We start from the raw sequence: 288,358 nt of genomic DNA, 5'->3' as shown, positions 1-288,358 counted from the left end.
TCGTTAATGAGTCAATTTTTCAAATTTTATCAAGTGATTGTTCAATATTTGAGTAATTTCAGATCGATCAGCGATAACAATACTGTAAATAAATTGATTTATGGACTTTGTATACAATCAATGATTGCCCGGTAAAATCAAAGTCCCGGATTGTAAAATACCCCTATGTCCCCTGGTCTTAATAAACTGGTTAACAACTTGTTTTACAATTTAATTGACTTTTCGTAGATATTCACTTCTGAACCCGTGGGTTTAAACAGCGAGAAGAACTTGATTTCCTCTGTAAAACACGAACGATAAACTGTGTTTTGGTCGTAAACTTGATACACCCTATTGTTACACTGTCATTTACATATATTAAGTTGGAATAAAATTTTAATTTTATGGTTTGTTTAATCTACATCAGGGTAAATTACCGTGAAATGATTAAAATTGTATCTCATAATTACAGAAATTTGACGATAATTTTGGCAGCCATATATTAATTCGATTTTCCTATCTTGAATATAAAATCTGTACTTTCTGGGGCCACTTGTCTCCTATTTATTTCTTCGATGTTTTATAACTTAAATGAATTGTAAAATTCAATTTGAACGTTTATTGAATTTACTAAATGGGGTTATTCTGTTATTAGAAGTAATGTATTTGAATATGGGAAAAAAATGAAATACAGTTCCTATAGTTATCAACGCCTATAACATTTGATCCCTTGTGGAGGCATTAGCAATCATACCACATCTCTTATTTTTATATATCATTTCTTGTTTTGGTCAACGATTCCTGCATTGACTTTTGTTTGATCTAAAAGCTATATATTTATTTTAGCGCTAATATGAACAATTCTGACAATTTTTAAAAACTGTATACATGTAATATGTACTGTCAACCTATTTTTTCCACACATATATGATATATAAGTCCACCAATGTTCCACGAAAGATTTAATGTTATTTGATTCACGTCCAATGGCAAATATCTCATACTTATCCAAATTAACAACAAATACAATATATGTATGTCCTGCAATAGGGGGTCGACCGGGTGGAAGGATCGATCTCAAATAGTTTTTGCGATGCTTCTATAAAGAGCCCGGTAGTCTCTCTTACTTGGGCATCAAATTTATCGTTTAAATTCCGACCCTCTTAATTTAGTTTTGTAACTTACTTATATATAGTCTAGCTAAACGTTGTTAATATCTATTTTAAAAAAAAGTCAAAGGTTTTGTTATTAGAGATTATTTGTTTAGGCACCAGAGAGAACAAGAATGCAAAGTGCAAAATGTCAAATGAGAAAAAGTTCACAATTCATCTAAAAATCATGAAAGGTGGTTTTTTATTAACAAATATTAAAATCTCTATATGTTATATATACACAGGTTGGAACACAATTATTGTAAAATATTGTGATGAACAAATAGTTAGTGAGAAAACCTGTCAAAGAGAGGCGAAAAATGTCACAGGGACATTCAAACTCGCAAGTCGAAAATAAGCTGTCAACACCATGGATCAAAAAAGGCAAACAGACAAACAATAGTTCACAAAACACAACATACAAAACAAAAGACTGAGCAACATAAACCTCATCAAAAACTGGGGATGATCAAAGTGGTTATTTAAAAGAAATGCCCGTTTTAATGTTACCATAAATTTATCCTTTACATTACTATAAAACTTGACGAAGTTCTTTGAATCAAAAAGTTTTCTCACTATAAGTATTTCAAATTTTTAGTCTGAACCCAAAGGAATGACTGTAGCTTAGACATATGGTAATCCCTGGGAGTATCCCGACTAGCAGTGAAACCTGCTAAAGTGGCGCGGCCGTTTTGGATAAATACGCAGCCATGTATGATGGAATCAGGACGTTAATTCCAATGCCTCTTTTAGGGAAACTTTATGATTGTCGTTTGCTTTACTTACAGCGGTAAGTAAAACACTGCGAATTTTCGATGACATACATTCTACGTTCATAAAAAAATGTAAACTTTTGATATGTCTTTTGATTGAGTTAAGCCATTTCAATTGCTATTTTATAGTGTGTTTTTCTATGTTGTGATGTTACACTATTGTGTCAGATAAGGGTCAAGGTTTGATACCATTAAAACGTGTAAACCTGCTGCAATTGTTTGCTCCTGTCCTAAGTTAGGAATCTGATGTTCAGTAGTTGTCGTTTGTTGGTGTGGTTCATAAGTATTTCTCGTTTCTTGTTTTATATATATATATATGTATAGATTATACTGTTGGTTTTCCCGTTTGAATGGTTTTACACAGTATTTTTTTTGGGCCCTTTATAGCCCGCTGTTCGGTGTGAGCCAAGGCTTCATGTTGAAGAACGTACTTTGACCAATAATGGTTTACTTTTATAAATTGTGACTGGGATGGAGAGTTGTCTCATTGGCACTCATACCGCATCTTCTAAATATATCTATGAAATGCGTTTCAGTTAAAAACTTAATATATTGAAATAGGAACATATAGTTGATTTGGTAAATTTGAATAATATGACTTATTTATTAGATGATTTTGGTCTTACACAGACGTTAAGCACGATATTGCGTCTCAAATGGTAACGTCAATTTCTTACGTTTTACGGCGATTAATGATTATTTGGGATAAGTTTTTTTATTTTGCTTGTAATTTTTGTTTTGCATATCAATAGGGATACTTCTTAATGATCAGTTGTACTGAATATGCATGAAATATTTCCCACTGAAAGTAACGTAAGCAACAAACAACAAAATATATCGTATTTGGGTAATGCATAAATCTATATGAAATGAGAAGATATATACGGTATGATGGGTGCCAATGAGACAACTCTCTACCAGAGACCAATTGACATAAAACTTAATAAAATGCTTCCCCATTTAGATCCGAAAAGGAGGAAGATATATATTTTGCTTTACTATAAAAAGTTTGTCGGGAATTACAAGTTAAACGGGTCTTTCTTATAAAATTCAATTTACTAATAGCGGTACAATTAGATTAAAAAAATGAAACGATTGTCAGAAATAAAAGGTTATTTATAATTCATCTCATATACATTATTTACCAGCTTTGTATGATGTGGAGAGGTGTATATAGCCAATGGCACGCTTTAGGCCCAATTTCATTTTTACTTTCAAGTTCTATACATATAAATCTTATTGCAGAGAAATAAAAAAAATCGAAGTTTTACGCTTCCCAAATTTGAAAATTTGAAAAAGAGGATTTTTTTATCCTCGTGATACTAACTTTTTCACAACTTAAGAACCTCATCTAAACGAACAACCCCAGTCATCGGATTTTTTTTAATACTTTGTGGTCCTATTGATAGTATCTGACTATCAAGAAAATTCTGTCTGAGGAAATTTACAGACGGCGATCCACCATAAATAGCGTACCCCGAATAGACAATTAACGTTGAAAACGTATGAAAATCGTCCAGTGGACAAACTTGCAAGACATTTCATTTCTTTGAAAACGAAGTCGTTTTGACTACGCAAATTATTAAAAACTATGTAGCTGTTTTGCAAAGTTAAAGCACAATTACGGAAAAGCACTATGTAGCATGCAACTAATCTAATTTTTCAATGAATAGCGTCGCAAATGTCAATTTATTTGTAAAAAGCGGCAAAATCCGACATTGGACATCTTGCAAGACATTTGCCAGAAGCCGTTGCATTTTTATATGAAGTGTGAGTGCTGCAAAAATTCGATTCTGATATGGTCTGTGTATGTACATTTGTTAGCATAATTTACACAAACGAAATATCATATAATCTTATATTTTAAAACCTATAAATTTTGATAGCTTAACATTTTCCAAAATCTGACCATAATGACCACTATTTGTTATAAGGCAGCAACCATTTGATTTTCTGTTGGGGGGGGGGGGGGGGCTATGGGTTTTTTTGGGAAAAAAAGTTTGTTTCCAGTTTTTGGAGAAAAAAATAATTTGTTTTTGATTCTGAGAAAAAAAATATGTTTGTTTCACCCTCAGCTGCCACTATATGTAATGCTAAAATTGAAAGAAAAAAATTGTTTTCGACTTGTCACGAAAAAAAAAATTTGTCCAGAAAAAAAAACCATATACATGAGTATAGTCTGTTACGTTTGACACGCATATTTTTGACGTTTTGTCAATATGTTGTCCTTATTTTAGACTATAGTAAAGTATGATAAAACAATTTGCACTTTTTTTTCGAAATAGTATTTACCTGTCTAGTCTATGGATATAAGTTTTATATATCTTAACTGTTATTATTTTATAGAAAAGCTGGTTTTTAGTGTGGACTTGTTGAATACACAGTATTGACGCAATAACGTGCGTAACGTCTCATATGGTTGGATTTGATCTTTTTTGATGACGACAATTCAAGAAATGCTTTTAAGTGCAGTATTGCGGAGCATGTATGGAACGGATATGAATTCTGCGCCGGAGATTGGGATGAATTATCAATATCAACATCATGTTTCACTGCTAATAAGAAGTGCAAACGTATTAATAACTGTTATGCCTCGAAGTTAAGAACTGGGGATCTTATTCTATAAGGTCTAAACTGAGAAAGATTTGATTTTTTTTTTAAATAATCAAAACATAGGTGGTTTTTTTCTGGGTAATACATGTAAATGGGACATTAATTTGTAAAATATACGTATATTGTTAAGGATTTTATATTCCATAAAAAATCTCATCAAAGACGAAAGCTTATAATTTTGTAGAAGGCTCATCATCGACTCTTGAGTTAAGAAAAAGTTATAACCCAAAATAAGGAACAACACCAAAGAGCATTGAGCCAATTTGAGGATAAAACAAATCAGATTACAATATTTTTTTATCCAGGAGGGTGACCACAAACACAGATACTATGACTTGCTTTTTGTAATATAATAAGTGACTTAGAAGTGCATAGAAAAGGAATATTTGGTATGAGTACCAATGAGACAACTCTCCATCCAAGTCACAACTTGTAAATTAAAGTAAACCGTATTAAGTCAAAGCACGGTCTTCAATGTTCAACATTTTCTCCACATTGCGATTTATAAGGAGAAACATTTGGAGCTAATCATTTATGAGTCTAAGTCAAAGAGAGTAATTAGTCTTCTGAAGAACTAGAAAGCATTTAGGAATTGATAATCATCATTCAAACAAATGGAAGATAACTGATAGGCGTAATATCGATTTTGACGCATATATTTTCAATATGTATGCAGATGATTTGGTCCCACATCTTTTGTGATGCGTGAAATTAGGAATCTCTTCCAAGATGCCAGTTTAAGTGACCTTTGTTTTAAGATTCATGATTAAATTTTGATAACAAATTTTGAAACAACTCGTCGCCATTACTATAAGTAGTTGTCGTATATTTGACTAAATAATACATCACAAAAAGGATCAAAAATATATTTCTTTTAATTATGTTGTATATATATTAAAATACGCATGTTTATTTTTCCATATTAAAAAATTAAAAATAAACATATCTTATTTGTAAACATTGATAAAATCATTTCCGGGAAGGAGACAAACTGTACATTGACACGATAATTAAGTCAAAATTTACTTATTAAAGATCCTAACACGATAAGTATTGGCAACTGAAAGATTATTAAAAATTCTGTGTTTTTGGACCAATTAACCGTTATGTTATTGACTAATCGCATCTGCCTAAATGAGTGTCAAACTTCAACAAATATTGGTTTAACGTAATCAATTGTTGTTTCTAATAACCTTGTTAACGCCATACCCTCCGAGGTTTTACGGTACGAAATCTGGTACATGTACAACATGCAATAGATATACAACCTAAATGCTCTCCCCGTTGCGTTAATAATGCTTGGATAATCTTTCCGTTTTATTTTTACTGTAAATGAAATGTAATCATGTGTGTATGATTTTTATGGAAAAATGTATAGTCAGGCCAAAGTTGTGTTAAAAATAGTTCTAAAAATTCTTTTCAGTAGATTTTGATCGTTTGAAGTTAGAAATAAACTAACAAACTTTTTCTGTAAATCAATGGAATTAAAAGACAGTCACACATTTGAACATAAGTCATATTATATTTTATGTACAGTATATATGCCATATAGACCCATTTCCATTCTCAATTTTATTGGTTAAAAAAATGATATAAGCCCAGTTTACTATATGTAGTTTGCTAAATATATTTTTTAACACAAGTTATCCTATTGCAAGAACATTTGTTTAAGGTTGTTTGTTATGCTTTTTAAAACCTATTATGGATGTGCATGATTCCAGTTTCATTAAGAGTTTTCCTTTCCTTGCTAGTTTTGAAAACTTGAGGCTGGACGCAAAACAAATCAAAAGCTCTTCATCTTATAGAATATTCTAAAAATTTGGGTATGAATAAAAACTTCATCCTTGGTTAAAACAAATTTTTAGTTTAAAAGAGGTATTGGGTGACATGAGACATGACTATCTCATTCATATATTCACTTAATATATCATACGCGGTACTAGTAAGACAAATGAAATTGAGAATGAAAATAGGGAATATGTCAAAAAGACCATGAATATTCTATTTTAGGAGGTACGAGATGGTCTCTTTACGCGTTAAAATTGTATATTTTTTAAGATATAAACAATTATAAGAAATAGTAATTAGAATAACGAATTCCAGCAATGTTTGCCATCCGATCGGTGGTAACGTTGTTTGTAAAAATTTCGAAAAACTGAAAAGTCTGATTCTAGAACTGCCTAAGGTGGCAATACATTTTTCCAGACGAAATTTTCGATGTTTTTTTTTTATTTAGGATTCCGTAAAGTGCTCTTCATCAGTTCTTTTTGCAAGGTTCGCCGCAATTCTCATATTTAAGGTGTGACGACCATGTAAAGTAAGCCGACGAACCGACGGACACCAAAAATCAACAATAGCTTACACTAACTGTTTGAGCCAGATGAGCTAAGGACAGTTTGCTGAATCATTAACATTCTATCTTTCAGTGGATGTTACTTGTTTAAATTATTAACCGTTATTTCATATCAGTTTGATTGGCCCTTAATTCTTTCTACGTTTTCATTGTATTCGTTATAATATTTAGAAATTGAATGATCACTTATTTAAAATTATGATTATAATATAAAATTTACGACACATCTGAAGGATTTGTACTGTTATGTAGAGTGTCAGAGGTTACATATTTCCGGAGGATATTTAGCATAGTTTTGTAGGAAAAGATATGACGTGAATGCAAAGTTAGACGACGGATTGACAGACACCAATTGTTAACAACCAGGCGCGGATCCAGAGGGGGGGGGGGGTTCCGGGGGTTGGAACCCCCCTTTTTTTGGACGATCAATGCATTTGAATGGGGACATGTAATTGGACCCCCCCCCCTCCTTTGTCCTGGGTTAGGAACCCCCCCTTTTAAAATGTCTGGATCCGCCCCTGACAACAGCCGTCACTAACTATTCGAGCCATGCATACAGATGAGCAAATGACAGTCTGCTGAATCATTTACATTCTATCTTGCAGTTGATGTTTCTTGTTTAAATTATAAACCGTTATTTTATATGATCTTCATCGACCCTTCTTCCTATACTTTAACTTTGTATACGTTATGATATTTAGAAATTGAATGATCACTTGTTTAAATTATGATTATAAAATAAAATTTACGACACCATTGAAGGATTTGTACTGTTATGTATAGTGTCAGAGGTTACATATATCCGGAGGATGTTTAGCAACTTATGAATGTTAAATACTCCAATAAAATAATAAACTGAAATCTTTATTGTTCATCAGTATGTCAAAATTTGTAAAAGTTATGATATTGAACAAAAATAAAGATTTCAAAAAATGATATTAAAATGTCAGTTATGCCGAAACGCAGAAGATTTAAATCGTGACAAAATTTCAATGTTAAAAATATTTCTTAATATATCAAAAAAAAAAATAAAATGTTGTATGTTTGTCGTTGAGACAGCTAACCACTATACTCTATATATATTTTAGCTACCGTTATTCCGATCGTATATAAAGTGCGAATGGGTTTGTTTCTATCAAAACTTGCACTAGAAACGTACTATTATTTATACAACGGTAGCGTATAGTGGTTAACTGTCACTAGAAACGTACTATTATTTATACAACGGTAGCGTATAGTTGTCAGCTGTCTCATTTACAAACAAAACACACGTTTGCCTATTTTTATATCAAGAAATGTCTAACAAATCTTTCCCTAGAAAGTAACATGCATACAAAGATTGGCATCAACAAATCCAAAGATAACTAGAAAGAAAAACGAGACCAATTTTGTATTGGAGAGTCTTCACCTTATATATATACTTAATTCAAAATTAAAAAAATCACTTAAAAATTCACAATCCAGATTTATCATTTAAAACATGTCAGTATCGAAACGCAAGACTTCCGGCAACTTTCAGTTTTTATCAGTAGCTAATAGATATAGGTAGATGTGGTGTGAGTTCCAACGAGACAACTCTCCATCAAAATACAAAAGTAAACCATTATAGGTCATTGAACGGCCTTCAACATGGAGCCTTGGCTCACACCGAACAACAAGCTATAAAGGGCACCAAAATTACTATAGTGTAAAACCATTCAAACGGGAAAACCAACGGTCTAATGTCTGTATTGTTATAGACCGTGCAATTTTCTGTATTTGTTTTCATGTCACATTTTGGTCTGAATATTTGTCACGATTAGAGTTTTGTCGTTTAAACTGTAAAATTAATTATTTTCAAATGAAAAAAAAAAATTTAAAAATGATTACTGAACATTTGTACATCAAATATATTTCATTTCCATTAAAAAAGATATAAAAACACTATGTTTATAATGTTAATAGAAATACTTTGTAATTCATTTACAAAATTTTAATATGAGAGACATTAATCGTCCTTTCTTTAATAAATCCAACCCATTCAGTTTCCATTATGCTTTCTGCTAAAAAGCAACCGAATCTTCACACAAAACCAGCTCTAATAACAATCGTACAAATATGTTTCAGATGTGTAAAAGATTTCATTTAATTCTTTAATTTACTCTTTTAACACGAAAATGACCCTGTTAGTCCACTTAATAAGGAAAATGCAGCTAATTTAAGGTGTAAATTAAAACTTAATTTTAACAAGTTTTGATGGCCCTTAGGAATTCTTAACAATATTTAAGACTAATAAGACCAGGTTTTACCAGTTTAATAGATGAACACCTTTTTTAAATGGCTACTTCAAAGGGGTTCCTGATAATCCTACCTGACAAAAGAAACATTTGTCGACAGGTTTTGAATATTTATATAACTTTTTTTATGGATTTATATTTAATAATTTTATTCTTTAACATATGGACTTTCTGACTTTATTAATTTAAATATGAAAAAAAAAGAAATCGAGCAGTAATCTTTGCCAGTGGATTAAATCGTATATTATCTGAGGCGATTTAATCCTATAATTATATATGCACAAGTTAAACTTAGCTCGGCTCCTGTAAATGCACCAACATTTAAAATAAGGATCATATATGTAAGATATTAATTTTCTTGGAGTCCAGTCGCAGATATTTCAAGCACATTCAGTATAAGAAAAATTATATAGAAAATATAAAATGTACGTTCATCAAGGGTTTTGTGAACCATGCAAATGAAAGGGCACTTATTAGTTTAAACATATTTTATTGTTCAAAAATTACAAATGGCTTTTCAACTTAGTAACGTCTTCTGGCGCTTATTTCGACTGCCACAAAAAAAGGTATGTTTGTTGTAGGGGGAGGGGAGGACTTTGCCTAATGAAATACTATGTATGGAAATCTCAATAAGTTGTTGCATTTTATCTCTACCGTTAGATATCACATTACACTTTTCCATTTCGTCCGGACGTTGCTGCGTATTTTTACATCCCGTACATTCAAACACTATATATCAAGGTTTTTACTGGTAGATTAGCAAAATTCAACTGCAAGGATGAACATATTTCTATACAACCGATCGATTCTTGAGCATATTTCTTGCAATATTTATCTACTTATTTAGGGAGAAATAAACCTATCCCCAAAAATATGATGTTGACTCTAGTATTTTTTTTTAAAATACATATGTACCAAATCAGCCTAACAATACATAGTGATGTTTTGGATCTATATAAGAACAGTTTTCCAGTTTTAAATGGTTTGATAAGAAAATGAAAAGAAAAAAAATCGTTCACGCTCACAATGGCCGATATAAAATACGACCTGGGTAGTTAGGTTAGGGTGACCTCATCTGAAGACATTGATTCAAAAGTTATTACCTTAAAGAAAATTTGTAAAATAATAATGTCATTTTTTTAACCATTTGTCAAGAAGGTTTCTAAATTGATTATTGGTTTTTAACAGCCAAGTTAATCGCTTAATCCTAGGTTTTATGTAACCCCTCTGCCCCGCACCTGGTTTCAACAAACACATTAACGAACTCTGATTCCTACAAATGAGCTGTTATGTACTAAGTACTGCAATGTCACAGGTGACCACGTCTTAATCATTGAACCCCAAATACAATTTTGTCACGTTTTTTAAATTGACAAGGTCACCGTTTATCGAGGGGATTTGGGTGCTACCACACCCAATTATCAAGGAAAATATATTCACCATGAAAAAAGTCAATTTTGAACCCCCTCCGATTGCTTATCTAACACCCCCTACCAAAAGTCTAATGGCAGCATGAACAGGAGGAAACTACTTGTATAACGCTATACTCTGACAAAAGTGTAGTAGTCAGCCGAGAACCAGCTTAATGACAGCTCTGTTTCATATTTGTTAAATTTATTGCGTGTCTTCTATTTATATCCGCACTGGTAACATGATAGCTGATGTATTTCTCTTCTATCCTGGAAGGGCATGGTTATTACAACAACTTATAAAGTATAACACCTGATTCTGTTGAAGATTTATGTATCTTTATAATATGACATTTTTATGAAATTTATTTATGGTAATTTTTTTGGTGCTATGCATTATAATTATTCGGCTTTAAGTATTTATTAATCGAAATGCAACATGTACAATAGAAATACACTTGACTAAGGTCTGTTTACCAAAAAGTTTCTCCTGTGTATTTAGTTTGTATCGTATACATATATCAAAATCTTTGTATTACTTCCAATGCCATTGTTTCTTTTCAGCTTTATTCCATATGGTAATAGTATTCTTTATTATGTTGATTTCAGCTCCGTTTATATCTATGAAAAGTAAAATAACAAAAATACCCAAACTTCCTTGTATTTATGTAAACTTCTATAGAAAAAATGCTTTGTAGTATTTCGTGCATATTAAACTGTAGATCTCAAGAGTTTTCGTTTCCTTCTTGGTAATGTTTCAAGATTCCTCGTATCTTAAAGAGTTTTATGCATGTGTTTCAATCATCTTAATATTGCTTTACCATTGCATAGAATGATATAATTATGCTGCCATAAATATTTTTGTGTTTGCATGTGTCTGTGTTTGTGCACTTTCTTTAATGTTTCCATTTTGCATTGGAACCTTATAGTTTATAGATATACATCATACAACTAGACAAGGATTCAATTTTAACAATTTTCTATTTAGGATGCCCAACAGAACTCACTATTATACATTCATTCCACTCTCAAGTATAGGGAAGATCGATTACGGTGATGGCCTGAATAAGTAAAGGCAAATGCTAATTTAAGCTACAGCATTTTAAACAAATGAAATCAGTAACTACTATAGTAGTCATAGTAGTACCTCAGCAGATTATGAATATCTTGGTCGTAAATTGAGGACTCATCTTGTGATCGTCATAATACTCAGTTGTTAAAAAGAAGGCACCACATAAGGGAAACAATCCCATGCAAACATTTATATAGTTTTTAATAGACGCTTCATACTGCATGATAATGGACTATTTAGCATTTGTCATTTCTGGACCTTTTATAGCTGACTGTAAATATATAGATGGGGTATGGGCTCATTTTTGAAGGCCGTACGGTATCCTATAGTTTTTAATTTTTGTGTCGTTTATGGTCTTGTGAAGGGTTGTCTCATTTGTAATAATATACCACATCTTCTTTTTTTATATATACACGTTTAGAACTTATATGGCATGGGCATAGTTTCTCACAAATTTGTACTCATGATCAGTCTAAATGAACACGTTTATTTTGGTCTATATATACAAATTGCAATAATACAAAAGTAAAAACAAGTACTGAAGGCCAATACCTTCACAACAACAATATACATAAATCGAATCATAGAGGATAATTTAAAGCGATATTTTTTGTGCGAAAACATAGATTCAGTTTTTTTGACACTTAAAAATCATTAACCAATATGATTTTATTATTTACATAGGATATTAAATTTTACTGCTAGTAAATATGTGTTTTTTGGGGGGAAATATTGCTGCATTATATATTCAACTCGAGTATGACTTTATTCAAGCAGTGGTACAAGAGACAATACAATAGCTTATAGTTATCATACTATTTGATCGTCTTATAAATGTGTAGTTTTGTAATATGTGCATCATTTCTTTTTGTTGAAAGCAGTACATTTACATTAAGTGGAGGAAGGAACCCGCGCATGTAGTTCATGTCGTCCCAATAGCATAATACGCTTGCGGCGACGTCAAATAATGTAAACGGACAACCTTGTAAGACATTTTTATTAATCCGTATTTTTTTTTTATAGATAACCCTGTAATCTTAATACAATTTGGTGTACCAATTTCAACTTTTAAAGTACTTTTAATTAGTATAGTAATCAAAGCCGAAAAATAATGTTCGCGAAATCAAATCTTTGTTTTTTGGCCGTAAAAGTTTAGTGAAGCATGAAAGTTTAACTCGGACATTCCCGCAAGACATTGCAAACCCATTCTTTTGAATTGAATATGTAGCTCAATTTATTTACGAATTTGATTTTTTGGAGCTTACACTTAGTAAAAAACGATCGTGCTTACAATTTAATAAATTATCTGTCAAATTTTGATTTTTTAACTGAAATGTTTCAAGTTACCAAACTAAATTTCCCCTGGGACATTTCCGTACATCCTATTCTTTTCAAAATATCTATGCAAATTTAAAATGGACAGTTGGAAAGCAAGTCCTTGGAAACGTCCGTTGTCGTCAAGCTTTATCAGCAACAATAGCAGGGGGAATTAATTAGGTGGCGCTACAGTCGTCCGTAACGTCAAAAAGTCCGCCAAATCAATCAGCTAAAAGATTGACGTTTAAAGTATTTTTTGCAACTTGTCATGCTTTTATTACAATTAAATTATAAAATTTGTAGGTTTTGTGACCAATATAATTTCTCCAAGACATACAAACATTACAAAAAATAGCTTGTTATTGCTATTCCTTTATCCTGTCCGTTCTAAAAAAAAAATAGCCATTTTTTTTGTTCGCCAAAAAAATCGATTTTTCCTAATTTGACGTTTGCGTATCCAAATACAGAAAAGAACGGTTATAATCTTAAATGAAACCGGGAAACTCATTTCAAATTTATACACAGTTGGAAAGCAGGTCACGGTTTGACCCCAAGTTTATCAGCAACAATAGAGTCACGTGACCGTGAAAATTCAGTAAAAAAACGGATGAGATTTAAATGAAAAGTAGTGCAATATATCGACAGCAATATCATATCATATTAAAACACAACACTGTGGATCGTTCATTTCTTGCATTTTAAGATTTTTTCTGTTAAATGAATAAAGCACACTTCGCTTTTAGAAGTAACTACATGCTGTCTATAATATACGTATGCAGCAACACCAATAACAACTAGAATTGCCATTGCAAGCAATAGCGGATGTCACCCTGGTCCGCCAATTGCCACTAAGTGGCAGCCATTTCGAAACTTTTAACATTGAATTAACTTAATTCACTTTACAATACATCATTTTGCGAATTTTCCGAAAATTTAAAAGCATTTTGAAAATTTGGATGTTTGTACTGTTTCTATGGCAACGGCCGCCATTTTGGAAATTCCAAAGATGGATTTCAAGTCTTCGCATGCCAAGTAACATTTCCACAAAGTTTTATTCATTTTGGAACACTTTCCGATTTTTCACATTATTTCTGTTTCCATGACAACGACAGCCATCTTGGAAATGCCAACCCCCGATTGCACATCTGCACATGGGGGTTAACATTATGGTACACTTCCATCATCATTGGTCCATGCAATTCCGAGAAATAGTCTGGACAAAAAAGTGTGGAACAATAAAGAAAAAAAAAAGAATCGTACAATAACAATATGTCACCCGACCTCCGTCAGGGTGACATAATAAACATGTACGCGACAGTTATACTCTTGCAACTACCCGAAGCTGTGAACATCCTGATCAGCACTAAGCACTAAGTGATTAAAGCATTATTTTCGCTGTTTCTAGCATGCAGTGTTAGTCTTTCTTAGAAATGCGTAAATACATTTCTGAGTTTCAGTGAAAGCTCTATAGTGTAACTATATAGTTCGAATATCACGATAGATTATATTTACCAAATCGTGTTTTGATTGCTTTGATAAGGTTTATACTATCCAACATTATAATGAACAAGAAAACTGTAATTAAAATTATCACACCACTGATACCCAAATAACGGACTGACGTTCGGTCATCAGTGGCTGAATTCAGCTTTCTAACGGAGGACGACAACTTCCGCTTTTCAACTCGTAATGATGTTTGAAGGTCAACTAATCTTTGTTGTATTTTCTCTTCTGTATTTAGAGCGTCAACAGAACATGGGCAGTAACATGTATTACCAACTGTAGTGTCTGTCCCTTGACTAGTATTATCTACGTCATCAGTTTCTGTTGTGACGCTATTTCCAGTGGTTTCCTGATTAGAGTTTGATTTTGTTGATCCGATTGTTGTATCAGGCAAAGGTTCGTCTGTTGTCACTGTTGATCCTTCCGATATCAAACTTTGACTTGATTCTGCAGTATCAGTGGTGATATTGTTGTCTAAGTCATCAATTTCTGTTGTGACGGTATTTCCAGTTATTTCCTGATTAGTGTTTGATTGTGTTGATTTGATTGTTGTATCAGGCAAAGCTTCGTCTGTTGTCACTGTTGATCCTTCTGGTATCAAACTTTGAGTTGATTCTGCAATATCAGTAGTGATCGTGTTTTCCATGTTACCAGTTTCTGTTGTGACGCTATTTCCTGTTGTTTTTGTAGAGTCTTTTCCATTAGTATTTGTAACGGTAAAATCTATTTTTTCTGTTGTCTCTGTAGTTGAAGTTTCCGGTATCTGAACCATGGTTGTCGTGGTTTCTCTGGCTGATGTGAAGGTCATTGCCTCAGCTGTTGGGGTTCCTGGTTCAGCTGTTGAGGTCATAGGCTCAGCTGTTGAGGTCATAGGCTCAGCTGTTGAGGTTCCTGGTTCAGCTGTTGAGGTTCTTGGTTCAGCTGTTGAGGTTCCTGGTTCAGCTGTTGAGGCCATAGGCTCAGCTGTTGAGGTTCTTGGTTCAGCTGTTGAGGTCATAGGCTCAGCTGTTGAGGTTCCTGGTTCAGCTGTTGAGGTCATAGGCTCAGCTGTTGATGTTCCTGGTTCAGCTGTTGAGGTCATAGGCTCAGCTGTTGAGGTTCCTGGTTCAGCGGTTGAGGTCATAGGCTCAGCTGTTGAAGTTCCTGGTTCAGCTGTTGAGGTCATAGGCTCAGCTGTTGAGGTCATGGGCTCAGCTGTTGACGTATCAGTAATTGTTGTAGTATATGCTACAATATAAAGGTTAAGCAAAACATTTTTTATGGTATATTATATAAACGTATAAAATGACAGTCTTCAGTAATGACAACTTTACACTGTTGGACTTATGATCGGTTCTGTTCATTGGCCACGGAAAGGATAAGTCACGGTTTTTAAATATCAGAGAGATCAAAGACGTTGCGATTAACCTGTTTAACTTTTTGAATGTTTCCTTGTTGTTTTCGAGCATATATAGTGGCAAATATAGTTTCATTCATGTATGGCAGAGGGAAAACCAACTGTACACAATGGATTAATATTTAATTTTATAATTGTATATGTTCTGAAATTGGTTTTGGCGACGGTAGCTGGTAATTATTGTATGTCACTTGAAAAGAGGACAAGATGTATATAAATATATACAGATTTCAAATTTAGCCTGTCTGCGTACATTTGTTCTACACAGAACCTTGTCTAAAATAAATTTACGTACATTCCATTCATTGGATATTGCCCAAATCTGCAAATTTGTAGACAGATGTGCAATTTTATTGATAAGACTGTTAATTTATATGAAGAAAACTTGCTGATATATTGCATAATAAAAATATTTAAACAAATATCAAACATTTATGTTTTAGAATTACTTTTTTCACCTAAGCCATTTAAGAGAAGATAACTCTTTCAGTAACAAATTTATACTGGACTGAGGGATTTTTAAAATTTTTACTTATAGCAAGAAAACGAGTTCGGGGACACCATTTTTTCCTTTTTATTTTCTTAAAACATACAAGTGAAACTGCGAGCTACTGCTCACTGATGATACCCCCGCCGCAAGTGGATAATATTAATAGTGTAAAAATATGCAAGTGTTCGGTAAACAGGAAGTTATCGAGTGATGAATCTGAAAACGCATCACACGGTATAGCTGACTTATAAAAATCCTGAAACCAAATTTCAGAAATCCTTGTATTGTAGTTCCTGAGAAAAATGTGACGAAAATTTTTAACTTGGTTATCATGTGTAAAATCATACAAGTGTTCGGTAAACAGGAAGTTGTCGAGTGATGAATCTGAAAACGCATCACACGGTATAGCTGACTTATATAAATCCTGAAACCAAATTTCAGAAATCCTTGTATTGTAGTTCCTGAGAAAAATGTGACGAAAATTTTCAACTTGGTTATCATGTGTAAAATCATACAAGTGTTCGGTAAACAGGAAGTTGTCGAGTGATGAATCTGAAAACGCATCACACGGTATAGCTGACTTATATAAATCCTGAAACCAAATTTCAGAAATCCTTGTATTGTAGTTCCTGAGAAAAATGTGACGAAAATTTTCAACTTGGCTATCATGTGTAAAATCAGACAAGTGTTCGGTAAACAGGAAGTTGTCAAGTGATGAATCTGAAAACGCATCACACGGTATGGCTGACATATATAAATGTTGACACCAAATTACAGAAAGGGTGGATGTGTAGTTCCTGAGAAAAATGTGACGAAAGTTTCATGGGACGGACTGACTGACGGACGGACTGATGGACGGACTGATGGACGGACAGACAGAGGTAAAACAGTATACCCCCCCGTTTTTAAAGCGGGGGTATAAATATATAAATGTTGATACCAAATTACAGAAAGGGTGGATGTGTAGTTCCTGAGAAAAATGTGACGAAAGCTTCATGGGACGGACTGACTGACGGACGGACGGACGGACGGACTGATGGACGGACTGATGGACGAACAGACAGAGGTAAAACAGTATACCCCCCTTTTTTAAAGCGGGGGTATAATAATAAAACCTATCTTCTCACAATTTATTTCCAATTTCTATCTCATAGATTTTTTTTATGAACAAAAATGTGTTTTTTCATGATCATTCTAAGCAAATTTAGATAATGTTAGATAACGATTCATAGCTTCAAAACTAGCACGGTGACCCATCCTTTTTTTATATTTTTGAAAAGAGCATAGTTAAACCTTCATTTTGGCAAAGTATAAGAAAATTCTATCACAAGAACATATACCTATGATCTACCTTAAACAATTTTGTGACGCAAGATTCGTCCGGCAGACGATAGTTCGAATGGCAGAGTTTATTTTTTTAGTGGAAGCTGGAGGATTTAATTCTACACATGAACATTTATTTTCAATCATTGCGAGAACCGATCTATTATTATTAATACTGCAATTCTGTCCATATATTATTTCTTCTTGTACAAGTTTTGTTCAAGACCGTACGGTTTACTATAGTTAACAACTTCTATGTCATTTGGTCTCTAAGGGAAAATTGTCTCAATGGCAATCACAACACAAGTTCTTATCTTTATATTTACTGCCATTTCCAGCATTTTGTGGATGAGATGTATTTTTAAAGATTATCGTTTTTGCTCGTTACAATATCCGGAGGTTTTTTTCATATCTCCAGCGCATTTCCGAAATACTAATTCCCAAATGTAAATTTGGTCGTCCCCTCATTCTTTTAACACCATGAGCACACATGTTTGTCTTGAAAATGCATACATTTATCTTCATTGAATTAGACTTGACATCTATTTCAATCTATAGTTATATAGTTTTTGACAATTGATTTTAAATAATTGATTTTAGCTCTTTTTAAATCATCATCAATGAGATATACGATCATATACCTATAGAAAAGCGATGTAATTATGCAAAATTTCTATCCAGACATCTTATCACTAATCAAACGATTCATGCTTTCTTCCTTTTTATCTTTCCTTTTCCACATGACCAATTTTTCTTTCAACAAAATCGAATACTCAAGTACCATATCTATAATACTAAAATTACGAGGTCCAATTTGTCAGCCGTCACTCATCACGTAAAAACGACGAACCAAAGAATTCAACTTTATATACAACTAATATAGTACAAAGGTGTAGATTAAAAATTACACCACTCAAGGCCCTTTTGTTTTCCACGTAATTAATATTGCCAATAATTAGTAAGTTCCGGGTCGAGTCCGATACCGATACCAATAGTATAATCACCTGTTACCTATTACCTTATCTGTACGTTCCGCATCTGACAGGCGCACCACCAAACGGTGTATTCAGGATTAATATGCTATATACACGGGTCATAATCACAGGGTTGACATTACTAAATTGTCAAATTGTTACCTATTGTAGTATTTTAATTCGTAAGACTTTCTAAGATAACAATACGAATACTAAAAATCTGGACTAAAAATAAGTTTCAATTTGTTAGCGGGCATGACGTAAAACAGCGAATCAAAGAATTCAACTTTATTTATAACTAATATAGGACAATGCTGTTGATTAAAAAATACTCCATTCCAGGACCTTTTGTTTTCCAAATAATTAATATTACCAATAATTGATAAGTTCCAGTTCGACGGGTTCAAACAGAAAGATTTGAAAGCAGAGAAAATTGTGTATCTTATAATCGGCATGACTTTATCAGATGACAGCACTAATACTAAAATAAGGCTTGCGCATAGTTATATACTTTAATTCAGTCACGGACCCGCGATATCACGGGTGTGTTCTAGTTCAATAAATAAAGATAAATCTGAAGTAACCCACATTTTTATTGTTATTTCCGGTAATTCGTTAGCATTAATTAACATACACTATAACAATATATCATTTTACCAGACCACGGTTTGCGGAAGTAGTCAAGAAGACAATATTATGTTTTTCAGGGGTTGACAGGATACACGTGATCGTTGTTAGTTTCAACTTCAATATTATTATGCAAGCAGATGTAATAAACAATGATTTCATACATTATTTATTTTTGTTTACACTCTATATAGGGCTTTATTTATGATCTTATTCCAGAGTGCACAATTCTTATTCTACATATTTCACCTTTATCAAAATTAGGAAATCTGTTTGGTCGTCCCATTTTGTTGTAGGGATGTTTAGATTAAGTGTCGAGTTAATATGTATATTATTTTGTGTTGTCTGCGAGAAACAAATCATTTTTCTGATCTAGTAACTAAATTCAAAACCAATATAGATAATGTTAACATATATATTTTATTGAACTGTGTAAATTAATCGGAATGCGAATGACAACATGCACCTACAATTCTTTTGTGTGTTTCCCGTTTCGGTAACACATGACATTTGCGCGGGAACTTCTTACATAAACATCGTTTTTGGATTATTGAAACATGTGATTTTTGGAGGTAATGTGATATTATTTATTATTCAATAGTACATAATTTTACGTCAGGTTTGTACACATTAAGTCTCTGGTCAGTGGCGGATCTAGGGGAGGAGGGATTCCGGAGGTTGAACCTCCCTTTTTTGTTGACGATCAATTCATTTGGATAGGGATATCAGTTGGAACTGACCCTCTGACCCTTTATCCTGGGTTAGGATCCCCTTTTAAAAATGGCTGGATCTGTCTCAGCTAGTCAAGTCAGAACCGAAACACATTAATGGCAGATCTAGCCATTTTGAAAGGGGGGTCCAACCATGTCCCCTTTCAAATGCATTTAATTAAACCCACCAAAAGGGGCGATTCCAACCGGGAACCCTCCTGCTGGATCCGCCACTGCACACTACTCGGACCTATGTTATTTAGTTAGTGATGCGAAAAAACTCAATTTACATTAGGTCCCCCTTTTTGAAAAATTACTATATCCGCCTCTGCTTATCCTGGGTGAGGCCCCCCTTTTAAAAAATGGTTGGATCTGTCTCAGTTACTCTAATCTAAACTGAAACACATCAGTGGCGGATCCAGCCATTTTGCGAAAAGGGGGGGTCCAACCATGTGCCCATTCAAATGCATTGATCACCCCAAAAAAGGGGCGGTTCCAACTGAAAACCCTCCCCTGGATCAGCCACTGCACATTACTTGGACCTATGTTAGTTCGTTACATGTAATTACTTAAGTGATGCGAAAACAACTCAATTTACCAATAAACTTCCTTATTAAAGAAACTTATATAAAAGTAAACATGTTCATTATATTTTGCTGTGTGAAATTGCTTATGCGGGAAAGAACCATTACAACCCGACCATAGAGGAGACAACAGCGGAAGGCCACCAATGGGTCTTCAATGCAGCGAGAAGCTCCCACACCTGGAGGCGTCACAACAAACCCGTTCTAGAAATAATTTGTGAATGAAATTGGTAAATACAGTTATTCTTGACCTTCATACAATTTAAGGGCATTTCCAAAAAGTCTAAATATAATGCTTTATGCATCTGAAAAGGGTTGAAAATAACACTGGAAAATCATCGTTTTTCCTCTAGCATAGTTTGTACGTGCAGTATAGGTGTATTTTAAAGACACAACAGTGAAGCCGCCGTATAATACTTCAATCGAACCGATTTACTTTTTGAAGTTTAATTACTATACTATATAAAAATATTAATTTTCGCAAACCATTTACATGTAGGTCACGGAAATTCCAAAATATGGCATCAGTAAGGAGAGTTGTACAAATAATGTAAATACACAGAACCCCCATCCAATTCATCTTTAACTAAAAGTATTCATCATTTTCTATTTTATATGTACTAACAATATTCCATTTTTCTATAATTTGGATTAAAATGTGCAAAAATCTGAGTTAGAATAGGTCGAATGCCCCAAATAAACATTCCCTGATTGGTTGAAGCACTGTGGTGCCGATGTAAAGCATAGCAAGCCTCGATATAAAGCACACGCTTTACAGGAATAATTAAGGAGAGTTTTACAAATAATGTGAATACACAGACCCTCAATCCAATTTATGTATTGCTAAAAATAATCAAGTGTTCATCATTTTCTGTTTTAATTCTGCTAACAACATTCTATTTTTTCTATAATTCCATTTGAAATATGTGAAACCCCGCAATGAAAATAGGTGGCCTCAATGATGTAAAAGCAAACCAAAAATTTTTCGTTAATATGTTAACATCTTCAACTTCGACCCTGGGTTCAAAGGGTTAATAAACCGATTCACAAATAGAGATATCCTTTCGCTCAAGTGAAGTATACAGGCAACTTCGTTAACAAAAATATATACACACTTTATCAGTAATATATTGTCATGCTTCTGCATATCCAGGTTTTTTTGTATGCCGAACTTCAGTAAAATTCAATTCTATACAAACTTTATTACACAAAGCAATAGGAGTAAGAATATTTTTTGCGCCAATTTAACCGTGACCAGCATCATCGTCAGTATCAAAATCGTTTATCGTAATCATTGTGAAATTTCACTGACATAGGGTTTATTAATATAGAGTAATTTTGGTAAGTATGGCTTATTTATGTTAAAGTTCTCCAGATGTGCTTCTCTAGACATCTTTGACGGTCAGTTTAATCCCATTTATCTCAATATTATCCCCGATGACAGAAATGTCAACCCGACCTATTCGTGTCAAAAGTGAAAATCTAATCTTTTTGATGAACTAATTTCTTCTAAAAATAAACATGCATTATTTCTGTATTATTTGCATTTTTGATAACCAATCACATTTGCGTTGCATGATAATGGGTACTGTTTGAGCGAACTGTCTAGTGTACTGCAAGATCGATGCAAATTGTGACGTCAGTGAGTGATCACGTGACATTATTATTTGTAAACAAACCAGCTCCTCATGTAACACGTGTCTCAGTCTGAACTATACATTCAAAGTGCAATCAATCTTTCAATCGCTATTTTATGATATTTTTGTGTCTGTTTTTTGGTTTGCATATCAGTAGTCGAAGTAAACTCAAGGTTATATATAAAATTATTTGTCTCTTTTCATCTGTAGTACATGCGTTTGAGGTCCGGTTTAATTTGTACGCATGAAATCTCTAGTCTAAAATAGCTAGTGATAGAACCTTGACCAGATAAGCAATTGTCTAGGGCCAAGTAAGGAAGGTGAAAAAAAAACAGTGTTGGTACTATTACGCAGAACCATAAACAGATGCATAGACAGACCCAGGGGGTGGCAGTGGCTGATCCAGAACTTTTCATAAGGTGGGGCCCACTCCAGTCATGCTTCAGTGATTCCCTATATAATCAACAAAATTTTTCCAACGAAAAGGGGGGGGGGAGGGGTCTGCCCCCTAGATCCTCCTATTGGTGGGAAAAATTAAGGTGATTATATAGGAAATCATCAAAGCTTGACAGGCGTGGGCAGCCCTTTGGAAAGTCAGAGGCCACCCCTTTATGAAAAGTGCTGAATTGCCACTGAGATTTGCCGGTTTTCTTTGTAAAGATACCTTAAAATATCAACAACTCTGACTGAGTACACAATTTGATTCATTTTAGCTCATTAGCTAGGCTCACTCGCTAAAAATATTCATTGCGGCTCACTGGCAAATATCTTACGATACTCATGTGTACAAAAACTGATAATCTATACATGTGTGTGAGGAGTAGTTAGCTTAAATATAGCTAAATTTGGAAAATTTGAAAATGACTTGGGGAATGAAGATGTAGTAAAGACCGAATATCAGTTTTGGTCTTATATATGTAGTACTTTAAAATTTTAGTCTTACATGTATATATGTACTGTTTCAGTGGCATTGGTAAATAGACACTGAAAAGTCTTGGATAACATTTAATAGTTTTGAATGTTTCTTCATCAGTTGACTTAAATTAGGTGGAGCCAGGAGGTGTGTTCTTATTTCCAACAGAAGAGCGCTCAACCTATATCAATTTGTGCATGAAGCAAATTGATAGTTGATAGATACTGAATGATTATACCCCAAAAAAGTTTAACCTGTGCATACTTAAAATACGATTAAAAAAAACATGTCTTTTACAGGACTTCTGATCCAACCATGTAGTATGGCATTTTATTGAGATATGGTTTTGGTCAATGGATGTTCATGAAGAACCTGCAGCCAGTACAAAGTATATCACTGGATTTAGCTCTTTGTCTAAGTGTATTATTTAAGTACTTTGCTTTGAGCTCAGTTCATTGTTATGCAATTCATTCTTTGTGAAATAAAGATTTGACAGACAACTCTCATGTACAAGGATTTGTCAAAGTAGTATCACCTCTTTCTTCAATGTAAGTAATAGGGAGATAAAAAGCATATATCGATTTGAACCAAACCATTATATGTCCTTTGACCAAATTTTATAAAAAGAACAAATTAACCCGACAATGCTACTCCCGCTACTAGCAATATGATGCTAGGTTGTTTTAATACATCTGTACTGCCTACTGATGACTTGGTCCTGAGTGTAAATGGTCATTCGATAATGTTTAAAAAAAATTATAAGGCCTATCTGGCCTAATTGATTTCTAAAACTATGTTTCATTGTACATGTTCAACATTTTTCATTCAATTGTTTATTTCTAATAAATTTGTGTGAATTTACATTGTAACAGTAAATGTTAAATACTACACTTTCATACCACAACAAATACTGTATTTGTGGTACATGTATCACTTATATTTGTATCTATATAACAAACAAAAATGAAAAGAGAATAATTTTGCAATACCTTTTGAATACTATAACTTTTTAGATATTTAGACATATTAAGACTTATTAAGTAGATGTTGATAATATCCACTTGACATGCTTGAAATTCTATTAGATTACTTTTGGAGCAGTTTTAAGTCTTTAAAGCATGCTCAAAAATGTTCTTTTGGTGAAATCATTTTCATATTTGTCAATTTTTTTTTTGCTTCGACCAGCTTTGGAGGAAATATTATCAAAGAATTGATAAAAATCAGCGCAGAAGTTTACTTCCTATCTCATCTAGCCCCATGCATATTGTCAGGCATTGTCATTACTAAAAACCAATAAATGTATTCTAATCTGAGGAACAATTCGACCTTTTAACAATTTAATTTACTAGTGATACTGACGATCTTCCACAAAGTAATATAAATAGAACCATACAAATAGTAAGCAAATACATATAAAAAAAAGATGTGGTATGATTGCCAATGAGATAATTCTCCACAAGAGACCAAAACGACAACCACTGAATTACAGGCTCCTTATATCATGTTCTCAAATCTAGATATCATCTCCCATTTACAAAAAAAACACATGAAAATATGAACCTAGAAAAATGTATTATGTGTTGCTCTCCTAGCTACAAAATGTATCCAAAATCAAAGATGTGGAACATATTCTATCATAATCATTTGGTAACTAATGCAATTAATGTCTCTTCCATGCCCGTCTTGAACATAAAAACTAAATAATAAATAAACAACACTCCTAATGCTCAGATTGTTTGTCATCGTGCAACACAACTAATAACACCATATAGGAAAAACATAGAACTTCTTTTGTCATAAGACACTGTCAAACATCCAACCATACTATCCACACTCATATGTGTCCACACTTGTTTAGAATGCAATAAAATTATTTATCTATTGCGCAAAGAAGAAAATTAAATTATTGATTAATTTATTACAAAGGTTTACGGTAACGGTTAAGTAGAAAATGATTTTCAATGTATTTATTTCATTCTGGATTGACTGAAAAATCCAATCGAGTAAGAGTTAATTCCCCTTCACTAGGTTTGCTTCCACGACAAGCAGTTATATGTAGCTTCCAAGTATTAGAGATGGATAGCATGCATTTTTTGAGAGGGCTTTATTAGTTCTCTTCTTGTTCAGTAAACAAGAAATAAAATTCAAATGATAGAAATCAAATAGTCGAAATAATTTAGTAAATGGATGTATTACTAGTACCAAGTTGACCAGCAATTGGGAGTTATACATGTATGTACACAAAAGTTACACCACAGCAAATAATAAAACAAAGAAATAATATCAATAATTAACTGTTTCACACAAGAAAAACGCTTAAATTTGGTTAAAATCCTGTTAGAGTTATACCGGTATAAGATCCCTGTCAGATCCTGTCAATGAAAACTTTCTTCAAAAAGTGTTTAAGTTCGAGAAAAAATCGAAAAGGCAACTGAATGAAAGTAAGATCTGCAGATCTACATCAATTTAAAAGACTCGTTATTCTTCAACTTTCATCCTAGAATATTTTTTATGTTCATTGAGCGATGCTCCGTTTTGAAACTGGTTACATGTAAGCGTCAATACATTAGTACAAATACAATAAATTAAGTGATTAAAAACCGAAGGATTATTGGTATTGTATTGTAAAATACTTACACAATAAATTTTCATTGCAGTCCTCTTCAAACATCCAGCTATTATCACTACCTTAAATACATAAAATACGTAGATTACCATAATAAGTTATTATAAGGGTGAACGTAGTAAAACATCAAGTAACCAAAAAAAAAAAAACGAACTCTGAGAAAAATTGAAAACGGTCAAATGTAGAATTGCAAAAATTGAAAACGGTCAAATGTAGAATTGCACAGCAAGATCAGCAAGACACATCAGATGAGTTACGCCAATTCATTGTTATAAATATCAAAAGCAGATAAAACTGCTTTTTTTTTTTTTTTTTTTTTTTTTTTATTTTTACTCTGGGTATTGCATGATAATTATGCATAGATATTGTAGATATAGAATGTTGCAAAGAATTGGTAAAGAATTCCGCTTAAACAGGTGCTATAGATAGCTTTTCACAGAAATATAAACTTTTTCTAAGTGTTGACGGACCGCACTAACATTTTCTGAAGAAAAACAGCAATAAAAACAGTATTAGCTTAAAATGTGTCAAGTGCGTGTACGGATTTGGTGCCAAAAATTAAATCACCGTATCCCTTCTTTGCCATATACAATAAGAAATGTATACTTTTTCTTTTCACATGGTCATCATTTAGCCCTTTATAAAGACAAGTACAAGCATCTATATTTGATTAGCATTATCGCCTTCTTTGGTAAAGTCATTCGTTTGTTTCAATGTGAAGCAAGATGATACAAATGTATCTTTATTTAATAAATTGCGTTATAATTTTCAAACGAAAAATTTCCTATTTTCCTAACTGTTTTTGTCAAGAACGATTATAACTAGCCTACCCTTTAAAAACAAGGAATTCATAAATTAAATAATAAAGTAATTGTCTACACGCCAAAACCTTACGAGACAAAGGGCGATAAATCTAAATGTAAATGACATTTTCATTTCTAACTATAAACATTTAAATGGGTTTATTTTATAATGTTCTCTATACAGCTGTAATAATATTCAATGAAGATAACACTTCTTATTTTCAATAATTAAGCTAATAAACACTAAAAGATTTATGATATTTGTTTTGTGGTTATCAGTCTTTGTTGTGGAATCGTTTACTAGTACATTAGAATGATAGAGAAGATTAAAACTGGGTGATTTTTTTCTCATAATTTGAGTTGCTTTCTCGTTGTCTCACTCCTCTTTTTAAATTACTAAGATTTTCTACCCTAAGAATGGATTACCCAAACTGTATTTAACAAATCTTTCAGAATAAAGGGGAAAAAATGCGCGTCAACTACGACTTGTTTAGCCTTTTTTTTTTTTAATAAAGCTTCACTGATGAGACTTTTGCTGACAAAACGCGCACCTGTCGTGAAAAGTTTAAATCCTTGTATCTGTGTTGAGTTTATTTTCCTTCATATCTGAATAACGACGAACAGTTCTGACCTCAACACTGAAAACGTGTCTTTCAGATATACCATCCTTGAATTATGCTCGATACTAAAGTCAAAATGCAACTTATATTCTAAAAGTGAGCATCAAATCCGACAAGGATCAAGATAGGTGAATGAATGGATCTGAATTTAACGACTATAGTGGCAATTACAAAATGCGTATCATTACGATAACTTGTGATATGAATACGAATCCTACTTTGTCACAAAACCAGATTTTTAACATGCTACATAGTTCTCAAATATAACAATTCACTCTTCGCGGTCAAATTATTTCTCACTCCGAGCTTATTATTCTTTCTCTGACTCTTAAATATCGGGTGCTTAGTGCCGAACCGGGTATATCAACTTTCAAGACTTTGGTTAAACTCGACCGGGGGTAGAACCTGGTATCCCTACCTCAAAATCACTAAAACAACACGTTAATTACTGATTAAAAAAACCATTAGTAGACAATACCGTTATACTATAGTATCATTTACAGCGCATCCCATTGAGTGTATAGCCAAATGTAATATCTTTGGTTAGCTTGCTTGTTAGCTGAACCGTGAAGTCATTGTTAGGTTAGGTAAACTACCCTACTTTGATAGACTAGTCCGACAGAAAACCAATCGATCTGTCTGTTGGACTATGCTACTTCAAAAGGAGGGTAGTATACCTGACCTAACAATGACTTCACGGTTCATCTAACAGGCAAGCTAACCAAAGATGTAACTTTTCGCTACTCACTCAATGGAATGCGCTGTAAAAAAACAACAAAGATAGCATTACCCATTGTTGCATTCAATGTAGTATAACATGGATCTTCGTCGATAACACCATCACAATCATTGTCAACGCCATCAACTATCTCTAAGCTCGGTATACAGTCCTGAAATCATAACTCAAGTATATAGCACTCAAAGCCTACACCGTGTTACTCGAACTCTTGTCAATACAAATTCATATGTATATACATTATCATAATAACGTTTTCGAATTTTTAGTCTTTAACGCTCTTTCCTTAAATTTTGGTTTTCCAACTGGTTTGATACGAGTGCACTATTAGGTATCGTGTAGACAAAACGCTCGTGGGGTTCTATTATTACACTAAAACATACATTCATACAAAAAAATATATAAAACAAAACAAGAAGCTGTCACAACGACAGCAAACCGGATTTATTAACATTTATTTGTGTCCTGGCAATATCACAAGAACCATTACTGATGAATGGTGCAAGTGAAAATCGTCAATATCAAATTTGACCTCAAATTTCAAAAGCTTTGGTTGAATGGTTCATGAGAAAATGCACGGACACGACCGGAAACTTCATTTTTCAAATTTTCAAGAACCATAACTCCTGAACGGTAAAAGTCAAAATCGTCATTATTGAACTTGACCGCCATTTCGTCATCAGTAACAACATATTAAAATTTGGAAAGCTTTGGTAGAACAGTTCATGCGTAAATGCATGGACACGACTGGAAACTCAATTTTTCAATCTTTCAAGAACCATAACTCCTGAACGGAAAAATTCAAAATCGCCATTATTGAACTTGACCTTCATTTAGTCGTCAGTAACAACATATTACCGTACATCCCCAAATCAATAACCGACATTTTTGTCACAAAAATCCTGTTAAAAAGTCTGAAAAAAATATTACTGATTGAAATTCCTGTGAAATAAAAAAAAATATACTCATATAAAATTAATACAATAGAATTTTAGATACCTGTACAATTTGCTGTATTAACATACCAGCAGCGTATGCGTAACTGTATCCAGGTAAATTTGAACCATCAGTTTTCTTTTCACTAAAGGCAAAAATATAGACAAACATATCTCTATTTGTAGTTAGGTTATGGACACCAATGCCAATTTCGTGGTACATAGCGTTTGGTAAAAGTGTCCCATCTAATGTAACTGCTTCAAAACTCTCGATACCAATACGTGAAACAAAACCAACAAAGAAAGTGGTACTTGCTTCAAATGGAGTTTCTGGAACTATAAACACACTATTTGATGTATACTGGTCCGTACTAGATATGACTAGATTGGAAGGATTTACATCCATATTTAAAGGCATATACACAGTCACTGATATTTCTTTTTCTGCAGAAATGTTTATTACACATGTCTGTAATGATATATCCTGAAAAAATTCATTAACATAAGAACCCGAATAGTTCAGTGTTAGGGAAATATTTATCCCACAGTTGAGTGAATTAATAGTAACGTGGTTTTTATTTCCTCTTGACATAATTGTAAGTTTAATACCAGGAAAAGGGGGGATGAGGTAGTGTTTCCCCCATGTTTGTGTATGTAACAATTGTTCTGCAACAAACCCTTTGTCTTCTGTATTACCACCACAGAAAACTGCTATAGGTTTATTAGCACTAATTCTACTTCCGGTAATGTCTTCCGTAAATGTAATTTGGTACGTTTGACGTTCCCACATTTGAAAAGACATCACTTCACCGTATCGATATATTCGAAAATCGCTTGAACTGAGAGTATGGTTGGCTGCAAGAGACAACTGGATTCTTACCCTGGTGTTGTTCATTGTACAAACAATCACACATTTACCATCTTTGCCTTTTAAATCCGTAACTGCGAAATAGTCAAAACCTATGGACTCTGCCGGGTATACAATAAAAGAACTTACTGCAATTTCAGTAGAAATATATTGGGCCACTACCACTATATCACTTGTTGACGTAATAATAATACCATGCGTTGCATGATAAGTCAAATCAGCCAACCCTATGACTTCATATTTTCTAGCTGAAAGTTGTTTGACATCTCCAGGGTTCAAGGTAAAGTCCGTTTTCCAACTTGAAAAACTACTTTCCACGTGAATGGTCGCCGGAAGTGCCGTTGCTGGTGTCAAAGTTATAGACACGTTACCCTCTATGTACAAGTCTTTGTCATTCATAAAAGCAAGGAAAAAATGTTTTCCAGCTGTACCCGCAGGGCCTAAAATTTTAACGTACGTGATAAAGAATAAAAAAAACATCATTTAGCAAATAGCATTTATAAAAAGACCAATTTAGCAAAAAATTGCTGTAGGTACTGCGAACATTATATATACTTCTTTTCAATTTGAAACAAGTAAGCAATACAATTATTCATGTCATTAACATTATTTAACTAGAGGCTCTAAAGAGCCTGTGTCGCTCACCTTGGTCTATGTGAATATTAAACAAAGGACGCAGATGGATTCATGACAAAATTGTGTTTTGGTGATGGTGATGTGTTTGTACATCTTACTATCTTACTTTACTGAACATTTTTGCTGCTTACAATTATCTCTATCTATAATGAACTTGGCCCAGTAGTTTAAGAGGAGAAGATTTTTGTAAAAGATAACAAAGATTTACGAAAAAAGGTTAAAAATTGACTATAAAGGGCAATAACTCCTAAAGGGGTCAACTGACCATTTCGGTCATGTTGACTTATTTGTAGATCTTACTTTGCCGACATTTATTGCCTTTTCAGGGCAGATAGATCTTGACCTGATAAACAATTTTACTTCATGTCAGACTTACTTTAAATGCTTTGGTTTTTGAGTTATAAGCCAAAAACTGAATTTTACCCCTATGTTCTATTTTTAGATGTGGCGGCCATCTTGGTTGGTTAACCGAGTCACGCCACACATTTTTTGAACTATATACCCAAATGATGATTGTGGCCAAGTTTGGTTTACTTTGGCCCAGTAGTTTCAGAGGAGAAGATTTTTTAAAAGAATACGAAAATTTTAGAAAAATGGTTAAAAATTTACTATAAAGGGCAATAACTCCTTAATGGGTCATCTGACAATTTTGGTCATGTTGACTTATTTGTAGATCTTACTTTGCTGAACATTATTGCTGTTTACAGTTTATCTCTATCTATAATAATATTCAAGATAATAAACAAAAACTTCAAAATTTCCTTAAAATTACTAATTCAGGGGCAGCAACCCAACAACCGGTTGTCCGATTTGTCGGAAAATTTCAGGGCAGATAGATCTTGACCTAATAGATTATTAAACCCCATGTCAGATTTGCTCTAAATGCTTTGGTTTTAGAGTTATAAGCCAAAATCTACATTTTACCCCTATGTTCTATTTTTAGCCATGGCGGCCATCGAGGTTGGTTGGCCGGGTCACCGGACACATATTTTGAACTAGATACCCCAATGATGATTGTGGCCAAGTTTGGATTAATTTGGCCCAGTAGTTTCAGAGGAGAAGATTTTTGTAAAAGATTACTAAGATTTACGAAAAATGGTTAAAAATTGACTACAAAGGGCAATAACTCCTAAAGTGGTCAATTGACCATTTCGGTCATGTTGACTTATTTGTAAATCTTACTTTGTTGAACATTATTGCTGTTTACAGTTTATCTCTATCTATAATAATATTCAAGATAATAAGCAAAAACTGCAAAATTTCCATAAAATAACTAATTCAGGGGCAGCAACCCAACAACGGGTTGTCCGATTTGTCTGAAAATTTTAGGGCAGATAGATATTGACCTGATCAACAATTTTACCCTGTCAGATTTGCTCTAAATGCTTTGGTTTTTGAGTTATAAGCCAAAAACTGCAGTTTACCCCTATGTTCTATTTTTAGCCATGTCGGCCATCTTGGTTGGTTGGCCGGGTCACCGCACACATTTTTTAAACTAGATACCCCAATAACAATTGTAGCCAAGTTTGGTTTAATTTGGCCCAGTAGTTTCAGAGGAGAAGATTTTTGTAAAAGTTTACGACGACGGACGACGACGACGGACGACGACGGACGACGGACGCAAAGTGATGGGAAAAGCTCACTTGGCCCTTCGGGCCAGGTGAGCTAAAAAGGGATTTACTTTACAGGGTACTTGAGAACAACACAAATTGTATTGAAACATGAACATATAAGTGAACAATTGAGTGAAAATAGTTTTAGATCACAAACAGGTTTTTATAGTTGCAATACTTAGATATAGGAAGATGTGGTGTGAGTGCCAATGAGACAACTCTCCATCCAAATAACAATTTATAAAAATAAACCGTTATAGGTCAATGTACGGCCTTCAACACGGAGCCTTGGCTCACACCGAACAACAAGCTATAAAGGGCCCCAAAATTACCAGTGTAAAACCATTCAAACGGAAAAACCAACGGTCTAATCTATATAAAAAACGAGAAACACGTATAAATTACATAAACAAACGACAACTGCTGTACATCAGATTCCTGACTTAGGACAGGTGCAAACCTTTGAAGCGGGATTAAACGTTTTAATGGTACCAAACCTTCTCCCTTTTTCTTAAACAATAGTATAACATCACAACATAGAAAAACACACGATAAAATATTAATAGGAAGGCTTAACTCAATCAAAAAAGGAAAATTAACACACTATGAACGAATAAATTTGATCTGCAATATTGTTTGTCCCCTTTAACTTAAATATACAACAGAGCTTCTATTTTTATCAAGCATAAAATTGAGAATGGAAATTCGGAAATTATCAAAGAGACAACAACCCGACCAAAGAGCAGAAAACAGCTGAAGATCACCAATGGGTCTAACTCTTAACATTTAAATGAACTGAAAATTAAAAAAAAAAAAAACATATAAGACATGAACATTGTGGGGAATAATTGTTTTTAATGTGCATTATCTCTATTCGTTTGAATTGTTTTACGTTTGTCACTTCGAGGCCCTGTATAGATTACAATGCGGCATGGGATTTGCTTATTAATGAAGATCGCAGGGTGACATATTGTTGTTAGCTTCTATGTAATTTGTTCTCGAGATGACTGTTGTCTCATATGCTTTGATAACACGTCCTATAATTTTGATATCACTGTGCCACTTTTTGTATGTTCCAGTCCTGGTATTTATTGCATTTAGTTCATAAATCAGGCCGTTGGTTTACTATTTACATTTTGACAAGTGGAGTTCCTTTATCGATTACTATTCGCGGGGGATTTTTCTCATTGTTGAAGGTCGTATAGCATATGGTATATCTGGTGGATAGTCGACTCGTTGTCAATAATACCATACGTATATTTTCTTATATTTCTATAAAAAAAAAGTATGTTTATCATTTCCACTGCGCTACCACATAACATGGATCTGCCAATGAAATGATTGTATTACACATTGACTTACCTGTTTTTGAAGTATATGGAGCAGCACAATCCAAGCTAGGATCTGAAGTTTAAAAAATATCAATAAGACACCGTATTATCACCTGAAGAAGAAAATGTATTATCATTTGAATTTGGGGACGACCATTTGATATTCTGGGAGGGGGAGGGGGAGGAGGATTTTGAAAATAGATAACTCAGCCATGATAATTACAAAAATAAATGGTTTGTTCTGTGGTAGTTTGAAAATAAATTACCTGACTGGCAATGTATTGAAAATAAATAACTCAGCAGGTCTAATCGAAAGTATGAGATGGCACCAGATTCTTCGTAAATTCATCTTTTCCCCCAAAAAAATCGCGAAACACTTCCCAAATGTTTTTAATAATAAAAGTATAAATATTATTTAAATTCACTTGATATGTCTGAAGTAGAATTCATATTATGACTTGACGTAGACATCGTATTATAACTTGAGATATAATATATCGTAATATTATTAATTCGTATATTTTAACAAATTTGATTCGTTTAGGGATAGTCACATGTTAAACTATATTTTCGAAGGTAGAGAGAAAACGGCGGATAGCAAAACGCATATTGACCTGCAAAAAGCATATTGCACGGTTATTTATAGAATATCTAAAAACCAATATACTTTGTGACGTCATGTAATGAATTTCAAGATATTGTTTAACGTTTTGAAACACATGATATCTGTGATCGACTATTTGACGAAAAAAAAATCTTCAAATACATTAGATGTCCAAAAAAAAAGTAAATGAAATAACAACTAATATGTTGTTATTGTCAAGGAGACAATGTTATATCTATAAAATTCCAACAAACCTAAATGACGATTTTGATACAAATATGGTCAGAAATTAATAATATAACAAATATAGCCTTTGTATGAGGTCAATACAGGATATATCGACCCAAAGACGTATATCGACCTCGGACTTCGTCCTCAGTCAATATACTTCTTTCAGGTCAATATATCCTTGTATCGACCTCATACAAAGGCTATATTTGTATATTATGATCTGAGGTAGACATCGTATTATGACTTGAGGTAGATATCGTATCATCACTTGAGGCACATATCGTTTTATCAATTCAGGTAGATATCTTATTATCAATTGAGGTATAGATCGTATTATGACTTCAGGTTGATATCGTATTATTGCTTAAAGTATATACTGTTTTATCACCTGAAGTAGAAATCGTATTATGGTTTGAGGTAGACATCGTATTATGACTTGAGGTAGATATCGCATAATATTATTAATTCGTATGTTTTAACAAATTTGATTCGTTTAGGGATAGTCACATGTTAAACTATATGTTTGAAGGTACAGAGAAAACGGCGGATAGCAAAAAGCATATTGCACGGTTATTTTAAGAATTTCAGGATATCATAAAAACGTTTTGAAACAAATGATATCTGTCATCGATTATTTGACGAAAAAAAATCTTCAAATACATAAGATGTCAAAACAAACAAAAAAAAAGCAAATGAAACAACAACTAATATTTTGTTATTGTCAAGGAGACAATATGATATCTATAAAATTCGAACAAAATCAAATGACGATTTTGATACAAATTTGGTCGGAAATTAATAATATAACAAATATAGCCTTTGTATGAGGTCAATACAGGCTATATCGACCCAAAGAAGTATATCGACCTCGGACTTCGTCCTCAGTCAACATACTTCTTTCAGGTCAATATATCCTTGTATCGACCTCATTCAAAGGCTATATTTGTATAATATCTCGAGATTCATATCGTATTATCAACTGAGATAGATATCGTATTATAATTTGAGGTAGATATCGTATTATCATTTGAGGTATATATCGTATTATGACTTGAGGTAGATATTGTATTATCTCTTAAGGTAGATATCGTATTATTATTTGAGGTAGACATCCTATTAGAGGTAACCGGTGAGATCACGAACCGACGAATAACGACGAACGAACGTATTGGGAGCAGTGATTTTCATATTGGGTAAAGCTGATTAAAATCGAATGATCGACTAAAATATTCCTTGAATCCTCACAAAGTTTCCTTTATTAGAAACCAATGATAAAATACGAGCTTTCAAGTATAAGAATGGATATATAAGACTATGTATTTTCAACTTATATACCGGAAATGCCTATGTACGGACTAAAACGAAACAGTATGTATAAATGTATACCTGAGGTGATCACCTTCTTCACTTTTGCAATTCAATTCAATTCAATATTTTATTTAAGTCTCATCTCTCAATAATATATAATACAACATTACATTAAATGTAAAAATATATAAATATAAAAAGAGAGCCATTCTGTACAGAATTACAAGAGACTATAACATTAAAAATTATATAAAGAATGCATCTGTTATAAAACATATTGACATTAACATTATTTACAGTATAAAACATTTCTACGTCTATCTAAAATAAGATTACAGGCTTTGGCACAGCTACGAATCATATTATTATCTGTAAATAAAAACACTAATTTCTGTTTATCATCATAAGACATAAAATCACTATTAAAATGTGTTGCTTCATCAAATAATTTTTTTTCTAAAATCATCATACAAAGGACACGATAAAATAACATGGGCTTCATCTTCTAAAATATTCATACAATTATCACAGACTCGATCTTTTAAAATTAATTTTTCAAATCTACCCGTTTCTATTCTTAGTGGTGCTACACCAAAGATTGCATGATAGCATGATTTAATCATGAGGACAATCTTTTAAATACCACGGTGCATTCGATAGAAAAACATATAGAAGATATTGAATATATATTTGTTCAAAAATAAACATTTAAACTGGTAGGGACCGACAATTTAACTTGAAAGTTTATTTTATGCGGCGCGACAAATTTTTTTTTCTTCAAATTTACATTATTTTTTGTGGTAATTATTCAAGATTTCTTTCTTCCTTACCTTGCCAGATTTATTGTTTTCTCAATATTCAGAATCAAATATATTATTTCCGAAAGAAACATGCCCCCACCCCCTCTTCATGTTAAATGGTCGGTCCGGGACAAATGATTTTTTTTTTATTTATTGCAAATTTCTTGCAAGGGACTGTAAGGGACTGTTCCTTACAAAAATTTTGCAACAAATAATAAAATAATCATTTGACTCCAACTCCACCCCCATTTTTTCCCGTCTTTTTCTTATATATTATTTTATATCACAGTTATAGCGAATATCGATCATCTGTCTTTAAGTAGAGTATAAGAGCAACCATTTGATTCTGAGGGGACCGCCCTGGTAGATTTGGTCAATCGGATTATTTATTTTAGAAAAAAAATTCAACTGCTACACGCAAGATTATGTATTACACATGTATCATTTTACTGTATAATAGAATTTGGAGGCCAGTTTTTTTTAGGTGAAAGTAAGCATAGTTATTTTTTTCCCTCGCCAATCAAATTTTCAAAATCTGACAGCTCCGAACCTAGAATCAAAGGGTCGTCCCCTAACCCCCATTTAGTATGCGGTATTGCTAGTATTATTTCAGATATTTGATCCGGTGAAATAGAATAGTACGCCGAAAAAAAAATTGGAACTTAATACGCTGGAATTATACAGTTATATCATTATATCTTATTTGGTTATTCATCGTTCATTCTGCGAAAGAACACATAGTATATATGAAGTTTTCTGTTAAGTATTCGGTATTCGTTTTTTTCTTTCCCCCCTAAGTACAAAGAGTATAATAATCCCCCTTTTTTGTTATTTATTCTAAACAATAATCCGGATTTATACAAATTTTCAGTTAATTTTTTCTTAAGCTTTGCATTTATGCACCCAAGGAGGGGTCACTTCCTATATAAAAGTATATACAGATGTTCCGTTAGAATTGGTAATTTTTCAACTTGTCTTGACTACATGACTGGGTATGAAATTTAAACCTTATTATATGACTATGCCAGTAATTTCAGGCTAATATATGACTAGGCAAAAACTATCAGGCAAATCTATGATTGGGGCAGAAATTTTGAACTAAGGGACCAGCTATTTAAATTGAAAATGGGGCTGGGGGAAGGGCATGTTCAAGGAAGAGCATGTTCAATTTTTCCGTCCGAAATTATTTTTGTCTCTTCCATTTCTAGCCATTTTTTTTTCATTCAGTCTCTTAAAATTTGGAATCAAATAAATTTCCATCCCCCCCCCCCCAAAAAAAAAACCAACCTTGTCCATGCAAGTAAAATGACCGGTCCCTAAACTAGTGTTTTGGTCACCATTTCAACGCGAAATGTGTGTACCATTTGGGAGAGTTTGGTACTGCATCCAATTAAAGTTGTTACTTGTTTTTAAAAGCTTAAAGTTTGCAGGTAGTTGTAAATTGTCAGATATCACTTTTCTATCAAAGGAGTCGTTATTTGCATACATGAACTGTTGTTCTTTTTCCTCTTCCAGCATGCTCATGCATTATTTAAACCAACAAGTAAATATAGTAATACAGATGACATCTCCATGGTGACAAATAAATAAAATTTACTAATTTAAAAGCAAATGTGATCTTCATTTTAAATTTACCTAAAACACAGACTGAATAAATATTCAATCTTGATTTGACGGTCAAAATTTACAACAAAATGTATTATAAATACATGTATTAGCATTGTTAACACAATGCTGTAAGTGATATGCTATATCTTCAGACAATCAGTCCTTTTAAAAAGAGCTGCACCCATATCTACATTTGATGCCATTTCCCATCTTGGATGACCTGTCCTGCCTTTTTATTTCAGCTTTTCTACAAATCAAACGGTCATTCCCTATTCTAGGTGCTGGCCAGAATCAGAATCAAAATATTTTTTTCTAAAAAAATATAAGCCCCCCTGATATCGTATTATCAATTGAGGTAGATATCGTATTACCATTTGAGGTAGGCATCGTATTACTCCTTCAGGTAGATATCGTATTATCAATTGAGGTAAATATCGTTTATTTCTTAATGTACATATCGTATTATCACATGAGGCAGACATCGTTTTATTACTTAATGTACATATCGTTTTATCACTTGAAATAGATATCGTGATTTCACCCGAAGAAGCCATCGTATTCTCACCTGAAGTAGGATACGTATTATGACCTGAGGTAGATTTCGTATTATCATTTGAAGTAGATATCGTATTATCACCTTTTAAAATTATTATTCGAGGTAGATATCGTATTATCAATTGAGCTAGACATATTAAACCAGGGATATCGTTACCATAAATTTCTTAAAACCTTTACTTAATTTTTCTATAGATATAAAGATTTGGTTTTGAAGTTTGGTTGTACCTGTAGAAAACTTATTTCAACGGGATAGCACATCCTCATTTTTACAGAAATGTTGTTAACCGTGCCCGGAAATTTAGAAATGATCCTTGTAAACGTATCGCTCCTTTAAATAAATTTATCATTAAAGGTTACCGATTCAACACTGTAATAAGATCATTGAATATTGTTTTTATTGGTATAAAAATTGATTTTATTATCAGTAAATTAAAAGCAAACTAAATATTACTAGTATGTTATATACATATACACATTCATGGATCTACAATCTGTCGATACTTGTTACTTGGCCTTACACAAGGTCATGTTTTTCTCTGACTGTTTATGACGTCTTTACACTAAATCCATTGGATGTTGGATGTGTACGGATTGATAATTTAGTCTTAGATGCATGATTTTTTTTATTAGTTGTTAGTGGCTTTGAACTAGCTGTCAGATAACTGTGAGTACTCTCAGATCTGTTCCTAGTGTCCTCTTGTTGTCGGGATGTACAAGTACCCGGCCACGTCCACTTGTATTTTTGTCCATCTGATGAGTTAAGCCTTTTTCAACTGATTTTTATAGCTCGTTCTTATGTTGTACTGTTATACCACTGTCCCAGGTTAGGGGGCGGGTTGGGATCCCGCTAACATGTTTAACCCCGACGCATTATTTATGTATGTGCCTGTCCCAAGTCAGGAGCCTGTAATTCAGTGTTTGTCGTTTGTTTATGTGTTACATATTTGTTTTTCGTTCATTTTTTTTTATATAAATGAGGCCGTTAGTTTTCTCGTTTGAATTGTTTTACATTGTCATATCGGGGTCTGTAGCTGACTATGCGATATGGGCTTTGCTCATTGTTGAAAGCCGTACGGTGACCTATAGTTGTTAATGTCTGTGTCATTTTGGTCTCTTGTGGACAGTTGTCTCATTGGCAATCATACCACATCTTCTTTTTTATATCGTATTATCATCTGAGGTAGAAATCTTATTATCACTTGAGGTAGATATCGTATTATCATTTGAGGTAGATATCGTATTATCATTTGAAGTAGGTACTAAACAGAAAACCAACACTAAATAGTATTTTATTTTCTGGAAAGGTGCAAAATTCACTATAGGTAATTTAAAATCTACTAATAAACAACAAAATGATACAGGACAATGCATTTTCCATTTAAGAAAAGGAAATTTGAAACTCCAAAGCACCGATGTCAAGTTTAAATGATAAATCAATCTAATGTAACAGGGTGCTGTTTGTTTTCTTCAAAATCATTGATTTTGTTTTGTTTCACCAAACATTTTCTAAACCGATTACTTACAACTTTAAAACATAATCAGTATCTTATAATAAAATTCTTATTCTTTTTAAGCAATAAGAATAGTGAATTCTTATCAATGAAATTTGGGGCAGTTTTTGACATGTTCTCACTTTCCGACTTGGTGAGATTATGATATAGCATTTCAAATGAAGGTTTCGTTTTGAAAAATCGGTAATTTTCCCCCTATTTATTACGTATGAGGCCGTTGGTCTCAGTGAATATTAGTTTTTCAAGAGTCGATACAACCACATATTTATCCTACAAAAAATAAAGTAATTGTATATGATAAAAAGTCTCAAGTGAGATATTCTATAAGTTACCTAAGGTGATGCAAACATCTTCATCGATGTATCCGTCACAGTCATTATCCTCGTAGTCACCTGGTACCATCGGCGTTTGAGTGCATGCCTACAAATGTGTAAATTTGTTCACAGCAAGCCTTATTATAGATATAAACATATGCATGCATTAATATGTTACAAATCAAAGTTGCAAAGATTTGTTCATAGGTAAAATTTTGGTACTACATTTTTCCGGTTGTGGGTTGGTCTTCTGACGACGCAATTTACGGTATTTAAAAATGAAAAAAAACCGTTTATACAGATTTGATTGTTGTTTGACTCCACTTTACATCCTTATGTAAGCCAAGAAAACATTAAACATATATAATAGTATGGGTTATGGGTACTGCAGCTGGATACCAGCATTATTGTCTAATTTTGTAATTTTACCTATTGAGCCGTATTGCCTTTGTGTCAATTTGAGTCAGTGTGGATTGATAGGCCGGTGATGCAAGAATAGTAGGAGACGCTTATTGCTAACCTGTCAATGGACACGTTCTCACTTTTCATTATTATTTTTTTTAATTTTTGTTTTCATTTATTTTGTTGCCTTGATATGTCTTCTCTGTCGATTTTTGAGATTTTATCATCGGTATTTCCTATTTTTATAAACAAACCTAAAAATCCATTGTTTGTACTGCTGTTTAACATTCAGAATAATTTAGGTACAAGATTTTTGAAAAATAAAAGACACTATAATGAATTCTTAACATGCAAACAAACTAGAATTTTACTTACATCATATAGTATATTTATCTCATGATTTAAAGGCAAACGAAAGATATTTCCGAAATATGCAAAAAATCTAAAGGACGAATTTGGATTCTGTATGTAAAAACTATCATCCTCGTATTCGTCTATTAAAAGGCCAGGTATTAATGATAATGGCGAATAATATTTTCTTTTTCCTCTTATGATGATCTCAGTTTCGACGTGTGCTGTTCCCGGGATACTAGTCGCAGTTCCAGTAGAATTATGATCATCAATAGTAGTTGAATATTTGTCCTCTTCGTGCGAAATAATATAAATAGGCACATTTCCAAAGGACAGTGAGGGAATCACAATATGCGAAGACCCTAACCATTGCTCGAAAGGAGACACTGTAAGTATCGAATTGAATCTAGGACAAACTATATCTTCTGTCATTTCTAGGTCAACTGTTGCAACTGCTATTGGTTTGTTACTATCGATGACAATTCTATCTAAATTTGTTATAGTTTTCGTAACCCAATCTCCCGGCTTATGTAGAATGATTGGATCCATTGTAGATAACTCCACTCGTGTATCACCTTTGGTAGCTACTATTTTTAGAATTCCACCATGTTGGCTTAAAGTTGAAGGCATGAAATGTCTAGCTCCAAGACTTTCTGTAGGCAACAAAGGACGCGTTACACCTTTTTTAATATGATGTATATTCGTCACTATTGTAGAATGAAAAACAGCGAATTTTTTGTTTCCTTTGAGGAATGTACCTGACAGATCGCCTTCACTTTCAAACGTCACAATATCACCACTGTCCACTATAATTACAAATGTTGGGTCAACTACCTCTGAGCCGTTCATTCCATATACTGGTGAAATCGGGACAACCTTTATCGCAAACTGTATGCTTGTCGAATTATGACAACCTATAATTGTAATACGACATGTACTACCGTAACGGCAGAAACCTATGACGTGGTACTCAGTACCCAAATTTTGCGTTGGTATGAAGTAACTGACGTCAACCAACTGGTACCAGTATAATGTTTCCGTCAGAAAAAACACATTATTATAAGAAGAAATGCTACGAATTTCTCTATAGTTCTCTATAGTTAAGCTATGCCCTGGGAAAAGAATTTTGTCGTAGGTATATCCGGCGGTAGTTTCTATAAAGACTTGGTTATATTGAGTCGTCGTCGGGTTTATTATTCTATAAGCTTGGGTTGTGCGAGAAGAACCAGTTATGTTGACAAAAACAGGAAAGAAATGTCTGCCGGAAAAATTTATGCATTCTGCAAACAAGGAAAATAATCATAGATATTCGTCCTTAATAAATGTATGCAATCTGTGAACAATGAAATAATCATAGATAGCCGTCCTTAATGTATGCATACATTGTTTAATTTCATTGTGGACAAATCATATTTAATAAGTTTGATACATTCGTATACGCGATTTCGAATTGGGTTGAGGACCCAAAATTCCAAAAAAATGTGCCAAATACGGCTAAGGTAATCTACTTCTGGGGGTAAGAAAATCCTTAGTTTTTCGAAAAATTCAAAGTTTTGTAAACAGGAAATTTATAAAAATTACCATATCATTGATATTCATGTCAACACCGAAGTGCTGACTACTGGGCTGGTGATACCCTCGGGGACGAAACGTCCACCAGCAGTGGCATCGACCAAGTGGTGTAAATAGTTATCAAAGGTACCAGGATTATAATTTAATACGCCAGATGCGCGTTTCGTCTACATAAGACTCATCAGTGACGCTCAGATCAAAACAGTTGAAAAGCCAAACCAATACAAAGTTGAAGAGCATTGAGAACCCAAAATTCCAAAAAGTTGTGCCAAATACGGCATAATAGACAAATGCATGAAGTATGTCATTATTTCAATCATTCTTAGCCTAGAAATTATATGTTTTAAACTGGCCGTAACCTAAAGCAAGGGTTAATTACCAAAACATTAACATATAGCGTTCAAATGTGCTTTCCGATATGAATTTTTTGTCACCAATCTACCTAATCTTCTTACATACATATTGCTGCGAAATATATAAGTCTAGAGTTGACCTAATGTTTGAAATAAATTATAGTCTTTGCCGAAGCACCGAATGTTTAGCGAATGTTGTGTTCGGAATCAGGGCAGATACAGATTTTTCCAGGAACAAAAAATAATTTCTAGGGATTTTTGTGAATTGTTCTATTATATTCACAAATTATCAATACAGATCTTTCAATGGAAGCTAAAAGTCTATCAATACCACCACGTGGCTGATTAGGAGTCTTATGGTAAACAGTATGAAGATAAAAGGCGGTAATTGAATATCACAAGTCGGAGAAAACTAAAAGTAAAAGTAACACCGTCACCCCTAAAAGTGAAAAAAGAAAGTCACACACCATTTCGTAAATCCCTAAAAATAATTGTTCCCATTGGGGTGAGCACTGGTTTGATCGAATGTTTACTTGCATATGCTCGACTAATTACCGTTAAATATCAGAAAGCCAGTGATATCTTTGAAGGGAAAGTATCCCAGAAGTCAATTTGAACAAAGAAAGAAAGAAAGATAACATCTTTCCCAATAACTGAAAAGAATGCAAATAGTTATTTGTTCAAGTGATTAGCATAATTTATAAAACTTACCAACTAGTCCAAAAAGAAAAATGCAAATCACTGTGACCTGCAAAACAAACAAAATAGAAAGAGATAAATTACACAATTGATTTGCCTTTAATATTGTATTCATTTATGTTGTATTATCTTGAGAGATAATTTAGCTTTCGTAATTTCAATGCCAGTCATGCACTGTAAATGTATTTTAGGTATCATGAATATCTCATAAGAATATAGAAGTTTTATATAGCGAATTCATTTTTTGTTCGAAGAAGGAAAATATATTGTATGAACAATAAAAAAAACATTAAAGGAACACAAATATAGAGATTAATACATGGCCTTTTCCATATCAGAAAATTGAAATTGAAAAAGAGTTTTATGATCATTATTACTCCATGTTTGTTGTACTATAAAATGATTCTTAATTGTCAAGGACATTTGTTAGCAAGTACTAAACTGGGGACAAAAGTTCCCGTAAGTTTTGACGTCGTCATAAAAAATATCTGACGTCACAATGGAAAAGTAAACAATCGATACCAGAAACACCGGAAGTAACTTGCACGAAAAGCACTGTTATGGGTGTTTGCACGAGAAGCCCCTGATATGGGTTATCAGCCCGGGCTGATATGGGTTATCAGACCGGGTGGGAAATTATGGCTTGTGTACTTCCGCTCATTACACATATGCAAAAGCTATCATATCAATGCTAAGTATATGATAAAATAAATTAACTTATAATTAAAGGAATAATTCATATATATATATATATATATATATATATGCTAAATCAAATTCATCCGCAAGGAGAAATAGACTCCTGAATAGTGAAAGCCAACATTATCCGTTCCTTATCACAAAACCAGGGTATCACACAAGGCTTAAGTTAAAATTCCATCATTAAATAGTTTATGTGCACTCGTGTGCTGAAGGCCGTAGTTGGTTATATTATTGTCATTTATTCTCATTTTAACATGTATTAACTTGTATCGAAGATTTGGGAAAAAGTTAAGTCTTGATTAAATGGTTAGAAAATTCATACATATAGTTCGCTACTAATAATGCTGGATGTCGTGATATGACTTATTAATGCATTATGACAGGAGAAGCACCGTAGTTAAGATTGAACTGCTAGTCCGATCTGAAGGCTGACCCTCCAGAACTACCTTGTTTAATCCTTGAAAAAGTTCAGTTAGATTTTTGCAAACATATTTTAGGTGTCAAACAATGTACAACGAATGTAATGGTGTATTATGAGATTGGTAGATATCCATTGATATATCTTAGATTGTATAATATTATGATACTGGTTTAAACTTTTATCAACGAATAATTGTATTTTTAAAAAATGTTACAAAGAACAGGTACTGAATCAATGTAATAACAGAAATAGTTGGATTTATCAACTGAAGTATTTATTGTTTAATTTAAGTCTGAATGACTTCTGGTATAACCAAGATAATCTAGTTGTAAATGACACTCTTAAGTATTTTATCAAAACTAAAATATTTGATCAAGCTAATCAATACTTGAATCAATTATTGGATGGTTCGCCAAAGTCTTTTTTGTATAAATACTGTGTGAATAATGTTTGTTTACAATTTTAACTTACTAAACATGTGAATTTTAGAGTGTATCTAACGAGAATAAGATTGTCTTCACACAACTTATTTGTTGAAACAGGACGATATCATGGTGGTAATAGATCAGAAAGAAAATGCACTCTCTGTAATTTAAATACAATAGAAAAAGAGTTTCATTTAATTTTACAGTGTGATTGTTATAATACAATACGGAGACAGTATATTAAGCCATATTATTATAATATAAGTGTCCATCGCCATTTAAGCTTATACAGTTGTTGACCACAGAAAATGTAAAAGACATATGTAACCTTTGCAAATTTCTTTTCCATGCATTTAAACGTAGAACAGACATGTTATAAGTTACCAATACTTAATATAGATTATTATTCTTCTCGGATGTATTCATTTATCAGTTATGTATGTTTTATGTATTTATTTATGATATATTGTATCTGCATATATATTATATTATATTTGTACTGATGAGTTTCATTTGCTCAAAGTAATAAAAGAATTGAATCCGATTATTGATCAATTCTTACAACTCGTAGTTATCATTGTTATGTGTTGTGAATAATTATCTTTCCATATCTTATCTGTTTGGCGAGTGTGACGGTGTTTGTCTTTTTAAAGTATTTAAGGGGGTAGACCTTGGTTCAGGGAGATAACACTTTAAATCAATTATGCGTTTGTAAAAGTCAAATTTCGTCAATGAATTTTAAGCATTTACCTGAAACAGATTGGAAATAATCTATGTATCCGAGAAGCTTAGAACATATTTATGAAAATGGCTGACACAAGCGTACTGATGATTTTATGAGTTATTTCCCTTAACCTAGGTCTACCTCCTTAATGATCCCAAAGTAACCCATACATTTGTCATCATACAAGTTTGTATAAAAACTAACGGTTTCATAAAAACACACAAAGTTGATAAGTAATTAAATTATTTTCATGTGCATGATTGATTTGGACATTATTGCATATCTATTTGTTTTCTTATAAATGCTACGAATTGTCAATTTGAAAGTATCACCTCACTCATAACATTTTACTCTTTACATTTTTTTCTTATTCCACATCAATTTAAATGATGAATGTAAGTTTTCAATTAAGTGCATATAAATCATTTGCATATTTGATTGCAAATAAGATAAATCATCTCGAAACTCATTTATAACAGATTGACTTTAATATGTTATCATACCTAATTATTGAATGATAAAAGAGACAAATGCGTATCAGGAATAAGCATCTCTGCTCCATCATTTAAATCAAATATAATTTAACACGTTAAAATGTCATTAAACAATCAATACTGCTTTCATTGTTGTTATCCAAATATATCAATACGTTAGGGGATATATAGTTTGTAATTGAGGAAAAGAGCATAAATTATCAAAAAAATTGAAAAAAATTGAATGAAATGCTTTACACTTTAAGGCATAATTATAGTTATCAAAGGTACCAGGATTATAATTTAGTACGCCAGACGCGCGTTTCGTCTACATAAGACTCATCAGTGACGCTCATATCAAAATATTTATAAAGCCAAACAATTACAAAGTTGAAGAGCATTGAGGATCCAAAATTCCAAAACGTTGTGCCAAATACGGCTAAGGAAATCTATGCCTGGAATAAGAAAATCCTTAGTTTTTCGAAAAATTAAAACTTTTGTTAACAGGAAATTTATAAAAAAAAAAAATGACCACATTATTGATATTCATGTCAACACCGAAGTGTTGACTACTGGGCTGGTGATACCCTCGGGGACGAAACGTCCACCAGCAGTGGCATCGACCCAGTGGTGTTAATAGTTATCAAAGGTACCAGGATTATAATTTAGTACGCCAGACGCGCGTTTCGTCTACATAAGACTCATCAGTGACGCTCATATCAAAATATTTATAAAGCCAAACAATAACAAAGTTGAAGAGCATTGAGGATCCAAAATTCCAAAACGTTGTGCCAAATACGGCTAAGGAAATCTATGCCTGGAATAAGAAAATCCTTAGTTTTTCGAAAAATTAAAACTTTTGTTAAAATATTTACAGTTAAATATTAGCAATTATAAGGCCATTTTGTACCATTGTTTTAGGTAAAATGTACTTTACCGAGTCCGTCATTTTCTGATAACATTAGCAAATAATTATATATGAAATTGAAAATGGAAATGGGGAATGTGTCAAAGAGACAACAACCAGACCAGAGAGCAGACAACAGCCGAAGGCCACCAATTGGTCTTCAGTTAAGCGAGAAACTCCCACACCCGAAGGCGTGCTTCAACTGGCCCCTAAACAAAAAATGTATATTATATATGACAATCTAAAACAAAAATATAACTGATATCTCTATAAAAAACATTACAATTATGCTTTTATTAGTTCTTTATATGAGAGGATCTCACCATCTGAAATTTCTAGTACTATATATTCAGAAATTTTTGCGAGGTTTTTATTATTGAGAAAAATGCGAGAGTTGTAGACGCAATAATTAAAACTCGCATTTTAAAATATTTTATATGAATTAAACAGGATTTTTCTCAAAATCGTAAAAATTAAAATCGCGTTTAAGTCTAAAATGACAAAACCGCAATGATAGATGCACGCAATAATTTCTGAATTCACAGTATTGAAAATCTTAAAGATTTCGCATCCACTCTATGATGTGGTGGGTGTACCAATTCTATCTCTCAATTTATCTGTAATAAAATGTTGTTAAAAGATATACATTAAAACATTGACAATTTTTTTTTTCACAAGAATTTGTTACTTCTCTTATTTCAGATATTTTTAAAATATGTTTCGAACATTTTTAAAGGCGATATAATATAGCACAGTTAGGTTAATTTTTACTTTACTTTGTTTTCATATTTTTATTCCCTATTGTTTATAATAATTCATTATTGTCACAATTTTGCAATCTTGAATAAAAAATAAACATTTCATAGTTTAATAGCTAATTAAAAAGGCGGACGAAAGATACCAGAGGAACAGTCAAACCCATAGATCGATACAACGCCATGGCTTAATAAGAAAAAGACAAAAAGACAAATAAAAGCACACAAGACACCACATAGACACTAAAGACTAAGCAACTCCAAAAACTGGGGTTGATCTCAGGTGCTCCGAAAGAGTGATCAGAACTTGCTATACAAGTGGCACCCGTCGAATTTATAATTGCTTCAGTCATTAAGCTTATATAAAAGTAACTAACGCTATTATCAAAGACGTAGTTTATTTACATTTTTCAGTCAACTTGCACTAATTGTCCAAAGCTTCATGATATTTGAAATAAAAATTCAATTGAAAAAATTTCATTTGGAGATTATTTCTTGAGCATGTTAATAAACGTTCATGAAATTTTCAGTTTAATTTGGATTTTCCTTGTTTTTTTTAATAACTTAATTTTGAAATTCAATTGTTGTGGTTTAGTAACTTTTTTAATATATATCTTTAAAAATATCCCTTTTTACAATATTTTAGTTAAAGAACTGATATAGATGAATTATAGGTAATTATCAATTTGCAAGTCCTTACGAGGACCTCCTATAACCCTAAATGTTGTTTTTGTGTAACTTTCACTCCCGGTTTTTAGTGGAGTCCGTGTTGTTTCTTAATTATCATTTATTGTTGATATAAATGTCCTTTGGTTTTGTGAGTCTTTGTTTACTCCTTGATTTAGATTGTTATTGTCTTTCAAATGTTGGAGAAACAGGACTAGTATGCTTGGTTGAATTATGTTGGTAACTCACTTACATATGACTGACTTCTATGTTAGTGATATACTCTTTAGATGCTGTTTGATGATTATAAAAAAAATTGGACTAAATCCTTTGTTGAGTCAACCAAATATCAAATCTCTAAGTTAAGATAAAAAAGGAAATAACAAAAAGGAAACAACTAGTATACCTTACTTCGAAGGATTAAATAAGCATAAGTACTAATATGTTCGACAGCAACTTTTATAAAAAAGGAAAGATTACTATGATGCTTATTGTTTATGGCTCTATTGAAATAACATTCTGATAACCCGATTTGCAATACAAGACTTCCGTTATATATTATATAAAAGTAGGTATTTAAAATATCTATTATTCTTAATAATATTTTTTCGATAATTCTACCAAATCCTATCTAATTTGAGGAATTCGGATGTAAGATTAAAAAAAATGAAACTTAAAAGGTTCATAAAGTACAGATAAATAATACAAGCAATAGGTTAAAACTTTATATTCACATCAGGTATTTATCTGTGGTTATCATCTCGTATCGTTTGTATTGTTTTGCAAAGCATACGTTTTGTATCTGAACTTTTAAACTGTTATCGCATAGTCTATTTTGTACTTATGTTCGTAGTAAAAGGCTGTTTCGTATTAATTGAATATAATACAAATTTGTCATTGACAAAGCAAAGAAACACTATTCAACCGACAAAGTGATAACGTTATTTCCATTAACTCATCACACAGAATAATTTATCAACATTATAGAAATAGGGAGAAATTAAGATCCATGTAGTCAGCACTTATGTTTTGTCATGAACTATTATTGAAACATCACTATTATATATAAAATTGATAATTTGTTTTGAAAATAGTAAGGATGTTATACCCGAGGAAAAAACTACCACGATAGCTGTATTTGGAAAAACCTTTTGAAATATTTGGTCTTTAATGCTCTTCAAACTTCAGTTTACTTGGCCTTTTGAACTTTTTGATTCGAGCTTCACTGATTATTTTTTTTATAGAAAAACGTACGCGTTTAATGCACACATAAGCCTGGTATCTAAACTTAATTTATGTACCGCTTTAAAAAAAATCTGTTTATTTTTATTTCATGTAATCTACTGTACTGTTTTCGATTTCATGATATAACTCCTATCGAAAAGTTATTTGAAAGATAGATGAAAGTAGTCAGTTTGCATTGATAAATTATAAACGAAAAATCAGCGGAAACATTAAGTGTGCGCATTAATAGAGTTTGAGCAAGATGATTACTACGGTAGTCGATTGATTTACTGGATTTGCATTCCTTTACTGGCTAAAACTTTGCCACTTTTACAAGTTTAACAAGTTTCTTAAAAAAATCGTATCCTGGAATGGAAAGTTCAAATGCTCTACTATTTTATACAAAGGTTCATGTATAGGGTTGTGTGGGTTATTTTGCACATGTATATGCCATACACCTTTTAAAGTTTAAACTTGTTCTAAAATGCAGTACTCCCCGTCCTTTACTTTGAGGCTTCCTTAGAATTCAATTACAAAGTTTCAAAGTTGTGTTTCTATGAAATGTAAAAAAGAAATAGTGCACCTCAAGGCATATTCAAACCGAAAGTTCTTTATAAATTGACAAAATCAAAAACACAAACGCATCAAACAAATGGCAAACTATTGCCATATTCCTGATTTGTATAGAAAATGGTGGATAACAGCTCGTTTTAAGCAAGCTAAACCCCTCACTTATAGTATGGTCGCACATAATTCTATTATATTGACAACGACGTGTCAGTAAAACGAACACACATAACAGGTAAAAATATCATAATTAAGGGTATCGCAGTCAAGATTGTGTTATTATCTTTATCACTATAAAACTATAAAACAAAGAAATATGTTACAAAGAAAAACAAGATGACATAAAGACAATCTTTATACAAAGCACATAAGCAAAAAAGGAAGACAAAAATACAAAAAATTACCAAAGCACAATATGACAATGCCGGGATGTATAACGACCGTTCTAAGCCAAAAGGATATTGCCAGAAAGAGACTTAACAGCAAGGTTAACATGTACAATATAAAATAATATAACACATAATTAAGATGATAAAGAGCACCTATAATTGATCATATCTTGGAACCATTTTGAGACAAATAAAATACCTACGAATGTTGAATATTTGTCATAACAGAGTGGTTTAATTTGTGAATCATCTGTATTAACAAAGTGCACCTTTAGTGAAGGAGTTGAGCGCTCAAAACATTTCTGACCCGTCCACATTTTGTATATACTTGTCCTTAGTCAGTACCATATAAGCCAATGGTTGTTGTTTAATGTTTTTACTGATATATATTTGATTTTTTTTTTCAAATCTAAGTATAAACAAATGCGTTGATTTTCTCTTTCGAATTGTTTCACTTACATCTATGCCAGGGCTTTCAACGATAATTACAAAGTATGGGGGTTTATCATTGTTCAAGGCTGTATTATGTTAAAATTAAAAATGGAAATGGGGTAAATAACAACCCGATCAAAGAGCAGACAACAGCCGAAGACTTTTATTAGTTGACGTACTGGCTTTATTGGCATTCATACCGCATCTCCTCATATTTATATTAAGTTCGGCGAGAAAGATGATGGAAGTTTTTAACGACCTTGACGGTAAGAAAAGAGATTATCAGTATTTTTATAAACGGATATTGACCTGAGATCAAGCGTGTGTGTGTTTTTTTTTTTAATTTATTTTACTTATTTATTTGCTGGGTTGCTATAATAATCAAAACAAATATAAATCAAATAAAAAATGACCTGATAACGACGAGGACAATTTGTATACCTTTGGTTTGATACTTAATTGCATGTACTTTACTATAATTATCTTTCATCAAAGATAAATTCACAGACAGTCATGAACGGGAGCGATTGCTTTCATATAATGATAATACTTTATTTGCGAATCGGAAAACAATAATTTATCAAATCAATCTATGAAATCGTCTCAATTAAAAACTTTATTAATTCTTTGATTGAGATAATCCAATCTGTCTGAAATTCCCTTGAACATCGTAAAGATTTTTCATTACGAAGGTTACTTATTATAGCTCAAAACCCCAGAAAAAGATATCAGACTATGTTTATTTAATCAGGATAGACAGTATAGCTTGATGAGGGAAAGCAAAAAATGTAGGCAAGAGAGTTTTCACGAGTATATTTCTATGACAAAACAATAACCACTGATCAAAAATGATTGTTGATATATGTTATATCTTTTTTTCTTTTATAGTCAGCAATGATCAAAGAAATATCCAAAACATGATTTTTAGAGATCTAAATACAAACGTTTGGGAAAAAATTAAAACGCACAATCCATATATGTACCTAAAAAAGCAAATGATTTGTACAACATCACAACATGTGAATAATTGACTAAGAACGATTCAATTATTGAACTTCTACTTAAGAACCACTCTAAGTGATCAATATATTACACTATTATTTTCATCCATGGTTGAAGTATATGAAAAAAGGATCATAACATGTTTTTTTATATTTCAGATTTATTGTCAGTCCATATACAGATGATGGAGTTTAAAAACAAAAGCGACCAATCCGTATATGAACACAAACAGCAAATGATTTGTACATTATCTAAACATATGAGTTAAATATAACGAGACGAACAAATATATGAAAAAGCATAATAAAAAATAAGAGAACAAAACATTTCGCGGGATTGATGATTTGTTTGTCACATAAACCAGCAACAGCTGATTGAGTTTCCCTAGATTTATGTGAAACGCGCATTTTATTCTTCTTTCTTATCAGAAAACAGTAAAAAGACCACAAATTAATACTAAAATTTGTACTAGATGCAAAATGTTTACAGAAAAGGACTATATGATTGGCAGCTACAATTCACATTTAAAAATTGCTTAATAATTTACCAGAATAACAAAGAACAAACAGTTATTGATACACTTACGTATCAATAATGCATCGTAAAAAATGCCTGACAATATAATACACGCCAAATATTAACTTTCTATTTTTACCGAATCCCTTTAAAAATTATATTACTGACCTATTATGACGTTGCTGCTATTATAGAGACGTTACATATAGGACAATTTTGTGTTTATGGACGTATTTTTAAATTTAATGAATTTCGTTCTTTGCTGAAATTATCAATTTTATTCCATCAGGTTAACACCTTCTACTTCGTATTTTTGTAAGTATACCTTTTAACATGCAAACCATTTAATTAACTACTTTTCCGAAACCCTCATCAGACATTTGTATTATAGACGCAAAATAAGTTGATTCACATTAGTTTTTTATAAGTTAACCCGTCAAATGAAAGAATACGCTTATTTGTTGGGTTTTTTTTTTTTCTTGTTCTTGACGTCGTCGTCGGTCTTCTTTTATTGTCATGTTCTTTTTAACCTTTTGAAATAGACTTAGTCTACCTATAATTAGTTTGAGTGTACATTCCCTTGACGGAATATATGATATGAGGAATAGCTTGATCTTTCCCATTTCACATTAGAATTGTTTCACAGTTTTAAATTCCAAGGTCGTTTAAAGCTTACTATAAGTGTGAATTTTGTCCATGTTGGACACTGCATCTGTAAACATTCTCGTCAGTTTGTCTTTGATTGATAGATGCATAATTGGCATTTATTCATCAGCTGTTTATTTCAATACGAACATCGTCGAGAAAGAGGGTTCATAGAAAATCTCACCAAAAGACTTTACCATGAGTTCTGTGTGGCTATTAAGTTTTAAAAATTTGACTTAACTCAAAAACAATTAAATTAAAGCACGATCTGATAATAATGTAGAAACTATTGATACCATTAATTGTGTACTTAAGTACACGTACTTATCTATAAAGGTCACTCATTGATCATAGATTTAATTCAATCACAGACAAGAATGAATATCGGCAATTGTTTTCCTTAAATAGTAATTCTCTTTCGAGAATCGAAAATCAATAAATTAACCATCCAATCTATAAAAAAAATCTCAATTAAAATTTTATTAGACTTCTGTATAAGATAAATTCATCTACCTGACATGCTTATAGAACATCTTAAAGATTTTTTTTATGTTACAAAGGTAACCAATTATAGCTCAAAAGGACAGACCCATAAGACTGACAATATGATCATGAATCGACAGTGGAAGCTAAGTAACGGAATGTGGATATTTTGTTGTATGATGTCATAACACTAAATCCGTTACATGTGTACTAATTGATAAACTGAAACAACTATCCATCAAAGTTAAAATAAGTTGAATGCAAACAATTATATTTTAATCATACGGGTCAGGGTGAATACTATTTATTCATTCGTTAGAGTTGGACTTTGAACAAACTTTAAGTTCGAGCAAATATCTACTTTGCGCCGTTTGTCTTTCCGATAGCTGTTTTGTGCTTAGTATCGACCTGGTAAGTCAGATACGTTTTAAATTAATTGTTAATGTACGTTTTTTTATTGAGTTAATATATCATAACCACTGGGTAGTGGTGGGTTTGATCTAAAACACGTAATATGTGATGAGGGTTTGTGTTTGGAAAACATCTTAACGGTTTAAAGAATTAATTTTAAACTATTATGTTTTATTGAGAAACAGATTAAATATTGTTTGGTCTTTAATGTCAAAATTAGGACATAGACAGTCAAAATACATCAGCGTCTATAATTTTAGGGTATTTTCAAAAGTGTGAACAGGATCTGATTCCTGAAACCTTGATATTACTATAGCTTGTTGTTAGATTTTGTAAACGAAAGTTCATATATGTTTGCTGCTATTAGAATCATATTCAAAACAGTGTAGCTGTGGCCATTGATTGACGACCTCAAATTATCCCATTGACTGGGGCAGATTATGTGAACGTTTGTCAGTAACAACCGCTGCTCACTATGTACTTGTTAAAGGCACTTAAACTGTGGGGTCACAAAAGGTTCTCAACACCTAAATAAAGACATTAGAAAAACTAATCAGGAATAACACGATGTTTTGATTTATATCAATAATATAAATCAAAACATAAAGTTATTCCTGATTAATTTTCCGAATTGTTTTAATATTAAAGGCGTTAAGAACCTGTGGTGACCCCACAGTTTAAATTCTATAATAAGTAGGTAGTGAGCAGTTGTCGCTACAGACACACTTTCACCTAATCTGCCCCAATCAGTGGGATAATTTAAGGTTGTCAATCAATGGCCACAGCTACACTGTTTTGAATATGATTCTATCTAAAAGTGTTTAATGAAGCGATGTCATAGAACATATTAAGGCAGATACCCAGCCAGTTCTCTTAGTTATCATTAAAGTAAAAAAAAAAATTATTTCATTTCTCTTATACTTTTTGTGATTTTTTACAGAAAAATTGTTCATCTATTGCATATAAATATTAATGAGGTATAATTTTCCACTGGAGAAATGATTGATCAAAGTCTGTACCAAGAAGAAAACCAAGCATATACACGAATTTCTACTTTCAATAGACACGATGTACATGATTGTTTTCTTATTACGGAATCTTATATTCAATTTTCATAGCTAGCATGCGTAAGTTTATTTGGTTGTTTGTCTTTCTTATAACCATTGGTTTTGGTTATTTTTATATGTTTTTTTATCGTTTTTGTTTGGAATTGCCAACATAGAAATGATTTATCCGGTTTTCTATAATCGGATTATAAGATGGTTTCCTTTCACTTCTGTTGTAATATCATATATCAATTTCTTGACGCCTTTCTTTGTCTGTCATACATCTCTTTGTTCATGTAATATCAATCCATTGGTTTTCTTCAAATAATTAAAACAAAAAGACAATCTGAGTAAATAATTTCATTCTTCAATTTTCTATATCTCTTTTCACCTGATAATATGATAATCTAGGAAAATATAAGCATATTATTTATTTATTTCCTTGTTGTATTGATAGGTACATGATCTTTACATGTTCAAAGAATTGTCTTCCTTTACTGTCGATCACTCTTCTTCGTAAAGTACGGAAATGTAATAGGCAAATGCTATCCGATTAGACAACTGAGCAAATACTCTCTTGAGAAAACAAATAGAGGTGCATTACCTTTGGACAAAGGTATAATTCCATTTGATGAGCAGTGCAATGCTATGGAAAAAAAAAGTTTTACAATATACGTTTTCGGAATAACGTGATAATTTCAAATCATTCCAAAAGTACGATTTACTTTCGTCACAGTGACTTGGAAAAAATCAACCTCAAACTTCTGTTTTAGGCAAATTATAGGCTTTCTAATGAGTTGTTTTCGATTACCTTATATACAATTATGATATATCAATCTCCTTTATCACTAAACTGTTTCAGAATACAACCTTTGCATGGTTTTGATATTTGATACAAGTAAACTGTACTACCTTACACACGGTTTTGATATTGAACATAATTGACATTTAATACTATCTAACAGCGGTTACCATATTAAACATGATTGACATCGGAACGCTGCCACGAATATATTCTACCATACAAAAGATTATAATATTTTACATGATTGACATTATAATAAAAGCCTCCGAATACTAACTCACAAACCGTTGTGATAAATATCTAGGTATACTACCTTACCTGAGTTTGTTATATTTGTATTTTCTGAGTTCAGTGAACTGTCTAGAATCAGTGAACTGTCTAACATCAGTGAACTATCTTGGAATATAACCTTACAAAATGTTGTGATATTTGAACTCTCTGATATCGTTTAACTGCGTCACATAGGCGAACTATCTACTAATACTACCGGACACGGTAATGTGATATGTAAACTGTCTGACATCGGTGAACTATCTCGGAATATTACCTCACAAGAGATTAAGATATTTAAACTGTCATAACAAATACTGTAAATAATCGGGTAGTATGTTTGAACTCATTTACACCGAAATGAAGCCTTGTTTCTACAAAACGCTAAAAAAAAAATTATTAGTTGAAACATAAGCACACTACTTTATAAGTGACCTTCAGCTATGCATAAAAGTATGAAGATTTTATTCAGACAATATATGTAACCATGAATATAAATAGTGTATTTTTAAATTGAAAATAAATGTAAAAAGGTTAAAAGTATATTTCAGGTCATTATATATTTGTTCAGAATCATACGAGCATAGCTATTCATGCCGGAAAAAATCCCAAAGCACACAAATAAAAGAAAAACAAGAAAATGCAATTTATGTACAGACTGACATAATTCGATCTTAATTCACAGATGTGATATGCTCTGTTTGGTAAACTGGACCAGCCGGATATGGAGAACATAAGAAATCCATAAATGCCAGGTCACGAAAATACAAGATGGTAATACTACAATTTAGATACAACTTAGTACTTGTTTGGCTTTATAATTATTTTGATGTCAGCATCACTGATGAGTCTTGTGTAGACGAAACGCGCGTCTTTCGTATTAAAATATAATCCTGGTACCTTTGATAACTAATTAGACCAGTGGCAACTTATTGCACTGAAAATTAATCAAAGTCAGTGTAATCTAAAAGAAAACAAAACAAAGATGCTTCCGTTTGATTTGAAGGGGATCTTTGTGTCTATATCTGTTTAAGCTTTTTTTCAATATAACAAGCTGTTTAAATATTCATAATTGAATTAATTACACACATTGTTAACATTGCTGTAGTAAATATGCTATGTATAAGACGATTTGTGAGATAAGAAGTCAAAGTAAAAAAAAAAATTCAATATAACAAGCTGTTTAAATATTCATAATTGAATTAACTACACACATTGTTAACATTGCTGTAGTAAATATGCTATGTATAAGACGATTTGTGAGATAAGAAGTCAAAGTAAAAAAAATTTTTCAATATAACAAGCTGTTTAAATATTCATAATTGAATAAATTACACACATTGTTAACATTGCTGTAGTAAATATGCTATGTATAAGACGATTTGTGAGATAAGAAGTCAAAGTAAATTTACAATAAAACACTGCTTATCATGTTTGGTTTATCTTAAGAAAACGGCAAGTATTTAACAATTAGGCAAATTCATTTGCTTACAAGTATTAATTGTTACACATTATGTTGCATAGTAAAATAAGTTAACAATATAATATACATTATCAGTCTATGGAAGAAGCGTATCGATAAAAACTTTTCTTATATCACATAGCGATATTGTCTAATATCAATTGTAAATATGCAGACATTCGATGCGGAAAATGTTGTTTTCGGCAACTAAAAATAAAAAAAATACGAACTTTAAAACTTATTGTTCAAATATAAACAACAATTGAGTCTAAATATACATTCAGAAGTTATTTAGAAGCTAAGGTTTATGTCCGTGTAAAATTTGACTTGCTGTGTTTTTCTTATATACATACATAAACAAATGCTATTAGTTCTTATATCAATGCGATTTTTGTTATATCAATATTAGTACTTATCAGTATTAATATTAGACTGCTGTACCCATATTTTGACAATTTTACCTATTATGTCTGTTTTGTTCACGCATCATTATAAATATGACAGAATTTGATGAGACTGTCATACACGTGAGAGTTTAAGCGCTATAAAACCAGGTTCAATCCACCATTTTCAAAATTTGAAAATGCCAGTACCGATTCAGAAATATGACAGTTTGTATCCATTCGTTTGGTGTGTTTTATCATTTGATTTTACCATTTGATAAGGGACTTTCTGTTTTGAATTTTCCTCGGAGTTCAGTATTTTTGTGATTTTACTTCTTAGTAGTATTGTATGTAAATAAGCAGTTTTAAGACCATTGCTTAAATTCAAATTGTTTTTTGTAACATCTTACAAATTTCTCAATTGGTTTTGGAAGCAAAACAAATCGAATAAGGGTTTAATAAACAATGTCGTAATCAAATAGCTAAGTATCAAAATGATTGTTCACATATATAACATTTAGCAAATTTTATAATGAACGCACCGAAATAATATAAATCCGATATGCTCGCAACGCACGCATGGAAGACTTTCTTTATTGATAACAATGAATCTAACTTGTGACAGAGATGAATCATACTGTCCCCGTTCAGATTGATTCGACAAAATCTGACCTGTACTTTTGAATATCCTTTTTTATACAAAGTAGACCGTTGGTTTTCCTGTTTGAATGGTTTAACACTAGTAATGTTTCTGTTCCTATATAGCGTGGTGCTCGCTGTGAGCCAAGGCTCCGTGTTACAGGCCCTACTTTGATCTATAATGGTTTACTTTAAACAAATTATTACTTTGATGGAAAGTTGTCTCATTCGAACACATGCACCATCTTCTTATATCTATAAATCTTTAAAAATTTCACCTTATAAATTACTACTTTCCAGTCCTCCAACTGGACGATCTAAAATAATAAATATAGAAAAGATATATACACATGTCTAACGTCAAAAGACATTTACATCTTATTTATTTGTGTTCTGAACATTTTTTTTAGTACTCATTGAAGATATGAATTTATAACAAGCGATACGGATTGTTATTTTGCACGAAGAAATGTTCGCGTATTTATACGATCGGTTACTAGTCAAAAACGAAAGTCAAATCTGTGTGGCAACAATACATCGGAATGCCTTCATCGCGATGTAAAAGAGCGTCCACGCGGCGAGCTGATTATGTTCGTAGAGATATCGATTTACCAACGGGAAAATCCTTTGATATAAAAAAAAAAAAAAACTGTTTTCCTTCTCAATATTTTTTTTCTATGTTATTAATAAATAAATTTTCTGTTTGACAAGATTTTTGATTTTCCTTGTATCTGAAGTTGTCCAATTTATAGTCTGAGGCTACTCAGTTAGTATCTTCAAAGTTCGGGACGTCAGCATTTGTACATTTTAATTTTTTTGGATTATTTATTTTACCATTTGAATAATTTGAAGCTGTATTGGATTGGATTGTTTGAATGAATGTTTCTTTTAAGTAATGGTATTTTTTGTCTATTTCGATATTACCAAAGTGGATAGGCTATAGCAATGTGACCAGTATACATATTAGAATCTAATAGGTCGGTAGACTATTTGCAATCGCATTTTAATTCCGCTATTGCATCATCACTTCAAATAGAATTAGTCGGTTAAAACATGTGATTGAAAACAATAGACTGAACAGGTTGTTAACACTTTCAACTATCAATAGGGTCAAGCAACATTTTCGAAATGATAAGTTCATGTAAGCGTTAATTTTGTTACAGTTACGAAAATTTAGTGATATTGATCCTCAAACATTAAACCGGTCATGATCTAAGTCTGTGAATTATGTTTGCAGTTTTTTTGACATGCATTGTGACGTGTCATCGTATTCATTTTATATTAGAAAACTATAGCAGTTATATTAGAAAAGTATCGCATTCATAAATTTTTGATATTAAAAAATCATCGCTATGATATAAGACAAATATCGCATTTATAATAAAATATAGCAGTATCTTCATATATAATAAAATATAGCAGTATCTTTGACTTATAGGTGATTTTGGCTTAGCAAACAATTGAATTCATCGCAATTGCATTCCACTGAAATTGCTACATGATATTTATAGAATGTTTACATCTACAAATGATAAAACGTGCATTTATGTTTCATTTAATCAATTCAATTCTCTCGTTTAAGGTAGCACAATACAAAGATTTTGTCACTCCCAATCAGACAACTTTAAACTGATGTAATTCATTTCATCCTTCTTTATATTTTATAAATGAGGTACCAAAAGAAAGAAGAAAGATTAATCTTTCAAATTGTGATAATTTCATTATGACATAATTATTACATAATTAATTATTATGTAATTAGTCGCTATATTGTGATGTCCACACTTGAATGAATTTAGCGTCTTTGTTTTTCATAGCATCCCAAAATATTTTATAGATTCTTGTACAACACAGCTTGACCCCCAAAACTATGTCTCAGATTTCCAAAAAAATCAATAGAACACATTTTATACCCAATTAAACTTAGTGGTCTCTAATGAATTGATGTTGCAAACTTCATTGAAGATTTATGAGAGAATGAAATACAATAGGAAAAATCTGAGACACAGTTTTGGAGGTCAAACTGTATTGTGCAAGAATCTATAAAAAAATTTAGGATGCTATGAAGAACAAAGAAGCTAAATTCATTCAAGTATTGACATCACAGAATGGCAACTAATTACATAACAATTAATTATGAAATAATTAGGTCATAATTAAATTATCACAATTTAAAAGATTAATCCTTCTTCTTTCTTTTGGTACCTCATTTATAAAATTTAAAGAAAGATGAGTGGAATTACAGCAGTTTAAAGATGTCTGATTGGGGATGAAAAATCTTTGTATTGTGCTACCTTAAATACACCATACTTGTTATTACATAAAATAATTCATGCAAATTATACACCAGACGTATGTCGTGTTAAATGTCACCCTGTTTTAAGAAAAGAGTCATTACTTTATGCCGAGAAATCTGCCTTTCTTCGTACAAATGCTAACATTCGTCTGAAATTTCCCACAAAACAACTCGTTGATAAAAGACAATATCGCTCGTTGATAAAAGAAAAGTTTTTATCGAATCGCTTCTTCCATAGACTGATTATTTAATCAATTATTTATGTTTGCTTACAGTTAAACGTGATTACAGATAATAAGAATTAAGCAATTTCTTTCAACACATTAAAACATCTAATAATATCTGGTACATTTCTGTTTTTTATATTTCATAATATTGTTACTTTAATGTAACTGAATGAATCTCTGAAATGCCATGTCATTCGCATGAGCTTGGGAATAATATATATTAGTATTCATTGAACAGTTTCATACAAGAATCTGGTGAAATCAAATGTACTCAGAGAAGCTTAATTTGTTGACTATTAATTCAGCGAAATATATGATACACGTATGCAGAATATATACAACATACAAAAGGTCTACGTGTTATTGGAAGCAATAGTTATCAAAGGTACCAGGATTATAATTTAGTACGCCAGACGCGCGTTTCGTCTACATAAGACTCATCAGTGACGCTCATATCAAAATATTTATAAAGCCAAACAAGTACATTGAGGATCCAAAATTCCAAAAAGTTGTGCCAAATACGGCTAAGGTAATCTATGCCTGGGATAAGAAAATCCTTAGTTTTTCGAAAAATTCAAAGTTTTGTAAACAAGAAATTTATAAAAATGACCACATTATTGATATTCATATCAACACCGAAGTGTTTATTACTGGGCTGTTGATACCCTCGGGGACGAAACGTCCACCAGCAGTGGCATCGACCCAGTGGTGAAAATAGTTATCAAAGGTACCAGGATTATAATTTAGTACGCCAGACGCGCGTTTCGTCTACATAAGACTCATCAGTGACGCTCATATCAAAATATTTATAAAGCCAAACAAGTACATTGAGGATCCCAAATTCCAAAAAGTTGTGCCAAATACGGCTAAGGTAATCTATGCCTGGGATAAGAAAATCCTTAGTTTTTCGAAAAATTCAAACTTTTGTAAACAGGAAATTTATAAAAATGACCACATTATTGATATTCATGTCTGGGCTGGTGATACCCTCGGGGACGAAACGTCCACCAGCAGTGGCATCGACCCAGTGGTGAAAATAGTTATCAAAGGTACCAGGATTATAATTTAGTACGCCAGACGCGCGTTTCGTCTACATAAGACTCATCAGTGACGCTCATATCAAAATATTTATAAAGCCAAACAAGTACATTGAGGATCCAACATTCCAAAAAGTTGTGCCAAATACGGCTAAGGTAATCTATGCCTGGGATAAGAAAATCCTTAGTTTTTCGAAAAATTCAAACTTTTGTAAACAGGAAATTTATAAAAATGACCACATTATTGATATTCATGTCAACACCGAAGTGTTGACTACTGGGCTGGTGATACCCTCGGGGACGAAACGTCCACCAGCAGTGGCATCGACCCAGTGGTGAAAATAGTTATCAAAGGTACCAGGATTATAATTTAGTACGCAAGACGCGCGTTTCGTCTACATAAGACTCATCAGTGACGCTCATATCAAACAAGATTCATAAACGAATATAAAAATCTTTATTTGTATGAATTTTAACGATACAATGATCAAATATAGACCGCGAGAGCAATACGTGTAGAATATATCTCGATAATACCAGATCCGACGAAAATTAGGAAATACACATATTGGATGGATACCAGTTAGGTGTACTGACCGGATGAAAATCATCCTATGGGATGAAAAGTCATCATGAATACCTAGATATACCGACTTGATAATTAACGTCACGTCATCGACGTCATCTTGATCAGTATTTTGTGTCGATATGATAAACATCGTCATTTGTCATGCGATCGATCGATAACTACAGCAGTCAGTTGCGTCCACGTGATATACTAGTATATCATCACTCATTTAAGCGACACAGAACATTATCAGTCAAGTATAACAACGACGTGTATATCATAATGTAAAAGAATGGCAGCTGTGCACGGGTCACAATTAACAATTTATCGCCTTGATATGACTTGTAGGAGGAGATTTATTTCCGAAACATCCATTTCTTTCACCACTTGTAATCTAGACCAACATTGAGAGCGAAATATTTCAAAACGCTTCAAAGCATGAAACAAATGGACATAAGCAAAACAGCAAAAGTCCGTCCAAAATGAACTTTGCAGAGGGAGTTGCAAATGAAGGCAACAGTAGTATACCGCCGTTCGAAAGTCAAAAATCGATTGAAGGAAAACAAATCCGGGTTATAAACTATAACCGAGGGAAACACATCAACTATGAGAGGAAAACAATGAAACAACAGAAACACTTAAGTGCAACAACAACAACAAAAAAACGACAATGTAACACACACAAAAACGAACTATAGTTAACAACAGCCATTTTCCTGATTTGGTACAGGACGTTTTAATAACATTTTTTTTCTATTTGACAACCAAAAGTTGGCTTTTATTATGCATATATAAATTTGTTAGCGGTTCAGTGCTTAAAGTTGTTTTCACAAAATATTAATTGAAATTATAATTATTGCTGATATTTTTTCACTTTATAAATATTTCATGGAACCCATATATTTGTTGGAAATTTACACATTGTCTGGGCCTTGATATTTCAATTTTATTCGGAGCGTTAGCGACATCACATCACACGCTATTGACTAGTGGCAAACATATACAGAGTGTGGCGGGGTTATACATATGTGGAGAAAAATCTGATTACCCTTCCGGAGCACTTCAGATCACCTCTAGTATATGGTGGGGTTCGTGTTGCTTAGTGTTTAGTTTCCTGTTGTTGTGTACTATCATATGTCTGTTTTCATTTTTTCTTTTTAAGTCATGGCGTTGTCAGGTTATTTTTCTATCTTTGAGTTTGAACTTTTTTCTGGTATCTTTCGTCACTCTTTTGAAAACCTTTTATCCGAATAAATTACATTGTGACTCGATTGCAGACAAGTGAAATTTGTTGAGTCTGACTGTCACTAAAAGTATGCTCGAGATTTGTTAATGGAATCTCGATTATATGCTTAAACGCGATGTGAACAACGCTATATTCTTGCATTGCATATTAGCAATTCATTCCCACAAATGGTATATACTTGTATTTTTGAAACGCATATACAATTTGTAGACGAGGCTAAAATGCTAATAGTGTTTTGAAAAAAAGTAAATATAACAATCAGGGGGCACAACCGTTCAGTATCATTAGTAATTAGAACCAAAACACACTTTCATCTTAAAACCAAATATCAAATTCATTAATTTCCTTAATTTGGATCAGTTATGCATCGCAAAAGACAAACAGTTCGAGCAAAGCAGATTGCATTGTCAGTTTGTTTTTCATTTAGCAACTTTGAAATGCTTTGAATTAAGTTAAAAAGGAACAATTAACAATTCACAAATTGATTTATGTTGATATCTTCTCTGATGATGGATGATCCTCTGTTAATACACTGAATAAATTCAGATTATATCGAGAAGGTTGTTTATGCTGCAGTAATGGTTTAGATCAAACACATAAAACTTAATGATTTGTTTGCACTAATTTGTCAATCAATGATTGGTTTTTCGTTAAATTGAAGCTATACTCAATTTTTAAATTCTGTTCATGTTTTATAATCCACTAATGGTACCTTTTTTTATAAAAGATCTCTTCGAATGTATAATTTGTTATAATTTGGATACAATAAAAGTTTACTATGTTTCGATCTTATAGATTATTTAAAAAGTACACATGATGGTAACAGTAAACCCGGATGGAGTCGCCTGAGATTATCATCAAACTTTCGAGTACGCTTGTCGTTCTCAGACTCAGAAATCAACCAACCAAAATACTTGTTTCAACTTTGATACTCTGAGTACTGATCAAGGGTCCTGTAAATATGTCATGAACTAAACATTTAAATAGAAGATTAGAGAATTGTACAAATCTTGTAAATTACTAGTATACCTTGTTTAGCTAATGTGCTTATGGTTACATAAGAAATCTGATAATTTTCTTAGAAGAATGACATGCAATATTTTCAGGATGCAATCTATTCATCGCTAAATTTTAATGACAATTCAACTATATTTCATGTGAGAAATCAATCCAACAAGAAGATGTCCATTTGTCATTTGATATTTGATACTAGTATCCTTTTAGTCTACATGTTGTCATCGGCTTTATTGTTATTGGATAAGGCATGTATATGAGTAAACTTCCATATATGATAAGTCCACAATATTTGAATTTGGGAAATGTTGCCCAATGCAAACATCTGTCTTTACATATTCATATAACTCTTACCTAGATTTTAAGTTCCAGCTTTTTGTTTGTTTTGACTGTTTAACGACAGATCAACAATGTTTAATATTTTCAAGCATTGTCAAGAGAGAAAATCCGTCTAGCATGAATAATAACAGTACTTATATATGACATAGTAACAATGTGTAATTGTTTCAAGAATTGGAAAAAAATATGAATCCGCCCAACATTACATTACAACAGTAACTATTTAAGACATGTCAATTATATATTATGTTTAAATCACTCTAATATAAACAATATGGCATTGATCTTAATTTTCCGCCTCAGCAGTCTCTTTAAATTTTCAGGATTCGCTCCACAAATAAACAAATATTTAGATTATTTAAAAGAAATTATTCATATTTTCAGAGATTTTAATCTCATACAAATAATTTATAACGTTTAAACGACTTCCAAATTTTTATTTCCGATGGCGAATTATTCCATTATGCCTTAACTTCAATTTCACGTTTAGGTGAGCAGGGTAGGTTTTAGACAATTTACTATACTTTTCATGTGTTAAATTATGTTTTATTAATATACAATTATAAACTGCAAAGCTGGTGCAAATGTTTCACATTTTCACACATTGTTGTCAATATAATGGAATTTGATGCGACTGTCATACAAGTGAGAGGTTTTGCTAGCTTTAAAACCAGGTTCATTCCACCATTGTACCAGGTCAGTAATTTGAAAGTTGTTATCCATTCATTTTATGTGTTTGAGCTTTTGATATTACCATTTGATTAGAGAATTTCCTTTTTTAATTTCCTCGGAGCTCAGTATTTTTGTGTAAATACTTTTTTCTTACCTTTCTGAACTCGACCGATTTAGAGCTTGAAAAACGATATTAATACACGTTTATTGTTAAAGACCATTTAATAATTGTTTTGGAGAGGGGAACTTGTTTTCATACTGTTTCATCAACGGTTATCCAACATCACCTTTATATTATTTTTTTGTCAAACAAGATAATATATATCATATTGATATTATTAATCGTTCATGTTCAATCATTGAAAAAATAATTGTTTTCAATATTTGTTTGTATTTTATATGTGTTTATTCGTTTTATTTTTGCTAATTTTAACATTCAATTTTATTCATTTGTATTGTTTGTTTGCTATCTGTATTGCACATTTGCTATTTGTATTTCATTATCATTCTTTTGTAGTGTATAATTATATATTTTTCGTGCTATTCGTTGTGACAAAATGAGGTTAAGCAAACTCAACTGTATACATATTGGACAAATATACTGCACATTGAATATTCCAGAATACAAACAGAAATATTCAATTTAGGAGTTAAATCTATATTACAGAGAATGATTTCCTAGGAAATAGGAATATGTCGACCATTGCAAAGTTTGATTATCCAAAGTGCACAAATCTTGGATTGATGATAAAACAAAGTCGTTTCATCGGATAAGATTTACATGACAAGAAAAGAGCAGTTTGAATACTACTTATTATAGAATGATATATGCAATCAAAATTGCACAAGCGTCTTTGAGACATGTTGCTGCGATAGAAAATTTATTGTTTGCTCATGCGACAACTAAACACGATTATAGTTGATAATTCCGTAAAAGTATCAATTGAAAGCGTTTCCGGTCTGCCTTCAAATGCAACAATGATTGGACATCATAATTCTTACATTGTTCTTTAGAAATAAACCGGAATTCCTCTTCTTATTTTGTAGATATAAACAAAGTGTCTTGCGTCGATTTCGGATAGTTCTTTATATTGAAAACATTAATATTCATCTGCTCAAATGTGAAATTTCAAAAACAGGAAACAAAAATTAATAAATAGTTTGCGTCCGGCAGATAGCAAATCATTGATACTATAAAAATCTTTTTTTTTTTTAATTTTTTGGTAGAGATGAGTGGCTGCTACCATGTGACCCCGGAAACAAAACGTCTAATAAACGTATTGACACTTTTGATATGTTGCCTCCGAATGACCTCAGATCTATTCCGAATCACCTTTTGACGTCAAGCGACAATCATTTTTAATAGTGAGGTCAAACGTTTTGAATTATAATGTCAATGTTTACGGAAACCTGTGTGATTTTACGTAATAGCGGACAAATTTGCATATAGGTGTAAATAAGTCTATTGACAGCACTACTCGAATATTTTTGTTTTCATAATTAGGCAATGTCTTTTTTTTTTAATTGTCTTTACTGGAAATCTATATCTATGTTTTAACAATACACCTTATCGCTATTTGTCCGCCATTGCTGGAAATCACACAGGTTCCCGTAAAATTTTGACGTCATAAAACAAAATGTCTGACGCCACAATGGAAAAGTGATTGTCGTTGACGTCAAAAGTTCAAGCGGACGGGTCAGCCGGGAATAGCGATAAGGTGTATAGTGACAAACAACGATATAAAGTTTTCATCTAAATTCTTAAAAATTCAGTGCTAGTAACCTATCCAACTGATTTGAGAAAAAAATAGTCAAAGTTCAATACAGCTGAGAATGATTCGAATATTCATTTATACAATAGAATTTCTATATTCTTTGGTAGACGGTCTGAAATTAGTTCACATTAAAGTTTGGGATCTGTTATATACATTTTTATATTGACAAGTCATGAATATGTATATTTACGGTACAGTGTAATACTCTTTTATCCTTTTTTTTCTTTTTTTCTACCAAATATAAATCCTTTTTGCACTTGCTTAGACTGGAATATAGCATACGCAGGATTTTAATTCTTGCTCTTAACTAGTGTTTGAAATTCGGTCATTCGTTCATTTTATTTCTTTTAACTTTTATCTACTAGTTTATTACAAACCATAATTTTTATTTCTATAGATGTTTGTTTATTGTTCCCGGATATTTATCCCAACAAGGTTTTCACAGTGAACAATAATGTCAAATATCAATACTACTTTATTTTCGTTTTTGACATTTTCTGGAACGTAACATTACGTTTGATGTGTTTGAGCTTTTGATTGTGCTATTTGATTAGGACTTATATTTTGAAATTGACTATGCAGGTCGTTTGAAAACAACACTTTACGACTAAAGAGATGATTTCGGCTTCCCAATTGTGACCTTTTCATTTTTAAACCAAGAGTTTCGTAAATTTTACGGACGCCATCACGAGTTGGTTGACCGTTATGGAATATCCGTTATACATATGGTATCGGATATGTTCTCTTTGTCGAAACTACACTCCCGTTCCCTTTTCACGAATGTGACCTACCGAATTAGACTATTTACTGGCTTTATACTAACATGAGCAACACGACAGGTGCTACATGTGAAGCAGGATCTTCTTACCCTTCCGGAGCACATAAAATCATCTCAAGTTTTTGATGGGGTTCGTGTTGTTTTTATTCCCCTATTTGTGACATTTTGTTCACGCATCATTGTCAATATGATGAAATTTGATGCGACTGTTTTACAAGTGAGAGTTTAAGCGCTATAAAACCAGGTTCAATCCACCATTTTCTACATTAGGAAATGCCTGTACCAAGTCAGGAATATGACAGTTGTTGTCCATTCGTTTGATGTGCTTTATCATTTGATTTTGGCACTTGTTTAGGGACTTTCTGTTTAGAATTTCCTCAGAGTTCAGTATTTTTGTTATCTTACTTTTTTTTTTAAACAGGTTCTATTAAGGCAAATTAAGGTCACTGAATGTTTTTATCGGTAATTCTAAGTATAACACGATAAAGCAAGATGAACTAACATAAATACACTCGTTGTCCAGTTACACTGCAAAGTTAGTCCCAAGAAATAGAGTCATAGCCAAAATAGCTTTTTGAACGATATTGATATTTGACACGATTGGCATTGGTGAAAACGTCAAAGATATCTACCTATGGTTTTGATATTTGACACGATAGACATCGGTGAACTGTCTCAGAATACTTGAACTAATAGGAAACAGTTATGATGTCTGACATGATTGATATCTAAATACCACATTACAAACCACACGATTATATCAGAATACTCCTTCATCTTAAGAAAGGTCGTATTATCAAGGAGTTTAGTTTAAACATATTTTATTGTTCAAAATGACAAATGGATTAAAACTTGTGTCTTATTCATTTGTCATTTTGAACAATAAAAATATGTTTAAACTAAACTCCTTTATAATACGACCTTTCTTAAGATGATGATGTTTTACATGACTGTGCATAAAAAAAACTGCCTCAGAATATTTACTTATTTTTAGAAGAAGAAAAAAACGCTATGAAAAGCCCTCACATTAACAGAAGCATACTTCTTTAGATGCGACCTTAAGCTATGTTTATGAACGTCATCTGCTTTGGTAAGACAAACTATAATACCATGAATATTTTAGAACAATCTAGTTTTACATATCGTTAATCTGGTCATTGCATTCTTGTTCATGAAAAAAAGAAGCATACTTATTAATAATTGATAATAAAACTGAAAAATAATCCTCAAAGCATACAAATAGAAAAGAAAAACAAGAAAACGCCATTTATGTAAAAAAAAAAGTTAAATCTGGCCTTGAATGCATAAAACTTTGCTCAGTGCTTAGAGCACAAAAATCATGCTCGAAACATGAAATCCAGCAATTTTTATTGGTTGATTTTCAAGGCTGAGTACAAAAATCATGCTCGAAAGTTTTATGACCATGAGGCCAGGTATGAAATAGCATCTATGATGGACTTATTTATGCAAATATTGGCACAGTTTATTCTTAATTCACGGTTGATATGTGGTCTTGTTGCTAAATTGAATTAGAATTAAAATCTCCATACGAAACTGGACCAATAGGTTATAGAAAACATAAGAAATCAATGTATGTCTTGAAATGTTGGATTGCAGAATTTGAAGTAGACAATACAACAATCATAAAAGTAAAAAGTGAAATAACAAAAATACCGAACTCAGCAAATGACCAAATCAAAAGCTCAAACACATCAAACGAATGGATAACAACTGATTGCGTTAATTATTAATTTAGGTCAGTTTAAACACTGAAAGAAAATTCACATGATGTTCATAAAATAATAAAAGCAACTTCGCATCGATCTCATTTGAAAAAAAAATTATGTAACAAGCTGGTAAACATTGATTAAGGAATGACTTCCACACATTGTTAATTTAACTATCAAAGATAATTGATCAATATGATGAGCTTTGTGATATGGTATCAATAGTAATCTTACCTTTATTACTTATTGACCAAACATATTTTACAATTAAACTTAGTGACTGCTTATCATGTTTAGTTTATCTCAAGGAAACCGCAAGTTATTGCCAATTATATGAGTTAATTTGCCTACAAGTATTATCTGCAAATTGTATGGTAATTAAACAATATAACGTACATTATTTTATGGGGGAAAGGTTAATGTTATGGTACGCTCAACAGTGATAATATATGATGAGATTAAATATAAAAAAGAAGATAAGTTATGATTGCCAATGAGACAACTCTTCACACAAATCTAAATGACACAGTAATTATACAGCTTTACGTCATCTTTACGTCACATTTTTACCTTCAACAACGAGCAAAGCCCATACCGCAAACTCAGCTATTAAAGGCCCCGAAATGAAAAAAGTAACGCAATTAGAACAAGAAACTAACAGCTTAATTGATGTACAAAATAATGAACGAGAATCCAATATGTAGCACAGCAACAAATGACCACAAATGTTTGCACCTGTCCTAAGTCAGGAATTTGATGCACAGTAGTTGTAGTTTCTTTATGTAATTTATACGTGTTTCTCGTTTCTCGTTTTTTTATATAGATTAGACCGTTGGTTTTTCCGTTGTTTGAATGGTTTTACACTAGTAATTTTGGGGTCCTTTATAGCTTGTTGTTCGGTGTGAGCCAAGGCTCCGTGTTGAAGGCCGTACATTGACCTATAATGGTTTACTTTTATAAACTGTTATTTGTTTCATTGGCACTCACACCACATATTCCTATATCTACTTAATTACAGGCCAAACACGTTACTTGACGCCCAAACCTACACCTAATCCTGGGAAAAAGATGCAGCAGAACAAAACAAGAACTGTACAAAACAATAAACAATAAACAATGATTAACAGAAACAAACAACAATCACTCGAATACAAGCTCCTGACTTGGGACAGACACATAAAGAATGTGGCGGGTTTAAACATGAATGCGGCGCCCAACTTAATAACAAACTATTAAAATCAGTAGGAACTAGAAACTAGAAAAGAAACTTTATAATAATCATACCGTCATCATGTTACCTTTTAAAACTCTCCCTATATATTATCTAAAAGTGTTGGTAAAATGCTGTTGATTTTCTTAAAATACGGAACATCGGAAATGGATATGTTTCTAAAAATTTCCTATAGGAACTGTGATTGAGTACAAATTTTCAGGAATGCTCTGACAGAATGTCTAACTAGCTACATTAATTAGATTGATATAAATGCTATAGAGATTTACCTGTACACCAAATTGCGATAATATAGACAAAAAAAAGTCATTGCATGGCCTCCATGACAAAAAAAAAACGAACGGCTTGATCTAGCTAAAAAACAAAATAACGGCAAGCAACAAGCGACAATCCTTTGCATATAGGTTCCCGACATGGTAAACTTAAAGGTTGTCGATGTCAAACACTGTTGATGTTAGTATGGCATCTTTGAGGAGTTTATCAATGGAAGCTTAAAAAGCAGTTTTATCGGCTGAATATCGTGTGTCTCGATAAAACAACTTTCAATCAAGTACAGACAACTGACATTTGTCGGAAATTTGTTGAATCTGATCGTAAGCAAGAATAGAATCAAATATGCTTGTGGTGATTTGAAAAAAAAGAAATATTAACATATGGGCCGGTTCAGTATCTTAATTAATCAGAACTTCAACCTAAATACAAAAATATCCTATATATAAATTTTCCTAATTTAACTATGTTATGCAACACAAGCGAGTAGTGGTGGACCATCAAAGATTATATATGTTTGTTTTTCATTAACTGGTTAGGAATGCTTTGAATTAAGTTGAAAAATAGCGATTAACAATTCAAAAATTGATTTATGTTGGTATCTTTCATGGATGACAATTCTTCTGGTAATACATAGAGAATAATACATGGCAAAATCCGTATCATATGTCGTATCATCCCGAGACATCAATATCAGCCCAAGGGCCTTTAGGCCCGAGGGATGATATTGGTCGAGGGTGATACGGCATGTGATACGGATTTTGCCATGTATTATACGCTTTATCATATATTTCAACAGAAGACTATTATATTATATGAACTGTTTTCTGATCCATAGCACTGGGTTACCTTCAGTTCTACTTTTGTCTTGTTTCAAAGGCCTAAAAAGAACTGCTCAATTACTTATGCAAAGCACCTGGGTTACCTTACAATTTGCGTGCTGTTGTTTTAAAAATATTTTGTTTATTATTGTATTTATTTGTGTGTTTTGTATTTTGTATAGTTGCATTTAGTGTGTCAAAAAATATGAAAACTTGACGTTCGTGAAGTCACATACAATACGAAAACTTGACGTTTGTGACGTCACATATAAGAAAATGACCTATTTTGAGGAAAAATTTTCTTAAGCAAAAAAACCAAAAAAAAACTGACTATGTAAAAAAAAAAAAAAAAAAAAAAAAAAAAAAGTAGGGGTGTGATAAAGGGTAGAGGTGTGATAAAGGGTATGCGATAAAGGGTAGGGGTGTGATAAAGGGTATGCGATAAAGGGTGCGCATCACAGTTGCGCGATATGGATTAAACAGCAGGCTATTTATCAAATATGCAAAACTACTGTATTTACTACTAAACATATGATAAACTGAATTAATTCAGATTATATCAAGAAGATTGTTTATGCTGCAGTAATGACTTAGATCAAACAAATATTGTTGTTTATAACAGGTATTTTATTTGCCTTAATTTGTCTATAAGTGAGTGTTTCATAAAACTATGGTTGATTTTCTTACTTTGTACCTGTTTTAAAATTCTCTATCGGAACATGTTTTATTTGAAACTTTCTTAGTCATTAATCATGTGTTTCTTTGTCTAATACGTTCTCCTATTTATTTGTATTGTAGTCCTGTAATATTATGTTGTCATTTTAATGTTATAATTAACATAGCCATTAAAGTGCGAGGTTTGGCATGCCACAAAACCAAGTTCAACCCACCATTTTTTCCTTTAAAAATGTCCTGTACCAAGTCAGGAATATGGCCATTGTTATATTATTGTTCGTTTCTTTGTGTGTTACATTTTAACGTTGCGTCATTTGTTTTCTCTTATTTTTTAGTGTAATTTGACATTGCGATAAGACATGTTACGGTACTTGTCTATCCCAAATTCATGTATTTGGTTTTGATGTTATATTTGTTATTCTCGTGGGAGTTTGTCTGATGCTTGGTCCGTTTCTGTGTGTGTTACATTTTAATGTTGTGTCGTTGTTCTCCTCTTATATTTAATGCGTTTCCCTCGGTTTTAGTTTGTTACCCCGATTTTGTTTTTTGTCCATGGATTTATGAGTTTTGAACAGCGGTATACTACTGTTGCCTTTATTTATATTGCTTTATTTCTTATAGATTTGAAGAAACGGTAGTTTACTGATGTTCATTCTTATAAATGATTAAGAAGATATATAAAATGGTACAATCCGCCTATTAAAATACTGCATTCGATGAATAAAGCACACATTATGGATTCCAAATATCGAGTACTAGTAAATGTTTTTTAAATAAGTCATGAAAAAATGGTTCAAAATGAAAATCAAAGAATTGATGTTTTCTAAAAGAATCATGTATGCTATATCGTGTTTATCTAATGTGACAAATTTGTTATATGGTCAAATATGACATGCAACAATTTTTCAGGATGTGGTGTGTTCCACCGTAACCTTGCATGACAAATCAATAATACTTTACATGTGACATTTAAGCAACGAGAATATGTCCGCTTATCATATTTCATATTTCATTAAACTTTTTATGCTCCATGATGCCACGATATTTTAACAACATATTATATGTATATCCCAAACCTTTATATCAGCACATTGGCCCTTACTTCGGTATTGACATGATGAATAAACAAGAATGTGTTCATAGGATTATCTTTAAGTAGGGTTTACTATTATTGTAACGCTATATATTCCAAGGCTTTATTTTTAACATTTGATACCAAATTTAGCAGGTGAATTCATCTGTACGATAAATCCGTGATACGATTGGATAGTGACCCCGTAAATATACATAGAGTTTTAGTGAACTCTATGTGGTTAGAAGCAGACCATATTACTTATAATACTGTTTTCCAAACGTTGTTATATATGTCATTTTTCTATTGATACGCAATAAATTATCATTGATATTCTATAATTGCTTTTAAGTAATTTTCTCTTTGTTTCTTAAATACCTTCATTTGTATAGTTTTTTATGCAAATTTGTATTTAAAAATAAATTTGTCCATTTGTGTTGCTTTTTTTAATATTTTCATGGGTATTGCTCAATTTGTATTTTATAATCATTTATATATAATGTATACTCATTTATTGATCATACGTTAATGCCTTTCTTTATGGAAATGCAACTTTCAACTGCATTAGTTTTCAACATTTATACTACAAGTTTACTATGATAGAATAAAAACAAAAATTACAATGTACGGAGACATTATTTTTAATTTTAGTTTCCGGCAAATAAATGAGAAATTGACGAATCTTATTAAGTGTTATCTGCCAAAGTGCACATTTTTTTAGGTCGATCAAAACTTCCGATAAAATTAAGATAATGAGAAAAAGTGCAGTCTGATTATACTATTTATTACAAAATACAACGATGTATGAATTCAAAATTGTAAAAATGCCTTTAAGACATGATTGCAACGGTAAAAGATAAGTGATTTCTTACTGTGACATCACAGCAAAATCACGATTGATATTTCCTCTGACATATTTGTCTCCCCTGCTCGTCGAAAGACCCACGGCCGCCCGTTAAAACATATTCCACGGATGACAAAATCTCCATCGTAAAAAAAAATTCCTGATGACATATTGTTTCTCCCACTGCTCGTCATATTAATTTAAAGAGTTAATTTCGATATTGTTCTATATTGTTATCAAATTTCATACTGCTTCTAAATATATGTTTTTTTTTAATACAAACAGGAATGAATAATTTTTGTGTATATAAGCATTTGTATCAAGTAGCTTAAAAACAGTATTATAAGTTGAAAAGATTTTTCTTTACCGTTTAACTGTGTCGTTAGTAGTGTTGTCAAATCGTACACTTTTGCCTAACCGGTTACTCGGATAATCGAACGACGGATTAACCGGTTAACCGGTAGTTTAAGTTGATGTTTGAAGGCCTTTAAGGCTCATCTTTATTACCCTACACATAGATATAAGAAGAGTATGAGTGTCAATGTGAAAACCTTCCATCAAAGTCATAAATTTACGTTTTTATAACACGATAAATTAAAGTTTGTCCTTTGCTATTATAAGACTTGTCTGTGAAGATTCCTGGCGACGTTAGACTTTTAATAATCAAATACACCGTATGAACTTTAGCGTTTGTACTAAGTTCAGATTGAAAAATTTTGAAAAAAACCTTCTTGATCTCGTAGAATTTGATATGTCTGAAACCGATGATTCTTTCATTTTCTCTTGTTGTCTCCGAAAATAATGTGGAGTGTTTCAATTTGAAATGATTAAGCAAAAGCTTGTTACTCGTACTATCAAGTATACATTGATTACATTCACATTGGTTTGCATTGCAAATTTTTTTAGTTACCATTTCGTTTACAGTATGACAAAGCCTTGCACGACGGAGATTGCACATTCAGATGTACGTCTACACAATATAAGAACATGACATAATGAAATAAATAGTTAAATTAAATCGTAGTACTGATTTAAAGACAATTGTTAAAAAACATGTATACCTATTATGTTTCTTTAAGATCTTGCCCAGAGCTGAGAGACAAGTTCTAACTAATTTTAAAATTTGGATTAACAATAGTAATCAAAAAACTTGACAACTGATCTGTCAAATTAATTAACACGACGACAATGTTTAAAGAAAACATATATAACTATTTAATGATTTCAATACAAATTTTTATCGAATCTATAAAAATTGAAAAAAGTCCGGTTAACCGTTTAGCGGTTTTGTATTCGGTATTCGGTCGTTTAAACGGTTAACCGGTTAACCGTTGACAACACTAGTTGTTAGTAATAATTTTGGAGACAAATTAATGAATATTTGAGGTTCAGCCGAGAGATTTCTGTGATATTAAAATGATCATTTCAACGTAGTTTTCCTCATGTGACTTATATTTTGTGTGTCAGCGGAAAGGTAAACATGCATGGAATAGCAGAAGAAATAAATGCCAATTCTGAAAACGTCTTCAGTTAAACCTTTCTATCGATAGTTATGTAGAGTGAATAGGCTATCAAGTAACTACTGAATCAAACAAAACATTATATTATTTGTATATATTTGTTTAGGGGCCAGCTGAAGGACGCCTCCGGATGCGGGAATTTCTCGCTACATTGAAGACATGTTGGTGACCCTCTGCTGTTGTTTTTTATTTGGTCGGGTTGTTTTCTCTTTGACACATTCCCCATTTCCATTCTCAATTTTATTCTAATTGTTTGTTATACTCGGTGGATTTTTTTATATAAAATTTTAGGTTGGTTGATTATAGTTGTTTAACTCTCTTTCCTGGGAATCAATATTTCATGTCTTAAAAATAGTATAAAACAACGGTATTTTAAACGTTTCATCCGAATTCATTAAAAGGGTTTACTGCTCCTAACAATTATTATATCCACTTGATTCAGAAAAAATAAGTCAAGTTCGTATTGTCTTAGAATTGTTCGAATTCTCATAAATACAAAACATTTCTATGTTCTTTAGTAGACACTGTGAAATGAATTTCAAGTAAAGTTCCGGAACTATTGTTTACATTGTTATCGTGCATTGTCACTGTCACCATAAACAAGACATGAATATTTATATTTACGGCACACTGTGTTATAAAAAACTTTTTGCACTTGATTTGACTGAAATTAATCAGAATTAGGTTTTTAATTTTGTTTTGTTTTTATTTGATATTTGTTCATTCGTTCATTACATTTCTTAACACTTTGTTTACTCTTTACCATTATTGTATCTTAAGGCAATTCAACGAATCTTTTTTTCTGGATGTACAAGGTCACAGGGTATACCAGAATTTCATAAATCAATGCCAATGAATTCTTGGTTTTGAAAAGAAAATTGTTATCTTAAATTGAAACGATTAAATTGAACGCTGTTTTTCTAATCATTTAAACTGAAAACAAGTTACGATTTAAATGTTTGTACGACGCACGGAACCACTCATAGTTAATAATAAAAACAAATAATACCAGAATTACAAAAATATCTGATTTATGTAGATATTCATAAAAACAAAAACAAAACTCATTTTCCAGATGCGATGATATTTATTATTAGATATTGTTCTTACAAAATATGCCTGCCATTTTATACCTCATAAATATATATATATATATATATATATCTTTAAATGACAACTGACTGAATTTATTATCTACTGTTTTCAGATGGAATTGGATCTAATGTTTTACGTAACCATAACATAAATAATGATTATTTTATAAACACAACACTGCTTTTTTTATATAAAAATGATTTAATAAGTAATTAAGTGTATCGTTAAAGCTTCATAGGAATATTCCACAAGATTCAAGATGCTTATGCTCTTCCGTTTACGGCGTGTGCTTCCAAAGGAACAAATTACATCTCTCGATTATAATTGTGATTGTCAAACTAACAAAATACAAATTGAAGCATAATATCAAGAATGATTATATTTGACACTAGAACAGTTATTTCGATGTGCATTTCTTTCGGACAATAAATCTATATTTAAAAGTCGCACTTTTCTTCCTCAATAATATTTTTTACAGTGTGGTGTACTTCTTTTGGGACGAATTATATCAAAATTTAAGTAAAGCTCATCTTTTATAATTCAAAATATGGAAAAGTTGAGGAGATCAAGAATTCAGTATGACAGCTTAAAACATGCATGCACTAATTTAACATTTTTTAACTGGACCAAATCACAACTTAATCATGAACCAAATTTGTTTAAAGTAAAATTTACCCCTACCCCTACTTGCCTCTTGAGACACATACATCATAAAGAAATTAAAAAAAGGTGTATGGATAAGAGAATCAGATTTGCAAGTCATGTACACTGGGAACTTTAATTGAACACAACAAAATTGAAGGGCGATAACTGTGTTCCCGGAAAAATTGGTCCTAACAATTCATGTACATATATACAATTATCCTTTCGTTTTGATTTCATTTGAATTTTAATCTAATAGTATTAGAATGAGAAAATAAGTATATAAAAAAAGTAAAATCACAAAAATACTAAACTTAGAGGAAAATCAATTCGGAAAGTCCATAATCGCATGGCAAAATCAAATAACAAAACGCATCAAAAACGAATGGACTAGAACTGTCATATTCCTGACTTGGCACAGGCATTTTCAAATGCAGAAAATGGTGGATTAAACCTGGGTTTAAAGTGCTAACCCTCTCACTCATATGTGTCTAGTATTACGATCTGATCATGAACTGTTTGGTTTTAGCTTGAGAATGCAATTTAATTCAATTCAACTTTAAAAAATGTTTATAAAATCAGGCGATTTAGCAAATGGTACATCCCAGTATAGTATGTTACTTTCGAATTATTTTTTTTAGCAAATCAAATATTTCATTTAAGTGTAGCTGTTTGATTTTTTTCGAAAAGGATTAGAACATCTTTGTTTAAACCAAACTATGTCAGGTAGCATTTCCCCTCACGCTATATTGAATCTTGTTACGTAAAGGAATTCAAAAAACACATCAATAATATTTTGGTTCCCGTTAAAGGACAATTTCTAAACCAAAGAACCTAAACTCGAAAAATTCATAAAATTAAACATGAAATGCCATTGAAAACATCTGAATAAAATGACTCATCTGTCTTGAATGAAATGACTCTCGATTCAAAATATATGATACTTGAATGTTAATTTTATTTAATAGACTTTTCGTTTAAAAGCATAAAATGAAAACCAAATATAGCTGTTATTATATCTTTATTGCATACTTTTAACGAAATAAATGATAACACTGAGAAAATCATTATAACAAAGAACTAGTATCGTTTACATTTATAAAAGCAACAAATATAGCATAATTAAGTATATTGAAAAGTTGCTAAGTTTTTTTCTGCGTTTTTCTTTTGATACTCTTTTATTAATTCATTTCAGATAAACCGATGTAAAGTTCAATTGCAAAGGTAAAGAGCATCGAAAAAAATTAAGCTAGACTATTGTTATACTTTTCAATTTCAACACTTTTATTGTAATAAACTCTAAATGAAATGCAGGACAACAACAAAAATTATTTGGTATCTTTGATTATTAAAGAATTAGTAAAAAACGAAGCAATTGTCTTACCTGCATAACTGTTTCCATGCTTTACAGTCTGCTTTGGATGTGTCTGACACTAATCGATGTATGAGACAAACCCCATCCAATATTGTCCTTAAAATTTAAGTCATTATGTTATTGAACTTAAAGATAATTGGCAAATAACGTACTGCACGTTAACGAGACTTATTGGTTTAATCAAAGGAATGTTGCAGAAAATTTATTTCAACTTCTCTTTTATATATTATATGTTATTCTTTTTTATTTTATTTTATCTAAATTGTTGCTTGCACTATAAGAAAAAAGGTTTTGAAATTGATAAGGCCGTTAGTTTTCTCGTTTGAGTTGTTTTGCATTGTATTGTCATATCGGGTCCTTTTAAAGCTGACTATGCGGTATTGGCTTTGCTCACTGTTGAAGGCCGTAGAGTGACCTATAGTTGTTTATGTCTGTGTCATTTTGGTCTCTTGTGGACAGTTGTCTCATTGGCAATCATACCACATATTCTTTTTCTATATAACAGTACATGCTTGTATGAATACATTTGTATGCTCGTTAAAGCTATTTAACTCTTGCTGTTGAACACAATAAACTGGTGGAGTCAAACCAAACCAAACTTTATGTTGTCGTTAGTTGTGTATTACAAATTTGTTTTTCGTTCATTTTTACACAAGGTAAGCCGTTATATTTATCGTTTGATTTCTTTTACATTTGTCATTTCGGGTCCTTTTAAAGCTGACTATAAGGGTGGGCTTTGCTCATTGTTGAAAGCCATACGATGACTTATCGTAAATTTCTGTGGCATTTGGTCTATTGTGAAGAGTTGTCACATTGCCAATCATACTATCTTCTTTTTATATTTAGGCTAAAACTGGTGATTTAATTTTCCCAGTGTGAACTTTTCATTTCCGTATAGTTACTTTCAAGCAGTACCTGTCAAAATTGGTGAGATATACCTGTGCTTGGGTTTCCTATCGTTTTCTCATGGTTGCAGCTGCTGAAATAAATAAGCTCTTTAGTCAATGTTTTTTTTATTCTACGGACGCCATTATAATTTGGTCAACCGTTATAGAACGTCGATGTCGGATATTTCCTAATTCGTCTTTGAAAAGAGACTTATAACCGAATTATTACTGCTGTGAGCAATATTTATTATGTACCTTTGTGTTTCAATCTACTTGCAAACCTCTTGTCTTTCTTTTGTTTAAACATTTGCTTTTTTATTTCATTTTTAACTTTATTTTTTAAAATCACCGCATTTTTATAAGTTTGATGATGAACTAGAGTGGGGCGTGAGAGAGAAAGCAATCTGACTTATGTGACGACTTTTCATAAGACATGTATCACCGACGAATTTTGATAGGAATAACATATATACGAAGAAGAGATTGCTCATCAGAGGCACATTGGCTTTACTCACGGAATTAAACGAATTAGGTAGGTTCTTCAAGCTTTAGCTTTCTGTGCCGTGTTTAGTTTTCTATTTGTTTTTGTTTTTCTCAATGATGTTGTCGTTTTTCTACTCATGGTTTATAATGCCCTTTGGTGTTTTCTTTTCTGTATGAATGTGTGCAATATAATTCGGATAAATAATTATATCATTATATTTTTACAGCTTACCACAATCTCCTTTGCACTACTCAACCATAAAGGGTTCGACGTCAAACTAGATTGTGTATTAGAAAGACTGTTGCATTCAATTTTAATTTTATGCAATTTTTGGTTTTCAAATATATGAACTAGATAATAAAAGTCACGATACGCAAGTTTAAATTCAAATCTATCATAATATAAAATTATCATGAAAAACTGTTAAACTGTCTAAAGAAAAAAAATCATTTCTTAAGCAAATGCATATGACTAAAAGTATCTGAACAAATTGGAAAGAGAAAAATGCCGTGTTTTTGTTTAGATTTCAAATTTATTTTTGCGGAAAATAATGACAAAAGACTACACTTAATTCAGAAGATGAAAATTTAGTTTTCAAACATCTTCAAAGACATTCAAAATTTAAAGCTTACTTTGTTTAAGTTTTTAATTTTTTAAGTTCTAATAGATAACAAAAACTGCAACAACAAAAATATCGTTTTTGCGTTTTATCATTGGTTTTGATAAGAAAATAACACTATATAATTATTAGACCAGTTAGGAAATTATTTCACTCAGTACAGTTTTTCGAGTTTCATTCTATATTGAAAATAAATTTCCTTGTATCGTTTCTTTTGTTGACTAGTATACAAAAACTGGCCTCATCAAACAAATAATGATGGCACTATAGAACTTTTGAAAAAAAAAAGTTTGAATTTTTGGTTATTTCGTACCTTGTAAGTAACAGTCAAAGTACCTTGTAAATACCAGTCAATATTACTGAAATCTAAAAGGTCAAATAATTATACTCTCGAATCTTGAATCAACTGGAACATACCATCCCCGCATTAATTAAAATATTATGTAATATTATGGCTGGTATTGTTTGTGACGTGCCTTTTTTCTACGCCATTATTCTTATTCGCACATTACGACTTTTCTTTGTTAACATATATTTGTTTGATCTTTAGTCACATATGGATACTGATTTTATTAATCATTTTATTCAGGGATTCTTAAAATGATCAAAGAAGTTCAAAATACCTCGGTTTTTACTACTTACTTTGTAAAAACAGAAACAAAACGTAAAAAAAACCTTGAAATTCTAGTTTATGATTAGTTTTTGACACTCATAATGATATTTGTTTTAATTGTAAATAAGAATTAAGTAACTCAAAAGATGTACTATTCGATATTGGCTCTCTTTCACTGACTTATATTCGAACGCAAATATATGCACGTTCGTACACAGACACATTACATCCTGTATTAATATCTACCCACTTCCAAAATGCAAATAAATGTTTTCTTCCTTCTTTGGAACATGGGAACAGTATATCTTATACAATATATTGTTCCTGTTGAAACAGAGACTGCACAGTCCCTTTGTAATAAATGCAATAAGGAAATGCTATTGCTCGCATAGGTATATTTTTAATTATCTTCTTCTTTTCCGGATTTCGTCAACAAGCAAATGTAACAGGATTTCCGAGTTGTAAACTGTCAGTCTGGTAGACTATTAAATTGTCAAGTTATTAACAGCGATTACGGAAGGACAAAAATAAGTCGTATCAATGCATATTATTTCAGATCTCTCAAACAATAAACATGTATGTCGTATTGAGAAAGATATTTGAATCAGATGTATGATCGATTTGTGAATTGTAGAAATGACCCCTCTCCGATAGGATCTTTACAATTGATGATTTATGCTAATTCTAAGTGCTTTTCGGTTGTTTAGGCTATTGGTTATCTTTGTTTAATCTTTAACGATACATGTGTAATTTCAAGATGGTTGATATAATATGGCACTAGCCTCGTGAGAGCTGAATATTTCCACGAAAAAACACTAACAATTGGCCATAAATGGGAAATATATGGAGTATACGAAATGTTTTTTTTTTTATTTCTTCCAAAACGTATATGTTTGGCTTCCCAATTTTTTTGTGTTTGATAGTATCTAATGCTGTTTTTCACAAATGCCGTGTGAGCAAAAATCTGTATCAGACGTTATCATAGAACGAAAACTAAAAAGCTCTTACTTTCTTTATGATAGGGACAATATTCATGGATATTTAAAATATTACGTAGCTATAGATAAGAATATATCATTCGTTTCCCTTTTAAAATCTGATAATAAGTTGATTGTGTGTATTGTAAATGTCACTGACTTTTTAACATAGTTTTTTTCTTGATTTCTTGACTATTTGATTACATTCGTTCTCAAAAATGTAAGCGATCACATACATGCATGCCTCTTTGTGATAAATTATTAGGTAAGATATATTTTGTCAATTTCAAACACATTTTAAACGTATATATTTGGCGTCCTTAAAAGCTCAAAAACATAAATAAATCCGACTTCTTTTAACAGTAAATCACTTTTTATAAATAGATGTTACCTACGTTTTTTCTCTTCTTAATATATTTTTCAAACGTGTTTTTTTTTGTGTGTCTTTTTTTTGGGGTATATATTTGATAATATGCATATAAAAAACCCAGCATGGTCTCCTTCAACTTCGTACTTTATTTGGCCTTTTTAACTTTTTGGGATTCGAGCGTGACTGATGAGTCTTTTGTAGACGAAACGCGCGTCTGTACAAAATTAAGTCCTGGTATCTATGATGAGTTTAATCATTACATGCAACTAGTTATCTAAAATAGTTAAAATCATTTGAAATATAAACTTTCCGAAATAAAAAGTAAAGTCACAATAATACTGAACTCCGAGGAAAATTCAAAAAGGGAAATCTTTAATCAAATGGCAAAATCAAAGCTCAAACACATCAAACACATCAAACATTTCGTTGTTTATTAAATAAAGAAAAATTCTACACTTTGATCAATAAAATAATTACCAAATATACTGACAAGAAACAAATAAAAACGGGTTTAAGATTAAATCATGTCAGTCCGATCAAAAAACAGGCTGGTAGTGTCTTCTATAAAACACGAAGTTTGTCTATCCGAGACATTCTCGGTATGGCATGTTCTTTTATTACCTTTAGCTGTGAGTTAAAAGTATATCAATTTTCACATCATACAACATTATTCTGTTCAGATTGAAAACTCTTTTTTAGTGTCCAAACTACTAAATCGGAAAGGTCCTGTACCAAGTAAATATGATAAAAACTTTTCATCAATATGCATCTAATACAATGCTGAGTTTCTTCTATGTTTTTCTAAAAACTGTATATATAAACATATAAATAATATATATATAAACGAGGACATAATGTATAACTTTCTAAACGATGATTTACACTTAAACATTATTAGTTTAAACTTATGTTCCAGTAAGTACCTTGTAAGAAACAGTCAAAGCACATGTAAGTAACAGTCACTTTAACTGAAACATTGAAAGGGCAAACAAGCTTTCGAATATTGAATCAACTAAAAGTCATACCATATATAATTTCAAAAGACTGATAAAAAAATAATATCACAAAAAGACTGAACTTCGGGGAAAATGGAAAGTCCCTAATCAAATGGCAAAATCAAAAGCTCAAAAACATCAAACGAATGGAAATTGTCGATTGAACCTGGTTTTACACTAGCTAACCCATTTGTATGACAGTCGCATCAAATTCCAAAAATATAAAGCTTTATCTGGCATTGTACCTTGAGGCATTGTGAGTTATCTGTGTTTACATCCGCGAGTTAATCATAATAAAAAGTAAATGTTTTTGGTAACATCGTTGTTAGTGACGTCCCTTATTATCTCCACCCTCTTTTTATTAACAAATCACGATGTTTCTTTGTTTGTAAAATTATATATATGTTTGTTCTATAGTAACAAATGAATTCTGATTTTATATTCATTGTATACAGGGATTCTTAAATGGTCAAAGAAGTTCAAGATAGCGATGTTTTCAATGCTTACCTATTGGTAGAAAAAATGAAAAACATGAAATTCTAGTAGGTGATATATTTTTTTTAATTAACATAAAAATAAACATGAAATTCTAATTAATGATTAGTTTTTGACCATTTCTAGGCTTGTGTTTTGTAAATAAGAGTAAAGTAGCCCAAACGATGTCAAATTCGATACTCGCTCTCTTTCTCAATTTTATAATTAAGCGCAAATATATGCAGACACATACGAACACAATGCATCATGTGTTAATATCTACCCATTTCCAAAATGCAAATATATGTTATTTCCTTCTTCGAAACAGAGTCTGCACAGTCATATATATACAATTTTATCAAGAAACTCGGTCATTTGCAAAGACATATATGGAATTACTTCCTGCTAATCAACATGTCGGAAACATGCCAATGTAATAGAATTGTGTTATTCTGGTGGAATATTATACTGTAAGGTATGCTCAGTGATTAAGTAGGGATAAAAGAAAGTCGTTGCACTGCATACTATTTTTATTATCTTAACAATAAGTATACATTCCAAACTGTTAGAGTAAATTAGACAAAGAAAGAGCTTTCTATTACTTTATACATATTTAATTGAAAAACAATCAGGTTTTCTATGCGCTACACTGTGCGGAACAGCACTTATTTCAAATAAACAGCAGTACCTCTAAGGTATAAGTATCAAATAATTACGATTATATGAGCAGGTATTAATTCTCACGAACCGATTAAGAATAATAATGCTGAACCGCATTTCTTACTTGTCATTTCATTTTTTAATTGCGATAAAAAAAAAAAAGAGATCTTCCCATGATTGATTTTAGAATTGTAGGAATGACACGTCTATTATTTGAAATTATGATTTATACTGAAATTTAAATTATAATGTATACATTAAGGTTGATTAGATTAATTGGTAAATCTTGTTAAATGTGTGATTAGTTTTAGAAACATGTGTAATTTTCAAGTTATCTCAATTCGAGGTTTTACATAGTTTGGCACTACATACTCTGGTGAGAACTGGATATTCCTTCAAAAACATCTAAGAATAGGCCATACATGGAAAGAATATAATTATTTTATGTAACCGTTTTAAAAGCAGTAAAAATAGTTTCAGAAATGCTTTACATTAAAACGTTGCATTTTGATTCAAACATATCAATTGTTATACTACGTACTACAACTGAGCCACGGACTACTGTAAAGTAAAACTTTGTGATAAGCCATAAGGTCATGTTTTACAATGTTGCTACCATTCATTTTTTTTTTTTTACATTTAGCTTCCCACATCTTTCGTTTCGTGACTATCAAATGCCGAAACAGGACAAGTGTCGTGTACACAGAAATCTGCATCCTACATTAGTAAGACAATATTTATGGATCTCTACCAAATTACATAACTAATGCTTGCTTGTAGATTAAGAATACATCATTCATATCTTTTTGAAAATCTCATTAGAACTTGATGTTATGCATTGTTGATGTCATTGACTTATTAACAACATTTTTCTTGACATGATGACTATTTGATTACATTCGTGCTTAATATGTAAGCGATCACATGCATGCATGCTCTTGATGGTAATGTCTTGGGCTTTAAAAAAACAGCAATTCTGTATCGAGTAAATGAATGGTATAACACTGACTTCTCACGGTTTTCTGATTATAGAGACGAAGGGCTATCTCATACTTGAACTCTTATGTCAATTTAAAACACATTTGTAACGTATTTATCTGTCGTCGTTAACAGCTCAGACTCACAAACTAATTCGACTTTTTTTAATGTTTTCTGTTTATAGTAACTCTCTTTATTATATGTAACGGTAGTTACCGAATTAGTTCCTTCAATTGTAGTTTTTATAAACTAAAAAATGGAAATAAAAAATAAATAGTATTTAGGAGTAAAGACAAAATTAAAATTAATTGGTTTAATCGATTACCTGGAGTGATTTTTACGTTTCCGTAGAAAGACTTATTGGTTTTGTTTTGATTTTCTGTTTTATTTGATGTCCTTAGTAAAAGAAAATAAGTCAAGGCCAAATGTCAATGTCATGTTCTGATTTTTTACATTAAGGTTTTGTCGTTCTTCCTAAAAAAACTAATTTTATCAAAATGTGTGTTGCGGCATCTTGCTACTGAAATTGTTTTGTCAAAATGGTATGCGTCACTTTATTGCCGGAAAAATGTGTCAATGGGTCACTTGTGGAGAGTTGTTTCATTGGAAATCATACCACATCTTCTTTTTTATGATTATCGTTATGGGGGTCTTGAATTCAATTTAATAGCTTCAGACATACCTATGTTTAACCTTTTTTAAATGTACTACTTTACTCTAAACAATCATGACCAAAATTTTAGACATTATAATTCAACCCACTACTTTTCTGACATAATAGGCAAAAAAGATGAAGACGTAAATTGAACAGTGATATGAAAAACAATTTGCATGTACCAATCTAATATTTGGATTTTACACCAATAAAATGATTTGATTTGATTTGAGTACCAAGTTATTCCCTGTCCACAATAATAACTATATTTATATTTGACAACGAATATCAAAGGCTGATCAAATAAGTAATAATAATTATACTGCACTCGTTCTATTTGAGCAGTCAAAATGTGTTGGCCGTATATTTCTATGTCATATACAGTCACTGACATGATATCACTTTTCCTCATGAATATTTTAATAGAAATTGCCGAAATTATAATTAATTAGTCATACGAATGTGCATTTCATCATGTTATAAATTTCTCCGCCTGCATGATATGACGCCTTTTTATAAAAGGGGGAAGTTCCCAATATTTAAATCAAATAATAATATTAACACGTTAAACAACAATTGAATTGCAGTATAAAGACAATAATAGTGCATTGACTTGACATATCAACGATATAAGGAATTGGCCCGAAACATCGTTGGTATTGTCTATGCAATCTTTAACATTTTTTATTTAAAGTTGAATGGTATTGTCGTTTCTCGTAACGTTTGTGTATGTCAATTCAAATGTATGTTTCTACGATATATATCTGTGTTAAAATGGGAAAAAAACAGATATCAGGAGGCCCCCGCTGGCGGCCATCTTGGATGATGGATCGGCTACAAAGTAACAATACTTGGTCAGCATCTCATTAGGAACATTCATGCTATGCTTGGTTTCATTCCATTCAGTGGTTCTCTAAAAGAGGACATTTGTATGTATTTCCCATAGGGTCCTATGTTAAACCAATTCCGCCGCTGGTGACCATCTTGGATGTTGGATCGGCGACAAAGTAACAACACTTGGTCAGCATCTCACAAGGAACATTCATGCTATGTTTGACTTCATTCCATTCATTGGTTCTCTAAGAGAAGACATTTGTATGTATTTCCCTTTGGGTCCTATGTTAAACTAAGTCCCCAGCTGGCGGCCATCTTGGATGATGGATCGGCTACAAAGTAACACCACTTGTTCAGCGCTTTAATAAGAAACATTCATACTATGTTTAGTTTCATTCCATTCAGTGGTTCTCTAAAAGAAGTCATTTGTATGCATTTCCCGTAGGGTCCTTTGTTAAACTAAGTCCCCCCTGGCGGTCATCTTGGATGATTGATCGGGTACAAAATAACAACACTTCTTCAACACTTCATAAGGGACATTCCTGCTATGTATAGTTTCATTCCATTCAGTGGTTCTCTAAAAGAAGTCGTTTGTTCGCATTTCCCATGGGGTCCTATGTTAAACTAAGTCCCCCCGCTGGATGCCATCTTGGATGATAAAATAACAACACATGGTCAGCACCTCATAAGGAACATTCATGTCATGTTAGGTTTCATTCCATTAGGTGGTTCTCTAGAAGAAGTTCAAAATGTAAACAGTTAACGCCGACGACGGACGACGACGGACGACGGACGTCATGTGATGAGAAAAGCTCACTTGGCCCTTCTGGCCAGGTGAGCTAAAAATGACATTTTTGTGAAACTTATTCCATGTACACGATATGAACAGGATGATGTATATGCAGTCACATTTTAGACGGGCACTTCCGATTAGGGGACGACCATTTGATATTCGGGCCAGGAGGGGGGAGGGGGGCAGGAGGATTTGTTTTGGATCGGTTATTTATTTGTGAAAATTAAGAGGAAAGATTAGTTATTTTGTGCACTGTTGAAGCAAGATTTTCCATTTTCTTTAAAACAAGGGACTGATTATTTATTTTTACAACTATATTTAAGATATTTCAAAACATACAATTTTCAAATTCAATAAAATAATACATGTATAGGCGAGTCATTATGTACCATTTAATCAGAATTCATCATCATCCTCTGCAGAAATGAATCTTCTGAATTGCCAACTGCATTTGCCCTGTATACATGACCATACATACATGGTATTAAATTTAACATTAACTAGACTCTTTTAAAAGTATTGCCAAACATTTTTATGCCAAGCGGAGCGAGGCTAAAGCAATTTACGAAGGCATTGGGACCTGCCGAAGGCCCCAAGAAGCTATAGAACAAATGATGCAAAAGCATGCTTTCTGTGCGTTTCCCACACACTTTCTAAATGTGAAAACGATAGTTTCTTTTTAATAGTTTTTGACAATAATATGGTCTCAAAGAAAAATGTATAGATACAGTGTAAGACTTTAGTTTTTAGGGACAACATCAAAAGACAAATATGTAGGATGTTATGGCTTGCAGAATTTTAATCTTTTATACCTGATTATTATTATGGTTTTTTTTTCAAATTAAGTCCAGAGGGGGCTGGATATCATTGATATAACTATGTCAAGTAAGTTTTTATAACAAATTTCAATTACAACTTGAGTTTAGCTTCTAACTGGGATACAATTTAAAGTATTAGCTAAGTTGTAAAAATTAGCTAAAAATAAAATAAAACTCATGATTAAGTTTTAAACAAAAGTACTAAATTACAAAAGGAATGCAACACTAAGAGAATACAGAAGGACAATCAATGAACAAAAGACAAACCCGGGAACAGATAAAACAAGAAATGACAAACAATAAGTCAAATAACACAGAAAATTAAAAATTAAAAAGAAACATGGACCACCAATAAACGGAGCTTTCTTCTTGCATGACACTCGCTGTGAAAACAATTTGATATGGAGACAACCTATTGGTCGCATATGAATACTGATTTTGATACTCATGTTATGCAGGGAGTCTAAAAACGGTTTTTAGAGATCTAAAATGTAGAGGTTTTTCACTGCGTACTTGAAAAACAAAATAAACAAAAAAGATAAAAACAAAAAACAAAAAAGCATGAAATTCTGATGAATGATTAGTTTCTGGTAATGTTTGGGGTTTTTGATTTGTTAACAAGAGTAAAGCAACCCAAACCATGTAAAGTTCGATACTCGCTCTCTTTCTCCATTGTAAAATCAAACGCAAACATATGCACACACATACAAACACAATGCATCACATATTGATGACTTCCCACTTCAACAATGCAAATATGTGGTATTTCCCTGATCGCAACAGAATCTACACAGTCTAAACATATACATTGTCTTCAAGAATTGTTTTTGTCTGCAAAGAAATTTTTTGAATTACCTCCTGCTATTCCGCATGCCGGAAACATGCCAATTTAATAGGATTATTATATTGTAAGGTATGAACACTGATTAAGTAAGGACAAAAGTATGTCTTAACAATAAGCACACATTTCCAACTATTACAGTAAATAAGACAAAGAGTGAGGTATGATTTGCATTGCACATATCAAATTAAAATGTTCAGGTTTTCTATGCTCTGCACAGTGCGGAACAGTACTTATTTCATATAAAAAGCAGTACCATTGAGGTATTAGTATCAAATAGTTACGATTATTTGTGCAGGTATTAACTCTGACGAACCGAATAAGAACAATAATGTTTAACCGCATTTTTTTAACTTGTAAGTTAATTTTTTAATTGAGATAAAAACAATTTATACGTATGATGGATTTTAAAATTGTAGAAATGACATGTATCCGATAGTGTCTTTGAAATTGATATATTAAACTAAAACTTTGATTAATTGATAAACTTAGTTAAATCTTAAAATTAATGAGTTTTAGAAACCTGTGTATTTTTATGGCCCATTTATGGGCATTCTGTTTTCTGGTCTGTGCGTCCGTCCGTCTGTTCGTTCGTTCGTCCGTCCGTTCGTCCGTTCGTCCCGATTCAGGTTAAAATTTTGGTTAAAGTTTTTGGTCGAGGTAGTGTTTGATGAAGTTGAAGTCCAATCAACTTGAAACTTAGTAAACATGTTTCCTATGATATGATCTTTCTAATTTTAATGCCAAAGTAGAGATTTTCCCCTATTTTTACGGTCCACTGAACATAGAAAATGATAGTGCGGATGGGGCATCCGTGTACTGGCGACTCATTCTTGTTTTGTGATATCTCAATTTGAGGTTTTACATAGTTTAGCACTAGTCTGGTGAGACCTGGTCATGCCTTCGTTAAATTTTGCGTTAGAAGTTGCTTGGATTAAAACGTTACATTTTTATTCTAAAATTTCGATTGGTATACTACATGTACTAAAACTGTGCCACAGACTCCTGCAACGTTAATCCTTGTGCTAAGGTCGTGTTTTGCTTTATTGCTTTCAAAATGTTTATACATTTAGCTTCCAAAACCCTTTGGTTTCGCTTGTATCCAATATCCAAACAGGACACGTGCCGTGTGCAACGAAATCTGTATCAGCCGTTAACAAGCCCAGTTGAACATGTATGGATATCTACCCAATTACGTAACTAATGATTGTTTGTAGATTAAGAATGTATCATTCATATCTTTTTGAAAATCTCATTTGAACGTGATTATGTGTATTGTAAATGTCACTGACTTATTAACATAATTTTTTTTCTTGACTTGATGACTATTTGATTACATTCGTCCTTAATATGTAAGCGATCACATGCATGCATGCTCTTGATGGTAATGTCTTGGGCTTTAAAAAAAAACAAAAAACGAATGCTATAACACTGACTTCTCACGGTTTAATGATTATAGGGACGAAGGGCTATCTCATGCAATCACTTGAAATCTTATGTCAATTTAAAACACATTTGTAACGTATTTATATGTCGTCGTTAACACACGGCCGACACTCGGCTAACCGAGAGATTGGTCGGTTAATCTATATTGAGTATGTGGCTATATCGGCAGTGGGTCTGTTAATCGGGTTGGCTATACGTCTGTTAAGAGTTAAACGCACAATTTAATGTTAAACTCGATCAAATATACAGATTTTTGGCATATTATAAGAATTAAATCAAAAAAAGAAAAGTGTCTGACAAAATGATATCTATTAAAGAACATTTTCCACCTTTAAAAACATTTCATAGTCTGCGCAGTTTTCAGTAAAAGTAAAAGGCGTCGCGCAAGTATGTAGTATTTATGATTACACGCATAGCAATTTTTTAATAAAAGGCGAAACAAACAATTTTAGATATCATTTAAAAGACACAAAATACTACTTTGGTTCTTAAATATAAATTGACATTAGTAAATATTTCATAATTGTAATATAACGTGAGTAATACCACGTTTTAGTGAAAAATATGTGAATAAAGTCTGTTAATGGGTTGGACAATTGAAATTGTGTCAGTTAAGAGTTATTTAGCCACGAAAATAGTTGTGCTACCTTTATATTTTCCCATTGAAAATGCTAAAAATGAAATGTTCTTGAGTAAAAAAAAATATTGTAAGGGTTCCGCGGAACCCAGTGTCTCGCCTACTTTTGCTGTAAATCGCAGACTCAACAAAAATGAGGAAAAAAATCAATAAAAATATTCCTCTTGATACTATCTTATGATTGTAAGAAGCTTCTGTCCAAGTTTAGTAAAGATTTAGGATAGTGAATGAATCTAATAAATGTTTTGAAAACTTTAACTGCAGACTGTATGTAATGTTTACTGGAAGAAAATCTAAGTCCATTTAAAAGTAAAATACAGAATAAATGGAGTTATCTTTTTACAATATTTACTTCTGGATACTATCTTATGATCATAAATAAGCTTCTGTCCAAGTTTGGTACAAACCCAGGATAGTTTAAGAAAGTTATTAAATTTTTAAAAACTTTAACCACAGAGTGAATGTAATGTTTCCCCGCAGAAAAACTAAGTCCATTCAAAAGTAAAATACGGAAAAAAATGGATTTACTTAATTACAAATTTTACTTCTCGATACTATCTTATGATCATAAACAAACTTCTGTCCATGTTTGGTACAAACTAAGGATAGTTTAAGAAAGTTATTAAAACTTTAAAATTTTTAACCACAGAGTGAATGTAATGTTTCCCCGCAGAACAAACTAAGTCCATGATTTATAAGTAAAATACGGAAAAAATGGAATTTTATTTTTACAAAATTTACTTCTGGATACTATCTTAATATGATCATAAACAAGCTTCTGTCCAAGGTTGTTAGAAATCCAGTATAGTTCAAGAAAGTTATTAAAATTTCATAAACTTTAACCACAGAGTGAATATTTGTGGACGCCGCCGACGACGACGACACCGACGACGACGGAATGTAGGATCGCTTAGTCTCGCTTTTTCGACTAAAGTCGAAGGCTCGACAAAAAATAATAATACGATGCAACACTATCCTTCCAGTAAAAGCATTTTTATTTTGACTTTCTTTGCATTTTACTCAAGAGTGTGTCACTTCAATATAGCGTGATCTGGATTGGTCGCGGGAATATGCATGCATTTATTATTAACGATTTCAATCAGCCTTAATTTTTGTGTCTGCTCAAAGTAGCATGTTCTCAAATCCGATTGAACGTGTCTTTCTAATACAACACAGGGTACATATATAACGTGTTGTCGTTTTCATATGCACATGACATTTGTCACTGGACGTTTAGGTGGTACCCAACACTACAGGGAGATAACTCTGTAAAGTCAGTGATACGTTTTAATTACGTTGTGATGTAAAGGGAATAATAAGCTTCTCGAAGATCAAAATTGGTGTTTGTCAAACTGCTATATAACCAGTTAATTTTTCTGACAAAACGGTTGGTTCAAATTTTTTGAAATTTTTATATTTCTGTTAAATACTTTGTCAAAATTTTATCCAAATTAAACGAACCACATTGATTTAAGTGAAAGTGTTCGGTGCCACCTTAATCCTAATTCCTCAGCATCATCCAATTGTTTTTTTTCTTGTATTACTTAATCATCTGTTGTTTACAAATCATTCTAAAGAAGTAAATGGACAGGAGCGAATGCAGCTACATTTGGTTGTATTAAAATTTAATTCATTTTATTCCGTTTAGTTCCCTTTCTACATATGTGCAGAGGAGAACTGCAGGTGTCCACATGTAAACGTCAAGCATTTGTCACCAATATGAGTACATCGCAATCCGTTACTGTTTCAACACCCAGGGGGATTCATGTCTTTATTCTTAAACAATTTGTTTTCTTCTCTTTTTTAGCAATGCATCACTCTCTACTGTCCTTATCTTTTATTTTGTATTCTGTATCTCCATCCAGATTCTCGTGTATACCATGAGGGTACGGATTGGGGGGTGTTGTTTATTTCTGTATTCTTTAAATGGTTATGTTACTTTTCTCTACATTTTATTTATCTTACCCATTATTCTTTCTCTATTCTTTATATTTAGGCATCCCAATATACTGATGTTTAGTTACATTACGACGTTAATCTCTGATTTATATACTGGTTACCAATGTAGATGACAAATTGGTGTCATTCATGACAATTAAACAGAATCCACATGATATATGCGACCATTCTCGGATAAAATCAATTTTACTTTAATTTAACACTTTTTGAAACCATTCTTATCAATTTTCAATATCCATTGCCTATATTGTTATTGTTCATGTGTTTTGTTCCGTATATTTTATATTCCATTGCTCATGGTTTGTTTCCGAATATATTTTAGGTTCCATTGCTCAAGTGTTGTTTCCGTATATTTTAGCCGCTCGTCTTGAGCCTACCAAATGAACACACCATAAAGTAATAAAATTATACTTTTATTGTCATTCATAACTCTTAACAGACTAATTAACAGACCGGGTTTTATACATCCGACCCATTAACAGACCAGGTTTTTAATAAAGATTGATTTATGTCACCAAAATACAGATTTTCGTGTAGATTTTTCACAAAATGATATCAATTTGGTTAACACTCATAATGCCTGTCTTTTTTCGATGTTCAAAATAGTGCATGCAAGTAAATTCAACCTAAGTGTCATTTTGTGTACATTTTGTGTGTGTAAAATGTGTATAAATTTACTGATGAGTAATTTGCCTTTTCATTTTATAGATCGTACATAGAAGCTAGAAAAATAATAATTACACCACTGGATTCAGTACATTGAATAGTTTTGTCAGACATAAATATCTTTTATGATAAACATATATTTAAAAGGTTATACAATGAAACATTCTGAGTTTTCAATGATTTTCTCGATAACACCTGATTAACAGACTTTAGCCAACCCGATTAACAGACCCACTGCCGATATAGCCGCATACTCAATATAGATTAACCGACCAATCTCTCGGTTAGCCGAGTGTCGGCCGTGTAACAGCTCAGACTCATAAATTAATTCGAATTCTTTTAATGCTTGTCTGTATTACAGTAGCTCTCTTTATATAACGGATGTTACCGAATTAGTTGAATTCCTTCAATTATATATTTCATAAACTAAAAAATGGAAGTAAAAAATAAATAGTATTTAGGAGTAAAGACAAAATTATAGTAAATTGATTCGATCGATTACCAAGTGATTATAAGTTTTTCAAGTTTTTCGTCTTAAGACCTAATGTTTTTGTTCTGATTATTATTTTTGTTTCTTCCGACAATTTTTTTTCCTTTGCTATTTGATTGTTTCGCATGATGTTGCTTCGATATTTGGTATATGATATTGAACAGTTTATACGCTTTTGAAACAGACACCGATCAACCAAATAATTTTCCATTGAAGAGTAAGCTTCCGAACACTCTTTTTTCTACTTCGCAACCGTGGAAGAAATTTCCGAATTTATTTTTCCAATGTTTTAACCTCGGGATGTTTTGTTTAATTTTGACCAAAGCACAGTGATCCCATATGAGAGTTATTTCCCCTACTGTATTTGATATAAGTGAAATGTATTTATAACTTGTAAACCATTACTGATAGAAAATGAGGTGAAGGTCATAAGTCAAGGTCATTTTCATATCTTTTATTTTGGCTTGTTATCATTTATTTACAGAATTGTATAAGATGTCGATAATGTCTTTTGAAAGAATAGTTAGTCGCAACATAAATTTTGGTTGAAAAGTTATGTAGACATCTAGGTTGCACTTTGGCATTTGAAAATTTTAACTGGGGATGTTTTGATTTTTTCTATAAAATTTTAACTCGGGATGTTTTACTGTTTTCGTTAAATTTTAGTATGGAGTTTTTTACTGTTTTTAATCATATTTGTACTGGAGATGTTTTATTGTTTTTATCAAATTTGTACTGGGGTTGTTTTCATGTTTTTATCAAATTTGTACTAGGGATGTTTTACTAATTTTAAATTTTACGTTTCTTACAGACTTATAATTTGAGATTTTATTGATTATTTTTTACATTTTAGCTTTATTTTAAGATTTTAATCACCACCATTTTAATATTTTAAAACTTGGCTGTTTAACCCATGCAAAAGTCTAATCAGAGACTTTCAAACTGGTACTCCGAAAAAAAGACAGGTGTCTTACTGCGGGCATTTGACTTGGTGAACTAGCACCTTAAAATCCACTGATAAAAACCCACAGGCCACTTAGTTGACTAGTACAAGCAGACCGGTACTTAATTGTTTGCAGGGTTGCAGCTCCTCGTCAATTTTAACAGCACCCTCCAACAGGTCTATAATGAATTTCAGTGTTATTCTAGATAACATTTTATGAATATTTCTTTCATTCTGAGAAATTGAGCTTTCTAGTCTTTTCAATAGTTATCAAAGGTACCAGGATTATAATTGTGTACGCCAGACGCGCGTTTCGTCTACATAAGACTCATCAGTGACGCTCATATCAAAATATTTATAAAGCCAAATAAGTAAAAAGTTGAAGAGCATTGAGGATCCAAAATTCCAAAAAGTTGTGCCAAATACGGCTAAGGTTTGATGATGGAAGTGTTTAACGACCTTGACTGGGTATATATCCATCGCACGGTCGGCTAGTTTCCCGAGGGCGTTTGGTGAGCGTTTAAATAAGTTTGTGCCAACGGTCAGGAACAGGTGGAGGACGCCATTTTGGGAGGTCGCCATCTTGGTTTTTGGAGATGTTTTGGTTTTTCTTTTGTTGACTATTTAGATTTTATGTCTTCACAACGGCTGCTTTCAGGGCCAGATTGGTCATCTTAGCATCCCGCTAACCACGATGATGGAGTACTGGTCGAGGAGTCTCGGATGCAGTATTAACGATGACAGAAAGCATTATCAGGACCATTGTCGTGGGACAGTAAAACGGAGATCCATTCTTCAACACCTCGGATACAGCCCTTGGACGTCAGTCGGCATAACACTCCCCATCCATAATAGGTTTTGGAGTGTATGCTGACGTGGGTTACGCGGATAATGCCTGACGTATTCTGACTCTGTACAACGTTGGATTGGTTTCTGTCATCGAAAGCAGTTAGTCGTTGATCCATCTATTAGTTAACCCTCATCGAAGAAGTGAAGGAGAGCTGATCTAGCATGTCCGTTCAGCTGTAATGACAGAGACGTGACTGATTGTAATGTTTTTTTCAAATGCACGCTAATCATCTTTTTATATGAAAAAAATACTTGGTCTTCATTCTTCACTGTGCACGTTTGCTGTCAAGTTTATCATTCATTCTCATCATATGGGTACAAATCAGTCTTAATTTTTCTGCAGATATTTAATGTTTCATGGTAAACTTCTAATAGTTAAATAAAGTCTATAAATAGGTACCAGCTTATAATTTGATATGCCAGACGCGCGTTTCTTCTTCATAACACTGACCAGTGACGCTCAGATCAAAATATTTAGACTTCCAAACAAGTATAAATTGAAGAGCATTTAGGACCCCAAAATTCTTAAAAGTTGTGCCAAATATGGCTAAGGTAATCCATGCCTGTGATAAGAAAATCCTAAGTATTTCGAATAATTCATACTTTTGCAAACAGTTGATTTATAAATAAATGACCATATAATTTATATTCATGTAAGTCACTAAGACATTATCATGATTATATTGACACATTAATGTGTCCGGGTTACACAATACAGCATGTAAGTCTAAAACAAACAAGGTTTTAAGAGAAACTTTTCATAGATAAAAAAGAGAATCAGAGGTACAAAATGATCAGCAAAACAATTTCTACAAACATTTCAACAACGGTATCCTTCGAAACTAATACTCCAACTCCGTCAGATAAAATTGCTAGTATTCCTAGATTAGTCAAATGGTTAATTTTGGGCGTTCCTGGTGCTGACAAATTAAAGAGTTTGTGAACTATATCCATTTTGATTTCAAACTTTCAGAAATTTTTTCATCTATTTAATTTTATCCATATGCATTTCAGCGTCCTCAAAGGTATTTGTGTTTGTATCATAGATTTACATACAATATCATTCTTCAAAAGTCGCCTTATATACTTCATTACTTTGAGCAGACTTCAAACATCATATATATAGACTTCTATATATATATTGGTTAAAATATTAACTTCACCATGAAAAATCTAAATTCTTACCTTCATTTTTGACGTATAAGAGGGCTAGATGTCAAGTTATCCTATTTTTTTGTATCAACCATCTATCGATTTATACAGACAAACATAATTTGATGAGGATGTTTAGAAATAATTTGAATTTAATAGGTATAAATTTCATCTTATTCAAGTGAAAGTAAATCTTTTTGTATGCACTATTTACACGAATTATGCCATTAAAAAATGGAAACAACATTTTATAATTTTTACACTCCGTGTCGTTTTTTCTTAAATGAATTCTGATATCCTGTATTTACCTTGCTTCAACATGAAATATGGGGTTCAATGCTGAAAACCCTTTTGGTAGCTGCACTTAGTACGGTTTTTATAGTATGTTTTACTTTGACAACATTTCAAAGGAAATATTCTGTGTGCATGTAAAACTGGTTAAACATCCACCTTACACTCACACGGTTTGCCTGTCTGTTGTTTGTTTGTTATAAAAAAAAAACTGGTTCAAACAAAATCAAAATGATGAACATTGTACATATGAACAAATATAAAAGCAAGCTGTGAATTCCAATACTATTAAACTATACAACAATTTCGAATAGAAACAATTTGTTCTTATGTATAAACCCAATAACAAAAACAACCTTGTTAGTTTTCACATGACTAACATATACCATATACATGATTTTAGATTTTAAATTTTTTTGTAAAACAAACTTTGACTCTCTAATTCGCAAGAATAACATTATATCGATCCAGTATAGGCTGCCTTTTTCAGAGAACGCTCAGATTTATTTCAAAGACATATACTTCTTCTGTAATATTTTCCCAAACTTCTATGCCCGGTCGATTTTGGAAAAAGGACTAGAATTCTATCAAGACGTTGAGCTGATTTTTAGTATAAGCATACCAATAGTACTTGAGAATTCTGATTCCTGTCCGGCTTTGGCTTTACCTATTGTCTGTTTTGGTGTATACGCTCTACATAAGTAGATCTATTGGATTTTTAAATAGTTTTTCCTTCAACGCGGCATCATCGAAGAGAAATTTATTGCCGAAATGCGCATCTGGTTCAGAGAAATCTCCGCCCCCCCCCCCCCCCCCCCTTTCTGCTATAACACAATGTTCTAATACAAAATCTTATGCACAACCTGTAGTGTGAAAAAAACGGTGACCTACACTTTTAAATTTTATTTCAATTATAATGATATAAATTACAGTATAGATAAAAAAAGAAACTTTTTTAAAATCTTCATTTCTTAACTATTTTTTGTTTTGTTCGGCCTATCACAAACATTACTTAGTTATTCCCCTTGCACAACGTTCTTCTGCCAAACAAATGAGATTTGTGAAAAAAGCATGTACCGGCGAAATTTATTATTTTCTAAGTTATTTAAAACGAATCTGAACGGTAAACTTACCTCAAAATTATCAAAAGGAAGCGATACAGGTAGCTCATTACGATGTAAGTGCTGATTACATAAATGACAACACTGGAGAAGGAGGAAAACGCTTCTTTAAAAAAGGGGGGTTTCTATTTTGCTTTCCATACATATTGGATTGAGAGTTAAATGAATCTTTTAAAGTTCAGTATTTATCACAAAATATTAAAATTCATTGATTTAGTTTCAGTTGAGGTATTAATGATCACTTTTTCAATAACAAAATTGTGATGCAAGTGTTTTGAATGTCCCAGAAAATGACCTTGTCTTTACCCTGTTTTTTACAAATACTATATTTAACCTTGGTTAAAACTCAAATTTGATAAGTTCAGTTGGAAAGCATTAGTGTAGCCTGTTTAAGGTTTAGAGTTTTGACTTTTAAGTATAAACCCATATGGACTGGCTGCATCTTCTCATGATTATGTGCTTCCTAATACACCTTATCGCTATTTAGTCCATCCCGCGAAAAACAGTCATTTATACAACTTCCTGTTTTGGGTCACCGGCCGTAAAATGGAGGTCATCAGAAGTGAGCTGAGGGAGAAAAAACTTTAGAAAGTGATCATCAAGAAACTTTGATATACATGTAGTATGATCCACTTTTTTCGAAATTAAAATTAAAGTAAAAAAATATTTTGTTTGAAGTATTTACAGTAGTTTAAACAGGTCTCATTAAAAAGTATCATGCATGCATACATGTGATTCTTCCGACGGGAGTTAAAATCTCCCGCTTTTCAGACCCTCTTCCGTCCCTCCCGTTAAAAATTGAAATCTTCCGCTTTTTGAAAATTATGTCAATCTCAAAAAATTTCAGAAGACATTTCTGTTTACAAAATAGACACGGACAGGGAAAAAGTACGAGAAACTCAAAATTCATATGGGAAAAGTCCGAGAAAAACGGAAGTTTCCTTTAATGAAAATTGTGTCAAAAAAGGTAAATAGAAAAATAGCCTCGAGTAATCAATGAAGGTGTGAAGGATTAGACTGTATATATACAACAATAAAAGATGATTGGCATTTACCTAGTAATCAACTAGCTAGTTAAATATACACTCTGAATGATTAAAAGTGAAATACTGACAATGGAACAGTTGTATAAACATCGATTTTGATGCTGTTGAAAACATGGAACAGACTTACAGTTTATACTGAACCTTAAAGACAATACAATCAACTCAAATATGATATGTATGGCTTGTTTTCTACCAAAGCCAATGAAACACCTTTACATATAAAAGTGTGTTTGTCTTATAATTTGACAAAATGCAAACTGTATGTTATCACCAAATACCCCAGCATCAAATTAAAGAAGACAAAGTATCTTAGCCAAATTTAAAAATGGTGCAAGTCAAGTGCCAAGGGTCAAGATCATGCTTACTACACTTCATGCAAAGCTGACTATGGTGGACCTAATTACTTGACTAAAATAGGAGACAGCTACCCACCAGAAGACCCACAACTCAATCAATTCAACACCTTCTGTTACAAACATGTTCAGTAGTGGTACTAAAGTTGACAATGTAGCTAAAGAAGAGGTACTTTTTGCCATGTATGATGGCTGATCACTTTATCTTGGAACTATATATGATGAATAAATTTTTGAGCCCCCTTATCTTCTATTTTACTGAGTAAAAAATGGCTATGCAGGTGTTCTAAGGTATGGAATCGTTGTTTGTTTAACAAAAAAGGAAGATATATATATGCAGTTTAAACACACACACAAAATCTTCCGTATGTCAATAAAAAGGTCGATAAAAAATCTCCAGTTATGAGGCCCAAACTCCAGCTGAAAATTTCCATATCTCCAGTTGTGGCTTGACAACTCTGTCACATGTCTGTGCATGGTGCATTGTTTAAACATGGTCCCAGATAACTTCAACTGGATGAAAAAGTTGTGTAATTTTAGAACTTATCCGGAATGGAATAAATACCAATTAGGTGTATCTTTGTGTATGTAAATTTTATGTACAAATGTATCTATGTTTTTTATAAATCAATGTTCTTTTTCCTTATACTTGTATTCACTTCATGCCCTCTGTGGGCCCTTAGTTGGTAATAAATATCTTATCGCTATTTTACGAAATTTTCCTTTGATCTTGCTGACTGATAATTTCCTTTCTCCATTTTTCTCAGCAGAGTGAGTGATATGAAAATTAATACTAGAAACTAAGGGGGCGCATGGCACTGCTAATAAAATTGACATGAAATTAATAATGTTGTCATATATGTAAAATAGTGATAAACAGATTATCATTGGTCATCTCAACTCGATTGCTTTTCTCACTTTCGCCGTACCGACTCAAGCAAAAAAAAAACAATCTTGTTGAAATGATCAATGATAATCTATAATTATCTATCTATCTTATCTATCTTATCTCTATCATTAAATTGTCTTGAAGACGCCACCATAAATGGCAAAACATCAAGACTAGAATAAAGCATTTCCTTGCAGTAATCCAGAATGTTGTTGTCATTTTATAATTACTAGAACACACCCGCGAAATCGCGGGCATATACAGCTTGTAGACTGTTGTAGGATGATTTTTTGTAAAAGATATTATGTATGGAGATTTTCATAAAAGGTATCAAAAGCCCTCTCCCTTTTTCCAAAGTCCGATATTTGTTTTCTTTCTGTTAAATTCAATTATTTTCGTGTGTCTGACTCTGGCCTCAGACCACAATTATTCTTCTCCTTTGCTACAATGCTTCTTTTGGTAAAAGTCAAATCAAATTAACAATTTGCACCGTTTCAAACATGAAATAAATGTAACTGCTTCTATATAGACCATTATTAGTCTAATAAAATATGCTTCTAGGACAATCCATCAGTGTTTTCTTTTTCTTTTGAGAGCCTTAAGTAATTATTAACATGCCAATGGTAGGATATGAATCATGTATAAATGACTAAGGCGAATTTTACGGGTGGTCGGACGGGTCCTGATCCCGAAATCCCGGGCTTAAAACCATGAAATCCCGAGATGCAGAATTTAAAGAAATGCATCGAAATCGAAAAATATATTCCCGGATCCAGTAAGGATCAATCCCCAAATCCCGAGCTTAAAAACACCCGATCCCGAAGCCCCGAAAAAGGTCCTGCCTACTTCTTATCTCTACCTTACTTTCATTTTTGCCAAATCACTATTTTCCCTGTCAACAATAAATTGTTATGCCCCATTTATGGGCATTATGTTTTCTAGTCTGTACATCCGTTCGTTCGTCCGTCCGTGTCTGTCCCGCTTCAGGTTAAAGTTTTTGGTTGAGGTAGTTTTAGATGAAGTTGAGGATGTTTTACTTATTTTAATATATATGCAAGTGGTATGACCCCTTAAATAGTAAACATTTCAAAGAAAACAGTAGACAGAATCAGGGCCGACTTTCTATACTAACATACTAACATAGAAAGTCCCTGATAGAATACAGACAGTCTCTATATAGTTAAGTAGTATAATTGTAGATAAACGCGAAAAATAATTGTCTTCTCTAAGGAGGTATAATAGTTGTGGTTCTTGCGATCTAAACACCATGATATGAAACGCGAAAAATAATTGTCCTCTCTAAGGAGATATAATAGTTGTGATTCTTGCGCTCTAAACACCATGATATTGAGAACGCTCTGAATGGCTTACTTTTTTCCCATTTTTGTTATCCATCATACGATTGGTTGTACTTATGTCAAATGTTTTACTTATTTTAATATATATACAACTGGCATGACCCCTTAAATGGTAAACATTTCAAAGAAAACAGTAGACAGAATCAGGGCCGACTTTCTATACTAACATACTAACATAGAAAGTCCCTGATAGAATACAGACAGTCTCTATATAGTTAAGTAGTATAATTGTAGATAAACGCGAAAAATAATTGTCTTCTCTAAGGAGGTATAATAGTTGTGGTTCTTGCGATCTAAACACCATGATATGAAACGCGAAAAATAATTGTCCTCTCTAAGGAGATATAATAGTTGTGATTCTTGCGCTCTAAACACCATGATATTGAGAACGCTCTGAATGGCTTACTTTTTTCCCATTTTTGTTATCCATCATACGATTGGTTGTACTTATGTCAAATGTTTTACTTATTTTAATATATATACAACTGGCATGACCCCTTAAATGGTAAACATTTCAAAGAAAACAGTAGACAGAATACAGAGAGTCTCTATATATTAAAGTAGTATAATCGTAGTTTACATGTAGATAAACGCGAAAAATAATTGTCCTCTATAAGGAGGTATAATAGTTGTGGTTCTTGCGATCTAAACACCATGATATGGAGAACGCTCTGATTGGCTTATTTATTTTTCATTTTTGTTATCTATCATACGATTGGTTGTATTTGTGCATCTTTAAAACCGGAAGTCTTATCTATGACTAAAAGTCAGTCCGATGACGGAATCATATCCGGACTCCTTTTTTATTGTTTTTTTCCCAAAATAACTCAATCTGAATAATCATAAGAATGGATGACAAATGCGACTATGTATGTTACCTATAGGTCACAGAGGCATGATGATTGATTTATTGTGGAAGGAAGAGAAGCGACACCCAAAATGAGGTCTTCTCATTTAATAGTATAGATGTATTCCGAAGGTTTCAACATGTTCAACACAACCGCAGCATACTTCAGTAAAAATGGAAAAGGGGATTCTGAACAGGAAAACGTGTAATAAATTTGCAAAAACATTGCATGGAAAACAAAAATGGAAAAAAAACAAAGCACAAAAAATAAAATCTGAATATCAATGAAAAAAGTACTAAAAGTTATCATGGTTATTACTCAGCAGTTCTAGGAGATCATACAGTCATTATTAATTGAAATGAAGACCCTGTGGTCATCTTTAAGCATCTGTAAGTTGCATCTGATTTCAAAAATAAACTATTCATAGTAATTTTAGGAACTTTGATGCATACCATTCTTTGACCTATAATCATGATAATGGTTTACTTTTATAAATTTAGACTTGGATGGAGAGTAATATCTCATTGGCACTCATACCTCATCTTCTTATATCTATATACAATATGCAGCCTGACTTTGAATTATTCTGGTTTACATGTACCAATGAATCAAATGAGGTACACCCATGAGAAAAAAAAGAGTACTGACACGAAACACTGAAAATTAAAAAGGGGAACAGAGAGCACTCACATCAAACCATACACGAGAAATAAAATGTCAAAACACAAAAACATGTAAAATAAAAAGGCTGAAAATGTTGCAAGAAAGTAACCCTTTACCACCCTCTTTGGTATCCATCTAGATTACTCTACCAGCCTGTACCATTAGAAGGTGTTGGTTCACTCGTCTAGATGTCGTGTGTGGATAAATTAGTATTTTAACTTTAGACAGTGGGAAAGTGTATGAATTTATGTCTTAAAAATGGGAAAATGTTTTTTTATTCAATGCTTATCTTATTCTATTAGTATTACTAAGATAAAAAAAAAAATTTAATGAAACAAATATTTGCCTAATATAGGTTTGAACTTGAAACTGGTATCCCAACAGCAACATATTCGATGTTTATGCAATACAGAATTACACAGAAATACACATCACAGTGGCCATGACAGACAGCAACAGGACAGCAGAGGAGTTAGTAAAAGTTCATGGATGATGGTGGCTGGAGCAGGATTATTCTCTTACTCCGTAAATAATATAATACATTTAAAAAGGGGGAGGTAAATTCCAAGGGGAAATCAAAAGTTGTTATATGTCATTTATCAGTTTTATCATACCACTAAAACAACCTTTTTTTTAAATGAAACAAATTTATTACTTTTCAACATTAACTTAAAAATTAATTTTTCATGAAGTCGATCAGATTACTTCTTAAATCATTATCAATTTGTTCATTAGCATGATTTTTTGTTTACATTGTAAGTCATCAAGGTCATAGGTACATATTGTAATACAATGTACTATCAGCTTCAGCTTATTAAAACCTTAAAAGTTTGATCTCACTCTCTCTTGGGAAATATATCATGATTGAAAACCAATTCAACATTTTTTTCAACATGTTCAAAAATGTTAATATCCTCCTTAGGCTTTTTGCTGTTGAATTATAAATGTTTGAAATAAAAATAACAACCTATACATACTGAAATAACTCCAATCATTAATGAGACAGTTACAATTTTAGTTGCTTGGTCTCTATAAATTTTGTAAACAAACAATGCTAATTGACAAAATATTTTAAATCCTAATGTGCCAACTTCTAATCTAATAATGGTGCTTCAGCTAAAAAAAAAATGGAAATTTATTTAGAGCTTCCCATCCATAATTCATGTAACTGGAGACTTGACAACAATTGGTTGATTTATACTTGTGATACAATTTATATTATAACCTTTATTATATTTTTTCCAAATTAAACAAAGAACAAATGTTTAATTGTGACCATAGTATTAATTGATCCTCCTTCTGCCAAGTCAAAGTTTGCTTTCTTTCATACACAAGTGAAATCATGCAAATATTTGTGTATATACTAAATTAAATGTCATCCAAAATTAAGCTACTGTGGATTTAGTTATTTTCATGGGTACCAAATTTCATGAATTTAGGAGAAATTGTATTTTCATGGACACAGATTTTTGGTCTTAATGCAATAGCTTGCTTCCAAGCTTAAGTCTATACTATAGAAAATGTGTACTTCGTTGAAGATTTAGATTTGCACAATTCCCCCAAAAATGGTATCCAACAAATGATAATGAATTCTCATTGTGTGAAAATAATGTTTACATTTGTTGATGATCAAGTGAGTTTTGCAAGCATATAATCATGATAAAAGAAAACCTTCCGCATTTTCCCTAAAAACTGATTTACTTTTTGTTCAGTTTTAAATTGCTACACTTTTCTGTTTTGTCAGCAGACAACTCTTGAATCTGTTTTTTTGTGTTTATTTAAGGTATGGAAAGCTAGACATCAGTTACAAGATCTGAAGAACCAATTAATTGTTTTTGCACTTGATGATGAGAAGGATAATAAAGATAGTGGTACTGACAAAACAAAACAAAAAGTACAAGGTATGGACATTTGTAATCTTTGTAAAAAAGAAGTGGAAGATGAACTCTATTTTTTACTTAAATGTTCATCTTTGGAAAGAGAGAGAGTTTCCATTATTTCCAACATTGTTAAAAGTTACAAAAACTTTCACAATTTAGATTATCAATCACAATTTATTTGGCTGATGTCCAATGAAGATAGTCACATTTTTAATCAAGTGAGCAATTTAATTAATAATTTAAATGTTGCTCGAAAACAACTATTAGAAACTAAGTAAATTTATATATTTTACTGTCAAAAAGACAGTGGCATAATTAAGATATTTGTAATTTTAGCTTCTTATTGTATGATCATAAAAGCACCAGGGGAAAAACCAGAATATTTAAATTCAGTTTCCTATATTTTTTAGGATCCCTGTATTTGTCAAAGCTGAAACATGATACATTGTTTTATAAATATACATTAGTGTGTCTTTCTTTTCTCTTGATTGTAATCATTGATTTAATTGTATTCAAATAATTGTAATCATTTTGTTATCATTTGTACCAAATTTAACTTGTGATTATTCTGCCTGTAATGGGCATCTTTAATTGACAATAAAATATATTTGATTTGAGGTGTAACATAGTCTCTGCCTTGGCAAATAGAAGACCTCAAAAGGATATATTTTTTAAAGTTTATAGGACAATTTACAATGACAAATAAAAAGTAGTAAAAGTAAACATATTAAAGATGCGGTATGACTGCAAATGAAACAACTTTCCACCAGAGACTAAATTACATAGCAACTATAATTAATCATATGACATTCAACAATGAGAAAATCCCATGCCACAACCCAAGTTATAAAAGCTCTGACTAACAACAACAACAACAAAAGGAATACATAAAAACAAGGAGGAAAAAATTGAACGAATATCTCTTCGAACTTGTGATTAGGCAACTATATATTTCACTACCAAACAGTAATGTCAGCAATGTATACATCAATTTCAAGTTCAAGAACTTTTACTACAACTTCTCTTTTGCAAGTCACTTGTTTAACACCTATGTTTTCAAAAGTGTCCTGAATTCATTAAAGTGGCATTCAGCTTTTAAAAGCTTGTTTTTTTTTAATATATATCCTATTATTTATAGAATATCTTAAATGCATTATCTATATTACAGAACCTACCCCACCGAATGATCAAGTTATACCTTCCTATGTACCTTACCTGTTGATTGGAGCTGGAACTGCATCACACAGTGCAATGAGAGCAATCAGACTCAGAGACCATAAAGCTCAGGTACCAGATACTGTTGATTCTATTTTTTTTCGTTGAATTTAACGAATACAAGTGAACCACAAAATTAAATGTGCAATGAGTGATGTATTTTCAACAGGATTGAAGGCATACAAAACCACTAAATTAAATATCTACAGAGATGCAGGTTATCTTTGAAAATTGGTTCCCCATGAAAATAAATGATTCTATGTAGTGGTTATATTAACCTCTAATCAATTAAATTGTACTAAAAAAGACACCCATTTGTTTTCAAAAACCAAAGATAATCAATGAGTTAAAGAGTGATCATCTATTTATTTACAGGTGTTGATTGTAGGAGATGAAGATAATAACCCGTACAGCAGACCTCCATTGTCCAAAGAATTATGGTATGGGGAACAAACAGGGTCAGTACCTAACAAATTTGGCTGTTTAAATTTTCTGCTCAACCCAGGAGCATTATGTTTTTTTGAGCCTTCAACTTTAGTCAGAAAAGCGAGACATAGCGATCCTACATTCTGTCGGTGTCGTCGTCGGCATACATTCCGTCGGTGTCGTTAAAGTGGTTAAAGTTTTTGAAATTTTAATAACTTTCTTAAACTATACTGGATTTCTACCAGACTTGGACAGAGGCTTGTTTATGATCATAAGATAATATTCAGAAGTAAATTTTGTAAAATAAAATTCCATTTTTTCTGTATTTTACTTATAAATGAACTTAGTTTTTCTGCCAGAAAACACAACATTCACTCTGTGGTTAAAGTTTTTAAGATTTTTAAAATAACTTTCTTAACCTATCCTAGGCTTGTACCGGACTTGGACAGAAGCTTGTTTTATGATCATAAGATAGAATCCAGAAGTACATTTTGTAAAATAATTAATTCATTTTTTCCATATTTTACTTTTAAATGGACTTAGATTTTCCCAGAAAACAACACTTTCACTATGTGGTTAAAGTTTATAAAATTTTAATAACTTTCTAATACTATTTTGGATTCTTACCAAACATGGACAGAAGCTTGTTTTATGATCATAAGATAGAATCCAGAAGTAAATTTTGTAAATAATTCATTTTTTACGTATTTTACTTTTAAATGGACTTATATTTTCTACCAAAAAACAACACTCTATGGTTAAAGTTTATAAAATTTATATTTTAATAACTTTCTTATATATATATATATATACTATTTGTACCAAACACAGAAGCTTGTTTATGATCATAAGCTTGTATCTAGAAGGAAATTTTGTTAAAATTTTGTTCCTGTGTATCTGTATTTTACTTTTAAATATAAATGGACTTTGTTGACATTACATACAGTCTGCAGATAAGTTTTAAAACATTTATTAGATTCATGAACTATCCTGGAATTTTATCAACATGATCAAACTTGGACAGAAGCTTCCTACAATCAAAAGATAGTATCAAGAGGAATATTTTATTGATTTTTTTCCCCTTTTTTTTTTTATAGCCTGCGATTAACAGCAAGAGTAGGCGAGACACTGGGTTCCGCAGAACCCTTTCAAATTTTTTTGGTTTGTTTGTCCATCTGTCCAGTTCCAGGTTAAAATTTTTGGTCAAGGGTGTTTTTGATGAAGTTGAAAACCAATCAACTAGAAACTTAGTACCGGTACATATGTACCATATAATATGAGCTTTTTTGTATGAATGCTAAATTAGAGTTTTGTCCTCAATTTCACTGTCCACTGAACATAAAAAATGATGGTGTGAGTGGGCCATCCATGTACTATGGTCACATTTTTGTTGACATTACATACAGTCTGCAGTTAAAGTTTTAAAACATTTATTAGATTCATAAACTATCCTGGATTTTTATCAACATGATCAAACTTGGACAGAAGCTTCCTACACAAATTGCTTATGAGAAATTTCTATTATAAAAGATAGAGCTGTGGTATGATTGCCAATGAGACAACTATTCATGAAATCTAAACAACAAAGATGTTAACCACAAGAGGACACCAGATACCTTCAATAATAAACAAAACCCAAACCAAATACATGTATAAAGCTATAAAAGGTCCCACTATTGACAGTAGGATAAATTTCATATATAATACATCTTTCCACTCAATTTTCCCAGTTTAATTAAATTTTCTTATATCAATAAAGATTTAATTTGTTACATGTCATTCAATTAAAATGTGTTGATGGTTTACCGCTCAACCTGCTTTTTTACCCCTGAATCATTTTGAATTGCCATGTTAGTTATTTAAAAAGTTGTGAATCATTGTAGGTTCATTATGAATAACATATTTTTTTATTGTAGAATATTTTATGATCCAAACGATTTTTATGGTATACCAGAAGATCTTCCATCAACAAAATATGGTGGAGTAGCTGTTCTGCAAAATAGAAAGGTGATATTTTATTTTATTGTCCTTCCCTATGCTTATGTCACCCTCTCTAGTCCCTTTATAATTTGTATCATGGCTTTGAGACAAGCAAAGGACATCACTTGACACGATGTGAAGCTACGCTGGCTCGCCAAAAAGGTTCACATAGTGGCTCGCTGCTGATATTACATGATATCAATGTGTAAAAAACCTGATAATCTATACTTTTCATTTTTAAATTTTAGTTTTAGAGATTATTCTTATTTTCTGAATTATTTTTTTCATTTTATGGTTGTTTATTTGAGTTTATAAAAAATGATTTAAATATTGTATTTAACTAAAATTTATTTCTATTTTTAGGTCATCAAATTGAATACAGAAGACAGAATAGCATTCTTAGACAATGGCAGTGAAATAAAGTATGATAAATGTCTCATAGCTACAGGTAAGTGTTGGTAGAATCGCACAATAAGATTTTTCACTTTGTGTAGTTTTGCGTAGATTTGTTTGTAGCATGTGCAAGATCTGAAGACATCCCATACAGGGGATAAGTTCAGTGACCTTTTAGCATCCAATTAAATCTATCCCTGGAAAAGCTTTGGTATTTTTAACTATGGTTTATCAAAGAAACTGTCATGTCAACTACTTTTTTACGATAGTAGAGGGGCATTATGTTTTCTGGTCTGTTCGTTCGTCCTTCGGTCCGTTCGTCCCGCTTTAAGTTTTTGGTCAAGGTAGTTTTTGATGAAGTTGAAGTCCAATCAACTTGAAACTTAGTATACATGTTCCCTGTGATATGATCTTTCTAATTTAAATGCCAAACTAGAGTTTTTACCCCAATTTCACGGTCCACTAAACACAGAAAATGATAGTGTGAGTGGGGCATCCCTGTACTATGGACACATTCTTGTTTTTAGTAATATGTAGTACACCTTTGCATACTGGTTCTAAAACAGGTTCTCATTTAAAAACAAAATCATTTTAATGTGCAAACAAAATAAAAAAGGTTTCAAGTAGTTAAACCACAGAGTCAACTTGCGATTTCATTATCTAAAAGACTGTAAGTAATTTCATTGTTTGTACCCGAAAGAAAATAAGAAGGTTTCATTGGATTTACCAACCATACAATTTTTGTGTACACTTTTGAAAATATTACCCAAAATGCATATGTGATTCTGAAACATCATATTCTTCCTGTAAAAGCATTCTGCATATATTTTTAAAAATGGGGGTATACTGTTTTACCTCTGTCTGTCCAGCCATCTGTCAGTCCGTCCATCAGTCTGTCAGTCGGTCCGTCACATGAATATTTTCTTGGCATTTTTCTCAGGAACTACAATACAAGGATTTCTGAAATTTGGTTTCAAGGTTTATATATGTCAGCTATACTGTGTATTGAGTTTTCAGAGTCTTCGCTCAACAGTTTCGTATTTACCGATCACTTGTATAATTTTACACATGATAGCCAAGTTGAAAATTTTTGTCACACTTTTCTCAGGAACTACAATACAAGGATTTCTGAAACTTGTTTTCCGGGATTATACAAGTCAGCTTTACCATGTGATGTGTTTTCAGATTCATCCCTCAACAACTTCCTGTTTACCAAACACTTGCATATTATTACACTTTAAATTTATCCACTTGCGGCAGGGGTATCATCAGTGAGCAGTAGATCACAGTTTTACTTTTTTTGTATTTTAGGTGGTAGACCAAAAAATCTTCCTGTGTTTGAAAATGCCAGTAAAGCAGTGCAATCAAGAGTTCATTTGTTCAGAAATGTATGTATTTTAAAACATCAAGGAATTTGTTTTGTTTACGATTATAAATTTGGTCCTCAATTGTCAGAAAGAAACCTGTATTTATTCTATGCCAATGAAAAATAGAAAAATCTGCAACTGAAACAAAGGAGTAGGTTCAGTAAGACCCCTTTTTAGCCCCAAAATATAGCAGTTTCACAAAATTGTGAAAATGTATTCTTTCAGCTATGTACTGGAAAGTAGAATGCTTCTGCTACATAAATATGGGCTGTTTTTGACAATAATATGCACATATATCTGGTACTAGCATCATTAAGTCATGCTAAATTACTGAAATCTTCACAATTTTAGCATTTTAATTAAATTTTAGACGGTTTCGGTCTTGAATGAAAGTGGCTGCATTCGTGTTCATTCATAATATTGAAATGTAAGTTGTATTTGATGATAATACATAACATATGTAAAGGTTGAGGATGAACACTGATGCGGCCACTTTAATTTTTGACAAAAACCATCTGAAAAGTGACGTTTTTTGGCATATTTGATAGATTTTTCATATTTAAGCTTCAATCGGAGCATTTTTAATGACTAAATCAGTTAAAATCTTTCACATAAACTTATCGAATCAATTGAAATAGACACTCAAGTGTTTAAAAAGTGTCCAAAATCTTTCGTTAGATGAACCTGAAATTTGAGGCCAAAATCAGCCCTTACCGGACCTACTCCTTTATGTGTTCCAAATGGTCACTATATGCACTTGATCAAAGTAAGTTGAATTAGTGGCACATACACATAGAACATTAATAGTGGTACCAAACACCTTGACTAAAATTAATTTGGCTCGTTTTATTCTCATAAACATAATATAAAAGTTTCAAAAAACTAGAACCACACTCTTATCAAGAATTCCATTGGATATATATTGAAGATCCTGTGAACTAGATGAAAAAGAAACAGAAAAACATTTTCTAATGACATATCCATTATATTCAGATTTGAGATATGACTTTTTACTTGAATGCGTTAAATATATTGAAAATTTTAACAGTATGAGTTTAAATGATCAATTTGTTAATATCATGAACTGCGAAGAAATACAGCAATATTTTTGTAAGAATCTGCATAAATTCTTTTTACGTCTTAAACTTTTCACTTTCGACTAGTGATAAAACATGATTAAGGTTAACTTGATTTTTGTTTTAATTTTAAGTTAAAACTTTATACTGAAGTTTTTTTATTTAATGGATTGAAATATTATTAACTGTGATAGATATAGTAACATTATTTTATTTTATCTTAATTTTTATTCAGTATTTTTAATCGTCTAGATTTTTATCTATTTTTTACTTAACAGATAACTAGTTTGTAACTTAGTGTAAATACAGATTTTTTTAAGAATTTTGTGTAAATATAGAGTTTTAAAAGTGTCTCATAAGTCAATTTTATGGCTGGGTATTGATTGAATGTTTTATGTGATGATATGTATATTGTGTACTTTATTATGTCAATCAATATGTGACACTATAATAAAATAAGTTTATTTTATCTTATCTATAGCAGTTTGACAAAGACAAATTATAATCATTGAGAACTTAATATTTCCTTATCAATAGAATGTGATTAAAAAACATTCAGCTAATTTTTACAGAGTTATCTCCCTGTAGGACTATGTACCCCCTTTTAAAATTTGTAACTTGCATTTTTAAAATCAGATTAGCTGAAAGATTGTTTGAATTGCTTCATTCATTTAGAATTAAAATTTCCAATTCTATGGATACTTGATGAACACTTGCAGACCTGACAACGGGCGTATGACGTTTGCTCCGATTTTGAAAATTTTCATTCTTTCATTTGCGCCGATTTAATTTTTTCATTTGCGCCGATTTTATATTTGCTTCTTATTAGATTTACAGGTACATGTACTGTACTATACCATTGATAAAATCTGGTTATAATTGTTGTTCATTTATGTTTAAAGGGATAATTCGCGATTTTTCACTTTTCATCTTATTATGTTCATAATACCTTAAAAAACATATTCACCAAGTTTTATTTTGATATGAAATCTAATAAAGAAGAAAATTGGGAATTATTAATTTTATTTTTTGAAACTTCCTGACTTATGTGACGTAGTTTAAGTCTTTGATGCATGCCGGGAGTGAAAATATCTCATTTAAGTCTTGTTTGTTAACCATCTAATAACGCGATTTAAAGCGCATCGACGACTTTTGGTGTAGCTATTAACCAACGAAAAATAAGTGATAGCCATGCAACTTTTAAAATAAGATCGTGTGGATTTTTTAAAACGAATTTTAATAATAAAAGTAAATCATACAAAAGAACATTTTTATGATTTTTTTTCTAACAATACTTTAAACAAACATACGAAACTGACATGATCGATAGTGTATTAAAAATACATGTTTGTATTCTGACCTTTTTGCTTCATTCCAGCAATCATTTTCACTTGCTTGTACGGTGGAAACAATAAAATGTGTATTGTTTTGTGACACCTAAAGAATGTGGAATGCGTAGTTTAACTCAAGGTAATTAAAAGATTAGCATTATGTAATTCTAATCTTTTGATCCTCATTCAGTGAAATCTAGGCGTCACGGTTCACTGGCATTTCAGGTGTGAACAACATTTCGTATCAATTGTAAACGGGAGTCAGACAAAGTTTCAGACACATGAATGTAAAAAAAAATAATTAAAATTAATTAACGGGAATAATAAGATCGCACAATAACTGGATAGCTGTTGTATATTTTTATATTTTGCATAAGATCACTTTTAATGAATTATGACTTTTGATTACTTTAGTAATGATAAAATACTGAATTATTTTAATTGAAGAATTTATAAATAAAAATAGCCTTCTAAACACGAGTTTATGAACTAAAAATTGTACTATTTCAAATTAGGAACGGCAGCCTTAAATATTTCAAACAGATCATTAACAATTGCAATTATATAATTTAGTCCATCCAAAGTGATCTTTAATTACCTATTTAGGAATTAAACTGCTCATCAAAATATTTTAAATCTCACAACACATGAATACTTCAGATATTTGAAAAAAGGAGTTTTAAAAAATTGACAGGAAATTAAAGGATCTAATTGGAATGGAATCAACAAATTACGAACAGATATGCTTTTCAAGTGTGAAAAACATCAACAAAATTTATACATAATCGGGAATGTCCTTCTTAAAATACTCTTTGTCTCACACCGTAACTATATATAATACTTTAGCTATTTGACCAACGATGTATTAAAAAAAAATGAACGAATTAAATGTCATCTTTCCCTATTTTTTAATGTAATTATAGGTCTGTTTCAACTGGCAAGTATACCACTAAAACGGACAAGCAGTTTATTCTTTAAATTGCTGTCATTGAATATCAAGAGAGAAAATAAATCCCGAAATTGATTTGAAACTTTGATACTCTATAGTTTTCCTGGAAAATATTCACATCCCTCGGTATACGTGTACTTCCAGTTGCATATATATTACATCTTTTGGTATACTATAGTCTATCGTCATTTGATTATAACATACTGTTGGCATACGTGGACTTGTCATTTTACAAAACTTTAACCCAATTTACGCAAAATGTATGTTTCTTTCTTATGTTCTATGTATACGTCTATATGTTTTAATTTGCGCTATAGGTCCGTAACTTATAACCCAGGCGTATATACGAATGGTCGACAAGTGCGTACATTTTTTCAAATCAATATGTCTGGCCTTCACCATTGACAACGAGTATATATTACATTTTACCAAATTTACCCTTGGAAAAAATACGTATATTTATAGATTATCGTTGATCATCTCAACGAGAAAGGCAATCGAGTTGAGATGACCAATGATAATCTGTTTATCGCTATTTTACCTATGACGATGTTGTCAATTTCATGTCAATTTCGTTAGCAACGCCACGTGCCTGCTTAGTTTCTAGCAATAATTTTCCATCTCAAGCGAGTAGCATGATATGAAAAATTATCACAAAAAAAGATCAAAGGAAATATGCACAAATTAGCGATAAAGATTTTTATTTCATCAAATCTGTTTTTTTTTTTTTTGGTATTATTTATATTTTTATAAATAATTTTCTTTTCACCAGAAATGTTATTCATAAACAAGCGTATGAGTTTAGTAATATCACTTTCGGACACGCAAGATAGAGATGTATATTATACACCTAATAGTTCAAAATGGAAAGTTATAAGTTATCGGCCGTGTACACTTATCAATACACTAAGAAGTGAAACGATGCATGAATTTGCAAACTCGACAGGAAATCGCTTGAATACCCGGACGTGTCACCTCACACCCCCTACAATATCTTTGGGAGTAATACCTTTAGCCATGCGGGTGATCAGTGGAGCGAAGATCTAATTTATTTGAATAAAGTTTATTACATAAAAGAATTATGAACTAATTAGATTTCCGAAAACAATTCAAGTTTCACGGAAGACTTATTTATGATTTGAAATTTTGACTTTTTCACTATTAAATTCCTATATTATAAGTCTAAAATAACAGATCATGGTTATTTAAAAAAAAAAATAAAAAAATTCCGTATCAAGTTAGTTAACTAGTTAACTAGTCGGATAAAACAACCGTACGATTGACGAGATATCGACACGCAATTACGACTACATCGGGTTACTGTAGTTTTGGTCCTTAGACATATCGCGACTACAAATCGGAGAAGGTGACAAAATGGCTGATCGCAGAGAATTGATACTCTAAATTTAAAATCGATGGTGATCTCTTATCTAGCAGAATAAAACTTTAATATCTATGAATTTAAGCATTTTTATACAGAATAAACATAATATCAATTTTTGATTTTTTTGCGAAGTTTCCCTTTAAGTTAATTTTCATTCATATTGTTCTGAAACTTCGTTATAACATGATGGACATATTACACACTGAAACGAGCCGAGGAGTCAATTCTTTAATCATCGAGGGCCATACATATCGGAAGGTTAGTGTCCTGAAACAAAACAACTGTACACATCTTATAAATGTACCATCAATTGTGTAAAGCCAGGGTCAACAAGGATTCTATTGTCAAAACACTGATCGAGCATAAACATGTGGCAGATGTCAGAAAGACAGAGGTTAAAGAACTACGGGTACTGTCAAGGAAAAAGTCTGGAGGTGTATCATGTAGGCCTTCTTCCATCTCCCCGTAGTGAGCAGGGGACAACAGTTATATGTTATGATTGACAATTCATAACATTTGTACAAATGGCTAATGGACGAGGTCTAAAATGATAAATGAAAAATAACATGACTCTGATGTTCTCTCATTTGCACTCATACCACATCTTCTTATATCTATTCACCTGTAATTTACCTGTAAAAAATCGGCGCAAATGAAATGCAGATCGGCGCAAATGCAAAACGCCGCTGACAACTATCACAATATATGGGGGATATTCCCTATGATAGGAGTTGATCTGATTTTTAAAATTCTTTATCATGTAAAGTGAACACCTAAGCACAGGCATTCAAATGAGTTAAAATGGGATTTAAGCACATACATACTCAATTCAAACAATACAGAAGTAGATTAAAAACTCTGACAACAATATAAGAGAAGCTGTAGGTCTTCTTGCACTTAAAATCCCCCACAGAGATTTTAAAAAGTTGGCAGGTACGCACTTGCTGTAATATTCTTTTGAAATACAAGAGTATGATCATGTTCCCTCAGCACTGGACTTACTGTTTATTCCCTGCTTGGCATTAAAGTTAATATGTATCAACAGAATATCCTGACCCCTTACACAATTCTTTTTATAAATATTGTAATTGAATTTATGATGTCATGTTCGTCTAACTCTTCTCTTATTTTTAGATTAATGATTTTGTCAGATTACACACCATTGCTCATACAAGAAAGTCAATAGCTATCATTGGTGGAGGTTTCCTAGGAAGTGAATTAGCCTGTGGTTTAGCACATAGAGGTAAATTTTAATCAGATTGTATGTTCATGAATTTGATTTTTTGTTTGACATTCTTTCATATGAAATATATGTATCTTTATTTCTCAAAAAAAAAACAAGTTACATTGGTACAAGCATGCCTGTTTGACTATATTATCATGATTTGGAAGAAATGTAAATTCTTATTCTATTATGAAGTTCTGCATAGGCTTTCAAAACTCCTGAAATAAAATATTGATATATTGTAAGTCAGCAGATCAGCAATGTCAAGATTTTTATGAGCTGTTCCCATCTTATACCCATGTAGGGGGCTTTTTATGAATGTATTACCTGAGGTCGATCTGTGTAATTTACATCATTGAACAATGACTTAATAATATACACATTATACTGAATATTCTAATGAAACAACGTTTGTAACGTTCATTTTGATTGGATAACGTCACTTTCTTACATGGCATCAATTGACAATTGATGCTATGGGACGTACGCGCAAGCGCAGACGGCATACTTTTAACATTGTTTTCTGTCAGTTTCATTAGAATGGAGATAACAATATTGTATTTTAAGCTCCGACGGCATCAATTTGGGATTTGATGGTCGCAAATACCTGTTTACTGTCTCCGCTAACGGGTCGCCAGTAAACTTAATTTGCGACCATCAAATCCCCAATTGATGCCGTCAGAGCTTAAAATACAATACAGTTATCTCCTAAATGTATGAATATGAACAGAAAGTCACAAACAAGTGATAATAAAAATTTGTTAAAAGCCATCTTTCTTAAATAAGAAAAAGATAATTCTCCATCTTTAAAAAATATGTGATCGCCAATGAGACAGCTCTTCACAAGAGACCTCATGCCTGCATTTAAAGAAGTGATTATTCTGATTTACAAGTTCCATGGACTTTGATCTATTATATGTTTAATGAAGTGATATAGAATTTTTCCTCTCTTGGTGAGAGTTATGGTATGATATGTCTCTTGTAGCCCTTGTAATATTGTTACAAGTATGTTCTGTATCCCTTCAACTCCTTTTAGTTTTGCCATCAAAGAAATTAAGAGTGAAACAGGCTTTATAGATGAAGGATTGGTCACGTGCAATTATGTAACTCCCTCCACTTACTGTGATTATCATTTGTTGCTCTATGTCATTTTTTGGAGTTTGTTGTTTTATACTTAATACAAGCCTTTGTTTTTCTCATTTTGATTTGTTACATATTTTCATGTCAAGGTCCTTTATAGCTTTTAATGTCATAAAAGTTTTGATTCATTGTTGAAGGTCGTATGGTGACATATAGTTACTAACATCTACTTCATTTGGTCTTTAGTGGAGAGTTGTCTCATTGGCAATCATACTTTATATCCTTGTTTTATATTATTCTGTCAATGGTGGTCTTATTGTTAATTTTGTTAAATATCTCTGTGTTAAATAAGATAATCCACACTATCATATACATGGTATAGGTGTGATAATACTAGTAGCATACACACATTTTATTGCAAAGGAGACTGAACAGTCAAATAAGAGATAAGAAGTTAACAATATATAGTGAAATGTCACCATGAACCATTGTGAAACACTTCAAAAAAGACAAGATAAATGCTGATTTTGTTGCAAACACATGATATTCCAAATAAGTTCAAAATCTTACATTCATGATCCAAATTGGGCTCTTTACAAGGGAGATAATCATGGTTCCTGTTTTTTTTTTGTAATGAGTGAATAAAGTTTTTTTTGTTTAAGTTGTGTTTCCTTATTTTTTGTTCTGCTTAATTCAATTCTAAGTCATTCTTATGCTCTGTTATTCTTTAAAGCAATTTTGATATTTAATTTCTTAAATATTTTCAAATTGATTTTAAGAATTACAAGCTTTCATTTCTGTTCAGATTATCACATAAGAATAAAAGAGACAATTTAAGGTTATTTATATTTTATTTCTTACAAGTCAACATATTTGGCACTATAACAAGCATAACAAAATCATTAACAATAATAATCATTCATAATAGTACAGTTCATATCATAATCATTCAGTGTCGTTTAAATATAGCACAATATTTGTTTAAAATGTCAGTAATGTACACTCACACTCGATGCTGCTGCACTATCTTTGGTGAAAGTCCATTATAAATGTTTTGTGAATATCCTGAAAACATCACTGATGACATGGGTGTATATCCATACATATATGACGGCACAAATCGTGGATCAAACACTTGTTGTGAAGCAGGGGATGCTGGGTACTGTTGATGACTGAAATATCCTGGCATCTGTGTGGATTGTGTTCCACTAACGTTGTGTGGAGGCGGACAAGGTATTCCCATGGCTGCAAGTTGTGACGCTTCCACACCACCACTTGGAAAGTAGCTTGTCTTGCCATCTTTTTGTTGACGTTTTTCTTTCATCCTACGATTTTGGAACCAAGTCTTGATCTGTTGTTCGCTGAGGTTTAATCTTTGAGCTATACCTGCACGTTCTTCAATAGGTAGATACTTGCTGCTTTTGTAACGTTTCTCCAACTCATTGACTTGGTTATTAGTAAAGGCAACTCTGGCCCTCTTTCTGGATTCTGATGTGTTGCTGTCTGAATCATCAGTTGTGGAATTCGGTGAGATGCAGTCTCTTGATTTAGAATCTGTTGAGTTAAGGCTGCTGTTCTCTGAGTCGAATGAGTGATTTCGCTTTCGCTTCAACTTCAAGTCACTGTTTTGTAAAGCAAGTGGTAGTGACAATGGTGTGCTGGTCATTGGTGATACCTCTGACTGAAGCTTGACCGGCGTAAACATGCTGTCATTGAAGTTTATGACAGCTGGTTGAGTATGCTCTGACTTCTCACTTCGGCTGCTCTTTGCCAGATTCTCAATAGAAAATGACATTTTTGCTGGTTTCTGATATGTGCTGCTAAGATCCATGATAAATTCTCAATGTGTGAAATGATAGAACTTTTCTCTAAGATAGACAATTTGAGTATGAGTTGACAGTGACACAGACAGTTTATATACCAGATCTCCCAATAACACTAATCAGTTTTCACAGCTTTTCTTATCACAACAACCCCATATTGTGCCTATTCTTTGATGCTAATTAATTCATTAATGAACAACATAAAATAAGTAATTGTTTACATCACTAATCAGCATTGAGCAACTTTCATTCAACCAAGCCATATTTATTAAACAAACACCTTTACAAAATAAACTAATTAACTAGGTAGATCATAGAACACCTGTACAAAACATTAATTACTCAGGTAGATTAGTAACCTGATAATTACCTGTGTTTTATGAAGAGTTAATCAAACTGTCAGGTAATGAGACAAGGAACTGTTTTAAAACATTAGTTATTATCAACACAAGCTATCACCTTCTGTGATTATTCTGACACCCAAGCTTGAACAGCAATCTGTCTAAATTTATCGGTTTTTCATAAGTTTTTTTTATTAGTGTTCAATTTTTTGAAAGAACACTTTTCTGCAGAAATGACACCTTTAAAATGTTATTAATTGGAAGTTGTTTAATAAAAATATTTGAAATGATTAAATTTGTATTTATTATTTTAAAATACAGTTTTATAGAATATTTTTTTTAAACAGTATTTTTTTTATTCTCAAGTGTAGTCAGAAGTTTGTTAAAGAAATAGGTTGTCCCTGATGAACAAGTTTCTTTAAATTTATTGATAATATATTTTGGCGGTCAATTTATTTGAAAGAAGTAAATGATTGGGTTATACTTCAATTAGACAGCAACCTCGTAGGCAAAAATTATAAAAGTCATTCTCGGGTAGATTTCATTGTTTGAAAAGACTTTGCAAGGAATGTAATTGGTGAAGCTTTCTATCTTTTCCTGATGTTTTTTTTATTTTTTTTTATTTTCTAACAATTTTTATCTATGTTTGATATTTAAATAAATCATTGTTGAATGTGGGACAAAAATTGTTATACATTAATTGTGAATACTTTCATCTTTTTGATTTATGTGTAAGCTTAATTAGTTTATGCTTATATTCAAGTAATTGCAATTAAATTTTATGATACTTGATACATGTGCGAATTTCACAAGTTTTTGAAGAGTATTATAAATTGTAATAGATAAATTATGTTTATCTTTTAATGACATCAACACTTGGTCAAGTACAACCCAAGGCTAAAATTTTAAACAGGTTTAATTTTTGAAGTATTTTGTTTTATTTTGCAAGATTTTATTTTGACAAATTAATTTTGTAAACAACATTTTTGTACTCATTGGAGAATATAGATTGAACTTTAAATGAAAAAAAAAATGAAAAGTGGGGTATATGATTTTAAGACAACAACCCAACGACACTCATATGATTATTTCATGTTTTTGTGATCTTTAGATTTAATTTTGTCTAACAAAAAAACAAGCAATAGGTGGATGTGTTCTTCCTATCCTGGTTTTAATGTATAAACAATAATGAACAATCAATATTAAATGTCATAATAACATGAATAACAATGTACAAGAAATAAGCTGTAACAAGAATATTTGTAAAGAGAAGTTATAGGGTAAGTACAGCCTGCTTCATATTTGTCTACTCTATAATTGAACACATGTCAAACACATAAAACCTTTTCGACTATCAGGCCAAAAAAAATCAAGAAGAATATTATCTTAATTCATGTATTTATCTTGAGAAAAATCTGATTGTCTTTTTAGATATAATTTACCTAAAAAAAAAAATCCCCACTGTATTGTATTAAAAACTAAAGCATATAAATTATAAGATATCTAAAATGAGTATCATTATAAATCATTGTGGAATATGTAATAAAATTGTTATAATTTAATTATGAATATTTGTGTGTTAATTTAATTACAATTAGCTAATATATAATTGCAATCAAAATTTCTGATACTCAATTCATGTGTGAAGTTTACAAGTTTTTGAAGAGTAATATGAAATATAATAAATATGCTGTGTTTTCTTTTGATGACATTAACACTTAATCAAGTACCACCTAAGGCTGAAATCGTAAACAGCAGCAGTTTCATTTTTGGCAGAGTTTTTTTTTCCTGCAAGATATAGTTTATTTTGATAAATTAATTTTGGAAATTTACAGTTTTTTTGTGTATTTTTTTTTACATGTATTCACATTTCCAATTAAACTGCATCTTTTTATTTTCATATTCCAACTCCCTATTAGATTACCAAAAACTAAGGTATCATAAGTGAGAAATAGCTGTGACACATTTAACTCTTTGGTCGTCACATTATTATTATGTCCCTTTAATTGGCTTTATGTTTTTCAGAACATAGAAAATGATAGTGTGAATGGAGCATTTGTTTTTTCTTTATCTATATTTACTATAGATCCAGACAATCTGTGTTTCATTTTATGGATTTAACTGTAATTATTTCATTGTGTGCAATCAAGGTTTTTTCTATGAAGCCATATTTTTTGGCACGGGACGTTTGCGCTTTTTCATAGGACATTTGCGCCTTTTTTTGTGGACACTTCCGCTTCAAAACATAGGACATTTGCGCTTTTTAAAAATGGACATTTGCGCTTTTTACATAGGACATTTGCGCTTTTTTTTAATATATATCTATAACTTCCCTCCTCTTTTATCCGGGCTTGGGACCGGCAGGTTTGACCTGGCAGAGTTAAAGTCATTCTTTATGGTTAAAAGTTTAAAAATCATAGCACCTTCATGTCATAGCACATTGTTGATATATATGTTTAAAAGTTTATGTACAGCTAAAAGTAAACATTCTTAAGAAATAAAATCAAGTACTGTCATCACAATTACAGGTCAGTTTTAGCTTGATATTTGAAGCCCAACGAGTGAACAAATTTTGCTCTTGTTATCTGTCCTGATTGGTACTTAGCCCACATCTCAAATAAATGATCGAGTTTCTCCTTTTCAACGGTACATCTCCATGAAAGGTCTCCAATTTTTAGGGTTTGGTCGAAACGATATAAAAATCCAGGCGCGGATCCAGAGGGGGGGTTCCGAGAGTTGGAACCCCCCCTTTTTTTTGCCGATCAATGCATTTGAATGGGGACCTAAAGTTGGACCCCCCCCCCCCCTTTGTCCTGGGTTAGGAACCCCCCCTTTTTAAAATGGCTGGATCCGCCCCTGCAATCCATCAAGGCATATACATTGTTTTTCCTTTACTAATCACTATAACTTTAAACTCCATGTTCACTGTGTAAATGTGAACTAACTAATGACAAATATAAGTTAAATTTATTTACGTAATGATTTACTTCTCATTAAGATTACAGGTAGTCGACTATAGGTAAAAAGCGCAAATGTCTGGTCAATTTAAAACAGATGAATCAAAATTAAAAGCGCAAATGTCCTATCGTTTTACAGGTAAAAAAGCGCAAACATCCTGTGCCCATATTTTTAGGGACCATGCATAAGTGACCCGTATTGGTGGACTGATTAATAAAGATACTTGTATAAAACTAGACATCACTAATATCAGAATTTTCGCTAGATAATAATGAAAAAAAATAAATGTACTTCAGTCTTTTTAATATAATAAATGTCATACGCTATGCTTATTTTTAACCAGTTTTGCATTAAAATTATAATGGTCTTATTTTTCCAAAATGCCTAATATTGAAATGTAAAGATAAGACAAATATGATTATTACCCTCAAAACATTTGCATAGAGTATGACATATAAAATAATTAAATACATTTCTTTTATATCAAAACATTGGTTACCATATATTAGGACAAAGCATTTTATTATTTAATTTACATTCTACATATTCTGTACACTTTTAACTAGAAGCTATCTCCCTGGTTATATGGTCCGAGACCACAATTGTCGTCCCTTGATTTTCATTGTTCACGAATATAGTCCCTAGTGTTGACAGTGGGTTACCTGCTATTTATTTTTATACCCCTTCCAAATTTATAAATACCCCTTCCAAATTTATTTCTCCTTGTTTTATGCCTCAAATTGCAAGTAGGGGGGTGAAATTACACTGTAAAAAAATTTGGGTCCAGAATTTTAAAGGAAAGTAGTGATTTGGTCCAGCTGAAAAAGGTTAAAAATTAGCACTTCGGAAGCTGTCAAAAGATTTCAAGACGCCCTGAACATAAAATTGTCCATATTTTGAGTTAGAGGCGATGAAGTTTTCTATAATTTTGATATAATTTGTCCCAAAAGTAGTATAACACACTGTAAATATTTCACTGAGAAAGCGCAGGTGGGATTTTTTTGATTTTCATTTATGTTCTTAAAGAAATGCACTACGAAATAATTGTGGTCTCGGAACATATGCAATAATCTTGGTTCATTGTTTTACAATTATACTGTTCTTATAAAAATTCATTCAATATTGAATTGCATTTATTCAACGTTCAAATAACATATTGTATGTATATAAAATCACAAATCATCAATTATCTTTGTATGATATAGAGATGATCAGCACCTAGGCTTCCTAATCTTTAAAGTTTCTCACTAAAAATGCTTGAAATAAAAAAAAAAAGATAATAAAATAATATAAAAAAAGTTAAATTGATGTTTTTCATTTCTGCATTTCTGTCACAGAAACATGTCTGTTTAAACCATATGTGGTAATTTTAGTAAGTGTTGATGTCATTAGAAAAGTCACAACTTTATTTATTAATTTTCAATATTAGTCTTCAAAAACTTGATAAGTTCACACTTATTAAGAGTCATAATTTTACATTGGGATTAAATATTAAAATTGAGTGTTGATATCTTTTGATCAAACTGTGCTAATTTTATAACCTTTTAATTAAATTAACACACACATTTAAATATAGAAATCTAATGTGTTTGAGTATGCATATTACAACACATTAAAACAATGATTTATAATGATATTAAACTAAATATAAAGAAAAAGTCACTTGCAGCATTTTTTTTCTAAAAAAATAAAATAAAAGTAGAAAAGATTTTAGTTTTTGAGATATAAGAATAGAATCTTTGATATTGCCTTCTATAGGTTAAACATAAATCCTGTTTTTGAAAGCAGAAAATTTAAAACATTTACTCTTTAGCCAAAATCTGCCACATATATGTAATATAGATAAATAAAATATTATCTTGAAATGTAGATTTTTTGAAAAAAAACAATAATACAGAGATACAGAGGAATAAATAGACATATAAATTGTACAGATTTAAAGATACATATAGAAATAAAGCAAATATTCTTGGAATTAATGATAATTAGAAAGAGAAACATAGTTAACAGATAACTGTCGTCTGTTGAAGACCCTTATCAATTTTCAGTCTTTTGAAAAAAGATGATCTCTTTGATGTGAAATTTTTTTTATAATATAAGGCGGAAAAGATAATTTCAATGTGAGGACAATTTTCTTTCACTACAATTGTTTTTATGAAGCCGACTTATTGCAGAGATTATAATTTCTGTCTGATCTTTCTTAATAAGGCCCTGTTTCTTGTACTATAAATAATTATTGGTTTATGATTCAAAACATGAATATATCATCATGAAGTATATTAAAGTTATCTACCTAAGTAAGATTATCGTTAAAAACCGTATGGCTTAAATTTTTGTGGAGAGTTTTAAATTTCAGAGGACCATGTTGACAATAGAGCAGAACTTCAGTATTTTATTATCAAAGACATAGAATAAATAGTAAACAAATCAAACACACAAAATAGACAACACTCCCTCTTCCCAAAAAAAGAAAGATTTTATGTGGCATATATATGGTTAAATTATTGAAACAATAATAAAAGAGCTTGCAACATCATTTACTTGACCTATCATTCTTATGTTTCTTATTATTCACCAATAAAAGAATTTCAAAAACTAAGAGTTTAGTTTAAACATATTTATTTATAGTGGATTGGGAAACAAGTTTTGCAACTAATATTAATCCCTTTAATAAGTGCGAGTGCTGCCTTGTAGCGGCATTAGCCTACTCTTTTTCGAAATCTACAAGGGTGTCTTTAACGTGCAAGAGATATGGCTCTCTCTGAACACGGGTCAGCCATTTGTCGTCCCCTTCCGACGGACTATCCAAGAGTGCTTGAGAAGTTTTAAAAAGTGCATTTTTTCTTTCAGGTCACAACAGAGGACTTACAAATTTAAAAGTATACCAGATATTTCCTGAGAAAGGTATGTATTTTTGTGAATGCTTTTCTTGTTTTAAGGATTTTTTAGATAATGACACATGAATTTCTGAAAAAGATGAACAACAGGAAATAGTTCTTATTATCTTTATTATGAAAATAATATAAGAAGATGTGGTATGAGTGCCAAGAGACAACTCTCCATCCAAGTCACAATTTGTAAAAGTAAACCATTATAGGTCAAAGTATGGACTTCAACACAAAGCCTTGCCTCACACTGAAGATATGTTTATGTACAGTACAGTATACTTTATTGGTAAAGTGACGATTAGGCTGTTAGTTTTTTGGTCTGAATTGTTGCAGATGTTATAAAAAAGAAGATGTGGTATGATTGCCTATGAGACAACTATCCACAAAAGACCAAAATGACACAGATATTAACAATTACAGGTCACCGTACGGCCTTCAACAATGAGCAAAGCCCATACCGCATAGTGAGCTATGAAAGGCCCTGATAAGACAATGTAAAACAATTCAAACGAGAAAACTAACGGCCTTATTTATGCAAAAAAATGAATGTTGTCAAATTTTGTCAAGTTGTGACCTTTTATAGCTGTCTTCTCAGTAAGGGTTTTGTGTATTGTTACATGCTCTATGAGGACTTTATTTTGCTTTCTTCCACACCATTTGAACTCTGATGGATGATTGTCTCATTGGCAATCATATCACATCTCCTTATTTTGATATTGTTTTATTTACTGTGCTTAGAGCAAAATTCCTTCAGAATTTTATCCAGATTGTAACCAGGTTTACACATTGTATTATTCTAGTAAAAATGTGTTTAATCCTGTTATGAATTGCAAATTTTTTATTTGAAAGTGAATAAAAATGAAGTATTCAGAAGTGTTCTTATTTTTCATCACAGCGAGAAAATCCCACACCCAAATGCGTGCTTCAGCTTGCCCCTAAACAAAAATGTGTACTAGTTCAGTGATAATGGAGGCCATACCATACTCCAAAATTTATAAATGTAATAAAATGGCTTTTTATAATTTAAGATAACATTTTTACCAAAACTTATTATAGGTGTGATGAGCAAAGTATTACCAGACTATCTCAGCAAGTATACAACAGAGAAAATCAAAGAAGGTAACTATGTGCTTATATATTTCCTGAGACTCATTTAGATTCTTCTGTTGTGATCAGGTAACAATATTTCTCTTCTCAAGATATTTAAATGTTAGACTGTTGTTGTGCATAGTTAAAACAGCATTTTAAAAGTTTATCATCAAGAAAGGTATGGGAAGTGGAGAAATGTTATCACCAACCCATGAGCAAACAGAGGGAGAATTGTTACCCATAATGCACTTTTTTTCAGTTTTGTGTGTGTAAGCTCCAAAATCATGAATATTGAAAAGTAAAATATCATTAAACATTACCTACAAATAAAAGGACTGGAATCAAGAATTTATTTTTTGAAACATTTCATTTTCATTACTATTGGGTTTGAAAGTGTCCACCAACGGAAGAAAAGGAGTTTCTTATTCCTAGATCATGTGATGATTCACAGAAATAAAATCTCATTCTAGTCACAAATTTATAAAGCCATGTGCATTTTTTTTATCTGTTTGTCAAATTGAAATTCATATCAAAGACACGCTAACAACAAAAAAGAAAAACAACAAAATAATGAACACCAAGAACAATACTTAAAAAACTAAAAACTGAGCAACACAAACCCTACCCAGTGATGATCTCAACTGCTATTGAAGAAGGTTTATATAAAAATAAGGAGATGTGGTATGATTGCCAATAGACAACTATCCATCAAAGTTTGAATGAAGTACAATGTAGATGTAAGCAATTATAGGCAACCTTATGGCTTTAGCAATAAAAAAACCTAAACCGTATGGTCGGCTATAAAAGACCCTGCCATTAAAATATGAAACAAGTCAATTAAGAAACCAACAGCTTAATTTATAATAGAACAGTTCACGAAATACAAATATGACAAACATTCAGGTTGTTTTGCATGTTTACATGGTGGCATACACATACAATTAGACTGAAATATTAAAATGTTACTAATGTTTACAGAGGGTGTGGATATTGTATCTGAGAAATCAGTGAAGGAAGCCAAATACAAAGATAAACAAGTTGTTTTAACACTGAGTGATGGCAGCCAGGTAAGTCCTGTATACTCTTCACTCCTGTTAACATTTAAAATTCATTTTGTATGATTACTGTACACCAATACAATTTTCACGGATACTTTTTTACGCATTTTGTCACTTCACAGCGATTTAATTTTGCGATTTTCAAATTTATTTTATGCAGTAAGAAAAAGAAAAATCCAAGTTTTACATATTTGCAACTATATATTTACGAAAATATTTCCCTTGTGAAAATTAGTTGGTTTACAGTATAAAGAAACATGTATCAATTATTGACGCCATGTATGCATGTAGTTTAACAATCATTCTGCTGATTCCTTTATTGTTAAAAATGACGTCAAGGTCAAGTGTATTTGTTTTTTACAATTTTTTGTTGTCTTAGGCAAAACTTGGAAACGGATATTGCTTGCAAGCTCTTCAATTTTACCAGACTTCATGGGCAAACAATATAAGTAGACAAATGTTAAACAATGAATAAAAAATAGGCTCATCCATACTGGTTGACCTTGAAATACTGATTATGTGAGTGCTATATAGCCAGCCATGTTCGTTAAAAACTCCCACCATTGACCTTGAGAAATGAGATAATTATTGAAAGAATGGTTTCATCAATAAAATGCTGACAACAGCATGTATTGTCTAAAATATGTTATGTATGAGATTTTATTCTATTTGACAGATAAAAGTTGATGATGTGGTAGTTACAGTAGGTTTACAACCAAATGATGACATAGCTAAAACATCTGAATTAGATATAGACCCTATGAGAGGTGGAGTAATGGCCAATGCTGAGTTAGAGGCTAAACCAAATATTTGGGTTGTAAGTATACAAATATAAGAGAGAGTTCAATCAATGCTATATATGTATAGTGGACAATAACGATGTCCTTAATCAAATGGCAATACAAATTCTCTAACACATAAAAAAAATGGAAAAAAAACTTATATCTTCTTGAATTGGTACAGGGATTTCTTATGTAGAAAATCATAGATTAATTTTACACTTCATACAGGATATGCTTGAGTCTAGGATTTTTTAAACTTTAACAAAATACAAAAAGAAGCAGGCAATACTTAAGTTACCAGGGTTGAGTTCAATATCGTAGCAGCTACGTAGTACTACGTATATTTTGACTATTGAAAGTGTAGCTATAAACTAGTTGTTACATAGATATTGATAGCAGCTACGTAGCTTCTACGATATTGAACTCAACCCTGTTATATGTTAATGTATGTAAAGTAAAGTAAAGCTTATACTACTTTATCAATGATTTTTTATTTAACTTGAACATAGTTATAAAAACCAATGAAATTCAATCTGTGACCATATCCTTACATTTCCATTTTGTAAATTTTAATCATTGGTCACTTTTGGTAGAATTAGAGAAAGTGTTGAAATTTATAAATATGCAGATAGATTTGTTATAAGATATTCAAAATTGCAATGCTGTTATCTATTGATAGTGAAAAAAATCATAATTTCTATTTTTAGGCTGGTGATGTGGCTAGTTTCTATGACTACAAATATGGCCGATGTCGAGTTGAACACCACAATACTGCTGACTCAATGGGGAAACTGGCTGGTCAAAATATGGCTGGAGCAAGGAAACTTTATGAACATAAACCATATTTCTGGTAATTTAGTTAAATTTAAGAGATTTAAAATTGTCTGGAGGATTATTAGATAGAATTAATTTTATTAACTCAGAATCACAGATCCTCAATTTTCAGTTCTTGGCTGTAATCATGATTTACAGTTCAATGTTTAAATTGGGATGGAAGGACTTTTTGTGCTGTTATATCATATGCTAAAATAAGGCCAACTAAAATTAATTAGTAGATTTTCATCCAAATTTTTGAAAAACATGGGGCGGGTGGGAGGATTTTATTTTTTAAATTTTATTTCATGTGAAACCCTTGTCACAAGTTCTTCATACCGCGGGGTATATGCTAGTGGAAAACAAGCTTGTATAATGTATATACATGTTGTATAAGGAATCTGACACTATTTTTTAAACTTAAATAAAAATCCCTGATTGGCAACCACTGTTATACATGTAATTGCCGCTTTAGAAACCTATTTATAGTATACATCAAAGGGAAGAGAAATGCTCTCTTCAGTTGAACTAGACCTACACCAAATTTATTTTGCTTTCTAAGCAATGGTTTGTAGTCCACATAAAATCAATAAAATGTATTGGTACAATTGTATGCAACACAAGTATTATGAGTACAAAATAAAATGTAAACTCAGTGTGGAAAGCAATTATGTGATGTAAAACATGAACTTAACCAAAAAGTAGTTTTTTAATGACTAAATTGAGGGTATTGGGACAGTTACAGAGGGTGTTTGCTGTTTGTCAACAAAAACAACAGCCATGGGTAAATACAAGGGAATTAAAATGCGTGTTTGTCAACTTTTTTTTTCTCAATATACGGTCATAAATCAAACAAATTCGTGCTTGTGTCAATTTCTTTAATCCAGTCATGTTTTTTGTATCAATTTGTTCTACGATTCTTGCGCTTTGGATATCATTTACAGTCCAAATTTCCTGACACAAAGTCATCGTATAAATAAAGAAAAAACACGGTTTTCGATTCACTTGTGACTACCGCAATTTGCGTTAAATGACAAGGCGTTTTACTCGTTACTAGAATATTTCATGCTCTTCTCGTTATCAATCTCTATTCTCGGTAGATGTTGTCATAATAGAGCAGCAGAATATGTCGACTCAATCATATCATTTGTGACTACCGCAATTTGCGTTAAATGACAAGACGTTTTACTCGTTACTCGAATATTTCATGCCCTTCTCGTTATCAATCTCTATTCTCGGTAGATGTTGTCATAATAGAGCAGCAGAATATGTCAACTCAATCATATCATTATTAGATTACTCCACGAAGAAATACAAAAACGAAATTTGAAACAGGAAGTGTTGAATGAAACGAAATTATCGATGGTTCCCGGTAACGGACATGATAAAATCCGGAAATCGTATTTTTCTTAAATAAAAAAAATCGGGGCGGGACGATGTCAGAGGGGCGGGCGGGGATGAAAATCTAGCAATTAATTTTAATTGGCCTAAACAAGGTTAACAAAACTGACTAGGTCTGTTTCTACCTTTTAGATAGAGTTTATACGCAACAAATGTTGGTAAGAACTTTTCTTTAAAATTCACCTTTAGTCAATCATTGAAACCAAGGGACAGATCCAGCCATTTTAAAAAGGGGGTTCCTAACCCAGGACAAAAAGGGGGGTTCCAACTACATGTCCCCATTCAAATGCATTGATCGTCCAAAAAAAAGAGGGGTTCCAACCCCTGGAACCCCCCCTCTGGATCCGACCCTGAAACCAAATCATATCTCATAAAGATGTAAGAGCAGGTAAACTAAGTTGAGTTTCTAATTTAATGGCTTGTTAACAGATTAGATTTCAGAAAATGTTCATATTTTGCTGTTTATTACAGTTTATATCCTCTTTGTGCCTTGGCCTGTAGCATATTGAGTGAACTATTCAATGAATGATAAAAGTGCTCAAACATTTTTGTGAAACTTTATTAGTTTAAAAATTTTAGATCTTTATAAATGACCCAAATGCATCAGCACCTTATAAATAGTTAAGTGAAATGTATAATTATAGGTCAGATCTTGGTGCAGAAAGTTACCAGGCTATTGGAGAAGTGGATTCAAGTCTAGAAACACACAGTATATTTACACCTTTAAAAGACAAGTCATTGAAAGAACATTCCTCACAACAAGATGGAATTAAAAACTCAAATAACTCATCTCAGGTATATGATAATAAAATATTATATTGCGTAAAAGAAGGCTTAGTGGAAGATTGATATGGGTGAAGCAGGATGTGTGTGTGGATGTTACTGACTAATACACTGCAGATTTAGAATTGAAACAGAAAGTTCAACAAAGTTTTTTTTTACGAAAGCTTTATTCAAATTATTGTCCAAAATTGTTGATCTATTGACAATTCCAGTATATTCAAGAAAAGAATGCATCTTTTAAATTTCATTGATCTTATTTATTTGTTAGAGAAAATGTTACTGTTGATTCTTTATTTTTAGTTTTTATTAAAGGAAGCAAATTTCTATAGATAAATGAATATGTTTAGTAAAAAGTCAATTGAGCAATCTTCAACACAGCATTTCTAAGAGTATGACATGTTTCATGAAGATTTTACTACAATTCTTCAATAGATTATTCTCCACACACAGTTGTTTGAATCATTTTGAGTTTTTTTACCCTTTGACAATAGTCTTTAATTCAGTTTGTTAACTTCTACTTTATCTTACAGACTACAAACCCTCCAGCTTTAAAATCCACAGAAGATTACCAGGGTGTAGTGTTTTATTACAAAGATAAACAGATTGTTGGTATTGTTCTGTGGAATGTATTTGGTAGAGGAAAAGTATCTACCTGTAGACAAGTAAGTTTAGAAAATACTGTATCATTGTAACTGAAAATCTTGTGATTCTGATTCATGGCATAATATTTAATTTACTGGTGAAACCTAGCTATTACCCGGACTTAAGGAGGCTGGCTGGTACAAAAATTTCAGCAAAATATTAAACATTTGTTTCTGCATTACAAATTTTATTTATTACACTATTAGTTAATACCTTATGATATGGTACGAAAATCACCCAAACAAATCAATTTGGTTTGGCCACAGATGACTTTTAAAATATTTACATCATTGAAAAAATCATTGAGAAATTGAAATATTTTTTTTTACTCATCTGTGACCTAGATTTCTTATTATTGTTTTCAAATAAGCTGTACATAACTAAATAATTGTAAAATTTAAGCAATTTCTGTAGTTTAGATCTTATTTTATTTCGATATTACCTCTATTTCTCCTATTAGTTCAACAGAAAAAAAGGATGTTAACAAAAATATATGCTTCTTTTGGAGGCAGATTGTGAGCTTAAATGAACGGTGACCCCATTTTTAACTGGATTTTTGTGACAAAAATGTCAGTTATTGATTTGGGAATGTACGGCAAAATCAAATGTTGTCCGTGCATTAACTCATGAACCGTTCAACCAAAGCTTTTAAAATTTTAATATGTTGTTACTGACAACTAAATGAAGGTCAAGTTCAATAATGACGATTTTGACTTTTACCGTTCAGGAGTTATGGTTCTTGAAAGATTGAAAAATAGTGTTTCCGGTCGTGTCCGTGCATTTTCTCATAAATCATTCAACCAAAGCTTTTGAAATTTTTATATGTTGTTACAGATGACAAAATAGAGGTCAAGTTCAATAATGACGATTTTGACTTTTACCATTCAGGAGTTATGGTTCTTGAAAGATTGAAAAATGGAGTTTCCAGTCGTGTCCGTGCATTTACGCATGAACTGTTCTACCAAAGCTTCCCAAATTTTAATATGTTGTTACTAATGACAAAATAGAGGTCAAGTTCAATAATGACGATTTTGACTTTTACCATTCAGGAGTTATGGTTCTTGAAAGATTGAAAAATGGTGTTTCCAGTCGTGTCCGTGCATTTTCTCATGAACCATTCAACCAAAGCTTTTGAAATTTTTATATGTTGTTACAGATGACAAAATAGAGGTCAAGTTCAATAATGACGATTTTGACTTTTACCGTTCAGGAGTATTGGTTCTTGAAAGATCGTAAAATGGCGTTTCCATTCACGTTGTTGCATTTACTCATGAACCATTCAATCTAAGCTTTTCAAATTTTAATATGTTGATACTGATAACCAAATGGAGGTCAAATTTGATATTGACGATTTTCACTTTCACTATTCATCAGTTATGGTTCTTGTGATATTGCCAGGACACAAATAAATGTTAATAAATCCGGTTTGCTGTCGTTGTGACAGCCTCTTGTTTTATTTCATATATGATAAAGTTTATTTATAGAAAAATATAGCAAAATCCTATAGTTAAAAAAAAATATTGATTTATACCCGCGAGCCCCCTTAATGGGGTACTCCATTAAAATAAATGGAGAGGATAGAAAGGAAAATTTCTTTTTGGACATTATTTCATTGATCATATATGATTGTATGTAGATAAGAAGATTTATTAAGACTACTTATAAAACAACTATCCACAAGAATTGGATGTACGCAATTAATATCACAATTAGTTCATCAATAATGAAAAAATCCATACTGTTTAGTCAGTTATAAAATGCCCAACATGAAAGATGTAAACAATTAAAACGAGACACTACAAAAAAGCAAAAATTACAAACTAAACCAAGGATGACCATTTGATGCATGCAAAGGACAAGGTATGATAAGGGCCGTTTTTGGCCCCCCTTTTTCCAGAATTTTTAAACTTTAAAGTTGAATCCCATCACGCTTGTGTAATGAACTTCAATATCTGTTCGTCCCTGTAGAACCTTATTTTTAGGTGTTATGTACTCAAATATGTTCAAACTTAGACATTGAATAGGCTTAAACCGACGAAAAGTGTAAGAAATCTACAATTTTGTCAAGTCCGGAGACGAAATTTGACATCAGCGCCAACGTAGACCATCTTGAAATTTTTAACCATCAACGGTACTCTTCTGTATCTTTTCCATACAAAATATCATGGTGGTCTACGTTGGCGCTCATGTCTAAAAATTTGAAAAATAATCCGATTGTTTACATTATTTTGGCAAGTCATTGTAAAACGTCATAGGGAACGGCACGGGTAAGAAATTATTCCGGGATACATAATCGATCAGAATATCACGTACGGATAGTATTACGCCGTATCCAGTCATCAAGACATGTCACTCTCTTAAAGAAATATATTGTACGTGAAATTAGACCCATATAAATCAAAATAGTCCAACACTATGCAGCCAAATACAGAGTATATGGTGAATTAATTTTTATTCATTATTATTTTCAAATATTCAACGAAATCTTACAAATGAATTTTATATTAAATTCACAATATATTCAAACCCTTTTTGTAGTTCTGAAGAAAATCATTTCATCAAAATTTATATATTTTGCACTTTGAAGTTTTCTATTTTACCATCTACAGAAAAATATGTTACATATCTATTGGTTTAAATTAAGTATATGTGAATTGTCTATACTTTCGTACATGCTATAGATACTATGACTTGTTAATAGTAAAATATCTAAATACAGTACTAAACTAAAACGTTAAGCATCAGTGCAAACAGTATTAATGCTGAATCTAAAGTATGAAATGTAATTATAAACATAATTCCATGTAAATTTAAGAGCAGTTGATACTGAAAATAAGTTAACTACACCAGAGACATATATACACAGAGATTGGCAACTCCGTGAAATCCCGTTAAAGATCGCGGCCCAGAATGAGATTCTCGTCGATAAAATTTAGAACATGCAATCAAGTCGGGGATGAATAACCTCGATAGATAATCAAGAAAAGCAATGGGAAAATTATATCAGATTCTTTTCTAATAAAAATACTTGAAATGTTATATTTATCTTTAAGCATTTATTGAGAAAAATATTGTTATATGATATGCATTTCATAATTAAAATTTCAAATCTGGTAATGCTCAATTGTTATTACAAGAAAATTTTCGGTACGGCATATATCTTTGCAATAGTTTGTGAAATTGTGTGTGTCCGATTTTCCGGTAATTAGGTCCTTAATAGAGTTGTGACTGTTGATTCACAGGTGTGCGATTACGCAATTTATTGCCCTCCGATCACCTGAATATTACCGGAGGTGAATTCTAAATGGATCATTACTTGGCAATTGTTTTTTTAAAAATTAACAAATTCTGACATATTATTTTAACCATGACCGAAACTTTATTTTAACAGAAGCACTCGGCAATACTATAGTGTATATTCAATCAGGTAAACAAATAGTCTTTTAACATGCGTGACGTGGATTAGATTTCGTTGACCACTGTTACAGTTGCCAATTTCTGTGTATATATGTCTCTGACTACACTTATACAATACTGTAAATTATGTGTTCCAGCCTTTTCATATATCGGTACACTAATGATTTTTCTTATACATGTGTCAGAGCACTCTTTTGACAAGCTGTAACCATAAAAAAAAGTACACATGTAGCATTCAATTGACTCAGATGGGGAGGGGGACCGGCTCCCCTTTTGACAAGCTGTAACCATAAAAAAAAGTACACATGTAGCATTCAATTGACTCAGATGGGGAGGGGGACCGGCTCCCCTTTTGAGAAATAAAATGGTTGCTTATATATAGGGAATCACTGAAGCTTGACAAAATCATGCCCTCTCTTAGGCAGCCAGTGGGGCTTCACTTATGAACATTTCTGGATCCACCACTTGGTTATCCTACAGTTTTAGAGATACAGCTTTAATACCTTTAATACCTTTATTGTACACCTAATTGAAGCATGCATTGCCACCGGATTTTTGTTATTCTTCAAATATTCTAAAAATGTCAGGCTTTTGGACTTAGTCAATATTTCTTGGTACTTAAAAAAAACAATTAGGGTAGTTGTTGAATATTCACCAAAAACGGTAGTTGAACTTGTTTTCCCTCTCACATGCTATATATATATATATTACTGAAGACACAAATTGCACTACTAGTACTACAGTTAAATGTCCCTAATGCAATGAATAAGATTTTTTTAGTAATTTTAAATATTTATTCAATACCGGAAAGGTTGAACTTGGTGACTTCTACAGCCGACATCATTGAGTGTGAAGTCAAAGGTAATATCTTTAGTTTGTTTGTTAGTAAGATGAACCATAAAGTCATTGTTAGGTCAGGTTAACTACCCTCCTTTAAGAATATACTACTTCAGCAGATTGCCAATCTTTCTATCTGATGGACTATGCTACTTCGAAAAGAGGGTAGTAAACCTGACAAAATAATGACTTCACGGTTCAGCTAACAAGCAAGCTTACTAAAGACTATACCTTTGGCTACACACTCAATGAAATCGGCTGCAAATCTTGAAAATTGAAACCTTTTGGTTAGACATTCAGACATTCAGAATAAAAATAATAAATAGATCAACTTAAAAAGGATAAATTCAGGTTGAAAACGAGTGCACCCGCACCCTCGTTGACTAGCTAGGGATTACAGAAGTAACTTCTTAGACCACTCGGCCACCAAGACCCTTTAATGGTCTTTAATGAAGTGTGTCTACGTTTCTTATCAAATTCAAATGTTTTTAGGTATAAAATACTACTTACCAATAACTGTTTCATTAAAAAAACCAAAACATTTTGGATAAGATAAGGAGATGTGGTATGATTGCACATGATTCTTTACACTGGCGATCAATGTGCTAATTTCAGGATATATATCGTAGAAATAATATATTTGTAGAGAAGCTTGAAGATGTTCATGCCTCTTTCGTCTACATATCTTCATGAGTTTTTATCGTCTTGAAGCCTGACCTCATCGAACATTTTGAACTTTGTTTTTTAAGCATTTCCTTCTTTAAAATATTGTGTTAAGTGTTAAAAAGTTCACAGTGTACGATTATTGAAGTGACAAACAATGGCATTGTATAGGCTATGCATATTTGATCTACATACTGTATAAATCTGATACTGAATCTTCAATAGTAATCCAGTTTTTCAATGTACCGGTAATCATCATGTAAATGTGAAATGCTATATTCATAACTTTCACAATTATTTATGAATAATAATTGTCACTTCTTGTATAACTTGAAGTTTTTATGGCCCATTTATAGACATTATGTTTTCCGGTCTGTGCGTCCGTATGTTCGTTCGTCCGCCGTCCGCCTGTCCGTCCGTTCGTCCATCTGTCGCGCTTCATGTTAAAGTTTTTGGTCGAGGTAATTTTTTGATGAAGTTGAAGTCCAATCAACTTGAAACTTACTTCACATGTTCCGTGTGATATGATATTTCTTATTTTAATGCCAAATTAGAGATGCAGCCCCATTTTCATGGTATACTATACTGGGGACACATTCTTATATAATTTCTATTTATGCTTTTTTTTTATTAAACAGACCAATTCCTTGATAGCTATCTTTTATCTAATACTAAAATTGAGAATAAAATGGGGAAAGAGACAACAACCCGACCAAAGAGCAAACAACAACTGAAGGCCACCAATGGGTCTTCAATGCCGCGAGAAACTTCAACACCCTGAAGCATCTTTCAGCTGGTCCCTAATCAAATATGTATGCTAGTTCAGTAATATTCGGCGTCATACTAAACTCCGATTTATACACAAGAAACTAAAATGAAAAATCATAAAACACTAACAAAGGTCAGAGGCTCCTGACTTAAATGCTGCGGGGTTAAACAATATTTTTTGAGATCTCAACCCTGTTTTTTGTAACAGCATATGATTTAATATTTACTTCATCAAGATATAAATATGATACCAAAAAACCTACTTCGGTATACAAAAAAAACCCACCATTATTTAATCGTTGCTAAGCACTGTTTTGGTTGCTAATCTTTATATCAGCATTCTATACAATTGACTTACTTTCATTTCTTACTTCTAGTTATTCTTGCATGTTTAACATTTCTATAAACCTGGTTGTACTCTAATTTGTACAATTAAAAATCAAAACTGTTTTTCTGTAGTTCAATTTGATTTCTATCTTTTTCGGCTGTTGCTAAGCAACTTTTAGGTTGCTATGGTCAATTTCATTTTCTTGAGAAAAAAATGATGACCAAGACATCATATATACGAAAGAAAAATCATTTACGGTAGCTAAATCTTTAAATATTGCTATATCTATACCTCATATGGCCGAAATTACAAATTTTTGAACCGTTGCTAGGCAAAATTTTTGTTGCTAGGTTGTTGCTAAGCATTTTTTTAAACTGAAATTGAAGTGACTTTTCCTTTGCAAACTCAAGTTATTGTTAAACAGACAATACTATTTTGAATTATGCTTATTTGTAATAAGAAAGCAATGCATATGTGATAATTTGGCTATTTATTAAAACCGTTGCTAGGCAACCTTTCTTTCACCGGAACATAAAAAAAACACAGTTTTTAAGAGTTTTTATCCTAAGACTATCAATGATATATATACAGGCATGGGGTAATCGTAATCAGTAATCGTAATCAGCTGTAATCAATTACATTTTGCAGTGTAATCCTATGTAATCAGTAATCATGCCATTTCTGATTACAAGTAATCGTAATGTAATCGATTACATGGCAAAAAACAGGTGTAATCATGATTACTTTTAGATTACTTTAAGATTACATTCATAAGATTACTTGATGATTCCAAATCTTGTATAAATATGAAAATAGTTTTTGATAGACAAGATGAAAATAAGAAAATGTAAAGCTTGAATGAAAAATCATGAAACTAGTAATCACAATGATGGGACCTTGTTTAATGTGATCATCTATATAACAAATTTGTATAACCAAGTGTTTTATTTTGTTTTAACAGTTTACAAAAAGAAATTTACTGTCAAATCTTTCTTTGTGAAATTGAGCTCTTATGATACAAGAATATGCCTTGAAAGCATTTGTTTTCCTTGATTGAAAACTTCTGATATTAACTCCAATTTCATATTAGTTTACCCAATATTTTTACATAAATACATTGAAATTCAAATGCAGAAAACATTTAGTTCCTATTTGACTTTGATGGTTGGCATAAATATATAAGCCCACTTAATTCAAAATGGAAGTTAAAACCAGGTTTCATTTATTGACAAAATTGAATGAATTTTATTTTCCATAAATTCGTGTATAATATGTGCTTTCTTATTTTTATTCTTTATTAACTTTATTAGCCTTAAGGCTCACCAGTAAAAACAAGTACATTTTGTACATGTACAGTGTAAACATATGGCATAAATATTGCAAACAATATGCATAGTAACAGTAGGTGACATCAGAAGTTTCATCAATACAATAAACTGTTGCTTAATATAAAGAGAAATGTATAATCTTTCTTAAGTTACAAAACAGTTTTGTGTTTTCACCTGACAATAATTCTATTAATTTCAATTAGATCAAGTATTAAAAATTTTCAAACAAATAATGACAATCAACCAATTTTAACTTTATTTATATCGTTATTAAGACAATAAATTTTTAATACCCAAGCCCACCCATTGTTTGTTTAAAAAAATGGAAGTAGTGATTAACACCTGTAAAAAAACATTAATGGATGTGTCAATTATGTCCCAACAGACAATAAAACTATACTCAATTAATTTTTCCTTATTTTCATTTTTTTTTGTTAATTAGGCAGTTGGTTACAATTTGTAGTTAAAAATAAAGTTACATCTTTTACATAGAGAAAGGACACTTGTCTATAGCTATTTTATCAAATTACACATGTTACACTGTAACTGTAACTGTCTTGTCTATAAATTCTTTTAAAAGATGAATAAATTAAGGCTTTTAAAAAAAATCACCAAAATAAGCGGATAAAAAGTTATAAAAAAACTTTGATATAGCAATATACAATGTAATCATAAGTAATCTAAAGTAATCATGATTACAATAAAGAAAAGTAATCTAATGTAATCGATTACATATGAAATAGGGTGCAATTGTAATGTAATCGATTACATTTTATTAGCAAAGTAATTGTAATTTAATCGATTACATTTTAAAGTAATCGACCCCATCCCTGTATATATATAAACTTATTTGGGAAGGGGGCCAAAAACGCCTCTTATCATACCTTGTCCTTACTTCACAAAGACAGTTGTATCTTATTTGTTGTGGAATTTGGAAATCGAAACCTAACCTCCGACAACCATTCCATGGAATAGACTTTAGGAAATAAACCATTGGGCAATATTGGAGTAGATAACAAAGCACATGGAATACATTCAAAAAGAGGTCCATACTTGGCATGCATCCAAATTAGTATGAAACGGTTTATAAAAAAAACAGTTGTGGGAATAGCTAGACTAAATAGAAATAAAATTGAGAATGGAAATGGGGAAATTGTTTTAAAAGAGACAACAACCTGACCAAACTAAATAGAAAGTATTACATGTTTACACAACACTTCTTTGTACATAACTAACAATAAACTGTCTCCCTATTTGTTAATAATTACTGGATATTATAACAAAATGTCTTATACCATCAGGGTAAAAGTGATTGGTGAAGGATGTCAATAGGGATAGTGTCCCAAAATAATGGTCAAATGAGCAGAATTACATATAGTAATGAAGTCTGTAACTGTGGTACAATCGATTATTACAAATCAGACCGTATGATAATAACATAGCATATTTTGGTTACAATATTAACATGTATTTTAATTTTTGTTTCAGATATTAGAGAAAAGCAAAGAAATAAAGTCAGAAGATCCATATGAACTATCTAAATTATTGTTCCGCTCATATAAACCATCTAAGCCAAAAATAGACAATAAACAAGAATCTTCTCAAGAAAAGTCATAACATAGGATATTAGTAATAGAACAAATTGTTTAATCATGTGATATAGAAGAATTTGTATTTAACTTGTTTTTGTATTAAAATAAGGATGCTCGACAAGAAGTCATTTAAGATTGTAATGAGTTGGGGCAATAAGGCCTTTCTGTTATAAACCTTTACTCAGAACATAGAGTACACAAGTTGTGCTCCAAATATTCAAAGTCAATATTTTGATTGGTTGATTTCTGAATCTGTGTAAGATAATCTTACTGATAAGTTTTATGACAGTAAGGTAAGGCTATTATTTGGCCCAAATACAAGTGCAAATTTGAAAGTAACCAGCTGGCTTTTTGATCTATTATTGACCACAAAAAAACTAAAGAAAAGTGTTTAAAAAGTAAAAATAATTTGCATTGCAAAAAAATATGACAAAATTTTTATATTTTGTTCTATTTCATGTTTTCATTGTTACAAACTTCAAAGTACATTTTTTGATTGAAAAGCATGTGTACCCACTGAAGAAACAACTTCATATTTGGTGAGATTATGTAAATAGTGATAATAAAGCCTATGTAAATAGTGATAATAAAGCCTATGTAAAATAATTTTGTTGTTTCTTTTAAGTACATATTGCTTGAGCCAAAAAAAAAAAAAATTGAAAACAGCATAAATTCAGTTTTTTTTCATATTCATTAAAGTGCATATATTTACATAACTGTGACATCATAACATTAAAAGTTTTGTGCGGTTTGTTGAAATATCTATATTTTATGCGTTTCAACATTATATGTATAAATTTTTAAAAGTTCTGAAGTATTTAGTTTTGTTGAGCAAAATACAGGTCTACAATGTGACAATTGTTTGGAGTGATTTTGAAACAACCCATTTACCACCCTCTGCATGGTCCTTAGGAAGAACTGTACTTGATGTCTCAACTCTATAAAGACCAAATTCTGGTACAGAAGGTCAGGATGAGTTATTGCAATTTATTTCTGTCACTTATCCTCTATCCAATATCACTGATCTTGTTCTCTACTTAAGTGCAGGAGGTCTTGGGATGATTCCTAACTGGATTATACCAAAGACTTTAAAATTGGAATTTGCTGCTGACAGAGAAATCAACATTTAATACTTAGAGCAGACGGGTTGTCTGTTGAGTCAGAATACCATGTCTCCCTGAGGAAAGCAAGTTGTAATAGAAGCCTGACTCATTGTGTTTACAATGTAGAACAAATACAGTATATATTCATATCTCATTGAACATTGCTGTCCTGAATTTGATTGTTATATCTACTGAATGCTCACTTCTTTTGTAGACGTGATTATGTGCATTTTTTACTATTTGAAAACCCTAAAAATCATTTAGATTAATAAAATTGCATGATATGTGAGAGTATGTACTACTTGTAACTGTTGAACTGAAATATCTCAAAAGATACTGGAATTACAATCATTTGCACATATTTTGTTCTTGTTCACACTCTTCTCACACTTAATTTCATGTAAATGTACTTTTTGCAGTGTACTGACACATTTAGAGGTTTGAAGTTTTATGATAAAAAAAGTTAAAGATATAGTTTGTATCTTTTTTGACAGATAAGATCTTGTGTGGTGGCATAGGCATTCTTATTGTAAAAAAAAAATTTCTTAGTGAAATAAAAAATGTTATAATGTACCGGTATATATAGGATCTAATATGCTAAAGATCTGAATGTCACTAGATTCTATTTGTGGAGAGTTTAATGCTAAATCCTAAATATTCATACACTATCATAGAAAACACTTCTTTTTCAGTGCATGAGAAAAAACCTTGATATCTTTGGTAACTGACAAAATTCTGGTTAATAGTTGAAATTGGGCTTTGATGAATATATTGATATTTAATATTCCAGTGGTAAATATCACCTGGATATCAGGAGTAGCACATGTTGATGGAATATGATTATTAATTCTGCTTTTTACTAAAACTACATGCTGAGCTGGATTTTTTAACATGCTGTACACTTGTAGTGGACAAGGTTATAGTGTTGAGGGAGACATTTCGTCTTAACTGTGGTACATTATTCAAACTCTGGGCCAAGATCTCGCTCTCAATCCGTAATGCATTGTGTGAAGCGAGAATAAGTAAAAACTGATTTTCAAGTCTAGTTTGTTCTGTCAATAGATTTGACCCATACCATTTAGTTTACTGCAATTAAATACAGAGACAGTTAGATCAGGCTTTTAACTTGCTTTCAGTAACTTTTATCACACTTCGTTTAAGATTTTGTGTCGGTTATGTTTTTTTGTGTGCTAATAGTAGTTATTTTAGTACAAATCTAGTGAATCAAGACAATTTCAACCGGTTTTTGGATAGACAACAAAGTCCTAAACCCTCTTATAGTATGGTGATGTTATGATGATAATTATTTTTGTCTAATTTTTGTTGCAGAATGTGAGACATAGGCATTACAATCCAGCAGCACTGGAGTAAACCATTTGTATGATGCTTGAGATTTCAGAAGCTACTATACTTGAATGCTGCATAGCTCGTATGCAAATATTTCTTTTAGCAAATTTTCATCTGTCATATGGCCATTGTCCTTGACCTGATCTTCATGGTTCAGGGACTGCTTGAAAAAAAATTGCTGTTTTTTATACGACCGCAAAATTTGAAAAATTTTTCGTCGTATATTGCTATCACGTTGGCGTCTGCGTCGTCGTCCTGCGTCCGAATACTTTTAGTTTTCGCACTCTAACTTTAGTAAAAGTGAATGGAAATCTATGAAATTTTAACACAAGGTTTATGACCACAAAAGGAAGGTTGGTATTGATTTTGGGAGTTTTGGTCCCAACATTTTAGGAATTAGGGGCCAAAAAGGGCCCAAATCAGCATTTTCTTGGTTTTCGCACTATAACTTTAGTTTAAGTTAATAGAAATCTATGAAATTTTGACACAAGGTTTATGACCACAAAAGAACGGTTGGGATTGATTTTGGGAGTTTTGGTTTCAACTGTTTAGGAATTAGGGGCCAAAAAAAGGCCCAAATAAGCATTATTCTTGGTTTTCGCACAATAACTTTAGTTTAAGTAAATAGAAATCAATGAAATTTATACACAATGTTAATGACTACAAAAGGAAGGTTGGTATTGATTTTGGGAGTTTAGGTCCCAACAGTTTAGGAATTAGGGGCCAAAAAGGGACCCAAATAAGCATTTTTCTTGGTTTTCGCACCATAACGTTAGTATAAGTAAATAGAAATCTATGAAATTTAAACACAAGGTTTATGACCATAAAAGGAAGGTTGGTATTGATTTTGGGAGTTTTGGTCCCAACAGAATAAGGGGCCCAAAGGGTCCAAAATTAAACTTTGTTTGATTTCATCAAAATTGAATAATTGGGGTTCTTTGATATGCCGAATCTAACTGTCATGACTGTGTATGTAGATTCTTAACCTTTGGTCCCCTTTTCAAATTGGTCTACATTAAGGTCCAAAGGGTCCAAAATTAAACTTAGTTTGATTTTGACAAAAAATGAATCAGTTAGGTTCTTTGATATGCTGAATCTAAAAATGTACTTAGATTCTTGATTATTGGCCCAGTTTTCAAGTTGGTCCAAATCGGGGTCCAAAATTAAACTTTGTTTGATTTCATCAAAAATTGAATAAATGGGGTTCTTTGATATACCAAATCTAACTGTGTATGTAGATTCTTCATTTTTGGTCCTGTTTTCAAATTGGTCTACACTAAAGTCCAAAGGGTCCAAAATTAAACTTAGTCTGATTTTAACAAAAATTGAAATCTTGGGGTTCTTTGATATGCTGAATCCAAAAATGTACTTAGATTTTTTATTATGGGCCCAGTTTTCAAGTTGGTCCAAATCAGGATCCAAAATTATTATATTAAGTATTGTGCAATAGCAAGTCTTTTCAATTGCACAGTATTGCGCAATGGCAAGAAATATCTAATTGCACAATATTGTGAAATAGCAAATTTTTTTTTAATTAGAGTTATCTTTCTTTGTCCAGAATAGTAAGCAAGAAATATCTAATTGCAAAATATTGTGCAATAGCAAGATTTTTTTTAATTGGAGTTATCTTTCTTTGTCCAGAATCAACTTAAATCTTTGTTATATACAATATACAATGTATATTCACTTTTTACTACCAACTGATAAATTAAAATAATCTTTACCATTCAGTGATAACAAGCAGTTTTTTTACATCTTAATATTTTATGATGTATTTAAATGAGTAGTTATTGTTGCAAACTCCATTAGAAATTTTAATTAGATTAGTTTTGGAATAAGGGAAAGGGGAATGTGATTAAAAAAATTGGGTTCAATTTTTCTCATTTGAAATTTCATAAATAAAAAAGAAAATTTCTTCAAACATTTTTTTGAGAGGATTAATATTCAACAACATAGTGAATTGCTCTAAGAGAAAACAAAAATTTTAAGTTCATTAGAACACATTCATTCTGTGTCAGAAACCTATGCTGTGTCAACTATTTAATCACAATCCAAATTTAGAGCTGAATTCAGCTTGAATGTTGTGTCCATACTTGCCCCAACTGTTCAGGGTTCAACCTCTGCGGTCGTATAAAGCTACGCCCTGCAGAGCATCTGGTTTTAAGGTGAAATACTCTTTAATATGAGTTACGGGATCACTGCATTTGGTATATAGTTTCCTTGCAAGCTCTGCATGTCCTTCAGGTAATGTTCACATGACTTCAACTTCATTTCATGGAACAGTGATCAAGGTATTAAAGTTAAATAGTTATCAAAGTTACCAGGATTATAATTCAGTCCGCCAGATGTGCGTTTTATGATTCATTTCACGTAACATGATCAAGTCCATATTTTAGATACTATAAGCAATAGGTTATTTATATTTGGGGTATGGAATAACTGTAAGTTGTACATGTCTGACTGACAGGTTTCGTCTGACCATGACCATGATGTTTGGTTTTTTTTTTAATTTATCATATTTTATTGAAATTGTACATTTGTTAGTTTAAAAGCATCTAGTACCGGTACCTTATCCCGGCCTCATTAACATTAGTAAATAACATAACATAACCTGTGCATTTGTTATATTAGATAATTATGTTTGAAATTCTTAATGGTAAAATTTGATTGGACAATGTTAAGTGTTTGAGGTATGGTCTTTTCATTAGATACTAGAAGCAATAAAGCTAATATACTTTGGTGTATAAAATGATTGTCAGGTGTACATGTCTGACTGGCAGGTTTCATCTGACCTTCACTTCGTTTTCATGGTTAATTAGACAATGTTATGTTTTTGTTTTTTGGTCTATTTCTCAGATACTATTGGCAATAGGTCAAGTATATTTTATGTATGGAATGATTGTAAGGTGATCATAAGTGTCTGACAGGTTTCATTAAATCCATTTTGATCATTCATGGGTAGATTTTTGTTGGCATGTCAGTTTATCAGCCACTATATTTGATGTATGGAGTATTTTTAAGGTGTACATGTTAATGTCTGTCTTGCAGGGTTCATTTTATCATAGAATAAATGTGTAAGAACCATGCTGTTATTACATTTTCAAGCCTTGTTGTGTGAAAAAAAGGGATTTTTACCACTAGGAGCCGCATTATGAAATGATTTTTGGGGTGTGCTAATTTACAGATAATTAATCTCACTTTGTACCCAGAGAATTGAACCACATGTGTGAAAAATGTCTCGGCTACGAAACTAGCCATCATACATATCCAAGTTTATGATATGGACTGAGCTACAGAAGACAAGAGGCTGTCACAACGACAGCAAACCGGATTTATTAATATTTATTTGTGTCCTGGCAATATCACAAGAACCATTACTGATGAATGGTGAAAGTGAAAATCGTCAATATCAAATTTGACCTCCATTTTGTCATCAGTTTATCAACATCTTAAAATTTGAAAAGCTTTGTTTGAATGGTTCATGAGAAAATGCACGGACACGACTGGAAACACCATTTTTCAATCTTTCAAGAACCATAACTCCTGAACGGTAAAAGTCAAAATCGTCATTATTGAACTTGACCTCCATTTTGTCATCAGTAACAACATATTAAAATTTGGGAAGCTTAGGTAGAACAGTTCACGCTTAAAAGCACGGACACGACTGGAAACTCCATTTTTCAATCTTTCAAGAACCATAACTCCTGAACGGTAAAAGTCAAAATCGCCATTATTGAACTTGACCTCCATTTTGTCATCAGTAACAACATATTAAAATTTGGGAAGCTTAGGTAGAACAGTTCATGCGTAAATGCACGGACACGACTGGAAACTCCATTTTTCAATCTTTCAAGAACCATAACTCCTGAACGGTAAAAGTCAAAATCGCAATTATTGAACTTGACCTTCATTTAGTTGTCAGTAATAACATATTAAAATTTTAAAAGCTTTGGTTGAACGGTTCATGAGTTAATGCACGGACAACATTTGATTGCCGCCCGCCCGCCCGCCCGCCCGCCGTACATCCCCAAATCAATAACCGACATTTTTGTCACAAAAATCCGGTTAAAAATGGTACCACTACCGTCAATTACGCATACTGACCCAGTTATTGAAATTTCAGAAAATGCTGCATTCAAATTAATATTATAATTCAAATTGCAGGTTTTTATTTTTGTGAAACCTATCTCGTCAATAGTTTATGGAATAATAAAAACTTTGCAATAATTTCTGAATTTATAATATCTAAACCATTCATAAACCAAGACGATTTAGGAAAGGTAATAACTACAAAATATAAACAATTTTCTTGGTCACACTTTATTACCAAAGAAACTTAAGATTTCGAAAATTTTGTCCTTAACACAACAACATTATTTCTGTTCATTTTTAATCATCGCTAACAACTTCTACTGGTGGTATATCTGGTGTATCCCAATCCACCTCCACTGTTCTGTGATCTGGATATGACAATGTTTCACGGGTTACAGGCTCGGATAACATCTATAAAATTAAAACATTTATTTTTATCAAGTTGCATGAATGGACTAGTATGGTGACCTAGTTTGTCTGCTGTTAATTTCTGTGTCATTTGGTCTCTTGATGAAGAGTTGTCTCATTGGCAATAACACCACATTTTTTTTTATATAGTCTGGACATCCAAAAGGCTGAAGATTACTTACTGTCGATTTTATTAATTGTGTAGCCAAATGTAATATCTTTGGTAAGCTTGCTTGTTAGTAGAACTGTGAAGTCATTGTTAGGTTAGATAAACTACCATACTTTAAGAGTAGACTAGTCCAACAGATAACCAATCTATCTGTCTGTTGGACTTGGCTACTTCGAAATCGGCTGTAATGTGTGACAGTAGACAATTTACATGTTCTTCACATATTCCAAATTAAATCTGAAATGTATCCATTGGACAGTGACTCCGACACAGATGATGCCCACCTTGCATATAATGTTTTATAGGACAACTTTAAGTAATTCTATCCAAATTCATACTTGACATAAGTTTTGTGGTAATGAGCTTTGTGTATAACTTTCATAACAATTTTTTGAGGCAATCTAAGCATTTTGGTTGATGCTATTTTAAGTTCTAGAACTGGAACAAAAAATTCGGCAATTTTTCAATTTGTAAAGGGAACTCTGGAACATTTTAATCTCAAAAATTCATAAAAATAGGATACAAATCTGTATTATGTTGTTTTATGTAATATATGTACATTTGATTGAGATAAAAATTTAGCAATTTTTCATAAATTTGTAAAGAGGCATAACTTTAAACTGATATAAACCAAAATTCAAATTTTATCGGTGTTTAAATGTATGTGGTATATGTAATAAGCAATGTGTATAAGTTTCATAATATTTAGTTGTGGCAAAAGTAAGAGAATTAAAAAATCAATTTCAGGACATATAGACGGACATACAGACATTGAAGGGAAAACTTAATGCCCCAAAATGGATCTCAATAATTTTGCTCAAGAAATTACTTTATTTCAGAGTCTTTAAAATGGGGAACAAAAATCCTTATACTTCCATAACAACAACTGCATTCTATATATGCATTTTATGTTCAAACATTCTGTAAAGTTTTAAAGATCTGGGTTGAAACCTGTAGTAACAATTAAAAGCTGGAGGTGATCCCAGATAAGCATGATTACAAGAAAGTATAGTTATACAGTTCACATCTCTTTTAGTTTTAACTTCAGTTTTATTTCAGATATAAATAATCTTATGACTATCACACCTACATGTACAGTGTTCTGCCCAGGTCCTTTTCGCATCATGGTAATGTAATGCTATATTTCTTAAATGTGATGCTTTGTAAGTTTATATCCTTATAGATTATGTTTATGGATGTGATGCTACATGTATAATTTTTAGAAAAAAGATGTTTCAAACTTCCCTGTTTATGAAATATTTGGGGAGAACACTGCATGTGCAGTCCCTTCCTAAAAGTGTGTAGGAAATATTACTTACCACATAATGGATAAGGGCAAATGCCAAAACATTTCCTAATAGCATCATGTTTTGTTTTCTAGATTTAGCTTGATATCCCTCCTGCCAGGATCCTGTAGGCTGAGGTAAATCATCCATTGTGGTCTTTGTTATTACAGCTATTTCTCTTTCAGACATGTGACCACCCATATTTCTGACAGATTGTCTCCCTAAAAATATATTGAAAATATAACATGGTTAATTTTGAACAAGAAAAAAATGTTCTTAAAGATTTACAAAAAATTAAAAATAAAACATGAAGAATAACTTGTCATGAGTTATTTTCCCCCTACTGGCCCTAGTCATACCTTTCTTAATTCATAAGTTTTTTGTTATAAATTTTTATTTTATATAATAATTTTCAGCAAAAGAGTAGTTCTCTCAAACGCAGATTCAATGACAGTGTATAATTTCCCTTCCACAACATTAAGGATATGTGAGACTGCATGCTAACATCAGTAAAATTATATATCATATGTGTATTTTTTCTCTGCACAATCAGAGTAATTACAGTCAGGGGTACTACTTGTACAAGTAATTTTTATTTACTTGAACAGACTACACGAATGAATTTTATTTTTACCAGACATTCGGTCTGGTAAGCATCCTAGCTTTACCAGACCGAATGAAATTTTACCAGACCAATTTTTTTTTTACATCTAATTGTATATTATCCGACAAAAAACAACAAACATATGACTTTGCTGTGCCCTACTTCTCCCCAAAATGCACAAATTAAAACAAAATGATGTAACAAGAGGGGATATTGTTATGAAAGTTGTGCACAATTGCTGGAATGCATTTTAGTGAAGAGTAATGTCCCATTTTATTGGATTTTGACAATGTTTGTGAACTAAACATAATTAAGAGTTTCTGTATAAAATATTATTTCCTGTTTCTTCTTTCTTTTTCATATATCTTTTGGTTTTCAATTCTTGTGGTTATATTTCATAGCTAAATTTTGTGGTCTGCTTGGATTTTTATTCATTTATTGTATTTAAATCAGCAAACCCGGAATTATCCTTATCCGTTCCCAGAATTTGATCTGGTTTTATTTACATTTCCGGTTGTGCCAATGATGGCATCCATTGTTGTTTTTGACAGTCAAACATGTTTGTACCCAGATTTACACATTACTGGTTGGCGATGTTCGGCATAAAGCTAGTGGTTGAACAAAATAAACATCGCTGTGATGAATAATAAAGACGAAAATGAATTTGAGATCGTTTGGCAATTTTGCTAGAATGTTAGAAAAATTCATGAAAACAACACCGGACATTCGGACCGGAATTCAACAAAATTTTACCAGACAGATCCATTATTCACCGGATTTGTCCGACGTATTTCGTGTAGTCTGCTTGAAGAAGTAAAAAACAAGAATGTGTCCCCAGTACACGAATGCCCCACTCGCAATATCATTTTCTATGTTCAGTGGACCGTGAAATTGGGGTAAACCCTCTAATTTGGCATTAAAATTAAAAAGATCATATCATAGGGAACATGTATTCTAAGTTTGAAGTCGATTGGACTTCAACTTCATCAAAAACTACCTTGACCAAAAACTTTAACCTGAAGCGGGACAGACGGACGAACGAACGGATGGACGAACGGACGAACGAACGGACGCACAGACCAGAAAACATTATGCCCCTCTACTATCGTAGGTGGGGCATAAAAAATATACTTATATAATAAGTAAATTTAAAACATAAGGACAAATGAAGGATTTTTTATTTAAACATGTGTGCAGAATTGCTTCCCTTAGAACATGTGGTAGATACTTAGTCAGCATTAAGTCAGTTTTTTAAACGCGCTGCCTTGTATCACAGAGGTCCAGGGTTCGAGTCCTGGTGAAAACAAAGAAGATTTTGTAAGATGAATCATGCTCTCTAGTTACACATGTTTAATCAGATTTTATTTTCCGACCATGCAGAAATATCTATAGAATACCTAATCGAAGAATTCAAATAGAGAAAAATAATCAACAATAGAGTGACCGAACAACACATTAATTTACGAATGCACATAGCGCATGAGTTAATTTTCAGCGTTGTTCGGTCACGAGTTGAATATTATTCAATATTTGAATTCTTTAATTAGTTATTCTTTTTATTACATTGGCAAATGGCTTTTTTTAAAGAAATTAATGTAAAACATGTAACTTAAGGAACTAAATCTTTTTTCTACGCATTCACAATTTGTTTTGATCCCCCGTTATCAACGTCTTGACAACGCCTACTGTTGTGTGACGTCAGAGAGTGAGATAACCACGCAATTGCATTACACAATAAAATTTCTCATTCATGATGACACAATTCAAGGTCCCACATTCATGACAATAAAGTGCACAAGTTAATTAAATCAAAACTTGATAAAAATCGTGTTTTCAAGATCCTAGCTAAAAAATGTAATTATGAGTATTGAATGGGTCTTTTTGTAATTTCATAAGGTTGTAAAAGTGTTGACAGTGCGCACATTTAAAGAATACACCTTATCGCTATTTGTCCGCCAATACTGGATATCACACAGGTTCCCGTAAAATTTTGACGTCATAAAGCAAAATATCTGACGCCACAATGGAAAAGTGATTGTTGTATGCGTCAAAAGTTCAAGCGGCCGGGTCAACCGGGATTAGCGACAAGGTGTATGAAATGGAAAGCGTTTCATACAAAATGTACTTCGGTCAATGCTTTTACACCCCAATAGAGTTACACAAAGAAGCATTCAATTCTTAAATAAAATAATCTTATTAATGGAACTGTTTGTTTCATTGGACGTCTATGTGATAAAAGCCGGCATGTGCCATTTATAAAAATATTTTTTATACATTGAAAGTAAACTAACCTTCATCAGTTTATCTCAAAAATTCATAAAAATAGGATACAAATCTACAATTTACCGATAGTAAAGTTTATTCCACATGCCATTGAACTTGACTTAAATAAATTAAAATTACCAAGAGCATTTTTAATTGCTAGTCTTGAGACGGGAAACAGTCTTGTAAGCATTTTGAAGGACAAGTTGGTCTGCAATGGCTGCTTATTTCGGCCCTCTCTAGAGTTTACATAAAAGGTGGAACCAGATACTTTTAGAGCTAGGATTGCAACCAAATCATAAATACGCAAGGAACCAGTTAAAAATGTAAACAGGAAATGGATCGATTAGAATGGAGCGAAAGCGATATTTTTGACAAGCCTGGTGAAAGTTTTGTCTGTCAGCAAGCTGTTGTTTCACTTTATGATGGAGAAGATAAAGTATGCTCCATTACAATTTCGACCTATTTCTTTATCTCTATTTCAAGAATGAAAAATTTACCTTAAAAAATAAGGGAGATAATCAATATGAAAAAGAAAAAATCTAAATAATTATTTACAGATTATGGTTTAAAAAAGTTCAGAAATTATTGTGAAAAATGAGACTGGGTTATGTATACATGTATGTACATAGATCCCTTCGAGAGCTGCAAGGGTACAGTGGAATCTGTGTAGACTCCCTTTCCGGATACACCTTATCGCTAATCCCGGCTGACCTGGCGGCTTGAACTTTTGACGCATACAACAATCACTTTTCCATTGTGGCGTCAGATATTGTGTTTTATGACATCAAAATTTTACGGGAACTTGGTGTGATAATCAGTAATGGAGGACAAATTAGAATAAGGTGTATCAGGGCTCACGCTACCAGGCGACTTGGGCGAAGAAGTCGCTTTCCAGACCGTCACTTCGCTTTCCCTGACCCCCAAAAGCGAAAACAAGTCACCCTGTTCTTGACGATACTCGCTTTCAGTCGCCTCCGTCATCGGACATTTTCAATTTTTACCAAGTTGGTGAAACATCAATTTTTTATTGATAATAAAAGAAATTTAGACATAAACGATTCATTATCTTAAGAAAAGAGGTTGAAGCATTGTCTTTGCAGTGTGTAGCAGGTTATTTGATAACAATACAACTTTTATCACTTCGTGCATTTCCGCAAGTTCCCGGTGCTTGTTACTCGAAAACATACATCAACCTAAATTTCGGCGGCAAAATAAGTTTGTTACTTCATTTAAACGTGATAAAAGTTGCCTCCAGTAAATGTTTAATCCATTTATTGCATTAAAAACATCATGTTCCTTTCCAAATAACTTGTCAAACATCGTTTATTTTTGTAAATTTTCTTGCATTCGTCCGCCATTGACCGATTTCTAAACTACGGATCTGAACCGGACCAGCTATGACCGAAATCCGTACTTTTACAATAATTACTACGGACGGACGGATGGAACAGCTGACAGAAGAATATTGATTCCAAAGGGAAAAATTACGTATTCCACACGCATTAAGAGACTTTTGGTTACATCTAATTGATTGGTGTATATATATAATTCTCTATATTTTTTATGGATTGTTTCAAAGTTGCTTAACTCTGAGACTATTAATTATATTATGGCCCAGCTTAATAACTTTATTTTTTTTTTGAGAAACACTGAATTTCATACACAAGATAGATTTGAATTAAATTGTAATTGATATATTAAAATTTCTTTACATTTTTTGAAATAAAAAAATATTTTTTTAGTGCTAGATATTAAATATTTAGTTGGTAGTTTCTCACAAGAACCTTAGTAAAAACTTAAACAACTTTAATTTGAAATGTTACTTTAATTGTACTCAGATATGAATTGAATAATATAAAAAGAACATTAGTTACATATGACCCTTTATACTATAGTAAAATCCAAACATTGTAGCGCACCGCGCGAATGAGCACTTCTCTTTCAAATTTCACCACTTCTCCCTATCAGTTTCAAAAAGAGAAGTCACTTCTCCCTATAATTCTGAAGTAGTGTGAGGCCTGGTGTATTAATGGAGATGTGTCACTAACGTATTTACAATGTTCAATATTTACAAGGACAATCCCCACCTCAAATCCAGGGAGTGTTAGGACACCGGGCAGATATCGCAATAATTCAAACTGGCAATTTGAAATTTATTGTATGATTTAAACAGGATTTTTCTAAATATCTCAAACATTGAAATCACATTTTAGTCTAAAATGACAAAATCGCAACAAAAAATGCACGCAATTTCTGAATTTAGAGTACTTAGTAGACAAGAACCACTCACTATTGATAAATAATTGCTTTATAATCGTCAAAATGTTAGGTTGTATTAAAATAATATGGGAGGGTAGTAGTTTTGTTTATCTTCAAGGGTCAAACGGTCATATTTAGCTCCCGTTAGCTTTAAATTGGTTAGTGTTTTTTCTTGATCCGTCAAAATATCCTTATCATGATTCGTCAGAGGTCTCAAATTATTATCATTACTGTCTTTTTGGGGTAAAATTTATCATGATTTGTTGAAATCAGTTTATTTTTTATGGTCAAAAATTTTAACGTCAGCACTTTTTTTTTTAAATATAGGCTAACCTAGATTTGATCTTTGAGCCAGAAAACCAGACTAAATCATAATTACTCAAAACAAATTCTACAGAAACATTCATAGTACATACATGACATAATATTTACTATATGTTTTCAATATTACATTACCGTAGTATTTATAATTTTTATTTTCAGAGTACTTTTGTTCATGGCCTACTAACACTGACTACACATAGATTACAATGGAAGGATCCTAAAAACAGAGTAAGTGTTTTAAAGCAAAGATATAAACCTCCATCCAAGTCACAATTTGTACAAAAATAAACCACTATAGGTCAAAACACAGTGCCTTGGCTCACACCAAACAGCAAGCTATAAAAGGTCCCAAAAACGACAATTGTAAAACTGTTCAAACATAATAACAAACCATCTAATTTACATTAATAAAAAACGAGAAACACTTGTGAACCACAGAAAAAAACGGCAATCACTGAATAATAGTTTCCAGACTTAGAAAATGGTCTTATCATTTCTGCATTATGTGTAATAAATATGGAAGTTTGTTACTTTACACCACATGCATGACATGTAGCTATATTCCTTCTTGACAAGATCAATATCTATTGTTTCTGATCACAAATTATTGACTGCAATTCAACACATGTGGAAGAATATTACACAAAATTTATGGTTTGAATTGAATTACAATATAATTTGAATGGAAAGCAATTTAGGAAAGATTAGCTGTGAAGCTTTGTTCAGATTTGATTACCGTATACTTATGTATGCTGTTCTATTAACCTTCATGGTCTTTATGGATAAGTGAAACTGAAAGTTTTTAGCCAAACATCAGAGTTTTGTTTGTTGTTTTTTGCAAAAGAAAATATTTGATATACAGTGGGTATATAAATAAAAGAATATAAAGAGTTTCGTCTATAGGTCAGCTTAGACCAACATTTTTAGTCTTTCATTATACTTTATTTAATTAATTTTAGTCAAGACTGTCAATTTGAACAATTATCTCCCTTTCTTTAGATGTTCAGTGTAGTAAATCTATCCACTACTGACTAGTCTTGGATGTGTTTTAATGATGAGATTATGAATTTTTTTAGTTGTAAAAACAGCCTATAACGTTGTAGGAAAGTGAATCAAGTCTTTTGCTTTATTTTTCAGTCGAGAATATTATCTTTGCCTCTATCATTGGTGATATTCTTGGAACAAGAAGCAGCTGGATTTTCTAAAAGGTATGTTACTTTGTAATATCAGTTATATTGATAAGAAAACAGGTATACCAAATAAAATGATCACAAAGAAAGATGTAACAAAATGGATCTTTATATTAATTTAATACCAAACGGAAAACAATAAAAACTTGCGGCAAAGATGGTAAACCACAAACATAAGACCTGTGCTTAAAGATTTTAACACAATATCCAGATTTCGACTATTAATGTCTCTTCAGTGATGTTAGGGATCAAAAAAGGATTTAGAAGGCCATATAATTTACCTCAATTTAGGATAGACTCTTGAATTTTAAAAAGTCGAAATAGGTAAAAAAGGATAATTAATACCAGAGGAAAAATACAATACAAACCCAAACGAAATAAATATAAACAATTCTAAATTGAGAACAACATTCAAACCTATGATTGCATTGGATAAAAATCACAATTTTTATACATGTGCATGTAAAACAAATTTCGTCGAAAAATGGTCTAAATACAGCACAAACAAAAAATTTCAAAAAGAGTGAAAAAGTATAATTTAACAAAATGAATATATATAATATATTTTATACACACTTCATATTTATTTTTCCATTTTGTACAGTGCAAAGATAGTGGTACATTTAAGTTCAGCTGAAAGCAACAAACCAGCAGGACCTAACAGACAAAGCAAATATAATTACATCAAATTGTCATTTAAACAATCAGGTGAAAGAGAGGTAATTTTATTAGGGTTATAACATCGAAAAATTATGAAATTTAGACTACCTCACAGCTTAGTCACAAGACTGACACTCAGTAGATTCTGAATTATGCATGTGAGCAGTAACAACATATATGAGGGTCTGGATTTGGTATACAGAATAGAGAATAATGGACAAAAAGAGAAAAACAAAGGATCGACAAATTTCACAGATTAGAGAAAAATAGACGCACAAAAAATAAATAGAGAATTACGGGATGTGAGAATATGAAAAAAGTGAAAATGGTCTAAAAATACAAGAATAAAGAAAATAAAGGACCATCCATCCAGACCCACATCTACTCATCAAAAGATACCTCGTTCATGCATACTTTTTTGTTTTTTTTCTAACCTCATTCTGAAGAAATTGTATGGATTTGTGTGTATGAGTCCAACTGTATGTTGAGAACACAAAAATATTTAAAAATTTACTAGAAAATAAAAGCATATTTAAAATAGTATATCTTAACATTAACCCATTACGATGTCGGAGGATACTAAAAGATTTGTCATTGTTGTGAGTTTGCTGCACTTTTATCATAATACACTTGTTATGATTGTTTATTCTAAAATAACGCACCTTTACTGTAATTGATTTACTAGAGAAATGTACATTATGTCCAGTATATTAAGTATTTTATTGTTGTAGTTTTTCAGGGAATTGTCAGAGCAGTTACAACAGAAAAGATGGCAGCAATCAATACCACAAGCTCAACCAACTGTAGCAGTAAGTTTTACTGTAATCATGGATATTATCATGGGTTGATAACTTTCAATTTCAATGCATAAGCTTTTTACCCAGCGAATAGATCCACTCATACATAACATAAAAAAATGCACCTTGTATACTTTATTTTTGCATTCTAAAGACAATCCCAGTATATAACTTTTGATATTCAGCAACAATCTGCTTACTGACCTAAATTTCATGCTTTAGTAACTTTGACAAAGAAGTTTATATTTTGGTTCATTTTTCAGTATAAAGAAAAATAAATGTCATTTTATCAGTTGAGTTCTGATGCATAATTAAGAATACATTAACATTTTTATCATGGTAATCTTCATTTTTCAAAAAGTTTGTTTCAAGTGGATAATCTAGCTACAGACAAATTGCCAAATTTAGCAGTCACAAGCTCTCTTTAAATATTTTTTATTACTTTTTATTTAAGTCAAATGTTTGTTTTCAGACGGGAAGACACAGAGGCATTATGGGTATAGAAAGATCAATACAACAGAAACAGAAAGCTACTGATTCTAATATAACACAATCATTTCAAGACCTCAGCAAACTTATAGAAAAGGTATTTTTTTTCTGTTGTAGATTAAAACTATATGGGTTTTCTAATTTCTATACACTTATCTCAAAACAAGATAAATGATTCTTTTATTTTATCTTAAGTTTATTATTGTACAAGTCCATTACACAACTATATTGTATACATGTAGAAACAATAGACTACATAAATTGTTTCTTTTCAGGCTAAAGATATGGTGGCATTATCAAAAACCATAGCAACAAAGATCAAAGATAAACAAGGGGACATAACTGAGGATGAGGTAATATACAGATTGAAATTTTGTTAGATCTTCAATGACATTTCTTGTATTCACTTCATAACAAAAGCACAAACTCTGCAATTTTATTTTTGAAGTGTTATAATTTCTTATACTATTTATATTATTAAGATATAATTATTTTAGTGAAATATTATTGCAACTTTTTTTAGAATAAAGTAATAATATGATACCATTTTGAAATTGCATAAAGCATGTTGTCTGGAATATCTTTCATCAGATATGCTCAAACTTGAATCATTTGTGAGCATCAAAAATAAGAGGGTCTAAAAATAAAGTTAGTAAGAGACCATGATTATCTTTGCTTGAGGGAAAACCAAGCTTAATAAAATATTCATAAGTTCTTAAACTGAAAGTTTCATTTGAATTGTCAGTTGATTAGCATATTGATAGAAAAACATTATACTGATTTACGTGCAGACACTTCATGTTTCTGGAATAAAGTTCATCAGGTATGCTCAAGAAGAAAACTTTGTTAGCCAAATTTTTGAATTTAATGTTTCAGAACATCAAATAGAAAAGGTTTCATGATATGATTTGAAAAAAATGTTGTGAAGGTCAGCTTTGCTTGAGAAAGTAGCAATCTCCATTTTTAAGAAATTTTACAAAATCCATTTGTAATTCTAAAACTGGATTTGATTTGAAATTGCAGATCTTGCTATAAAGATCCCTATGCATTAAGGTATCATCACAAAATACATTTTATCTCATATTAGACGACATTGGCTAAAATAAATTCACAAATATTGAAAGTTCACCACTAATCATAAATTTTTGGACATGTTTGAGCATTTGTCTGTACACTCTTTAAAAGGAGAAAAAATTAAAAAAAATTAAGTGTTGTAAAAGGTAAATACATGTATTACCAAATTTATCAAGCTGCCATAAATGTGGTCAGCATTTAGAACAATTGGTTGCTGACCTCAACTCAAACCTTGCCATCACAAACATTTAGTAAATTTCTGGGGGAAAACATTTGTTCAAAGATTTTTTTATCATTAAAGTATTCAGGTGAATCAAACAAGATGTTACTAGTCTTTCATATTTTTAGACTGTGAAGTTTAAATCCTACCTGTTAAGTATGGGCATACCAAATCCTGTTACCAGGGAAACCCATGGAACAGGAGATAAATATAACACAGAACTAGCTAAAGAATTGTCAAAGGCATTAATGAATCCATTGAAGGTTAGTATAAACATCAAGGTCAGCATTTTATTTCAATATATAATTCTTCAATTTTATAAGGAGGAACAAGGATTATATAAAGAGTTTCTGCATTTTTATAGTGATAAATAAACTTGGCAAATATCAACATCTACATCACATCTTTTGAAGAACCCTAGTAAAGCATATTCACAAATTTAAAAAAAAGATCTTTTTTTCTGTGGATTAGCAAAAATGAATGGTTACTATAATAAGGTCACTGTTTAACCCCTTGAATTCCAAAATCAAAAAGTATGATCTACCCAACTACCCACAAATTTTATTTATCTGGAAAACAAGGTTTTTTTTGCAAATAACTTAGATTACTGACAGAGTATGCCAGTTTCAATAATTATAATTATTATTTGAAGGTTTTGAGATACTACATGAAGTTATCTAAAAAATATTTATATAAATTAGTTATATTAAACATCTTCATACATGTATATATATGCATTATTTATATTTTGACAGGAATCAGGAGGTATTATGACTTTGACAGATGTTTATTGTAGAGTAAACAGAGCAAGAGGCATGGAGGTAGATATAAAAAAAGTTTTAATAAATGTCTTTATATTTCAAATATTGAGTACTGTAACAGAATAGGTATTCCAACAAGAATTAGATTTTTTCAAGTTTTGTTATTGTGTAAAGATGAAAGTGTGATATATGACAGTTTACCCCTGATACATCATTATTGTGGTTCCAATTTCAGTGTATTTTGTGAATATAAGTGAACCATGAATTGAAATGTTTAAGAAGACTAATTTTCTTATGGCTTGTATGTAGAATTTGTTTTAAATCCATGAAAATGCAACATACTCTGAATCAACAAAAATGATAACCACAATGAAAATTAATCCACAATATGTATTTCCTTTCTAAAAGATTATGTTCGGTAATTCATACCTGCCAACTTTTCAAAATGCCCATGGGGGTTTTGCGTGCAAGATGGCTGTCATAGTCATACAAAACCTTCAAGGGGTCCTTCAAATACATTTTAATGTTGTTTTTTGGATTCTTCATACTTTTATAAGCCTCAAGTCATTGTAAAATTATTGTTTTTATACGCCCGTCAAAATTTTGACGGGACGTATTATGGTATACAAATGTCCGGTGTCCGTCTGTCTGTTCGGCGTAAGCATGACACCGTAACTTGAAAACGACTTATCCAAATTTCATGAAACTTAATATAGTTGTTTCTTATAATAGTCAAATGATCTGTATACTTTTTGGTGAAAATAAGATTTAAACTTTTTGAGTTAAGGCACTTTGTAACTAAAACAGGGGTGTGTTTTTTTTTACATGTCGCACCGTAACTCAAAAGCGATTCTTGATTATTGCTTAAAACTTTACACACTTCTTAGTTATGCTAATCTTAATATCTATATACTTTTTGGTGATGATTCAAATTTTCATTTTTGAGTTATTGAGTATTTTGTAAAAAAGGGGGAGGTTTTTTTTACATGTTGCGCTGTATCTCAAAAACAATTTATGATTATTGCTTAAAAATTTACACACTTCTTTGTTATATTAATCTAAAGATCTGTATACTTTTTGGTGATGACTCAAAATTTTATTTTTGAGTTATTGAGTATTTTATAAAAAAGGGGATGTTTTTTTTTTTACATGTCGTGCCGTATCTCAAAAACAATTTATGATTATTGCTTGAAACTGTACACACTTCTTTGTTTGATTCAAAATTTTATTTTAGTGATATTTAGTTTTTTGTAAAAAAAAAACAGGGTGGGGGGTTCACATGTCCCGCTGTGTCTCAAAAACAATAAATGGTTATTGCTTAAAACTTTCTCAGAATTTATTGATGATGTCTACTTCTTTAATTTTTATGCCCCACCTACGATAGTAGAGGGGCATTATGTTTTCTGGTCTGTGCATCCGTTCGTCCGTCCGTTCGTCCGTCCGTCTGTCCCGCTTCAGGTTAAAGTTTTTGGTCAAGGTAGTTTTTGATGAAGTTGAAGTCCAATCAACTTCAAACTTAGTACACATGTTCCCTATGATATGATCTTTCTAATTTTAATGCCAAGTTAGAGTTTTTATCCCAATGTCACGGTCCACTGAATATAGAAAATGATAGTGCGAGTGGGGCATTCGTGTACTGAGGACACATTCTTGTTTAATTTCAGTTATTATCACCTGAAGATTTAATTAATGCCTGTGAAATGCTGGAGATCTTAAGGTTACCTTTAAGGTTAGTTGTTCATTAAGTCATTTTACAATATCCAATTTAATTATTGTTGCGGAGACGATTTGAAATGTGCAGTGGAATAAATTGTTTCATATAAAGTTCGACGATTTGGGATTTGGGAGTTCGACAATAACATTATACCAATAGCATTATTATATCCATATCACATAACTAACGAATGTTTGCTAATAACTACGTTTTAATCCAATATTTACAATATATACAATCATTTTCGTAATACAATTTCACAATATTGTTTTCGATGTTAACTTATCGCATGATAAAGACGATCTGTTTACGTCTGAACATTAGACATCAAATTTCACACTCATTTAACCTGATTCCCAGAGATGATCAAAACAAAGTAATTAAATTAAATAGCCACAGCTGCACGTGCAGACGATTTTTACTTGAACTCTAAATGACTAGACTGACCTACTGAAGGTGTCATAAAATTTAGGAATACCGTTAAGATTAACCATTAACTTTCTACACAGTAATAAATTCTTTGGAAAATACTGTTATCTTTAACTAATCTTAGCAGACGAAAATGTAGCTCTATTTCAACATAATTATATTGAAAATTAACGATAAAAATAAACTTGCAAAATTATAAGTGCATTCAATAAAAACCGATTTCTACTCTATTAAAAAATCCTAACTATTAACAATCATACTAATAAAAACTAAAAAGCTATTGTCTTCAATTCATTCTCCCCCTCTTGATTGCTCTCAGCCAATCAAACAAACAATAATTAAACGATATAAAACTGTCTTTGATCTAAGTTTAAATTGTCAAATCTAAAACTATTTCAAAATATTTAACTGTCTAAATTGAAATGAAATATATGTCCATATTTATACTTCAATTATTTATCACTGTCATTTTCGGAGGTTTCGATCTCTAACGGGCACAGTTTTGTTATTGGTCTTATCAATACAGTTTGTCCAAGTGAAACTTTTGCAACGCGAACATGTCCATCTTTGCCAGGGAAAACTTCGATTATTCTGCCAAGCGGCCAATGTCCTCTCGGAGCGTTCGGATTCATTACAAGCACAATATCATCGGTTTTCATGTCCCTTTTTGTTTTAGTCCACTTGTCACGTTTGTTAAGTCCCGGCAACCATTCTCTAATCCAACGTTTCCAAAAATGTCTAATTAATTCCTGTATTCTTCTCCATCGTTTTCTCGGGTTAAAATCAGTATTATCAACGGTTTCTGGAGCGAAATGACCACCTAATTGTCCGTGCAAGAAGTGATTCGGTGTTAAAGGTGTATCATCTTTCGGATCGGCAGATTGGTACGTAAGCGGTCTCGAATTTATCAGTGCTTCAGCTCCGGTAAATGCTGTTAAAAGTTCCTCATCATTAATGTCTGCATTTCCTAATATTGCATAAATAGCCCTTTTTGCCGATTTTATCATTGTCTCGTGAATACCACCAAAATGCGGAGCTAACGGTGGGTTGAAATGCCACTTAATCCCTTGTTTACTAATTGAATTATGTATTTTATCCTTGTCTAAAAGCGCAACAAGTTCTTTCAGTTCTCTATTTGCTCCAACAAAATTAGTTCCATTGTCTGAAATCATCTCTTTCGGAAGACCTCGCCTGTTCACCATCCGATAAAATGCGTTAAGAAATGAGTCCGTATCTAATCCAAATGCTACTTCCAAATGCACTGCGCGTGACGCTAAACATGTAAATAGACATAAGTATCTTTTCGGATGTCGTTTTCCTCTGCCCTGAACAGTTATAAACGGTCCACCAAAATCAACTGCTGTACGAGCGAAAGCATGTAAAGGTGTTTTGAAACGAATTTCCGGTAACGGAGCCATCACTTGCTCGGCAACTTTAGCTTTCTTCTAACGACACGTATAACACTCATGTTCATATTCTCTTATTTCTTCTCTCCCTGAAATAATCCAAAATCGTGACGATAATGCTGAAAATGTTTGATTAGTGCCACTAACATGTTTTCCAAGTTCGTGATATCGTTTCACAATAAGCTTCGTGACCCAATTTTTTCGTGGTAATATTATTGGATATCTTGCATCAAACGATAGAAATTCGGTGTTCTCTAAACGTCCATCACATCTGATTAATCCATTTTCATCAATTCGCGGTTGTAATCCTAGTAATTTGCTGGTTTTCGGTAAATCTTTACTTTTCATAAGAGCGTTGTATTCGTCTGAAAATGCCTCCCTTTGTGCATTTTTGATTATATCCAACTCGACATCTGCATATTCTACGGTAGATAAACAACCTTGACGACGTTGTTTTTGCTTTAGTCTGCAATTGTCAATAAATCTGTGCACATACGCTTGTACACGAACTAGTCTTACGACACTAGAATAATGTACGGGATCTAAACGCCAATCTAAATCATTATTATGAATACTATTCAGTGTAGTATATTTATCGCTTGTTTTCTTTTGACACTTAAGTTCGGTATCACGTACGTTTTCTATCTGAATATTAGTGTCCGGCCATTGTGGTTCCTCATCTTGTAGGAATTCCGGTCCATTCCACCAAATTACGTCCGACTGTAATTGTTCAACGGTTCTACCTCTAGATACTAAATCTGCCGGGTTAACTTTTGTTGGCACATGTCGCCATTGTTGAGGATGCGATGACGTGTGAATCTCTCCAATTCGATTCGCTACAAATGGCTTGTACTCTCTACTCCTGCCTCTAATCCAATACAAAACGTTCATACTGTCTGACCAGAATGTCATATTATCATCGGGCACTTCTAATGCGTGTTTAACTGAAAGTGCTAATCTTAATCCTAAAACTGCGGCCATTAACTCAAGTCTTGGAATGCTGACTGAAGTTAAAGGAGCAACTCTGGATTTCGCTGCTATAAATCTCGTAGATATCATTCCACTCTTATACTCGTGTCTAGCATATATAACTGATCCATAAGCCTCCTGAGAAGCGTCGCTGAATGTGTGTAGACTCGTTAAAACAATGTCTTCGTTTAACTGCAAACATCTCGGTATTTTAATACAACATAGTTCATCAAGTTCACGGAACCACTCTCTAGATTTTTCAACAAGTTCTTCGTCTAACTGGTCGTCCCAGTCTAGTCCTGCTGTCCACATCTCTTGTAGTAGTAGTTTTCCTCTTATTGTGTACGGCGCAATAAATCCTAACGGATCGAATAACGTAGCAACTTTGCTTAGAATGTTTCGTTTAGTAAATTTAAAATCAACTGCCGGTGGGTTAGCTTTAAACGTGAATATGTCATTGTCTGCCTGCCATATAACTCCTAGAGTTTTCACTGACGGTAAATATCCCTCATCGAGATCGACTTGTGACGCGCGATCTTCTTCTGGTATGCATTGTAAAACTGCCTTTGAATTCGATAGCCATTTCCGTGCATACATCCCTGCCTTTGCCCATAACTGTGATAGCTGATTATAAAGTTCGATGCCTTGTTCATCGTTGATTACGGAGTCCATACTGTCGTCCATGTATGTAGATTTGAGAACTGTTTCGGCGGCTCGTGGATATGAATCTTTTGTCATTTCGGCATGTTTTCTAGAAACAAACTGAGCTTGAAATGGAGACGAATTTACTCCAAAAACAACACTATTGAATTCATATTCCTCTGGTACTTGGTCAGTTTTCATTGCGCGCCATAAAAATCTGTGATACGGCCTGTCGTCTGGTGCAATTTTAATTCTCAAATACATTTCGGCGATGTCACAAACAAGTGCAATGGGGTATTTTCTGAAGCGTAATAGTACATCGAATAAATCCTGCTGTAACTTTGGACCTTGATGAATAGTGTCATTTAGCGAAATCCCCTGAAATTTTGCGGACGCATCAAATACAATCCTCGTTTTAGTTGTTTCCTTGTCCGGTCTTACTACCGGGAAATGCGGCAAATACCATTTTCCTGTTACGGTCTCCTCCTTTGTCGATACTTTGCGAACATATCCTTTCTCAATATATTTCTCTATTGTTTGTGTATAAACATTAGCAATACTCGGGTCTTTGTTTAATCTTTTTTCTGTATTTGCTAATCTACTTAATGCCATATTATAATTGTTCGGTAATGAAGGTGTGTCGTCTTTCCACGGTACTTTAACTTCGTAGTGTCCATCCTTAAAATCCAAAGATTGCTCTACCTTTGACAACGCTTTTTGCTCATCACTGCTTAGAAACACGTTTTCGCTTGGTGTTTTGACATTTTCGATTTCCCAAAACTTCCTAACAATGTTATCTAAATCGTTTCGATCCTCTTGTCCATGAACAAAATAAGTTCGGTTAAATAGTGTCTGATCCTGTCCGCTATTCGGATCTCCGATGCACGTCCAACCTAACGGTGTTAATCTAGCAATTGGCTCTCCAGGTTTACCACGTATATCTCTATAAGAATAATGTAGATCCGGATAGTCCAGTCCGATCAACATATCAACAGTAGGTCTCTTTCCTAGATTCGGAAATTTAATCTCTGCAAGATGGTCCCATTTCCGAGCGTGTTGTTTCCAGTCAACTGGCTGTAAACTTCCGGTTACACGGTTAGTAGTGAATGCGACTATTTTGGCGTCTGTCTGACCATTGTGACTTTGAAGTCTTACCTCGACTGGCATAGTTTCAAATGTTTCAACATTGTCATTTAACACATTAACTGTCACTTTCTGAACTTGTCCTTGAAGTCCCAATTCGGCGGCAACATCAGCGTTGATATACGTTTTCGTACTTGCGTCATCCAGTAATGCATTAACACTTACGGTACGGTTTCCATTTTTCAATATTACAGGTACTGTTCTAAGTGTAACGAAGTTTGATTTTCTGTCTCGGCCAATCATTGTGCGATCCCGATTCTCCCCCTCAGTGGCGGCGTCTGTATTTTCCTTCTTTTCAGCAGCATAGTTTTGTTTTGTTTTCGATTCGGTTCTCACTTGAACTTTTGGCTCACTGAACGATTGTTTATCTCTGTGTAAAAGTCTGTTGTGCACTTCTTTGCATCCACCCAAGTTACATGCTCTACTTCTCGGACACTGTCTGCCTACGTGATCATGTCCTAAGCAACGATAACACAACTGTAAACGTTTTGCGGTATCCCATCTCTTGTTAACGGTTAACTTCCGAAATTCATCACACTTCCAAACTCCATGATTACCGTTACAACACTTGCACACCCTATTTCCGGTATAGCTTTCATTTTGCGATTCTCCAAAAAATGTTCTAAATCCATCCCTACGATTTCCTTTATAATTCCGCTGTGAATTGCTACTAGAGTTTGCACTTAATCCATGTATTGTTTCTGAGGCTATAGTTTGAAACTCTGCTTCCTGTAAAATCCACTCACGTAGACATTCAACTGACTCTGTTTTTCCGCTTTCGAATATCCAACGATGATACCTCGACAACATCGATTCTGTCATCTTTCGCTGCAATTTGTTGTACAAAGAACCATTCTTTAACTCCTCGAAACGACCTGCTTCTTTCAAGTTCACAACTGCTATATCCAGTAAATCTGCAAAATGTTCTATGTCTTTAGCGATACCTTCTCTCATAGGTTTAAAGTTTTCAAGTTCTTCTATATACAGGGTTATTTGTCTTCGTTGTCCTCCATACTTTCTTTCTAAGCGCTCCTTTGCGGCATCATACGCAACTGCTGAATGTCCTAAATTTTCGATAACTTGTAACGCTTCACCTTCCACATATTGTCTTAGTTGTAATAATTTATATTCCTTTGTCGCCGGTGCTTGGTCGATACATGCTAGAAATGCAGCTTTCCAGCTCTGGTAGTTTCTTTTATCTCCTTTAAATATCGGTATTGAAACTCTTTTTAATTGTTTCCACATGTCGCTTCCTAATTCTGACTTCAATTGCTTGTTGTTATTTTCTTCTTTCGTAGTTTGTTCAAATTCTGGTTTAACTTCCTTTTCTTCAGTTACATGTTTACTTTCAACTTTATTTTTGAAATTCACATTATCTTGTTTTGATATTCTAGATACACTGGATCCAACGCTTGACGCAACTTTGCTCTCGATCAAATAGTCACGACACTCATTTTCTGCGTCTGTAAATTCTTCTTCGATTTTTTCCATCTCTTTTGTTGTTTTCATCACATTTTGAATGTCATTTCTATGCTTGTATTTGTCGTATAAATTCCCCATAATATCCATCGCTTTTTCTTCTGCATTTATCAGTTTCTCTTGAATTACTTTTATTTCTTCACGATCCGGAAAATCTTCTTCAAGAATTTGTAGTAATGAATGTCTAGTTTTTGTGAATACCGATTTCGCTTTCGCTTTTTCCTTCTTCAGATCTTCTAATTGTAAACTTTCGTCCGGTTGAGCAATTACAGTTTCGTCCATTTTGTCTCCCTCGCTTGCCGCTGCTTCAATTTCCAAATCCCAATTACTCATTTTCTCACGATACGATTACGATTAAAGTTCATTGAACCACGCTCTGCTACCAAAATGCTGCGGAGACGATTTGAAATGTGCAGTGGAATAAATTGTTTCATATAAAGTTCGACGATTTGGGATTTGGGAGTTCGACGATAACGTTATACCAATAGCATTATTATATCCATATCACATAACTAACGAATGTTTGCTAATAACTACATTTTAATCCAATATTTACAATATATACAATCATTTTCGTAATACAATTTCACAACATTGTTTTCGATGTTAACTTATCGCATGATAAAGACGATCTGTTTACGTCTGAACATTAGACATCAAATTTCACACTCATTTAACCTGATTCCCAGAGATGATCAAAACAAAGTAATTAAATTAAATAGCCACAGCTGCACGTGCAGACGATTTTTACTTGAACTCTAAATGACTAGACTGACCTACTGAAGGTGTCATAAAATTTAGGAATACCGTTAAGATTAACCATTAACTTTCTACACAGTAATAAATTCTTTGGAAAATACTGTTATCTTTAACTAATCTTAGCAGACGAAAATGTAGCTCTATTTCAACATAATTATATTGAAAATTAACGATAAAAATAAACTTGCAAAATTATAAGTGCATTCAATAAAAACCGATTTCTACTCTATTAAAAAATCCTAACTATAAACAATCATACTAATAAAAACTAAAAAGCTATTGTCTTCAATTCAATTATGTATCTCAAGTTCTCAACAGTGATATTTTCATTAAGTGTTAAAATTGTTTAAAATTGTTGATGCTCTATTAACCCTGAGTCAAAATAACATCTCTGTCTTATTGATCAAAGAAATACACTAAGTATAGGTGTTATAACTGTTTCAGTGCTTGATTCTACATGCAACTAATGAAAAGTCAATTACATGTAATAACTTATCACTTCCAACGATATGAAATAAGGAATAACTAATGTATTGCACTTCAGTATATGTTCGGACGGAAACATAAATCAAATTGGGAAGGCTTAACCTAAGTTCTATGAAAGTCTTTGAATGCACTGCCTGCTGGCCCCCAAGACTGGCATATCTTAGTACTATCCAATTGGAATTTGCATCTCTACAAATAATTATATCTGATTGGTTCGTTAGATTTCTTTTCCTTTGGTTTACACTTCGCAAATTGTATAAGACTCTCTGAATGTTTTACAATTATTTTTGTTTCTAACATTGATACAGATTGAAGACATTTGATAGTGGAGTAATGGTGTTACAACTACAATCTCATGATGAAGAGCAAATCATTAAAGATACAACAAAAACTGTAAGTTAGGAATACTGTGGGAGTATGATCTGTAAAGTGTTTTTTTGTGTTTAATAATTAGATCTGTATTTTGTAGTGTTAAAATTGTGAATTATTTCCCTTTGGTCAGACATTTAAAATAAGGAGATGCGATATGATTGCAAAAAAGACAATGTTCCATCAGGAACCAAATGTTGTGGTTATTAAACAACTATTGATCATGGTACAACCTTCAACATTGCATTTGTTTAAAAAAAAAAATGACTTGAATTTTGACACAGTTGGCTTTTAATCAGCTTTAAAAAATAAAGTTGTATAATTGGTTCCATATTAAATTGATTATTACAATTTATTCTATGTTTACTTCTTTTGTATTATTCTGGGAACCCAATATCGACTGTTTATTTTGTAGTAGAATTTGTTTTTTAATAGAGACTGAAAGTTTTAATTAACCTAGATGTGTTTCACAAAATGATTAACTGTAGATTTTTCTGTTTTATATTTTAGGTGGAAGAACACCAGTCAATGACTTCAGAAGAATTATCTCAAAATGCTGGAATATCTGTGATATTGGCAAAGGAAAGGTAGGTTACTCTGGTAGTTTTTGGGTAAATTTTACTCCACATGAAGATAAAGTTGCCTAAATGTAAGTGTCCCAAAGGAGTTAAGTTATTGATGTCAAAAATAATTACCAGAATAACCAATAACGAAGACAATGTTGATGGATTGTATGATTGCTGTCTTTCCTGAAGCGAGATTCAGATAACAAGTTGACTCAGGGATATATCTTGCTAATGACATAAGAGACTTTTACAACAATTACAAATTGACCCAACTGAAGCAAGAAATAGTATCGCCTTTTTGACTTGTTGCAGGAAAAAACAGTAAAACAAAACAATTGCAGACTGTATTTAGGGACAACAAAAGACATTTTCCTATTTCAGCTGTTGTCTTCAAATAACAATTGTCCATTAATTTGAATTTTTTTGGAAAGACCACAACATCAATTACACATAAATTCATTTGAATATAGCTTTAGAATTATGTCCCATGTTCCCAACAACCAAACGTAATAATGTTATTACAGCTGGTTGCATTGAGTGTGTAGGTAAAGATATTATTTTTGGTTAGCTTGCTTGCTAGCTAAACCGTGAAGTCATTATTAGGTTATGTAAACTTCCCTCCTGTAAGAGTAGACTAGTCCGACAGATAATCAATCTATAGTCTGTAGGACTAGGCTACTTCGAAAGGAGGGTAGTATACCTTATCCAGTAAGGACTTCACGGTTTAGCTAGCAAGCAAGCTAACCAAAGATATTACCTTTAGCTACACACTCAATGCAATCGGCTGTAATGAAAGTTGAAGAAAATAGTTGTAACTTTAGTGTAAAAAAAATATTGCGTTTGTATTTATTTTATCAAATCAACATCATCAAAATGATACAAACTAGAATTTGTGAATGGTAGATATTTCCAGACATGTTAAACTTATTATTTCTGTGATATTTTTCAGATTACTGTTGACAGAAAAAGTTGGTGGAGTTTGTCGAGATGAGAGTGTAGAAGGACTTAGATTTTATCCTAATTTATTTTTGACAAAATGTTCATAGTATAATTGTATAGAATTGTAAAATAAATATTAATAATAGAGTTGTTTTAAAATGTGATTGAAAGATAGAAAGAAAAAAATGCTATTGTTAATAACTGTCCAGACCTTAACCTAAGGTCATATTTCTAGTTAATAAATTGAAATGGGTTTTTATTGCATATCATTTATTGATTGAATTAAGTGTGCTTAATTTGTTCAGTATCTCAGATTTAGAGGCAGTAGGTCAACTATATTTGGTGTATTGATTGGTTGTAAGGTGTACATGTCAGACTGGTAGGTTTTATATGACCTTGACCTGATTTGCATGGTTCATCAGTGGTTGTTAGGTTTTTGTGTTTTGGTCTGTTTCTCATATACTATAAACAAAATGTTAACTATATTTAGTGTATTGAATTGTAATGTGTATGTGTTGGTCTTGCAGGGTTCATCAAACCTTAGACTCATTTTAATGGTTTATTGGTCAATGTTTAGTTTCCCAGTTTAGTATGTTTTCAGATACTTTAATCTATTTGTATATGTATGGCTTGTAATTTTTCCTAGATATGTCTGTTTCTATAAGAAATAGGTTAGAAACTATTTAAAAGAATGCATCTGCCTACAATTGTAGTGCAAAGTATCAGAAAACAGGAAGTGGGGTCTTACAGATTTGAAAAGTGTCCAACCATTAAAAACATTAAAACTAATTACTGTTGAGCTGCTGACAAAATATCTTTATTGTCTCTATTCTGTTGAGAAGTATTTGAGAAAATCTATATATTGAAAAACTCATTGAATAGGCTAACAAGAAGCAGGTATCTGATCTCTCCCAATAGTACTCACATGTTACAACTCATCACTATCAAGCAGCTAACCAAATATGAAGTCCTTATGTTCAGTAGTGTGAGAAAAGCGTGACAAAATTAACTGTTCTACAAACAGACATGGAGATTGCATTACATGTATTGGCCCCCTTTTAGAGTGGGGGTGTAAATTTGTAGTTTTACAAATAAATAACAAGAAATCTATAAATTAAGCATCTTATTTTATTTTTTGTCAGGATGGTTCACTTTTCTGTTCTGGTGCTATACCAATTAACAAATTGTTTTTAGGTGTACATGTTAATGGATTGAGAGAACACAGTGTCACTTTATAACCATGTTCTTTAGCTAAAGCTGCTCTATCTGTGTCCACTAGGTTGGCACAATATTTACCTGTAATATAAATATACACAGTATCAACAATACACAATATTTACCTGTAATATAAATATACACAGTATCAACAATACACAATATTTACCTGTAATATAAATATACACAGTATCAACAATACACAATATTTACCTGTAATATAAATATACACAGTATCAACAATACACAATATTTACCTGTAATATAAATATACACAATATCAACAATACACAATATTTACCTGTAATATAAATATACACAATATCAACAATACACAATATTTACCTGTAATATAAATATACACAATATCAACAATACATATTATTCCATATTGGTATTATTTTAGTAGGTTTCTCTATATGAATTGGATTTTGAATAAAAAAGCATATTCACCTGAGAAAGTGTTATTCACCGGGCTAAACGTCACGCGCTTTTACATGCTACGTTATGGTAAAATGTTTCATGTAAAATTTGTTTTGGTACAATGTATTATGTTTGTCATCAAATACATTTTATCTCCTCGGAATATGGAATAAAACAATTACTGTCTTTTGTTTCGGTAAATATGTGGTTTAATTGACTTTTGAAAAACTGATATTCACTTCGGCCGTCGGCCTCAGTGAATATCATTTTTTCAAAAGTCAATAAAACCGCATATTTACCTCATCAAAAGACAGTAATTGTATAATATTTACCTGTAAAATAAATTGACAGCATATTAACTACCTGGTAAACACAAGATTATGGCTGAAAATCATTTCATAATGTGACTTTATCGTAATATCGTGAAAGCATTAACTGTAGCACCTATTTTTCAATCCGTTTAATACATATGTATACTGAATATTTATGTTGTACACAATATATTTGAATTATATGCATTTTTTTAGTACTTTCATTTTCTGCTTTCTCATTAAGTTAAGTTTTAGGTCAAGCATCATTTGAAAACAAGAATGTGTCCATAGTACATGGATGCCCCACGCACACTATCATTTTCTATGCTCAGTGGACTTTGAAATTGGGGTCAAAATTCTTCACTTGCCAATTAAAATAAGGAAGATAAAAAATATCAGGAACATGTGTACTAAGTTTCAAGTCGATTGGACATTTTAACTTCATCAAAAAATATATCGACCAAAAACTTTAACCTGTAGCGGGTCAGACCTAGAGACAGACAGACGGATGAATGAATGCAGACCAAAAAAATATATATTTTAATGAGCAGTTCAAAGAAAATGTTAATAATTTGCAAGTGTTACTGCAATGACTGACAGCATACCTTGTTCCTCTAAAACCAATTTGAATTCTGTCTGATCTGCTGCATGTCCTAAAGTTAAAAAATCCTACAAAAATCAATATAAATTATTGTTAAACAATATGATGAATCATTTATAAATATGGATTCTATATCATTCATCTAGTGCTAATTTTAGAGGATCTAGAGCTGTAAATGTATTGCCGGTAAAAACCAAGAAACCCAGTATCACTTAATTTACACTTTTCTCCATCCATGAAAATTGGAACCACCCAAACTTAATTCACATTAATGAACTTTAAAACGGATAATTAGGGATCATTTTATATACCAACTATATGGTATAGGCTATTTCTCATTGTTGGAAATCATACAATTACCTATAATTGATTGCATTCACTTCATTTAAACTTAATTTATTTTCAATTAACATGACAAAAAAAATCATAAGTAGATGAAATTACATGTATCAACTCAAAAAATGACATGCGATGCATTTTTTTCTATACCAATAATATATTTTCAAAAGCTAACCAAACTGGGGAAATATTTTATTACCTTTGCAATAAATCAATTTTACCTTATATACTATCCCAGAATCCTTGTAATATTTGCTTGTTGGATAAGTCATTAGATGAGTATTTTGTATACCACCATAGCAACAAGGGCAGATAACAAATGATGCATTGTTTTGTAAACACTGTTTCAACACCATATCAGTAGCCACTCCACAAGCATGTAAACACATTCCTATGTCAAACTTTCCTCTAAAATAATCCTGATTGCACTGGGAAAAAAGAAGACAAATTTGTATTATAAACCTGATTTTAAAACCAACAGCTTGTTTGACTTGTTGTTTATGGCTGTACTGAGCTGATTTGTTAGTTGTGTGATTTTACTAAAACATCATTTTCATAAATGCTGAATGTATAATACATCTAATTTACAGATTGAATAGACATCTGTCTTTCCATTAAGACTGTAATTTGCCCTCAAGACATCACTTGGTTAATTTTGTTGTTGGCTTGTGGTCTAATATACTAAATATCTCTTTTTATTCATATTCATAATGTTCATTTTGATGTTAGAACCCCAAAATGACAATATTTTTACATAAATTATTGACTATTTGTTCTTATCTTGACATCCTTGGGTTAACATTAAATTATAGCACTGTAATGTTGTTAATAAGGTTCAACCAGAAATTTCTTGTTTCATACAAGTCTTCCTTTAAAAACTTTAAATAGCATTTTATGTTCTGGTGAATAATTTTACCTGGTAAATAACCACATTCTTCATGTTCAGTTTATCAATTCTTTGTTTGGCTCTTATCAGAGATTCTTCCTTATTCTCTATCAAGTATACCTGGAATAAAACTAAATATAAGTATTCTTACTTTCTAGAACCAGCAGAAACCAGCATTTCTTGGTAGTATAAGATTAAAACATATGCATATTAAATAGTTGGTGATCTTTCATCATACCCTTGTAATTTCATTTTTAATTTGAAACATGTATAATAATTTCATGTTTGTTGAATTACTAGCCTGTTCCATTAAACCACATTAAGAACCAAAGGAAAGACGTTTCTGAATCAATGTTTTGGACATATTTTGTGTTAATTTATTTATGTTATAATAACCATCTGGAGCAGGCACTACTTTAATAGAATTTTTCCTTTCCTAATGCCATGCAGGTTGAACTAATAGGTTGTATTTCAAATCCTTACGCTGTAAACCAGTGCCCTGTGGAAATTGTTAGAATTTATATAGAATCTGCTTCAGTTAGCAGATAAAGTGGTCAAATAATACTTACTTTGCATTCAGGAAGGAAATGAGCAACTGCAATTCCAAGATGACCCTGTAAATTAAAGATGTCTTGGTAATGAAAAAGATACATACAGGAAATGTTTGACATAAAGTAAAATTGAAAGTATCTTTTATTTTCTATGTTTTTAATGGACATTGTCTATATCATGGAATCAGGAATGTTTACCCACAATATATGGTTGTTTCTGCACTTGATTAAAACAGTAAATCATACTATCTACATTTTTTTGTCATGTAAATGAAAAGACTAAACAATGGACTGACAGTTTTGAGTTTGTTTGTTGTGCTTTATTTTTTTACATATACTTACAATTTCATGCTGGTTAGTCCAACATACAAAACTTCAAACCAGAAAAAATTTCAAAAAGATATAGGAAGATGTGGTGTGGGTGCCAATGAGACAACTCTCCATCCAAATAACAATTTATAACAGTAAACCATTATAGGTCAATGTACAGCTTTCAACGAGGAGCCTTGGCTCACACCGAACAAGCTATAAAGGGCCCCTTAATTACTAGTGTAAAATCATTCAAACGGGAAAACCAACGGTCTAATATCTGTTCAAAACATTAAAAACACCATACCCCACCACTGCAAAAATCTACAATCACATCTCCAGGTTTGGCAAGCTCTAATACAGCTGTCACTAAGTTTTCTAGCTGCTCACATTTTCTTAACAGTCGCTTCTTTGGAAGTTCTAAGAAAATAAGAAATTAACAATATTAGGTATCCATTTGAATATATATTTTTTCCGATAATTCTTAAAATATTTTGGCAATGAGTGTTCTAAAACTCAGAAGGTTACAGTTCAAATTAGTAGTAGTTTTTTTAACACTCTAAAATAGGTCATTAACTACAGTTGATGCATACATCTTTTTATTCAAGATATTTTGCATTAACACAATGTACTTTTAGCTTCTAATTGTAACAATGTATACCACAAAAGTTGATTTTAAATTTCTTTCAAGATAGATATTTTAAGGAAGATCAACCTTATTTGGGGCGTCATGCTCGAATCTTTCTGAGCATGCAGTACATGTATCAGCTCTTCTTGTATGCCTTACCTAATCCTGGATCAACTCCTTCTGGTACTTCTGACCATAATATAGCAGTATTATCTCCCCTTGGGTGTATTCCTGTTTCTATTTGGATTTCACCTTTCTAAAAAAGAGAAAAATAGACCTTTATCTACTTTTAGAATAAACATCATATCAGAAAATTTTAGTCTCAGAAGTTTATGTGTCTTTGCATTACACAAAGTCCCAATAAGAATTAGAAAGGAAGTTAAATACATTCGCTTTTTTTCTAGTTTAAGATTGAAATGAACTATTTTAAAAACTGTCTTTTATTGAGAATGGATTCTGAAATATTCAGGAAGAGAAATAACTGCTCAATCTGTTTGTAGATAAAAACCCTTGCGAAACGAATGTAACCACTGTTTTTTTGTCTAGTCATTAAAAATTAAATTGCAACAACTTTTCCTTTCACTTGGTTTCATAAGGGCTATTCCAGAAAAAAATGTATGAGGGGGTTGGAAGGCATTTTTTGTCAGCACCCACCACCCAGACAATTGTAATTAAGAATCATAGTGCATTATAGTGTGAAAAGGTGCTCTGATACCCATCACCCATGTATTATTAATACAATGTGCCTTCCAACCCCCCCATACTTTTTTTTCTGGAATAGCCCTAATGAAATATGAAAAATAATGGTAAAAAAAATCACCAACCACAACTTTATCTAAGGCACTCCATACATCTGGTTTAATAGGCCTGTACTTTCCTCTACACATACGACTGAAATAGAAAAAACATGAAAATGTTATCAAATTAATTTTTTCAAATATATTATGTATGATAACCGGTTAATGATGAAAAAGGACATCTATATTGCACTCTTATTTATAGCAACAAATGCTAATCTGCAGTTGGTAGTATAAACAACTGTCAACTTTTCCAAACATTGAAATGACATATCAGTAATTAGGAAAAGTTTTAGCGTTAAGATTTATTGACTCGTTGCAGTTAAATCACTAGCATTCATAACATTAAAAGTACTTTGTTATGCGAGTTTAAAATTTTAATTTTTTTTTCTTGAATTGTCTCCTTTAAAATTAGGACAAAAAAAATAGTTCAGAAATAATTCTGTCAAGCCATGCCTATGCCAATTTTAACATGGGTAGGCATTATATTTGTCATTATCTTTATACCAAGCATACAAAGGTTTCAAATTGACAAATATAATGCCATTCTCTGTTAAAATGAGCATAGAGCATGGCATAGTAGAATTATTTCTATTCTTATAATGAAAATTTTGAGCTTCTGTATTTTAAAGAGGACCTATTATATATACTTGAAAGGCAGTCATTAGTATCCAACCTTAGTTCCATTTCATCTTCATTTATTTTCTCAAATAAGCCTTCTTCCACAGTAAACTCTATTGGACTAGTCATATTTCTGTTCTTTGCAAGCTTGCCCAGTTTGTATCCACACTGAATTGCTGTCTGATGAACCCTGGGAAGGCTGGTCATGTGATCAAACCATGTGATAATATGTTTTAAATGATGCTGAACTGATGCTATTTTAAAATCTAAACTTTCCTAGAAAAATAAAAGTTGGCCTATATTAATTAATTTATTTCCAAAGTTTATAACTACATGTAGAAGATTCATTATAAAGTATTAACTGAAATTTATAGTGTGACACTAATTTGTTTAGGATTTTTTTGCATATAAATAAAGGAAGAAACTGATCATCTGCTGTTAATACCTTTAAAAAAAAACACCGAAATCACCTCTTGTTTCAAGCAAATTTTTTTCTTTCAGTATTAAAGGTTTAATATTTTTTATTTTGTGGAGTATTGTTTTTCTTATAATTCATTTTCTTGTGTCCAACATTTTCTAAGGTATTTTTGTTCATTATTATGCTTTTTTATGGATCCTTTAGTAAATTCTAACAGTTCTTACAAAATATATTGTACTTACAAATAAATGATAGATATTTGTATAAAGTATAAGGTCAGCCATTGTAATAGTAGTCCCTTCAGAGTATAAATGAGAAAATTCAAGATTATCAATAGTCATCTTCTTCAACAAATTTTTCAAATTATTAACGCTGCTATTGTCCTGAACAATTTCTCCATCACTGCCACCATTTATCACAGAATTGCTTTTCTTCTCCTTCTTATATTTTATATTTTTGTTATTTGTTTTCGAACGAACTGTTTCGTACTCAGCATTTACATTAACATAAAACTTTGTCACACCATGTGGATTATGAATTTCCCTATTGTACTGGAACTCTGTCACATCTTCTTCAGTTTTCAGATTATCAGCCTCTTTCTGGATCTGTTTTAGAAAAGGTCTTTTCGTTTTATCATCATTGTGTATTTTTGGCGGTTTTAAGAAATGCCATTCTAATTTCATTAAGTCTTCTGGTAGAGAAAATACTGTTGATTCTTCATTCCTGTAAAACATATTAACCAATAATTACTGCTAGTTCTAAATGTTATCATCAGATCAGTGGTCAGTGCTTTGGTACTGGCATGATTTATTTCATTTTTTTTTTTAATTCTTGTTTTTTAATTCAGAAATTATTGAGAACTGTTGATCCAACTATTTCAGTCAAAGTAAATCTTACTTAGGTTAATTTTTCTATTTTATGCTCATTTTCAAGTATATACTGGTATGTATTATACAACCCTAAAATACTTTACATCAATCAAAATAACAATAACTTATTCAATCATTTTTATCTTATTTATATATTCAGACAAGAAGGAAGTACACCACTAATTCATGACCCCATTGCTTTCTATGTTCAATTCCTCAATTTCAAGCAGACACAGCTCTTTTGTTTGAAGTTCAAATAAAGTGAAAATTATTGCATTTCAATTTTAAGGTGTAAAAGAAAGAAATGGTTCCTGGAACTTTGGATGTACCAAAACAGGTACTTTAGATCTGACAAACAGGCAAAATGTATCCTATTTATAAAATTGATGCAGTTTTTTAATATTCAAAATTATAAGTCAAAAAGTGTTCTACAATGATAACCAGTCATTCAGCTTTCATTTAACACCAACAATACCTAAATATTCTACATATTTTGAAAGTTACACTCATGCGTAGGAACTATTTTGTGTTAAATATGTACTACTTTCTGGTATGTGCTTTCTGGCCGGGACGAATTAATGGTGTTACACCAGAAAGCATGCTATAGTGCCCTACATCTTCAAAATGCTCCCTTTGTCCTTTAATCCTAGCTCTATTACCTTATTTTATTAACCAGCTGGCTAACTGTATCAGGTAACTCTACCTCACATAACTTTGTCCAACCAGAAACCTAAAACAAAAACATTTTAAACTTTTGAAAATATTGAAAAATTTTAAACCAATTTGGTAAATGTGGAAACATCATAGTGTAAATTCTCAAGAAAAGTGAACTGTTTGATATACTCCATGTTTGCTTACTGTTCAGAAACAAATATCAGCCATAACTTATTATGATACAAATAATTGTCAACTAATCTGGCCTTTCTTTATTTAAAATTTTAGCTAGCAATAGGGAGTCATATTGGGTCTTATCAAACAACTGCTTAAGATTTTATATACAATGACTATGTTAATATATAACAAAAATGTGTCTCCAGTACACAGATGCCCCATCCGCACTATCATTTAGTATGTTCAGTGGACCATGAAAATGGGGTAAGAACTCTAATTTGACATTATAATTAAAAAGACCATATCATAAGGAACATGTGTAATAAGTTTCAAGTTGATTAGACTTCAACTTCATCAAAAACTACTTCAACCAAAAACTGTGTCCTGAAGCTGGACAGACGGACGAACAAAGAAACAGACGAACGAACAGACGGACCCACAGACCAGAAAACATAATGCCTATAAATGGGGCATAAAAACAAGATTTGATTCATGTACATATTATAGTGTAACAAGGATTAAAACTCACCTCAGCACAGGCTTTTAAACTGCCTCCTCTGAATCCCTGAAAGAAGATATTAAAACAAACTTATGGAATACATCTTGATCTGCAAAAAAGCCAATAAGGTGTTAAAAGGCCCCCAAAAAACTCATACAAACTGATATTGAAGTTATATTCTAAACAGGCTATTATTTGAACTTGGAATTATTTTTAATTATGGAATTTGCTTCATTTCTGGTTATTGAAATTTTTAATAAATTCCATGCTTTTCTGTACTAAAATATTCTGTGCTGCGCACAACACTTTCTATTACAAAGAAAATAGTATATTTTCAATAGAATGTACTGTGCCGCGCACAACACTATCTAACCAAAATACATTGTATGGAAAGTGTTATTAACCGCTCTGACAAAAGATCATAATACTAAATAAACATGGAATTTATTAAAAAATTTAAACACAAGAAATTATGCAAATTCCATAATTAAAAATAATTCCAAGTTTAAATAATAGCCTGTTACTAGCAAAAAACCAAATACATTCTAAATAATTCATTTCTTATATCATTTTACAAAAAGCTTCAAACATTTATGTTCATTAATATTCAGTTTCTATATTTATGCATTTTGGAACCTTGTTATCTTTTCAAAAGTATTTGACCTTGATGGTACTCTTGGACCAGTGTCGTTGCATAAGGTCAAAAGCATGTTGGTTAATTCAAGCAACACGTTTACTTAAGGAGCAACTACAAATGTATCAAATTCTAGACCAAAATTAATTTAAAGATATAGATTTTCATCATTGAAATTCACAATTTGCCATTTCAGAATCTATTGAAGGATTAGAGGTATTTTAAATGATCATTGCTTGTTACAAGTAAACAAGTATTTTTTTTTTGTAATGATAATTATATAATAACCATTTAACTAATGTTAAACTTTTGTTCCTTCATGAACCCCCAAAAGCAATAGGAGAGCTATTAAAATAGGAAACTTATATATCTAATCATCTCAAAAATATCAAGGAAACTAATATATTTAATAATCTCAAAAATATTTAGGAAACTAATATATTGAATCATCTCAAAAAATAAATATATCATTTTTCCTCTCAATCATTAAAATCAGAGAAAAATCTAACATATCTAATTCTGCATCAATAAGTTACAATGTAAATAAATAAAAAGGTATATATTGTCTGCAAGCATTATCAAGAAAGTATGCATTATATTTACATTATATTTACATTGTTTACATCTAATGGTCAAATCATTAAAATCAGATCCTTGAAAAAGACTTATTATGAAATATAATCACTTTTGAAAGCTTATCCAAAGTGGATTTACTTATATGAATCACCTTTTTTCTAATTAAATTACAATGTAACTATATAACAATGACAGGAAATACTTATCAATTCATACCATGTGTCGAAAAATTGGCTCTCAGTGGAAAACTTACAGAATTATAATTGGCTTATTCTACTTGAAATGTTAAAGCATTATATGTAATGAAGAATAATTTCATAGCTCAGCTTTAATAAAATTCATATTCTAAAGAATAACATGTAACTATTAAGTAAAATTATAAATTGCCTTTGCGCAGAAAGTTAAATCAATTGTTAACTGTTCTAACTAACTAATTGAATAGAATAATATCCTAACTTGAATTTAAAAAAAACAACTAAAATTACAAAATCGTGAAGAGATTTCATGCTTGGCCTTGAGGTACAAGTCCAAAAATGATCAAAGCATATAAATTGACTATTATCATAACTCAAAATTTACCAACTGAAATAAAGAATTTATTATAATGAGATAAAAATAAGAAAAATTTCAAACATTTACAAATGGCTAAAATTTCTGAGTACATAAAAAAATCTCAAGTTTTTATCAAAATATAATTATTATAATAGTTCTAATTTCTATTTTATTTTCATTGTCAAAAAGAGAATTTAGCTATGGACATGATAAAGAAGCCATACCAAAAGATCGTCTAGATGCTCTTGCGGTCTGTCAATATGTGCCTGTGACACAATGTATCTTATGGTTCCACATAACCCTGATCTGACCCAAATATCATCTGTCTGTCGTATAACTGGAAGCAAACAGTCTTGTTCATCATCAATGTCAAACACATGTTCTGTTTTATCTAAGGTATCACGACTGATTTTAAAACAATTAGCTTCATCCAAATTTGTCCTTGTAAATTTTAAACTAAATGATTCCGGGCTGCAGTATTGAACAACAAACAGAAGGGCTGCAGATGACAGTGGAACTAAAATTGTTTCATCATCTATTGCTTTTCCTTCAAGATATATTATATTAGAAGCCATATTCTATCTAGTACATTGTAATCTTCAGTCAAAATCTGCAATATAAAAGAGAACTTATTACCCATAATACATGAACTCAATCCATTGTTTTAATTATTATATTATCAATACATTTTTATTATTTGTAATAATAATGAAAACTTAAATAAATCTTCCAAATTTTTATGGCTTTTGACCCAAGAAATCTTAACTCTTATGAAAAAAATTTATAAAGGTTCTGAAGAACCCAGTGTTTCCCCTAATTTTGGTGTTAATCGCAGGCTCAACAAAATTCAGGGGGGGGGGGGGGGGGGGGAATTCTAAATATTCCTCGATACTATCTTTTGATAGTAAGAAGCTTCTGTCCAAATTTGGTAAAAATCCAGGATAGTTTATGAATCTAATAAATGTTTAATAAACTTAACTGCAGACTGTATGTAATGTTAACTGGAAGAAAAACCAATTCCGTTTATAAGTAAAATACAGAAAAACAGGAACAAAATTTCAACAAAATTTCAATCTTTATATATACTTTATATATACTAGCTTTTGATCATAAACAAGGTTCTGTCAAAGTTTGGTTGAATTCCAGGATAGTTTAAGAAAGGTATTAAAATTTTAAAAACTTTAACCACAGAGTAAATGTTATGTTTCCTGGCACAAAAACTAAGTCCATTTATATAAGAAAAATAACAAAAAAATCAGGAAATTTTACTTCTGGATTCTATCGTTTGATCATAAACAAGCTTCTGTCCACATTTGATAGAAATCCAGGATAGTTTAAGAAAGTTATTCAAATATCATAAACTTTAACCACAGAGTGAATATTTGTGGACAACGCTGACGACTACAACAATGACGATGGAATGTATGATTGCTTTGTCTCACTTTTTCAAATAAAGGACTACTACTAACATGACTAAATAGAGTTTAATGGCGACTACCCTTGCGGGTATTGCGCCAGATTACCTTATATAAAAACATTTCAAGTAAATGTTTTAGAATTATCATTATTTAGGTATAAGCCTATATTATATATTATCATTATTTAGGTATAAGCCTATATTATATATTCATATAATAAAGGAGATCAGGTATAAATCATCTTATATTGACACTAAGTCTAGTAGATAATTTGAGAGTGAATGCATATAATGTATCTGTAATCCTTAATTCACAATATATATTGTTGTTGTAATTCTGACCAAAGCTTGTTGTAATTACCTGATTACCAATGATGTCAATCAATAGACCACTTTCGAGTTCATCCGTCACCGGAAAAACTCGTGAATTATACGCGCTTTTATCACCGTCATTTGTGCGTTTCGGGGCGTCGTCACTTCCCTTCCAATGTTGAGCGAGTGGTTGGAAAACTATAGTTCTATATTATACGAATTATTCGGCAAATTGAATTCTCAAAATTGACAATCAACACTGCTGTCGTTAGGGAATTGTCAGTAAGTACCTACAGAGCAACCATTATTTCTAGTTTATCCTGCACAAAGACGATCCTTAAGACGCTTGATGAACGTAAATAGTGCAGGGATACAGGCGACCCCCTCTATCTGGTAAATGACGTCATAAAGGCGTGCATAATTGACGAGTTTTTGCCGGTGACGGATGAACTCGAAAGTGGTCTATTGTAACTGATTTTATGCCCTTCATGGGCCCTGTAATTTGACACTCTATAGTCAAATAATACAAAAAAATATACAAATAAAAAATCCAATTCCAAAGCAGCATGCACAGCATAACTGTATAACCTTTCATTTTCAAGATCTTAGACCAAAGATTTGTATATTAACTATACAAATCCTTGCTTAGACTTAGATCAGACTATTTGGTGCCCTATTAGATTTTTTTTATTACATCCGTTATAAGTTATCTAAATATTATGTAGGGATACCATGATGCGAAGATCTTTTGGTTCAAAGTTTTATTATACCTCATGAAATTATACCTTATTTTGTCCGACACAAATCCACGTGCAAATCTTTGTTTATCTTTTAAAAAGGGGAATCCCTGAAAGGGGAGGTAAGAACAAAACACGGGAAACAACTGTGAACTTACTACAAACAGAAACAGGTAAATTTGGCAGTGTGAATATTTATAAACTAACTTTTATTTTCTACAATTGGCGTTGTGTTTTTCTGACCTACTACAGTGCTATGGGTGCATTTTATCGGCACTGGATTGAATTTATTAGAAGCCGTCAACCTGTCGCCAGTGCCCCCTATTCACAAATCTTATTTAGAAACTATCCGCCTGAAAATGAGTTCGGCAGTAAAAGTATCTTTCCCGGTAAAACTTTTGAAACAAAGTCAAGTTTGGTACACTTTTTGTTGATGGTATATACCGGTTTAAGTATTTGAAAAATATTTAACGTAATATCAAAAGTATTGTTTTCTTAAAATTACGGGAAATGAGAGGTTACTTCCGGATGAGCATTAATTCAAAGGATTGTATTTGAGTGATTCGGCTCTCAGTCATTCTGTCGCCATACACAGTACAGTGGAAATTTGTATGCAATTATCTCAACACACTTCCAAATTGATCGATTAATTAATGACCAATAATTAACTGAAGGCGTTAATTGTTGATTGGCTGGACAGCGAACACATCAAAAGGTAGAAATGTAATTATCTTAACGTTTGTGAATGTGTCAACACAGTTTGTCTAGCTCCACACGTTGTCCAAAATAAGAATTACATTTCATTTGTATTGAAATAATAATTTAAACAAACTTTATAGAGTCGTTATATAACATCTAAAAGAGATTCTGTACACTTGTCGGTGTTTCTTGTTCATTAGATGAATGACAAGTTCTTCAGTTTCCAAAAATAAGGGAACTATAGGGCCTGTTTGAGACCTTTGACTTTGTTTATTGTTTGCTTTCTTCTTTACCAGGCCATTTTTCACTTATTGCAATACACACTTTTGATTTGTTTTGTTTAATATGTGATATTCCTTTACAACGAAAAAGCATAAGGTCTGGAACAGTACTGAAAGTGAAAGACAGATGCAGAAGTGTTTGATTTTTTTTTTGGCATACATTTTTTTAGCTGTTAAGTAAAAGAAATATCATCGGCGGATCCATGGGAAAAATTTGGTTGATTATATAGGGAATCATTGAAGCATGACTGGAGCGGTCCCCCCTTAGGAAAATTTCTGGATCCGCCACTGAATATATGGATTTTAGTTGGTATGATGTGTTGACACCTAGAAATATACCTCATGTAATTTCCATAAATGATGTATTTTATATGTCTCTTGTGATCTATGTTAAATATATATGTGATGTGATCTTGTTGAAGAACTACATGTACTTAAAAAACAAAATAACATGTATCGATAAAATTGTAAATAAAAATTTATTTATATAAAAACTGAATAATGCAAAAACACATAATAGACCTTATCCCTGTTTCGGATCTGTAGCACTTGACCCAAGAATCTGCCACAATGGCACCATTTTAGTCACCTAAGTCATATAAGTTTTAACTTGAATATTGCAAAAGCTATAAATGCATACAATAATCATGATAATCATTTACTTAATGTACGTTGTGGTGTCAGACATTTTTATACAACCGCAAAAATTGAAAATTTTTTGGTTGTATATTGGTATCACGTTGGCGTCGTCGTCCGAAGACATTTGGTTTTCACACTCTAACTTTAGTATAAGTAATTAGAAATCTATGAAATTCAAACACAAGGTTTATGACCATAAAAGGAAGGTCAGGGTTGATTTTGGGTGTTTTGGTCCCAACAGTATACGAATTAGGGGCCAACAAGGGCCCAAAAAAGCATTGTTCTTGGTTTTCGCACAATAACTTTAGCATAAGTAAACAGTGAGTGAGAAATCTATGAAATTTTAAAATAAGATTTATGACCACGAAAGTAAGGTTGGAATGATTTTGGGAGTTTAAGTCCCAACAGTTTAGGAATTAGGGGCCAAAAACAGGTCCCAAAATAAGCAATTTTCTTGGTTTTTGCACAAAAACTTTAGTAAAAGTTTATAGAAATCTATGAAATTTTAACACAAAGGTTTATGACAACAAAAGGTAGGTTGGTATTGATTTTGGGAGTTTTGGTCCCAACGAATTAGGGGCAAAAAGGGTCAAAAATTAAACTTTGTTTGATTTCATCTAATATTGAACTATTGGGGTTCTTTGATATACCAAATCTAACCGTGTATTTAGATTCTTAATTTTTGGTCCCGTTTTCAAATTGGTCTACATTAAGGGTCCAAAATTAAACTTAGTTTGATTTTAACAAAAATTGAATTTTTGGGGTTCTTTGATATGCTGAATCTAAACATGTACTTAGTTTTTTTTATAATTATGGTCCCAGTTTTCAAGTTAGTCCAAATCATGGTCCAAAATTAAACTTTGTTTGATTTCAACAAAAATTCAATATGGGGTTCTTCAATATGCTGAATCTAACCATGTAATTAGATTTTTAGCTCACCTGGCCCAAAGGGCCAAGTGAGCTTTTCCCATCACTTGGCGTCCGTCGTCCGTCGTCTGTCGTCCGTCGTCTGGCGTCGTTAACTTTTACAAAAATCTTCTCCTCTGAAACTACTGGGCCAAATTACACCAAACTTGGCCAAAATCATCATTGGGGTATCTAGTTTAAAAAATGTGTCCGGTGACCCGGCCAACCATCCAAGATGGCCGCCATGGCTAAAAATAGAACATAGGGGTAAAATGCAGTTTTTGGCTTATAACTCAAAAACCAAAGCATTTAGAGCAAATCTGACATGGGGTAAACTTGTGTAACAGGTCAAGATCTACCTGCCCTGAAATTTTCAGATGAATCGGATAACCCGTTGTTGGGTTGCTGCCCCTGAATTAGTAATTTTAAGGAAATTTTGCTGTTTTTGGTTATTATCTTGAATATTATTATAGATAGAGATAAACAGTAAACAGCAATAATGTTCAGCAAAGTAAGATTTACAAATAAGTCAACATGACCGAAATGATCAGTTGACCCCTTTAGGAGTTATTGCCCTTTATAGTCAATTTTTAACCATTTTTCGTAAATCTTAATAATCTTTTACAAAAATCTTCTCCTCTGAAACTACTGGGCCAAATTTATCCAAACTTGGCCACAATTATCTTTGGGGTATCTAGTTTAAAAAATGTGTCCGGTGACCCGGCCAACCAACCAAGATGGCCGCCACGGCTAAAAATAGAACATAGGGGTAAAATGCAGTTTTTGGCTTATAACTTAAAAACCAAAGCATTTAGAGCAAATCTGACATTTGGTAAAATTGTTTATCAGGTCAAGATCTATCTACCCTGAAATTTTCAGATGAATCTGACAACCTGTTGTTGGGTTGCTGCCCCTGAATTGGTAATTTTAAGGAAATTTTGCTGTTTTTGGTTATTATCTTGTATATTATTATAGATAGAGATAAACTGTAAACAGCCATTATGTTCAGCAAAGTAAGATTTACAAATAAGTCAACATGACCGAAATGGTCAGTTGACCCCTTTAGGAGTTATTGCCCTTTATAGTCAATTTTTAACCATTTTTCGTAAATTTTAGTAATCTTATACAAAAATCTTCTCCTCTGAAACTACTGGGCCAAATTAATCCAAACTTATTCACAATCATCTTTGGGGTATCTAGTTTAAAAAATGTGTCTGATGACCCAGCCATCCAACCAAGATGGCCGCCATGGCTAAAAATAGAACATAGGGGTAAAATGCAGTTTTTGGCTTATAACTCAAAAACCAAAGCGTTTAGAGCAAATCTGACAGGTGCTAAATTGTTTATCAGGTCAAGATCTATCTGCCCTGAAATTTTCAGATAAATCGGACAACCAGTTGTTGGGTTGCTGCCCCTGAATTAGTAATTTTAAGGAAATTTTGCTGTTTTTGGTTATTATCTTGAATATTATTATAGATAGAGATAAACAGTAAACAGCAATAATGTTCAGCAAAGTAAGATTTACAAATAAGTCAACATGACCGAAATGATCAGTTGACCCCTTTAGGAGTTATTGCCCTTTATAGTCAATTTTTAACCATTTTTCGTATATCTTAATAATCTTTTACAAAAATCTCCTCTGAAACTACTGGGCCAAATTTATCCAAACTTGGCCACAATTATCTTTGGGGTATCTAGTTTAAAAAATGTGTCCGGTGACCCGGCCAACCAACCAAGATGGCCGCCACGGCTAAAAATAGAACATAGGGGTAAAATGCAGTTTTTGGCTTATAACTTAAAAACCAAAGCATTTAGAGCAAATCTGACATTTGGTAAAATTGTTTATCAGGTCAAGATCTATCTACCCTGAAATTTTCAGATGAATCTGACAACCTGTTGTTGGGTTGCTGCCCCTGAATTGGTAATTTTAAGGAAATTTTGCTGTTTTTGGTTATTATCTTGTATATTATTATAGATAGAGATAAACTGTAAACAGCCATTATGTTCAGCAAAGTAAGATTTACAAATAAGTCAACATGACCGAAATGGTCAGTTGACCCCTTTAGGAGTTATTGCCCTTTATAGTCAATTTTTAACCATTTTTCGTAAATCTTAGTAATCTTTTACAAAAATCTTCTCCTCTGAAACTACTGGGCCAAATTAATCCAAACTTATTCACAATCATCTTTGGGGTATCTAGTTTAAAAAATGTGTCTGATGACCCAGCCATCCAACCAAGATGGCCGCCATGGCTAAAAATAGAACATAGGGGTAAAATGCAGTTTTTGGCTTATAACTCAAAAACCAAAGCGTTTAGAGCAAATCTGACAGGTGCTAAATTGTTTATCAGGTCAAGATCTATCTGCCCTGAAATTTTCAGATAAATCGGACAACCAGTTGTTGGGTTCCTGCCCCTGAATTGGTCATTTTAAGGAAATTTTACTGTTTTTGGTTATTATCTTGAAAATTATTATAGATAAAAATAAACTGTAAACAGCAATAATGTTCAGCAAAGTAAGATTTACAAATAAGTCAACATGACCGAAATGGTCAGTTGACCCATATAGGAGTTATTGCCCTTTATAGTCAATTTTTAACCATATTTCGTAAATCTTAGTAATCTTTTACAAAAATCTTCTCCTCTGAAACTACTGGGCCAAATTAATCCAAACTTATCCACAATCATCTTTGGGGTATCTAGTTTAAAAAATGTGTCCGATGACCCGGCCATCCAACCAAGATGGCCGCCATGGCTAAAAATAGAACATAGGGGTAAAATGCAGTTTTTGGCTTATAACTCAAAAACCAAAGCGTTTAGAGCAAATCTGACATGGGGGTTAATTTGTTTATCAGGTCAAGATCTATCTGCCCTGAAATTTTCAGATGAATCTGACAACCCGTTGTTGGGTTGCTGCCCCTAAATTGGTAATTTTAAGGAAATTTTGCTGTTTTTGGTTATTGTCTTGAATATTATTATAGATAGAGATAAACTGTAAACAGCAATAATGTTCAGCAAAGTAAGATTTACAAATAAGTCAACATGACCGAAATGGTCAATTGACCCCCTAAGGAGTTATTGTCCTTTATAGTCAATTTTCAACAATTTTTATAAAATTTGTAAATTTTTACTAACATTTTCCACTGAAACTACTGGGCCAAGTTCATTATAGATAGAGATAATTGTAAGCAGCAAGGATGTTTAGTAAAGTAAGATGTACAAACACATCACCATCACCAAAATACAATTTTGTCATGAATCCATCTGCTTCCTTTGTTTAATAGTCACATAGACCAAGGTGAGCGACACAGGCTCTTTAGAGCCTCTAGTTAATATTTAGGACCGGTTATCAAATTGGTCGACATTGAGGTCTAAAGGGTCCAAAATTGAACTTTATTTGATTTCGTCAAAAATTGAATTCTTGGGGTTCTTTGATATGATGAATCTAACCATGTATTAAGATTATGGATATTGGAATACCACAAAGGGGTGGTAAGAATTGTCTTTGGGAGTTATGGCTCAAACCGTTAAGAAATAAGGTGCAAAAAAGGGGGGAAAAGGGTTTCCAGGTTAATAGACAATTACTTAAGTACAAAACATAATTTAAAAGCAGTGTAAGGCTGGTAATTGAAACTCATTTTAATATCTCACCTAAACTGCTCTTAAATTATGTATATTGGAAATTTTCCAAAAACATTATTAGGGCCCTGCCTTTAGGCGGGTCGCCCTATAGTGATCAGTCTGTCCGTCCATAGTGATCAGTCAGTCCGTCCGTCCGTAACACTTTAACTTTGTGTCCGCTCCATATCTAGAGAACCATTATAATTTCATACTTTATACTTTACATGTTTATTAACCACCACCAGAGGGCGTGTCATGATGTATGTACAACTTCCTAGGTCAAAGGTCAAGGTGGGTCGCCCTATAGTGATCAATCTGTCCGTCCGTCCGTAACACTTTAACTTTGTGTCCGCTCCATATCTAGAAAACCATTATGATTTCATACTTTATATTTTACATGTTTATTAACCACCACCAGAGGGTGTGTCATGATGTATGTACAACTTCCTAGGTCAAAGTTCAAGGTAAAAAAACTGGTTTCAGTTGACAACCCTGTGTCCTGTGGTGAAGATCATGTCCGCTCTATATCTTGAGAACCGTTATGATTTCAAAGTTTATACTTGACGTGTATATGAACCAACACCAGAGGGTGTGTCATAGTTTATGAACGACTTCCTAGGGCAAAGTTCAAGGTCAAAAACTTTGGTTTCAGTTGACAACCCCATGTCCTATGGTAAAGATTGTGTCCGCTCTATATCTTGAGAACCGTTATCATTTTAAAGTTTATACCTGAAATGTATATAAACCAATATCAGAGGGTATGTCATAATTTATGTACAACTTCCTAGGTCAAAGGTCAAGATCAAAAACTTTGGTTTCAGTTGACAACCCCATGTCCTTTGGTAAAGATCGTGTCCGCTCTATATCTTGAGAACCGTTATCAATTCAAAGTTTATACTTGACATGTATATAAACCAACACCAAAGGGTGTGTCATAAAATTATGTGCAACTTCCTAGGTCTAAGGTCAAGGTCAAAAACTTTGGTTTCAGTTGACAACCCCATGTCCTTTGGTAAAGATCGTGTCCGCTCTATATCTTGAGAACCGTTATCATTTCAAAGTTTATACTTGACATGTTTATAAACCAACACCAAAGGGTGTGTCATAATTTATGTACAACTTCCTAGGTCAAAGGTCAAGGTCAAAAACATTGGTTTTAGTTGACAAACCCATGTCCTATGGTAAAGATACTATTTTTTAATGCACATTATTCACAGCGGGGCCCACAGAGATGGCTCCCATCTCAATGATATCTATAGTTATTAATAAATTCCATTGGAAATTTGCCAAAAACTTTAGTTTAATGAACTTCATTGGAAATTTGCCAATATAAAATGGTGCATTGGAGTTATTTTTCTTTGTCTAGAATAGTAGTTAAATCAACTTAAATCATGACTGTATGACATTTTATATTTTATGATGTATTTAAATGAGTAGTTATTGTTGAAAACTCCATTAGAATTTGAATTGAGATCATTTTTTGAATAGGGGAAAGGGGGAGGTGAAAAAAAATTGATGGGGTTCAATTTTTCTTATTTCAGATTTCAGAAATGAAAAAGAAAATTTCTTCAAATATCAAAGGATTAATATTCAACAGCATAGTGAATTTCTCAAAAGCAAAAAAAAAATTTAAGTTCATTAGACCACATTCATTCTGTGTCAGAAACCTATATATGCTGTGTCAACTATCTAATCACAATCCAAATTTAGAGCTGAATCCAGCTTGAATGTTGTGTCCATACTTGCCCCAACCGTTCAGGGTTCAACCTCTGCGGACGTATAAAGCTGTGCCCTGCGGAGCATCTGGTTAATTTAGAATTTCAGTACTAAAACGTACAATGTACTTCTTAAGCTCATTTGTCATAAAGGGCCAGCTATTCTCATCGCTTGCACTGTTAATGTTTACAAAATTCTTCTCTGAAATTTCTGGACAAACTTGGTCACTATCAAAACTGGAGTACATGTATATCCAGTTATTAAAATAATCTTTTAAATGATGATGCACCTTATATGATATTTGGTATGCAGTTGTGTAAGCATCAGCATACCTCATCTCCATGGAGATAACTTAGCTCCGCCCCCTTAGTCATGGTCTATTGACTTTGAAACTTTTGCTTATTTTACATGTATTAGTTTGATTAGGTGACTGGTCGGTTTATGTGGAACCACAAGTGGTACATTTGTGTAGGTCAATGATATTTGGTATGTAGTTGTGTAAGCATCAGCATATCTCATTTCCATCATCCATGGAGATAATTTGGCTCCGCCCCTTAGTCATGGTCTATTGGCTTTGAAAATTTTTCTGAGTTATCATGTATTAATTTGAGATTAGGTCAATTCAAGGGGAACCATTAGTGGTAGGCCAATGTTAATTGGTTTTCAGTTGTATAAGCATTGGCACATCTCATTTCCATGGTGAATATTTGGCCTCACCCCTGAGTCACAGTCTTATGACTTTGAAAATTATCTTAGTTTACATGTATTAGTTTGTGATTAGATCAGTTTAAGATGAACTGCTAATGTAAAGTCAATGATATTTGGTATGCAAATTTATTGGCATTTGCAAGTATGGTTTCCATGAAGATTATATAGCCCCACCCAAAAATTGAATTATTGGGGTTCTTTGATATGCTGAATCTAAACCTGTATTTAAGTTTTGACCCAATTTTTGTGACAAAAAAGTCTGTTATTGATTTGGAGATGAACGGCAGGCGGTCGGTGAGGCAACATGGGTGGCAGCCAAACGTTGTTCGTGCGTTTATTTATGAAGCGTTCAACCAAAGCTTTTAAAATTTTGATATGTTGTTACTGACAACAAAATGGAGGTCAAGTTCAATTATAACGATTTTGACTTTTACAGTTCAGGAGTTATGGTTCTTGAAAGATTGAAAAATGGTGTTTCCAGTCATGTCCGTGCATTTACTCATGAACTGTTCAACCAAAGCTTTTAAAATTTTAGCATGTTGTTACTGATGACAAAATGGAGGTCAAGTTCAATAATGACGATTTTGACTTTTACCCTTCAGGACTTATGGTTCTTGAAATATTGAAAAATGGCATTCCAGTCGTGTCCGTGCATTTACTCATGAACTGTTCAACCAAGGCTTTTAAAATTTTTAGATATTGTTACTGTTGACAAAATGGAAGTCAAGTTCAATAATGACCATTTTGAGTTTTACCGTTCAGGAGTTATGGTTCTTGAAAGATTGAAAAATGGTGTTTCCAGTCGTGTCCGTGTATTAACTTATGAACCTTTCCACCAAAGCTTTTAAAATTTAAATATGTTGTTACTGATGACAAAATTGAGGTCAAGTTCAATGATGGTGATTTTCACTTTTTCTGTTCAGGAGTTATGGTTCTTGAAAGATTGAAAAATTGTGTTTCCAGTCATGTTGTTACATTTACTCATGAACCATTCTGATTCAACCAAAGCTTTCAAATTTTAATATGTTGTTACTGATGATGAAATGGAGGTCATATTTGATATTGATGATTTTCACTTTCACTGTTCATCAGTTATGGTTCTTGTGATATTGAAAAATGCCAGTACACAAATAAATGTTAAGAAATACGGTTTGCTGTAGCTCTGACAGCCTCTTGTTGTATATGGGCCCAGTTATCAAATTGGTCCACATTGAGGTCTAAAGGATCCAAAATTGAACTTAATTTGATTTCATCAAAAATTGTTAATTCTTGTGGTTCTTTGATATGCTGAATCTAACCATGTATTTAGATTTTGGATATCAGGACCATAAAAGGTAAATGTCCATTTTAAATTTTTTAAGTTTTTAGACCACATTCATTGTATGTCAGAAACCTATGCTGTGTCAACTTTTTCATCCCAATCCAAATTCAGAGCTGTATCAAGCTTGAATGTTGTGTCCATACTTGCCCCAACTGTTCAGGGTTTGACCTCTGTGGTCGTATCAAGCTGCACTTAGCGAAGCAATTTATTTATGGAACACCTAACAGACTGGAGATTTTCTAAAAGAATTGCTCAAAACTTTGGGAAATTTTCTGCAAAATCCCTGGGAATGATAAGTAAGTAACCTAAATATTTACCAAGAAAATCCATGGAACCCCATATATTTTAAGTGCAATTAAAATCACAAATAGATATAACACTCTGATTAAACAACAGCTGTTATTTCATAAATAAATTTACAAAAAGCACCATTTAAGAATACAATGATCAGCAATAAGTGCAACCACTAAGTACAATGTACTTTGCTTTCATCAACAAACTAGATGTGATTTATCAAGGTCCAAGTAGACACTGTTACAAAAAGTCTTTGTATCAATGTTTTATATATATAGATTTGTTTATAATGAATAAATCAAAATTGTTTTCCAAAGTTGTGGTAAACAATAAAAAATCATGGGCGGACATTTATTATTTGATACTTATTTTATTTGTTTGAAATTTCAACCATGTTAATTTTTTTTGTCCCCAATATATATAATCATCAATTGCACTCTGTTAATTGTCCTAATATATGAAGTACTGTATGACCTGAAAGTTTATAAACATTGTCACGAAATTTGTCAAATCATGGTTGAGTAAGTTTTTACTCTGGTGCATTAACCACGGAACATGTAAAATAAGGATAAAAAGTGCAATCAGTTACAATCAATATTCTGTAACTAAAAGCAATAAACCTATATTTTTCAATAAAAAAATCTTTTCAAATTTATTTCAAATTTTTATTTGAAAATTATGATATTTTTATCTCTATAAGGCAGCTTCTTCCCTTTAATCCCATAAAAGTTTATAGTGAGCCCCTGTGTCTAGACTTATAGGTACTAATTGACTTGAACATTATATGTTTGTTCAACAGTGAAATAATCTATCAAAATTTTATCAGTGTAAAGACTTACTTGATTGTTGGTAAATTTATTATGTCATCCCCATTTTCATGGTAAAGGTAGAGTGGCAATTAAATAAGGTTCGTCTCAATTCTTGAATACCTGTATAGATAACAAACGTAACATAAATTTTCTGTCTTGCATGTAAATTGTTTTTTCCGCTTTTATTGTGTAATAGTACAGTCAGCAGAAGGCAATAAAATTTTAAACATGATATTTTATTTATGTGTTATTACCCTGAAGGGAAACCACACACCAAAAGGATTTTATCTTTCCATGAGTAGTTTCTTTCATTGCTGACTGATTTATATAATGTAGAATTATATTTGTTTGTTAATTCTATGGATTATTTTCACTAAAAGTAAGCTGACTTAAAGTTGTTTATTAAAAAGTGTATAATATTTATGTAAGTATTGTATATAGGTAACTTTTCATTGTTTTCATATAAAATGTACATGTTTATATATTATCGTGATTATATAAATATATTCATCATATTCATGAATATTTATGTCTCCCCGTCAACAGAGAAAAAAAATATTTTAGTTGAATAGCTCATTTTTGTTTTCAATCTTTTTAATTTTGTATTTATTAATGGACAACATAGTCTTCTCTATGGAAAGTATTAATTTATGTCTAATTTTACGTACTTGTATGTATTGTCATGAAAGCTCTTTATAGGGCCCTTTAATTTGAAATAAAATATTCTTATTCTTATTCTTATTAAAAGTTTTATTTCTCATCTGAACATGATGAAATTGACAAGTTTAAATTTTGTATTAAAACATATTCTTTTTAATTTAATTTGTTTACCTTTATTTTAAAACTTTTACAGAAATATTTTTAATTTGTAAGTGCATTTAGTTATTAGTAACTTGTTTTGTTTTTTAGGCCTCATATTATGTCATTTGTCTGTTAACAGTTTTGTTGACCTAGTTGGTTTTAAATATAGAACGTTTTGTCAGATTTGTGACACTGATGTAAAACAGTAATAAAATTGTCAACTATAGGGTCATGTTGTGTTAGAGTACAGATAGTCTTTTGTGCATTTACCATTATCCAGAGTTAGTACAGGTCTAATGTTTTATTTCAAGCTTAGGAATAATGTGCCATATTACAGGCCCATAGCCAGGATGACTCTGTGGAGGGTTTTTTGGGGTCATGACTCTCTGATAGTCTGGCTTTAATCTCAACTTTAGTAGTCTTTATAAGTGTTTGTGTTATCCAATGGGGGATTAAAAGAAAAACTGATATCTTGCAGATATATACTTCCCAGGCTGTGCGATAAACTTTTCAGTCCTTATAAAATTAAACAGTAACAAGGCTGATGCTCAATATTTGAAAATTTTAGTTGTTTTCTGTTGGCTTGTAGAGTAGAATTTTACAAACCTGAAAACAATTTAAAAAGTCATGGCTCAGTTTATGTGTATTTTACACGATTTAAGATTATTTTTATAACCACCACACACCTCTAAAAGGTTCATGATTTTATTAATTCCACCTCGCCCCTTTAAAAATAGAAACCCCTCCAAGAAATCAAATTGCGAAGTTTAAATTTTGAATTGTTAAACTAGCCTGAAAGTGAGAAGTGGTGTGATTAAATGTTTCAATTACAATATCCTGTAGATGGAGTAATGTTTAGGTCAAGTTCTGTTTAATAATAGTTGTGCACCTGTAACATACATCATGTAATGTACACCTGAATGTTTTGATGTAATACACAACAGGTGCCCCCTGACTTTGAACTGCAGTATAACATTTCACAATGTACTCTTTTCTCAGTATTACTAAGATGTGTTCAGCATACTAAGTGAAGGGATTGACAAAAGAAACTGCAATAGAATATTGTTGTTTGGTGTGTTTCTGTTCCGATAAAAATTTCTTCATAAGTTTTATAAGGTAAGGTTGACATTTTGTTTAAATATTCATCTTCTGTTGAAGACATTAACTACAGATTACTTTAGATGTTTAAGGTTTTTGGGTTGCTGCATCACTCATGATAATATGCCTGACATCTTCTATTATTTAGATTATGGTAGCACATGTAGTTTGATAGAAATGAGAGAAAAAAAATTGACTCATCTACTTCTGCAAAAAGTCACAATGTATGTATTTTAAGTATTCTATGTTATGAATCTACATGTATGCCACACTGTTTGATTAAGTGTATTTCATTTATGCCTGCCTTATAAATGAAAATATTGAATTGAAGTGACATTTTGTGGGGATTAGTTCCCAAAAACCCTTAGAAATTAATTTTATTGTCCTACATGTATTTTAAAATACTACGTTTGATTTATGGTTTCAGATTTGAGGGATGTCCTCCCCTATATCCAGTCTAAATAGTTTATTCTCCTTCACAAGTCCTGCTGTAAAAAGACTATTAGGATGGAAACAAGGAGATGAAGAAGAAAAATGGGCAGAAAAAGCTGTAGATTCTCTTGTCAAAAAACTCAAGAAAAAGAAAGGGGCTCTCGAGGATCTAGAAAAAGCTTTAAGCTGCCCCGGACAATCAAGTAAATGTGTGACCATTCCACGTTCTTTAGATGGTAGACTCCAAGTATCTCACAGAAAAGGACTGCCACATGTTATATACTGCCGTGTATGGCGATGGCCTGATCTACAGAGCCACCACGAACTCAAGCCGTTAGAATGTTGTGATTTTCCATTTAGTGCTAAACAGAAGGAAGTGTGTATTAATCCTTACCATTATAAACGTGTAGAAAGTCCAGGTAAGATGTCATTCAATAAGGTCAATTATTAGTTTCCAACTGATGAAGTCGAAGGGGACTATGGATTTGCACTCAGTCAGTCTGTCCCATTAAGGGCCCTTGATCTGAACATGACATATGCAAAGATTACACTGATTTGATATAAATTTGTTTCAAATAAGAATAAAAAGAATTTGAAAAAGGTATAAGTAAATGTCAACATGACATATTTTTGCAAGGTGATTGATTCAGCTTCTCAGTGTTTCTTTAGATCTGAAAGACAGAAATTACTATTGCCAAGTTAATTATTGAAGTATTTTTGGTGAAGGGATTCCCCATATATTTGTATTCATACCCGTAGCCAGGGGGGGTTCCAGGGGTTCGGACGAACCCCCCCTTGAAATCAAATAAGCACTGTTAAAGTCAACGTTTTGTTCAAATTGTGACTGTTAAAGTTGAGTTCATGAGTCCAACGAACCCCCCCTTGGAAATTCCTGGCTACGGGCCTGGTATTTGTCTACAAGTCTACTGTCCAGCTAAGAAAAAGTAAATCTAAAATCCTAGACCAAAGGGTTATAATGTCCTCTTATACATATTATTGCAGTCCTCATGGTAAAAGTAATGAATAAAAATATCAACATTTGAGGTTTTGCCTATATACAGTTGACCGCTAGGACATCTTGTCCAGTTTGAAATGTAATTTGTGAGCCCTTAACATGATAAAAATTTGTTAAATTTTTGGTTTTGTCATGTTCATAAAAAAAGATTCATACAGTTTGAATGAACTTAAAGTTAAAGAGATGTATTAACATGACATGTTGTTATAGATATGTTTTAACATTACATGTTTTAAACACCTTAATACATGTACAGATGCACTTAACTCTCTTTTTATTCACAAATGTGAAATATTTGTTACAGACATGCATATACGTAGTTAAACTGATATGCTTGAAAATTGATACGTACATGAATCATAATAGGCTGAAATTATTCACAATCGTACATGTGACTTCTCACCTGCTTTTAAGAGGTATTAATTTCGTAAGATATTAATTTGATTTATAAATTTTGGTTAAAAATTTGTGTATACTATCGGGCGATATATAAATTTTCGTAATTAAAAACCGTGTGTTATCAATTTATAGCATATGTCAGGTGTTAGTAAGGTGTATCAGATTAATTAGAGATATTAGAAGAAACAAATAGGTGCACAATCAATACACACATGTGCATGTATTTAGAACCGAAAAATTTGGCATGAGATTTCTATGACAGGGAATGCTGTTTTCAGATAACTTTTATCTAAAAAAAAAACTGAGTACAAATATTTTAGATCAAGTACATCATGTACATGCATGTGACATGTATGCAGTATATTAGGGCTTCAGAGTTGAATGGAAAATTAATTTAAAATTATAGATAGGCATGGAATCACATCATCCAACCCTTTAGACTGTAAAATATGTGATGTGAAAATAAATTACAGTCAATTCTTTTTTCAAAATACATGTACATGTATGGTCCCCTATTGACCCCAAACCTGATATTTTCAGCACCCCAACATCAAATCTTGGATCCACCTTTCAAAATTGCTACAAATTACACTTTTGATCAGATTTTTACTTCTGTAAATTTAAACATATCTTGGCATATATGGGCAGGAATTCGCTAGTGAAATTTTAGGGTCAATAGTGTTTATCCAATTAAAAAATAAAGAAATCATGCAAATATGGAGAATAAACATTGTTTAAATATCAAAGTGGGTTAGTCTTTATTGCTAAATGCAAAAAAAATGGATCCAATTAAAAAAATCAACAAAAAATCAGCACTTGTTATGTGCTGGTAGTTGAAAACTGTAGACAAAAAGTGTGACATTTCTGCAGTGGCAAAACCCCTAGTCATATTTAGAATATGCCTGAAGAATTGTTCTACTATAATAGTTGAAAATCAACTGCAAAATGATCCGTCTATCATTTAGAAACCCCCTTTTGTACAGAATCCGATTATTGCTGCAAATAAAATACGTTTGAAAATGGACAAGTGCATGTAACTTTTCCCGTCAACAAATGTTACATGCACCTTTTCATTAGCTAATTAGCTTTGGAAACAAGTTATTGGTCCAGCATGGCAAATTTTGAAAGGTGTCAACAATGGGTACAATTTGGATTTCATGATTTTTATCAATCAACTGAAGTTTGAAAAATATAGAAGGTAAGAAAATTTATTTCATTTTCGTGTCAATACTGCCCAATAATACTCATCTTTTTATAGCAGTTGTATACTTTTTATAGTAAGCATTACCATAATTATTTTTTTCACATTTCAACCCACTGACAATTACATTAAAATGTGGCTTTGTCATCTTTCACACTAGGCATCTACCAGTGATCAAGCAGATGATAAGAGAGTGGGACCAGGTTAATTTGACCTCACAATGAAGTGTTACATGCACTTTCTGTGTAAATTAGGTTCTTTGATAATGATGTGTGACTTGCTTTGCAATTTTGTCAAAAAATATAAGTTTATCTTGTATTTAAACAGGTTTGACCCTTACGATATTCATTATATTGCTGGAGAGATTTCTGTACATAACATTGACACGAAAATATTTACCAAGGAAAGGTGTCTATGATACATGCAAAAGCTTTTTTTTTGTACGGTTTGCCTTATCAATCTAATTTTTTACATGAAATACCACAGATTAATTGCCAATTTGATTAACTAGTACTTGTATTCATTCTCAGCATTATAAAGATAACTGGCCACTTAATTTGAAAACATAAAACGTAACATGGACACCAGAATAAAATCAATATTACTTTATTACACTTAAAGCATAATTGGCCAGTGCATAATATTAAATCAAATGTAAATTTATGCTGAATTCTTAACAGAGAAGTTGTTGATCTTTCTTGATTTCTAGACTTTACAATATTTACTTGTAATTCTTATCGTTTAAAGGCATGTAACATTGACACATCTTCTGCGTCCAGGTTACATGCTACAACCTAATAAATGTGCATACAATTATTCAATCAATAAAATCTTGTTGAAATTTAAATTTGCTTCATTAAAATGATATTAAAGAAATAAATGAGTTTTAATTATTTGTGTTTATTTTTTCCTGATTGACTAGCAATTTTTCCTCATCATTTGTTGGTGTTCCTGTCAATGTTACATACATAACCCAGAATTATAATGTTTTAAAAGCATTGATTTCAAAACCTCTGTTATGAGCTTTAAAATGAGTTTATCTGAGTTTATAAATGACTAACATCTGAAATATTGTCATCACACAATGTCTTTGATGCTCCTATGATAACTTTATGAGTAACATGGACTACGATTTTTGTATCAGGTCTTTTTTGTGTTACATGAGAAGATTTTACTGTGTTGAAATCAACAGTTAATCTAATTTTTAATATTCAAAGTCATTATTATGATACCTATTTTTAAAAATAATGTATAAAGTAAACCCAAATTAAACTTTTTTTTCATTAAGAAATTGTGTATGTAACATTGACAGAGTCTATTATTTAGACTTTTACATGTTCAGGCCAGTGTTACATGCGTAAACAAAACTTACTGCCATATGGAGCTATTATCTTATTTTTATTTTACAAAATTAAAGCGTTTTCATGTTTTTCTGTTTAATTTGTCTTTTAACACTAGTTAGTAACATTGACAACAATATTTTGTGTCAAGATTTTTTTATGTAACATGCAAAGGTATTACTTCCTTAAAGTCAGACATTTATATAACATTTTATAACCTAAATGATTAATTATATATTACTGGGCAGTAATTATAATATTTCTCCAAAGTTGACTATTAAGCACACCACTTTCATCTTCTGGTCTTGTATGTAACATTGACATACAACCTTTTACTTTTCTGTCAATGTTACACGCATGAACAGAACTGATAACATTTACTTACTCCTTTGCTCTATAAAGAGATTATTGATAATTTAACTTGTTTTACCACCATCAAACTTCATCTTTATTTCTAAATATAGATATTCTTTTTAGAAGTGTATTTTCTTCATTGACAACAAAATTGGTGTCAGTCTTGAAAATTTACATGCAATTTTTAATTAAAAAAATCTACAGGCAATATAAACCTAAGAAAGAAAAAGAGGATCAGCAATAAATGTGATGAAGAAAACTCTCAGGAAGATGCTGCAAAAAGATACTGTCCCTGTCAACCAGTCAGATGGTGATGTCCCTGGCAGCCAGACAGATGGTGATGTCCCTGTCAGCCTGGAAGATGGTGATGTACATATCAGTCAATCAGTTAGTTGGTGATGTTCCTGTCAGTCAGTCAGTCTTTGATGTTCTTGTAAGCCAGTCAGAGGGTAATGTCCCTGTCAGCCAACAGATGGTGATGTTCATATTAGTCTGTCAGTTGGTGATGTTCCTGTCATTCAGTCATATGGTGATGTTCCTGTCAGCCAGTCAGATGGTGATGTCCCTGTCAGCCAGTCAGATGGTGATGTCCCTGTCAGCCAGTTAGATGGTGATATCCCTTTCAGCCTGTCAGATGGTGATAACCCTATCAGCCTGGCAGATTATGATGTCTGTGTTAGCCAGTCTGATAAGGTCCCTATTAGTGAGTCAGGTGGTGACGGTCCTTTCAACCAGTCAGATAGTAGTTCTGTGTCAGAAAACCAGATGATGGTGACTGTGTATGCAGACATACTAGTGATCTCCAATTTGACCATTCTACAGCAGTGTAGAAGATAGTTATTTCAAAATCTTGTTTATTTATCCCTTTTCATTCACCAGTCAACACATGTATCATGTGTATTTACTGATGCTCATTATAGAAATCATGAGGAATTCAATTTGTAACAATTTTTTTTTAATTGTTATGCCAATAATTGACATTCCAGAATATCTTTTGCATTATAAGAGATTCAGGCTCCTTCTGATTTCAAAATAATAATAATAAACTCATCATGGATACCAGAATTGAAATTTTGTAGGCCAGAAACGCTTTTCGTTTACAAAAGACTATTCAGTGACGCTAATGAAACAAAAAAGTAAAAGAAGGCCAAATAAAGTTGAAAACAGGACTATGGTCTAATGGGTGTTGGTTTTCTTTTCTGAATTGTTTTACACTGGTCATTATGGGGCCCTTTAAATTGTGGCTTCCTGTAGTTTAGGTAACAAGTTTTCAAGATGAAATGGCATTGAAAAATCGAAACAAGATATTTGAGAGTTTCTATATTATTGTAAATTTTATAATCTATGCATGGATTTTGGTTCTGATTGAGGGTAGATTAATTGTTGTTTTGTTTTTTTTCTTTTTTCAGATAGATAGTTGAAGATGTTGGAGACAGAAAACAATAAACAAGAAACTTGTTTTGAATGTTTGAAATAAAATTTATTGTTTAAAACGAGATATAGGGTAATATGTCTATCAGACAACAACCTCAAAGATGAAACCCAAATTGTTCTTTATAGAAGTTATGTAAACGATTGAAAATAAGATTCTCAATAAATACAGCTGTATCAACCTCTCGTAGATTTGTCCATATTTTGTCTTGGTTTTTTATACTATTAGTTTTAAGTGTAACTGTGTCACATGAATGAGGGATACATGTAATCATTTTGTACTCTTACTTTGTCAGTATTAGTTATTGAGTGAGAAACTTTGTGGATGCTGATGGTTGTGTGGTTGTCTTCTTATCAATCTCATCCCTGTGCATAAAAAAACGGGTTGCTTACTTACTGATATAAAAATGTTTCATTTTGTGGAAATTTTGGATGACTCCTTCATCAATTGATCTATCTTTGGTCTTAATTTTATTTTTCTGGTTATTTTGACATTTTAATATCTTTTAATTTAGCCTTCCATAGTGCACCACCATGAACAAGCATAACTACTGGTATAGTTAAAAAAATATGTCTGCTGTCTGAAATTTAGGTGAATGGTTTTGGTATTAACCACTATTTAAATAATATCATATATGAGAAATGTGGCAGTATAATTGTATAATTTACATTCAGATGGTTGTTTGGAGGCTTTTTTTTATCTTTTAAGGTCAATTCTGGCATGGTTCATTATTCATATTTTTTGTGTCCATGTTACATGCAACATTTAAGTCACTATTTTATGACAGAAATGAGATAATTGCAAAAATATTAATACAATTTTTTAATGTGAGGGTAACACAATGAAAAAGAGCCTTTAAATGTTCAGAAAGAAAATGATTCTTACTGTATTTATCTCTTAAACATTGCATGTAACATTGACAGAAAAGTAGAGGAAACTTGTTTTCACAAAATTTCTGAAAGAAATGAAAATATACATTTTAGAGTTTTGATGATAGACAATGTTTTGTGATCAATATATATGATGTTGAATGTTGAATAAGTTAAGGAATCATTAATCTCAATTTGGAAAAAGTGTCCATGTTACATGCTCCAAATTCATTATTTGCTTTGGTTCCAAACTGACGCAAGTTTAAAAATGAATTTTTTTGTTACAAATAGAAGGACACCATTTGTAGCAATAATTTGTAAAAAATTTAGAAGCTTATAATGATTTTTATTTTTTTCTTACAATGTCACACTAAAGTAGCATTAGCGAATTCCTGCCCATATATCAAATGGTGAAAGCTAATTCTTAATGAAATTGTTTGAAAAAGATGAAATATATATATATTCATTATAAAAATATGATACGTTGATTCAGTTACTGTAATTTTAACATGCTTTAGATGTGTTTTCTGTAAAATTTTCAAAGAACTACAAATGGTCTGATACTTTCTGTACATGTTAAAACGTTAGTCAGCACAACAACTTAACGATAAACTGATATTTGTGAACTGATACCCCACAGGTCTATCTGATTTTGTTAAATATCTTTAATCAAGATGATATAACATATTGGAAGATTATTGATTTGATTTGGGTAATTTATTTTTTAATAAACTCAAGCTATTGGATTACAGTGTTATAAATTGTTATATAACTTGTACTCATTAAACTTAAACATACATGTACCACCGCAGATTTTCAAAAAAAAAATTATACATCAAGACATATATTGGATCTAGGTTATAAATGCCTTTTAACTGTAACCTAGAGCTAGGAATTTTGTCAAAAAATAAATAAGTTGTTCATGTTGTAAATTGATAGTTTCTGTTTACTGACAGCACGTCCTTCGAAGATTTGAATGACAACAGATATATGTTTGTGATAAATTCTTCAATATTGCATTAAAATATTGATCAGAAAGTTAATTTTCATATAGAAACACATGGGTCTTTCTGTTTGATATAAATACTTGGCAGGTGAAATAAGATTTGAACAATTAGGAAAACTGTAAAATCCACATGATCAGTTAAATTTTTTTTTATAGACGTCATTGAGTACAGAAATAAATACATGTAGCATATACATACATTTTAAAGTCTTATCTGATATTACTTTAATAATTTGGGTTGCATTAATAATTTGGGTTGCAAATGCTCTTCAACTTCGTACTTTATTTGGCTTCTTTTTTTTTTTACTTTTTTGGATTCGAGCGTCACTGATGAGTCTTTTGTAGATGAAACGCACGTCTGGCGTATATATAAAATTTAGTCCTGGTATCTATGATGAGTTTATTTACATTGTACATGTAAGTGAACAGATTTACATGTACAAGATTATCTGATAATGACATTATTGGCCAGTATGTAGTAAAATTATTTTGAAACAAAATTGGAATGTTAAGATGCAAATGCATCTTCCACATGAACATACAAAGTTGAAAATGAAAGGTACAATATTAAAGCAGAAAACATTATGTAACTTACAATCTTGGATAACTCCAACCTCAGATAATCGAAATGGTTCAGAGTTGATTGTTCCATGTTGGACTTGGTGGACTATTATTTCTATTTCAAAATACATCAACTGCATTCTTTGCAAAATATTGGTTGTCAAGAATAAAGGTTTACATTGTATCAGAAAGGATGATAATAACAGTGATTAATGATATGACAAAAATGTTAGTAAATATTATTAAAACAATAAAATGTAAATGAGTTTAATTAGCAATCTTTGTTTTTCATTTTTCAGTGCTACCCCCAGTGTTAGTCCCAAGGTATAGCGAGTACCCATCCGGTCCAGGCCAGTCATCCTTACCACCTTTCCAACAGTCACCGGAACCTTCTATGCCACAGAATGTTAGCTTTGATCCAAATGGCTTCCACCAACAGTCACAACAGGGACCACATTCACCTGCTAGTTCTGGACCAGGCAGTCCATATGGTTTACCAGGTATGTAGTTCTGGACCAGGAACCCTTATGGTTTCCCAGGTACACAGACCAAGTTCAAATTTGGGTGGCATTTCTCAAGTTATGTCCCTTTACAAATGAAAAAGAGTTGCTGGATTTGTTGTTTCCACACTTACTTTACTATGCTAGCGCTACAACCAAATGTTAAGAAACGTTTACACAATGTATATTGTCACCAAAGATTTGCATAAATTTCTGTTATAGATATAAAATTGAAATATTTGAGGTAAATGCATTTGACACACTTTATAATACATAAAAATGCAATACAACATGAATTTATATGTGCATTATTTTCCTACATTCAAAAATCATGAAAATTAGTTAGATTACATTATCTCAGTAGCTGTTCTATTTTACATTTCTGAACAAATATTTTAACCTTGCATTCATGAATGAATATTTTAACCTAATATAAAAATGCATTTAACAATTATAATATTTTAACCTAATGTTCTACTTTGTTTCCAACTATGAGTACTTTAACTTTACATTTATAAACGAATATCTTAACCTTACATTCATGAATGAATATTTTAACCTAATGTTCAACTTTGTTTTTAACTATGAGTACTTTAACTTTACATTTATAAACGAATATCTTAACCTTACATATATTAATGAATATTTTAACATTATATTATATACTATTACAGCTGGCACTCCTCCTCCTGCTTACCAACCACACGATGACAACTCGCATAATCCACATAGTCAACAAACTGTTAACCTACAACATGGTACACGACGACCACCACCTACTCCAATGGATACCATGCCATCGGGAGGTATATATTGTTGTAAATTAATTAATAAAAAGTTTCTATGCTTAAGGTGGTACCTAACACTACAGAGAGATAACTCTGTAACGTCAGCTAAACGTTTTAATTACGTTGTGTTGAAAAAGGAATATTAAGCTTCTCAATGATCAAAATTGGTGTTTGTCAAACTGCTATATATATAACCAGTGTAATTTTTCTGACAAAACGGTTGGTTCAAAATTTTTTATATTTTTATATTTTTGTTAAAGGGTCAAAGTAAATACTTTGACAAAATTTTATGAAAATTAAACGAGCCAAATTAATTTTAGTGAAAGTGTTGGGTACCACCTTAAAGGTCTGAATTAACCAAAAAAAATGGAAAGTCAGAATATGCAACTCTTGTTCTTGTCCATACAAAATGGAATAAAATAATTGATTATAACACAAGTCATGTTGAGTTTTTCACATGTCTTTTTCTGTCCATGCTGTTATCGCTGATGTTAAAAAAAGGACGAAAAATAAACAAGAGGAATTATTGAACTCGTAAGTGAATAAGAAATAACAACACCATTGCAAAAAAGACAAGCACAAACAAACAGTATACAAAACTCACAGAAAACCTAATAACCTATCAACACACACTGTTATTTTTATTAAGTAAAGTTTTCAATGTTCATCTTACATTCTGCTTAAACAGCTTGTTATAGTTTATTGAATCATCCAGATGTACCAATGGACTAAGAAAATACACAGTATCTTGTTCAATTGAAGGTAGTTTGAATTTTAGTTTTGTAATTATGCTTTGTAGACAACAGTTATAAATACAGTACACTTGCAGAGATAATAAGCAAAAAATATGTGATTACACAATATCATAAAACATTAACAGCTTAGTAACAATTAAAACGTTACTGAACAAATTGTTAGTTTGTACTGTGCCAAACATTAAATTCTTTGGCAAACTTCATACATTTGGTTATAATTAACATTGATTGATCATTTCTGTACACTTCATATATTTGGTAACAAATTACCATTTATAATTTCAGTGGACTTGCAGCCTGTGACTTACCAGGAACCCCAGTACTGGTGCTCTATAGTATATTATGAACTAAACAACAGAGTAGGAGAGGCATTCCATGCTTCACAGACCAGTATTGTAGTGGACGGATTCACTGACCCATCAAATAATGCTGACCGATTCTGTCTAGGTCTCTTGTCTAATGTCAACAGGAATTCAACTATAGAAAATACTAGACGTCATATAAGCAAAGGTATGGCCTTATTTGTGTCTTTTTATTTTCTGCGAGATAGCTCAATTACAAAATATTTACTGAATGAAATTCAATAAATTTTGCAGATCAAATGTTGAAGTAGGAATCTTTTACCACAATTTCCTGGTATTAATTATAAATTAAACTGTTTTTACACTAAAGTGACAAGAGGGTAAAAGGTGTTTAAAAAATGGTACGAAATATTGCAGTTTAAGAACATGATGTTTGATGCTAATGAGACAATTTCCAAACGATTTGGGTGTACACAACTATAGGTCACAGTACAGCAATAATAATGAGTAAAACATATACCTCAGTAGATAGTCACCTATAAAAGGCCATGACATGAGAAAATGTACAACAACAAAAACAGGAACCTGATTGTTATATATTAGTCATTGCTGGACATCACAAAGGTTCCTGGAAAAATTTGCCATCACAATCAGAAATATCTGACGCCTAAAAGGAAAAGTGATTGTTGAATGATGTCAAAAGATCAAGCTGCACAGATTCTGGAGTTAACTGGTGCAGATTTCCAAATAGCGATAAGGTGCATGGTCTTGAGTTATTACAAACAGCAACCTATCAACCTATTACAACCATTGATTTACACTTGCTCTTGACTTGGTAGAGGCACATACAGAATGTAGCTGGATTAAACCTTATTATATATACTTACGTTAATGTTTTGAATTACTTTCCAATACAAACCTGATGAAAATAAATAAGTTGTTGACATTAACACCTGAAATCCAGGAATGATTATGAATCAAATGTTAAAAAAATATTGTAAAAAATTACTTATATTTCTTATGAATTTTTTTTTAATTTTTTTTTCAGGTGTACATCTTTATTATGTTGGCGGTGAGGTTTTTGCCGAATGTTTAAGTGACAGCAGCATATTTGTACAGAGCCGTAACTGTAATTATCACCACGGTTTTCATCCTACCACCGTGTGTAAAATCCCCCCGGGATGTAGTCTGAAAATCTTCAACAACCAAGAATTCGCAGCACTTCTAAGTCAGTCAGTTAATCATGGTTTTGAAGCTGTATATGAACTTACTAAAATGTGTACTATTCGTATGAGCTTCGTTAAAGGATGGGGAGCCGAGTACCATCGACAAGATGTTACCAGTACTCCATGTTGGATTGAAATTCATTTAAATGGACCTTTACAATGGTTAGATAAAGTCCTTACACAAATGGGCTCACCACATAATCCAATCTCATCTGTATCATAATAAAAGTCAAGTGACTAGCAATCTCATTTAAGTGCAAAGGTCATAATAGGGTAGTAGAAATTGAATTATTGTATTAATTGAAATGTTAAGAAATTGGTCAAATTTTTTTGTGTAAAAAAACTTAATATGATTCCAGACCTTTTTAATATGTGAAGGATGTTTGAAAAAACCTAACTTTTGAACTAAACATAAACCATGCAGTTTGTCGAAGACTTCATCAACTAACCAGAATATTTACATATTTTTAGAACAAAAACCATTATTGTGTAAACCTGTTTCGAATTGTCATCAATGCAAGTTCTATTTAAACCTAATTTAATCTATATAGGCATAATTCAAGACATTGCTTTGATAGATGAAAAGCTTTCATAGAGGTGACTTTATGTTGCATACAAAAGTATTGAAAGAATACAGTTCATTTCAACACCACATCATCTCTGATTAATTCTAAAACATGACCACAGTCAAGAAATTTGGTTCACACATTTATAGTTTCTGTTGTAAATGACTTTAGAAAAGGGTCATTAAGAAACCCAAAGAACTTACATAATTGTTAACACTTTACTACAAATATATGAAATTATATGACAAATGTATGAACGCTACTTTAATAATAGTAGATCTGACCAAATTGAGATGGTTAGTGTTTCAGTATGAAATATTACAAATAATAAAAAATGCTTAGCATCCTCATATATTTTTGGTACAAGTATTTCTGTTTGATATTTCTAAAGCAAAATTAACACCAAATATCAAACCAATAAGTGAAAAGTTTGAATCAGTTTTCGTACTGGTTACATATGATCTTTTGGTCTATTTTCATGTTTATACATTATATGTATGATCAAAAACATTTTGCAGCAATCATGTGTTATATATATATGCATTTATTCATATTTCACAAAGTCAATCTCATTTTTTTGAACAACCCATTTTGCAATATTTTTATGCTTTTTATACGTCATTTATGTGTACTTTTGTTTTTGTTCTTTTTTCTTTTTAATTTAAATATAATTGAGAAAGGGTTTTTGTGCATGTACATAAAATGCTTGTTTGTATGATTTTGAAAGTTTTACGTATAATAATTATAGTACAAAGTACAGCAAGGAAAACTAGAGGTTTTGTTATCGTTAACAGCATTTCGTTATCATACACTTTTATTTTGCTTATACATGTATTAAAACTGCTGAGCAGTGAAAACATTCTTGATTATAAAAATTTCCATTTTGAACATGTATTTTTATCATAAAAATGTTAACTAATAGCTGAGGATCTTCAAAGGATTTATTGAATAGAGAAAATAAATTTCTTTAATGGGTGGGGGAGGGGGAGGGGGGGGGGAGTAGAGAAAAAAGTCCTTGGAAATTAGATTTTATTATAATTCAAGGCTTATCCTTTTCAAACAATTTTGGTATGCTGCAAAAGCACATTGAATAAAGTTTGATTCCACTCATCGCTGATAGGGGAAAGTATTTAGATTTTATACAGCATTATTTGAGAATTGATAAAATATCTTGCACAGAAATAAGGGGAGATAATTAATAAATTATTCATTAAGATCTATCTGAGAAATCCCAGACACCTATTGTGATCCATTTAAGTTAGATATTTACAATGGCTAAATCTTTTATAAAACTTAATGTAAAACCTTATTTGCAAATGCAGTAAAAAGTGCAGTTTAAATGTATGATCCATCTGTGCTTTGCAGGATTACACATTAATACCTATTGTCGAATTTCGAAACCTAAAACAAAAAGATGATCAGTTTGTTTTTTTTTATAGTTTTTGCTTTGTTTATAAAAATGTCTTCCTTTTCTACAAGTTTTACTTATAGTATGAAGGTGCTGTTACAGCATTAGAACGAAGCATGTGCCATAATCGAATTCAAATTAAAGTTATATATTATAATATTGTGTGTTTCTTTTTCTCAAAAATGTTTTGAGAAACCAGGGCAATAATTATTGAACAAGTTAATTTTTCAATTGGAAAATGAGATTTAATAGTCAAGAGTAAAATCTTTACTGAAGAAATTAACTGTTTGTGAATATTATATTATAAAACAGTGTACCTGTCGCTAAAAATAATTTCAATGCTATTTATAGATTATGTAATAAATTACTGATTGTGCATCTGTCAGTTCATGTTATTGTATTGTTTACAATGCTGGGCTTTAGTTTGTTTATAACAGGAATATATAGAAGCTTGTTTGTGACAAGCTTACTTTATAGAGGGCAAACTAAACAAACCCCTATTAAACTTCCCTGATAGGCCAAGTTTTTAAATATATTTACTCTATTAAATGAGCAAGTCCATTTAAGGCTTAAGGGCATACGATACAGTTTTGATCCTGTATTTACAAGTTCATGAAAATTTGCATATAGGCTATTTTAAATCTGATTAAATCAAATATGTAATAAAAAATATACCTTCATGTGCTACTTTTTGAGTAAATTGAGGTTCAAATTTCAGATATTTCCTCAAAATACGGATTTGTGGACATATTTTTCCTTTCGATAGAAATACATAACTTTTTTATTTTAAAAGATAAACACGATCTGTTTTTTGTTAAATTATTTGTAATTTGTGTGTTATATAAATATTGCATAAATTTTTACATTTTATTTTTACAAATAACTCAAATTTATCAAATGATCATGATTGTAGGAAAAAAACGTAATTTTTGGCTGTATATTTATCAAATTTAAAAAAATTTGCACTATTTACGTTTTCATGAAAATTGGTACACATAATCTTCTTACGTAATCAAACCAAATGCCATTTTAAAAAAGGGGGGTCCATGAACTCGTTTTCAAGTTAAATCAGTTTGAATGCAAAAAAATAGCCGAAAACTGCATCTTTTCCCGATAAGTCACCGTTTGACGTCGCGAAAATAACAATTTACGTTAGCAACGTCATAACCTCCCCTGTAACTGTATTGTATGCCCTTAACTTGTTGGACATCTGATTTCTGAACCAGTCAAATCTGTTCATATAACATTATGTCCACAAAATGTTTAAACTTGTGGGATACCAATTTCTGTAATAATATAAAGTGCTGCTATGATTGGACATGGGATTTTGTAGATTTTTAGACAACCTAATAAGAGTAACCATGGTAACTGTATGAAGGGAAGAAAAATTGGGGTTTTGCATTACAATTAAAAATATGTTAAGATTTGTTTTATTTTGCTATATGTTATAATGAAAATTGCCAAAACCTTGTTTGCTTTAAATAAATTTTATTGTTAAAAATTTAAAGCTATGTTATGCATGAAGTGTTAGAATTTATTTTGAATTTTTATATAGATATATGCAATTTTATATGTTCTATTTTGTTAATATAAAGTATTTTCTCCATTAATGATTACTAAACGATTTAGTACTTAAATCTGCCAAACTTATATTTTTTTTTTCAAATTATAAATATAGTTGTTAAGATCTGAAATGTGATGTTGTGAAAGAAAATGGTTTGTATGTAATGTGCTTTGGTATGTGAACTGTTGTGTCGGTGTCGATTTGAGAAAGAAAAACATCTTTTGATATTGTTTGGAGACAAATCAGTGTTGTTTATATATTGCAGTTATTAAGAGTGACAAGAATTCTAAAATAGTAGGGACTTTTTTATTATTCTCTTAATACAACAACAAAAGCTCGTGAGTAGGATTATTTTTTGAAGATACTTTCTGTGTAGTGTATTGTCCTGTTGTGTGATATATTGTCAAGGTGTATTCCATTAAAATGTATGTATGAGGGTAGGTAAGGACTTTCAAAATATCTATACAACCAAGAAACATATTTTACATAATTTTACATAATGGTAATAGATGCATACTGAAACAAGACCCACAACCCAAATTCAATAACTAAACTTTCCTTCCTTCCCTCCCACATACATTTTAATGGATTGGCCCTAATGTTGTGTAAATCTTTCTTGACATCTATAGTGTATTGTTTGAATGGACGTCGGTTTATATGTTGTTATATATTGTTGGAAATCCTGTCGGTGATGTGTTTGAATAATAGTGCATTTGTTTCATCTTCAGAAGAGAAAAAACTTTTTGTTTGGATTTATTGAACAAGATTTTATTATGAGTCAATTTTTGTTGGACATTTTATTACTTAATCAAATTGTTGTTTCGAACAAAATCAAACTGTGCTATAATAAATGTATGTGATATCTTTATTGTACGAGTTCATTCATAATTCAAACTAAATATTAAATATTTAAATGCTTTACATTACAATGTCAAAGTTTTTTTTAAACCCATTTAACAAATACATACTAATGACCACATAGTCTGTCCTTAATATTTCCAGAAGTAACATTATTTTAAAATTTCTTTATAGAAAAGTTATGAATGACGTTTGGTTATATATTTAGCAACTTTTTTCACAAAATATCATAGGATCTTAAGGGACAACATCAAAAGTTCAATGTAGGATAAAAAACTTAATTCACATAGTTTTTCACTGACCTCCCTACCCCCCGCCCCCTCGTAACTTAATTTAGGAAACATTGATTTACCTATATGAATATATGTAAAATCGATTTTGGATTAACAAAAATTGCAGCCATGTTGAACCCCCCCCCCCCAAACTGTTTGATTTCAGTTTTTATCCTACATCGATCTTATGATGTCGTCCCTAAGTTGTCCTGAAATTACTAACAAGAATAAGTTTTACTCGAAAGATTTTTGTGAAAAAAGCTGTACATGTCATCAGTAATTAATAGAAACAAATAAATTTACTCTAACAAGTCATCCCCAAACCATACACATATTTATAACCTCTCTTTGAACTTAACATCAGCTAGAGCCGTTACAAAACTTGTTCACACCATTCTGATATTTATTACTTCCCTTTGAATTTGTTGGAATAGGGAGCAAGTATAGTGTTCAGTTTCTTAATACAACTCATTTACCTGTAAGGGTAATACTTTATTTTGTGTAATTTATCCTTATTTGAAAGAATTTTTCGTCTGTCTTTAAGAGTATTATATTATTTTGTAGAGTAAAATGGTTGTATGAAACTATTGAAGTTGTAACATTTAAAGTCTATGTATGTTTATTTGTATTCAAAAGCAGTAACTTTTCTTTGTTTTTTATGGTTCTTTCTTAAGGAATAAATAGATTTTTCTTCTTTAGATATTTGAATATAAAGAGCTTTTTATATTTTCAGTAGATTTATTTGAAAGATTTATGATTATTTTTTGTTAAAGACTATGTAAAATTTTTGGGATTCCTTATTATTTTCTAGTTTCTAATTATTTGTACATTTATTGTTCAAAAGGTTTAATCACATTTAGTTTTTATTCTGTGATCCTTGACTTACATTATTTCTTTATATCTGTGTTTTTCAGTGCTATTTAAAAAAGACATGTTGTACATGCATTTAACAATCAAGGCAATGTGCTGTTAAAATATTTTTTATTTCCTGTAAAAATGAAAATGAATATTTCTGACATTTCTCTTTCATAAGCTAATATTATGATTGATTTTTTTCTGTTCAATATTTGATATATATTTTTTCTTTACATCATGCATAGATAATGTACATTGTACTATAAACTCATTAAAACATCTCAGTAAAATAGTGTTTGTGTAGTATTTATTCAGGGGCGGATCCAGCCATTTTAAAAAGGGGGGGTCCAACTATATGCTCCCATTCAAATGCATTGATCGTCCAAAAAAAGGGGGGTTCCTTCCCCGGAACCCCCTCCCCCTGGATCCGCCAATGATTTATTGCTGTTTCAAGACATACTTGTGTGAATCGTCTACATTTTGTGGTAAAACGCTTTTGGCGAGACGGTGTAACCATAATATTATAATGTACAATGAAAATATATCTTCTCAATTAATGCAGATAGAGGGTTGAATTAGATTTTTGTTATGAATTTATAGAACCACTGTGAGGTATAACTGTCCCTTCAGCAGGGTTCACCACAACTTGTATATAGATATAAGAAGATGTGGTATGAGTGCCAATGAGACGACTCTCCATCCAAGTCACAATTTGTAAAAGTAAACCATTATAGGTCAAGGTACTGTCTCATTTTCTTTGTTCATTGTCAACTTTCCACAAGTTCACTACAAAACTACCAAAAAAAAAACCTTTTTACTTGGTTATTGTCCCCCATGTGGCGGAACATAGACATAACAGGAGTCTGTCAATCCATTCTTGTAAGTGCTCTCACATGTACAATTCTTGCCAGATTTTTATAAAATTTATATATTTATATCAGCAATGTCTCAGACGAGTTTCGAAATTAGTGCTAATAAACTATAACATAGTTATGGCCCTTGGAAACATTAACTTCAATAGGAAACAGCATTGTTAGCCCTCTCCTGTGTAAAATTCTTGTCAGATTTTTATGAAACTTATATCATAGGTTTATATCTGCAATGTCTGAGGCAAGTTAGATTACAGTGTCAATCAAATATTTTCAAAACTTCATTGAAATGATTAAATTTGCTAAAGTCTTGGTGAAAAATTAAATTAACAATATTGTTGATCCTTGTAAATAAGGTTAAGGTCAGATGAACGCTGTCAGATAGTCATGTGCCTTACAATCTCTCCTTACACCATATGTAGTTTACATATTGCTGAAAGTGTCTGAAAAGAAAACTAACCATGGCCAATGAACCATTAAAATGAGGCAAAGTCAGATAAATTCTGCCAGACAGACATATACACATAGCAATTTTTCCATTCACCAAACACAGTGTCGTATCTGGGAATCAAATTTTACCATAAAAACAATATTGACCAATAAACAATGAAAATAAGGTTAAGGTCAGATAAAACCTGTCAGACAGACAAATACAACTTGCAATAATTCCTTCAATAAAATATTGTCAACCTATTACTTATTGTATCTGAGAAACACTGAACCAGAGAAACAAAACTGACCAATGAAAATGATGTCAAAGTCGATAAAGTCTGCCAGACAAGTACACCTAACAATAATTCAATACACCAAATATTGAAAACCTACATAACTAACTAAATCCAACAATAATTCCGTACTCCAAATATAGTTGACCTACTGCTTATAGTATCTGCAATACAGTCTTGACCACAAAATTAGTCGCTGATCCATGAAATGAGGTTGAGGTCAAGATTAACCAGTCTGACTAACATGTAAACTAAATATAGATATCTTGTTACTCTTAATGTGTCTTACATTCTGCAACAAAAAATCACAGGAGTGAAAATCCCTGTTTTTTTATTAATAAAACCCAATAACTATGAAACATAGAAAATTAAATTTATAAAAATCTAAAAGGAGCTCATGACATCAGTCATAAACAATTCACCAAAGTTTCATACAAATTGGTTTAACTATGAAGTGTTCCTGAGTTATTTTCCGACCTGTTACAACAATATACCATAATAGTTCCATAAACGGGCATATAAAAAACACAAAAAAGACTAAAGCTAAATTTATTTACAACATTGAAATCTATTTACAGAATAATAAAAAAGAAAAAAAATCAATTAAAACATGATTAAAAAAATGTTTCAGGTAACTGATGATGAAGTCCCTTTCCCATCAACACCAAAATAACAACTAAATATATGTCCACAATTATGTTCATTTAAAAAATCACAAAATAAACCCATATCCATACGATATTCACGTCCTCTAGCAGCACGCACTTCAAAAACTTTTTCTTCAAATCCATCAAATTTATGAAATTCTTTAAGATTTTTCTTCCCAATAGCATTATCTTCTCTTTCACGTATAACAATCTTTTTCCAAGCAAGCGCCCTTAATCTTGACCAATAATCATCAACATTTTGACTATTTCCCTCAACACAAATTATTCCCGGTTTTCCGGGTAAACTAAAACCAGTGAGTTTCATTTCGTGAGCCCAGTCTACGATGTCTCTACGCTTAAATTTACTAAATAAGTGATGACTATAAATCCATAGTCTTGAGAATGTTTTATCATATTCAATATCTTTCTTTTTAGTTTTTGTTGCTGGTTGTTTCTTTAGGTATTTTACAAAATTTTCTTGTATCCATTCTATAACAGAGAACATGCAGATTTCTCCTCTATCGACCCCAAGAATATACTGCTGTAAATCCTCATTTAATTGACTATGGCTGTTTCTGTCCATCTGCTCACAACGGGTGAAGACGCATGGAGCAACACTAGGGTATTCATGTGGATAAAGGCAGACAACTTCAATAGTCACCTACAATTGAAAGAACAATTTAAATTCCAATTATCAATTGATTTTGCACACATGTACATGTATAGTCAATTAATATACATGTAGCATATTTGTAAAGCCAACTCTTATCGGTGCCTTTTATAGCTCACTATGCGGTATGGGCTTTGCTCATTGTTGAAGGCCGAACAGTGACCTATAGTTGTTAATGTCTGTGTTATTTTGGTCTTTTGTGGATAGTTGTCTCATTGGCAATCAACCACATCTTCTTTTTTATATTTTATAGTCAACTGATATAGCAAGCTTGTAAAGATAATTGATATAGAATAGTAATAATATTGCCGTACGGTGACTTATAGTTGTTAATGTCTGTGTCATTTTGGTCTTTTGTGGATAGTTGTCTCATTGGCAATCATACCACACCTTCTTTTTCACATTGACAATAATCATAAAGAACAGTTGACATTTTAGAGTGCAGTCCTGCTTTCAGAGTTTCCCTGACCTGACGTCACTAATTTTATTGCCATCAACAACATACCAATGCACTAGGGGAGCAAGAACTAAAGAATATGCCCTTTTGAGACCCTTGAGTTAACCCATGGTTTATGGTTGAGTTCATGTTTCTCTTTTCAATTATTTGTGAAGTGTTTTGTGTTCTATCTATTGCTCTCCATTGCTACCTCATCAATGACAGGGGATCAGTAACATACGTAAGTCTCTTTTATTTTAAGCAAATAATTCTGATGATGGAAAACATGGGTACTCTGATTTTGAATATTTAGATATTTTAAAAAAAAAACAATATGGCCAAATTTCTGTTCATTGTTGAAGACAGAATATGACCTTTCATTGTCAATTTCTGTGTCATTTGGGCTCTAGTTAAGAGTCGTCTCATTGGTAATCATACCACATCTTCTTTTTCCTATATCATGTATATAAAATAGAAAAGATTTCAAAATTATTATAAATCACCTTCTGATTTCCTGGTGTTATTTTCAGTGTAAACCCTATCCTGTTCTGTAGGTAGTCATATGCTAATTTGCCATCAAGATATTGCTGTATCTCTGTCATAACTGCAGGGTCGTCTAACCTCAGTTCCTCACTGTTTGGGAACATACTCTGAAGCATCTCTATCTCTGATACCTGGAGTTCTAACATCTCTGGAATGTTGACCTGGGTCTCCTCTACTTCTGGGTCATATAATTCTTCCATTCTACAATAAATTTAATATGATGAAAATAAAATTGAGAATGGAAATGAGAAATATGTCAAAGAGACAACAACCTGAAGAAGGAGCAGACAACATACTAAGGCCACCAATGGGTCTTCAATGTAGCCATAAAAATCCCCCTACCAGAGGTGGTCCTCATCTGACACAAAAGAAAAATGGTAGAATTATAATTGGTCTTCCAGCAAGAAGTTGGAAAAGTTTTTGGTACAAACTGAAGCCAGGTATCATAATATTTATAAGGAATTCCCAAGTACGGTTGTGTTTAGAGGAAAGACAACCCTGTTTACCTGGAATTAATAAGAAATGTCTGGACCTAAATTAAATGATTTTTTTTGTCTTAGGAAATTAAAAAGTTTCCTAGACTTTGATGTGGCAACTTAACTCAATTGGGAAAGATGTTTGAGTACTCCCATTATCAGCACATGTAATAATTGAAATGCACTGTATTTTTAATTATTGGTCATGTTGATTTAAATGAACAATTTAATTTCATGTAGTTGGGCAATACATTATTGATATCCACCCAACAAACGGTGTTTAAACTGTAGGGATGAAAACATGAAGTGTTTCTTTACTTAACATCTTCTGTAGGTATTTAATCGTTCATATTTGCTTTTGGTCATAAAATTCATTAATAACCCCCCACCTCATTAATAGCTATGAACTATATACCAAAAACACAGGCACATATATTATCTCTAGTAATTTTTTTCCATTTATGTGCCTAGTCAATATGAATTCTATAGACTTGAAAAGGTCTGGAATATAGACAGAAATATATTCCCAGAAAAATGATTAAAACGATACAGGTGTTCTTGCGTGCTTTTGCCTTTTAGATAAATATCGTCCAGTTTCACCTACGTCCTGAATACCGCATAAATGACTTCCAGTTATTGTTAGAAATACATACGTTTATTGTGAAATTCAAATCAAGAATTATAGAACAAAACAAAATGTTAGAAACTTGTTTTGTTTGTTGACAATCTAAAGAGATCCGACGTCCAGGGGAGGGAAACGACAAAAATGCCATTTACCTGTTATCAACGTGCCTGCGTGGCATCTCATATTAATCTAGATAGTATTCAAAATCAGTTTTGTAACCATTTGTATTTATCTCTTTGATTAAAATATCATTTTACGTATTAGGTTCGTATTATAATTTGAATGTAACTAGTCAACAGGCTCGGATCCAGCGTTAAACTAAAAGGGAAAAGGGGGACCACCACATTTTTGCAAGTCCTATAAAACGGGGTTTCTAAACATATTTCTCGATACAAAAAAAAATAATGATGAAAAAGAGGGTTCCAACCCCCGCAACCCCCATTTCGATCTGCAAATGATCAGAGACATTGACGTTTACATAGTTTAGAGGTGTCCAGAGGGCATGGGTCACTGAGGTCCCCCTTTTCGTGTGAAAAAAATGGTTGTTTTAATTGGAAATCACTGGATCATGACTATAGCGGACCCCTCTTATGGCAGTGAGTCAATAAAATGTTCTGGCTTCACCACTGGGTTACTAATACTATAGTATGCGTGTTCGAAAAAAATCTTAATTTGTAGATCATTACATGTATGCGTATGCCGTGGTAATGACAATAAAAAAAAAAGATATACCAATAAAACATGCATTTTTCTCATTTACCTCTTTTGTACTGTTGATTTTTTTTACTGGATACCCTCCTTGATAAATGACCGTCCTGATTAACATAAATAAAACTTAAAAAGTAGGTGTATTCACGAGACCATTCATTTCTAATATGCTTTGATCTCTAGCAGACATTTATAATCCTGGCTGAACATCAATAAATTTTACTAACTAATTATTTCAAGTCACCTTTCCGTTTTTCGACATAAAAAAGACACATTTATTGAAATTAGCACATTTTATATCCGTAGGGTAATTGATAGGACCTCAAGGATAGGACATTCACACTGAAATTCACAGAACAACGTAAAATAACTCAATGAATGCATTTGTATACTTACAAGTGTTTTAGTGTATAACTTGTAGATCTGGAGCTTCTTGAATATAAGACTTTGTTAAAGTTTGATAAAAAGGTCATTGCATCTAGATTTAAGACGTATCTGATGCAATGCAATGTGCTGAGAACATGGCTAATGTGAAACGTGCCGTATTATATTTCCAAAAAGTTGAAACGTGTCGTATTATTTTTCCCAAAGTACAACAGTGACAAATTGTAAAACTATTTAAAGCCATCAATCTTGTTGATCTTATCATATTATTTTCGAATATATGACGGTTCGTTAGTTTTACTTAGCTTTTTTAAATCATAATTTCTGTTACTATGGCGATGTCTTGATCACAGATTGGTTGACGATTGGATAGCACATGCAGTTATTTATAAAGTTAAAAAATCTGATTGCAGAATGACAGTCAAATAAAATAAACACTTACAGGCGATTATCATTTATATTCAAGGTTGTTCAATTTTCTCTACTCTTAGATTCTTAGAGATACATATATACTTGATCTGAAATTTAGATGGCCGACAACAATGTGAGATCTTCAAACTTTTCTCATACAGCGGGTTTGAAATATAGCCGTAGGATCTTCAGATTATCAGTTTCAGACTTTTGTCTTTCAATCGATCTGATTTTGAACCCATGCTTGTTTTTGAGACAGATATTATGGCATTATTTCTGTATGCACTGTTTCCAACAACCAACGTTAAAACAGGAAATTACACAGTGTCCACACTGGTCAATATCAGGTCAGATACAAGATTTTAGTTCAAAAAGGGGGAGGGCGTTTGGAGTGATACGTAAAATCACAGGGAATCAGTTTATAGCAAATTAAACTATTGTTTATCAATGTTTTTCAAATGTGTTTTCGTATTTCCTGTTTGATTATTACTACAGTATTAACTGTTTAAACGTTGACATCAATATTTCTTCGTTTTCTAGCAATGCGCCGTCATCCATAAACGTATAGCGAAAAATCCTATATACATACGGATATGGATAGAAAACTGCACATTGCTAGAGAACGAAGAAGTACTGATTTCAACGTTAAAAACGTAAATAATGTACTATGATACAAATTAACAGCAAATACGAATTTCAAAAAACATTTAAAGAACATTGCTAAACATGCAAAATTTTAATCTGCTAATCGAGTCCCTGTGTGTATAATTTCTATTCTTTATCACATATACCTAGCTCCATAATCAAGGCATGGGGCGAACTCCTCCCCTGCCCCTCCTAAATCCGCCTCTGATTATATATCGTTTATATTTCGTATGAAATTCTCTCTGTCATCGTTTGGTCTCCAGTTCCTCGTCTTCGTTGCTAGATTCTTCACTACTTTTGGAATGTTAGTTTAAATTGTGTATATTTGTCATGTCGGGGCATTTTTATAGCTTGCTATGCTGTATGGATTTTGCTCATCAATTTTCACTTACGGATTGCCGGAACATGATCTGCTTACCTTACGGAGTACCATTAGCAGATCATCCCAGCCCCCCCCCCCCCCTTTTTGGGAAAAAAATTTGGTTGCTTATATAGGGAATCACTGAAGCGTGACTGGAGCGGCCCCCCTCTTAGGTCAGTCAGTGGGCCCCCACTTATGAAAATTTCTGGATCCGCCACTGTTGTATACGGCTGACGGACTGGTCAATAACTACATACCTTCGCTATTTCATTGCTGAGATAAAAAAAAAACAAAAAAAACAAAAAAAAAAGAACAAAAAACAAAAACAAAAACAAAAAACAAAACAAAACAAAACTAAAAAACGTAGTATTTTATGTTTTCCATTCATATGCACAAACTATATACTGTGCGAGTATTCTATTGCTCCATGAGGTTATTTTCATATTTTCATTTAAACCAGACAACAGCGAAAGTCACAATATCAGTTGAATTCCTGTGTGTAGATACCTCAGGGGAATTGTCCGCAAGTTTTGAAGAGCCAGGTTTACACAACTTTAATGAGGCCTGTCCCCGATTATGCAAGCTCTGGTTGGGACTCATACCAGCAACAACAATTCCAGCAATACGAAACTAATGTTTAATGACAGGCTGTCATTATCGTCACAGGGGATTACTTTACAATGTACCTTCTTCTTCTTCTGTTTGTATTGCCTTCCTTTAAGGAACACCAAGAATATCTACATATCTCCAATTCTCCTCACAGAATGTTTTATATATACACAAGCATACACGACCCACTTTTCCACTTGTATCAATTAATTTTTAAAATCAAAAAATCATTTAAATTGTCTTTAGTGGAATTTTATATAGTTAACTTTAAATTTTAAAAGACTACATTGCCAATATCTCCAGCAATCAGATCTATAAGGTCACTGTTCATATACATGTATCACTACCACATTGTTTATTGGGCACTTTTGCTGTCTTTTCTAGCAGATTCAGTCTCATTAAATATAGTTGATGACATAACACACTTGATAACTTTGTAATAGAATTTTGTTGATCCACACTAAAATGTTTGCTAAAATTTGTACAGTCTAAATTTAGCAGAAGAATCGCATCTTTGTTTCCAAATAGCTCGGACCACTGGCTTTCACCAATCACATTGATAACCTCTATTTTGAGACGGTTATAATATATTTGTCTAGTTGAAAATAAGGCGGGACAATCAAGAATGATGTGCGTTAGATCTTCGGAATATATTGTGCACAGTTTACAAATCTGATCTGAATGTTCTATGTTGTACTTGTGTTTGATAACTTGTTTCATAAATGTTCCAGTAAGCATTCTGGCTTTTGTAATGCCCATTTTAACCTCAGATACCATAGAACGCAACGATTTCCATATTATATGGGGCTTTCCAACAGCCAAATCTTTTGTATTGATATATTTCAGAGTTGATTTTTTGACAGACTCAGCCACTAATATATTAGTCCATGTTTTCTGGATTGCACTTTTACATTGATGTTTGAACGCTAATTTTGAAGGTTGTTCTGCCATTAGAGTATAAATTTTCGGCAGCTTGTACTGTTCAAGAATATCCTGTATTCGACCAAAAAAGCTTTCTTGATTTTCACCGTTGATTAAACCCTGTTTAAAGAACAGAACTAGAATGGCAAACACTAGAACACATGAGAGTTCACGAACATAAAACAACTAGATTTAGTCTAGTCAAAATAGCATTTGACCTCAAAAAAATTGCAACAGAATTTGTTTTGGTATTTTTCGATTCAAATTGGCTTTCTTTGTAACATACCAAAAGTCTACCAAGATATCTGAGTGGGAACATGGATTTTTTGGGTAAAAAATAGCAAAAATTGTCAAAAATAGCGAAAAACTGGGAAAAGCTTATTAAACATTCATTTTTGATGATAATTATTTCAAATCAAAAGTTTTACAACAGTTTATACAATGTTTATGAAATGAAATAACAAAAAAATAGTTTTTTTTTATAAACATGAAATTTTAGGTGAAAACATCCAATTTTTGTTGGAATTTGAGATTCACATAGTGTGAATTGATTACCAAAACGAACAGGAAAATATAAAAAATGGTTATAGAAGTTCATTTTATTCTTTAAAAAAGACAAAAACCTTTATTTTAATTATTCATAAACTTTACAGCAATTCCTTATTGGGTAAATGATGATTTTGGGTAAAATCTAGTAAAATCAATCAAAAATCGTTAAAAACTGGAAAAACACCAATTTGGAGTTTTAACTGTTTTTGAATCACTCCAAAATAGAAAAACGGAAATCTTAATATAATTATAATCAGAACAAACAAAATTCATTGTAAAACAATTGTAAAATAACTGATTTTAGGTGAAAAAAGCTGAATTTGTTAAAAAATCGTCAAAAACTGGAAAAAATACAGAATTTATATTTTTCAGAAACCATTTTTTCAACAGACACATCATTTCGTGTCACAGTTTGTTTACAGTTGCATTTAATATTTAAATGTTAAGAAGCTTATTAGGAGCAGGTGGAAGTTCCATTAAATTGGACAAAGTTTTCCATGTTTGATTTCCCTATCAAAGTCTGCATGGTCTGTAGGATCTATGTCAACTTCTTCTGATAATACACTCGAAGGCTATGAAATTGCCCTGAATCTGATGTTGGTGGTAAACTTTTAACCTGAACCAATGTGTTTCCAGTATTTATTATAGATTTGAATTTTCTCCAGAGAAGAATGTCAAGTCCTTCTAGAGGAAGTCCTCCATATATACATGTGAGCACTTTTTCTCCTTCTTTGATGATATCTGCTTTAATGAAGCCTTATTCATGAAAACTTGATCTTAATGGAAGTCCTTTGCTTATTCCAAAAAGCCTAGATGATGAGTCACAACCTGTTATGGAATGCAAAAAGAGCAACAAATTACAAACATCCTCCCCAAGAAATCCTTTAGACTGTTTTATGTTCCATATTTTCATTCGTTTGGTTGATTGTCATTTATTCAGATTTGAAAATACCCTGTTTGCACTGCTGATTAACATGATGAATAAGTAACACTAATAGATCCGTATCTTTACCATTTACTATGACTACTAAAGACAAAGCACAATCCAAAGCTGTTTGCACAATCTACATCACCAGTCCCATTCTTACATCTAATGTTATTATCTTTTAGCTTGTCACAAAGCACGTTAATAAGATATAGGAATATGTGGTGTGAGTGCCAATGAGACAACTCTCCATCCAAATAACAATTTATAAAAGTAAACCATTATAGGTCAATGTACGGCCTTCAACACGGAGCCTTGGCTCACACCGAACAACAAGCTATAAAGGGCCCCAAAATTACTAGTGTAAAACCAAGGAGCTTGTTTGTTTTGACTGTTTGACATGAAAAGTTCCTTTTTAGTAATGGATAATAGATTTTTTTCTTCATCAATACTACACACAACAGACCGTCTTTGGAGTGGTCTTTCTACAAATTTGACTATAGAACAAATATTGATGAGAAGTGTCAAATCTTGTGGAGGTCTAACCAGGGGAAGATAATGGGACAGATTTATCAAGTACTGTGGATTGATTATAATCTGATGTCTGAGGAAAATAATGAAAATCGTCTGGCCAAACAAAATCTCCAACAAAGACCTACATGAGATGACCAACACCAAGGACATGGAGACTTTGCTGATATAAAAAAGCTGGCAGTGGCTTTATCATGTTATACGCAAAACATCTGATGACATGACCAAGCTAGCCCTTAGATGGACACCAGAGGAAAAAAGAAAAAGAGGCCGACCTCAAACAACTTAAAGACGCACCATAGAAAATGAGCTAAAGGAAAGAGGATATACCTGGGGCAAAGTGGAAAGAAAAGCAAACAACCGAGAAGAGTGGAGGAAACTTGTCCTTGTCTTATGTGCCGTAAGGCATAGTAAGGACTAAGTAAGTAAGTAAAGACATGTTTTAAAAACACTTAATTAACCAAGGATATTTGAAAACGCATGTCAAATTTTAATGAATAATGCTTTATTAAAGCAGATATCATCAAAGCAGGAGAAGAAGCATCTGATTCAGGGCAATTTCATAGTCTTCGAATGTATTATCCGTGCCAAAAATGGATGTAAGAAGAAGTTGACATAGATCCTTCAGACCATGCAGACAAAGATTAGTAAATTTCATGTGGAAAACTTCGTCCAATTTTGATTGAACTTCCTCCTGCAACTGATAAAGTTTCAACATTGTAAGATGCAAATGTAAGCAAAACTGCAACACCAAATGATGTGTCTGTAAACAAAATGGTCGGTAGGATGCGGTGAATGTTGTGTTTTGAGTTTTTCTAATACTGTTCCCATTGCTGAATCTGACTTTACTGATGAAATGATATTTGTTGTATACAGAAAACTATGGAATGATCTTTAAAGAAAATGTTTCCATGTATCTTGTCCTTTACTTTTAAATCATCCGTTTTGGTCAATGATACTTTTAACCTCTCATTATGCATGGTCAACAAATCTATGATTTTCGCTTAACATCTCTTGTTGGTTAAAATAGTATGAATCTAAGCATTGCACTTTTTCATATAAAGAATATAAATTAATGTTATCTGAGATCTTAATTGATTAATGAAAAAACTATGACTTTTGTCATTTTTTTTCTAGTTTTGTCAATTATGGGCCAAATTTTGCTCTTTTTTTTTTTTACACAAAATCAGTTATTTACAAATTTGTTTTACAGTGAATTTTGTTTGATCTGATTATTATTCTATTAAGATTTGTATTTTTTTATTTTTGGAGTGATTTAAAAACAGTTAAAATTCCAAATTGGTGTTTTTCCAATTTTTAACGATTTTTTGATGGTTTTGCTATATTTTACCCAAAATCACCATTTACCCTATTAAAAATTGCTGTAAAGTTTTGGAGTGATTAGAATTAAGTTTTTTGTCTTTTTTGAATTATCAAATGAACCTTGTCTTTTTTGAATTATCAAATGAACCTCTATTACCAATATTTATATTTTTCCAGTCCTGTTGGTAATCAATTCACACTTTGAAAATCACAAATTCCCACAAAAATCGGATGTTTTCACCTAAAATTTCATGTTTACAAAACAAAAACTATTTTTTTATTATAATATTTCATAAACACTGTATAACCTGTTGTAAAACTTTTGATTTGAAATTATTATCATCAAAAATGAATGTTTAACAAGCTTTTCCCAGTTTTTCACTATTTTTGTCAAATTTTGCTATTTTTCACCCAAAAAATCCATTTTCCCACTCAGATTTCTTGGTAGACTTTTGGTATGTTACAAAGAAAGCCTTTTAAATTTGAAAAATACCAAAAATAATTCTGTTGCAATTTTTTTGAGGTTGGCCACATTTTTCATCTATTTTGACTAGACTAATTGGCAAACAATAGAACACATGAGAGTTCACGAACATTAAAACTAGATTGGCAAACACTAGAACACATGAGAGTTCACGAACATAAAACAACTAGGTTAACAAACACTAGAACACACGAGAGTTCACGAACATAAAACAACTAGATTGTCAAACACTCGAATCATGAGAGTTCACGAACATAAAACAACTTGATTGGCAAACAGTAGAACACACGAGAGTTGGAAACATATCTTATGTATATCATGTAGCTAACACTTGACAGACAATGTCAATTCCAATACAACCACATTTTTTACCGCATAATATTATACTAACAATAATATTCTATTCGTCTAAATGAAGCACATCGTCCTTTAAAATTCAGTTCTCAAATGACAGAATCTGGTCAGAAGATAAATTGATCTGACCATTGATAATCCATGAACTTTTTATTCTATCATTTTAAATATCAAAACGTATCTATGGACAGTAACCAACGATTTTAAAATGGTCTGACAAATATGAAATGATGATAAGCAAGGCTTAGCATGCACGCATATACATGAAAACGAAGTCAATCTGCAAATGCTCCTAGACCACCATAATATAAAATGGTCGTCTCTTTTCTTGTATTATTCGCTATCAGCTATGAATTCAATCATTGTCAATATTTACTCGTTGATGATCGTTTTGGTTAACAAACATCTAAAGCAAGAATCTGTTTGAATGGACAGTTTTTCGTGGATTTCGTTATTATAACAACTATCAATTTCATAATTAACTTCAGTTTTGAATACAACTCAATGTGACCAACTCCACGAGTGTACCAATTTCGCACAGCCTGACTTATAAGATCTTATAACCAAACGTTGTCTCAAATATTAAAAGTTGGTTCTTTAGCATGTTCGTCTGCATCCTGCTTGTGTTTCTGTTGTTCCAAATCAATAGGATATTAAGAAAGAATTGTTGAACGAATCCAGACATGCAATCAGCAGCATGATTTCAAATACCAGTATATGAACGTGTTGTTCTGCTCAATCAGCAGCATGATTTCAAACACCAGTATAGGAACGTGTTGTTCTGCTCAATCAGCAGCATGATTTCAAACACCAGTATAGGAACGTGTTGTTCTGCTCAATCAGCAGCATGATTTCAAACACCAGTATAGGAACGTGTTGTTCTGCTCAATCAGCAGCATGATTTCAAATACCAGTATAGGAACGTGTTGTTCTGCTCAATCAGCAGCATGATTTCAAACACCAGTATAGGAACGTGTTGTTCTGCTCAATCAGCAGCATGATTTCAAACACCAGTATATGAACGTGTTGTTCTGCTCAATCAGCAGCATGATTTCAAACACCAGTATATGAACGTGTTGTTCTGCTCAATCAGCAGCATGATTTCAAATACCAGTATATGAACGTGTTGTTCTGCTCAATCAGCAGCATGATTTCAAACACCAGTATAGGAACGTGTTGTTCTGCTCAATCAGCAGCATGATTTCAAACACCAGTATAGGAACGTGTTGTTCTGCTCAATCAGCAGCATGATTTCAAACACCAGTATATGAACGTGCTGTTCTGCTAGATCATCAATTGATAACCTAGCATCACACCCATAAGCAAGGGGAAGCAAGGCAGAACAAGTTGTTTTACAATCTTTGAAACACATGATGTGCAAACATCCTGTTAATCAACAATCCCGTTCTTAAAATAGTTATTGCCCTTGAATTCAAGTTTATACGAATTTTGGGCTTTTCTGGTGATTTTATAGAAAAATATAAGTTAAATTGCAATCAGCAAAAATAATGAGAAAACAAAATCTTTAAACAAGTCAAATATGACTAAAATTGTCAATCAGCTCTTCTTAAGGGACGACATCAAAAGTTCAATGAAGGATAAAAAACTTAGTTCACATAGTTTTTTCACTGACCCCCCCCCCCCCCCCCCTCTTAACTTAATTTGGGAAAAAATGATTCACCAATAGGGATATATGTAAAATCGATTTTAGATTAACAAAACTTGCAGCAATGTTGACCCCCCACCCCCAAACTATTTGATTTAAGTTTTTTATCCTGCATCGATCTTTGGATGTCATCCCTAAAGAAAATGAAGTGATAGGAAGTGTGAATTGACTTTTTTGTGGGTTATAGTATTTAAATTACTTGAACATTTTTTGTGAATAACATTCCAATCTAATCTGTATTAAACCTTGTAACATTTTTCTTTAATAGTTGCTACTGTTGTGTACTAGGATTGTATTGCTGGATATGTTTTCCAGTTAAACAATTCAAGCTTCTGGGAGCCACTAGTTTCTATAAACATTTAGACTGGTGGTGCCCTAATACATTTGTAAAATATAATGACTTATAATATATCCAATAAGTTGTATATCTGTCCCTAATTCCTCTCTATGTAGAAATGGTAACATATAATGTAGACCACTTTAACACATAAATAATTCTATTTTGCTGCAGCATCTAGTAGTCCACTGTTCTTACCCTCAGGAATGCAGATATCACCTTTAATTTCCTCTCATAATGCCACCAATTTGCAATAACCTATTAGCTTGAATGAACACTTTAATTCATATTTTAAAATATTCTCCATATGTATAAATGATGCAAGTTGATTTTATGAAAGTGGTTGTATTTCAAAGGGCAGTAACTCCAAAATTGATTGTCAGATTTGGGTGTTCCACGACTTGCTGTTGATGTTGATCTGCTTAGGTCTGCTTAAACTGTATTTAGTTACTGAGATAATAGCCAAAAACTGTGATTGTTTCTAAGTATTGACATTTCAGGGGCAATAACTCCATATTGGGTTGTCTGATTTTTCAGAATTCAATAGTAGATAGACCTTACCTGTTGATCATTATTACCCTAACAGCTCCAATTTTGTGGATATAAGCCAAAACTTGTAGTACTTTTACGTTCTATTATAAGCAACAGCAGTGGAAACAAAGACCTGGATATTCAATTTAAGTTTGGCAATAATTGGTAAAATTGAGAAAGGAAATGGTGAATGTGTCAAAGCGACAACAAACCAACCCTAGAGCAGACAACAGCCTAAGGCCACCAATGGGTCTTCAATGTAGCTAGAATTCCCGCACCCGTAGGTGTCCTTCAGCTGGCCCCTAAAAAATATGTATACTAGTACAGTGATAATGGACGTCATACTAAACCCGAATTATACACAAAAAACTAAAAGTGTATACATCTGGTAGTCTAGTGGAGATAAAAAAAATTAAGGTAGCACAAAATGGACTGAAAGACAATGGCTGATGTCGAGTGATGACAAAAACTAACCAGAAAATATGCATACTATGGAACATTTCAATTGTTAATCCCTTTTCCACTGAAATGAGAATAATTAGGACCTTACAGTAGGTTTAATTCTCAATTATTTTAATATTCTGTCCCTGATTATAAGTTGTTTGTATTTGCATGTTTCTGGCAGTGGCATTGATCCATGAATGTTCTTTCCGACAAAACTTGACAAGTTTAAGGTGGTACCCAACACTTTCACTAAAATTAATTTGGCTCGTTTAATTTTCATAAAATTTTGTCAAAGTATTTACTTTGACACTTCAACAAAAATGTAAAAATTTAAAAAAGTTTTGCCAGAAAAATTACACTGGTTATATAGAAATTTGACAAACACCAATTTTGATCATTGAGAAGCTTAATATTCCTTTTGGTGTCAGACCACCAATTACTGAGGCCCCTCATGGGGGGGTCCTAGTAATCACATAATCACCATTTTTTTGCCAATATAATCACATAATCATTAAATATTTGCTTATCTTTAGTAATCAAATAATCATAAACTAAAAATACAGTCCTAGGTAATCAAATAATCATGAAATATTTGGCTTAATAATCAAATAATCATTAAAAAAACGGCCAAGTAATCACATAATCAAAAAACCCATGAGGGCCCTCATTACTCCCTCCAATTTAGAACGTATGTAAAAGTAGTCCTACTTTGACACAAAATAGTGCTTTTGATGTCATTGTTTACTTAAACTAACCAACAAATTTGCAGAAATGAAACTTTTGGTGAAAGGGAAATATATTTAGACCATTTTGAGCCAAAATTCACTTGTCTATGAGTTTGCATTAAAAATTCAGGATTAATGCGCTACATAGTACACTAATTTAAGATTTCCAGAAAACCGGGAGTTATTTTGGTAGTACCTGTCTTTTCAAAATCAGAAATTTGTTACAAGACTTTAAACATTGGTTGAAAATTGGCATGTAGGAAGGTGATACATGTACAATTCAGGATATACCTGGTTTCCTTGAAGTTAAACTTAAGGTAAAATATTTAGAAAGCTGTGAAAATTGCAAAATTTGGTTGAACAGATAGGGATTTTTAATTGGTGGTCTGACACCTTTTACAACACAACGTAATTAAAACGTTTAGCTGACTTTACAGAGTTATTTCCCTGTAGTGTTAGGTACCACCTTAAACACAAAAGATGCCACATCTTAAGCATCTTAGTTCATCTCCAGGTTTTTGTGGGACAGTTTTCTATGAAGTATTCTTTGAATTTGTTTGTGGTTTAGTTAAGGCATTGTCTGTTTTTCTTTCAACTTATGAGTTTTAAATGTACCTTGGTTTCTACATTCATTTTCAACTGTTATAAAAGACAACATTGGCATAATGAATAATAATAGACAAGTAGTTTGAATATTTATATTTAAATATATTTGTAAACAATAACATTACAAAAATAAAAAATACATTTTTTTCATAATGAAGGATATTTAAAATAAATCAATATAGCACTACTAGATTGGCTAGTTTTATTTGTTGTGTGGTATTGCATTTATTTCATAGTTATCATGAATTTGAATGAACTTTCAGCAATTTGGCTTAACATTTTGAAGAACTGATCAAATTTAAATCTAGACATAAAAGAGGGACAGACAGACAGACAGGGGTATATCAGTATACCCCCACTTTTTTAAAGCATGGGTATAGAAGACAGTTACCAAAACCACAAAACAACTGAATCCATGAAATTTGGCAGTAAAAACTTTACGAAATGTAATACCATCAACAACAAGAATGTTTTATATTAACTTTTACATATTTTTAGTTAAATCGTTTAACCCAAATATGACTGTTAGCAATAAGTGTGTGGTTAACACTCAAGTTATGAACTCAACCTTTAAAAACTGTTTTGATTCAGAAGATCAATTACTGAAAACCAAATGATAGTGCCGGCCCATTCCAGCCAGGAAAGTATATCACACTAACAGATGCTATGAGTATTATTATTCAACTTTAGCTGTTATTTGGTTTGAAGTATTATCTACTCTAAAATTAAACTATTGCTCAAATATAATGTTGTAAATTTATACAAGCTTTCATTGAGTATACACATATTAGTCCTAACCAATCAATTAATCTTTTTCAAATATAATTGATGACTATAATAAAATACATCTCGATCAGTTTTTACCAGAAATCTTCTTTGATTCCTCATACAAGCTTCCAGCATGCACTATTGCATTTATCACAGATATATGGAAATACCATGGAACTCATTCCAAAACTTTGATATGAATTTTTCCTGAGTTTTAACATTGCATTGAATACAAATATTGTGTTAATATCATCTGTCTGATAATGGATCGTCTTTGTTTAGGCTGCCGTTTAAGTATGATGTGTCTTGAAGCTTTGATTTTGGACTTGACGATAATCCGCCTACCAACAGATCATTATTTCTGAAAGATGGAATTAAAATATGGTATTACTTTTATTATTAACATAAGACAAGATTCTATTATTTTATTTTGCATTCATAACCTTTGAAATTTCACTTTTCAGAATATCATGGTTAACTTGGAAAAATGCATTGTGCACAAATAAGTCAGTATCATACCTTACCTGTCTATAAACAATTAATATATTTATCAAAGCTGTACATTATTAAGAAATAATGAAAATGCTGTTTTGTAAAAGGTTGACTCTTAAAGTTATTTACAGTATATATTTGATTGATAATAGGTTTTTAAATATGGTTATCATGTATGATTACTAAAAGCAGGTTTACAAGTCGTAAGCCATTGCATGTCAAGTGTATAGTAGCATTTTTACCAAATAGATAAAATAATACATGTGATAATTACTTTTTTCACAGATTTAAAATTTTTCACACTCTGATAACTGGTTCTTCAGGAGTGTGAAAGGATAACAATGGCCAGTGTTGAGTATGTTTTGAAACTTTGATACGTTCATGCTGTCATAATATAACAAAATTCAAGATAGGATAATGGCATTTTTTTTAACAAGGAAAAAATAAAATCTAAACAATTCTTTTCTTTAGCCATTATCATACCTCTTTCATAAAATAATGAGTGGAAGTATTTGAATGGTGATGGAGAAACTCAAATAACTGAAGGGAAGGTATATAAAGGTGATAAAATCAAATCCATTCTTTTCTTTACTGATTATCCTTCCTCTTTCCTAAAATCAAAGTGCTTAAAACGCTGAAGGTAATTTATCAGTGGGAAGTAAAATTAAATATTGCATTGGTTGTAGATGATTTAACAGCAATTCTAGACAAAGGCAGATAACTCCAATTTTTAAAGATGACTTTAACAATGACATCATTTATATTTTTAGAACAGATATTAGAGTCCTGCATCTGGCAAAAGTTATGTCATTTTCTTGACAAATGTAACATAATTTTGTGCCTTGAATATCTGAGCATATATTACATCGATATTTTTTTGGAAATGTTCATGGATAGGATGTGTAGAATGTTTATATGATCAATGCACTATTTTGTGTATCAAAAAGGTAGTGATAAGCCTTGGAAGATTTAGATATCAAGTCAGTCCCTTAAGAGTTTCATAAGGTTTTGATTGCATGAAGATTGCATTTCAAGTATATGATAGGTGACAAAGAGAAACTCAAATAACTGAAAGGTAGGAAAATAAAGGTAATGTCCACACATCAATCACCATAATTGTACCTCAAGAAGAATCCATTAGTTATTGCATGATTGGTACACTAAAATACAATATGAATATAAAGATACACTATATATGTATGACACAAATGATTAAAGAATGAATTGTGTTAATTTAAATCATCTTTTGGACAGCAAGTTACAGATTTTGATTTCTTTTATTGATAAAAATGCAAAGAAAAAAAAAAAAGAAATGTAAGGGATTGTTTTAGAAGAAAGAGAAAGGAGCAGTTTAAAATGAGTCGAAATGTGTTACGATGAACAAAGTGCAAGTTTTCAAAATTCTTTGTCTCAAGACTGTTCCAAACACAGAATTGATGGCTAAAAGAATCCAGTGAAAAATATCACAAACATATCCTGGATCATAATATTGTACCAAGATATGAATAGACATTGCCTTGTACATTGTACTAGATTAAATGCAATACCTGATTTTAGTGTGTCAGCGTTTAAGATGAGTCTTTATCAAAAAATGTTACCTAATTTGTAATGATATTCTGACCTTATAAAAAAACAAAGCCACATTGTTGTGTCTGTCCCAAGTTAGGAGACTCTGACCTTCGTTAGTCTCAACTTGTGTTTTTTTTAAAGTTTGATTAATCTATATGACATACATTTTCTCTGAACTAGAACACATTTTAATTCAGGGGCCATCTGAAACCTGCCTCTTTGTGCGGGATTTTCTCGCTGAGTTGAAGACCCATTGGTGGCCTTGGGCTGTTTTTAGCTCTTTAGTATTTTTTTTTTTTTATCTCTTTGACACATTCACCATTTCCATTCTCAATTTTATCTTTGTTCTAACTCATTAATGCTGCAATCTTAGCAGAGACTCAGCAAATATCAGCTTTAAACCCAGAGTGGATTGAACGAAGGACCTTGGTCACTTGCTTTACCACTAAAATCATTGAGTCCAATAGTGGTTCTATTATTGTTACCTAATGTATTACCTTACAGATCTTGTTGAAGTATTTAATTCTAATAATAAACTTTTTCTTTCATTTTGCATTTTCCTTTCTCTCATAGAATGCCTGGCCAACTGAAAAGAGAAATAGCATCTAGTTGTTGTAAATGCTTTCCTTTTACAAAAAAAATTGTTGTAAATTTCAATATTCTTTTCCGATTTATACTTTTCCCAACATTTTTGAGGAAAATTGACATTAGAAGATAACTCTCTTAAGATCATAGGGCACTCAGAATGAAAAGATCTTCACATTTGTCCCATTTCAAGAGAATAAATATTATATCTCAATGAATTCAGCGGTAAAATTTGACATAGTAAGTTACATAGTACATAGTTTCATTTGAGCTGCGTCGGACAGAAATCGACCTTATGTAAGTTCACGTATACATGTACATGTATAAAGCCTTTGATGGATTTTCGAACATTAAAATGTGAAATAAAAGATGAACTTTGGCTTATTTGGTAGGGTTCATATAACAAATAAATTTTCAAATAGTCACAGACTTTCATACAGATTTTGTCAATTGTCAACCCGACATCAAAGTTAACATATACATGTATTAATTTTCATTTGCATAAGGTCGATTTCTATCCGACGCAGCTCATTTATTATATGAAGTGTTATCCTTTTGGGTCAAATTTCTATTACTCATAAATATTTCATCTTCTTGTGTTATGTGTTTCTGTCTCTTTGACATATGCACAACAACTCTTTTCATTCACACTTTTAATAAACTAAAAGTTTTAAAACTTATAAATATTTTTCATGTCAATTTAGCTATAATTTACTCAGATAAAAAAAATTACAATAGTAAGTGCACAATATCATGTATCAGCATTTGCAGAAAATTTGTTAAAGCCATTTTTACAGCGTTGCATGTTCGCAGAAAGTGTAACAACAATGAGGCAGATGTTGAAAGAAGTTGTCCCTGCAAAACCACACAAATATATACCTGTTTAGAAGCTTCTGATGCTCTGCTTTCTGAATCTCTGACTCTTTCTTCCATTCTTCTTATATTTTTGGCATAATCTGTTATCATTCTTTCTGCCTATTAAAACATTTTAAAGTCAAATGATGCAAAATCATAATAGACAAGATATTTTTCAATTTAAATGAAAAGACATTCCTTGTAAATTAAATAATTATTCAATAACGTTTCCAATTATAGTCCAGTCAAACTAAAATTTAACCTCAAACTAATTGCAACAGAATTTTTTTTAGTTTTAATCTATAGCATTATGCCCTTAATATACAAAGAAAAAAGTCCCATAAAATCTAACTTGAGGAAAACTTAAAATCAGTATTTTTAATTTCCTATGGAGATAACTCCGCAAAAATGAGTCTTTTTTTTGTCAGTTTTTGGTAGATTTTCTTGAAATTTATGTAAAGTATGATACTTTGATGGGGTTAAAAGTTGGTATTTAACTAAATTATATAATCTTCTGCTCATGAAATGTACAAAACTGAAGTCTAATGGGTAGTTTTATATTTTTTGTGCATTTTTCATTGAAGAAATTGCAAATTTGAAGCTTTGTGACCATTTTGAAAAAATAATGTAAAAATTTGGTATTGTTTATATCTGTTTCTCTTATGGTTGGGGCCTGTTATCTAACTCCCACGTGAATAGATATTTTTCGTATCACACTGTACGGAGTGTGATATGAAAAAGTGATATCAAAATTACGTTAATTTGATTGGCTTATCTCGTAAATTTCAAATATTTTCATTGGCCGTTGATCAGGTCATTATTCACTGGAAAAGGTCATGCCGGGACTACTTTTTTTCTTGACAACTGATTGTTTACTTCCGGTTTTTGTGATTTTCGTCTGCTTTATCGTCTGCATAATCTAATATAAATCTTATCATGGAAGAAGAAATAAAGAAAGGAACCCGTGTACGGTTATGTAACGGAGCAAAGGGCATTATAACTGGCACAACTTCCAATTTCAATTTCCCTCTGTATGCGACAGTTAAACTACCGATGGACGTCCGCAAAGCTTCAAATACAATACAGTTATCTCTATTCTAATGCAAAACAAGTTCATAATTAAATTTCAATCACAATTTCAGTGTAAAATCTTCATTAAAGAAAATTCCGCGAAAAGATGTTATCTTCTTTTGTCCCTACACTACGTGACGTCATAGGTATGCTTCCGGTGTCATACATAAACACAGGGCGTTTTCTGGCTTCTGTGCCGCTTCAGAATGTAATAAAATTTGATAAAAAGAAGATTTTAAGGCGCAACAAGTGAGTTATTTGTTAATTATTGTAGAAAAACGTGTCAATACACTTGTTACAAATTAGATAACAGGCCCCAACCATAAGAGAAAGATCAGTACGCGTTGCAAAGAAAAACGGTCGTAGCAACACAACTCCCAACAAATAGGCCACGCACATACAACTTTTTGCCATAAGAGAAATAGGTTTAACAACTTGTGAGAATTAGATATCGCTTGATATCAACTCTCGTTATTTAATTTCAATAATAAAAAACTCGCCATAGGCTCGTTTATTATTATTGAAATTAAATAACTCGAGTTGATATCAATCGATATCTAATTCACAGGCTCGTTTATTATTATTGAAATTAAATAACGAGAGTTGATATCAAGCGATATCTAATTCTCACTCGTTATGAAACCTATAAATATTATATTTTTTCAGCATCTTTTTTGTCTAAAGAAACTTTAAACCACAAAAAAGAAGAATACATAATTAATTATTTTTTTTATTAAATTTGAGATTCTTTACCTTGACATGTCGAAAAATTCAATAAATGGTCAACTAATGAATTACGATATCTAAATTATAGCTTGATAAAAGATATGAAAACACCTTTAGAGTTGTTTGTTATACTCTAAAGACCGCTAAAAAATCAAGAATCAATACATTATGAATAGAAGTGGTAAAGTTATTATTTTGTATCAATTTTTATTGATATTTCTGCAATTTTTGCAAGAGTTATCTCCCTTTTCAATGCAAATCTCCATAGGAATTTTAAATGGTGATTTTTTTAGTCTTCCTCAAGTAAGATTTTATGGGACTTTTTTCTGTGTATATTTGGGGTATAACGCCAAAGGTTAAAACTTAAAAATCTTCTGTTGCAATTACTTTCAGGTTAGGGTCAAATTTATGCTAGATTGACTGGACTATTATGGTTCATGTAAGATATTTGAAATATTTAAAATTTCATTGCAAATGTTTATGTTTTTTTTTATGAAATGTGCTAAACAAAGATAGCTCAACCAGGGAGCTGGGGGGTCCAATTGATATTAACATGATCACATTTCTGCCAAAATTATAAAATAATCATTAATAATTTTTTTAAACAAGATCTAGATTATCAAATAATCCTGAAATATTTGTTCTGGTTATCAAATAATCAACATAATGGCCAAATAATCACATATTAAAAAAAACTGCGAGAAGGTTTGTAAATATTCAATGATATACCTCTAATGTTTTCTCTTGACTTTCTCTAAGTAATGATGTCAGTTCATCATTTCTCTTTTTCACATGACTAAGTTCTGATCGAACATCTTTTATTTTTTGTTCAAATTTTTCTGTTATTGATTGACATTCTTCCTTCCATCTAAAATATAAAAAAAAAAAAAAATTTCCCATGTTGATTTTAGCTGCATGGGGTAAAAATGTAATGGTAAATTGCTTTACATTTTAAAATATTATGTACCAGTATTATTGAATCTGCAAACTTGAAATTCTGTGATATCTTTTTAAATGTTGCATATAATACAGAACTTGAATAAATGAACTACATTTTAAGAATTTACATATCTCATTTCTTGTAGCAAAACGTAATATTTAGATCTTCAAAAGTGATTTTAGAAAATTTTATTTTATTCAGAGATTAGATTATCCACAGACTTTAGCAAGTTTTAGAATACATATAGTCGATAAAACAACCCCTCAAACAACATTCTAATTTACACTTATTCAATATCAATGTTTTGGTCTATAAAAAAATGTTTATATACCTAGCACACATTCTCTGTTGACCTGTTAATAAATTTCTTAATTCACCAACAGTTGATCGACTAGCATCTTCTGAACACTGTAGTCTGGTTTCATACTCCTGTAATTTTTGTTGCTGCTCATGTTCAAATATTGTCATCTAAAAATAGATATGGCATTGTATGTGAAAACTTAAACCCAATCAGAATTGATTTACGGTGTACATAACATTACAGGGATATTACACTAAATATCAGCTGAACGTTTTAATCAAGTTCTATTGTAATTGAAATATTAAGCTTCTCAATGATTAAAATTAGTGTTGCTCCATATCAAATGAAATTTTTCTAATAAAGTGTGGTTCATTTTTTTTTTAATTTTTTGATATTTTTGTCAGAGCTGCAAAGTAAATATTATATCAATTTTATGAAAATTAAACAAGCCAAATTAATTTTAGTCAAGGTGTTTGGTACCGCTCCTATTTTCAAAAAGTGTTTGAATTATCTCAATAAATACTCAGTAGTAATATGTTGGTTTGTTTTAATGTATGGACTGTAAATATGGACATTTTGGCAGGTTATTATTATAGTGAATTCAATGAATAAAAATTTTGTGTGTGTGTTTAATTTAGTGATTCGAAAGATGAGTGTGATTTTCACATTAATTTGTTGATCACTACAAACTATTTTGAACAGGGGGTATCTTTTACACATTTTATGTGGTTCAATTAGTAGGAGGGAAAACACTGTCTTCTTTATAATAACCATCATCATCTTTGAAATTTTTGTGTGTATTTTCTTTTTCATAAACTACAGAAGATGTGTTGAAATGATTGAAAGCAATTATTTTGAGAATGTACCTCTTTTTGACACTTCCTAAGAGCTGATTCTTTTTCTTTTTCTGCTGCCAACATCCGTTTCTTCAGATCATCATTATCATTTTGTAATCTCATTCTGTCGTCATTCAAGAACTCAAACTCTTGTTCCATCCCTGACATTCTCTCCTTCAACTGGGCTAACTGAACCTCAGTTTGGGTTGTAATCTGTTGATTGCTTTAAAATAATAAAATAAGATTGAAAATCCTAACAAATGCTGATAATTCAGATAACAAATAAAATATAATTTACATCAAATTAGATGAGATTTTATATAATTTCCTTCAGTTGGCTTTTCATACAAATGATCATTTCACTAGTTTCTCTTTATTTTGTTATTTCAACTAGAAATTTTCCATTTTGTATTTGCTATTTTTGTAATGCTTTATTTATCACTCCATTTAAACTATATATATCTTTACTTACTTCATTTCTGCCTTTTTAAGTGCACTATGTTGATTTTCAACTTTGACCTCCAAATCATCTCTTGACCTTTCAGCAGCTATAGCTCTTCTGTTCATGTCTTCAAATGAAGCTTTATCCTTAGCCCCAGAAACTTTCTGGTCATGATGGAACTGTCAAGAAAAGGATAGAAATATTTACTTACATTTTATAAAGAATAGAAAAATGTCTGGCTCTGTTTCATGTATTTAGCCTCAGTAAAGAAAAATGTTTAGTACAGCAAAAAAATCAAGAAATATTAAAAAGTGTGAATGTGCCAGTCTATGTGCAACTTGTTGACTATTTTCTAGGTTCTTTTTGGTTTATAGCTCTTCAATGTTTTCTGTCTTCATACATCCTTGGATTTTAAATATTCAGCCTTGAGCGTTCCTGATGAAGTTAAATCCAGAAAAGCCCTTTGGACACATATAATTTAAAAAGTGTTTTCATTTTTTTCTGACTAAACCTTTGTTATGTTTTTGCTTCTTAGCAGTGTTTCCTCTACAAATATTGTAAAACTTAGTACTAATTATTCCTTGATAAGGACAATACACTGACAAATATCAATGTTATAAAGTAGCAACTGCTGTCCAATATCTAAGATAATGAAATGTAACCATACCTTTTCCAACTCAGCTTCCACATTTCTTTTATCCCTGATGGCTCTTGTTACTTGTTCTTTTAAGTCAGCACCTTCCTGAAATATAAATACATCTATATATATATATACAATATATATACAATATTTGTATATTGTCTGAAAATACTTTTTTTTATTTGTATGAGCCTTAGAAACAGGATGAAAAGTGATGCTTGCTGAACTTTTCGCCTGTTTTATAGCGTGTACAAATAAATTTTATATTTTCCGACAATGTAATTGTATTGGTTTTCTCCAGAAATTTACACCAAACACTTGAAACTTTAGTTGTTAAATTCCAATTCATTGTCCAAAGGAGACGTAATTTGTACAAGTACACAGAAAGGAAACATGAATTTATTAATTGGCCGATTGTAGGATTAAAGTTATCTCTTTTGCATGGCAAAATTGGATTTTTTTTTCTCAAGCTATTGAAAATATTATATAGATATAATTTAATTTTGGATGTAACGCGTCTTCTGATTGGCTGACGTTATTTTGTTATGAGCCCATAGACATAATTTAGTCATGTGACCGTGACGTCATCAACGTTTTTCATGGTTTTCTACGGTTTAAAATGGAATTTAGAATTAAATTATAAGAAATAATTGTAATATTTTTTTCTGTCTATTCGAAATAACATAAAAAATGTGATGCACACTGTTAAATAACCCGCTACGCTTGTTATTCAGTGTGCACCAAATTTTTAGTGTTATTTCTTCATAGACAGAAAAAATATTACAGTCATTCCTTAAACAAACAAATTCTGTTGTCCTTTTTTGCTACCAGTTCTATAATTGGCTCATTACAACAATTGGTACCAGGACTCTTTCATTAAGCAGTTTAAGTTAGTATTGATATCATGATCTAATTAGCATCAAATCAAATTTCTCTAAACTGTTTTCTAAAACACTCAAATAGATATATATTGTATCTAGAACATTGTCAAGCTGATGAACAAATATGAAAATTTTTTGAGAAAATTGTGAAGAACAAATTTGTTGGACAAACAGATGGACAGAAAAGAAGTTTGTTATATTTCCCTGACTTCAATGTTGGAGTATGATATAATACGACATGGATATGAATTTTACAATAGCTGGTAAATTATTAAGATGAATATTTAAAAGTTAATAATTGTGACTGCAATACTTACCATTTCCAAGTTATTTAATTCCTGAGTGAGTTTTGTAATTCTTTCATTGCACTGGTTCCTTACAAGATCAACCTTGAAAAAATAAAATCAAAACTTTGATAACAAAGCATTGTATTGATAATGCAGGTAGCAACGAAAATTGTTAAGAAAACTACCCTTAACTGACTGTATTACAATTTAAAAAGTTAATCTTTTATGAAAGGATTTTTATCTTACTCTTTTATGTTGAAAGGTAGATAAAAACTTACAATAAATGTTTTCCTAAACTCATTAATTTTAACGGAATTCTGATAAAATGCAAGTAAACAGACGAATGATTTAAATTTAAAATACTTTCAGATAATAACAAAATATATAAAATTCATAATAGATCATAATAGACTGAAACTTATCTTTTATCCCCCTTTAACCAATGCAGTCCATTGAACTGAATAGAATTAATTTTTTATTCTCATCTCTTATGCTGTGTGTGTTTTTTGTTTGTTTCAATTATACATACAATTTTGCCTTTTTTTTTTTTTTTTTTTTTGGGGGGGGGGGGTAAATTCAACTAAATAAATCCTTGTTCCCTTTCCATATTTGTTTTGAAGGAAGATATGAATTGAAAAGTCTAATTACAAATACCCCACTTTTATTCTATATAATAAAATATTGACCTCTTGTCTGGTTTTAAGTCCTGCTTCATTGATTAATTTGCTGATAGCTTCCTGTAACGAGTCAGCCTCTTCTTCTCTTTGCTTCAGATCTATCTCTGCCTACAGAAATTAACTAGAGGCTCTCAAGAGCCTGTATCGCTCACCTGATTCTACTTGGGTTTTTGAAATCATATGAAAAAATATAAAATTTGGCTAAAAGTGACAACACAACCTCATTGATAAGGAAAGGAACATGTTTAATTTCATTCAAAAGTCCCCCACTGGCGGCCATCTTGGATGGCGGATCGGCTACAAAGTATCAAAACTTGGTCAGCACCTCATAAGGAACATTCATGCCATGTTTGGTTTTATTCCATTCAGTGGTTCTCTAAAAGAAGTCATTTGTATGCATTTCCCATAGGGTCCTATGTTAAACTAAGTCCCCCGCTGGCGGCCATCTTGGATGATGGATCTGCTACAAAGTAACAACACTTGGTCAGCACCTCATAAGGAACATTCATGCAATGTTTAGTTTTATTCCATTCAGTGGTTCTCTAAAAGAAGTCATTTGTATGCATTTCCAATAGGGTCCTATGTTAAACTAAGTCCCTGCTGGCGGTCATCTTGGATAATGGATCGGCTACAAAGTAACAACACTTGGTCAGCACCACATTAGGAACATTCATGCCATGTTTGATTTCATTCCATTCAGTGGTTCTCTAAAAGAAGTCATTTGTATGCATTTCCCATAGGGTCCTATGTTAAACTAAGTCCCATGCTGGCGGCCATCTTGGATGATGGATGGGCTACAAAGAAACAACACATGGTCAGCACGGCATAAGGAACATTCATGCAATGTTTGGTTTCATTCCATTCAGTTGTTCTCTAAAAGAAGTCATTTGTATGCATTTCCCATAGGGTCCTATGTTAAACTAAGTCCCCCGCTGGCGTCCATCTTGGATAATGGATCGGCTACAAAGTAACAACACTTGGTCAGCACCACATTAGGAACATTCATGCCATGTTTGATTTCATTCCATTCAGTGGTTCTCTAAAAGAAGTCATTTGTATGCATTTCCCATAGGGTCCTATGTTAAACTAAGTCCCCCGCTGGCGGCCATCTTGGATGATGGATTGGCTACAAAGTAACAACACTTGGTCAGCACTCCATAAGGAACATTCATGCTATGTTTGGTTTCATTCCATTTAGTGGTTCTCTAGAAGAAGTCATTTGTATGCATTTCCCATAGGGTCCTATGTTAAACTAAGTCCCCCGCTGGCGGCCATCTTGGATGATGGATCGGCTACAAAGTAACAACACTTGGTCAGCACTCCATAAGGAACATTCATGCTATGTTTGGTTTCATTCCATTTAGTGGTTCTCTAGAAGAAGTCATTTGTATGCATTTCCCATAGGGTCCTATGTTAAACTAAGTCCCCCGCTGGCGGCCATCTTGGATGATGGATTGGCTACAAAGTAACAACACTTGGTCAGCACCCCATAAGGAACATTCATGCTATGTTTGGTTTTATTCCATTCAATGGTTCTCTAAAAGAAGTCATTTGTATGCATTTCCCATAGGGTCCTATGTTAAACGAAGTTCCCGGCTGGCGGCCATCTTGGATGATGGATCGGCAGCAAAGTAACAACACTTGGTCAGCACCTCATAAGGAACATTCATGCCATGTTTGGTTTCATTCCATTCAGTGGTTCTCTAGAGGAAGTCATTTGTATGCATTTCCCATAGGGTCCTATGTTAAACTAAGTCCCCCGCTGGCGGCCATCTTGGATGATGGATCGGCAACAAAGTAACAACACTTGGTCAGCACCTCATAAGGAACATTCATGCCATGTTTGGTTTCATTCCATTCAGTGGTTCTCTAAAAGAAGTCATTTGTATGCATTTCCCATAGGGTCCTATGTTAAACTAAGTCCCCTGCTGGCGGCCATCTTGGATGATGGATCGGCTACAAAGTAACAACACTTGGTCAGCACCCCATAAGGAACATTCATGCTATGTTTGGTTTTATTCCATTCAGTGGTTCTCTAAAAGAAGTCATTTGTATGCATTTCCCATAGGGTCCTATGTTAAACTAAGTCCCCGGCTAGCAGCCATCTTGGATGATGGATCGGCAACAAAGTAACAACACTTGGTCAGTACCTCATAAGGAACATTCATGCCATTTTTGGTTTCATTCCATTCAGTGGTTCTCTAAAAGAAGTCATTTGTATGCATTTCCCATAGGGTCCTATGTTAAACTAAGTCCCCCGCTGGCGGCCATCTTGGATGATGGATCGGCTACAAAGTAACAACACTTGGTCAGCACCTCATAAGGAACATTCATGCCATGTTTGGTTCCATTCCATTCAGTGGTTCTCTAGAAGAAGTTCAAAATGTAAATTGTTAACGACGACGACGACGACGGACGACGACGACGGACGACGACGACGGACGACGGACGCCAAGTGGTGAGAAAAGCTCACTTGGCCCTTCGGGCCAGGTGAGCTAAAAAGAAACAACATGCTTAAATTTAAATAAAACAGATGTATAAGTAGTAGAGCAAGGACAATAAGGGTAATGGATACTGAGACAGCATCTCATCAGTACATGTTCTAAAATAAATGGGAAATGTGTTCATAAGACACAGATGATGCCCCAACTTGCATATATTGTTATAAAGGAACATTACGCAGGAACTGATAATGTATTCCTACCCAAAAACCTGATCTGAGTTTTGTGGTAAAAAGCATTGTGTATACGTTTCATAACATTTAGTTTAGGCATACTTATGTTAGAAATTGTAAACGAAAAATCCAGGATTTTATCCATTTGTAAATGGGCATAACTCTAGAAAGGTAAAAGTGAAGCCACCAAAATTAAATTTTTTTATTTTTTTTTAGAAATAAGCATTTTGTATAATTTTCATAATATTAAAATGAGGCAAACTAATGTTACAAACCAAATTTGAAATATTAAGTCATGGTAGGAATATATATACCAACCTGTTCTTTTTCCATCATAGCTTTCTCTACCATTTGTACTGCATCTCTGACTTGTGCAACAGCATCTAATTCTCTCTGTTCCATATCACCACTACAAGAATAATGATTGGATAAACTAATGTCACATGATTTGTGTGTATTTTACCAGGTACTAGAGTATCAAGGTCAATTTACCAAATGTTGTTTGACAGGAAAAATATACCTATTTTTGTTTTACTAAGTTAGCATTTATAATCATAATATCAGTAATTAATAGATTCTATAAGAATCATAAGTAACTAAGTCTTAATTTTCAATAATTTAGTATTATTGTCCAGGCTATATTTCTTAAGTACCACCATCCATTATATTTTAAAAAAGCCCAACCCCCTACCCATATATAACCAATGCTGGAACAGCACTGAGGTAGATATCCCTGTCAAAGGTTGTTCTAAAATGCCCTGGTAAGATAGATATAATTTAGACCACAGATATGATACTTAGGAGATAACTATATTGTATTCTAAGCTCCGACGGCATTAATTGGGGATTTGATGGTCGCAAATTAAGTTTATCGTCAGAGCTTAAAATACAATATTGTTATCTCCATTCTAATGAAACTGACAGAAAACAACGTTAAAACATATATTTTAAAATTTGTCATATGTCGTCTGTGCTTGCGTGTACATCCCATAGCATCAATTGTCAATTGATGCCATGTAAATAAGTGACGTTATCCAATCAAAATAAACGTAACAAACGTTGTTGCATTAGAATTGGATTCATTATTATTCTTGGGTTCTAATTTTCCTGGATTTCCTGGGTACATGGTAACCACGAAATTAAGTATTTAACGAATTACATATTTTCTATAGGGCAATATGCACATTTTGGCGAAACCATAAAATCAAATATTCGCGAACGTGCGAGTTTCATCAAGCAACGAAAATTGGTACCCAAGAAAATAAATGTATCCACAGTAAACAAAATAAACTAAACTTATACACCACATTCCAATATTTGTTTTGTAAAATTATGACATAATGACTGATTCATTGTACCAAAACTTGTTTATTAAAAATTTATTAATTATTTTTACATCTTTTTAAATAAATTAATTTGATTTTTACAAAATATTTTGGAAATACAAACTTTAAAAAAAAAAAGTTTTTCATAAATCTACTACATTTATAGAAATATTTGTATCCTTGCCATAACTTCTTTTGACTTACTATCTTTTCTGTGCCTCTTTTATTCTTGCTTCAAGTCCAGCTTTATCTGTTTTAGTTTCTTCCAACTCTCTATTGACTTGAGATAATCTGTAAAGTCAATTGAAATATATTTATATAATTAAAGGCTCAAATATAAAGCCAGTGGCGGATCCAGGGGGGGGGGGGGGGGGGTTCCGGGGGTGTGCACCCCCCCTTTATTTTTGCCGATCAATGCATTTGTATCGGGACATATGTTTTGCACCCCCCCTTTGCCCTGGGTTAGCACCCCTTAGCACCCCCCCTTTCGAAAATTCCTGCATCCGCCCCTGAAAGCCACCTTTTCTCTTCTATCCAGTTAGGATATGGTCAGGTCCATTTCATTCTCTCTTATATATATATATATATATAATTTTAATGTTGCAAATGCTTACTTGTTACCAGTTATATATATATATTTTGCATGAAATCTGATACATAGATTATTGCTTACATTTTGAACACATCAATGCTATTTGAGAGTTACACCTTGAAACAGAATTCTTTGACAACACATATTAAAAGTGCTATTCCAAGAACAAGTGTATATGAGAGTTAGACACCATATGATATTTTTGTTGTTATTAATTTGGATGACATCAAATAATAGGTGGTGGGGTATAAAGAAGTGTTGTTCAACCCCAATTACCTATTTTTCTGGAAAATACCAAACATTACAGCTTTTTAAAAGAAAAAAAGTTTTCAATTGCTAAAACGTAACAAAGGATTATAGAAGGACTAATACAGTTGTTAATCAAAAGTAAAGTACAGTCATGTAAATATTATAACATACTTATGATTGCTTTCATCCAGTAATCTTTTCATTTCACGTATATGGCTATCTGACATCCCTTCCTTCATTATGATGTCTGCTATATCCTGGTCCTGTAATCAATATGCTCATATATAAAATGGAATAAAATGACAAAGTTCTGAAATAATTGTGATTTAAAAGTCTATATAAGAACAGGTGAAAATTTTATAAAATATGTTAAAATGGTACCAAATGTCTAGTGAAGTGTTGTCCATTTTGTCCAAATGATACTTTCCAATTTAGTATTTACTTTTACTTTCACTTTCTTTTTAACGTTGTCATACCTATTATTGTGACGTCATTTCCTGTTAACCTTTCAGTACCTTCATTTTAAGTACTTCATTGTTTGTTTCATATCTTCATCTTGTTATGAAGGCATCATTCTAAGGGACAAAACAAGTTGACCATAATAATTGAATTTCCATGAAGTTACTAGAATGTTGTTATTTTTTTATTATTTTTTTTTATAGTTTAGACTAGTATTGTGTTAAACTACAAGCTTGATTCATGAAAAGGATTAAAAAGCAATCAGAAAACTGACTGCACTTCAATGTTTCACAAAAACACTTGACAGTACTTTTCTTTGAATCTGATGACAATGCTCCATCTAGAGTATATATTTTCTGTTAAATATTATCCATTAAATTTTACACTGACAGAAGGAACAGAAAATTACAAAATTCAATATATAGTTTTGTCTAAAAATGCCATCTTCATATCCTTTAGTAAATGAATACAATAAAATTTATACCTTCCATTGTAACTTCTGCTCAAAATCTTTATTTTCTTTTTTTAATTCTTTTAATTCTGAAATGGCTTTTTCCAATTCATGTTTGGCTTCTCTGAAAAAATTAGTTTGTAATATATATAAATAAACTAATAACCATGTATTATTTCAAAACAATTTTACAAAGTTAATTTATCCTTGAAATTTGAACCCCATATTGTATCTAAATGGTAAGTGCAGTAAGCAAGTTAGCACACAAAATAAAGTAATATTTTCAGAATTTTCTTGTGCATGCTGGTTCTTGACCATGAAAGGGCTTCATAAAATTCCATGATGTCTAGATCTTACTAAAGAATAGAGATCTATCAATCTGGAGATTTGAAAAAATCTATTTAATAGTAATTAAGAAATATTTCATGGCAGCTGTAGATTTGTTTTCATTTAACCATGGGTTGGGCATTTATTTTTCGATTACTTTACCCTGAGTGTTAGCGAGGGGTAAAATAAGAATATAAATGCCCATCCCATGGTTAAATGAAAACAAATCTATGGCTGCCATGAATTATTTTGATTCTAAAGGACAAATTTGGTAATTTTGTTAAATGTGAAAGCTGTTTTACCCAATTTTGATAATATTAGTTATATTATATAAGTCAATGATTAGTATACTTTTTTCAAAGCATTTTTCACTTATATTTTCTTCCAATGTAATTTTATTCGTTCTGAGGCCTGGTGTTTACATTGATTTTTTGTTTACAGAAACATACTTGTGACGTCACCTTGTTATGTTGCCATGTTAAGACAATAACATCATTTCGTGGAAATTTTGTTTTATGAAATTTTACTATGAAAAGTTAATTGAAATGGACTGATTTGTTTATATTACTGAAGAATAGAGATAAATACATTGTATCTGAATCTTGGCCTTTGTCAACTGGGGATTTTGATGTCGAAATTTGAGAATGTCTGGCAGTATATATAAGTTGGTCTTAACATGGAACAGCCATTTTTTGTGTATTAAAACATTTGCGCTAAAGGTAGATATATTGTGATAATACTGGTTGACGATAATTGGTATATGATATTCATTTTCATGAAAAATCAAATAAAAAATAACCAATATTTTGGGAAAATTCATTTGAATTTTATATTTTGCACATTCTTTACTAAAATATGTCAAAATAAGCTATCATATTAAACAACATAAAAAAATCGATTGAATACCTGCTGTCTAATTGAAGTTCTTCAATTTCTCTGTTTAATACTGCAACTGATTCTTGATACTCTGATTGCATCTATTGAAAGATAAAAATCAGGGATTACATCTTTGTATTAATAATTATTTCTATAGAGAATAATACATGGTAAAATCTGAAGCATATGTCGTATCATCCAGAGGGCCTTTAGGCCTGAGAATGATATTAGTCGAGGTTGAAACCGCATTTGATACAGAACTTGCCATGTTTTAAAAGCTGTAAAAGAACTGCCTAATTATTCATCCGAAGCACCTGGGTTTCCTTAAAATTTGTGTCTTGTTGTTCATGGAAATATTTTTTTTATTGTATTTTTTTGTGTTTTGTATTGTATTTCGTTGAGTTTTTTGCATTTCGTGTGCCAAAAAAATGAAAGCCAAACAATGACTTCATTTGATAAATGATGTCACGCCCTAATGACCATTTTATTTACAGTGGATTCATTCATATTTGTTGGATACCAATTTTCATGGGTTTCATGTGTACAGGTGAACCACGAATTTCAATGTTCAACTAAATACAAATTTCTATAAAGTAGAACCAAGAAATCAAATATCCCAGAAAATGCAAGGTTTCCACAATCTAATGAAAATTGGTATCCATGAAAATAAATGAATCCACTGTATCTTGAGAAGCTTGCATATTTTTTTTAATAATTAAGGCTGTTAGTTTTCTCGTTTGAATTGTTTAACATTGTAATTTCAGGGTCTTTTATAGCCGACTATGCAGTATTGGCTTTGCTCATTGTCGAAGGCCGTACGACGACCTATAGTTGTTAATTTCTGTGTCATTTTGGTCTCTTGTGGAGAGTTGTCTCATTGGCAATCATACCACATCTTCTATTTTATATAAATCCAAACATGGACTTATTGGAAATTTAGGTAGAATCCCTACTGTCATAAATGAGAAATTTGTGTAGAGGTGTGATCAAGAGTGTGCATCAAAGTTGAGCAATACAGATTAAACAGCAGGATATTTATCAAGTATTCAAAACTTCTGTATTTACAACTTAATGTTTGATAAATATTTATATTGACTGATTATGTGGAGGAGTTAAAAAATAACACTGGAAATGTTATTAACATTTAGACATTAAAGATCATCAACATAATTGTGTTAAATACACTGTCACATGTTTTATCAGAATTTACTTTCATTACATCAAAATGTATTTTGGATGCTTTTATTTTTACCAAATTAAGATGGCTTACTCTGAAGGCATTTGCTACATATTCTTAATTATATTATTTTGTTTTTAAAGTTCACATCTATAAATGATTACCCAAGCTCATTCTTATTTAAATATTAGACAATACTTTAACGCAACATATTTTTGCAGATACTTTTTTCATAGTTAGTCCATTACAGCCAATTTTGCTGCATTTTTTTTATTTCTATTTATGGTGATATCTTAATATCATGAGATGATCCAACTTTCCCATTTTACAACTGAATATATTTGCATTATTTTTTCTACGTGGGAAAACTAGTTGGTTCACAGTGTTGGTCATGTGATCTATTTAATTGTGATATTTTTAGGTTATACTGTAGATTCATTTATTTATGAGATATCTATTTTCAAGGATTGAAGAAAACTTGCATTTTCATTGGATATTTAATTTTTCATGGTTTTGCCAATCTCTGCATACAAAGCCTATAGAAATTTTGTAAATCTTTGGGTAGTGAAATTCCCGGTTCACTGGTACAAAATCCATGAAAATTGGTATCCAACAAAAATTAATGAATCCATGAAAATTGGTATCCAACGAAAAATGATGATTTCACAAAAATTGGTATCCAACAAAAAATGATGATTTCACAGTACTTACTGTAAAAGCCAATATCATTTCCTGCATACACTGAATTACTTCAATATAAAAGACAAACACTACACACTATGAATAAACAGAAAATGACATAACGACAAATAAACAAGCAGGTTAATTAGAATACATACTCTGGTAGCCTGATCTTCTACTATTCTCCACTGATGACTATCCTTTTCATTCTAAAAATAAGAAAATTGGAAAATGTATACCGTGCTTTCTAAATAATGAATTTTCTATTTATTCCTTTTACATTGACATTAACATATTTTTCTGTCTAAATTTGCATTAATTTAGAACAAGTATGATTGTTTGTCCATTTGTTACCATGGTTACAGAATGTATGGTTCTCTAGAGGTTTGTTTTGGTTGTCATATGTTGTAAGGTTGCAATATACTTTTAATGGAAGTTATTAACATTCTTTAAACACATTATATTTTTGCAGTGAGTGTTCAGCTGAAGGACGCCTCTGGGTGCAGGAATTTCTCATGGCATTGAAGACCTGTTGGTGACCTTCTGCTGTTGTCTGCTCTATCATCGGGTTGTTGTCTCTTTGGCACATTCCCTATTTCCATTTTCAATTTTATGCTATATGAATGAATGCTATAGAACTTGTTTCTGTTGTTTAAGGAATGTTACCTGTAATTCTTTCTGTAGCCTGTCTATTTCCATTTCAGCTTCTCTCCATCTCTCCATAGCAGCTTCCTTTTCCTGAAAATATATAATATGATTTCTCAATTTTGTGAGAGAAAGAGAAAAAGAAAACTATGGTTGTTTTGTTTCCATGCTATAGGTTTTTTTTGTGTTTCCCTGCTATAGGTTTTTTTTAGCAGGGTTATTTCAAAGAAATTTGCCATCTGCATTTGTAAGAAAACCAAGTAATTATGACTATGGTTGTAAAATCAATGTAGGAACATTTCATATTCCCATAAATGGAAAGAAAAATCTAATAAAAGCTACTTAAGGAGGCTCGCGGGTATAAAAATTTAAGTCTGACATGCAATTTCACTGATATAAAACCTCCCAACAGCCTTGATGTTCTAAGGCTACCTTGCTCTTCTTTGCTTCGGAACTTAATGAAATAAATATCAATGATAGCATATCTCTATTACCATTAAAATTAAAAATATGTTTTACCTGTAATGATGTTTCCACCTGCATGTTTAGATTACTCATGACTTGTTCCTGGTCTGTTACAGGTTGGAAGCCTCCTTCATCATCCATATCAGTATCTAACTGGTTCTCTAATCTTTCTTTCATATCTCCTACCAGTTTTTTGTTTTCATCCATTAATCTTCGCAGTTCTGGACGGAGTTTGTCCAACTCACCCTATACAATTTGAAATTAAGATTTCTTTAAAGTCATAAATATTTTTAAAAGGACAATAATGAAACCTGTATTAAACCAAAATAAAACATTTACATGGATCTTGTGCCTTAAAAGAAAAGAAACAAGAATTTCCACCCAGTACACGGATGCACCATTCGCACTATCATTTTCTATGTTCAGTTGACTGTGAAAATGGGGGAAAATCTCTAATTTGGCAATAAAATTAGAAAGATCATACCATAGGGAACATGTGTACTAAGTTTCAAGTTGATTGGAATTCAAATTCATCAAAAACTACCTTGACCAAAAACTTTATCCTGAAGCGTAACAGACGAACAGACAGACGGACAGACCAGAAAACATAATGCCCATAAATGGGACATAATAAATGGGGCATAAAAAACAATGTGAAAAAGATACCACTTTTACCTGCTAAAAGTAAAATACAGAGCATGCTTTTTTTAAATGTTAAAGCACTGAGTTATGAAATATTATAATATCAATTATATGGTCATTTATATAAATTTCCAGGTACAAAACTTTGAATTTTTTGAAAAAAACTACGGATTTTCTTAACCCAGGAATAGATTACTGTAAATTCAGAAATTATTGCAAGGTTTTTATTATTGCGAAAATGCAACAGAGTTGTAAACACAATAATTTTAACTTGCATTTTGAAATATTTTATATATTAATTAAATAGGATTTTTCTCAACATCGTAAAAAAATTAAAATCTCATTTAAGTCTAAAATGACAAAATTGCAATAATAAATGCACGCAATAATTTCAGAATTTACATTATCTTAGATGTATAATTTTCGGCACAACTTATTGGAATTCTGGGTCCTCAATGCTCTTCAACTTTGTACTTGTTTGGTTTTAAAACTATTTTGATCGGATCGTAGAGAAAACGTGCATTTGGTGTATTAAATTATAATCCTGGTACCTTTGATAATTATTGAATGATTGACAAGATAATTACTACAAGAATTTATAAACTTACTCTCAGAATTTCTTTCTCTTCCAACAGAGCCTGGAACTGTTGATCATATTCAGCTATCAATGGTGACAAAAGACTGGAAAATAAAAAATAACGTTCTCAGCAATCAACATGATCAATATAGACAAAAGACTGGAAAATAAAAATATACCATTCTTAGCAATCAACATTATCAATATAGACAAAACATAAGAAAATATATCATGCTGATAAGCTATAAATATAAATGTAGACAAAACATTGAAAATAAAAATATACACTTCTCAGCAATCAACAGGATCAATATTGACAAAACATAGGAAAATATATCATTCTGATCAGCTATAAATATAAATGTAGACAAAACATTGGAAATAAAAATATAACGTTATCATCTATCACTATAGACAAAATATTGGAAAATAAAATATATCATTCTCAGCTATAAACGAAAAAGAAATATTGACCAATCAAAATTATATCAAATTCATAAGCAATTCTTTTAAACTTTCAAATTTTTAAACAAATAAATTTGATTTACCATTCAAAACATTGATGTATATATATATATTAGTGTTTTGTTGTAAAGTTCTAAGTTCTAAGAATATTAAATTGAATTTGCTACATTTGTTTAATACTATCATATCAAAGATCATCCATAATTCATTCATTTAATTAATCGCATCAGTACCTTTTGTCAGTAAGCCAAGGTGCCACAGGAGTATCTCCATCCAAAACTCCTTGCTGTAATTGAAAATTCAACAATATAATTGCTGTAATTACAAATTCAACAATATAATTGCTGTAATTACAAGTTCAACAATATAATTGCTGTAATTACAAGTTCAACAATATAATTGCTGTAATTACAAAATCAACAATATAATTGCTGTAATTACAAATTCAACAATATAATTGCTATATTTACAAATTCAACAATATAATTGATGTAATTATAAATTCAACAATATAATTGCTGTAATTACAAATTCAACAATATAATTGCTGTAATTACAAATTCAACAATATAATTGCTATATTTACAAATTCAACAATATAATTGATGTAATTGCAAGTTCAACAATAGTATTGCTGTAATTACAAATTCAACAATATAATTGCTGTAATTATAAATTCAACAATATAATTGCTGTAATTATAAATTCAACAATATAATTTCAAAAGCTGAGTTGACACTATTTGTAAACAGACATTTTGCCAGTCAGATATCTTGCCAATGGATGTCTTTGCTATTTCACTATTTTTTATGTTATTAAGGTACTCAGGTTCTGATTATTCAGTAAATGTTGTTTGTTGCATGAATGCTGTCTGTCATATTTGTTTTATTACAAAAAAATGTTTTAATCATAATCAGGTTGTTGGTTCTTATATTTTGTCACATTGAGGCTCTGTATAGCTTACTACATGGTATGCATTTTCTCACTGTTGAAAGTCGTACAGTGGCTTATAGTTATTCACATATTCATCCTATGGTCCCTAGTAAATATTTGTCCCATTGATAACCATATCAAATCTATACTTTTTATATTGATACCAATCTTTGGTAGTTTAATTAGGTAAATTAATTCTCACACAACTTGTCCAAAATGCTGATAAATTCACAGCTTCATACATTTATGTGATATAGAAATGTTTCTTATATGAAATGAAGGCCATACAGCATATGGTAACCTCTAGTCTTTGTGGTTTATTTGTCTCACTGGTTGAATGAGCCATTTGGGGAATATCCATTATATATACATGTATTCTTATCATATTGAGTAGATTGCAGGCAATTATAAAGATGATTAAATGACATGAAAATAATATCAAACTCTTAACTCTGCATTTGTGCATACACATATTAAATAATTCAAACAAAGTGTAAAAATAAAAAAAAATAAAACATTAAATAGTTTAATTACACCTGTATTAAACATCAGTTGATAATTTCATGGTTTTTTTTTAAATCTTACATGAGTCACTTATTGTCTGAAATATGAAGACAAAGATTGAAATACAAATAAAATAAAATCCTTACCTCATCACCAACACTTTCAGCAGTTACATTTCTATATTTCTGGAGTTGTTCACTTAGTCTCTTGACTGAAAATACAAATAAAATGAATAAGATGAACTTTTTCCTAAACATTGAAATAAATATGTCTCATTGACAATCATGGTTCTTGAGTTCATAGTGTGTTTTTGGGAGTTTAAAAAAATCCTCGTACCAAGCATTTACTGACACTGTACCCATTTATCCACATGGGCTAATGTTTCATAGATGGTTTTTTGGCAGAAATATTTGCCTGTTGACTGGTATGTGTTCTACATTGTGTATATACAATGATATACATGCATTTCAGTCAACTGGCATATTATTCCACCCTAAAGCCTCAATCACACCTTACCCAATAGTGCAAGCAGACACTGAACGTATAACGTCTGTTTATATCTGTTTGATGTATGTCCATAACAGTTTCATGTCTGTTCGTCTTCCATTCAGTCTTGTGCAAAATTTTGAGCAATTACAAAACTTTGAACAGATGTCTTGAGGATGAACTGTCTGTTTAATGTCCGGTAGTCGTTCATTCTTGTTTCTGGTTTGTTTTCGTAACTGGTTTGTTATACATCTTTTGGAGGTCCCATAGACCAATTTGTCAATGGACTTCTACTGGACTTATAACGGGCGTATAACACATAAAATGGATGATGAATGAATGTGAAAAGGACATGAATGGTAAGATAACAGATAAAAAGGATACATATTGAATGTAAAACAAATAAATGCCAATTGAAAACTTTGTGTTAGAAATACCAATTACTGGTATGTCAGATTTCTTGAATGTCATGAATTTTTATTATTCATGATGGATAATCCATTATGGAGTAAAAGCAAGTCTTCACTATCAAGCAGCTCTTCAATAAGGCCAGACTGAACTTGAATGTTGCAAATTCTATAAACCTTCTAGACTACACGTATAAACTAAAACAAGTTACACATAAACTTTTTAATTATTTTAAGGTCATGTTTATGTGATAAACATTTATTAATATAAACGCCTTTAATTTTCTGCTTATCTTGTTCATTTGTTTTATCCAGAATGCTTCTGTGAGGTGTTCAACATCCATTCTGTCCGGTAAGTATCTGTTTCTCATACCTATCATATATTGTGTGTGTCCATTTGTCATTCGTTACTTGTCCATTTTATATGGCCATGGTCAGTACACCAACTGATTCCCAACCGATAAAAATTTTGTCAACGGAAACTTTTTTTCATACGTTCTGCATCTGTTCCAGCTATCTGTTAAGGTGTGACCACTATGATACAAATGTACGAGCCCCCATGATTTATATTGTAGTATTTGTCTATGACTTGCTACCAAGGATTTGTATACTAATGTTTACAAATACTTGGTGCGGTATCCGGTCGTTCCGGCCCCAAACCGATCTGGCCCCAAGTCAATCCGGCCCAAAGTCGATCCGGCCCAAGTAGATTGGCCCACGTCGATCCGGCCCCAAAATAAAATATGAAATAACTATATTGATTTTGGAGGAATTTGTCACACATTTTAACAGTTTAAATGGAATTTGCAAAAAGTGTCTGATGATGGATGACAACAGGTAAGTGAAGTATTGGAGTCAGTCTGCACGGTTAGCCACTAGTCCGATGCCCGTGACTAGTAAAATTTCATTCGGACTGGTAAGTTTTTGCAAAATTTTGTTTGGCACAATAAGAAAAATTTCAGAATATTGGTCTTCGGACTAGTAGTTGAAAAAGTTTTTGGTGCAGACTGGGAGTACCAGTTAAAGAACTATTTTAAATCGATACGAAAATGAGTGTTATTGTTGAATTGCAGGTTCAACATATTTTGAAATATGAAGTTATTTTCCGTGATAACTTTAACTTTGAATGTCATGGCGATTTTATATTTTGTAAGTTCATACACAGAATATCTAAATAAATATTTACAGTCCACTGAAACCTATAAAATTTAACTCATCATAATATGACTTGATTAATCAAATCATTAGTCTATAATTGGTTTGTTTATTCAACTATTGTCTGATGATTGTGAACTAAGGTAATGCCACTTGTAATCACTTAATTAAATCAAATCCGGATTAATTAAAGTTACGTAATCAACCATGTTTTTATAGATTGATCTTCTGGTTCAGGTTGGTGTATATAATGATAATTTTAAGAACTTAAAAGAAAAACAAAGTTTGTATGTATCAGCTTGGGGATCGGCTTGTATCGTTGTGTATGTCACTATTTGTTATTACACAAGATGAAAGACTTGTTAGCATCACAGTCAATTGAAAGAAAATGCTAATTACTGCTGATTAATGTTGATGTCTGAATTGTTTTAATATAATTATCATGATTATACCCAATACTCTTGAAAACTTGTAATAAAAACATAATCAACCTAGTTTGTTCATGTTGTTTTATACTCATCTGAATTTTTTTTTTACCGTATACCTTTAACATTATAATAAAAATCATAAACATTTATGAATTACATTAATATATATCTTTATTTTCATTCCTTATAAAAATATTTTTTATTGGGGCCGGATCGACGTGGGACGGATTGACTTGGGGCGGATCGACGTGGGGCCGGATCGACCCGAAGCCTTGGTGCGGGTAACACGAATTACCGGATAACAGTGTTATTATCCGAATAACTCATGTAATTACCGAATAACTCTTCAAATATCAATATTAACACATTTAAGTGACTTTTAAACATATATTATTGAATAAAATTATATTAGAAGTGTATTTTATAACCTAAAAAAAAAAAAAAAGTTGCAGGTAAGTTAATATTGATCATTATAAAATTATGGATATCGGTGTGTACTTCCAAGATGGCGACCAAGGAAAACGTAAGTAATGAAGAAAAGAAAGATTGCATACAATCCCTCAACGTGTTCATCTTAGACCACCAAAGTGGAGCCCTCACGCCACGTCACGGCAATGAACAATGTGAGGGTGGGCATTTTTTAAAATAAAATATGGAATAGTAAACTATTTAAATTAGTTTTTGTTTTAATTTTAGTTATTAAAAAAATATTATCTTTATCATATTTTTATATTTGTGATTTAGAAATGGATGTTAACTAAGCCCCTTTAAATCTATAAAATTACAACTATTAAGATATCCTGCACAAGGCACGGGCTTATCTGTCATAGTCCGCGGAAATACTTTATTTAGAATTTATTGTAAAAAATTTATAACTACTAAGATATCCTGCACAAGGCACGGGCTTATCTGTCATAGTCCGCGGAAATACTTTATTTAGAATTTATTGTAAAAAATTTATAACTACTAAGATATCCTGCACAAGGCACGGGCTTATCTGTCATAGTCCGCGGAAATACTTTATTTAGAATTTATTGTAAAAAATTTATAACTACTAAGATATCCTGCACAAGGCACGGGCTTATCTGTCATAGTCCGCGGAAATACTTTATTTAGAATTTATTGTAAAAAATTTATAACTATTAAGATATCCTGCACAAGGCACGGGCTTATCTGTCATAGTCCGCGGAAATACTTTATTTAGAATTTATTGTAAAAAATTTATAACTACTAAGATATCCTGCACAAGGCACGGGCTTATCTGAACATGAACAATATACGAAAATGTACACGAACAGTATAGAAAAATGTACACAATGAAATTGAAAATGAACAATACAAAAAATGTACACAATAGAAAATGAACACAATAATGAACATCATGAACACCATGAACAATACATACTTACTTACCAATGACTGAAGAAGAAAGAAAACAGAATTAAGTTATCAATATGCTATGGTTAAAGAACAGGATTTAAATGAGCACACAATATACTTACCAATAAGTAAAACAGAATTAATCAAACAAAGTAATTACAGTATTAATAAAAATACAATTAGATAACACAACTTCATTTAAACAATTTAAGTCACAATTAACCCACTGCTGTAATAATAATGTAATACATGTATAGTATTAAATACACAATCAGTCCTTTTTCTTTTTGAAGGTTGTTGTTCTCTCGTTGATCTTTCTTTTGCGTTGTCCGATTTTCTTCCCCAATGCTCTCGGCTTTATGACATTCATCCGGCCATCTGTTGATGTGATTATACGCTTATCTGGTGGAATGTAGCTCTTAAATCTCTTGGTCAATCTTTCTCTTTCTTGTAGAGTTTTATTTACCCATGACGTAGCTGTTATTTCGAAATGTTTGTGTGAATCAGCCACACGGTACTGGCCCCTGGACACCAAAGCACGCTGCAAGTCCTTGAATTGGGCTGTAACAATTTCCTGAATGGTCACTATCAAGTCAAGTAACGGTTTTGATTGCCAGTTTATGGCTGATTTCAGCACATGGTTAAGTGATTCGCTGTTGTTGTTGGTCCAGCCTTTGTCAAAGTAACCTGGTGGTGTCGGTCCCTCCCATAACTCACGAATGGTACGTGCTACACGATTGGCGAAATAACGGTGGAACGAAGCTGACAGTTCCTTTGTTCGTTCCTGAATTTGTTCGCACTTCACTTCAAAACAAATGTCATCATCCGAATGAACTAATCCTTGGTTACCGAAGATGCTGTCTAGTACGGACTCTCTATCTTTCTTGTCGATTCCATCATCTATCATCCTCTGCTTTATATTTCCTTTTAAGTGTCGAATACACAGGATGTGACCAGATTCGGGGAATGCTGTTTTCATAGATTTCACTAATCCTGCTTCTTCGTCAGTACCAAAAAATAGTTGCTCCGTGTCGGCGTCAATTAATTTCACTCTTAGATGATTGAAGTTATGAAGCGGTCCGGGCCTTGGTATTGCACTCCCGATGAGCATACAGTTCGCCGAGAGATAGTGAACAAAATGATGAAAAGCATAGCTCTTGAAAATCATTTTGTACATTATTTCAAGCCAACTAATGTTTATAGGGTGGAATACGAAGCTCGTGACGGGATACATTTCACTGAAGAGGGTTACCGTGCCTTCTTAGTAGCTTTGAGGAAGTCGGTCAGTTGGTTTATTAACAAAGTTAGGAAATGAACTGAACTATTTTCTCAATGACTCCACGTGCAATGTATTTTGTTTAAGAAGAGGGTTTTTTTTAACATCGAATGACTAAAATAATCCAAAAGTTCTTACATATTTTATAATTTACAAATTAGAATTTGCCAGAAGAAAGCTTTTTTTAACAGGAAAACTCAAATTAACTTTATTAAAATATCTTTTTTTAATAATTTTTTATTTTAAATAATCAAAAATTATTGGTGAAACATTGAACATTATTACCCTTTGACAGAAAACTAACATAGGATGTACATATTGTATATAGTTGTAAATATTTATTTGTGTTCTATTTTTCATTATTATAATTATTGGTGTTGGTAATGCAGCCTTGGTATACCAAGACAGTCACAAGCCTGTTTAATGCAGAGTGTCCATACTGTAATATAATTTCATTATCTCTTAATGATTAATTATGTAATGGGCACGTGTCAGTAAACAACAACCCAATTAACTCATTATCACTTTCAAATTATTCAATGTATGAAAATAAATAAAATTAGCAATAAAAAAAACGTAAATACTAATTTTAGAAGAATATTAATTGAGTATTATTTTATTATTTTTAATTCTGATTTTTTAGTAATTTAAATTAAGTAAATTAAATACATTTTAAATGAAATAAGAAATAAATGAAATATAATAAACTAGGTGAAAGATTGTCTTCTTTGAAATTAAATATTTTATTTTATTTTTCTTCGCATTTGTATAGCTTATAATAAAAGGTATGTATGAAAATTACTTACCTTTCTAACGCCTTGGCCATGTCATACTTGTTGTCTGTAAAGCAACAGTCCTTACAAAGGAACTTTAGAGACACATCTGACCAGGCCAATAACAATGCATCATCCATTGGGACACAAGCACTGTGAACCCAACGATCACAACAACTGCATTGAATGGTGCAATCAACACATTCTTCATCACATTGAACACACGGATATAAAGCCATTTTGAAAATGGAAGACAGCACACATGTATTCATGGCTTTTTATACAAAATTAAAGTGACTTGTAAAAACATTTATATTTGCCAATGAAAATCTTATATTTAGTTTTGAGAAAATTTTATTAGAATAAACATAAAAATCATCCATTCAGAAGCTTTGTTTTTATTAAAACAATCAATTATAATAATTTCTTGATTAGATTTGAATTGAATATGTGAAAATTCTTAATTACATTTTATTTAATGTTGAGTAAATTGTTATGAAAAGTAATTAGTGATTGGAGTAATTGCATTGCTTTGATGTACTGGTTAAATTTTCAAATCCTTTCTGAAAAACAATTATTAGACAATTCTCTGTATATACAGTAAATTATTTAATACTATATTTTCATAGCGTTTTCCTTTGAAGGCATATATGCAATCTTTCTTTTCTTCATTTCTTACGTTTTCCTTGGTCGCCATCTTGGAAGTACACACCGATATCCATAATTTTATAATGACCAATATTAACTTACCTGCAACTTTTTTTTTATTTTTAGGTTATAAAATACACTTCTAATATAATTTTATTCAATAATATATGTTTAAAAGTCACTTAAATGTGTTAATATTGATATTTGAAGAGTTATTCGGTAATTACATGAGTTATTCGGATAATAACACTGTTATTCGGTAATTCGAGGTACCGCCTTGGTGCTACTTTCAAAAATTTACACGGAAAGGTTTGGATGTTTCCAATAAAAGACCGGTTTAAGGAATCATTTGGGAAATTCAGGAGATTTCTTGCTATTTTTGGAAACAAGTACATGAATGATGATAAATTTTTAAAAAATTATGCATTTACACAGGTCTAAACTTGTGACCCGCCTGAAACTAACCCTGATCCTTTAGAAAATCAACTTCTTCATCGTCCATAGTTATTGATTTTCAATTCAGTAAGTTTTTTCTGGAGGTATTTTATCAAAAAGGAGTTCTATGTTCTCGAAATAAGGTGTTTGCAAGGAAAATATTATGTATTCTGGAATGCTAGTGCTTGTTGTCCACCATTATTGTTTACAAACAGTACCGCAGCAAATAAAAGGGATAATATATTTTTAAAATGTTAAAAACTATGTTTTTTATTTGGAATTATAACATTTAAAAATATTAAAGTGAATCATTATCAAAATAATATGCTAAAGATTCAGAAGAGGCGAAAAACATAAATATTTGCCGGTTGTTATTTATAGATTGATCACATGACGTTACAAGATGGAGGAGGTGGATAAAATTGTTATTCACTCTCTAAATGTGATCGGATGGTAAAAACAACCTTTAACACTGTCTATACTATCCCCAATTCGTCTTCATTTCAAACTATATTTAGCAATTCTAATTGCGTTGTCTAGTTATCCAATTTTACATTTAAATGAAATATTACAAAGTCAAAGTGTTCTACTGTTCTATACAACACCTCTGTGACATGGTGAGAAAGCACTTTTTATAGGGGAAAATTGTGTGACATTACAATTTTTTAATCTTTAAATATAAGGCTGGGTGGCAGGTTCTGCAATTATGTATAATAAATATCCATGACGTAGTGAAACACCATTTCTAAATTGGTCTATTGTGTCTATATATATCCTAATCAAACTGAATTAACATGCATGAACTATTTGCTACTGGACATCAAATGAACATCAATTAATTAATTGCTATCAACATGCATTCATACATAAGCCACTGATACAGCATTACACATCACAATTTACAAATAACTTTAAACATCAAAAAGACGATTATGTCATAAAATCTATTTGGACAACCATGGGAAAAAATATAACACCATGGTTCTTTAAGGAACACTGATAAAACACCATGGTTCTTTAAAGAACACTGATAAACACCTCTATCGGTGTATTTTACAAACATGGCATATTCCTTTCAAAAATTACAATTCATGTTTCTATTCTGTCATTTTCCTGCTTTTAGTGATTTGGACGAAGACATCCAGAGTTTGAGACAGTTTAGTACAGAATTAATTGTGTCGTCTGCTATACGTTGTCTCAAAGTAATTAACAATGAAGTCGACCTTCCAAACTCCCTACCAAGTGGAATGTCTGCTAGATTCAGAACAGGAACCAGTTTGGCATCTATTATACAGGTATACATGCTTTAGGGGCCAGCTGAAGGACGCCTCCGGGTGCGGGAATTTCTCGCTACATTGAAGACCTGTTGGTGACCCTCTGCTGTTGTTTTTTATTTGGTCGGGTTGTTGTCTCTTTGACACATTCCCCATTTCCATTCTCAATTTTATTCTATTACTGGGAGTGGAAAAAAAAGACGTCATCACATATTTGACACAAGAAAATCAGATGTCTTTTTTTTGTTTAATTGAGTTTTTTTTTCTCCTTTTAGTTTTATTTGTGCTATACATTTAGAGGGGAAATAAAAATGAAGGCAATCACTTCAACATAGAAATCAAATTAAAGCTTTGTAATAGTGTCTTTTTTTATCAGATTTATTAAAGTACTCAAAATATCAAATTTGTGCTTGTCATTATATCAAACTCATAATCAAAGCCAAATAACTTTCAAGCATTTTCATCTAGAGTTACTGGTCTTTCTCTTTTAAATTTTTATCAGTTGTTTGTTTGATGTAGCCTTTTTTAGGGAAATACTTTTTTCTTTCTTTCCAGGAACTTGGATACAAAGGAGAAATTGGTTACCAGACATTTTTATATTCCAATGAAACAGAAATTAGAAAAGTGTTCATGTTTCTCATTGATAAACTGCCTAAAGATAAAGTTGAAACAGAAGAGGAACCATTAGGTTTGATATTATATTGATTGATTTAGTCAGGTTTCTCGCTTAGGTGAGCCCATGAGTCCTGGACAAAATCTGTTTGGACTCATCATTTTCAAAACTTGTGAATCAAAAGATGCATTAAAATTATAAAATGTTGCACCAACTGAGCACATATATCAATTTATAGCAAAAGTTAAAAAATAATTAATAAAATTAAAATTTGATGTCATTTCCTTGCCCTTTTTTGTCATGTAGACTTTTATTATATATAGATATAATATCATAAATCAATAAAACTTCATCTTCTCACTTCTAGACTCACCATGGCCAAAATGTACGAATTACTGGACTTTAAAATTCTTAGTGAGAAAACCTGACTGCCTGATATTAGAGGGTCTGGATGAGGTTTACAGATAAGAGAACAAAGGGCTTGATGTGCAAAATATAGAACAAATATAATAAGAGATAAATGGAATGATACCCCCAATCTAGAACCTAATTTTTAAAAAAATATCCATTCTCATTCAAACATCATGACATTAAATATTTTGTGAACAGAATGTTCATATCAAAATTTCAGAGAATTAAAAGTTTTAGTTTTCAGTAAAAAATTTGTTGGACCTAGTAAACGTCCAGTGAACAATCAAGCCATCTTTTAATTACAATATTGAATTACCACGGTTTACAAAGCCATCTTTTAATTACAATATTGAATTACCACGGTTTACAAAGCCATCTTTAAATTACAATATTGAATAACCACGGTTTACAAAGCCATCTTTTAAATACAATATTGAATTACCACGGTTTACAAAGCCATCTTTTAAATACAATATTGAATTACCACGGTTTACAAAGCCATCTTTAAATTACAATATTGAATTACCACGGTTTACAAAGCCATCTTTTAAATACAATATTGAATTACCACGGTTTACAAAGCCATCTTTAAATTACAATATTGAATTACCACTGTTTACAAAGCCATCTTTAAATTACAATATTGAATTACCACGGTTTACAAAGCCATCTTTTAAATACAATATTGAATTACCACGGTTTACAAAGCCATCTTTAAATACAATATTGAATTACCACGGTTTACAAAGCCATCTTTAAATACAATATTGAATTACCACGGTTTACAAAGCCATCTTTAAATTACAATATTGAATTACCACGGTTTACAAAGCCATCTTTAAATTACAATATTGAATTACCACGGTTTACAAAGCCATCTTTTAAATACAATATTGAATTACCACGGTTTACAAAGCCATCTTTAAATTACAATATTGAATTACCACGGTTTACAAAGCCATCTTTTAAATACAATATTGAATTACCACGGTTTACAAAGCCATCTTTAAATTACAATATTGAATTACCACGGTTTACAAAGCCATCTTTAAATTACAATATTGAATTACCACGGTTTACAAAGCCATCTTTAAATTACAATATTGAATTACCACGGTTTACAAAGCCATCTTTAAATTACAATATTGAATTACCACGGTTTACAAAGCCATCTTTAAATTACAATATTGAATTACCACGGTTTACAAAGCCATCTTTAAATTACAATATTGAATTACCACGGTTTACAAAGCCATCTTTAAATTACAATATTGAATTACCACGGTTTACAAAGCCATCTTTAAATTACAATATTGAATTACCACGGTTTACAAAGCCATCTTTTAAATACAATATTGAATTACCACGGTTTACAAAGCCATCTTTTAAATACAATATTGAATTACCACGGTTTACAAAGCCATCTTTAAATTACAATATTGAATTACCACGGTTTACAAAGCCATCTTTAAATTACAATATTGAATTACCACGGTTTACAAAGCCATCTTTAAATTACAATATTGAATTACCACGGTTTACAAAGCCATCTTTAAATTACAATATTGAATTACCACGGTTTACAACTTTTTTTTTTATCCTTTTGCCACTTGCTGATATAAGTAATTTTTTTACACTTTTTAACACAAGTTGTTTCTTTTTGCCAATTGTAGTCTGTTTCTCAACTGGACCAAAAGGCTGTTGCCTGAAATTTTGAGAGAGGTTTCCAGTTATTTTAATGAATTTACTATGAACATGATTTTTTAAAGCTTCTGAAAAGATTAAATGTAAAAAAGTGTTAAAAAACTGATCACATAAATTAGGCACAGCTTGTTAATGAAAATGGTATGACACATTTAAAGGGAACTCTTTCAAACGAATCTGTAAATTCAGGATACAATTATGGAATTGGCAAAAAGACCATTCTCAATATTATGTTCTATAAAAATATTTCCAGTTCTCTTAATATATATACATGTATTATATAAATAGAAATTGGTAATTTTATTATTTCTTGTGTTTAGGTGCTTCTGCATTATTGCAAAGAACAATATCTGCCTCCGTAGCAAGATATCTCGACTCTCCGTGGGTGCCTCCATATTTAAAGAGCAAAAATATAACATGGAGAGGAAAACCTCCAGTGTGGCAAAAAGAGGTAAGGATTATTTGGACTGTATTGTACGACATGTATGACATATGTTTTTATAATTGGCTGTTATAAACATTTTCACATTTAGGTTGAAAACCACAATTGCGATGTCTGTATTTTAAGAGATCCTTTTATGTGTATCTCATGAGATTTCATGAAACAGGCCTTATTAAAAACCAATTCATGCGAGCATACTTTCTACTTGTGTCAAAAAGTGATTTATGATGGAAAGTTAACATTTAGTATATAGCTTTTTTTCTGAATTTATTTGCTTTATTAACTTGTTTGACATTATTATCTTATTATGCAAATCTTAAAATGTATTTTTGTGCATGTCTTGTGTATATGATATGATGTAGTTGATTAAGACAAAAACACTTAATCATTTGATTTGTAGTTTCTTTATTATAAAAGGATTCCTAAAAAATAAACAAATTTTGCATTTGCAACAACCTGTTGTTTTTAAAAGGTTCCTGATATCATCAATTTTTTTTTATTACCCTGTGTTTTAATATTTTTTTTTAGGGTGCTTTATCTGCTTGTAAATATCATTCCTGCCATGTAAGGTCTCCACATGGTATGGGGGACCTAACTAAGAAAATATCAAAAGGTAAGATAAAAAATCATTGTCAAGGAAACCTAACAACAATAAAATTCAAAAGGTTAGATCCAATATCATGGAATATGATCAAGATTTTAAGTGATTGCAATATTGAAATAAGAGGATACAGAGATTATGTACATGACACAAATGTAAAGTTTATAACATTTCATGCAACACTTTATATGTCAAAATATGTTTAGTTTAAAGTGGTTCTAATACTACAGGGAGATAACTCTGTAAAAAGCTGCTGAATGTTTACATCAAGTTGTTAAGGAAGTATTAAGCTTCTCGATGATCAAAGTTGGTGTTTGTCAAACTGCTATATATCCAATGAAATTTTTTCTGTCGATAAAGTGTGTGATTCTTATTTCTGTAATTTTTATATATTTGTCAATGGTCGAAGTTAGTATTTTGTCAAAATTTTATGACAATTAAATGAGCCATATTAATTTTAATCAAGAAGTTTGGTACCTCCTTAAGTCTACTATAAGTTTTACTTACAAAAATGTAACATTTGATTGTAGAAGTAAGATCCTATTATTCTGAAAGTCTTCCATACATTACCAATCAAACTATACATCACTATGATACAGTGCCATCTGTCATGGAGGACTTGGCCTCAGAACTAACTGCACAACAAGAATGGGAAAATGAATGGAATACAATTGGTCTTCCTTCAAGACTCTCAGAACAGGTACTTTACAATCCTTTAAGAGATTTTAGAGAGTATCAAATTTTGTTAAACAAAGATTCAGTCTTACTTTACTCACATGTCATATTTGTCATATCCCCGGTCTTAGTCCGAATGGGGCGAGTTTTATGGAAATTTCGGGTACAAAGTGTAACGCGAAAACAACGTTTTTTTCATTATCTAAAAAAGTTTTAATGAAATTTGGAAATTTTACATATTTTTTACAGGGTGTAGGGTACTTTGGTAGAACCCTACAGGTAGTCAAATATAAGACGTTTTTAATACGAAGACAGAGAAACTGAATTGAGTCAAATTTGGCGCTCAATGTTGTGAGCGTTACGCCATAGATGGTGTGACGTCAACGTGGGTAATTTGCATAGCTAGGTCAGTAGTCCCATTCCTTAAAAATGTGGCAGTCAAGTGATGCATTTAATGAAATGAGTGTAAATGATCGGCATAATAGGACAAAATCGTAAATGAATTAAATATTTAATTACAAACATCATGGATAATCTACAGAATTCAATATTTCACAAGGAGCAATCATGGAACTAAGGAAAACTTGCGTGAAGTTCCCCGGGATAATGGTTAGCAACGTCCGGGGATATGGGTTAGCAACACCCAGGGGCTATGGGTTTTGTAACGACGTGCGATAACCAATCAAAATCCTAGATATATACTAAGCCGGGGATAATTGGTTTTGTGTAGTCCATATTTGGTTTATATATTAGTTTTAGAGATGATTGTTCTCTGGATTCATTGTGACCATACATGTCATACATGTACATGTGTTTGTGAAATAGAACTTTATGAATTTGAAAAGAAGTTTTATTATTTATGCCAAAGTAAAGCATAAAACCTTGAGGCTTTATTACCCATGAACATGTACTTCACATTTATTTCACCCTCTTGCTATTTTTTATAAAAAAAGGGGGAAACATAATGACTCTGATCGACTCTGATTAAAGTGGAAACCTGACTAGCTCCAAAGTTATATAAATTTTTAGTAAATATGTTTCGCTTTTCAAGTTCATTTTACTTTTCAATTTAGGAATACAGAGCCAGGAAAAGACAAAGAATACAGAAAAGGTTGAAAGACAATTTAAGGTCAGATGTCCAGAGGAGTGGTGATTTAACTTCATCAAAATCTGCCATGGACCTACAACAGATGATAGATGCAATGGGTAACAGATCATCTGGTTCTGCAAAAACTAAAGGGTCAAGGTTTACACATACTGAACAACTTATTTATGGAAAGGTATGCTATTTAAAAATGACATTTATACTGTTATGTAAGACAGTGATCTGGAAGGTTTTTTTCACTATGGGCCCAGGGCCCCTCAAAAATAAATTCAATGGGCCATTTTAAAAAATAATGGGCCATGTTGACAAATGAGTGGGCCATTTGAATTGACTTCTGTAAAAAAAATAAAAAGTATCATTATTTTTTGGCAAAGAGGTGTTGGTACTTACCTATATGATTTTAAATAATATCATGGATATTGTTCCTGTGATTCTGTAATTTCAATGAATATACAATAACTTCTTCCAAAACGGACAATATTAAAGATAAGCTGTATTTACAATGTTTAAACTGGTACTGTTGCCTTGGCTTGTTCATGTTCATGGTTGGTTTTTTTTAACATTAAATTTGGATCTTCGTCGATACCATACTTATTCCAGTATTAGAGGACATTTCAGGCACTTCCTCTGCACTTCTTGTATTATTATTATAACTTCATCACGATGACAAGATTAACAGTAGAGAGTACCTTTAATTGATAGAAGAAAGCAATAATTCGCTGAAGTCATGTTAACAAAATGTCAAAACGAACCAAAGACCAAAAAATGACAAGGACAGTTAAGCGCCTTTTATGGAGACAAAAACTATATTCATAAAAAGGCTTCGGGGGTTTTCAATCGAAATAATAGCAATCTAAACTAAATTGTTATATTATTATTAGAGTAAAATCTCCTTTGTAATAGCCAAATTTCACAAATTTAAAGTTGTTTATAAAAAATTATATCATGAATGATGGTAAATTACGTTTTTTTGGGTTATCAGTTAGACCGCATGGTTCTATTATTACCATAGGAAAACACCTTAGACGTTAAACCGCATGGTTCTATTTCCATAGGAAAACATCGGAGACGTCCCAAAAATATATAGGTGCTCCTATGATTGGAGGAACATTATACAGTTGTGTACACACACATGGCGGCACGGAACACGATCGGAAATCCATTTGACGATATCTAAACGTTCGAAATGATGTGAAAAATATCGTGCGCCACGTGGGCGCTTACATTTGTCACTCTATGCGCCATTTCTGGTCAATATGCGCTATAGGCGCAGGGCGCACATCCTTCCCGATCACTGTGTAAGATAGATAAGTTTACTTTTTTTAAATGTATTTTTTTCTAAATCATTTCTTAATAATTAAAGTTGTTTCAGTTGTGTCTAGATGTTCTTTCTATTTATAATTGACAGTTTGATTTGTAGCTGACCATTAAAAAGTTAATGAGTTATCTCCCTTCTTTTTCATGATGTTACTTTATTTATTTCCCTGAAAATTAGAATAAAGTCACAACTTTATTATTCACAATGGAATTTCAGTTATATGTATATATTTCTCTAATTCTACAGAAATTTATCCCTTTCCGAACCCATTGTATAAAAAAATTTAACCAACGTGTGGTTGCTGGTGATCTCAAAAGATCATTGGATGATTTTAAGGGTCATGACCTTTTTAGCCAACTGGATGAATCAAAATATGCCAACAGGTGTTGATGAAATTGACAACTTCGTGCAATGTGAAAGGCACTCCAAGGGGATTTTCGGTTAACAAAAAAAGAAAATGTATTGTTTAATCATTAGAGAAACAGATTCTTACATAGTTACTCGTGGATTATCGGATTTATCCAATCTCGATAGTTAAATTATAAATTTTAAAGTCCTCGCCGAGGCGGCTTGGACTTTAAAATTGATAATTTAACTATCTCGATTGGATAAATCCGATAATCCACTGGTATCAATGTAAGAATCTATATATATATTTTGTAGTAATTAATGTCTTTAAACCTTAACTTATGATCCTTGGCTTCAATATAGAAATATATGTTTGATAAAACAATTGTACACCCATATTATGAAGCTACAAAAGATTCATTGATTTTGAACATTTCATAGTAAAAAAAAAACAGAAAATCTAAAGAATTATTCAACAATAAAATTTTATCCTTTTAGATACTCAACAAGAACTGTTATTATAGGGTTACAGTTGTTGTCTTGTAAACAAGTGCTATCTTTATTTTTATTTTTATCCAATAAGACTGCCACCGTACAATGAAACTTGCAATTATCAACTTATCAAACACCTAATTGCTATTCTGAATTGTGATTTTCAGGATGAAGAGAAGACTTTATCACAGATACAGAAACCTGATATAGATAAAGGTCATACAGAGGAGGTAAGAAACTAACGGGGAATATTAGAATAGAGCAGGTATCAGTGGTATAAATAGAAATTGGTAATTTTATTATTTCTTGGTACTCTAGGTATATATGTTTGCAATTTTGTACAGGCTAAAACCATGTTTAAGAAATATTTTGTACATGTTATAACAAGTATGAGGTACTTTTGGTACATGTTATAAATTGTATTTTTGCATTGTACAAATTATAACCTGTACAAAACTTTTGTACAGTTATAACCTGTACAATATTGCAACTTGTACATGACATATATATCACTACATAAAGTGTTTAAATAATATAGAGAGTGGAAATTTGGAATTTGTCATAGATGCAACAACCCAAACAGAATACAGCCAAAGGCCACCAATGGGTCTTTAACACAGAAAATCCCACACTTTGAGGCGGGCTTCAGCTGGGCTCTAAACAAAAATGTGTACTAGTTCAGTGAAAATGGAAGTACACTAATCTTCAGAACATATAAATGAGCTTAAATGTAAAAATATTTCAAAATTAAGATTCAAATTGGAAACTAAACAACATTTGAAGTGGAACTGTTAAATGGTCTGCATTAACCATAAATGATCAGGCTTTCTGAAATGTATACATTATAATGAAATTACTTTATTATTGTTGATTCCTATTAAATGGTGAATCTTCTGATAAAATGGTGAATCTTCTGATAAAATGGTGAATCTTCTGATAAAACAGTGAATCTTCTGATAAAATGGTGAATTTAGATATAAGTTTCTTGTCGAAGTTCTTGGACTATGTGTTGTCTTGATTGTTTGTACTCCCATCATTGTCTGTTTGTACTTGGAATAATCATGTTTTAACTGATGTGCAAATACTACTTCAATATACCTCATTTGAATTCCATCTACTCTCATCTTTATTGTAATATTTAGCTTTATTAACCAATGATAGACAGATAATGTTCTTTAATTTCAGGAACTCCAAAAAGAAAGAGAAGAGGATATAGAAAATATAAAAACAGAATATAACAATTTAATATCAAAAATAGACAATTTAGAACTTGAATCTAAAAAACTTACAGCTTCAATGAAACAAATGGAAGATCAAATGTCAACACTATTACAACAGAACCAAGATAAAGAAGAGTCTTATAAAGTCAAGAAACGCACACTTGATTTGTTACCTGATGCTGAAAATAATATTACTAAAATACAGGTAAAGAAATGAAAAACAGAATTAATGCCTGTAGGGAACTGACGCTAAAATAGCATAGATCATGGCAAGAACAAGTAATTTCTTCAATGACAATGAAATGTATTCCCCAGCTTTAACCACACTCTGAAATAAGAAATTAAACCACACAAAAAAAAACACCATAGTTTAAATGCACCATAAAATACTGCTTTTACCATAAATTTATCAGATTGATAATCTTTTATGTAATTTATACAAGCATGACGTGAAAAACAATGTCAATAAGTAAGTTAATGTTACCATTTCACAAAGTTTAAGCTCTTTAATTTTAAACCAGATTTTTATATTTTTAACAGTCAGTTGTAGATAGTAGTGCACAACGACTGGTAACCTTAGCTAATCAATGGGAGAAACACAGAGCACCATTGATAGAACAGTACAGGGAACTTAAAGATCTTAACTCAAAGAAAGAGGTAAATTCATTGTAAATAGAGATGTTAATAAACTTTTTCATTTGGAAAGAGATGAAACTTATAAACATTCATTTGAGTGCATAAATCTACATTTATAATATCTTATGGGTTGTCAATTGCATGCCACAACTATTTGCTATTTTATTGATTGATATTAAGTCAATTATCATTAATTCTGTTTAAGAGTGATACATCGTGGATAATTGTAAATGCGGAGTACTAAATATTGCTTTTTCATTGTTAAAGGTAAACCAAGAATTCAAGTGTACAAGAAAATGCAAATTTTCCAATGAACTTGCATAAATAATTTGTCATAATAACAGACTCAAAATTTCAGGTGAAAAACATGTCTTTTAATCCATAGAATTCGGTAACCATAAAAATAAAGGAATCTGCAGTATGATTTGAGCTACGTCGGATAAAAATCGACCTTATGCAAGTGAACGTGAATATGTACATGCACAATAGTCTGATTTATTTTGGAGAATTCATTAACGAAATTTAATGAAATAAAAGATGAAGTTTTGTCTGTTTTTAGCATTTGATTAACAATTAAAATTGCAAACGGTCACAGACTTTCCGTTGAATTTGTTTTTAAAACTTAAATAGGTTAACAGATGCCTTTTATGTTGATTTGCATAAGGTTGATTTCTATCCGACGCAGCTCATTTGTTGATTTATACATATGTATGTACAATGCTTGAATTAAAAGAACATACTCTATGATGAAAATTTAATTATTTGAAGGGACCATTATTGAAATTATTGATATGTACTGAATTACTTTTTAGTCTGAAGCAGAGAAGAAGTTAGAAGAGATAAAAGCATTCCGATCAAAAATGAAAGAAGTAGCAGATGATGCTAGACAGAAAGAAGAGTTACAAAAACAATTGGTCAGTGCTTGTACCTCATCAGGAGCAGATTAGGGGTTCAAGAAAAGGAGTTCCATAATTGTACATAATTGTGAAACAACAAAAAACCATAATTTTTAAGAAGTTTCAGCCATGAAAAAGTACATAAAGCATGCCTTTATCTACCATTGTTTAAAATCAAAGATTAAACTACCTAAAAATAATACATGTATACAAAAAATGGCATCTGAATAAAATTTATATTTTTTTAAAGTTAACTGTTTTATCTAATTGTTTTTGTATTTATAGATAGCAGAATATGAGAGAATGACAAAAGATGTCAACAGGTCAGCTTATACAAAACGAATCATGGAGATTGTGTCAAATATCAAAAAACAAAAAGACGGCATTAACCAGGTATAAAGTCTAAAATACATTTAAGGAATGACTGTAATATTTTTTCTGTCTATGAAGAAATAACATAAAAAAATTGGTGCACACTGAATAACGCGCGTAGTGGGTTATTTAACAGTGTGCACCACATTTTTTAAGTTATTTCGAATAGACAGAAAAAATATTACAATCATTTCGTATAATTTAATTCTAAATTCCATTTTAAACCGTAGAACACCATGAAAAAACGTTGATGACGTCACGGTCACATGACTAAATTATGTCTATGGGATCATAACAAAATAACATCAGCCAATCAGAAGACGTGTTACATTCAAAATTAAATTATTAGTTAATGGTATAAAGTACAGTATGTTGCTCATCACATATGCATTGCAGGTGCTTTTTAAATCGAATAGGTGTTAAATGCCTTATCTGTGGCTTAAACAAAGTTTATTTACCCTCATCTGTTTGAATGGATGAAGTCCACTTTATTTTCAGACGTTTGTAAAGGTCAATATTTTTTTGGAAAAAAAAACCATTTATATTCTATGGTTGCAGTCTCTTTTTATGATACATTAAAGGGTTATCAACTTTCATGGGTTTGACCTATAACATATTTCAATGAATAAAGGTTCATTTAAAAATAAATCTTATACATATATAATATATATATGTAAACTGTATTTATTTCATTGTTATTGAAGAAATTATTCTTTGAAATATTGTGCTTATTTTAAACATTATTGAGACATTAACTTAACATCACAAATTTAACAAACATAAACTGATTTTGAGATGTAGGACAGGAATAAAAGTGTTTGTTAGGATTTTGGGTAAAGAATTAACACACTTAATATACTATTTTCCATTAATCCCTTCTGCAGAACCTATATCTATGTTATCTTCTTATGGTCCGAGTACACAGTTATCGTCCTTTGATTTTCGTTGTCCACGAATATAGTCCTTAGTGTGGACAGTGTGTTACTTGCCAATTTTTGTTATACCCCTTCCAAATTTATTTCTCCATGTTTTATGCCTCATATAGCAAGTTGGGGGGTGAAATGACACTGTAAAAAAAGTTGGGTCATAAATATTAATGTAAAGTAGTGATTAGGTCCAGCTGAAAAAGGTCAAAAATTAGCACTTCGGAAGCTGTCAAAAGATTTCAAGACCCCCTTAACATAAGATTGTCCATATTTTGAGTTAGAGCTGATGAAGTTTTCTATAATTTTGATATAATTTGTCCCAAAAGTAGTACAACACACTGTAAAAATATTATTGAGAAAGCGCAGGTGGGTTTTTTTTAATTTTCATTTATTGTCTAAAAGAAATGCACTACGAAATAACTGTGTACTCGGACCTAAGAGGTGAAATCAGGAAATATAGAATCTGTACTTTGGCAACTTCCCTGAATGATTTGATGGTGCCAATTTGTCAAATAGCATAAAACTAAAGGATTTAAACTTTTATTTGATAGAATTTCTGCAAAAATGACCAATTTTGGCATTATATGGTCAAAATAAGCATTTCATAGCTTTTTCAATTTTGATGCATAAGTGGCATTCTGACTTTCTATCTGACATGTTTTCATGTGTCAATTTTTGTGTTTCTATGCTTTAATCCAGTTTTATTACTCATTTGTGAACTCTGAATCTACAGAAAAGAAGATTATCTCAGAAAATATGAGCAAAATGTGTTGTATAAATGACCCTCGTCTAACGCCCTGTTTGGATCAAGTTAAATGTGAGGAGCATGGCACATAAAAGTTGAAGTCCATAATAAATACCTCAATAAATTTGTATAAAAAGCACTTAACAATGTCTTTTGTACCTGTTTCATTTCACATAATATCTTTCTTTACCTCTGTAGGATAGCATGTGGTTCAAATATAAGCCTGTTGAGACTAAAATTGCATGCAAGTTTTTCACTAAAAAGTGAAAAATCTTTGTATCAGACCATACTGTCTACTAAAAAAGTTGAATGTAAGAGCCTTTTTGTGCTCAGATTTATTGTATCATGTCACCTGAGTATAGAAATGATAGAAAAGACACAAATTTTTATTTCCTATAGCTTCAATATGCATTTTTAAATGTAAATATGTGCTACGGCCTAAATTGACCCTAAATTAATTTTAGTCTTACTTGGCCTAAGACCCTTTTAAACTAATATGATATGTTATTTGTAAGTTTTCTTTCCATTTAAAGTACATTAAGTACATATGTAAGGATTATTTATAATCAAAAAGCTTCACAAACTTAAAATTGCTGGAAAATATTACATCTTCATGTAAGGCCCGCTTCATTGGAAAACCTCCATTTTTAGGCACAGGCTCATATAAATTTGACTTTTGAAAAATTATGCTAAGTCTGATATAACAAATGAGTACTCTATTGCTTTAAATACATGATATATTATATATTAAGGCATTTTAAAAGTATTTTTTTGCAATATTTAAATTTTATAAGCCCCAAATGTTGATAGTTGAAATTTCTCAATTTTAACGTCTAAATTTAACACGCAAAGTTGAATATAGAATTAATCATATTGTCTATAATATATATCCTATTGCTATGAAACTTTGTAAGCAGTCTTGTAATATATTAAGCTTTAGTCATACCAAGTTTTATTAAGATTGGTCAACTTTTTCTATCCTATTAGGTCCGAGTACACAGTTATCGTCCTTTGATTTTCGTTGTCCACGAATATAGTCCTTAGTGTGGACAGTGTGTTACTTGCCAATTTTTGTTATACCCCTTCCAAATTTATTTCTCCATGTTTTATGCCTCATATAGCAAGTTGGGGGGTGAAATGACACTGTAAAAAAAGTTGGGTCATAAATATTAATGTAAAGTAGTGATTAGGTCCAGCTGAAAAAGGTCAAAAATTAGCACTTCGGAAGCTGTCAAAAGATTTCAAGACCCCCTTAACATAAGATTGTCCATATTTTGAGTTAGAGCTGATGAAGTTTTCTATAATTTTGATATAATTTGTCCCAAAAGTAGTACAACACACTGTAAAAATATTATTGAGAAAGCGCAGGTGGGTTTTTTTTAATTTTCATTTATTGTCTAAAAGAAATGCACTACGAAATAACTGTGTACTCGGACCTTATGCAATAAATCCCATTGAAAAAAAAAGACCACTTTTGAGTTTGTCCTTTACCGGAAAAAACTCGTCAAATATGCGTGCCTTTATGATGTCATTTACCAGATAGAGGGGAATGCCTGTATCCCTGCACTATTAAGGTTCATCAAGTGTCTTAGTGATCGTCATTGTGCAGGATAAACTAGAAATAATATTTGTTCTGTAGGTACTTTATCACAAATCCCTAATGACAGCAATGCTGATTGTCAATTATGAGAATTCAATTTGCCGAATAATTCAGCAATATTAGCATCCTAGTTTTCCAACCACTCGCTGAACATTGGAACGGAAGTGACGATGCTACTAAATGCACAAGTGATGTTCACTAGAACCAAAGTTTTTGATGGAAATGCATTGAACTCGAAAGTTGTCTATTGGGTTACATTGACCTACATTTTAATTTTGCTTGACTTTGATAAAAAAAATGTTTGGGTAATATTAATTGATTTTTTATTTCCTACTGATGTATTTTTTTTATGCTATAGACCACATATTAGATAAGTATATAATACACAGTTGGAATTTAACAAATAAGTTAGTATATGTCCTTCATGTTTCTACCTCTCCCAAATTGTTAGGAAGACTATCATTATTATTATGTTTATTCCTAGGTATTGGTAGACACCAGATCAGTACAGAAAGAAATCAACATGTTATCTGGTAAACTGGATCGAACATTTACTGTTACAGATGAACTTATATTCAGGGTAAGTTTGTTATTATAGTGTTCTGATATTTCATAGTGGGAGATCGCAAATACCCAGACTATGGAACAAGGAAGACTTGAAAATTACAATTTTTAGCTTGATGAATAGTTTATTTTCACACTTATTTAATGTATAAGTAATTATTGCAAATTATAGCAGCTATATATTTAGAAAAATATAATGCCTGATAAGACAATGTAAAACAATTCAAACGAGAAACCTAACGGCCTTATTTATGTAAAAAAATGAACGAAAAACAAATAAGTAACACATAAACAAGGCTTTATGTCAATCTCTGTCAGTGATAATCCAATTATGTTTTAAAAGTTGTTGATTTGTGTTTCTTATTAACAGGATGCTAAAAAGGATGAATCGGTGAAGAAAGCATACAGGAATTTAGCAGCATTACATGAGGTATATCTTTAAAACAAGGACATTTTATTAATAGGATTTTAGCATTACTGGTTATTGACATTTTTAGCTTTTCACTTTTTATGAACCATCTTATTCTCATGGATACTTTATTTTGCATTTAAGGTGGTACCCAACACCTTAACTAAAATTAATTTGGCTTATTTAATTTTCTTAAAATTTTGACAAAGTATTTACTTTGACCCTTTGACAAAAATATAAAAATTTCAAAAAATTTGAACCAATCGTTTAATCAGAAAAATTATACTGGTTATATAGCAGTTTGACAAACACTTATTTTGATCATTGTTATTCCATCTTGAATCTATATTGAAGGTAATATTCCTCTAAACAAACATGGTCATTAACATATATTTATTCACAGAATTTTGAACAGCTTATTCAAACAGTTACACAAACTGGTACCATTATGAGAGAGATAAGAGAATTAGAGGACCAGGTACGAGTCATTTTTTTCTCTATTTAAAACAGTACAGTGTAAAATTGTCCCTCAGAATCTAATTGACTATTGATGAACCAACAGTCACATCATTTGAAAAAAATCTGATTTGTCAATTAGTATATATGTTAATTGTGTTCTTTTGATAAAATTATATCTAATTGTGTTTCTGCAGCTGTTAAAGCTACTTAATAATTATGATTCAAATATGATTTCAACAAAAGTTATGAAAAGTACATATTCTTTACTATTACTGATAGAGAGTCATTCTTCCAGACCATAGGGATATGTCTAAACCAGGTATTAAGTTCAACATTCTATTCAATTAAAAAATAAATCACAAAAAAAACTTGTCTGAGGAAAATTCAAAAACAAAAAGTCCATATAAATCAAATGTCAAAATCAAAAGCTCATCCACATCAAACGAAAAGATAACAACTGTCATATTCCTAATGTAGAAAATGGTGTATTAAACTTGTGTTAGATAAGTCTAGTTTTAAAAATTACAAATGCTGCCTGAAAAAAAAAGTTTTTATATTTTCAAAATTCTATCCTGTCACAATTTTTACAATATTTAGAATATCACAAAATTTATTAAATGAGGAATTTGCAGTTATTTCGGAATGTCTATCATCAATGTGTTCATTTGTTAAATTTCCGTTCTATTTTCTTTTTCAGATTGAACATGAAAGTAAGAGTAAGGTGTTAACCAATCTAGAAAAGATCACGTCTGATTACCAACAAATGAAGAAAGAAAATTCTACAATGGCCACTAAATTTAAACAGCAGAAATCTTGATAGATGATGATTTAGCATACCATGTGCCAAAACAGAAGAGACACAAAGAATCAATGCTTCCATCAATTGAAAGTCCGTAATGGTTGAATAGAATAATACTCTGATGACGTATTGAAAGATTTTTTTTCGCTGAATCATGTCTGCTTTTTAAAAATTTTCTAGACTCTTTGAGAAGCATATTATGAAATAATTTGTGTATTCACTTTCTTATTTGTTATATAATTATATTTACAAAATGAGATATCCACATATCCAACCTGTGTTTATGTTTAGACCATGATTAAAATATTTCTAGATTCCATGTAACTTTATAAACAACTTTTTAACATTAAGCTTGCAAAAGATCTATTTTTAAAGATCTTATTCCAAGTTTCTCCTCCAACATTAATCTAAATTTTTAGTGAAGGAATGGTAAAAGGAAAATTTGAAGAAGAAAAAAACACAAAACAATGAAAGTTAAAAAAAACCAACAGACCAAATTTTCTCACCCAAAAAGGTCTTGTCAATGGTTGCTGAACATGGAATAAAATTACCAAATTACACAGAGTGAAAATTGGCCATTCAAAGTTTGTGTTTTTGTTTAAATGGGAAAACATGAAATACAAAATAAATACATTGTTGAAAGTTACTTAGAATCTAAGAGTATTTTTGTTATCTCCTTATTAGTTATGATTTTAAATCTGATATAATTTACCTATAGTTTGCTTATTTCCCTATTATACCATTGCATTTTGAATGGTTACTTCTTTAGTTTGCATATATTGAAGAGGCATTAGCCATTTTTGCACTCAATATTAAGGAAAAGCCATTTACATGTATATATATACCATGAGCAGTTAGGTCTATCATATGGTATAGTTGTAGTCTGAAGAATAATAATGAAAACTTTCTGTTTGATGTTTATCAAAGTCAATATTAGAAACAGAGGTATTTGGGGTGTTGTTTCAAACTTATTTCACATATAGAAAATTTGTTTTCTTTTACTAAATGTCAGCCACCAATTGTTGTCATCTAAGTGCTGTCTATGATTAAGAGACAGTTTAACTTACTTTTTTTTGGTTGATTATATGGGGAATCATTGAAGCATGACTGGAGTGCCCCCCCTTAGGTCAGTCAGTGGGCCCCCTTTAGGAAAAGTTCTGGATCCGCCACTGCAATCCATGGAAATAGACGTTTTTTACCATCTGTCCATACATTGAGGTTACCTATCCATCACATTGGTGTCTTGACCAGAAGATATAAACCTAGTTGACAGACATTTACCAGCTTTATAAATATCTTTCTGATATCAGTATGACAATTTAGAGGTGTCTAAAGATGTATTCTCTGCCTTTTTGTCATTTCTGTTTTGAAGATATTGTTTTATTTTGTATGCATGCTTGAAGAATATCAGTAGACATATATTCTTTAATATAAGGTCCCACATTATATACCTTACTTAATATGCTTAATACATTGTATTTAATTGTCTTTATTAAATACAATACTCAGTCGATATAAAACGTTTCACCCACCTTAACATAGAAGTAATTGTCATCATTATAACAATACAAATTGTAATCACGTTTCCAATTTTCAAAAATTATTTTATTTTTTGAAACTTGAATAGGTTAGAAGTGTTTATAAAAGATTTTTTTACTTAGTTTTGAAAATTGACATAAGATGCTTTGATAACACTCTGTTGCCTTCTTGGGAAGTTAATTCTTAGAGCACTTACTATTTAAATCCTTGCTTAATTCAGGTTTTACTTAAGATCTATCTTCATTGACATTACAAATAAGTGCTAATGATAACTTTACAGGTATGTCCCTTAAGTGATACTGTGTAAAAAGCAGTTAAGTGCCATATTTGATGGATTATATTAAATTCATATAAAAGCTTTACTATAATAACATGTTATGTGTAGGTCTGAAAACGAATGCCTAATGAAAACTTTGTATGGAAGTTTTTAAGAAACATTTAAGATGTGTGGAATTTTCTTGTAAGCATTGAAATTTGTTATTGCTTATCAAATTTGAAAATGCAAAATAAAGAAAACGTAAAAAATCAAAAGTATAATCTTGAGTGACAGATAAATAATTTTTCAGAAGTTTGGTCATTTTGAAACATTGAAAATGTGAAAAGACTGTTAATGCACTGCCATTTTCACTAATTTATTGTTTTGTATGAAACCATTTTATTACATAAGCATTACCCTTGGAGGAAATAAAAACATGCCTATGATTTGTTATTTGATATCATCATTAAAAATGGTCGCCACATCATTCAAGTAAGAATTCAAATGAGGGTCTGGACAGGGTACACAGAATAGAAAATAATGGAAAAAAGTCAAAATAATGGTTTAAAAAAATAAAGAATAAAGACAAATGGACCAAAATTATGATGAAAAGAGCATACTTTGCTCATTGTTGAAGGCAGTACGGTGACCTATAGTTGTTAATGTCTGTGTCATTTTGGTCTCTTGTGGACAGTTGTCTTATTGGCAATAATACCACATCTTCTTTTTTATATTTGGGGCTAAAATATACTAAAAGACAAAGAATGATTAGCAAAATAAATAAAACATAAAGGAACATTGCCAAATTTTTGTTAAAATACAAAAATGAAGACCCCTCTCCATCTAGACCCTCGTACATAAACACTTTAACAGTGAAAGAAAAATGAAGAGGTCACCAGGATCACTAAATTTAATTCTATCCTTTTTAGTCTATGATGCTACTTTTTGGTGAAGTAGTCATTATAAATAGTACATTGTGTACCACCATTTATATGAGGCATTTTATTGTATAATTAAATCTGGTGCAATATTCATATTTGATTTGTGTATTATTCATGTTTATTGATTTAGAATACTTGTAAAAGGTCACAAACAACATGAACAATATTGTTATTGTTATTGTACAGTTCATCCTTGATTTTAATAAAATGATAGCAATAGTTTTCTTGTTTTTCTCCAAAAAATGTTGTCAAAATTTTACTACTTCATACAAATTTTTTAGTCTTTTTTTTGTACAGATATTGCCTTTTGCTGCTAAATTAAAAATATGAAAAATGAAACCAACTACTCATGCACTGATTGTGTGCCTGACTTATGATAGTATCTTTGTCTGTGGTTGTTATATATCATATCTTAATATCATTTGACATTTGTTGAATAAGTCATAGATGGTAGATTTATCATAGAAAAATATTCAACTGTTTGTCACTGAGACAATTAAGAGTTTCACAAAATTTATGGACATGCTTTTATTGTACACCTGACCATATGCATACAGTTGTATTAGGATTGGCAAATCTCATTGTCATGTAGACTCTTTGGACCTCTCAATCATGGTCTATTAAAGTTGAAACTTTTGCATAGTTTATAATTACATGTATAAGTTAGTGATAAGGTCATTTTATAGGGAAACACTAGTGGTAGGTCAATGATGTTTGGTATGTAGTTGTTTTAGCATTGACACATATCATTTCCATGGATATTATTTGCCCCCCTCCTCAGTCATGATCAGTCATGGTCTATATACTTTGGAACTTTTGCTTATTTTACATGTATGAGTATTTGAATAGGTAGTTTTAATAGGAACCACTTATGATAGGTCAATGATATTTGGTATGCAGTTGTTTAAACAATCACATATCTCATTTCCATGGAGATTGTTTGGCCTTGTACCTTCAGTCATGGTTCAATAACTTCAAATATTTTGAATAACTTACATGTTAAAGTATTGCTATTTTAATTTCAACACTTGCATTCGTTATCAAAGTAACAAAATAGCAAAACATATCTCTGTGTTAACAGTTTTGTATTATTGGTTGGTTGTCTCATTATCCCAAACATTTTATTTATTGTAACAGAAGTTGAAAAATTATAATACAACTAACTTGTCATAGAAAGAAAACATACAGACAGATGTTCATTAAGCCAATACAATATTTTGTGAAAATCTTTGTGATATAACATGTTTTTTCCAAACAATCCAAATTACATTGAAGTAAGCAAATGTTGATGCAGAAATGTCATTTTGTCATTTGGAGGATCTCCGTCAGTTTTGTTATCAAAATTGTTATGCAATCTACCTGATTTGTTAAATTTTCTTTCCAATCAGGCAAAGGAAACTCTAGGTCCAAAAATCAATTGTCACAACAATAAAAATTTTGTTTTGGTGACCTTGAATTTTGACCTGTTGAACTCAAAATCATTAGGTTTTTCCTCCTTTCCTGTGTTTTTATCTGTAAATGTTTCAATTCAATCTAGGAAGTGGCTTTCAAGTTACCATACAGAAATCATTGGTTTATGACAAAGAGAGATGGATGCAGGGACAGACAAATGAAAGCAATTGTAAAAGGATAGACCAACTAAACCAGGCAAAACATTTCATTA

At 31.7% G+C, this 288,358-nt stretch overlaps 10 protein-coding genes and 1 long non-coding RNA gene across 18 annotated transcripts; 4 read left to right on the top strand and 7 right to left on the bottom strand.

Annotated features, from left to right (window-relative positions):
• Positions 1-14,247: 14,247 nt before the first annotated feature.
• On the bottom strand, positions 14,248-40,302 carry LOC139485708 (uncharacterized). Its single transcript, XM_071270350.1, has 6 exons — positions 40,221-40,302; positions 33,300-33,341; positions 28,885-30,128; positions 27,940-28,039; positions 25,738-25,788; positions 14,248-15,673 (listed from the first exon to the last, which is right to left on the bottom strand). Exons 1-6 carry the CDS (start codon positions 40,288-40,290, stop codon positions 14,436-14,438), a joined length of 2,745 nt encoding a protein of 914 aa, XP_071126451.1. The 5' UTR covers positions 40,291-40,302; the 3' UTR covers positions 14,248-14,435.
• A 60,296-nt stretch (positions 40,303-100,598) lies between these two features.
• Positions 100,599-144,254, top strand: LOC139485694 (apoptosis-inducing factor 1, mitochondrial-like). 2 transcript variants are annotated; one of them, XR_011655366.1, is made up of 18 exons: positions 100,599-100,758; positions 106,215-106,384; positions 107,643-107,760; positions 108,908-109,026; positions 109,330-109,412; positions 111,297-111,387; positions 111,724-111,808; positions 113,065-113,141; positions 118,995-119,103; positions 128,138-128,191; positions 129,232-129,294; positions 130,243-130,331; positions 130,999-131,139; positions 131,812-131,954; positions 133,963-134,113; positions 134,632-134,763; positions 143,573-143,834; positions 143,975-144,254. XR_011655366.1 is itself a non-coding variant. In XM_071270337.1 (17 exons), exons 1-17 carry the CDS (start codon positions 100,653-100,655, stop codon positions 143,699-143,701), a joined length of 1,860 nt encoding a protein of 619 aa, XP_071126438.1. In that variant the 5' UTR covers positions 100,612-100,652; the 3' UTR covers positions 143,702-144,254. The 2 variants fall into 2 exon arrangements, 1 of the variants encoding a protein (XP_071126438.1); XM_071270337.1 differs by having other exon boundaries at positions 100,612-100,758; positions 143,573-144,254.
• Positions 121,021-122,217, bottom strand: LOC139487018 (homeobox protein ceh-30-like). Its single transcript, XM_071272038.1, has one exon. The coding sequence runs from the start codon at positions 121,994-121,996 to the stop codon at positions 121,169-121,171; it is 828 nt and encodes a 275-aa protein (XP_071128139.1). The 5' UTR covers positions 121,997-122,217; the 3' UTR covers positions 121,021-121,168.
• Positions 144,255-150,427: 6,173 nt separating the features above from the next.
• On the bottom strand, positions 150,428-155,248 carry LOC139485692 (uncharacterized). The gene is made up of 3 exons (XM_071270336.1): positions 155,089-155,248; positions 152,115-152,302; positions 150,428-150,629 (listed from the first exon to the last, which is right to left on the bottom strand). Exons 1-3 carry the CDS (start codon positions 155,138-155,140, stop codon positions 150,516-150,518), a joined length of 354 nt encoding a protein of 117 aa, XP_071126437.1. The 5' UTR covers positions 155,141-155,248; the 3' UTR covers positions 150,428-150,515.
• On the top strand, positions 155,218-173,770 carry LOC139485691 (vacuolar protein-sorting-associated protein 36-like). The gene is made up of 13 exons (XM_071270335.1): positions 155,218-155,386; positions 157,693-157,761; positions 158,671-158,741; positions 159,328-159,442; positions 160,115-160,192; positions 160,653-160,766; positions 160,945-161,022; positions 162,092-162,226; positions 162,719-162,784; positions 164,389-164,453; positions 172,060-172,144; positions 172,631-172,707; positions 173,636-173,770. The coding sequence occupies exons 1-13, from the start codon at positions 155,285-155,287 to the stop codon at positions 173,730-173,732; spliced, it is 1,152 nt and encodes a 383-aa protein (XP_071126436.1). The 5' UTR covers positions 155,218-155,284; the 3' UTR covers positions 173,733-173,770.
• A 961-nt stretch (positions 173,771-174,731) lies between these two features.
• On the bottom strand, positions 174,732-187,498 carry LOC139485689 (glutathione S-transferase C-terminal domain-containing protein-like). Of its 3 annotated transcripts, none has more exons than XM_071270327.1 (14): positions 187,359-187,498; positions 184,910-185,295; positions 182,954-182,989; positions 182,253-182,323; positions 180,967-181,447; positions 180,362-180,582; positions 179,713-179,779; positions 179,048-179,144; positions 178,568-178,680; positions 177,970-178,014; positions 177,431-177,520; positions 176,736-176,942; positions 176,180-176,243; positions 174,732-174,921 (listed from the first exon to the last, which is right to left on the bottom strand). In XM_071270327.1, the coding sequence occupies exons 2-14, from the start codon at positions 185,258-185,260 to the stop codon at positions 174,764-174,766; spliced, it is 2,001 nt and encodes a 666-aa protein (XP_071126428.1). In that variant the 5' UTR covers positions 185,261-185,295; positions 187,359-187,498; the 3' UTR covers positions 174,732-174,763. The 3 variants fall into 3 exon arrangements, with proteins under 3 accessions (XP_071126428.1, XP_071126430.1, XP_071126429.1); XM_071270329.1 differs by having other exon boundaries at positions 187,395-187,495; XM_071270328.1 differs by lacking the exon at positions 187,359-187,498 and adding an exon at positions 187,200-187,316.
• A 195-nt stretch (positions 187,499-187,693) lies between these two features.
• Positions 187,694-214,201, top strand: LOC139485690 (mothers against decapentaplegic homolog 1-like). Of its 4 annotated transcripts, none has more exons than XM_071270330.1 (6): positions 187,694-187,866; positions 200,470-200,893; positions 208,951-209,151; positions 209,826-209,957; positions 210,980-211,204; positions 212,045-214,201. In XM_071270330.1, exons 2-6 carry the CDS (start codon positions 200,479-200,481, stop codon positions 212,443-212,445), a joined length of 1,374 nt encoding a protein of 457 aa, XP_071126431.1. In that variant the 5' UTR covers positions 187,694-187,866; positions 200,470-200,478; the 3' UTR covers positions 212,446-214,201. The 4 variants fall into 4 exon arrangements, with proteins under 4 accessions (XP_071126431.1, XP_071126433.1, XP_071126435.1 ...); XM_071270332.1 differs by having other exon boundaries at positions 187,717-187,874; XM_071270334.1 differs by lacking the exon at positions 187,694-187,866 and adding an exon at positions 198,422-198,522.
• On the bottom strand, positions 212,560-218,040 carry LOC139485693 (uncharacterized). Its single transcript, XR_011655365.1, has 2 exons — positions 215,389-218,040; positions 212,560-214,764 (listed from the first exon to the last, which is right to left on the bottom strand). It is a non-coding gene; the product is annotated as an uncharacterized lncRNA (long non-coding RNA).
• A 1,832-nt stretch (positions 218,041-219,872) lies between these two features.
• Positions 219,873-222,865, bottom strand: LOC139485687 (RWD domain-containing protein 2B-like). The gene is made up of 3 exons (XM_071270326.1): positions 222,765-222,865; positions 221,596-221,836; positions 219,873-220,647 (listed from the first exon to the last, which is right to left on the bottom strand). The coding sequence occupies exons 2-3, from the start codon at positions 221,833-221,835 to the stop codon at positions 219,967-219,969; spliced, it is 921 nt and encodes a 306-aa protein (XP_071126427.1). The 5' UTR covers position 221,836; positions 222,765-222,865; the 3' UTR covers positions 219,873-219,966.
• Positions 222,866-235,328: 12,463 nt separating this feature from the next.
• LOC139485686 (sodium channel and clathrin linker 1-like) lies at positions 235,329-266,567 on the bottom strand. 2 transcript variants are annotated; one of them, XM_071270325.1, is made up of 23 exons: positions 266,381-266,567; positions 259,509-259,573; positions 258,159-258,211; positions 257,492-257,564; positions 256,296-256,487; positions 255,798-255,869; positions 255,290-255,340; positions 253,304-253,374; positions 252,104-252,194; positions 251,332-251,423; positions 250,524-250,610; positions 249,313-249,403; positions 246,330-246,428; positions 245,674-245,745; positions 244,503-244,577; positions 243,866-244,014; positions 243,424-243,616; positions 242,588-242,724; positions 242,046-242,184; positions 239,544-239,639; positions 238,577-238,665; positions 237,633-237,670; positions 236,243-236,379 (listed from the first exon to the last, which is right to left on the bottom strand). In XM_071270325.1, exons 1-22 carry the CDS (start codon positions 266,415-266,417, stop codon positions 237,652-237,654), a joined length of 2,043 nt encoding a protein of 680 aa, XP_071126426.1. In that variant the 5' UTR covers positions 266,418-266,567; the 3' UTR covers positions 236,243-236,379; positions 237,633-237,651. The 2 variants fall into 2 exon arrangements, with proteins under 2 accessions (XP_071126425.1, XP_071126426.1); XM_071270324.1 differs by lacking the exon at positions 237,633-237,670 and having other exon boundaries at positions 235,329-236,379.
• A 160-nt stretch (positions 266,568-266,727) lies between these two features.
• LOC139485683 (coiled-coil domain-containing protein 22 homolog) lies at positions 266,728-286,915 on the top strand. Its single transcript, XM_071270321.1, has 16 exons — positions 266,728-266,803; positions 267,474-267,645; positions 268,180-268,312; positions 270,673-270,803; positions 271,323-271,407; positions 271,926-272,095; positions 273,144-273,350; positions 275,501-275,563; positions 276,519-276,758; positions 277,094-277,210; positions 278,002-278,103; positions 278,371-278,478; positions 282,213-282,308; positions 282,663-282,722; positions 283,105-283,179; positions 283,858-286,915. The coding sequence occupies exons 1-16, from the start codon at positions 266,754-266,756 to the stop codon at positions 283,975-283,977; spliced, it is 1,929 nt and encodes a 642-aa protein (XP_071126422.1). The 5' UTR covers positions 266,728-266,753; the 3' UTR covers positions 283,978-286,915.
• Positions 286,916-288,358: the final 1,443 nt, after the last annotated feature.

The sequence above is a fragment of the Mytilus edulis genome, chromosome 8 (genome assembly GCF_963676685.1).
Source record: "Mytilus edulis chromosome 8, xbMytEdul2.2, whole genome shotgun sequence".
Taxonomy (NCBI): domain Eukaryota; kingdom Metazoa; phylum Mollusca; class Bivalvia; order Mytilida; family Mytilidae; genus Mytilus; species Mytilus edulis.
Note: the sequence above shows the minus strand (reverse complement) of the source record. Positions and strands in the feature narration are given on the sequence as shown.

Bases quoted from the DNA above. Each gene is read 5' to 3' on its own strand.
- LOC139485708 (XM_071270350.1), bottom strand. From the start codon at position 40,290: ATGGTACCAGGTGACTACGAGGATAATGACTGTGACGGATACATCGAT. The intron at 33,342-40,220 runs GTAACTTATAGA...TTTAAACTTCAG, and splicing joins AGATGTTTGCATCACCTTAG to ATCCTAGCTTGGATTGTGCT. The intron at 30,129-33,299 runs GTAAGTCAATGT...TTAAAATTTTAG, and splicing joins TCCATATACTTCAAAAACAG to GCCCTGCGGGTACAGCTGGA.
- LOC139485694 (XM_071270337.1), top strand. From the start codon at position 100,653: ATGTACCGGCGAAATTTATTATTTTCTAAGTTATTTAAAACGAATCTG. The intron at 128,192-129,231 runs GTATGTATTTTT...AACTTATTATAG, and splicing joins CCAGATATTTCCTGAGAAAG to GTGTGATGAGCAAAGTATTA. The intron at 129,295-130,242 runs GTAACTATGTGC...TAATGTTTACAG, and splicing joins AACAGAGAAAATCAAAGAAG to AGGGTGTGGATATTGTATCT.
- LOC139487018 (XM_071272038.1), bottom strand. From the start codon at position 121,996: ATGGATCTTAGCAGCACATATCAGAAACCAGCAAAAATGTCATTTTCT.
- LOC139485692 (XM_071270336.1), bottom strand. From the start codon at position 155,140: ATGCTTACAAGACTGTTTCCCGTCTCAAGACTAGCAATTAAAAATGCT. The intron at 152,303-155,088 runs GTAATTTTAATT...ATATATTTTTAG, and splicing joins AGCAATTAAAAATGCTCTTG to GGAGACAATCTGTCAGAAAT. The intron at 150,630-152,114 runs GTAAGTAATATT...TTAATTTTATAG, and splicing joins TTGCCCTTATCCATTATGTG to ATGTTATCCGAGCCTGTAAC.
- LOC139485691 (XM_071270335.1), top strand. From the start codon at position 155,285: ATGGATCGATTAGAATGGAGCGAAAGCGATATTTTTGACAAGCCTGGT. The intron at 172,145-172,630 runs GTAAGTTAGGAA...TTTATATTTTAG, and splicing joins TTAAAGATACAACAAAAACT to GTGGAAGAACACCAGTCAAT. The intron at 172,708-173,635 runs GTAGGTTACTCT...GATATTTTTCAG, and splicing joins GTGATATTGGCAAAGGAAAG to ATTACTGTTGACAGAAAAAG.
- LOC139485689 (XM_071270327.1), bottom strand. From the start codon at position 185,260: ATGGCTTCTAATATAATATATCTTGAAGGAAAAGCAATAGATGATGAA. The intron at 182,324-182,953 runs GTGAGTTTTAAT...TTTTTGTTTTAG, and splicing joins GTTTAAAAGCCTGTGCTGAG to GTTTCTGGTTGGACAAAGTT. The intron at 177,521-177,969 runs GTAAGTATTATT...GTTTTATTCCAG, and splicing joins ATTTCCTTCCTGAATGCAAA to GTATACTTGATAGAGAATAA.
- LOC139485690 (XM_071270330.1), top strand. From the start codon at position 200,479: ATGTCCTCCCCTATATCCAGTCTAAATAGTTTATTCTCCTTCACAAGT. The intron at 209,152-209,825 runs GTATGTAGTTCT...ATACTATTACAG, and splicing joins CAGTCCATATGGTTTACCAG to CTGGCACTCCTCCTCCTGCT. The intron at 211,205-212,044 runs GTATGGCCTTAT...TTTTTTTTTCAG, and splicing joins TAGACGTCATATAAGCAAAG to GTGTACATCTTTATTATGTT.
- LOC139485687 (XM_071270326.1), bottom strand. From the start codon at position 221,835: ATGGAAGAATTATATGACCCAGAAGTAGAGGAGACCCAGGTCAACATT. The intron at 220,648-221,595 runs GTGATTTATAAT...TTTCAATTGTAG, and splicing joins TAACACCAGGAAATCAGAAG to GTGACTATTGAAGTTGTCTG.
- LOC139485686 (XM_071270324.1), bottom strand. From the start codon at position 266,417: ATGGACGATGAAGAAGTTGATTTTCTAAAGGATCAGG. The intron at 253,375-255,289 runs GTATGTATTCTA...ATCTTTCAATAG, and splicing joins TAGAAGATCAGGCTACCAGA to ATGCAATCAGAGTATCAAGA. The intron at 239,640-242,045 runs GTATATCATTGA...ATGTTTTAATAG, and splicing joins GTCAAGAGAAAACATTAGAG to GCAGAAAGAATGATAACAGA.
- LOC139485683 (XM_071270321.1), top strand. From the start codon at position 266,754: ATGGAGGAGGTGGATAAAATTGTTATTCACTCTCTAAATGTGATCGGA. The intron at 267,646-268,179 runs GTATACATGCTT...CTTTCTTTCCAG, and splicing joins GTTTGGCATCTATTATACAG to GAACTTGGATACAAAGGAGA. The intron at 271,408-271,925 runs GTAAGATAAAAA...ATTTGATTGTAG, and splicing joins AACTAAGAAAATATCAAAAG to AAGTAAGATCCTATTATTCT.